Consider the following 264,138-nt stretch of genomic DNA (forward strand, 5'->3'; position numbering starts at 1 on the left):
GTTTTGGGCAAGTAGCATGCAACAGGAAAAGGCTGTGTGTGTGTGTGTGTATGTGTGTGTGTGTGTATGAAAGGGTATGGTGAAGAGGGAGAGACTCTAATTAACTTCTCAATGTACCCTCCAACCCCCACCTGCTCCTACACCCTGGGATTCTCCTCCTCACTCACTTGGCTGCTTTTGTACCCCCAGGGTTGACATGGCGGGGGAAGAGGTAAAAAGGGGCAGGAAAGATCTGATTTTGTATTGTACGAGCTGGTACAGAAGCTTCCTGGGCTTTGTATACAGCTGACTTTTTATCTATTGGGACACTTTTTAAAGTCCTTCCAAGACCTCCAGCCGACCCCATTATTGGGGTCTCACCTCCAATTCCCCGGGTATAGCTGAACTCTTCTTGGCTCACAAGCAGCTCAGGCATCAGTTTCTTGCTGCTGGGGCCGCATCTTTCTCTCCAGGTGGTGTTCCTGGGCAGGTTTTATTCTTTTTTTGTTTTGTTTTGTTTTTTTAAATAACTCTTGCTCAAGGTTGGGCAGGTTTTAATGTGGCCTGATGCTGGTTCTCCCTCCCTCATAGCTCACATCTGGTCCATAGGAAACAATCACACATCCTTTTCCTACAAGAGATTTTAGGGGTACCAGTTTCCAGTGCAGCCAACTCTCTTCAAGATGTGATCAAAACCACTATCAGCCAGCACATCTCTCATGCACTGAATTTAAAAACTTTTTTTTGTAGAGATGGGGTCTTGTCATGTTCACCAGGCTGGTTTTGAACTCCTAGGCTTGAGCAATCTTCCCACTTCGGCCTCCCAAAATGCTGGGATTATAGGCATAGCCACTGCTCCAGGACTTGGATTTTAAAAATCCGATTTATTGAGGTATTTATATATATATATATATATATATTTTTTTTTTTTTTTGAGACGGGGTCTTGCTCTGTCACCCAGTCTGGAGTGCAGTGGCACAATCTCGGCTCACTGCAACCTTCGCCTCCCGGGTTCAAGCAATTCTCCTGCCTCAGCCTCACAAGTAGCTGGGACTACAGGCGCCCACCGCCAAGCCCAGCTAATTTTTGTATTTTTAGTAGAGACAGGGTTTCACCATATTGGCCAGGCTGGTCTCGAGCTCCTGACCTCGTGATCCACCCACCTCAGCCTCCCAAAGTGCTGGGATTACAGGCATGAGCCACCGCGCCCAGCTGAGGTATAATTTACATAAAGTAAAAGTCACCAATTTTTGTGTATATTGCCAGCAACTGACACCACAATTAAGACAACAAAGGAACCGATTGCTCCCGCAGCCAACACTATAGTTCACCATGGAGGACCCCGTGGATAGTTCCAAGCCTCCCTCTGCATGACCATTTCCTGGGCGGAAGTCCTTTGAGCTAAGTGGGAAATTTGGGCAGTACCCAACCTATGTAGATGAACCACATCCTGGCACTGGGGAAGTGGAAAATTTAGAGCACCCAAATTGATGCTCGATCCAACCCATTGATCACACCTCATCCCATCACAGCAAGTTAGGTGTTTCTCTGCTTTTTGTCTGAGGTGTTAACGTGAGAATCTCTTATCTGTAGGACTCTCCAGGGAGTTGTATCTTATGATTCCAGTAGTGGAAAGAACAAAATCAAAACACTGTATGGCGAAATCCTCAACGGGAAGGACCTGGAATTCACATCCTTCGAGATATCATCTGTACCTCAGCACTGTTGTGACCCGGTGGGCAACATAGTAGCAGGGTCGAGGGACAAAATGCATGCTAATAGTCTCTAGGCTCAAAAATGATTCAAGACCCTGATGGTGTCTCTCCAACGACCAACACACAGGGATGGTGCCAACCTGTCACTCAATGACAACGCAGGGCTGGTGACTAACTGGTTTAATTCGAGACCGTGGGTCGGACCACTTGTCTGTGCTTTGATAATGGAGAATTTGAGTCCCTGGAAAAAGCTACTCGACCAGGTTAGACTAGTGGCTGGTAGAGTGCGAATGACAACATGCTATACCATCAAGATGTTCCTGGATCAGTGTACTGACCGATCTATTGCACTACTGTCAGTTGTAACCAAGATTGTTGTATTCGAGGAGAAAGACACTTGCCTGGAAAACACACGGAAAGTTTTTTGAGTATGGGGGAGCCCTGCACCACCCCATTATGATTTGAGGTCTCTCCTCGGATGCTCCCAAATCTGGCAACGGCGGCAAACTATTGGGCTGAAAGACTCAATCCAGTGTATTCTGGATTTAAGGCTCATGACATAATGCCCGGAGCGAATATCACACTTCCACTTACTCAGATGGCTGCCTCTCACTGAGTGTCAAGAGGAACAGGGACGGGCATATGGTCACTCCAGCTTTGAACATCCTAAAGAATTATGGGGTAACAGGCTACAAATGAATACGGTCAGTTCCCTATTAAAAAAAAAAAAGCCGCTCCTCAGACCTCAGCAGCCAAGATGGTGAAGGAGATCGAGAGCAAACTTGCTTTTTAGGAAGCCTTGGATGCCACAGGCGATAAACTTGTAATAGTTGACTTCTCGGCCACGTGGTGTGGGCCTTGCAAAATGATCAAGCCTTTCTTTATCCCCTCTCTGGAAAGTATTCCAGCGTGGTATTCCTTGAAGTAGATGTGGATGACTGTCAGGATGTTGCTTCAGAGTGTGAAGCCGAATGCATGCCAACATTCCAGTGTTTTAAGAAGGGACAAAAGGTGGGTGAATTTTCTGGAGCCCATAAGGAAAAGCTTGAAGCCACCATTCATGAATTAGTCTAATCGTGTTTTCTGAAAACATAACCAGCCATTGGCTATTTAAAACTTGTAATTTTTTTAATTTACAAAAAAATATAAAGCATGAAGACTATAAACTCAAATACCATCTGGGTGACAATAAAACATTATTTCTAACACTTTAAAAAAAGACAAAGACCATTTCCAACAACCAAGCATTTTCCTAGTACCCCTTTGCTCCACCCCTCACCTCTGCTCCTTGACAACCACTCATCTGATTTTGATCCCTATATGTTGCTGTTTACCTAAGAAATCATGTTTTGAGGACTTATATATTGTAAATGGAATCATACCAGATGTACTTGTTCATATCTGGCTTCTTTCACTTAGCATGAAGACTTTGAGAAGCATCCATGTCATTGCGTGCATCCGTTTTTTCTTTTCATTGCTAAGTAGTGTTTATTGTATCTATGTACCACAATGTATCGATTCACCCATGGATGTAGACTGGATGGTTTCCAATTGTTTACTATAATGAATATAGGCATTATAAGCATTTGTGTACAAGGCTTTGTGGGGAGGTATGTTTTCATTCTTCTTGGATAAATATCTGAGTGAGATTGCCAGGTCATATGGTAAGTATATGGTTAACTCAGCAAGAAACCACCAAATTATTTTCCAAAATAACTCTGCCATTTTGCTTTCCCACCAGCGTTGGATGAACGTTCAGTTGCTCTATATTCTTGGCAACACTTAAGTATTGTCAGTTTTTAAGGTTGTGCGTGTGTGTGTGTATGTGTGTGTGTATATGTGTGTGTGTGTGTATGTTTATGTGTGTGTGTGTATATGTGTGTGTGTGTGTGTGTGTGTGTGTGTATGTGTGTGTGTGTAGTGGCATCTCATTATCGTTTTAGTTTCCATTTCCCTAATGTCTAATGATATTGGACATCATTTTATTCACTTATTGCCACTCATATATCTTCTTTGCTGAAGTGTCTGTTGAAATCTCTTGCCCATTAAAAAATCAGGTGATTTTGTTACTGAGGTGTTGTTATTGTTGTTATTGTTCTTTTTAGACAGAGTCTCACTCTTGTCACTCAGGCTGGAATGCATTGGCGCCATCCCGGCTCACTGCAACCTCCGCCTCCTGGGTTCAAGCGATTCTCCTGCCTCAGCCTCCTGGTTGTGAGGTTGTCTGGAGAGTCTGTAAAAACCAAGGCCATCTGTTGGTGGCCTCAGCTTGGTTCATATTGGGCTGGGCTCCAGACAGAGGTTTCCTCAGAAGTGTCTACTATGGGGCTCCACCTCATGTGAGTGATGCATTTCTGGGAAAGTCCCTGTGAGCTTGGTGGCTCTGCTGAGCCACAGGCACGTGGCGTGGTCTTTGCCATGACCTTGGAGAGGAGGCGTAGGCACTCTGGCTCATGCTCACTAACTGGCAGCGTGGGTCCCAGTGCCAGCCAGGCTCAGGCCCCAGTCCTGCTCGGCATCTACACCGTGGCCCATCCCCTCCAACTTCAGCTCTGCTGTCTTCCCCGCCCCCAGAGACTGCCAGCACCAGCTCCTGTCTCCCCTGCCTGCTCCTGTCTCCTTTCTCTTAAGGAGAAATCTCCATTTTTGGTCTACAAAACTGTCTGTCTTTTGTTATTGATCATGTTTGTGTCATTATTACTTTTTAAAAGATCTCATGTCTATATGTTTGAAGCAGAAGGAGATGGTTTGAACTATCTCAATCAGAAACATTGTAACTTATCTACGTGTGTGATACCGCTGCTGTTACGAACTAAATTTTGTTCCACAAGCAGATCCGCAGAAATGCACATACCCCGGAGCTGTGTGTTATTCTTCAACTTGCATTAAAACAACTCACATCAAGCCTGTTTGGACCTGTTGGTGACCAAGGTCCAGCTCAGCCTGGGGCAACAGGACAAAGGTGAAAGCAACCTCTAGTTTTTATTAAGAGTCAATTTTAAACATATATGCATATTCATTCATTTTCTTGTGTGTGTGTGTGTGTGTGTGTGTGTGTGATCACTATGTAGCAGACATAAGGGCCTTCGTAAGGGACTTACAGACATAAGCCAATTTAATCCTCATAACAATCCTAGGATGCAGATACTGTTATTATGATCCCCATTTTACAGATAAGGAAACTGAGGCCCAAGGAGTGGTGAGCCATGACTGGGATCCAGAGTCCCGCGGATCTCTCTGCTGTGTGTGCACCTGTGTGCCCTCGTGCCTTAGCTTGCATACAAGGGTGGGGGACATGAAGTCCACGCTACCTCTGACAGTGGCGTGCTTGTCCACAGCCAAGAGTGGAAGGGGGAAGGACAGGAGAGTGGCAGACTCAGGGCCTGGCTTGGGGACACCAGCCCTCTGACCCAGACATGCTCTGCCCACTTCCCCCTGCCTACTCACTAGATTCAGACGCAAGAGTCCGAGACTGCCAAGGAGGCCTGGCTGCAGCAGGGTCAATGGGGTCTCTCTCCCACTCTCTCCCATCCCCAGCCCACCATCAGGACCAATCTGTTCCCTGCAGGCTGTAGGGACCAGGGCCTGGCGAGGAGGGAGATATGTGAAGACAGCTACCTCCTTAGAGGAGAGGGCTACCATGCCACCTCACTGCGGTTCTTTATGTCTAGAGACACAGCAAGATAGAGAGAATACGGGATACAGGACCCAGGAGAGAACAAAGAATACAGAGGAATACAGAAATACGGGCTGGTGGCTCATGCCTGTAATCCCAGCACTTTGGGAGGCCGAGGGGGGTGGATCACTTGAGCTCGGAAGTTCGAGACCAGCCTGGCCAACATGGCGAAACCCGTCTCTACTAAAAATACAAAAAAAAAAAAAGAAAAAGAAAGAAGAAAATAAAAATTAGCCAGGAGTGATGGTGGGCACTTGTTGTCCCAGCTACTCAGGAGGCTGATTCAGGAGAATTGCTTGAACCCGGGAGGCGGAGGTTGCAGTGAGCAGAGATTGTGCCACTGCACTCCAGCCCGGGTGACAGAGCGGGACCCTTGTCTCCAAAAAAAAAAACAAAAAAAATACAGAGAGCCAAGATGGAGAGGAGCAAAGACAGAGAAACAGAGACTGGGAGGTGGAGGGAAGTACCTGGAGGGCATCTGAAAGTGAGCCTGTCGGGAGAGGGAGCTGGGGTGAGTCAAAGCTGGTACAGGAGGTGGCCGTGCAAGGAACGAGTCCCCGGCCATGGGGGGTTAGAGCTCTGGGGAGTCCGAGTCAAAAAGGCCTGGAGCCAGGGGTTCCTCCCACCACCCGTGCGGCCCGGTATCAGGTGGGGCTGGGCTGGGGCTGGAGTAAGCGTGCATATTGTATCTAGTCCCTCCTGGCTGCTGGCCTGGTGTCCCTGGATCTGGGGATAGGCGCCCGGCCTCGTGGTGCCCTCCTCCTGCATGGGCCAGTTGGCTCCACCCTCCCGGTGCCAGTGTCAGGTTCCAGGCTGTTCCCCGGGGGAACTTTGATCTGGAAAGAATGAGGGTGACCGATCTGGCTGCTGCACAGGGCCGAGCCGTGTCACCGAGACCTGGCCTGAGCTGCCCCTGCCACTTTCCCGCCCACTGGGACACCAAGCGGTTACCCTGGGCTCAGGAGACACAGAGGGGGTCTTTCCTGCTTCCCTTCCCTCCCTTCTCCTCTTCATCATCCATTGTTTATTCAGCAATTCACTCATTCATCAAGTATTGGCTGATGGAGTGGGGGTGAGTGATGGGGACAGAGGGACAAGGAGACAGGGTCCTGCCCTTTAGAGAGCCCCTCACCTGATAGGGGGGCAGGTGGCCCACACAGACACACCCTAAACAGAGACCACTGCTTGAGAAACACAAGCCCTGCTTTGGAGGAGGAAGATGGGGAGTGCGAGGAGGGATGTGTCCTAGTGGGCACCGTGCAGGGTTAGTGGAGGTAAGGAGGTAAGGACAGGCTTTATCAGGGAGGGCTTCCCGGAGAAGGGGGTGGTTAAGCTGGACCCCGATCTGGAGGATGAGCAGGGATGTGTCCGTTTGAGAAGTAGAAGGCCAGGCACAATCACAGAAGCACGAAAGAGTTTTGTGTTTGTGTGTTTGTGGGCGGCAGCGGCTGAGAAAGGGGGGTTGGAGAGGTGGGTGGGGGGCTGGTTAGGAAGGGCCTTGAATGGCCCCCTCAGGCGTTCCCCTGTTGGCGAGGGGACCCATGAGTCAGGGGTAGGGGTCCTAGCTGGGACAGGTTGTCAAATCAAGACACAGCTGGGGGCTATAGGGGAAGCGGCAGCTTGATGGCACCTCCGGGCCTTGCCGAGGAGGGGCTGGTGCCTCCGAGACCTCCCCCGCCAGCCCCAGCCCCAGTTAGTCTCCACGGTACTTTTGAGGAAGCCCCGCTGATCTATGGGCTGCAGCGGCTCCAGTGGGCTCCAGGCCCAGGGCTCAGCCCAGCCCCTGCCTTGGCCTGGCCTCCCCACCCCCACTGCCCACTCTGACTGACGCAGCCTTTTGCTGGGCTGAAAGCAGACACTGCCTGTGAGGCCCCTGGGGAAGGCCCAGGGGGCAGAGCCCCGGAGCTCGGGCTCCTCTTGTCCTGAAGGCTGCTGAGCCGGGGCCTATGAATAACCCCTCCCCCGGCCCCGTCTCTGAGAAGGGGGAAGGGAGGCAGGCCCAGGCCAGGCTGAAGGCACCAGGTCTTTTGGTGGGAAGCTGTGGAGGGGGTGAGGGAAGAAGGGGACAGGGCCCACGGTTGGAGATCCTCTGGGCTGGAGCAGTCAAGCTCCACAGGGAGAGTGCGTGCAGGGACTGTTGTTGTAAGAGGAGCGGCCAGTCCTCCTTCCTCCCATCTCTGGGTGGGTTTCCGGAGGTCCAAGAGTCCGGATATGAGCTCTGAGGGCCACCCAGGCTGGGCCTGGCCTGCCCCCAGAGACCCCCTCTTCAATTCCCAGTGGCCCAGGACAAACTTGTCCCTGCTTTGCCTGAAGACCTTAAACATGTGCCTGTTCTTCCTGGACTCAGTCTCCCCTCCTGGCTTTGCAGTTTTCAGGGTGGGAGCTGAGTGGGTCAGTGTAGAGCCCTCTCCAGGCCATGGGGCCAGGGCTTAGGGGCTGGGACCCAAGGGGGAGGATCCTGGAAATGGAAAATCTGAGCCCAACAGCCTTATCTGGGCTGGAAGCAGCTGTCTCCACCCCACACCCTGCGCAGCCCCCGCCTCTTGGGGGAGGACAGCAGCCCCTCTGTGCAGGAATAGGTGGTGTTTGTTCAACGGGTAGCCTGGGCCTCCGCAGAGGCCTGTGGGAAATTCTTCCTTAGTGGGGTCAAGAGGTTGGTGCAGGAGGGCAAGAAACTCTGCTCACTCTCTTCTTTCCCCACATCACAGCCATCCTGATTTTTTTTTTTAGATGGAGTCTGGATCTGTCATCCAGGCTGGAGTGCACTGCAACCTCCACTTCCCCAGTTCAAACGATTCTCGTGCCTCAGCCTCCCAAGTAGCTGGGATTACAGGCGCATGCCACCACGCCCAGCTAATTTTTTGCATTTTTAGTAGAGATGGATTTTCTTCTTTCTTTTTTTTTTTTTTTTTCCTGTTTAACAAAGCACATCTTGCACCGCCCTTAATCCATTTAACCCTGAGTGGACACAGCACATGTTTCAGAGAGCACAGGGTTGGGGGTAAGGTCACAGATCAACAGGATCCCAAGGCAGAAGAATTTTTCTTAGTACAGAACAAAATGAAGTCTCCCATATCTACTTCTTTCTACACAGACACGGCAACCAACCGATTTCTCAATCTTTTCCCCACTTTTCCCCCTTTTCTATTCCACAAAACTGCCATTGTCATCCTGGCCCGTTCTCAATGAGCTGTTGGGTACACCTCCCAGACGGGGTGGTGGCCGGGCAGAGGGGCTCCTCACTTCCCAGTAGGGGCGGCCAGGCAGAGGCGCCCCTCACCTCCCGGACGGGGCAGCTGGCCGGGCGGGGGGCTGACCCCCTCACCTCCCTCCCGGACAGGGTGGCTGCCGGGCGGAGACGCTCCCCACCTCCCGGATGGGGTGGCTGCGGGGCGGAGGGGCTCCTCACCTCTCATACGGGGTGGCTGCCGGGCAGAGGGTCTCCTCACTTCCCAGACAGGGCGGCCGGGCAGAGACGCTCCTCACCTCCCAGACGGGGTGGCAGCCGTGCAGAGGCTGCACTCTGGGCACTTTGGGAGGCCAAGGCAGGCGGCTGGGAGGTGGAGGTTGTAGCGAGCCGAGATCACGCCACTGCACTCCAGCCTGGGCACCATTGAGCACTGAGTGAACCAGACACCGTCTGCAATCCCGGCACCTCGGGAGGCCGAGGCTGGCGGATCACTCGCGGTTAGGAGCTGGAGACCAGCCCGGCCAACACAGCGAAACCCGTCTCCACCAAAAAAATACGAAAACCAGTCAGGCGTGGCGGCGCGTGCCTGCAATCGCAGGCACTCGGCAGGGTGAGGCAGGAGAACCAGGCAGGGAGGTTGCAGTGAGCCGAGATGGCAGCAGCACAGTCCAGCTTCGGCTCGGCATGAGAGGGAGACCGTGGAAAGAGAGGGAGAGGGAGACCATCGGGAGAGGGAGACCATGGGGAGAGGGAGAGGGAGAGGGAGAGGGAGACGGAGACGGAGACGGAGACGGAGATGGAGCCCTTTTTTTTTTTTTTTTTTTTTTTTTGAGATGGAGTCTTGCTCTGTTGCCCTGGCTGGAGTGCAGTGGCGTGATCTCTGCTCACTGCAACCTCCGCCTCCTGGGTTCAAGCTATTTTCCTGTCTCAGCCTCCTGAGTAGCTGGGATTACAGGCACACGCCACCATGCCTGGCTAATTTTTGTATTATTTTAGTGGAGACAGGGTTTCAACATGTTGGCCAAGCTGGTCTCAAGCTCCTAACCTCAGGTGATTCGCCCACCTTGGCCTCCCAAAGTGCTGGGATTACAGGCGTGAGCCACCTTGTCCAGCCATATGCTGAGAATTTTAGCAGATCCCAAAGCAGCCAGGATCTGCCTCTTCTAGAGGCCTACTTCTGATTAGAGTGAGCCAGAACTGGGGCATGTGATATACGTGTTCAAACTCATGCTCACACAACATTATACCTGCAAACATTTAATATATGGAAGCATGTGTACACATGTGACACATGTACAAGCATGTGGACAGTATCAGCTGCATAGGACACGTCCTGATGTCTACACTGACACAGGTACTGGAGGCATATATACGTATGTGTGCATATAAACACATTCCCTACCTACAAGCAAGCGCATTGAAAAACCCTCCTGTAAACACGGGTACTTACAAATGTGCACATACTCCACACACCACCTATCCTCGCCGGTAAGGAGTATAAACACCTGAACTCCCAGCTCTTTCCTCTACACAGACACACCCACACATGCACATGCAAGCATCACACATGCCCAGACGCATCCTCAGGTACACGGGAAAGAGATGAGCATTGAAAGGTAGACGTGTGTCTGGCAGAATGTCTGCTGGGATGGAGGGACGGCATTTAAAGGAGGGTTTGGTGGAGCGGAGTTGAAGTTATCCAGAGGGCAGGAGGGTCCCAGGATCAGCCCCTGTGGCTCCGCTTCAGGCAGACAGAGCTGTGGGTCTAGGGCAGAGACCCATGCATCCCTCTCCTGGGCACTGCCCTGGGACCCAGCTGGAGATAAGACTTGGAGGCTCCAAGACGTGCCCAGCATGGGGCCCCCACTCCTGCACAGCCTCCACCAAGTTCTCTACCTCCCTCTTTATCGCTCTTCTTGGCTCCTGAATCCAGCAACCTGGCAGGAAAAGATAAATCTAAGCCCTGTGTTCCCACCCCTATGGATCTCATAACAAGGCAACAGTTTCCAGGGCAGAGGCTGGATTTCAGGATTTGGGAGGAGGAGGGGTAATGGCGTGTTTGCCAGGGTGGTGGGGTCCAGTCCTAGAGTGCACGTCTCCTCTGAGGCCTCATTAGCTTGCTCCCTGTGGGTGCCTGTGGCTGCAGACCACGACGAGTCAGAGGGTATGGCAGGATGCACACACCTTCCTGATTGTGACCTTGATGGCCAGGCCGGCTAGCTGCCCCACACAGTGAGACCTCCGTGGGGGTGTGCCAGGGCCAAGAAGGGCCTGACCCTCCAACCTGACTCCTTCCTGGTGGAGGGGCTTGGAGGGATCCCCAGTGAGGTGTGCAGCTGCCTTTGACCCAGTGAGGAGGCTGATGCGAGCTTGTAGACAGGCCGGGGAGCCCCACAGCTCACTATCCCTCTAACGCACCTTCTCTGAGACCCATTTTATTTTATTATTGTATTTCATTTTGAGACGGAGTCTCACTCTGTCACCCAGGCTGGAGTGCAGTGGCATGATCTCAGCTCACTGCAACCTCTGCCTCCTGAGTTCAAGCAGTTCTCCTGCCTCAGCCTCCTGAGTAGCTGGGATTACAGGCACACACCACCATGCTTGGCTAATTTTTATATTTTTAGTAGAGACAGCGTTTTGCCATGTTGGCCAGGCTGGTCTCGAACTCCTGACCTCAGGTGATCTGCCCACCTCAGCCTCCCAAAGGAGGGATCCACGCCTGGGATTACATGCGTGAGCCACTGCACCCAGCCTCTGTGACCCATTCTAATGAATGGTACCTCCATATCCCCAAGTCAGAATTTGGGAGCCATCCTTGCCTCTCTCCCTCCCTCATTCTCCATTGTCCATCCATCCAGCATCCTATCGGTTCCACTGACTCCAGTGAGTCCCCTTTTCCAAGAGGACCCAACTAACACATGTTTATTGAGCCATTACTAAAGCCAGCTGCTGCCCCAGGTGTGGGGACAGCCTAATGGCTGAGACAGCTCCTGCTCTCCAGGGATGGAGTCCAATGCGTGACCGTGTGTGTGTGTGTGTGTGTGTGTGTGTGTGTGTGTGTGTGTGTGCACCATGCATGTGGACCTGGGGTGCAGAGGGCTGGAGGGGTGGCGCCAGGCAGGTGGACAGAGCCCACTCCCACCTCAGTTGGGGGATTCAGCCGTCCCACTCCTTCTGTCCTTTCCCCACGCTGTAAGCCCTGCTTGTGTTCCCTCAGACCTGAGGAGTCTGGAGAGTGTGTGGGAAGTTCAGGGGAGAGGCTGGGGGCAGGCGGAGAAGTGGGAGTCGTCGGCACTGAGGTGCAAGCAGTGTGCAGGTGTGGGGGTGAGTGAGACCACCCAGGCAGGTGTGCAGGTGAGAGGGAGGAGGCCCAGCTCAGAGCCCTGGGGACCACCTCAGTGAAGGGAGGAGCAGAAGCACAGTCAGGAAGGTCACTGGGGAGGGAAAGAGGAGAATCACGTAAGTGAGGAGGAGGAGGGAGTGGTCCTGGGGGGTCTCGAGGGCCATGGGGGGCACTGGAGACCTCTGAGGAGCAATTTCAGGGGAGTAAGGCCTCCGGCCAATCCGGGGAGCAGGGAGGAGCTGCTCTGACCTGGTGGAACCTGACTGCTGTACTGGGAGGTGAGCTGGGACTGGCGTGCAGGAAAGAGGGTACTGCACCTTGGGTGTGGGGGCAGGGCCCAGGTTCCAGTACTGTCTCCGCATGCCTTGCTGTGTGGCCTTGGGCCAGTCCCTGCCCCTCTTAGGGCCTCAGTTTCCCCGCCTCAGGCCCAAAGATGGTAACTTCCCTAACTGTGGATTTGATTTTGTGAGACATTGGCAGGGGGGCTGGGGAAAGCTTGTCCTGCATCCTGCATCCAGCCTAGACTCAGAGCAGAGCAGGACGACGGTGGGCAGCAGTAGGGGCAGAGCCAGGAGACTGGAGTGGGAAGGGCAGGCGCCAGGGCCCCCAGGCCTTGGTGGGAGGTTGGCCTCCACTTGCTTGCTGACATCAGGGCTGGTGAATGTGCAGGGAGTCCAGCCAGGTTCACGGGCCCTCACCTCCCTCGCAGCCTGGTACTGGGCAGGAGTGGAGCTAAAGGAGAGTGGGGGAGGGGCCTGCAGGGAAGGCTCACAGGAGCCCCTGGGCCTGGGAACAGAGCTGCAGCCTCGGTCCATCTGTCATGGAGCCAGGTCGGAGGGTGGTGCTGACCCTCCATCCCGCCCCCTTCCCACCCCAGAATCACTCTCTTCCTCATGCTCCTGGCTCTTCTCTCCTCTCCTGGGTGCATCTCCAGCTACTGACTCGGAGATCTGACTGCTGAGAAAAAGGAGCCAAGGGGGATGGTCTTGTACCATCTGCCTTCCCAGAACCCACAGTGAGCCCCCATCTCTGCCCTTGACAGAGTCCCGCCTTCGGCCCCAGAAGCAGCCATGCCCCGTCCCCGAGAAGTTCCTCCTAGAGATTCCCATGTGGCTCAGGAGAGACCAGATAACTAGCCTGAGGCTGGAGAGTGTGGATGGATCCCAGGCAGCCACAGGCTCTACGATCTGTCACCTCCTCCTCCCTGCCAGGCTTCCCACCAATGGCCCAGCCAGCCTGCCTTCTCCCGGAGGATGGAGAGAAGCCTAGAGACCAGCCTGTCCAGTCCCTCTCAAGGCTTCTCCACACGGTCCTTCCTTGGATCTTAGAAGGGAAGGGACTGGGCTTCTGTGGCTGAGACCAGGGTTTTTGAACTCCAGGTTCTTGTGCTGAGACCTGGAGGGGCTTTGAGTGCTGTCTGCGGCAAGAGCAGCAGCAGCGTCTCTGGAGGCTGCTACTAAAGATTCCACCTGGAGAAAGCATTCAGGGAGCAGTTTGGCTCACCCTGTCCAGATGGCTACCTGGAATGCACACACATGCTCACACATATATGCAGCATGCACACCTTTTGGCATTTGCCTTTTTCATGAAATAATTGCTGGAAGGCTCCTTGGATTAGGTAACCCAGCGTTCCTTCCTGTCCCCTTGGGGCTGGGGGCGGGGGAGAGAACCAGCATTTAGCATCTGTCAGGCTGCTCCAGTTCCTTTGGGGCAATGATGGCCAGTCCAGGAGGGTTTGTGGGCTCCAAACAACCTTGGGAGCAGAACATGATATGAACAAGCCTTTCAGACTTCTCCTTCCTGCAGGTCAGCTGGCTATGCATGCCCAGCCTCTGGGCCTCTTTCAGGCAGGCCAGGCTTGGGAAAAAGAAGGCCAATTAGGAAAGGTTTTTTGCACAAAGGAGGATATGTTCTCATTTTTATTTTAAATCAGCTTTATGATATAGCGAAAACTTAGAGTTAGCTTTGCCCATCATCCCATCGTCCTAAAGCAACACCTGTTTCCCTTCTTCCCTTTTCTGGTGATGGTTTGGGGTGTGCATTTGGAAGGGGGAACTATCTGGGTTCAGCCATAAAGAGCATTGAGAAGGAATAGGGGTAAGACCCCTGGCCTACGGGTAGAGGCCAGTGACTGAGACTCTCATTGCGGGAGGGGGCGATTAGTCGCAAAGCCGCCCATTCCAGGATTTGGAGATGCAGCTCCAGCACACCCTTCTTTCTCTGTCTGCCCTTAGCCTCTCCAGGATCTCCTAACGGAGGCCCCTTGGTGGGTCGGGAGCCTCTACCGACCACTAGTGGGAAGGGCACGAAGATCTTGCTATACAGAGTAGGACTGGGAGGGGACAGCGCGTAGTCGCAGAGTCAGGGAGGGGACCTCACCACCTGTCTCCTCCCTGAGGTCTTAGAACAGATACAAGAAATTCCAGGCGAAGGTCCCACAGGTGAGCGTGTGCCTGCGAGAGCCGTGGCCGCTGCATAGGGAGGGCCCCGCGGAGTGGGGCGGCAGCTGTGGGAGCTGTAGGTGTCCCCATTAGCCCGGGAGTCTCCGCCCCCGGAGGAACCTGGGCCTTGCGGGTGAGAGTCCCGAGCGAACGCGTCAGCCCGGGTGTGCTCTCTACGGTCCAGGGGGGCCAGGGCCTTCTTCGGGTGGGCCCGCCGCCCCTCCCGCAGGCCGCACGCCGCTCCTCCGGGGTCGCAGGGCTCAGTTAAGAGCCGGGGAGGGGAGAGGCTGGGCGAGCTCTCCCTCCGCACCGTCCCGCTGGGCTCCAGGGCAGGGGGGTGTCCCGGAGTCGTCCCCGGCTCCGCCCCCGAGGCCCCGCCCCGCGCCCGCCTCCCCGGCAGCCCCTCGAGCGAAGCCAGCCACGGACGGCCAGTCGCGGCCCGGAGCTGCGGAGCTCGGATCTTCTCCCCCGTCTGGCCCGCTCTCGACCCGCGCGCTCTGCTGGGCCATGGAGCCGGCCCCCGACGCCCAGGAGGCGCGCACTGTGCGCGAGGCGCTGGGCCGCTACGAGGCGGCGCTGGAGGGTGCGGTGCGCGCGCTGCACGAGGACATGCGGGGGCTGCAGCGCGGCGTGGAGCGGCGAGTGGCAGAGGCGATGCGCCTGGCCGGCCCCCTGGCGCGCACGGTGGCCGACCTGCAGCGGGACAACCAGCGGCTGCAGGCGCAGCTCGAGCGCCTGACGCGCCAGGTGGAGGCGCTGGGCTTGGCCAGCGGGATGTCCCCGGTGCCCGGCACTCCCGGCACGCCCAGCCCCCCGCCCGCGCCCGGGGTTCCCGACCGCGCGCCCCGCCTGGGCAGCGCACGCTTCGCCAGCCACGCCACCTTCTCGCTGTCCGGCCGCGGCCAGGTGAGCCCGGGGGAGCGCGTGCGCTGGCGCCAGGGAGTGGGGCTCCGAACCGGGTGCCGCCCCTTCGCCCCGACTGCCTGCCTCTGCTCGCGTCTGCGGGGTTGGGGCCTTCACCGGCCGCTCGGACTAGGTGATGGGGGTCCTGCCGCCCCTCCGGAGTTGGAGAGGGCGGGGGGAGGACCGCTGAGCCTGCCAGCTGCACCTGTCTTGGTCCTCCGCCCTGTTTTAGAGCCAGGCTCTGTTTGCTCAGAGTCCTGTCTCCCTCTCTCCTCTGTCCCATGACATCAACGGCTTGGGCGCCGAAGTCCGGCCCCTGACTGTTCAGCACTGCCTGGAGCCACGCGGGGCATGTTGGAATGGTCGACACCCCTGCCTGACCCCCACCCTCCATTCACGCTCCCCTGCGTTGCCGCTTCACTGAGGCCTGACGGCTCTGGTTATTGATTAACTCAGATTGAGAACTCAGGCCCCTGGATGGGTGGGGAGGGGGGTCGAGGGGGACGCGATCAGCAGCGGCTTTTGGGAACTCTCCATCGCAGGGGGTAAATCCCTTACCGTGAAGGGAGAGAGGTGGAAACCCGCCTTGAGCCGTGTCTAGATTCCTCGGGTCAGTGACTAGCCAGAGGCCCACACCACGTGGGGATAGGGCGGAGGCCGACGTGGACCAGTCACTACCTTGCGCATGGGCCACCCAGAGCAGTTAGAATGTGTCCATGGTGTGTGCAGTGGCCCTTGGGTGGGATTTTCCATCCTGATCAGGCATGTGCTCTCGGGTTGGGTTCCCAGGATCTGGGGCTGTGTAGCCTGCACCTGCTCCCTCCTTGGTGCAATCCCTGGGGCTCTCAGATTTCCCGCTGTGGGCTGGGCTGGACCCTAGGGGGCCTGGAGGAGGGTATCAGATTGGGCCTTCCCCCTGGAGGTCCCATCCAGGGTGGGAGATGGCCCCAGACCAAGTTTGGGCAGCCAGAGATGTTTTGCTCCAAACACAGTAGTTAGCCCCTTCTCAGTGGGTATCTCAGCAAGGCTTTGTGCTGGGGGCCTGGGGCTTGCTGCTACTGGTGCAGATGAGGGTGGGGTGGGGGCTGTGCAGGAAGCCTCAGAAAGGCTGAAAGTACTCACTGGTGAGTGCAGCCTCGAGGTATGCGAGTGGAGTGGGCAGTGGCGAATGCCCCTAGTGTGCTGGGCAGAGGAGTTGGGCTTTGCCCGGCCTGTAAGAAGTTCTTAAACATGTCATGGTAGCAGAACCCGGGAGTGTCCCAGTGCTCCGTGTGAAATGTCTGGAAATGTGGATACACTTAAGTCTGTCTTATGAACATGACACTCTACGTGACCATGGTCTAAAATCACCACTGTGAGCTCACACGTGCCTCATCAACTGTGTCATCGGTTGTTTCTGAGGTTTTATTTGAACATGCATTTGCTATTTGTCTGCTCATAGCAGCAGCTGTCCAAATTAAAAAAAAAAATGTCAGGTTCACATATACATGTAGATGTGTGTGTACACACAAAGAGAGAGAGAGAGAGAGAGAGAGAGAGGGAATTCTCTCCAGTCGTGATTTTTGTCAATGGAGATTAGCCATTGTTCACTGGCACCAAGCTAGTCCACTAGGTTAGGAGTTGGTGGATGAAGCTCAGGATGAGGGTCTTCTTTGTGTCTGGCAAGCCCTCTTCGGGGTGGATGGAAGGTGGAGGGTGGCTGGAGGTGGGTAACTTGATTGTGATGGTCCAAGGAGAAAGGAAAGGTCTGAGCTGGGCCGTGGGCCTTGGTGTGTAGAGGGGCTGCCTTGGACAGGGTTTCAGAGGGGGAATGAGCAGATGGGGTAGTCTCAGAGGGGAGCTCTGACTTGGGGGACTGCTGGGTCACAGATCTGGGGTGAGATGCTGGGTTCCACCCGGGTCGTGCTGAACATGAGGGGACTATGGGAACTCCAGGTGAAGCTGTCCCAGAGCAGGTGGATTCATGGATCTGGTGCTCCACACAGTGAGCAAGCCTGGAGATTAGGGAGCTCTCTGGGCAGAAGCAAAGAGTCTGAAGGAATTAAAAACCAGACCGGGGAACTGCCAGGGAGTGAGGAGGACCTGAGTGCACTCTCAGCAAACCAGAGAAGGAGCCCTCCTGGAAGAAGAGGCTGGGGTCAGTGAAGATGCGTCGGCCTGTTGGGGAGTGAAGATGGAGACCCAGGCACCCAGGGGCATGAGCAGCAAGGGTAGCTGAGCACTGTGGGTGGAACATGGCTATGGTCCCCAGTTGGGTTAGAGGCTCTGCACCCCTTGAGCCCTGGCTCCCGGGGCCTGAGGCAGCTGCCGCTGGGCTGACCCCCGAAGCACCAATCCCCATCTCTCTTGCTGTCCTCCGTCTCAGGAGCATTGTCACAGCCTCCAGACCAGTGTCCAGCATTGAGAGGAGGGACTGTGTGGAGCCATCCCCATGTGCTGGCTCGTGTCCTGTGACCAGCACGATGTGATCAAGAGCTTGGTCACACTCAAGGAGCCGGGGCTCAGGGTGAGACTGGAGTGTGGACCATGGACATAGAGTCACAGCCCCACACCAGGCTGCTGGGTGTCTGACCTCTCAGACTTTGTGTCTGTGTAGTGGGGGTCTGGGTGGGACAATCTCATCCCATCCACATGAGCCAGGGATGGCTGTACTACCTGGCATTGTAGAGGTTGGTGTCACACTACCCCTCTGTAACAAGCAATGACATTTAGAGACCCAGTTCCTTTCAAACTGGGGACTGAAGGATTGGAGGTAGATTGTCTCCAATATATAAATGTCCCCTGAACTCAATACAGGAAGGGTTGATCAAGTAATCCTGTCTGGCTGGGAGCAGGGAGCTGAGAGCCAGCTTGGGGCCGGGGGTGGATGGTGGCAGCTTGAGGCCAGGCCCAGGCCCCAGCAGGTTGGGCCAGAGCTGTGGCCTGGAAATGTCATCCTCAGCTGAGCTGGAGCCACTGGGTCCCTATGCCCGAGGCAGCGGAGGCCCCAGGAACAGCTGCCAGGAGCCCCATGTCAGAGGCCCGACCATGAAAGAAGCCAGACTCGCCTTATCTGCCTTCCTTTCCCAGACACACTGTGCGATAAGAGAGTTAAATGCTTTAGGGAGAAGTTTGAATTAAGTCCTTTCAAACGGTGTTGTGAGTGGAGGAGGGCCGGGTCAGCAGTGTGAACTGTCTTAGGATGGGGCTCTGGCCCTGCGTGGGTCTCGTCCCCATGGATGGGCCCGTGCAGATCAGGCAGCACCCAGAAGGCCTGAAATATTCTTCCTTCCCCTACAAAAATGTCTAAAAGCTTTTCCAATAAGAAGGTCCCTGAAATCAGACTTACCTCATCACCCTTCCGCCTTTCCCGTGAGTGCCTCAGGCCTGGGCTCCCTCATGGGGCACCTCCCCTTTCTCAAAACAAAGCCGAGCTGGGGAATCTTGGGGGGTACCAGGCCAGCTCAACAGGACCTGTCCCCAGCCCCAGGGCTCTCCAGCGATTTCTGCCCCGGTCCCAGCATACCGAGGCCCCTCCCTGGTTTCCTTCCGCATGACGGCGACAGGCTGCCCCCATCAAAGGAGAGCAGTAACCCACTGGGGACTCTGCGGGGACAGCTCGTTCCAGCCCAGCCCTTTGGTTGAAGACCTCTGAGTTCTGTGAAGGTCCCACTGGGTGGTGACCCCAGTCCCCCGCCTTTTCCTCACACTCATTGGCTAAGACAGATCCCATGGGGCCGGGGCTCATACTGACCCAGGTCCTGGAAGACAACTTTGCCTTGAGTTGTCCTCTCTGCCCCCTAGAAGGCCAGAGCACTTTGTGGACAGAGCCCTGGTTTGGGGTGGGAGACCCGAGTCCCGTACTTTGGCTCTGCCACTACCTTTAGTCATGGTGTGGGGTTTAGGGGTTCCCCCTGCCCCACCCCACGTCTTGCTTTCCCCATCTGTGTGATGATGGGTTGGAGGATGGTCTCAGAATAGCCCCTTGCGCCTTGACCTAAGGCACGGGCAGACCCCTTTCCCCAGGTGACGAATGCTTCTAGTCGTGGGGCAGGGGAGCTTGGGAGTCTGGGCTCAGCCCTACACCCCAGCCTGCATTAGCCCAGCCCCTTCCCCTCCTCCCTTTGCCGGAGAACCCTTAGCAGTGATCTAACCAGGATAGAACTTACTCCCAGTCTGGTGTAGCGCCTGGTCCCCTGGGGCATCATGGGGGTTGTTGAGGGGCTGCAACGTGCAGGGACAGGCATCTGCGGAGGGCCTCCCACCCACCTATAGAGAAACATATTTCCTGGGAAAATGGTTTCACCCTCAGCCTTTCCCCCCAGAGCCCCGCCTGGACCTGTGGAACCTGTCAGACGAGAGCAGGGTGGGTGAGGGGGCACGGAGACCCCAGAGCCTGGTGACTGTGGGGGCCGGGGTTCCAGCTGGACTGGCTGGTTCTCCTCCCCCTGCCGACATGGTCTACACGGCCGCAGCGTGGCTCTAGGGGCACCCGTTCTGCTCTGCGTGCTGGGAGACGCCCTGTGCTTTTCTTGCGTTTCTGAGAGTGGGCCTGGCCTCTCCTCCTCCCACTCTTGAATCAAGAGCTCAGGGGTCGCCTCCTCTCCAAGGCTGGCTCTTCCCAGGCTCTGGGTCCTGTCTGCTGTGAGCTCCCCAGTGGTCCCGCTCTGCAGATGCTCCCCTCACCTTTCTCACCCTATGAATGTGGTCTTGCCTCTTCCTTCTGGAAAAACCCCTCAGACCCTTTCCCCTGGCTTCGCTCAGGGCTAAAGTTACTGCGCTGTCTTCATTTCTCTGGGACCCCTCTGCTAGGCCATCTCCTGTCCCCCAACCCCCTGTCCCCCGCCCCACGCTTCTGATCACCCATGACCTCTTCTTTTGCTGAACCCAATGGATGCCTGGTTGGATTTCCTCTTCACCTTTTCCTCAACCCCAGGCTGCCTTTGGACGCACCTGGCTTTTTTTTTTTTTTTTTTTTTTTTTTTTTTTTTTTTTTTTTTTTTTGAGACAGAGTCTCGCTCTGTTGCTCAGGCTGGAGTGCAGTGGTGCAATCTTGGCTCACTGCAACCTCCATCTCCTGGGTTTAAGCGATTCTCATGCCTCAGCCTCCTGAGTAGCTGGGATTACAGGCACCCACCACCATGCCTGGCTAATTGTTGTATTTTTAGTAGAGATGGGGTTTCACCACGTTGGCCAGGCTGGTCTTGAACTCGTGACCTCAAGTGATCCACCCGCCTCGGCCTCCCAAAGTGCTAGGATGACAGGCGTGAGCCACCGCGCCTGGCCCCGTGCCTGGCTTCTTGACTCCCTTCCTTCCTGGCCTTGGCTTTCTCACCATTCTTCAGGGGCTCCTCCTACGTCTCTGGCTGCTCCTCATTCTCCGCAGACTGCTCTGTTGCTTCCTGAAATGTGGGGGCCTCATCCCAGGGCCCCTAAGCTGCTCTTCCTCTGCTGGGCTTCCAGGAGCCCAGTGCATGCCCCTGACTCCTGTTTTTCCATGTTCGTCCTTCTTTTCTCTTAAACTCCAGACTCAAAAATCCAGCTACCTCCTCAGCTCCCTGATGCTCCAGGTGCCCCAGGCCCTCAACATGTCCCAACTGAAACCCTCATTTAGCCCCTAAACCTGCCCTGACCCACCAAGTCTGGGCTTGGGAGAGGCTTGGCACCCTTCCTCTTCCATGTCCACCCAGTCTCCCAGCCAGATCCCTTTTCCCCAAAGCTCCGAGTCCTTCTTGCCCGTGGCCCTCCCAGTGCCCCATCTCCCCTCCCCAGGTTCCTGCCCAGGACTAGTGAAGTGTCTTGCCATCTGGTCTCCACTCTCTGGCATCTTCTGAAGGGTGTGCCTGAAACACAGAGCCGAGGACCTTGGGCTCCTTCTTGTCTAAGGCGTCAAGTACCCAGGGCCAGCAGCTTGGGCGGCAGGGCAGGCAGCTTGGGCGGCAGGGCACTTCTCCATCTGCCTGCGTCCTGGACGGGCATGATCAGGATACCTGTGCCTTGATGTCTCTCTGCAAAAGCAGACACTAATCACTCTGCTGGGAGTGCCCTCCCTTGCTCCTCCACCGGGCTCACTCTGGATGTGGCTCAGGCACCCCTGCCTCTGAGAAGCCCTCCTTGCCCCACTGGGTCAGATGAAGCCTGTGTGAGGCATCCTTATCCTGACACGGCCCCCTCTGTTCACCAGCCTGGCTCCCCTCCCAGACTGATTCCCCAATGGCAGGGTGGCACCTCCCGCACTGGTTGCAAGAGGAGCTGAGCCATCTGGGGCCAGGGATGCAACATCATTTGCCTGGGAACCTTGTAGACCAGGGGGCATCTGGGAGAGGCACAGCCGACCTCTCAAGCCGCTCGTCCTGGGCTCGTGGTGGAGCCCCCACCAGCCCCACAGACACTCTCAGCCGTTCACACGCCCTGGCTGTGAGGAGGGCAGGACCAAGGTTGAGGACTTCTCCCCTGGCCACACGTGCCAGCTGTTTTTTGCTGTATAACTTTGGGCAGGGCACATGCCCTCTGGGAGTCCTCGGGCCCCATCTCTGAAATGGCTCTGGCAGCACCTACCGGGGAGGACAGTTGCTATAAGTGGTGTTTAGAAGGTGTTGCTATAAGGATAGCACCGGAAAAAGGGCTGGATGTTTGGTAGATGCCGAGTGGCACTTGCCTAGCCTGCTCCCGTTTCTCAAACAGGGAAACAGACCCAGAGGGGAACTGATGTGGCCCAGGTCACATGGGTGGGTGGCAGCACAGCCTGGATCCCAGGCTCCCCACTGGCTCTTGGCCTTGGCTGTCTTGTCTGCCCCCACCTGCCCCACCCACTACTACTGCCCAGCTGGGATGGATGAGTCGCACGGAGCTGATCAGGCGCTTGCACTCTGCATAGCCGGGTAAATCTTGTGTCCCCGCCTCCCATGCAAAGATCTCATCGTGATCAGGGCTCCGTAGCTCATCGTTGGCCCAGAAGGACCTGGTGCCACTGGTTCCTGCTGCCCCTGCACGGGTAGCCATGCCGACCTGGCCCAGCTGAGAGGGGCAGGGGGCGAGGCACTCCTGACCCCATCATCTGGTCCAGCCTGGGGGAAAAGGTGAGGGGGCCTAATGTCATTGGAACCCTCCATCTTGACTTCTGTCCTCAGCTTTTTGGGACTCTGGGAGGAGCCCAGTGGAGGTGTTTGCCTCCCAGGATCGCAGGGGCTCAGCAGTTGGAGTGGGGCCATCCCAGCTTTTGCTGTGTGACTTGGCCCGTCACTTTCTTCCTGGGGGCTGTTTTCTCTCAACATGATTGGTGTTTTGCCAGAACGGGAGGGGATTTGGGGGTGGGCAGCTTTTGGGGGTGGGCAGCTGGCCCTAGCTGATGGGGTCTCGGTGACATTTGTGTCTCTGTAGAGTTTGGATCACGATGAGGCCAGTGAGTCGGAGATGAGAAAGACCTCAAACTCCTGCATCATGGAAAATGGGCACCAGCCGGGGGCAGGTAGGGCTGACGGCAGAGGAGGGGTGGCTGGGTAGGTTTGGGGGTTAAGTAAGGCCTTGGTCAGGTATCTGTGCCAGGCTGGCCCTTGGCCTGGCATCGGGGGGACTCTATCCTGAACCCCAGCAGGGAGAGAGGCTGCCAGGAGAGCAGCGTCATTCAGTAGAACTTGTGAAACACAGAGGGAAGTTGGGAGATCTCAGGAGGTAGTGAGCTCTCCTGTTTCTAGAGGAAAGCAAATAGAGGCTGAGGAGCCGACTAGTATTTATTAAGCTGGCCATGAGGGGAAGTTGGGAAAAATCAATTCTGGTTGGAGCAGTAAGATATCCCTGGTAGGGGAGGTCAGAGAGGCTGGAGCAGTCAGGGAGGCCTTCCTAGAGGAGGTGGGAGGAGGGCCCAGGGAGGCTAGAGCCCTCCTGGGAGGTCCCAGGCCCCTGTGGCTGCCACAGCTGACCACCCACCCATGCTGGTCACATGTTCCAGGTCCAGGCGATGGACCCCCTGAGATTGCCCAAAACTTCTCAGCACCAGATCCCCCCAGGCCTCGTCCTGTGAGCCTCTCCTTGCGGCTGCCCCACCAGCCAGTCACGGCCATCACCCGAGTCTCTGACAGGTTCTCTGGGGAGACCTCAGCTGCGGCTCTATCACCCATGTCTGCTGCCACCCTGGGGGGCCTCAACCCAAGCCCCAGCGAGGTCATCACGCCCTGGACTCCCAGTCCTAGCGGTATGAGCTGGAGAGCGTGGCCTTGGGGCAGACCTCCCCTTGGGATGGGAGAGGGAAGGCCGGGGCTGGGGAGAGGGAGTCGGTGGGTGACATGGAAAACGAGGGGCTAAGCCCAGCCCTGCCTCTGCCTGCCATGTCAGCCCCTTCCCTTAGCCCATCCTCCCGGGCTACTGCCCAGAGATGCTGTGAAATAGCGTCATCCCCTGGTGGGGGCGACCGTGGCTTTTATTACAGTTGGAAGGTGGCCTCTTGCCCTGCACGTTGGGCACTGTCCCCTCCCTCAAGGCCCCAGGCCTGACTTGGGCCTGTGGCCAGTCCTCCGTGGTATGTCCTGGGGGAAGCCGTGTGGGCCTCTATAGGGAGGGTTTGGGAGCAGTGTTCACTGGATACATGGCACGGGCCCTGGGCTCTGTGCTCTCAAGAGCAGGGCGGGGACAGTTGAAAAGACCTCTTTGATGTTGTTGCTGTGTGTGCCCATCCTCCTTTCTCCTCCACTGTCTGCTGAGGCAGGGCCAGCTTAGCCCAGAAGGTTAGCTCATCCATGCAGCGATGCCGGGTAAATGAGGCAGGGCTGGGTCAGAGGAAGGGAGGCTATGGCGGGCCCTCCCTGGGGCCAGGGTTTGTTACTTCTCTCCCTCTCTCTTCCACAGAGAAGAATTCCTCTTTCACGTGGTCTGTGCCAAGCTCTGGCTATGGGGCAGTGACAGCAAGCAAACACAGCAATAGGTGAGTCAGGGCCTGTGTTCCTGTGGGGTCGCTGCGCCCCAGGTGTCTTCTCTGCTTTGGACGCAGGCCGCCCAGGGTTGGCCCTGGGGTTGGTGCCTCCTGGTAAGGCTCGGGGCTGGATCTCGGGAGCACTGGGCGGCAGGATGGGGGGAAGGTCTGAGCAGGGGGAGTGAGGCAGTGGGCCTCGGTGGAGAGTTTCATTTGGAGAAATATGGTCACAGCCTGGTTTCTTTGTGGGACCTTCAAGTCAGTCAAAAGATTGGAGGAGTGGCCGGGCGCGGTGGCTCACACCTGTAATCCCAGCACTTTGGGAGGTTGAGGTGGGTGGATCACCTGAGGTCAAGAGTTCGAGACCAGACTGGCCAACATGGCAAAACGCTGTCTCCACTAAAAATACAAAAATTAGCTGGGCATGGTGGTGGGTGCCTGTAATCCCAGCTACTTGGGACGCTGAGGCAGGAGAATCGCTTGAACTCGGGAAGCGGAGTTTGCAGTGAGCCAAGATGGTGCCACTGCTCTCCAGCCTAGGTAACAGAGTGAGACTCTATCTACAAAAAATAAATAAATAAATAAATAAATAAATGAATAAAAAACAAAAAAATATTGGAGGAGGCCTCTCAGCCGGCAGGAGGGAGAGGACAGGAGCTTTGTCTTCTTCCATCCCAGCCAGCTGGGGTCCCTCAGAGCCCGGAACTTCCTGCCCACGGGCTGCGAGCAGGGGCAGGTGAGCAGGTCCTTCCCTGTGGCACAGGCCTCCCCCCAGCCAGCCAGCGGGACTGTGATTGGGGATGGGGGTAGGGTAGCAGGCTTGGCTTTTTTTTTTTTCTTTAATAATAAAAGGAGAATTGTGACTTTCTGGCAAACCGTTCTGGGGAAAACAAAGGGGGTCTTATCGCATGGTGGTGGAGGCAGGAGGCCTGGTCCCTCCGGGGCTGGTTCTGAGCACACCTCCTGCCTGAGGAGGGGGTCCCTCTGTCCTCCCCAGGCATTGACACCTGCAAAGGGGTGGTTATGTCCAGATCGGGCCCAGCGTCTCCTGAGTTGAGCCTATTGGCCAGTCCCTCCAGCCAGCACAATTCAGAAAACCTGTCAAACCAGCTAGGGACCGGAGCAAGGGGGCCTCTTCTCTGAGCGCCCATCACGGTGCAGGCTGCCTTGTCCACACTCAGTGCAATGGAGACCTTGGGGCCTGGTGAGCTAGTGATGGCTGCTGGGCCCAGGTCCCAACTCGGCGATTCTTTCCTCAGCCCACCGCTGGTGACACCACCCCAGTCGCCCGTGTCCCCGCAGCCGCCAGCCATAACTCAGGTCCATCGGCAGGGGGAGCGTCGCAGGGAGCTGGTGAGGTCGCAGACGCTGCCCCGCACCTCGGAGGCGCAGGCCCGGAAAGCATTGTTTGAGAAGTGGGAGCAGGAAACGGCGGCCGGCAAGTACGGATGCCCACTCACAGACAGGCCCGGCCCCACGGTGTGCCCAGACCCAGACGGGGCTTGGGTGGGTGCAGCAGGGCAAGGTTCAGCCCTGTCCTGTTCCCCAGGGCGCTGTTGCCCAGGACAAGATCTCTTGGGCAAGGCACAAAGTTAGGGCTGGGCCACAGGGCAGCTTGGGGGGACAGAGGACCCCAGTTGTTGGGGGAGATGGCTGTGAGGCAGGGAGCCAGGAAGGCTTGGTGAGAGCCCCTCTCTCCTCCTCCATTCCCGAGGCCCCCTGTCCTGTCTCTGGTGCCGCCAGGCTGCCCTCACACCCACATTCCCCAGGGGTTGTGGCTCCTCTGGTTTCTGGGCATGACCGGGGACTGGATGGGGACTGGGATTCCTGGCCAGAGCTGGGAGCCCCAGCATGGGGTTGGTCTTGCCCAAGGACCGAAGGTGATGCCACGGGGCCGAGTGGCCTCCAGCCTGCTACTAGGTCTCGAGCGACGGCTCCTCAGGCTCCAGCCCACCTTTGCATATTCAGCCAGTCCTCGTGTCAGTGCATGGTATTGATGCCTGCTGTGTGCAGAGTGTGGCCCAAGCGTGGTATTGATGTCTGCTGTGTGCAGGGTGTGGCCCAAGCGTGGTATTGATGTCTGCTGTGTGCAGGGTGTGGCCCACGCGTGGTATTGATGCCTGCTGTGTGCAGGGTGTGGCCCAAGCGTGGTATTGATGTCTGCTGTGTGCAGGGTGTGGCCCACGCGTGGTATTGATGCCTGCTGTGTGCAGGGTGTGGCCCAAGCGTGGTATTGATGTCTGCTGTGTGCAGGGTGTGGCCCAAGCGTGGTATTGATGCCTGCTGTGTGCAGGGTGTGGCCCAAGCGTGGTATTGATGCCTGCTGTGTGCAGAGTGTGGCCCAAGCGTGGTATTGATGCCTGCTGTGTGCAGGGTGTGGCCCAGGCCTTGTGGGATAATGAAGACGACAGCCAGTCCCTGCTCGACTCTAGTGAGGGGGACCGACCCCGGACATCTCCCCACTGGCCCCAAACAACCTGGCCTAGGCCATTAGGGACTGTCCTTGGGGCCCAGAAGAGGAACTCATCCCTCCTGGCTAGGAAAGAGCCATCAGGGAAGGAGGCACCCCATTAAGAGGGGAGCTCAGAAGGAGGAGTGGGAGGAAGGAGCTGGGAAAGGTGTTCCAAAGCAGAAGGCAGGGGCCCAGGGCCATGTGAGCCAAGGTCTTCTGTCTCAGGATTCCCAGGTGACCCCTGCTTCCTGGATGGGGAATAAACAGGGGACCTGGAGGGCTGTAGGGGTGTGGACGGTCCTGCCACATACCATCAAAGGAGGCTGTGTCGCTGGTACATGGGCTGTGCCGTGGACGTGGGCACAGCTGAGCCCACGTGTGCCACCAGCATCTCCCCTGGGTGAGCAGAGCAGGTGGGAGCACCCTCCTTGGTGGTGCCAGGACAGCCTCCCCTGCCCCAGACCCGCACTGGGAGATGGCAGCTGGAGGGGCCCCCGCAGCAGGCCTGCCGTCTCTCCGCAGGGGGAAAGGCGAGGCCCGGGCCAGGCTGAAGCGGTCGCAGAGCTTCGGCGTGGCCAGCGCCAGCAGCATCAAGCAGATCCTGCTCGAGTGGTGCCGCAGCAAGACGCTGGGCTACCAGGTGAGCCCCGGCTCCCCTCCGGCTGCTGGGACGCCCCAGCTAAAAGCTTGACCAAGCGTCGCCCCTGTCCTTGTTCTCCCGCCTGGGCAGGAGCCCGCTGAGGCTGGGGTTAAGGGGTAGGAACCACGGTAATTATGCCTTCCGAGTGGGTGCCCAGCTGCCCTCCCGCACTGACCCCACTCACCCTGTTGCAGCACGTGGACCTGCAGAACTTCTCCTCCAGCTGGAGCGACGGCATGGCCTTCTGCGCCCTGGTACACTCCTTCTTCCCCGATGCCTTTGACTACAACTCCCTGAGCCCCACGCAGAGGCAGAAGAACTTCGAGCTGGCTTTCACCATGGCCGAGTGAGTATGGTGGCTCCTGCTGGCTACCAGCCCCAGCCCAGTCCCTGAGCCCAACTTCTTCCCCAGGTGGGGCATGGGGGCGAGTGGGATGTCGGGCCGCTGTCTGCAAAGCTGAAGGACCCTGGGGCCATGTGGTCTGTGTACCTCTTGTGCAGATGGGAAGACTGAGGCCTGGAGAGGGATTTTCCCAGAGTCACACAGCACTCAGTGGTGGAGGGGGACTCCGTTCCTGGGGACCTGCCCTTTTTGCTAGGTGCCCAGCTTCTGAGGTGCACTCTGGGAGACCAGCCACAGACCAGGCATGAAGGGCAGCAGGACAGGGTCCCCCAAAGCTCTGAATCTGTCCTCTCTGGACTGATGGAGAGATGCCGTTGCTTGCATGAGCCACAGCTGCCAGTTAGCAAGGAACTGGATATGACCTGGGCCACTTAAAAGGAGATTTTTGCTTCCAATAAGATTTTCCTTCCCGAAATGGTGTTCTGGCATTTATTGTGAAATTGCCTAGCTTCTTAGGTCCCACCTCTAGGGTGAAGATTTGGGGGTGGCTCTGGGGTCAGGAGGCACCTGGAAAGCCAGTTCGGGATTTGGTTTTTGGCCGAGGGCCTCAGGAGAGTTGGCAAAGTCAGGTCTGTCTGCCAGGGCTCCAGCGGCGGACGGGGGCACAGTCAAGAACTGGGCGAGGAGAGTTTAATAAAGGGACCCTTTACAAAGGCGTGGGCAGGAATGAGGTCGTGGGTCAGGCCTCATGCAGCAGCCTCGGGATAACAGCAGTGTGGCGGATCTCAGCCCGTGGCCTGGGTGCGGAGGACTGTCTGATAAGAGCTGCGCTTTGGGCAAATGGTTGCAGTCAGCTCGCTGCGACCTGGCAGGGAGGGAGCTGTGGATAAGTGTCCCAACCTCATTCCCCTCCTGCCTCACGCCAGGGCCTCATGGTGACTGAACCCAATCTGAAGACAGAGGGCCAGGGCTGTGGTTCATCCTGGCCCCCAGGGCAGGGAGCAGGGCACAGATGAGTGGTGTTCGGGGCTGCCCAATGCTAAGCTCTCTGAAGCTCAGAGAGAAGTAAGGCCGTCCCCAAAGCCGAGTCTTCTGGAGGGCGCGTTTGTTATTCTCTCCCTGCCTTTGTGCCTTGTGTTGTCAGCCTCTGACGTCGGTCTACAACCGACCTTGTTTGTTTCTGGTCTGAGTCCTCAGTGCCCACATTTAAGAGTGGTCCTTGGCCGGGCACGGTGGCTCCCACCTGTAATCCTAGCACTTTGGGAGGCCAAGGCGGGTGGATTGCCTGAGCTCAGGAGTTCGAGACCAGCTTGGGCAACACGGCGAAACCCTGTCTCTACTAAAATACAAAAAATTAGCCAGGCATGGTGGCAGGCGCCTGGAGTCCCAGCTACTCAGGAGGCTGAGGCAGGAGAATTGTTAGAACCCAAGAGAAAGAGGTTGCAGTGAGCTGAGATCGCACCACTGTACTCCAGCCTGGGTGGCAGAGTGAGACGCCATCTCTAAAAAAAAAAAAAAAGTGGTCCTCATGGGCTTGTTGGGTTAAAGGAGCCTCACCCCAGGCCTCACCTGCCTTCCTCATTCCTTTCCCAGCCCAACCACCAACCACCTGGCCCCGGCCCCAGCCCCGGCCCTGGCCCACCACCCCGGCCCCTGAGCCTGGCCAGGGAAAGAATCAGAGCCAGAGGGTCTTGTAACCTGCACTTGGTATTGTAAGTCTCGCTTTGACCTGAGATAGCTGCCCCTCTCTGGGGCAGCAACTCTCTCTCCGAGGGCAGAATCGAGACTGGCTCTGAGCTCCTTAGCCTGAGTTTTTGGAATATCGGTATCAGCCCTGTTATGTTGCCTTGGATGACGCGCTTGGACTCAGCCCCCTGGGGTCACAAGAACTCCTTGTATACTTTAAAAGCCTTTCTGTCTTGGCTGCTTGGGGTTAGCTGTCATCCTAATTGCAGAAACAGCTCTGGACGAGCGTGTTGTGCAACTGGATCCAGACGATGGTGTGGTGGAGCCAAGGGGAATGGGTGGTGCAGGGAGCGGGCAGCTCATGAGGATGGGGCCCAGCTGCCGAAGCCCAGACGTGGCAACCGTCAATCAGACTGTCAGAGGACACAGGGTCAGGGTATCGGGGTGGATACCCCAGCACCCACCCCAGCGGCAAGGTCACTCCAGCACCCACTCCAGCGGCGAGGTCACCCCCACACCCACCCCAGGGTGAGGCGACACTGTCTTGCAGGATTCTTCCTTGTCTAAGTCCAGTGATGCCCGCTTATGCCCTGGTCACCTTGGTCACCCTCTGCCCTAGACCAGGCTAGGCTGTGGCAGGGAGAGGGATGCCCCGGGCCATGGGGTGGTGGCCCCATGCCCCAGCCTGCAGGGAACACAGCTCCCCTTGGCAGCCAGAACCAGAGCGATTCCGGGCTGTGCTTCCCCAGCACGAGGTTTGAGTTCAGGGAGCTTCTAGACTCCAAACAGATGTTTCTTCTATTCCCAGCTTGGTGGGGTGATGGGGAGGCAGCGGCGGAGGCTGGTCCAGGTTTTGCCTTCTGCCTTCCCGGAGCACACAGCAGGGTAAAAACGTGGGCCCCGCCTCCCGGTGGCCTGGGCCTGCTCCAGCTGTGGAGGGGGCAGGGAGGATGGGTCTGATGAAGCCGCTGAGATGAGTTCTTGCTTTTCTGCTGACTCGAGGGCGTGGGGAGGGGCGTCCACCGCAGGCCTGTGCCGGGGGGTCGGGGGAGTTTGCTCAGAGCCTGGGAAGAGGCCTCCCCTCATGACTCATCCGTAAGATTATCTCCCAGGTACTAGGGGGAGAGGGCTGGGAAGACTGGCTCGCCTGCCTGGGGCCTCTGGGGAGGACGACAGCTTGGATCACCTCATTTGTTGGACAATAGGCTGGTTAGAAGAGCTGGCAGGAAAGCGCAGGGACACCTGCCTGAGGGTACTAGCTGTCAGTGTCCTCACCGATGTTCCTGAGGTTTGCGGCAAAGGCTGAGCAGATCCAGGGTCGTGCAGGCAGCAGGACCACAGAGCTAAGAAAGGCAGCCTGGGGGCAGGCAGGGTGGGATGAGAGGAGCCTGGGGTCTGACAAGACAACTTCTGGAAGGGAAAGGAGGACACAGGTCCCCAAACCACGGGTTCACCTTGCGTGAGGAATGAAGCATTTCCCCGAGCAAGTGCCTTAAAGGCACAAGGATCAAGGATGCACCAGGGACCTTTGGAGTAAAAGTGGTGTGTGCTGCCCTTCCCCAACCCCCACCTGATAATTTATGGTCCCAGAGATTCCCGGTGGCCTAATCTGTGTGAATGATGCAGTGTTGACAGCACAGCGAGCTTCCCTTGCCTGACAGGTGTTCAGGGTCTGGAACGAGGGAGGACCGGCCCCTTTTATGGAAGGGGCTGAGTCGGGCGGGCGCCTGACCCTTCTGCACCCGTCCTTTCCACCTCTGCAGAGGCCCAGTGCAGGACGTGCAGCCCCAGGCTTCCCGCTTGCCCTGCGGGGAATGTGTCCTGCTCTCGGGTTACGCTGGAGCAGAAGGGCCTTCCAGGCTATTTGTAGTGCCCATGTGTCTCTGTCTAAAACCAGATAGGAGGCAGTAGTCCCAGTCCTGGCATCCTGGTCTGCATTTAGAGCAGGCTTAAAAAAATAAAAATAACCCCCAAGCCCATCCTCCAGCTCCCTTACAGGACAGCCCTGTGGTAGCTGAAGCTCACAATAGACAGGAGTAGGAGAAAACCCTTTCAGCCTTTTCCCCACCCCACTGATGCGGGGCGTAAGCAAAGACACTTTAAAAATGGTCGTCGGGATTGGCCGCGCACAGTGGCTCATGCCTGCGATCCAATCCCAGGACTTTGGGAGGCCAAGGCAGGTGGATTGCTTGAGCTTAGGAGTTTGAGACCAGGTTGGGCAACGTGGCAAGACCTCACCTTTACAGAAAATACAAAAAATTATCTTGGTGTGGTGGTGCACACCTGTGGTCCCAGCTACTTGGGAGGCTGAAGTGGGAGGATCGTTTGAGCCCGGATGGCAGAGATTGCAGTGAACCCAGATGGTGCCACTGCACTCCAGCCTGGGCAACAGAGTGAGACCTCATCTCAAAAAAAAAAATGTAGTCAGCCCATGTTAACTCTGGTTCTTGCTATGGAATGGCATTTAAAGTGATTTTTACTTTCTCCTTTGAACTTTCTGTTTGAATGATTGATTGATTGATTGATTGATTGATTGACACAAGATCACACTTTGTCTCCCAGGCTGGAATACAGTGGTGCAATCACAGCTCACTGTAGCCTCAGACTCCCAAGCTCAAGTGATCCTCCTGCCTCGGCCTCCCAAGTAGCTGGGACTACAGGCACACACCCCCACACTTGGCTATTTTTTTTTTTTTAGAGACGGGGTCTAACTATGTTGGCCAGGCTGGTCTCAAACTCCTGGCCTCAAGTGATCCTCCCGTCTCAGCCTCCCAAAGTGCTGGGATTACAGGCATGAACCACCGCACTTGGCCTGTTTGAATCATTAAAACAAACCTGTATCATTTTTACAAAAGCAGTTGTTGTTTTTTTTTTAATTTAAAAGGCAATTGGGACCTCTAATATTTGGAGACTCAAACATTTTTTATAAATGTCAATGCTGATCATCACTTTCTTTTTCTGCTGTCTCCCGAGTTTTGTCCAGCCTATGTCTGCAGCTTCCAGGAATCTTGCCATCATAGGTCAAATATCCCTTATCCAAAATGGCCTGGGACCAGAAGTGTTTTGGATTTTAGATTTTGGAATATTTGCATTATATAATACTTACCGGTTGAGCATCCCAAATTTAAAAAATCCAAAGGCTCAAAAATCTGAAACTTTTTGAGTGCCAGACACAATGCTGAAAGGAAATGCTCATTGGCGCATTTTGGATTCGGTATGATGAACCTGTGCCATTGAAGCTGGCACCATGTCTCTGAGGGAGAGTGCTCCCTTTGCAGGGACAATCTGGGGTGGAAGGCAGGTGCTTTTTTTTTTTTTTTTTTTTTTTTTTTTGAGATGGAGTTTCGTTCTTGTTGCCCAGGCTGGAGTGCAGTGGAATAATCTCAGCTCACTGCAACTTCCACCTCCTGGATTCAAGCGATTCTCCTGCCTCAGCCTCCCGAGTAGCTGGGATTACAGGCATGCGCCACCATGCCCAGCTAATTTTTGTATTTCTAGTAGAGATGGGGTTTCACCATGTTGGCCAGGCTGGTCTTGAACTCCTGACCTCAGGTGATCCTCTCGCCTCAGCCTCCCAAAGTGCTGGGATTACAGGCTTGAGCCACGGCACCTAGCTAATTTTTGTATTTTTAGTAGAGACGGGGTTTTGCCATGTTGCCCAGGCTGGTCACGAACTCCTGACCTCAGGTGATCCGTGGAAGGTGGGTGCCCTTGAAGGTCTGCTGTGAGCTGTGCTTCAAAGACAGAGAATGCTCTCTGCCTGTGGGAGGCGGAATTTGGAGCTCCCCAGGAAAAGAAGTGGGTGAAGAGCAAAGGTGGCAGGTGAAGAAAAGAGGGAGCCAGGAGACGGTGGTTGCGTGTTGCATATTGTGACCCCTCCCTGCTCCCCTAGGAACCCCTACACTCTCATGTACTCAACTTAGAAATAACAACAGTGGGGACCATATGGATCATGGCCCAGTGCCCTGGTTGCCTGCTGGGGAAGCCGGCGATCTGGACAGCGGAGGATGACACAGGGCATGGCATCCACTCCCATCCTGACTGCCACCCTGGACTTGAAGACTTGCCACCAGGGCAGGGGCCCACCAGGGGTCATTATCAGAGGGTAAACGCAGCCTCTAGAATGAGGAGGGGTCAGCTTGCTGTCTTCTGCAGAGGCTGGACAACACCCGGAAAATGCCGGCAATTCTGAGGGCCTCCTATGAAGTGGGTTAGGGAGTGGCAAGACCTGGTTCGGAGAGGTGGGTCCTGGGTATCCTTTGTGGGAACAGTTAAGGAACCAGAGCTGTTTAGTTCAGAGAAAGACATGGAAGGAAGGTTTTCTTCTGGCGTGTGAAGGGTTCTGACATGGGGGAAAAATCAGACTGAGAATAAGTAGCCTTATGGGGTCAGCAGGTAGAAAGTACACACAGGCACAAATAGCGTAAGAAATGTTAGAAGAACTTTCTCGTGGTCAGAGCATCTGCAGAGGGTTCTGAGCTGTCCTTGGAGGAAATTGGGTCCCCTTTCCCTGGACCCTGAGATGAACAAGCTGAGGCAGGGCCTTTATAGAGGTGATTGGTGCTTCTGACGGGGGTGTTTGGATGGTTGGAGGTCCTAGAGTCCTCATGCTGTCCCTACTTAACATGTGGCACCACTGAGGCCACCGCCGTCAGTGCTGATAACCAGAGCATGTGTGGAGCCTGTTTCTACACACCTGGGATCCTCCAAATAGCAGGTGTGGGAGTGGAGGTGCCCCAGCTGTGTGGCAGGTGGAAAGGAGGGCACCAGATATGAAATGATCGCTCAGGAAGGTGAACTCAGGTCCCCAGCCTCTCTGAACTCAGATTTTCTTTTCTTTCCTTTTTTTTCCCCTTGAGATAGAGTCTCACTCTGTCGCCCAGGCTGGAGTGCAGTGGCATGATCTTGGCTCACTGCAACCTCCGCCTCCCGAGTTCAAGTGATTCTCCTGCCTCAGCCTCCCGAGTAGCTGGGACTGCAGGCATACGCCACCACACCCAGCTAATTTTTGTATTTTTAGTAGAGACGGGGTTTCACCATGTTAGCCAGGATGGTCTCCAACTCCTGACCTCAAATGATCTGCCCACCTCAGCCTCTTAAAATGTTGGGATGACAGGCATGAGCCACCGCGCCCGGCCTGAACTCAGATTTTTCAATGCTTTATCATCGACAAAGCACCTTTGCACGCCTGCTCGCATCAGAGGGCCAGCTTCCCTGACATCGAGCCCTGCCCTGGCCTGTCCCAGGGAGAAAGGGTGCCCGCTCATTGGGCCAAACCCACTCATCACCCCACAAAGCCTGTTGGATTCACTTACAGGCCACCCGCTACAACTCCAAGCAGGAGGTGGGGAGGGGATCCAGGACAGATGCCTCCATTTCGCCTTGACATTTGGTTTCTGGTAGGAGGCCTGGCGTCCAGCCAGCACAGCAGAGCAGGGCCTGCGGGTAATGTTACAGTCTTGTCTCTGGAGCACACAGCCGCGTGAGTCCTGGTAGAAAGTGCTGAGTGCGTCGTGCCAAACTGGGATGGGTCAGAGGAGTCTTGCTCGCTCGCTGGGGTCTCCCCTCTGGCTGGGCTCTCTGGGGAACAAGATGCATAAAGACACATTGTGGAATCACAGCCTCACAACAGGCCCACTGGGAGGGACAGCAGAGGTGGTATTCTGATTTTTTTCTTTTTTTTTGAGACAGAGTCTCGCTCTGTCAGCAGGCTGGAGTGCAGTAGCACGATCTCGGCTCACTGCAACCTCCACCTCCTGGGTTCAAGCGATTCTCCAGCCTCAGTCTCCCAAGTAGCTGGGATTTCAGGCGTGCACCACCATGCCTGGCTAATTTTGTGTTTTTAGTAGAGACAGGGTTTCACCATGTTGGTCAGGCTGGTTTGGAACTCCTGGCCTCAGGCAATCTGCCCGCCTCGGCTTCCTAAAGTGCCGGGATTACAGGTGTGAGCCACCGTGCCCGGCCAGTATTCCGATTTTGTGCTAAGGAAATGGGCACAGAACAGTGAAGCAATGGGAGGAGTCGGGGTTTGAACTCTACTGTTTTGATCTCACATTCAGGCCTCTTCTCTGTGATCCACCCTGCTTCTTAAAGCAAGGCATGATCGTCAAAATGGCAACAAGAATAATCTCTGACTTTTTTGTTTGGTTTTTTTTTTTTTTTTTTTTTTTTTTGAGGCAGGGTCTGGCTCTGTACCCCAGGCTGGAGTGCAGTGGTGCAATCTGGGCTCACTGGAGCCTCCACCTCCTGGCCTCAAGCGATCCTCTCACCTCAGCCTTGAGTAGCTGCGACTACAGGTGCACACCACCATGCCTGGCTAATTTTTAAAACTTTTTATAGAGACGGGGTTTTGCTGTGTTGTCCAGGCTGGTCTCAAACTCCCAGGCTCAAGTGATCCTCCTGCCTCGGCCTTCCAAAGTGCTGGGATGACAGGCATGAGCCACTGTGCCCGGCCTCATCTTTAACATTTATTAGCTCTTTCAATGTGCCCTTTGCTGTTCCACCTGATTTGCATGGGTTTATAATTTTCATACCACTCTTTCGAGGTGGATATAATTCACAGATGGAGAAACTGAAGCCCGGAGAAATGAAGTGTGTTGCCCACAGATATATAGCTCGGAAGAGATGGAGCTGGGATTTCAACCCTGACAGCCATGCGCTTATTGATGGGAAAAAAAATAGACTGGAGACCCCTGGAACTACAAAAGTACACACAGCTGCTGAAGGAAGGGCACTGACAATCGGGCCAAGTGCGATCGTTTTTGCCTTTTTGGTTCTGCCTGATAATGTCAGGCCGGCTCCATCTGGTGCCCAGGGGACCCAGGCATACTGTAAGCAGAGTCAGAGGAGGCAGGGGGCGCAGGGCTGGGCATTCCAGAGGCTGTCTGTTGTTATTTCAGGACTCGCTGCTGAGATGAGCAGGGCGATGCGTCTTGACTGTTGACGTTCCTCCTCCCACGTCCACGAGGCCTTCAGCCTCCCTCTGAGCCCCAGTGAAAGGCCACAGTGTACACACGAGTCTAAACCAGTGAGCCAAAAGTGAAACCAGTATTTCCCAGGGCAGGAGGCAGAGGGCCCTGGGGGGCTGGGGGTGGGGCAGCAATGAGTTTAAGCAATCTCTTTTTTTTTTTGAGACGGAGTCTTTCTTGCTCTGCCCCCAGGCTGGAGTGCAATCGCACGATCTCGGCTCACTGCAACCTCTGCCTCCTGGGTTCAAGCAATTCTCCTGCCTCAGCCTCCCGAGTAGCTGGGACTACAGGCACACGCCACCACGCCCGGCTAATTTTTGTATTTTTAGTAGAGACAAGGTTTCACCATATTGGTCAGGCTGGTCTCGAACTCCTGACCTCAGGTGACCCGCCTGCCTCGGCCTCCCAAAGTGCTGGGATTACAGGTGTGAGCCACCACATCCAGCCTACTTTTTTTTTTTTTAACTTAAATATAGTTTCACTTCAAATTTAAATACAATATGCCAGGTACTGTGGGTCGCCTGTGCCTGTAATCACAGCTACTCAGGAGGCTGAGGTGGGAAGATCGCTTGAGGCAGGCGTTCAAGACCAGTCTGGGTAACATAGTGAGACCCCATCTCTACAAAACTATTTTTAAAAAACTAGCTGGGCCGGGCGTGGTGTCTCACGCCTGTAATCACAGCACTTTGGGAGGCCAAGGCAGGTGGATCACCTGAGGTCAGGAGATCGAGACCAGCCTGGCCAACATGGTGAAACCTTGTCTCTACTAAAAATACAAAAAAAAAATTAGCCAGGCGTGGTGGCAGACACCTGTAATCCCAGCTACTCGGGAGGCTGAGACAGGAGAATCACTCGAACCCGGGAGGCAGAGGTTGCAGTGAGCCAAGATTGTGCCACTGCGCTCCAGCCTGGGCAACAAGAGCAAAACTCTGTCTCAAAAACAAAACAAAAAAACAAACAACTAGCTGGGCATGGTGGTGTGTGCCTGGAATCACAGCTACTTGGGAAGACAAGGCGTGAGGATCACTTGGGCCTAGGAGATCGAGGCTGCAATAAGCTAGGATCGTGCCTCTGTACTCATGCCTGGGCAACAGAGCAAGCCCCTGTCTCTAAAAAAAAAACCCAAATTAAATAAAGTAAGTCTGTTTAAATGAAAACATGAATTGTACAGGTGGCTCATAAATCTGGGAGTTTGGGAAACATTGTATTGGAGTCAGTGACTCCAAGGGTTCTGCCAGGGTTATCTGAATTCCCCGCTGGTGGGTCCTTGGGAACCTCTGGCTGCCGGCTGAGCTCTGTTCCCGGGACCGAGACACCGGCCCTGTCGCGGCTGTGGGGCTGGCTGATGGCTGGGACCACCGTTCTGACGGGGCTTGTGTGTTTCAGGAATCTGGCCAACTGTGAGCGCCTCATCGAAGTGGAGGACATGATGGTGATGGGCCGCAAGCCGGACCCCATGTGTGTCTTCACCTACGTCCAGTCGCTGTACAACCACCTGCGTCGCTTCGAGTAAAGCCCCTGAGCCTGGATTGCCAAAGAGCAGCCCCAGGAAGAGGCCGGGGGTCCGCTTGCGATTCCCCAGCCAGGATGCCCCCAGGAGCCTTGCCGTTTGGTGTGAGCGCGCTGTTTGTTCTGTGGCATGTGACGGCACTCCCCTTCGAGCCCAGCTGTGTTACTGATTAAAAGTACTGCTGAGCTGTGGTCCGACAGCACTGATCACAGCCAAGGGCTTGGAGGAAAAGGAAAAATTATGAGAGAGAGAGAGACATTGGTGCTAAGTAATGATCTTCCTAAAGAAATGCTTGTGTTTATAGCTTCCAGAATGCTAATCTACAATTTTCCCTCTGGTGAATTCGATACATCGGCTTTACAGGGTTACAGTGATTACCAAGTGTTTTTTTTTATCAAAATACCCAGAGTTTTTTACTTCCTCACGCGATTGTAGGTTCCTCTCCTCCCTCCCTCTGGGCCACTGCCAGGAAACAGAGAGACCGCTTAATCAGCAGCTTGACAAAGAAGACCTCAAGTCTTGGGAAGAAACAGTTTAATCACTCCCAAGTCCTGGGCAACAGATGACCTTCAAGTCACCTCCGCTCTCCGGGGAGATGGGAAGGCTCTCCTCTCGGTCCCAAAGTCCTCCTGTTCTTCCCAGGAGGCCCCACAAGTGTTTGGCTAAGCACAGGCTCTCGGGAATTTAACACTTTTGGGGAAGGAATAGGCCCTTTGTGCTGAGAGAGAGTTTTTATTCACATCTTTTTTAGGGGATTTGCTGCAGATATTTATAAAAAGTAACTCCCTCTGTACCACTGACCCATTTATACATAAAAAAGATGTGTTGAATTTTGCTTGGGGTTTGTCATTTCTGTTTAGGAGATGGGAGTTCTGTGAATAAGAGACTTTGCACACCTTCCAAGTGAATATCCACTACATTCCACCCCTGTTCCTGCACTTAAATCACTGGCCTGGAAAGCTGAAGATGGCATTTGCTGTCATCTCTGATCATCTCTGAGTGTGCCTGTCTCCCATCTCCATGTTGTGGAAGGAGCGTCAACAGAAAGTTCCCCTTGAGATCCGTCCTCTGGATGTAGACCGCAGTGTTTGTGATAAACAGTGGCCCAAGACAGCAGGGTTTGGGGTGGTCCCGCACTTGGAGGAAGCCCATCAAGGAACGTTGGTTTATTTTCACAGCTGTTTGGTGGTAGGACTTTCATAGAAAAATCTTGAGATTCTATAGAGCTCCAGCCATTAGCTTATTCTCAGCCAAGAATCATTGTATAATTGGGTTGGATTTTAGCCATGCACTTCTAAACCTTCCCTTTAAGGAGCGGATCTGTGTCTTCACCTCATGCAGCCGGCTCTCAACACCAGTGCCTGTGTGCCTTTGTGGGGTCCCACGTGTCCCTTGGGTGGTATATTGGGGGGTGGGCAGGAGATCCCTGGGGGTGTCAGGAGGAACATGGCAGAGCCTGCAGGTGGGTGAGCAGTATTCTCCATGGATTGGTTGGTCCAGGCTGCAGTCTTGCCCTCTCTCTCGGATTCTCCCACTCTGGAAACCATTCCCTTGCTAGCTCTCTCGTCTCTTGTACGCTTGGGGAGGTGAGACCTATTATTAACAGGACACATAACTGAAGGTTAGGGTTTCAAACCTGAAGCCAATCTGGGAACACAAGGGCTCTGTAAAAAGCATGGCTATATGTTACTGAGTCCTCGCACACGTTAAATGGAGCTCTCCCGAGTTGCAGACATGGCCGTACGCTCTGCGCATGAAACAGAGCAGATCCTGCCAGAATGCAGAACAATTTCTTTTAAACTTTAGGAATGGTGTCCCTCATGTCTCACATTCAGAATGAGACAGACTCGAGTTTTTAAAGTTGGTTCCATGATGTTCTTGTCTGTGGTCTTTGTTGGGGGTGGGGGGTGAGAGATCATAAGACAGTTTGTGAGTTTCAAACATGATTTTACCTCTAAGACAAAGCATGAGAAGAAAATCCAGGAAGGTCTCACAATCCTAAGATATTTGGAAACCACCGTTTTAGGTCGGGGTTACGTGAATGTTCCCCATTTGTGAGACCCAATTTCATCTTGCTTTCTACCCTGGTATGGAGGAATTCACATCTTTTTTCCCCTTTCCCGAGAGAATTATTTCTTGGAGCTGCTCATAAGAGTCTTCTGTTTTTCCAGATAGATTCCTTCACCTGGATTTTGTTAAACTTATTAAGTCGGACCAAATTGGCTTGTGTGTTTCCCTGAAGTGAACGTTTCACCAGAGCCACGATGGGTTTTAGCTTTTCTGATAGCTGATGGATATTTTTCAAGGCAAGCGAGAGCCTATAAGCACTTTCTGAATATGACAGAGCACATGCTGGTGAGAGGAGACCGCACAGGCCAGGTGTTTGGGGAACAGTTTGTTAAAGCCAATGAATTTCGCAAATGTGCTAGATGATGAAGAGTTCTCAGCTTTCCCGGTTGCAGTGATCAGAACTCTGTAACTGGAGACCGGTGTGAGAGAAGATTTTATTCTCTGCCATCATGACCGGGTCTATACGACTGCAGGCAATTGCACAGAAGACTAGAAATGCTGATTCAGTTGGTCAGTTTGGGGTGGGACATCTTACCAGTCCAGCAGAACCAACTCTGGCTTGGGTTTTTCTAGCTGGTGACAGGTGACCAACTCATTCTGATGAGTTGATTACGCCTGTGGACGTGGCCCACTTGATTTATTTTTTCTCCCTCTGTTAGCTGTGCTCTCCCAACCACCTGATAAATGGACCCAGTATGATTATTTCTGAGCCATCTTATCTCTCTCACTTTTAAAGCTTGGATTGGGTTTGCTTTTAGAGCTTTTGATCTCTTATCTCTTGGTTCTTGGACTTGCTTTGATACCAAACAGCCCTCATAGTCTTTTGAAAGAACACCTTAAAAATTCCTAGGCTGGGCGCGGTGGCTCATGCCTGTAGTCCTAGCACTTTGGGAGGCCGAGACAGGACAAATATTTGAGCTCTGGAGTTTGAGACCAGCCTGGGCAACAGAGTGAGACTCTGTCTCTACAGAAAGTTTTAAAATTAGCCAGGTGTAGTGACACATGCTTGTAGTCCCCATTACTTGGAAGGCCAAGGCGGGAGGATGGCTTGAGCCTGGGAGGTCAAGGCATCAGTGAGCGATGGTTGTGCCACTGCCTGGAGATAGAGTGAGACCCTGTCTCAAAAAAGAAAGAAAGAAAGAAAGAAAAATCCCTAAGACCTGACCTGCCTACTCCCTAGAAAGCACCAAATAAGGAAAAGCACTCCGGAAGAATGAAGCTAAGAAGGCTGTGCTCTCTGAGGCATCCGGGCAGCCTTCACTGGAGGGACAAGGTCCAGGTAGGTGGGATGACAAGCTGGGAAGGGGCCCTGAACCAGAGGCAGGTGATGTGGGTGGTGGCACCAGAGAGACACCAGACAGTGTTACCGTAGGTCTTGACTGTCCACCTTCATTCCTGAAGTTGATCCAGCTTTCTTACTGTCACGTAGGTGGATATAAAATCGATCTTTAGGGTTCTGATTTTTTGTTTGTTTTTGTTTTTTTTGAGACGGAGTCTCACTCTGTCACCCAGGCTGGAGTGCAGTGGCACAATCTTGGCTCACTGCAACCTCCACCTCCCAGGTTCAAGCGATTCTCGTGCCTCAGCCTCCTGTGTAGCTGGATGTACAGGCGCCCGCCACCATGCCAGGCTAATTTTTGTATTTTTAGTACAGACGGGGTTTCACCATGTTGGTCAGGCTGGTCTCGAACTCCTGACCTCAAGTGATCCGCCTGCCTTGGCCTCCCAAAGTGCTGGGATTACAGGCATGAGCCACTGCGCCCGGCCGGGGATCTGAGTTTTAATCACTCCCAGTGCAAGCGTCCTTATCTGGTTTGCAGACTGAGTGGCATTTGTGCTGCCGAGGCTCTTCCTGGCTTGCCCTCCTCTCTGGCTGTTGCTTTCCCTCCTCTGTTCATTAGAGCCTCCTCTCCTCGGCTTGTTGCTCCTATGTGCTGTGACCTAAGCTCTATGCTCCTTCTTCTACATTAGGGTTCATAGCCCAGGACTTTGGGGAGTCTGTGGATGTCCAAATTGAGTGTTTTACCTCAATTTGGTTGAGGTTGCAGTGAGCCGAGATTGAGCCATTGCACTCCAGCCTGGGCAACAAGAGTGAAACTCTGTCTCAAAAAATTGTATTTCTGGCCGGGCGCGGTGGCTCACGCCTGTAATCCCAGCACTTTGGGAGGCCGAGGCAGACGAATCACGAGGTCAGGGGATCGAGACCATCCTGGCTAGTACGGTGAAACCCCCGTCTCTACTAAAAATACAAAAAATTAGCTGGGCGTGGTGGCGGGCGCCTGTAGTCCCAGCTACTCAGGAGGCTGAGGCAGGAGAATGGCGTGAACCCGGGAGGAGCTTGCAGTGAGCGGAGATCGTGCCACTGCACTCCAGCCTGGGCGACAGAGCGAGACTCCATCTCAAAAAAAAAAAAAACATATATTTCTTTGATGTTTACTGGCTGGCATTCTTCTGTAAAGAAAGTCTTTCCCTCCCTCCAACTCAGTTTTTGAGTGTTCCTGGAGGCCCATGGATTTTTTTTTTTAATTCAATGTGTTGTAATCGCTTACTGTTATAATTTTTTTTGATGCTCAAACTGTTCAGAGGGAGAAGACAGCTCTTGTGTCTTTTTGCCATATTCCCATGGTTCTTTGAGCATTTTATTTTCTTTTACTTTTTTGAGACAGAGTCTCACTCTGTTGCCCAGGCTGGAGTGCAGTGGCGTGATCTCAGCTCACTACAACCTCCACCTCCCAGGTTCAAGCGATTCTCGTGCCTCAGCCTCCTGAGTAGCTGGAACTACAGGCATAAGCCACCACGCCTGGCTAATTTTTATATTTTTAGTAGAGACGGGGTTTCACCATGTTGGCCAGGCTGGTCTTGAACTCCTGACCTCAGGTGATCTGCCCACCTCGGCCTCCCAAAGTGCTGGGATTACAGGCGTGAGCCACCGTGCCCGGCCTTTGGGCACATTCTTGCTTTCTGGCACAAGGCGCTCCAGACTGACCTTTTACTTTCCTTGCCCCAACTGTGGAATCAGTCATTTATTCAGATCCTGGTCTCTTGTGGTGGAGAATTTTTATTTCCCAATGAAGGTCCAGGGACTTGGTGTGCCGGTTTTGCTGGGTGTCCTGCTTCTAGGCCCTTGCAGTGAACAGAGCTAAGATGTTTTAGAAGAGCCTGCAAGTATACTGAAACCTCCAGCTTCAATTCAGCACCACAGGCCTCATCTGTACATTAGTCCCTATTTTTCCTTTTTTCAAACCATCCTGATTCCCAACAATTTCAATACACTTACGGATTTCTTCTGTACCGCAATGTCCAAATTCTGAAACAGTAGTTTCCGAATTCTTAAACTGATGTCACTGCCAACAACAAACCCACCAAGTAAGGTTTGGGATTTCCCTTCAGCCCCTTTCCCCACCTTTGGGTATATTCCCTAAGGGTGCACAGGGTGCTGGATTCAAAAGTTACTTGAGGCTGGGCACGGTGGCTCACGCCTGTAATCCCAGCACTCTGGGAGGCCGAGGCAGGCGGATCACTTGAGGCCAGGAGTTCAAGACCAGCCTGGCCAACATAGCGAAACCCTGTCTCTACTAAAAATACAAAAATTAGCCGGGCATGGTGGTACATGCCTGTAATCCCAGCTACTAGGGAGGCTGAGGCAGGAGAATTGCTTGAACCAGGACCTGGGAGGCGGAGGTTGCAGTGAGCCAAGACCACGCCACTGCACTCCAGCACACGAAGTGACAGAGTGAGACCCTGTTTCAAAAAAAAAAAAAAAGAAATAAAAGTTACTTGAATTATTTTCTCTTGGAAACCATGTTATGAATTTGATATGCATGAGGTTGACTTGATTCTGTTTGTATTCAATTAAAGGTTTGTTTCCATCATTTTTATTTTCTTTTTTTGACTATGTAAATACTTCACCTAGGTCAAAAGTCAAAACTCTACAAAAAGGTATATTCCCATTCCCATTCCTCCATCTGTTCCCACCCTTAGTCTCTGTTTTCTCCTCCTTGCCTGTCTTCTCCCTTCCTCCTTTTCTTTTTACCTTCCTTCCACAACAATAAGCAGGTATATATCTATCATTTCACAGAGATCCTTCTCGTCCTTTTTTTCTTTTTCTTTTTCTTTTTTTGAGATGGAGACTTGCTCTGGAGTGCAGTGGTGCAATCTCAGCTCACTGCAACCTCCACCTCTTAGGTTCAAGCGATTCTCCTGCCTCAGCCTCCCAAGTAGCTGGGACCACAGACACCCGCCACCACGCCTGGCTAATTTTTGTATTTTTGATAGAGACGGGGTTTCACCATGTTGGCCAGGCTGGTCTCGAACTCCTGACCTCAGATGATCCGCCTGCCTTGGCCTCCCAGGGAAGTGCTGGGATTACAGGTGTGAGCCACTGCGCCCGGCTGATCCTCCTCCTCTTTAAAAAAGCCCTGCATAGGCCAGGCACGGTGGCTCATGATGCCTGTAATCTTAGCACTTTGGGAGGCCGAGGTGGGTGGATTAACTGAGCTCAGGAGTTCGAAACCACTCTGGGTAACACGGTGAAACCCCGTCTCTACTAAAATACAAAAAATTAGCTGGGTGTGGCAGTGTGCGCCTGTAATCCCAGCTACTTGGGAGGCTGAGACAGGAGAGTCGCTTGAACCCTGGAGGCGAAGGTTGCAGTGAGCCGAGATAGCACCATTGCACTCCAGCCTGGGCAACAGAGCAAGACTCCATCTCAAAAAAAAAAATGCCTGTATAGCCCTCCACTGTGCTAGCTGATCACTTGTTCAGCCCATCTCCGAGGCAGGGATATCTTGGGTTTTTTTCCAGTATTTTGCTATTACAAACAGGACTGCGGTGAGCAGCCTTGGGTGTATGCTGTTTTGCATTTGTGAGGGTGGATCTTCAGGGTTAGTTCCCAGGATTGAGATTGCTGGGTTCAAGGGTAAATGCATATTTTGTTAGACATTGCCCAAATCTCCTCTGTTTTGCAGTCTCACCAGACACATGAGAATGCTTGCTTTTCCCCAACAGCGAGTGCTGTCAGGTTTTTGAATTTTTAGGAGACAGATGGTTTCAGTGTAGTTTAAATGTGAATTTCTCTTATGAGTGAAGATGAGCATATTTTCATGTTTACAGGAGACTTGTATATCTTGTTCTAAGAACTCTTCTGTCTTTATTCATTTTTCTATTTTTTCACTTGATTTTTTCTTTTAAGACAAAGTTTCGCTCTCGTCACCCAGGCTGGAGTGCAATGGCACGATCTTAGCTCACCGCAACCTCCACCTCCCGGGTTCAAGCAATTCTCCTGCCTCAGCCTCCTGAGTAGCTGGGATTACAGGCATGCGCCACCACACCCGGCTAATTTTGGTACTTTTTTGGTAGAGACGGGGTTTCTCCATGTTGGCCAGGCTGGTCTCGAACTCCCGACCTCAGGTGATCCACCCGCCTTGGCCTCCCAAAGTGCTGGGATTACAGGCGTGAGCCACTGTGTCTGGCTTTTTCACTTGATTTTTAAGAACGTGTGTGTGTGTGCGCGCATGTGTGTGTGTGTCAGAGTCTCACTCCCATTGCCCAGGCTGGAGTGCAGTGGCATGATCTCGGCTCTCAGCCTCTTCCTCCTGGTTTCAAGCGGTTCTCCTGCCTCGGCCTCCCAAGTAGCTGGGATTACAGGTGTGCACCACCACGCCCAGCTAATTTTTGTATTTTCTGTAGAGACGGGGTTTCACCATGTTGGCCAAGCTGGTCTCAAACTCCTGACCTCAAGTGATCCGCCTGCCTCAGCCTCCCAAAGTGTTGGGATTGTAGGCGTGAGCCACCACACCCAGCCAATAACTTTTTCTATATTAGAAAGATTTCTGGGCTGGGCACAGTGACTCACATCTGTAATCTCAGCAATTTGGGAGGCCAAGCTGGGAGGATTGCTTGAGTCCAGGAGTTCAAGACCAGCCTGGGCAACATAGTGAGACCCCCCCCATCTCTATAAAAAGTTTAAAAATTAGCCAAGCATAGTGGTATGCACCTGTAGTCCTAGCTACTCTGGAGGCTGAGGCAGAAGGATTGCTTCAGCCCGGGAGGGCAAGGCTGCAGTGAGCTGTAATTGCCCATTGCACTCCAGCCTGGGTAACAAAGTGAGACCCTGTCTCAAAAAAATAAATAAATAAAAGATTTCTGTATCTCTCTATCCCAGCTCTCTCCACCCACTCTGCCTGTAACCTGACCTAGCTCATGTCACTTCTCACTTGGATTAGAACAACTACCTCCTAAAACTGGTTTCCAGGCCTCACTCTTGTCCTTCTCTAATCCATTGTCCATATTGGAACTAGAATGATCTTAAAATGCACATCTGATCATGTCACCACCTCCAGTGACTGGATTCCTGTTGTCCTTGGGATAAGCAGTTTCTTAGCGGAGCACTGGGGACCACCTCCCCTGGCCGTGTGCTCTGTCCTCTTTTGCCTTCACAGCTTCTTTTCGAAGAGCTGTATGTGGTAACAGAACGAGGGGCTTTGTGAAATTACGCTGGCAGCAGAAATGAGCAGACCTGGTTTCTTAGGTCAGCTACATTGTCTCATTGTCTAAACACCATTTCCTTGGTGAGGCTTCATCAACATCCCACCATCATCTCTGTTCCCGGGGCACCGTGAACTTCATCCTGTCACTCACAGCTCCTGTTTTATCACTAGACTATAAGCTCCCTGAGGGCAGAGCATGCGCCTGCTTCCCTACTGGATCTAGCAGGTGCTCCAGCAGTACTTTTTTTTTTTTTTTTTTTTTTTGAGACGGAGTCTCACTCTGTCGACCAGGCTGGAGTGCAGTGGTGCGATCTCAGCTCACTGAGATCGGCAAGCTCCGCCTCCCGGGTTCACACCATTCTCCTGCCTCAGCCTCCCAAGTAGCTGGGACTACAGGTGCCCGCCACCACGCCCAGCTAACTTTTTTGTATTTTTAGTAGAGACAGGGTTTCACCTGTTAGCCAGGATGCTCTCAATCTCCTGACCTCGTGATCCGCCCGCCTTGGCCTCCCAAAGTGCTAGGATTATAGGCGTGAACCGCCGCACCTGGCCTCCATCAGTATTTCTTAATGGATGGCTTGTACTGTGGAGTCGACAGGTTGTTTGGTGCCAAGTAAATACAGGAGGAATGGAATGAAAGAATGAGTGGTTCAGCCCAAGCTCCTCAAGGTTAAGTGCTTACTTTCAGAATTAATCAGGTGCCATTGAATTTCTTTCCAGTGGGACCTTCTTACTCAAGATGGCTTCAATTCCAATCACCAGAGAGTTTTGAGAACCAGTGGGAGGGGTTCCTGGGCAGCGGGGCTCTGCTCCTACCGGGATTTGTTTATTCAGCTGATGTTAATAAATGAAGCTGAAGGTAACAAGCTGTCACTTAGCATCTCCAGGCTGGACCAGAACTGCCATTGGTTAAGTTTCAGACTTCAGCCCCAAAGTACAGTGTCACCACCTTGGATGAAGGATATTAATTAGTGTCATGAGGGAGATCACAGTCTCATTCCCCTCCGTCACTAGCACGAGACTGAAAAAAAAAAAGAAAATCAAATTCAGTTAGAACAGAGACGTGCTGAGAAGCTGGGCCAGAGACCCCGCGGGGAACCTGCCGTTGTTTGTCAAAAAACGAGGCCAGCGAGGAAGAAGCCAACCATGCCTCCCGCTCCACTCGCTTTGGAACCCACAGAATGTTCAACAGGGCAGCACCTTTCAGTTATTAAGACACTCAGATTCCACCCTGGTGCAGTGAAGCAAACTGGATTAACCACGCGGCACGTGGCAGAGCCACAGCGCAAACCACGGCTCCTGCTGCTGAGGAAAATACAGGCACCTCGGCCACTCTGGGCTGTGGGTTCGACGTGAGCAGCCTCAGGGCAGAGACGGATTCTGTTCATGTCTGTCCCCTCTGCCATCCCAGGTCTCAGGGGTTCTGTTCACCTGACCATGGCAGAGTTGTTTTGCCCACCTGTGAAAACCACTCCAACCATCATGGTTACCATTGCATTGCATGTTGGCAAATTTGGGGAACATCACCTTCCAGGCCACTTACAGCACTCGAATAAGGGCTTTGACAAAACACAAGCGTTATTATGAATATAATAATAATCAGCGTTAGTTGGCTGTCCTGGTGGTTTCTGGTCTGCAGAGGGTTAACAATGATGACAATAACGTTGCCTCCCGGGCTGAGTTTCTCATCTGCTCTATCAGGCCCACCCCCTACTCCGGACTGATTCTCCACATCCCAGATTCATGTCCCCCACCCCCACCACACCAAGGGCAAGAGAAAAACCCGAAGTTCTGCTCAGAACCTTGTCCCCTGCCCCCTACTCCCCTCACTGCAGTTTTCCTGTTAGCCAAGGAATTTCATTCCACAGATCTGTTTGCTTCTTTCTGTTGCTTTAGCCAGCAGGCTTACCCTGACCTGAGAAGGGTGACTAAGGGGAAATGGAGTATTTTCAGCCAGGGGCCATCACAGTTGCTGTATCAAGTATCTTTTCCAGGCAATGGATTTCATGATAGGCGTATCTTTATTCGGGAAAATTAACACACTTAATTTAGAGGGATGGACTTCCCTTCCAGGAACGTTGCCCCCCTCATCTGTCCCCCATGCCACCTGCCGGATCATCTACAGTGACAGCAACCACCATTTTTATCCTGGAGACACCATTAAACCTAAGCCAGGAGGTCTGGCTTGTAGTCTGCACTCCACTTTTGATGAACACGGGAACTCACAGAGCCAGTTTGCTCCTTTGCAATGGGCATGAGACCGGGAGGATCGGGGAGGGGGTTACTGAGCACCTGAGACTCGGGGAGCTGCAGTGGTCCTTGGTGGGAGATCCACAAGGTGAACTGATCGTGTGAATCCGAGCACTCTTTGGAGCCAGAGACACCAAGGAGAAGGCACAGAGGGGAAAGGGGACTGGGCTGGAGTATTTCCTAAAATTGTACTTGCCAGGCCGGGCGCGTTGGCTCACGCCTGTAATCCCAGCACTTTGGGAGGCCGAGGCGGTGGCTCACCTGAGGTCAGGAGTTTGAGACCAGCCTGGCCAACATGGTGAAACCCCGTCTTGACTAAAAATGCAAAAAAATTAGCCGGGCGTGGTGGCACATGCCTATAATCCCAGCTACTCAGGAGGCTGAGGCAGGAGAATCTCTTGAACCCAGAAGGCAGAGGTTGCAGTGAGGTGAGATCGCGCCATTGCACTACAGCCTGGGTGACAAGAGCAAAACTCCGTCACACACACAGACACACAAAAATTGCGTTTGCTATAGGGATGGGGCTATTTTTTATTTTTTAACTTTTTAAATTTTTGTGGGTTTTTTTTTTTTTTTTGAGATGGAGTTTTGCTCATGTCACCCAGGCTGGAGTGCAATGGCACAACCTAGGCTCACTGCAACCTCCGCCTCCCGGGTTCAAGTGATTCTCCTGCCTCGGTCTCCCAAGTAGCTGGGATTACAGGCACCCACGACCAAACCCGGCTAATTTTTTTGTATTTTTAGTAGAGATGGGGTGTCACCATGTTGGATAGGCTGGTCTTCAGCTCCTGACCTCAGATAATCCACCTGCCTCGGCCTCCCAAAGTGCTGGGATTACAGGCGTGAGCCACCACGCCTGGCCTTAATTTTTATTTTTTAACAGACAAGGTCTAGTTCTGTAGCCCAGACTGGAGAGCAGTGGTTCAATCACAGCTCACTGCAGCCTCGAACTCCTGGTCTCAAGCAATCCTCTCACTGTAGCCTCCAGAGTAGCTGGGATTACAGATGCTCACCACCATGCCCAGCAAATTATTTATTTTTATTTATTTATTTATTTATTTTGAGACAGAGTCTCGCTCTGTCACCCAGGCTGGAGTGCAGTGGCACAGTCTCACTGCAAGCTATGCCTCCCGGGTTCACGCCATTCTCCTGCCTCAGCCTCCTGAGTAGCTGGGACTACAGGCACCCCCCCACCACACCCGGCTAATTTTTTGTATTTTTTTTCACTAGAGATGGGGTTCCACTGTGTTGGCCAGGATGGTCTCGATCTCCTGACCTCGTGATCCACCCGCCTCGGCCTCCCAAAGTGCCGGGATTACAGGCGTGAGCCCCGGCGCCCGGCCTAATTTTTATTTTTTAGAGATGGGATCTCACTATGTTGCCCAGACTGGGGGCATTTTTTTTCTCTCATTTTTAAAAATTTTGAGTTAAAAAAAACTTTTTTTTTTTACATAAAAGATATATGGAACACTTCATGAATTCACGTATCACCTTTGCTCAGGGGCTGTGCTAATCTCGGCATCATTCCAATTCTAGCATATGTGCTGCTGAAGTGAGCACTATTCTATCATTTTTAACATCAATTTTATAGAAATGAAATTTACATCCTTTTAAAACAGTTATTTTACCAAGTAATACATGTACACAAATTAAAAAGTCAAATGGAGGCCAGGGACAGTGGCTCATGCCTGTAATCCCAGCACTTTGGGAAGCTGAGAGGGGAGGATCACCTGAGGTCAGGAGTTGGAGACCAGCCTGGCCAGCAGGGTGAAACACCATCTCTACTGAAAACACAAAAATTAGCCGGGCGTGGTGGCGTGGGCCTGTGGTCCCAGCTACTCAGGAGACGGAGGCATGACAATCGCTTGAACCCTGGAGGTGGAAGTTGCAGAGAGCTGAGATTGCACTACTGCACTCCAGCCTGGGCAACAGAGTGAGACCCCGTCTCAAAAAAAAAAAAAAAGTCAAATGGTACTAAAAGCCATATTGAAAAACACTGGCTGGGTGCGGTGGCTGATGCCTGTAATCCCAGCACTTTGGGAGGCCAAGGCGGGCGGATCACAAGGTCAGGAGTTCGAGACCAGCCTGGCCAATATGGTGAAACCCCCACGTCTACTAAAAATACAAAAATTAGCTGAGCGTGGTGGGGGGTGCCTGTAGTCCCAGCTACTCGGGAGGCTGAGGCAGGAAAATAGCTTGAACCTGGGAGACGGAGGTTGCAGTGAGCCTAGGTCGTGCCACTGCATTCCAGCCTGGGCAACAGAGCGAGACTCTGTCAAAAAAAAAAGAAGAGAAAGAAAGAAAGAGAGAGAGAGAGAGGGAGGGAGGCAGGGAGGGAAGAAAGAGAGAGAGAAAGAAAGAAAGAAAAGAAAGAAAGAGAAAGAAAAAGAGAGAGAAAGAACAAAGAAAGAAAAGAAAGAGAAAAAAGAAAGAAAGAAGGAAGGAGAGAGAAAGAGAGAAAGGAAAGAAAGAAAGAAAGAAGAAAGAGAAAGAAATAAAAAAGAAAGAAAGAAGGAAGGAAGGAAGGAGAGAGAAAGAAAGAGAGAAAGAAAGAAAAGAAAGCAAGAAAGAAGAAAGAAAGAAAAACACTAACCCCCTTCCCCCACCATCCCGCTCACCCCGTCTTACTCCTGGGAAGGAACCATCCTTATCTCTTCTATGTATTTCGCTTTGTATTTCTCCCCAGATTTCTGACATTGTCCTACTCTTCTTTCTTGATCCTTTCTTTGTAGGTGCCCATTGATTTCCCACTGTGGGGGCTGGGAACTGGGCCCTGTCCCACTGTGACCCCATCACTTCCTCTGCTCAGTCCTCCCACAATGTGGTCATATCACAACTTTGGTTAAATTGATAGTGTTTTTATTTTAATCACTATGCAAATAATATTCAACTCAAAATGTTCCTCAACTCTTACGGTCTCCCCAAAACCTGCAGAGGTGGTTTTAAAACATATCTGCAGATTCTCGGACTCTCCTCTCATCAAGACAGGGAATCTGATTCCCTCCCGCCTTGCACATGGTGGCTGAACTCTAAGGAACACAGTGCCGCTGAAGTGACGCTGTGTTGCTTCTGACGCAGGTCTCACAGCACGATACAACTTCCCTCTCATTTTAGGACCTGAGCCTTTGGAGCCCTGGACTACCATGCAGGAAGCCACCAGCCACCATGCTGGAGAGATCATGTGCAGAGACCACGTAGAGAGAGGCCCAAGGAGCCCCTCCTAGTCCATCCTTGAGCTCTAAGTGTCTTCTAGTAGACGCACCAGACATGTGAGCGAGGAGGCCTTTGAGATGACTCTAGCCCCAACCACCGAGTGAGACCTGCCTATCTGAGCCCAGTCAACTGCCAGGGTCACCAGAGCTGATAATAATCAATGATTGTTGTTTTATGTCTGTAAATTGACGTTGGTTCAGTAACAGGTGATGGGAACATTGTTCCAACTGTGGTCTCCTCATCTCATTTGACTGCAGCTTCATCCCTCCAGCTGCTCAGGCCATCTTTGATTTCTCTCTTTCTTTCATACCTCGCATTCTGTATGTCAAGGAATATTTGGCTCTGCCTTCAAAATATCCAGAATCCAATCACTTCTCACCACCTCCAATGCTTCCACCCTGGTCCAAGCCACCATCATCCAATGGGGCCATCAGTATGGTCTTTCCCCTGGATCACTGCAGTGGCCTTCTGACTGCAATAGCATCCTACTTCCACCTAGTCCCTCCTACCATTTATTCTCAACACATAGGCAGAATTATTCTGCCAACATGTAAGTCAGATCATGTCACTCTTCGGCACAAAACACTGCAGCAGCTCCCATCTTGCTTACAGTCAATGCCCGAGTCCTCACAATGTCCTGACCCTTCTTGTCTCTCTGACCTCACTGCCTAGTCTCCTGCCCCTCTCCAGTTCTGCCGCAGCCCCACTCTTCTTGTTAGTCCCTGAATGCATTAGGCTCACTTCTACTTTAGGCCCTTTGCATGAGCCATACTCTTCATTTATTCCTGGAATTTATCATTACTTTTTGTTTGTCATTTGCCTATTATTCTATGTGGCAATTGCTCATTTTTTCCCCAAGTGCTTTCATGTTTCTGGATACTATTTTCCGTATCCTCAAATGTGTCATTTTCTTTGATTCCTTGGGTGCCTCACTCCTGGTGCCTGCCATCCTGCTCCCCTCTGGACTGGTAGCTCTCTATCCACTATCATCCTGGCATTTCTCTTCAATGCTGTTCAGCATTGAATCCCATGACTTCTAGTTCCACATTATTTTTTTTAGTTTACTTTCTCATTTTGTGGGTGCACATCCTGCAGTAGCCACTTAAGAGAGGACATACATGTGAGGTAAAATTTGACTCCTTGCATGTCTGAGATGCTTTTATTCCACCTTCCTATTTCATTGATCATCTGGTTACAAGTATTCTCAGCTGAAAATCATTTTCACACAGAAGCTTGAAGGCATTGTTTTCTTTCAGTGTGGCTATTTAGAAGTCCAAGGCTGATACCTGATCTTTCGTATGTTTTTCTCTCTCAGGGAGCTTTAGAAGTCTATTCTTTATTCTGGGTATTCTGAAATTTGTGATGATGCACCTTGGGGTGGGCATTTAGTTGGGCCTCTCAATCTGGAGACTCACATCTTTCAATTTTGTGAAGTGGTATTATTTTTACTCTCACTCTCTCTCCTCTATTTTCTCTTTATAGAATTTCTATTAGCTGGAAATTGGACTTCCTAGAGTGGTCCTCATTCTTATATTTTTTCAATTATTATTATTTTTAAATCTCTGTTTATTTTTGTTCTACTTTATCTTCCACCAAACTTGCTTTTAAATATTTTATTCTTACTCTTCTTTTGAACAATTTCCAAAATTTCATTTTTGTTTTTTCATTAATTCCTTTAAAAGTAACATCCAAAATAGAGAATAAAGCATCTAACTCTTGTTTAATGGATATAACATCTTACTTTACTTTTCTGAAGAAATTATCAGATTTTTTTTTCATTTTTTTTCTACTCCTTCCATCGTCTCTGCTTTCTCCAAATTCCTTTATCCTATTTGTCTGGATCCGTCTCTTCCAAGCTGGAGGCTGTCTTTAAACATTAGGTGATCCTGGGCTGCCTGTTCTTGTCTAAGTGTGACTCACTAAACACAGGAGTGGGAACTCTGAGTGAGTGGGTGAGGCTTGTCCATAGAAGGACTTACAACAAGGTCATTGGATAGCAAACTGGCTTCTTTCTTTTCTTTTTCTTTCTTTCTTTCCTTCCTTCTTTCTTCTTTCTTTTCTTTCTCTCTTTCTCCTTCCTTCCTTCTTTCTTTCTTTCATTCTTTCTTTCTTTCTTTTTATGGGATTTTGCTCTTGTTGCCCAGGCTGGAATGCAATGGTGCAATCTCGGCTCACTGCAACCTCTGCCTCCCCGGTTGAAGTGATTCTCCTGCCTCAGCCTCCTGAGTAGCTGGGATTACAAGCAGGTGCCACCAGGCCTGGCTAATTTTGGTTCTTTTTTTTTTTTTTTTGGTAGAAATGGGGCTTCACCATGTTGGTAAAGCTGGTTGGTAAAGCTGACCTCAGGTGATCCACCTGCCTTGGCCTCCCAAAGTGCTGGGATTACAGGGGTGAGCCACTGCGCCCAGCCCAAACTGGCTTTCAAATTGGGGCAGGACTCCAAGATGTCAGAATGTGGAGGTCTTTTCTCTGGAGCCATTCAGTTATCCAGAGACAATGTGTCAAATCTCCTACTGGCAGTGGGGGTGGGGAGGCAAGCAATGGGTGTAGGAGAGAGCTGGGGTGCACCTGCTGTAGGAGGAGGAAGGGGGTCCATCCTCCCCCTATACAGGCCACGTAGCCCCCCTGTTTTTAGTCCCATGCCTCATGTCCACCTTCTGTAGATTTGGATCTCCCCGTCCTCAGCACCTAGAGTTCTACAAGACCACCCCGCTTCTGCTTATTAGTTTCCTCATCTGCAGGGAGCCAGGTAGTGATCCCCAGCTCTGCCATGTCAGCTCCTGCTCCTCTCCCTTTTCCAGATATTTGTGGGACTCTCTCATCCATGTTCATCTCTTCCCTCATTTTATCTCCTTATGAGTTTATATATTCTTGATTCCTTTATTGCCATTTCAGTGGAGTTTTGGAAGGGGGAAGTGAGCAATCTGCCATGCTTACTCAGAAGTGGGCTGCACTTTAAAAACAAAGTTGGCTGCATTGCTCAAAGATGAGGGAGGGTTTAGGAAAACCAATTCGTGTGCAAGACATGCTTTCTCATGCATATATGTACGCAGGCCTTACATGATGAAACTCCTGTGAGAGGGGCCAGCCTGTGAAATTCCCAGATAGTGAACATAAGCCCCACCTCACTGAATTGCTATGAGGACTAAATGAGCTAACACAAGTAAAATGCTTAGCACAGGGCCTGGCATTTGAATTCTCAAGGGATAGCAGTGATGATTATTCGGATAGTTTTGGGATGAACTTGACTAAGGGCTCTGGGGATTTAGGGGAACTTCTCTCTGTCCTCTTCTGTGGCCTGGAGGAGGAAGCACCTTCTGCAGGCTTCTCCTGGGAACCCCACCAGCTTGTGGATCTCAGAGCTCTTTGGAGTTTGAGAAGGCAATGGGGAAATCCCTCTGGTCTTGGCCACTCTGACACTGCATAATTGGCATAAATGGGGCATCCCAGCTCAGCCTGGAATGTTCTCGTTTCTTGGCATGAACCTGTCTTTTTGCAAACACAGTCACTTTGCGTCTGTCCCATCAGCCGTCTTCCAAAGGTTTCTTCTACCCAGTCCCGCCATACACATCGTTTTCAATATTAAAGTCACTCTTTAATTTGTAACAAAGAGATATGGGTTCTAGTTCTGTCTTTGCCACCAATTGCCTAGAAATAGCTCAAACTTGGGATCTAGATTTGATCTGCCCGGTTTGAATCCCGACTTTGCATCTGCCATCGATGAGCCGTGCGTGTCCCACGGGCAAACACTCAGTCCTCTATGGGCCTTGGTTTAATGAAGATAATAATAGTTCCTAACTCATAGAGCTATCATGGGGCTGAAAGAAATAATCCATGTAAAGCGCCCAGCCTGGTACTCAGAGTTCAGATAAAGCTGGCTGTAAGGATTACTATCTTTCCCAATTTAAACTCTCCCGCAAACTTCGTAGCTCCAGGCACAACTGGAGGTGAGGACTCAGGCATATAAAGCTTTTCCAGGGGCTGAGGCAGAGGAAATGTGATCTCCTGGATTTTGTTTGTAGCTTCTACTAGACCACATAGCAACCGAGCAACATAGCAACGAACGAAAGCAATTCCATTTAATTCCAAGTCAAGCAACTTACTTTTTCAAAAGTATGTCATTCCTACTTGAAAAAACCAATCTTCCTGAGTAGTCATCATGTCATAGAGACAAACACTTTATGGTAAAAATGCGATTTGATTTTGTTTCTGCTCAAACAGGTTCTCATCACAATCTTTTGTTTGTTTGTTTGTTTGTTTGTTTTTTGAGACGGAGTATTGCTCTTGTTGCCCAGGCTGGAGTGCAGTGGCGCGATCTCCGCTCACTGCAACCTCCGCCTCTGGGGTTCAAGCAATTCTCCTGCCTCAGTCTCCCCAGTAGCTGGGATTACAGGCATGCGCCACCAAGCCCGGCTAATTTTTTTGTATTTTTAGCAGAGACGGTGTTTCACCACGTTGGTCAGGCTGGTCTCAAACTCCCAACCTCAGGTGATCCTCCCGCCTCGGCCTCCCAGGGTGCTGAGATTACAGGTGTGAGCCACCGCGCCCGGTGCTCATCACAAATTTTAAAACTGTTCACAAATGTTTTCCTCTGCTCTTCCGAGCCTACTGTTTTATAAACGAGTTACTATACTGCCCTCTCGTGGAACATAATGATTTCTGTGAGTCTAAGTCCGCTTGGATTTTTTTTTTTTTTCTTTTTGAGATGGAGTCTCACTCTGTCACCCAGGCTGGAGTGCAGTGGCACGATCTCAGCTCACTGCAACCTCCACCTCCCGGGTTCAAGTGATTCTCCTGCCTCAGCCTCCTGAGTAGCTGGGATTACAGGCACCTGCCACCATGCCCAGCTAATTTATGTATTTTTAGTAGAGATGGGGTTTCACCATGTTGACCAGGCTGGTCTTGAACTGCTAGCCTCAAGTGATCCACCCGCCTCGGCATCCCAAAGTGCTGGGATTACAGGCATGAGTCACTGCGCCCAGCCATCCTTGCTTAGATTTGAAATAGGACTCCCATTTATAATTTATCATTCATAGTATTAGGCTCATCGGAAAGTATGCTTTATCCACATATTTCACAAAACTCTTTTAAAAATTAATTATGATTTCATTTTCAGTTGTTCGAACTTGGATACTTTATGTTCACTGATTCTGTCTTCCTACAGCGATTCTAGCTGATGGGTATGTCAATTCTGCTCCTCGAGCTTCCTCTGGGTTCAGAGGGCTACTCATAAATTAGTCCACAGCAATTCAGGCATAGTGGGGACAGCAGGCCACAGGCCAATTGTTCTGCAGGGGTTGCGGTTAGAACTCAAGGAAACTGCCTGAAAGCCTCCTTTGTGCCAGCTCCTGTCCAGCCTCACCCTAGCTGGAGGTGCTGATGATCCTAAAGAGGATCACAACATGCCACCCCCAAAATATGCTACCTCGGCAAAAGAATAATTTGAGCTATAGACAATGAAGAAACAACAGATGCAGTAAAAGTTCTCTGTCCTCCCTTATCTGCCTAAATGCAGGACCTAAATTTTGCTTTGAGGAAGATGCCCCTCTGTACCCAGAAGAAAGAGAGTGACTCTTATCACCAGTGACAGGAGTTGCATTGAGAAGAGTCTACATAAACAAACAAATGGAAGAGAGATAACTGTTCTCGTCCATTAATTTCTCCCATATATTCCTAAACACTTTCTTACAGTTTATTACCCCGGAAGCCCAAACATTCTTTTCTTTATTCAGTCACTTCTCTATAACCTATCACCCTTTGCTCAAATAGTATATAATTTCTCAAGTCTAAACACTTATTGGAGTTTTCTACTTCTTTTTGTGAAGCTCCTGTACCCATAAAACATTAACATCCGTAAAATTTGTATCCTTTTTCTCTTGTTAATCTGTGTTCTGTCAGTTTAATTTGCAGGTCCCCAGCAATAGAACATAAGAGAATATGGGATAAAGGTTTCCTCCCCTCTAATCCCAGGTGTGGAGTTGGTCGGCGGAGGGGCAGGAGGAGGGTCAGCAGCCTTCATGCCCCTTTCCAGGAGAGCTTCTTGCAGTTGGTTCGGCTCTTGAAAGTTACTCACCTGCTTCAGCAACTGCAGCTGCTGTACCCGACAAATGGCAAAAGACAAGACACCAACCACACGAGATCCCAGTGCGCACATTACCTGCCTCATCTTGACTTTCAGGTGGCTTTATGTGCCTATGCAGTGTTGCAATGTTAATCCTCAAGGGTGAAATCCAAGCTGGTTTATCCGCAGAGCTACCAGGGCCAGTGGTGATGGTGAGCAACGAGGCACCAAATTTCTTCTCCTAAAATACAGAGGATCTGTTCAACACACTCGCAGTCACAGCACAAAAAGCTATTCTGTATTAGGTCAGCAAAGGAAACCAGTCCAAGTGCAAAGGCAATTTTAGATCTATGTCCTGTTTCCTGTGGAAACGCGAAACTAAAGGGAAGCTCACTGGTAGGACAGAGCGAGCACCCGTGAAGGTGCAGCCTTTTTTAAACTTAAGTTCTGATTCAGCGGCGGGTCCTGCGAATCCATCCTTTAACAAGCATCCCCTGCGGGAGGGGCTCTGATGCAGAGTGTAGGAGGGCTGCCTGTATTCCGAGAAACACTGGATGGTGTCTGCCACGATTCAATAGCAGACATTATTACAGTTATTGGGAGACAACAGGCTGTGCCAAATAGTAAAATAAGAATAAATATATTTACATTTCCCAGGGTTTGGCCCAATCAGACTGCTTGGCTCACATAAATGCCAGCACATAGATATTTGCAAACAATAAACATATGTTTAGCATCCTAAACTCTACTTTGAAATAAAACATTAAGGAAGTCATTATTTATGCAATTAGTAAGCCCATAATTAACACTGAAAACAACAATAATTAACATAATTTTTACTATGCAATACTAATTTTAAAATACCTTTCACAACTCAAGGGATCAGGCAGTTGTTCAAATTTTTGTAGAAGGCCTGGCTTACACCAGCATCCATGACCATCTTCCTTTCTTGGAAACTAGACCTTCAGATCTTATTAATGTGTTTGATAATTTCATCATAAAGAGCAAATACAAATGCGATGTGCAGACATACTCTGCCATAGTGCGAAATCGTTCTTTGTAAAAGTTTGTTCAATACAAACTTTATATGAAAAAAAATTGCCCTTCAAGAAAAAAAAAAAAAGCCCTCAAAAGTTTTTCATGGAAGCCCCTGGTATTTGCATTGGGAAATATGATCCAGTTGAAACATATATTTTTAATTTTTTTGCTCATTAACTTAAAAAAAGATTACTGAATGCCTATTTTGTTACAGATACTCTTCTCAGTGTGGGCCTAGCACCGTCCTTAAAGCAACCTTCAGTGAACATAATATATAGATATATAGATATATAGATATTTTTTTTGAGATGGAGGGTCTCTCTTGTTACCCAGGCTGGAGTGCAATGGCACGATCTCAGCTCACCACAACCTCCACCTCTCGAGTTCAAGCAATTCTGCCTCAGCCTCCCGAGTAGCTGGGATTACAGGCATGCACCACCATGCCCGCCTAATTTTGTATTTTTAGTAGAGATGGGGTTTCTCCACGTTGGTCAGGCTGGTCTTGAACTCCCGGCCTCAGGTGATCCGCCCGCCTTGGTCTCCCAAAGTGCTGGGATTACAGGCGTGAGCCACTGCCCCCAGCCAGGAAATATTATTTTTAAAGTCTGAAATCCAAAATTGCTTTCAAGGTGAATAAAAGGATTTTAAAAGATTGTAATGATTTTATTTCTGTGATGATCATTGAGTGTAAATTTTACATTCTCTATCAGGAAATCCATCTAAGACTTCAATAGAAGTGAAAAAATATATAGTTTTTTAGTCTGTGATTAAGGGGAACTATTTCATGGGATGAGAACTGATATAGGCCAGGCACGGTGGCTCACACCTGGAATCCCAGCACTTTGGGAGGCCGAGGCAGGCGGGTCACCTGAGGTTGAGAGTTCAAAACCAGCCTGGCCAACATGAAATCCCATCTCTACCAAAAATACAAAAAATTAGCTGGGTGTGGTGGCGGGCACCTGTAATCCCAGCTACACGGGAGGCTGAGGCAGGAGAACCCGGGAAGCAGAGGTATCAGTGAGCCAAGATTGCGCCACTGCACTACAGCCTGGGCAACAAAGTGAGACTCCGTCTTAAAAGAAAAATCAGACCAAACATTGCCAGTATGTCTTCTGTAGAATTAAACAGAACCAGAGGCAAGAAGCAACTTTATTCACATTATAAATGAAACACTTTTGTTTTGTGTATACCGTTAGTTTGTTTTAAAATACTCACAGATGATCACATTAAGAAATAAAGGCCGGGTGCGGTGGCTCATGCCTGTAATCCCAGTACTTTGGGAGGCCAAGGCGGGTGGATCACCTGAGGTCAGAAGTTCGAGACCAACTTGGCCAACACAGTGAACCCTTGTCTCTACTAAAAATACAAAAAAATTAGCCGGGCATGGTGGTGGGCACCTGTAATCCCAGCTACTTGGGAGGCTGAGGCAGGAGAATTGCTTGAACCCAGGAGACGGAGGTTGCAGTGAGCTGAGATCGCACCACTGCACTCCAGCCTGGGTGGCAGAGCAAGACTCCGTCTCAAAAAAAAAAAAAAAAAAAAGAAAGAAAATTTCCAAGTTTATTTTCCCCAAATTGTAACATGATACAGAAGTTGAAGTTCATTGAATCCGTTGTTGTACTCATTATGATAATAATGAAATGTTTAGTCTTCTTCCAGTTAATTATATTAACTTGCAGCTTGCCAACTGGTGAACGGCAGATGGGTTAAGACACGGATGCCTCAGGCTGAAGTCCTAAGGCCACGTATCTCCAGCCAGGAGCAGCTTCTTCAGTTCAACCAGCTGACTTTTGTTTCATATTTTCTGCTTGAGCCTTGAAATGAAAATCTTCAAAGTCAAACATTCTTAGGACTCACTATGTTAATGGTTTCCTTTGTAGTGTGTCTGGTTTCAGGACACAAATTAAATCCTATCCAGTTAGAAGACAATTTTTTTTTAATTTTAAAAAATTTTTAGGCCGGGCAGGGCGGCTCACACCTGTAATCCCAGCACTTTGGGAGGCCGAGGCGGGTGGATCACCTGAGGTCAGGAGTTCGAAACCAGCCTGGCCAACATGGCGAAACCCCATCTCTACTAAAAATACAAAATATTAGTTGGGCGTGGTGGCAGGCGCCTGTAATCCCAGCTACTTGGGCGGCTGAGGCAGGAGAATTGTTTGAACCTGGGAGGCGAAGGTTGCAGCGAGCCAAGATCGCGCCATTGCACTCCAGCCTGGGCAGCAAGAGCAAGATTCTGTCTCAATAAAAATAAAAAATTTTTAATTCTTTACCACATCAAGCATATGAACCCAGAAAAATTTTTTGATGCTCTATATTCTTTTGCCAATATTTTATTTAAAATAGTTCAGTCCTAGTTCTTTTCCATCTTTAGCGTAAAACAACTTTTTATTATTGTTAAACTCAATTTGGGTTCAAAATCCTATTTCCAGCCTAGGCAACATAGTGAGGCCCCGTCTCCACGAAAATAAAAAAATATTAGCTGGGCATGATGGCATGAGCCTGTAGTCCCAGCTACTCAGGAGGCTGAGGTGGGAGGATCATTTGAGCCCAGGACGCTGAGGCTGCAGTGAGCCGTGGTGATGGCACCACTGCACTCCAGCCTGGGTGTCAAAGTGAGACTCTGTCTTAACAACAACAAAAAAATCATATTTGATTCATAAAAGGTGTGGAGTAATATGTATTATATCCCCCTATTCTAGTCTTGAAATGATTTATATAATTGTGGCTATTTGCCATATAGATCTGAATGAAGAAAGAGGAAGAGAGAGAGGAAGGAAGATAGGAAAGGAGGAAGGAAGGAAAGAGGAGTAAGGTCCCAGGTGATGCCTCTAGAGTAAAATGTGTTCACTGGGTGCAGAGACCATGAAAAGGTGCCCCTCTAGGGAGGGTGGGACATGGGAAGAGGGTGGGACTTGGGAGGGCAGGGCTATAACCACGAAGGGGTCAGCTTGTGGCTTGGGTGATGGGGGCTGAAATAACCAAAGGGTGGCGACGCTTAGATGGCCACACTGTTTTCCACCACGCTGGGCCGCAGGTACTCGTAGGGCATGTCCAGCTTTGCATTCCGGATCTCAATTTCCTTATCCAGGGCAGCCAGCTCCTCCCTGAACTTCTTCAGCACAGCCTTAGGCTCAGGGCCCGAAAAATACTCCTCCTCATGCTGGCCCACAGCCACCTGGGAGGGAGAGGAAAAGGTGGCTGAGAGCCTTATGACCCCCAGTCTGGGATGCCACACGTCCCCACAGCTGCCTCCTTCCTTAGGGCCCTGGGCACTCAGCTCTCACCATAACGGGCTGGCGTCTGCCCAGCTGCCAAGTGATGGACATCTGGAGAGAAGCCTGGTGGAAGTTGGGCAGTGTCGCCATCACTGTCTCCAGCGTTGCATCCTTGGTGGTTGGCGGGGGCAGCCGCATCGTGCAGGGTGCATTAGGCACCCAAGAGTACCAGTCCAGCTAAGGAAGGGCAGGGATCCAGAGTCAGTGCCTACCAAGCACGCGAGCCCCGTGGTCCACCTGCACACAGACCCCTCCCTCACTCCAGGCCCCAAATTCCCAGCTGCCCATCTCTGGTAAGTACCTGGCCCAGGTGCACAGAGGCGTGTTGGCCGGTGCAGGTGAAGATACACATGGTGACAAAGTGGCAAACCTGGTCCCGAGCCTGTAAAGAGACAGGAAACCCTGCAAGGGGTGAAGAGAGTTAGAAGCTGCGAAGGCAGGAGTAGGGCAGCGCTCAGAGGAAGAGGCCAAGAGAGGAGAACAAGGGCGAGAAAGAGCGGCAGGAATGCTCAGTTAACTCTTACAGGAATTACCATGACAGCAGGTTGGGGTGGGGGAGTGGGGAGCTCTGCCGGGAGGGTCCCACTCAGTGGGGTGCTGCTGCTGACTCACACTGGCTCGCAAGAGTCAGTCCATGACGTTAGGTGTTTAGCAAGCTGGTCAGCATCACCTTGGTAGTCACAGTAAAAATATTTATACCATGGAAATGTGCAAAAGCTACAAATCAGGACGGTTCTTCCCGAGAGTCAGTTGTTAAACATTTATGAGCAGCCACTGGTCCCGCTGCATCTGGCACCTAGAGGTTCTCAGTGTGTAGGACGGGGACCTGTCTCTAGGTGACAGGGAGTGGAATCTGAGAAGGCCTCTGGAGTTCTCATAGGTGTTGAAAATGCTTCTGGGAGATTTCACAGAAGCACAGGGGATTCTGGGAAGATCTCTTGGGCTTTGTGTCTGAGATCTCAGGGCAGGGGCTCCTCTTACCTCGGTCCTGGGCCCCTTGCAGCCCGATTTCAGTGATCTCTCGACACCAGGTCTGCAGCTCTGGGTCGTCTTTCACAGCCACGTCTGTCTTATAGTGGAGACTCACGATTCCTTCCACATACCTACCAACCAACGGAGCAGGGCCAGGGAGCTGAAGCCAGCTCTGCCCCTGCTCACATGGCCAGGTCAGGGCCCCAGGCCCCCAACCAGACGCAGACCTCCTGCTCTCCTACATGTCTTCTCCACCCCCACTTGCACCCCCACTGGCCTTCCCGCTTGCCTCACCGATAGATGATTTCCCAGAGCCGCAGCGCATCTTGGGCATAGAAGGAAGACTTCACTCCCAGGAGCCCCCGGTCGGCCAAGTCATCAGGGGGACAGAAGGAGCTGTAGGTTAGGAAGGCTCCAGCTTGCTTGAGCAGCTGCACGTGGCCTCCCCCACCAGTGCTCATTATCTGAGAAGTGAGGGTGAGCAGGGTCAGGCGAATCGACCTGCCCTGAATCCAGAGCTGGAAAAAAGACAGACCCAGAATCTCCCTTTCTCTTCCCATACCTGGTCGAAAATTCCCATGTCAGAGACCAGCCCAGTCCTGGCCCGGACGTTAATTTCCAGGGTGTATCGCAGGTGGGGAATTATAAGCTAGAGGGAGAAACACAGGGAAGGGCAGAGTCAGAGGAGAGCTGCAAGATCCCTGCAGGAAACAAGGGCTGACAGCAGGAAAGGCACCAGGTCTTCAGAAAAAGCACAGACGTAAAGTTCAGTGGCCTCTCAACAGTGAGTTTTCAGAAGTACCATTCAACCCAGCAATCCCATTACTGGATATATACCTCCCAAAATATAAATCGCCTTACTATAAACACACATGCTCACGGATGTTCATCCAGCACTACTCACAATAGCAAAGATATGGAATCAACCTAAATGCCCATCAACAATAGACCAGGTAAAGAAAATGTGGTAGACATATGCTGTGGAATACTATGCAGCCATGAAGAAGAACAAGATCATGTTCTCTGCAGCAACATGGATGGAGCTGGAGGCCATAATCCTAAGTGCACTAACACTGGAACAGAAAGCCAAATATGGTATGTTCTTACTTATAAGTGAGAGCTAAACATTGAGTACACATGGACACAAATAAGGGAACAACAGACACCAGCATCTACTTGTGGACAGAGGGTGGAAGGAGTGAGGGGATCCAAAAACTACCTATGGGGTACCATGCTTATTACCTGGTGACAAAATAATCTGTACACCAAGCCCCATGACACACAATTTACTTACAGAACAAACCTGCCCATGTATCCTTGAACCTAAAATTAAAGTTAAAAATAAATACATAAAAATAAAACCACTGAGCTTTCAGTTGATTTGCATCAACTATTTCCATTCCACAAACCAGACTTAGTGCTTTATGATAATTGAAAGAAATCATTCTTTGTTGTTGTTGTTTTGTTTTGAGATGGAGTCTTGCTCTGTTTCCCAGGCTGAAGTACAGTGGTGTGATCTCGGCTCACTGCAACCTCCGTCTTCTGGGTTCACGCGATTCTCCTGCCTCAGCCTCCCGAGTAGCTGGGATTACAGGCGTGAACCACCGTGCCTGGCCTCCTTTTCTTTTCATATTTTTTCATAGGTCTAGACCAAGATTTCTCAACTTTTTTTTTTTTAATCACCCACTAAGTACCCTTTTGAGATGTTTTTTCCTAATCTCACTCCACCTCATTAAATATTAATGCTACATATATACTGTATATCTGTCTATGTATTGCATTATATCTGTGCTTTATATAGATATATATCACATTATATCTGTGCTATATAAAGTAATAAGATTTGGCCGGCCACGGTGGCTCACGCCTGTAATCCCAACACTTTGGGAGGCCGAGGTGGGCGGATCACCTGAGGTCAGGAGTTTCAGACCAGCCTGACCAACATGGCAAAACCTCATCTCTACTAAAAATACAAAAATTAGCCAGGCATGGTGGCAGGCACCTGAATCCCAGCTACTCGGGAGGCTGAAGCAGGAGAATTGCTTGAACCCAGGAGGCAGAGGTTGCAGTGAGCCAAGATCGTGACACTGCACTCCAGCCTGGGCAGCAATAATAATAATAATAATAATAATATTTTTCACACACATTTTCCAACCATCTTCATCCCTTGGGGGACATTGTGCCCCCACTGAGAATGGATGTTCTAACCACTGCCTCCCTCCAGAGCCTGGTCTCCTCCCTCTCTCCTTCATCCATTACACTAGGCTTCTTTCAGTTCTTTAAAGAAGACAAACTTGGACCAGGCACAGTGACTCACGCCTGTAATCCCAGCACTTTGGGAGACCTAGACAAGCAGATCATCTGAGGTCAGGCATTCGAGACCAGCCTGGCCAACATGGTGAAATCCTGTCTCTATTAAAAATACAAAAAAAATTAGCCAGGCCTGGTGGTGCGCGACTGTAATCCCAGCTACTGGGGAGGCTGAAGTGGGAGAATTGCTTAAACCCAGGAGGCAGAGGTTGCAGTGAGCCGAGATCGCATCACTGCACTCCAGTCTGGGCAAAGGGAGACTCCATCTCAAAAAAAAAAAAAAAATCAATGTCTGGAAAAGATCTTTTTAACGTTATTTCACGGGTTCCTCTTGTTGGATGGAATCCTTGGTCATTTGCATGTACTGTGCTTTACATATAAAAAGAGTAAGATTATTTTCGCCACTTTCCCAGGTGGGAGGTGCTATCCCCTTTGAAAATGCATGGCCAGCCCTGCTCATTCTCTGTTGCTCTCACATTGTCCATTCATTGTTTCTCTCTGTACCCCGAGACCCCACAGAGAGGGAGCCTCCAGAGGTCGGAACGTGCCCTGGGGCAGAGATAGTGGCAGGCAAGAGAGAAGGGGATAAGGAGTTACCTTGAAGATAGGATGTATCGACGGCAGGCACCTCATGGTGGCCACAACAATGACCTCAGCCATCAAGTGTCCCCTCAGAAGATGAGACTGCAGCTCATGGAGCTGGAAGTCAGAGCTGCGCACCCAGCATTTGGCCAGAAGCCAGGCCATTGGGGGATCCGTAGGCAAGAAAAGGGGAGGTGGTGGGGATCCTGTGCGGGGCAGCTGGAGCTGGAGCAGGGACAAGTGTGGGGAGAGAAGGCATGAGTGCCAGGCACTCAGCGATTCCCGCCCCCCTTGCATGTTAACCTCACCCTTCGTCCTCCAAACCTGTTCTGCTTTCCCCATCTCACTCCTGCCGCTCCCTACGGCTCCCGTTTCCTCCCCTCCCCTTCCTGCCCGCTCAGTGCATTAGCACCCTGCAAGCTGCTTTGCCTCCAGCATTCTGCAGAAACTGCTCTTCTGGTGCCTCCTCCAGCCTCCACTTCCCCTTTCAGTTCCCACAGTGTGGACAAGATTCAAACCACCTGCTTCCTCCATCCCACACTGTTTTTTGAAAACTCATCTTTTGGCCCCACCTCTACACAAATGACTGAATCTCTTGTTCTCAGCTGCCTGCTGGATAATTTAAGTGTCTTCCCGTTACCTCAACATTGGCCAGACAAAAATCCACCTGGGCACCCTGTTCTCTTTATCGGTGCTATTTCTGCAGGCAACTGGCCTGGCTCCCCTTTCCCCTCTCCTTGATCTCCCTCTGCACTCGCATCCACCTGTCCTCTCCATCCTGATGGTCACTACCCACATCCGAGCTCCCCTCCTCCTGGGGTCAGTGCTGGGGCATGTTGCCCCAGTCCCTATTTCTAGCATCTCCCCTCTCCAACCCACCCTAAACACCACTGCCCACACCGCGTGCCCACAGCACGTTTCATCACGGCCTTCTCCAGCTTCCCACCTCATACTCCTTAGCCTGGCTTAGTCTGGCTTCTGGTCCAACTGTCCCCTAGGAATTGCCTGACTCCTCTACCTCAGCCTCTGCCCAGTCTGTCTTGCCCCTGAGGACCGGTCCTTCCTCTCCCTCCTGCTTGTCTGAGACCTGGCCCTCCTCCAAAGCTCGTGACACCCCACCTCCCCAATCCCTCCTGGGCTGTCTCTGTCCTCAGGGACTTCCTCAGTCCTGGAGCTTCTGCAGACTGGCCCAGTCTGTCTCTCCAGCTACACTGCAAGGCCTTCGAATAGAGACTTGGCGCATTTCCTCCTTTCGCGTCTCCCAGGTGCCTTAGCCCAGTGCCTTTGCAGATGGTGCTCAGTAAATTTTGATAAGGGGCTGAGCTTTCTCAAAAGCCAGAGACTGGGAGCAGAAATCCTGAGTCCTCTCACCTGGATGACCATGGGCAAGAGTTTCCCATCAGGCTGCAATTTCAGCATGACTAGAGGGGCAGCCAGGTGCTGCTGGCTACAGAGAATGACGTTGGCCTTGATCCCATCCAGCAGGGAGAAGTCAGCTTCGAACAGTGTGCCTCCCTGGGTGGGGGAAGAGGTCAAGGGCTGCTATCAACATAAAGCATCTTCTTCCTACTCGGATTCCTCCAAGGGGGAAGAGAGTGGAGCTAACTCGTCTCCATCATCTACTTTATACCAGGTAATGGATCATGTGCTTACTTCCTCATATCATTTTTTTTTTTAATCAGGGTCTTACCGTGCTGCCCAGGCTGGAGTGCGTGGCAGGATCACCACGGCTCACTGCAGCCTTGACTTCCTTGGGCCCAGGTGATCCTCCCACCTCAGCCTCCCAAGTAGCTGGGACTACAGGTGCATGCCACTACACCAAAGATTACAGGTGATAATTTTTGTACTTTTGTAGAGACAGGGTTTCACCACGTTGCCTAGGCTGGTCTCCAACTCCTGGGCTCAGGTGATCCTCCTGCAGCCTCCCAAAGTGCTGGGATTACAGGTGTGAGTCACTGTGCTCAGCCTTATAATTTTTATACCTAGTTGAATGAGCCTCAATTTTACAGAAGAGGAAACAGATAATCAGAGAGGTTGGGTATTTTGCCTGAGGTCACACAGCTTACAAATAGCAGAACCAGGATTCACATCCAAGCCTATCTGCCCTTAATCCCATGAATTTCCTCTCTGTTGTTCCATATCGCCTCCTGATGAACAGCCACAGCACTCTGATCCTGACTCTCTTACTCTGCACACTCCCCGAATCCCTAGCACCAGGGGCCAGTCACATTTCTTCATTTGACCTTGTTTCTATCAACCATTCCATCTTGCACGCCCTCCCTCCGCAGCTACTCTCGTGTAGGAAGGAGGCCGAGCAGCTGAGCTTCTCCAGGGTCCCTCAGGACCTCTCCTGCAGAATCCGTCCTTGCTGGCTGGCAGCAAGCCAGGCCCACAGTGGGTCCCGCAGCAGCATCATTGGCACTAGGCCACCCCACTTCACTGCTGAGCTTCCTCAGGGCTCTGATGTCCATACCTCCAGCTCCTTCTCCAGCTGGGCCTGCAGTTCCTCCATGCCTGGAGGGAACACTAGGCGAGCAGGAAGGTGAGCAGAGCGCCTCAGCACCACGGGGTTGGCGCCATTAAGAAACTGGTACCCAAATAAGGCATCTTCCTTCCAGGAGTCCCGCACGCGCTCTGGGGAAGGCAGTTGTTGAGCAAGTTGTGGGATCTGAGCTCTTGGTCCTTCCAACCCCACCAACCATGCCTCCTTGACTCCAGCCCACCAGAGGGACCCAAGTCTCTGGTCTCCCCACCCTGCTTCTTTCAATTCCCCTGGGTTGGGTGGGATCTGGGTGGGATCTGGGGGGTTGGGAGACATACTGGGGTGGGGGACTGACCAGCCAGCTTGCTCTGACCACACCAGAAAATCCGGTTGAAGTCATCTAGATCCTTCCAGCAAGTCAGAACATTTAGAGAGTCTTTGATAGCGAGGTCGGCCAGCCTTCAGGGCAGGATGGGGCAAAGGGTTTGAGCATCATTCTGAGGCTCTAACATGACGACCACAGGCACCGATCCTGGGCCAGTCCAATGCAGTGCAGCCCATAAGCCCCTTGGCTTCCACTAGACCAGGACACCTCCCTCTCACCCAGCCTCCCCTTGCTCTCACCCCTTGGCCAGCGAAACCTCAAAGTCAACTCTCTTGTCTTCCAGAAATCGCTCATCCACAGGGAGGTCATATAGTTTGGCCCCAGCCATATTCAGAATTAACCCGTCCTTCCAGTTTCCCCACCTGTGGGGCAGGAAGGAAATCAAGTATGGGTGCTGGAAGCATCAGCAGCTCACGTGGGGTCAGGGGAGGAGGGCTCACCGGTACAACTTCCTTCTCTCTTCCAGCTCTTCTTCCCGGTGTTTCTGGAACAGGCCCTGAGGGTCCTCGCCCACAGTGCGGCCTAGAAGGACAGAGGAGGACTTGGCCAGTGACTTTTGGTGAGCGCCTCTTCTTGTCTCTGCCAGGAGAGCCTCAGCACCCCGTCCTTCTGTGTGGCCTCTGCCCCTTCAGCATCACGCCCCTCCCCCAGGCTCCAGCCACTTTGTGCCAGCTGCAGCCACCGCCCCTTCGACACCCCCAAAGACCCCGGCGCTCCAGGTTCCAGCACCCCCATCCTGCGCCCTCTTCTCCACACGCGCATCCCCCCAGCTTCTCACACAGCCCAGAGGCCTCCTGACACCCTCAGCCCCGCGCTTACCGGTGCCTTCAGGCAGGCTCAGGACGCCGTTGCCCTCCACCCAGCGGTAACAAGGGAACCTGACCTCGTCCCCGGCTCCGGGGCCCTGCACAGAGATCCAGTTGCAGAACCAGGCGTCGTCCTTAAGGAGGTGCCGTTTGCGCAGTTTCACAAACAGCAGCGGCCCCAGATACTCCGGTACTTCCACCTTGAGTTCTGTCTCCTGCGGGCGACAGAAGAGGCTCAGCCCCGGTGGGGCCTGGCGGGAGGGGCACCCGGCTGAGCCCTGCTCCCTCCAGCGCCCACGCCCTTCCTCGGAGCCTCTGAGAGGAGGAGACGTATCGGGGTGCGGGGACTGAGCCAGAGAGAGAGGGACCGCGCCGAGCAGGTGGCCCCAGGACTCGGTTCTGAGGGGACGGGGACGGCAGGTGGGAAGGTGCGCTCCTGCCTTCACTTTCTCCTCCCTGTGGTCACTGACTGTGCCAAGCGCTGGGCTGAGCGCTGCCGCGCCCTGGACGAGCGCGCTGTGGAGCCCGGACGCGCTGGTGGCAATTCCCGCTGTGCGACCCCCCACCCCACCCCGCCCGAGGCTGAGGACCTGCAGGGGCCCCACCGGCCTGGGGACAACCTTCCCGGAGACCTGGAGGCGGAGAGGGCTCAGCCAGGGAGAGTGACAGAAAGGGAAGGCAGGGGAAAGGCGCGCAGAAAGAGAGCGGCGGGGAAGGGAGGGCGAGCAGCATCTTGGAGCTGGAGCTCAGAGCCCAGGTGTGGGGGGTCAGCAGGTCCGGAGGCTCTCGAAGGTGGCGCCAGGGGCTTTGGATTTGGTCCCGAGAACAAGCGGGAGCCGTTCGAATGTGTTAAGCAGGGGGAGTGAATTAGGGAGAAATCATTCCGGCTTCAGAAGGGCTTGGAAGGTCTGCAGCAGAGGTGGCGAGGCCGCTGGAGGTTTGAAATGGCTTTTAAAATAGAGAAACCGGGAGGACCGACGACCGCTCCGGCGACCGCAGTTTCCAGGCACCAGAGCTGTGTGGAATGAGGGGCGCTCAGGAGCATCCCCTTAATTCCAAGGAGATCGAGTAGCGGGAACATTTATTGAGCCTTTACTGTGTGTCACCAACTGCCCACCATAGGGAGGAAAAAAGGGAGGAGGGAGCGCGCCTTTCCACCTTCCGTGCCCCGTCCCCTCACCATGGAGTCGCGGGGCCACCTGCTCCGTGCGCATTTTCTCTCTTCCTGGCTCCCTTTGCCCCGCTTTCTCGGAAGCTCGGAGCAAGGGCGTGGAGTGCGGGGAGCAGGGCTCCGCAGGTTCAAGAGGACGCGGGCGGTCGGGGGCGGGACGGATATTGGGCAGGGACGCGGGAGATGCTCAGGGTCTAGAACTGACTGCGCCGGATTCTTGTTTAGAGGGAGGTGAAGAGAGGAAGGAGGCGCGGGTGACACCGGGGGAGGCAGGAGGAGAGGGCTGGGAGGTGGGGAGAGGGGAGGACCTCATCCGGGCATGTTGCTTTGACGTTCCCTGAGACAGACATCCGGATTTGGGGATCTGGGAGAGAGCTAGAGCAGTGATGGGAATTTGGGCTTTCGCGGAAGAAAAAAAGTTAACAGGACCGGGTAGAACACCCGGTAGATGTGACATGAGATATGACGGGAGGTGGGTCGGGAAATCGAGAGCGTTCTCCTGTCTTGACTCCCCATCCCTTCCCTCTCACCACCCACTCCACCCCAGGTGATAAAGCCTGAAAGGTAGAGATCCAACAGCGCTAGCGGTTGAAACGGTTTTTAAAATAGAGAAAGCGAGAGGACCGACGGCGGCTCCAGTGACTGCTGAGTTTCCAGACAAGGGAGCTTTGTGCAATGAGGGGCGCACAGGAGCATGCCCTCAATTCCAAGGAGATCGGGTAGCGGCAACATTTATTGAGCGCTTACTGTGTGCCACCGACTGCCCTAAAGCCCCCCACCCCCGTGGCCTCCGCGCGCTTTGAGCCCAATGCGCGGGCCCTTGGCAAAGAGAATCGGCCAGAGGCCAACGGGGGCGCATGTCCTCCCCGGTATTTGACTGACTCGGAGCCAGGGGCGCAGCCCACCCCGCCCGGCTCTGGGGAGCTCACCTTGCCCCGTGCGGGCCACAGTCGCTTCCCGAGCGCCGCCTCCCCGTGCTGGCCGACCAGCCACAGCTGCACCTGGTTGTTGGAACCGGCATAGAGCGAGGCCCCAGTGGACACGCGGATGCGGTAGAGACCCATCTTGCTCAAAGATGTTTCGCTCCTTCTGGTGGAGAAGGGTGGACGAGCTAAATAACCCAGCCTGAGACCCCGCCCTCTCGGAGGTCGCTTGGGGTCGGAATGTGGGTGGCAGGTCTCCAATCAACTCCGCCTACCGCTGGGGCCCCCAGCTCCAAGGAGCAGAGCTTCAAGGGGCAGAATTCAGCCCCAGTCCAAAAGGCGGTGTCCTGGCGAGAGCAGGGAGTGGAAACCACTATCTTGACGGGAGGGAGAAAAAGAAAAGGATTTGGACCGAAAACACGCAGGAAGAGGGAATCAACGCCTGGTACAGCAGGCAGGCGAGGTGGGGGTAGGAGTTATGCACGTGTGTACCACGGACTTTGGGCCAAGCCTGGGTGGCTGGGAAGCCAACCTCCATCTAAACGCACGCGTGCACACACACACACACGCAAGGACACGCGCGCGCACACACAAGCCTCACAAGTTGGATTGCAGGAGAGGGTGAAGTGGGCGAGGAGACCCAGTTTGCAGTGGCATTTGAGGAAGGTACATTCAGGCCACGGAATTCATTCGACCAGCTTTGCACACTTGCCTTCTCTGTGCCAGCCACTGGGACTCATTCCTTTTGAGCATAAAAGCCGCTGCCTCCCTGTTGCCTGCAGAATAAAAGTCCAAATGTTTCTGGCATTCAATGCCCTTGCTAACCTGACCTGCTCTCCTCACCTCTCATCCCACTGCACCCTGGCATCTCCTGTGCTGGAGCCATGTGTTCCCCGGAACCCCCCCTCCCCCCGCCGCCCCTGCTGTTCTCTCAAAGAACTCACTTCTGGGTTAGTCTGGTCATGCTTCTAAACCCTAATTCGTCTCCAGTTTCTTTTTGGGCTGGAGCCATGTGTTCCCCAGAACCCCACCTGCTGTTCTCTCAAAAGAACTTGCTCCTGGATTAGTCTATTCATCTATTCATGCTTCTAAACCCTAGTTCACCTCCGGTTTCTCAGGAAAGTCTTACCCGGTACTTTCACCCCCCACCACCCCACCAGAGTGAATTAGCTTTCCTTTTTTTTTTTTTTTTGAGATATAGAGTCTCACTCTGTCACCCTGGAATGCAGGGTGGAGTGCAATGGCACGATCTCGGCTCACGGCAACCTCTGCCTCCCGGGCTCAAGCAATTCTCTGCCTCAGCCTTCCGAGTAGCTGGGATTACAGGCGCCTGCCACCATGCCTGGATAATTTTTGTATTTTTAGTAGAGACGGGGTTTCTCCATGTTGGCCACGCTGGTCTTGAACTCCTGACCTTGTGATCCACCCACCTCAGTCTCCCAAAGTGCTGGAATTACAGGTGTGAGCCACGGCGCCCGGCCCAGCTTTCCTTTCTAACACTTTTCTCCTTGCGCACACTTCTACTGTTGCACAGTTAATACTGCAGTGTGAGCATTTGTATGTGTGTATCCCCCACTAATGTGAGCCCGTCCTAGGCAGGGACTACACACCCAGCAGGACTCTCACTTTTGTTTCCCCTGGAGACGGCACAGTGTCAGGGTTTGTGGGTGTCAATAAGTGTTTGCTGAAACACACTGAGCTGAAAAATTCATTATAAATGAATGCTTCCCTTGGGGGAGACAAAGGGAAACAAATTATCAGGCAATGTAAACAAAAGGGGAATACTAACATAAACTTCATGGCATGGATTACAATCAGCCTGGTAACACAAATGAAGTCCACGAAAATATGTCTGTGATGCATATTTTCTGGTTTGCTTGTTTTTTGTTTTTGGTGTTTTTTTTTTTAATGAGATGGAGTCTTGCTCTGTTGCCCGGGCTAGAGTACAGTGGTGTGATCTCGGCTCACTGCAACCTCCACCTGCCGGGTTCAAGCGATTCTCCTGCCTCAGCCTCCAGAGTAGCTGGGATTACAGGCACCCACCAACATGCCCGGCTACTTTTTGTATTTTCAGTCGAGATGGGGTTTCACCATGTTGGCCAGGCTGGTCTTGAACTCCTGACCTCAAGTGATCCACCTGCCTCGGCCTCCCCAAGTGCTGGGATTACAGCCATGAGCCATCATGTCCGGCCCTGCTTAATTGTTTACTGGGAAGTACATTCATGTGATTCAAAATTCAAAAGGTACAAAGTGATATTCACTAGTTTCTCCCTCCTCTTGGCCCCAAGCCACCCAGTTGCTCCACTCCCAGCAATCACAGTTACCAGTCTCTTCTGTGCACTAATATTACTGAGCAAATACACGCCTATCTTTGTCTTTTTCTGCACATTGTAGCATGCCTTATTCTGCATCTCGTTTTTCCATAGTGCAACAGGAGGTCATTCCATATCCATGCATAAAGAGCTTCCTTGTTCTTTGCTAAGGCTGCCATTTGCTGTAACGCCATAAATTCTACTAGTCTCTTGTAGTGGACACAGGTTATTAGTAATCTTTTGTAGCTATGAAAAAGTGCTGAAAGAAATAAACCTCGCATATACAGCATTTCTCGTATGAAAGTATCTCTGTAGAACAAAACCCTGGAGATAGAATTTCTGGACCAAAAGCATATCGAATTTAGGCAGAAACTGCTCAATTGCCCTCTGTAGAAAGTTGTACTGATTTAGACTCCCACCAGTGGACTGTGTATGAGAATGCCCATTCTTCCTCACTCTTGCCAATGGTGTGTTCATAACCTTACCTTAGCCAATCGGATAGGTGAAAAATGGTACCCTAGTTTTAATTTTAATTTGCATTACCCTTATTATGAGTAAAGTTGAGCTTTTTTTTTTTTTCTTTTTTTGAGAAGGAGTTTTGCTCTTGTCGCCCAGGCTGGAGTGCAGTGGCGCGATCTTGGCTCACTAAAACCTCTGCCTCCCGGGCTCAAGCAATTCTCCTGCCTTAGTCTCTCGAGTAGCTGGAATTACAGTCGCCTGCCACCATGCCCGGCTAATTTTTTGTATTTTTAGTAGAGATGGGTTTTCGCTATGTTGGCCAGGCTAGTCTCGAACTCCTGGCCTCATGTGATCAGCCTGCCTCAGCCTCCCAAAGTGCTGGGATTACAGGTGTGAGCCACCGTGCCCAACCAAAAGGTTTTTTTTATAAGTGAAATTCAGAAAAATCAAAATGTGGTGGGTAAAATTCATCTTCCATAGAAATGGCACAAACCCAGTAATTTTCTTGCAGATTAAAAGTGTGATTGAAGAGTTGGGAAGGCTTCCAAAAGTAATTCACAGTAACTTGTGGGTAGACTGAGTGAGGTTAGATTATGATGCAGTTGTGATGGGAGAGGAAAGACCCAGGCCATTTCTTCCCGTCTTGGATAGGGATATCTATGGTGGTTAGCCTATGCCTGTTCCAACATTGTATGTTGGGGGTGGGGTCAGATGACTTTCTCTTTAGTTTACAGGTCTTCAGAAGAAGAGGAGCCCAGGCACGGTGGCTCATGCCTGTAATCCCAGCACTTTGGGAGGTCGAGGTGGGAGAATCAGCTGAGTTCAGGAGTTCAAGACCAGCCTGACCAACATGGTGAAACCTCATCTCTACTAAAAATACAAAAAGTAGCCAGGCATGGTGGTGGACACCTGTAATCCCAGCTACTCAGGAGGCTGAGGCAGGAGAATCGCTTGAACCCCAGAGGCAGAGATTGCAGTGACCTGAGATCGTGCCACTGCACTCCAGCCTGGGCAACAGAGTGAAACTTCTTTAAAAAAGAAAAAAAAAAAGAAGAGGAGGAATTGTATTCTGGAAGTATACTTAAGGTAATACAGTTGAGAAATCTCATCTATACATGGACCTGATTTAGATGATGAAATTCTAGACTTTGAGCTGATGCTATAATGGGATTCGACTTTGGGGTAGCTTGAGAGGGAGCGAGTGTATTTTGCATGTGGAAGGAATGTAAATCACCAGAATTCAGAGGGCATGCTCGTGGTGGCCATTCTTTAAAACATCCCCCAGTGATTCCGACCTCCTGATATGCATGCCTTTCCATAGTCTCCTACATTGTGTCTGGGTTGGTCTGCAAAGCCAATGCAGTATGAAATGATGTGTGTGACTTCCAAAGCTAGGTCCTAAAAGACATTAGGGCTTTCCGTCTCCTCCCTCCCCACTCTCCCTCTTTCTTGTTCTGCTTTCTCTGAGAGAAATTAACTACTATGTCATGAGGTCACTCAAGAAACTCTATGGAGAGGTCCACGTGGCAAGGAACTGAGCCCTCCTGCTACGAGCCAGTGAGGAACTGAACCCTCCAACTACCAACCACGTGGGGCAGCCATCTTGGAAACAGATCCTCCTGCCCCGGTTAAGACTTCAGATGACTACAGCCAATCTCTTGACTGAAACCTCATAAGACTCTTGAACTAGAACCAACTGACTCCCAAAACTGTGTAAGGTAATGGGTGTTTTTTGTTTTGTTTTGTTTTTGAGACAGGGTCTTGCTCTGTCACTCAAGCTGGAGTGCAGTGGCATGGTCACAGCTGACTGTAGCCTCCACCTCCCAGGCTCAAGTGATCTTCCCACCTCAGCTTCCCAAGTAGCTGGGACCACAGGCATGTGCCATCACACCACTGAGTTTTGAGGTCGTTGTAAAGCAGAAATAGATAACTAATACGGTCTGCATGCTTATTTTCTGAATCCTCAAACTCCCAAGCTTATGTAAAGCCAAAAAATATTCAATGAACTGACCACTTTCAAAATTAGTTCACTCACCTCTTCCTCCTTTTTTTTTTTTGTGGCTTTTGTTTTTTTGTGTTTGTTTGTTTGTTTGTTTTTGACCCAGAGTCTCGCTCTGTCACCCAGGCTGGAGTGCAATGGTGCGATTTCGGCTCACTGCAACCTCCACCTCCCAGGTTCAAGCAATTCTCCTGCCTCAGTCTCCCGAGTAGCTGGGAAAACAGGCGCTTGCCGCTATGCCTGGATGATTTTTTGTATTTTTGATAGAGACAGGGTTTCACTGTGTTGCCCAGGCTGGTGTCAAACTCCTGAGCTCAGGTGATCGGCCCGCCTCGGCCTCCCAAAGTGCTGGGATTACAGGCGTGAGCCACTGCACCCGGTTCTTCCTGCTTTATTAATGCCAGCTACCTTTGTCCATCTAACTGGCTACAGAGTGAAATTTCAAGTCTTGAAACATTAGAAGACTTTGTAAAGTCCATAGAAGTACTGTTAGAAAACGGATCAGTCAGCAAAGCAACTGACAAATAATGTTGATGTTGAAAGAAGAGGCATCCACCTGAAGTGGTTCAGATGAGCTGAGCAGGGACAGGAGAGGGCCAGTCAATAAGTGACACATTGGCTGCAGTCAAAGCGACAGGCTTGGACAACGAACAAAGCTTTTCTATGCAGGTGATGTCCACTGGTCACTTATGTGTACCCTCTCTGTCCCGATATGGCTCCAGGACACTGACATCAGATGATATTTCCAAGGTAAGTGCAGAGAAGACCCTGGATGTGGACTTTGCTTCTCCATGGGCCTCCTAATGCCTGGGTTTTTGAAACTCAAAAATCCAAAACTGAGCTCAAGTGCAGTAAGCCCCAGCTGAGATTATGAAAGTACCAGGATCATAAAGATACATGTGTCCACTGGGTGCAGTGGCTCCTACCTGGAATCCCAGCACTTTTGGAGTCTGAGGCGAGAGGATCACTTGAGCTCAGGAGACCAGCCTGGGCAACATCGTGAGATTCTGTCTCTACAAAAATAAAAATTGGCCGGGTGCGGTGGCTCACGCCTGTAATCCCAGCACTTTGGGAGGCCAAGGCGGGTGGATCACCTGAGGTTGGGAGTTCGAGACCAGCCTGGCCAACATAATGAAACCCTGTCTCTAATAAAAATACAAAAATTAGCCGAGCATGGTGGTGGGCAACTATAGTCCTAGCTACTTGGGAGGCTGAGGCATGAGAATCACTTGAACCCAGGAGGCAGAGGTTGCAATGATCCGAGATCGTGGCCACTGCACTGCAGCCTAGGTGACAGAGCGAGACTCCATCTCAAAAAATAAAAACAAAAATAAAAAATATTAGCTGGGCATGATGGTGTTTGCCTGTAATCCCAGCTGTGTGGGAAGCTGAGATGCAAGGATCACTTCAGCCCAGGAGTTCGAGGCTGCAGTGAGCTATGATTGTGCCTGTGAACTCCAGCCTGGACAACAGAGGGAGACCCTGTCTCTGAAAAAACAAAATCAAAAAAATATGTTAATATCGTACTTTACAAGTATTATTTTGTCAAAGTGGTGTCGAGAATGTCAAATATTGCTTCTCAGCTGGGCGCGGTGGCTCACGCCTGGAATCCCAATGCTTTGGGAGGCTGAGGCGGATCACCTGATCAGGTCAGGAGTTCGAGACCAGCCTGGCCAACATGGTGAAACCCCATCTCTACTAAAAATACAAAAATTAGCCAGTCATGATGGTGCGCACCTGTGATCCCAGCTACTTGGGAGGCTGAGGCAGGAGAATGGCTTGAACCTGGGAGGTGGAGCTTGCAGTGAGCCGAGATTGCGCCACTGCACTCCAGCCTGGGCAACAGAGCGAGACTGTGTCTCAAAACAAAACAAAGAACATGTCACTGAAATGTAGGCCTGAGGGAAAGAAGCAAACGATCAGTGGAATTTTTTTCTGCCCAGTGTTAAAAATTGAAATTGACCTCCAAGCTGTCAATGCCTTCAACTCTACCATTGCCCAACAATTCTCAAAAAGATACAGGGTTTGGACATCAGACTTCAGATAAACATACTCCCACAAGCAGGAGGAAAAACCACTCTGCCCGTGTGGGTTAAGGCTAGAGGAGCTTTAGATGAACAAAAGCACCAAATAATATGGAATGCAGTTTGGAAAACAAGGATCGGTTAGAGGAAGATGGTAATTTACAGAGGAGCTTCACTGGGAAAATTCAGACTTCAGAATAAGCTGAAGATCTTCCTGAATTCACACAAGAGAGGGAGAGGGTATCTTCTACCTTAGAAAATAAAATAAAACAGAGTTGTTCCTGGAGGAACCACCTTAGATTTTGGAGCAGAAATTGATGTGAATCTGGCTCAGCCTCTAAGGGCAAATTCTCAACAATCAAGATGTCAGGGAGTGGGGTTCAGTGGTCCTCCCACTTCTGATTTCCTAAGAACAAGCTGATTGGAGGCTGTTGGCGCCGAGAAGCTATAAGCAGAACTAGAAGCAGAGCAGGCTATATGATTGATTAGGGGTGCATATTTGCCTTTCTCAGTTGGTCCTAAGTGGAAGTGGAGACAGAAATGAAGAAATCTGGCAGTTATTGACCAAGCCCTTACTGTTTGAGGCCAATTGCTGTAGAGGATTTGTTTGGCTTCCTTCCAGGGCTGGTTGCTACAGAGGTTATGGGACAAAGGTCTGTGTTTATATTTGATTCTGTCCATTGTCCTTTTGTATAGTCAGTCTCTCACTAGCGATGTATGACAGTTCCAGCTGCTCTGTATTCTCACCAGTACTTGGTACTGTTTGTTTTGGATGCAAGGGATGGTTTGTGGGGGAGTGGGGAGGGATTAGCCATTCTAATAGGTATACACTGGTATGCCGTTATGGTTTTAATTTACATTTTGCTAATGACTGACTATACTGAGCATCTTTTCAAGTGTTTATTTGACATTTGTATATCTACTTTGGTGAAGTATCTATTCAAACTTGTGTGGATTTTTTTTTTTCCTCGTTGTTGAGTTTTGAGTTATTTATATATTTGTGGAGCAACTCCAGCTTGGATGCTAAGCAGCTATGTTGACTTTTTTTTTTTTTTTTTTTTGTAGAGACAGAGTCTCATTTTGTCACCCAGGCTGGAGTGCAGTGGTGCGATCTCGGCTCACCGCAACCTCTGCCTCCTGGGTTCAAGTGATTCTCCTGCCTCAGCCTCCCAAGTAGCTGGAATTACAGGGATGCACCATCACGCCCAGCTAATTTTTGTATTTTTAGTAGAGACAGGGTTCACTATGTTCACACTGAGACCAGTATGCGCCAGACTGGTCTCAAACTCCTGACGTCAAGTGATCCACCTGCCTTGGCCTCCCAAAGTGCTAGGATTCCAGGCGTGAGCTACCGTGCCCGGCCTCATGTAGACTTTTGATTAACCACAGTTCAAGGAGCCTGTAAGATTTCCAGTTTACCTATTGTTCCTTGTGTAAGAGTATGTACTTACCATAAAGCCTGCCCTTCAGCAATTGTCCTATACATCCCTTCTGAAGCATGCACCCTTTCCGTATGATATATAAGGCCTGGGTCTAGGGAGTAGTGGAGAGGGGATCCACGATCTTGTCTCACCACCACCTGAGACACAGATGTGGCTTCTGTTCCTAAGTTTCTATTAAATGTTTCTGAGAAACTAGATATGTCAGCCTCTTTCTTCGGCCTCTCAGCTTCCTCAGACTTTTGCAGATAGGTTTGCGTAAGTCTGCCCAGCGTGGAGCAATATTTTAGATATTAAGTCCTTTTTTATTTATTTATTTTTATTTTTTTTTTGAGATGGAGTCTCACTCTATTACCCAGGCTGGAGTGCAGTGACGCAATCTCGGCTCACCGCAATCTCCACCTCCCCGGTTCAAGCGATTCTCTTGCCTTAGCCTCCCAAGTAGCTGGAATTACACGCATGTGCCACCATGCCCCGGCTAATTTTTGCATTTTTAGTGGAGGCAGGGTTTCACCATGTTAGCCAGGCTGGTGGTCTTGAACTCTTGACCTCAGGTGATGCGCCCTCCTCGGCCTCCCAAAGTGCTGGGATTACAGATGTGAGCCACTGCGTCCCGCCAGATATTATGTCCTTTGAAAGACGTGTGATTTACAAACATTTTCTCCCCACAAGCAGCATCTCAGAGTGAAGATGCCTTTTTATCTCTTAGCAGTGTCTTTAGCAGAGTAGTTTTGAATTATGATGAAGTACAATTCATCAATTTTTTTCATTAAGGATTGTGTTTTGCCTATGCCTAACAAAAGACCATAAAGATTCTCTCCTGTTTTCTCTAGAAAGTTTATGATTTCACACTTTATATTTAAGTCTGTGATCCATTGAGTTAAATTTTGTATGAGGTATGAAGAATGGGTCAAGTTCATTTTTTGCATATGAATATTCATATGCAAATATCATTCCAGCACCATTTCTTGATTCCTCCATTGAATTGCCTTTGCATCCTTGCCAAAAATCACTTCACCACACCTATGCCTATGTTTGGGCTATTTTTCTCCATGATCTACGTGCTTATCATTCCACCAATACTACACTGACTTGATGACTGTAGCTTTATAAGTATTGAAATCAGGTAGTACTAGTCTTGAAACATCGTTCTTCATTTCCAAAACTATTTTAGATATTCCATTACCTTAGCCTTTTGCTATAAATTTTGCAATCTGCTTATTGATATTGATAAAAATTATTAGCATAAATTCCTACTGTATTTTTGGCCGGGTGCAGTGGCTCACGTCTGTAATACCAGCACTTTGGGAGACTGAGGCATGAAGGTGACTTAACCCCAGGAGTTCGAGACCAGCCTGGCCAACATGGTGAAACTCCGTCTCTACTAAAAATATAAAAATTAGCTGGGCATGGTGGCGGGCACCTGTAATCCGAGCTACTCAGGAGCTGAAGCAGGAGGATTGCTTGAACCCAGAAGGCGGAGGTTGCAGTGAGCCAAGATCATGCCATTGTACTCCAGCCTGGACAACAGAGTGAGACTCTGTCTTAAAATAAATAATTAAAATCCTTTTTTTTAAAATTGGGATTGCATTGAATCTATATATATATATATATATATATATATATTTTTTTTTTTTTTTTTTTTTTTGAGACAGAGTTTCGCTCTTGTTGCCCAGGCTGGAGTGCAATGTCGCAATCTTGGCTCACTGCAACCTCCATCTCCCAAGTTCAAGTGATTCTCCTGCCTCAGCCTCCCAAGTAGCTGGGATTACAGGCATGCACCACCACACCTGGCTAATTTTTGTCTTTTTAGTAGAGACGGGGTTTCACCATGTTGGCCAGGATGGTCTCGATCTCTTGACCTCGTGATCCGCCCACCTCAGCCTCCCAAAGTGCTGGGATTACAGGCGTGAGCCACTGCGCCTGGCCGTGACTTCTGAGACTAGGTCAAATGCCATGCAATTCCTTTCACTTTGCTGCCTTGGGATCACTCTTGCTAACTCTGTGAGTGAGCCTTTGCTCACTCTTGGAACGGTCACCATGCTGTGAGGAAACCCAGGTGGCATGGAGAGACCATGTGTGGATGTCCCAGCCGACAGCCCTAACTCTAGATCCAGGTAAAAAGCCAGTACTGACCACCAGTATGACTTAGGAAGTCTTCCAGATGACTCCAGCCTCAGCCACTGTCTAACTACAACCACATGAAAGTCTCCAAGTAAGGATAATTTAGCTGAGCCCCTGTCAATTGTCAAAACTCTAAACGCTAATAGTAAAATAATGATTGATGTCTTCAGTCGTCATTTTGGAGTGATTCATTATGCAATAACTGGAACAGACATGCAGAAGTCAAAGACAAAGTAGAAGAAGGCCTGGAGAGATGAACTAAGTCACTCCTTGTCTCAAGAAGTGTTGGCCAGGCGCAGTGGCTCATGTCTATAATCCCAGCAGTTTGGGAGGCCAAGGCGGGTGGATCACCTGAGGTCAGGAGTTTGAGACCAGCCTGGACAACATGGTGAAACCCTGTCTCTATGAAAAAACTAAAAATACAAAAATTAGCTGGGAGTAGTGGTGCACACCTGTAGTCCCACCAACCGGAGAGGCTGAGACAGGAGAATTGCTTGAACCCGGGAGGTGGAGGTTGCAGTGAGCCCAGATCACACCACTGCACTCCAGCCTGGGCGACAGAGCGAGACTCCATCTGAAAAAACAAAACAAAGTGTTGGCGGAAACCACAGGCCCCCTTGCCTTACAGGAGACAGAAGCCTAGGGGATAAGGCATACCAGCTGCAAACAGGGCAGACATCCACCCAGTGGCACTCCACTTTGTGGATGCCAAGAGATGTGTGGTGGCCGGGCATAGTGGCTCAAGCCTGTAATCCCAGCACTTTGGGAGGCCAAGGCGGGTGGATCATGAGGTCAGGAGATCAAGACCATCCTGGCTAACACGGTGAAACCCCGTCTCTACTAAAATTACAAAAAAATCAGCCAGGCGTGGTGGCAGGCACCTGCAGTCCCAGCTACTCGGGAGGCTGAGGCAGGACAATGGCATGAACCCGGGAGGCGGAGCTTACAGTGAGCTGAGATTGCAGGAAAAAAAAAAAAAAAAAACAAACAAACATGTGTGGAGCCCACTAGCTGAATCTAGTGTGAAAAAACAAACAAAAAACAGGCAGGATATACCAATAGCTCTCCAGGTCATCCTTTAACTGATTATTTTCCAGCCCCACCCAACATCAATTAGCCATATGTACTGATGGAAGTCATGTAGGTCGAGCACAGGAGACATCACAGAGAAAAGAGTGAGGAAATTTAACCAGTTGCTAAACAACCAGAAGGAACCAGGAAATAATCCCCCAAAAAAGGGCCTTAGGGAAGGATCCTGTCCAACCAACCCTTTTGGAGGAAATGAGAGGAGTACTGGGCTTAATCATTGGCTGTAAGATGACGATGACTCCAGCCTTGGTCTAAATACACTGTCCATCATCTGGGTGAAGCGGAGGAAGACGACGTGAGTTCAAGAACTCCAGAATTCTTATTAAATCCCAAGTCTTTGATGTGGAAATAAAGTTTAGGAAATGGTTATGAAAGAAAAATGCCTTGTAGAAAACTTCTGAATAATTTTAAATTAAGAGGAACAGTGGTTGAACTAGGTAAATCAAGAAGTATGAGTACATTTATGTTTACAGAAATAAAGATTGACTAAAATATGAAATACCACAAAGCCAAAGAATGCAAGTAGGACAAATTTTGATTTTATCTTCGTCTTGAAATAAATTAAACATGGAAAATTCAATGAATTAGATTTCTTTTCTGTCTGACTCTAATGAATAAAACCCATGTGTGTTATGTATGTGTAATGTGTGTATGTGTGTGTGTGTGTGTGTGTGTGTGTTTTCAGTTCTATTCAGGACATAAGTCAAGCTATTAAAAACAAATATTTACAATATTGGCTCAAACTGTGCCTGTTTTCAGAATGAAGTTATCAGGATTTTGGTCATTTGGAAGTAATAAGGTTATACTTGGCTATAATGTATTAAAAGCATTGCTGAGAGACTTGGAAAGAAATAAGGTTTTTTGGAAACCTCAGAACCTGAGAAAAGAGTTGGCAACTGGAAGATTTTCTAGTGAAATTCCAAGTGATATGGTGTCATTTGAAAATGATACTTAATCCTGCAAACAATTTACATGGAATTAGTTGTTTTCAGTTCAGCTGCTTCACTTTGAACTTAAAAGTGAAAGATAGGCCGGGCGTGGTGGCTCACACCTGTAATCCCAGCACTTTGGAAGGCTGAGGCGGGTAGCTCACCTGAGGTCAGGAGTTCGAGACCAGCCTGGCCAGCATGGTGAAACCCCCGTCTCTACTAAAAATACGAAAATTAACTGGACATGGTGACACATACCTGTAGTCACAGCTACTCAGGAGGCAGAGGTGAGAGAATTGCTTGAACCCGGAAGACGGAAGTTGCGTGAGCCGAGATCGTGCCATTGCACTCCAGCCTGGGCGACGGAGGGAGACTGTCTCAAAAAAAAAAAAAAAAAAGGATGTAGTAAGAAGCTTTGACCACCCAAACCCACCCATGACTTGTGAATGTGTGTGCAATTTCGGAAACACCTGAGATTCAATATAAGGTAAACTGGGCCATAGATACCGCAGTAAGATTAAGAAAAACAAAATACTTGTAAATGTTCTAACTGAAATGTTGAACTGAAGACAGAGTATTTAACATAAAGAGGAGGCTAAAGAGCAAGAGTGTACCAGGTCAAACTGTCACCAGGATATCTGACAAATGTCGCTACCTGAAATGCCTGTGAAGAGACAGACGGGGAAGAGCCTTTGCAACTCTCTCCTTGGGGCAAACGGTAGGCTGTGGCTCAAAGATGAGTCAAGGAATAGGGTTGTGTGGAAGTCCCTACAGTCTGCCTCAAGCACAGAACACACAGTACATAAAATAAACACACGGAAGATTGGCCTCTGCCATTTTTTATTCCCAAGGTGATACATCCATCCATTCCACCCTATGCCTGAGAAAGCTGGCCTCAGCAACCAGGGTGAGAACACTACCTCTCAGTCCAAAGAGATACTGCAGACGGTCCTGATTAAAAAAAAAAAAAAAAAAAAAAAAAAAATGGGGGAGGGGAGAGAAGGGGAGGGGAGGGGGCACAGTGGCTCACACCTGTAATCTCAGCACACTGGGAGGCCGAGGCAGGTGGATCACCTGAGGTCGAGGGTTCGAGACCAGCCTCACCAACATGGAGAAACCCCGTATCTACTAAAAATACAAAATTAGTTGGGCATGGTGGTCCATGCCGGTAATTCCAGCTACTCATGAAGGCTGACGCAGGAGAATCACTTGAACCTGGGAGGCAGAGATTGTGGTGAGCCGAAATCACGACATTGCACTCCAGCCTGGGCAACAAGAGCAAAACTCCGTCTCCAAAAAAAAAAAAAAAAAAAAAAAAAAAAAAAAAAAAGCCAGACGCCGTGGCTCATGCCCATAATCCCAGCCCTTGGGAGGCCAAGGCAGGCAGATCACCCGAGGTCAGGAGTTCCAGACCAGCCTGCTCAACATGGTGAAACCCCGTCTCTACTAAAAATACAAAAATTAGCTGGGCGTACTGCCACGCACCTGTAATCCCAGCTACTGGAAAGGCTGAGGCAGGAGAATCGCTTGAACCTGGGAGGCGGAGGTTGCAGTGAGCCAAGATTGCGCCATTGCACTCCAGCCTGGGCAACAGAGTAAGACTTCATCTCAAAAAAAAAATTGTTTTAAATATATAAACTCGTAAGAAAAAAGACAGTAGGAGAGATTACAACTGCAGATGAGATTTAACAGATTTTGTCACCTGGAAGCAGCCAGGTGATAACCGACTTAACAGATTAGAAAATGATGAGAACGGTGGGCCCAAAATTGGTGGATTCTTGGGCTCACCGACTTCAAGCATGAAACCGCGGACCCTCGCAATGAGTGTAGCAATTCTTAAAGGCAGCGTGTCCGGAGTTCGTTCCTTCTAATGTTTGGACGTGTTGGGAGTTTTTTTCCTTCTGGTGGGTTGGTGGTCTCGCTGGCTCAGGAGTGAAGTTACAGACCTTCGCGGTGTTACAGCTCTTAAGGCAGCGCGTCTGGAGGAGTTGTTCCTCCTGGTCTCGCGGTTCAGGAGTGAACCTGCAGACCTTCGCGGTGAGCGTTACAGCTCATAAAAGCAGTGTAGACCCAAACAGCGACCAGACTTACTACAAACAGCACAAACAAACAAACAAAAAATACAAAGAACAAAACAAAAAAACAACACGCACACACGTGTTCCAGCTTGTTGTTTCTGCGACCTCGGGCAGCCTGCTTTTATTCTCTTATCTGGCCCCACCCACATACTGCTGATTGGTCCATCTTACAGAGAGCTGACTGGTCCGTTTTACAGAGAGCTGATTGGTCTGTTTTCACAGGGTGCTGATTGGTGCATTTACAATCCCTGAGCTAGACACAAAAGTTCTCTATGTCCCCACTAGACTAGCTAGATACGGAGTGTGGACACAAAGGTTCTCCAAGTCCCCACCAGAGTAGCTAGATACAGAGTGGATTGGTGCATTCACAAACCCTGAGCTAGACACAGGGTGCTGATTGGTGTGTTTACAAACCTTGAGCTAGATACAGAGTGCCGATTGGTGTATTTACAATCCCTTAGCTAGACATAAAGGTTCTCCAAGTCCCCACCAGACTCAGGAGCCCACCTGGCTTCACCCACCCGGTGGGTGGGTCCCGCAGCAGGCCGCACGTGGAGCTGCCTGCCAGTCCCGCGCCATGCGCCCGCACTCCTCAGCTCTTGGGTGGTCGATTGGACTGGGCGCCTTGGAGCAGGGGGCAGCGCTCGTCGGGGAGGCTCGGGCCGCACAGGAGCCCACGGAGCGGGGGTGGGGAGGCTCAGGCACGGCAGGCTGCAGGTCCCGAGCCCTGCCCCACGGGAAGGCAGCTAAGGCCCGGCGAGAAATTGAGCACAGCAGCTGCTGGCCCAGGTACTAAGCCCCTCACTGCCCGGGCCGGGGGCGCCGGCCAGCCGCTCCGAGTGCGGGGTCCGCCGAGCCCACGCCCACCCGGAACTCACGCTGGCCAGCAAGCACCGCGCGCAGCCCCTGTTCCCGCTCGCGCCTCTCCCTCCACACCTCCCCGCAAGCTGAGGGTGCCGGCTCCGGCCTTGGCCAGCGCAGAAAGGGGCTCCCGCAGTGCAGCGGCGGGCTGAAGGGCTTCTCAAGCAAGGCCAGAGTGGGCGCCAAGGCCGAGGAGGCGCCGAGAGCTGCCGGCACGCTGTCACCTCTCAACGAGATGTGCTGGGGGGCAGAGCTGGGGTTGTGAGACCACCAAAATGCATGCCAGTTCCTGACGCAGTGTTACCGAGTGAAAGGGCTCGCTGCCCCATGCACTAGAAGCCGATACTATGGCACCAGGTTTTTGAGAAAACGAAAGCTTGTTATCGCAGTTCGACCAACAAGGAGACAGAAGTCCAGCTCAAATCTTTCTGTGCCAGCTTTAAGGCAGTGTCTTCATTAGAAAATGTTTAAGCCGGGCGCGGTGGCTCACGCCTGTAATCCCAGCACTTTCCGAGGCCAAGGCGGGCGGATCACGAGGTCATGAGATCGAGACCATCCTGGCTAACACGGTGAAACCCCATCTCTACTAAAAAATACAAAAAAATTAGTGGTGGCAGACGCCTGTATTCCCAGCTACTCGGGAGGCTGACGCAGGAGAATGGCGTGAACCCGGCAGGCGGAGCTTGCAGTGAGCGGAGATCGCACCACTGCACTCCAGCCTGGGCGACAGAGCGAGACTCCCGTCTCAAAAAAAAAAAAAAAATGTTTAGCGGGTGGATTCTGAGATGAATAGGTGATTAGTGGAAGGGAAGGAAAGGTCTGGAAAGTCCTCGGGCCTCCACAGTGGTATCTTCATGCCTCTTCATGGGTCATAGGTGCAAATTTGGGGGGCGCTAGTGTGAAAGGTGCAGTGGAAAGGCTGTGAGGTCAGCGGGCTCATTCTGCATAGACTCCAGCTGGCCATATGGATTCCAACTGATTTCAGCCAGTTTTTTTAATCTCATAAGCAGAGGAAGTTTCAGCATTTCAGCAAGAGGTTTCTTTTCTTATCTGCCATCCTGCAAACTTAAGAATTTCTGTTAGTCATTGGTTTCTTTCTCTTTGGGGCATAGTTTCAACAGAGTCCTGAAAAAGCTCAAAAATTGAAGGCACCAATTACCTCTGAATGCACAGACATAGAGTAAGATTGGACACAGAAAATCAGCTGAAAATAGCTAAAGGCAGCAGTTAGACCCCCAGATCTCTTTCCCCAATCTGCACAGCCAGGAAATTACCTCTGCCTAATCCTGGGGGAAATATAAGATTATTTTTGGCTGGGCACGGTGGCTCACGCCTGTAATCCCAGCACTTTGGGAGGCAGAGGTGGGCTGATCACAAGGTCAGGAGTTCAAGACCAGCCTGGCCAATATGGTGGAACCCTGTTTCTACTAAAAATACAAAAATTAGGCAGGCATGGTGGCGGGCGCCTATAGTCCCAGCTACTCGGGAGGCTGAGGTAGGAGAATCACTTGAACCTAGGAGGCAGAGGTTGCAGTGAGCCAAGATCGCGCCACTGCACTCCAGCCTGGGCGACAGAGCCAGACTCCGTCTCAAAAAAAATAAAATGAAATAAAATAAAGATTATTTTCTGGGGAAACCAGGCACAGCTGAGTGTCAGGTTGCAATTCTATGCTGAAAACAACATACTGGACAGGGGGATTCCCCGCCCCCACACACCCAAGCTTCCTGGACACCAGCAGCCTGGCTTACACCCTCTGAGTCAGAGATAAGAGATCTGGGGAGACTGAGCATAACCAACAGACATGGCCTAGAGATGCTGGCATCTGGCATCCCCATCACCCCCAGCAAAGTCCTCTAGTTGAAAAGTTCCAGTAATGCACACAGTTTCCAATGAGCTCACAGGGCCTTACTTTAACTATGACAGCCAAGCACCACCAGATATTTAAGGAAAGCTCCCACTGTGAAATAAAGAGACCAGACAGAAAGGGAACTTGGAGAAAAGACAGATAAGAGCGTGCAGAGGAAAACTTTTTCAAAATATTATCGTAATGTACAAAGAGAGATAAGAGAAGATATTGCAGCCATGAAGCAAGAACAGGAACCTATTTACTACAGCAACAAAAAGAACATTCGGATTATAAGGAATCTAAACACTAAACACTTGGAAATCAAAACTTGATAGCAGAAATTAAAATTTCAAAAGAAGGATTGGAGGAAAAGTTGATGAAACATCCCAGAAAAAAAGACAAAGACATAGAAATCAAGAAAGAAAAAGTAAGTAAAATTAGAAAGTAAGTCCAAAACTCAACATCCAAACAATAGAATTTCCCGAATAAGAAAAAAATGTGAGGAAAACATTTAACATAAACAAGAAAATTTTCTAGACCTGAGGACATATTATTAGTTCCAGGTTGATACAACCCACCAAGTGCCAACAAAATGAACATAAACAGACCTGGACCCACGCATAGCACTGCACAATTTCAGAAAGCTGGGGACAAAGAGCAAAATCCTAAAAGCTTCCAGAGAGAAAAAAAAAAAAAAAAAAAAAAAACATTGCTTACATACAAAATGACAAAATGAGCCAAAACGACCTCAAACTTTTTTTTTTTTTTTTTGAGAGAAAGTCTCACTCTGTCACCCAGGCTTCAGTGCAGTGGCACACACATGGCTCACTGCAACCTCAACCTCCTGGGCTCAAGCAATCCTCCTGCCTCAGCCTCCCGAGTAACTGGGACCACAGACGTGCCCCAACATAGTCAGATAATTTTTTAAATTTTTATAGAGATAGAATCTTGCCATGTTGCCCAGACTGGTCTCGAACTCCTGTGCTCAGGCAATCCTCAGGCCTCTGCCTCCCAAGGCGCTGGGGTTATAGGCGTGAGCCACCGGGCCCATCAAATTCTTAATGGCAACATTGGAAAACAGAAGAAATGACAAAATGTCTACAGGATTTTGAGGGAAAAGAATTTCTGATCCTTGTACCTGGCCAAATTGTCAAATAAACATGATGATAAAGTTATTTTCAGAAATGCAAGGAGTAAACCCTTTTACCTCCTACACACCCGTTCTTAAGAAGCTGTTGGAGGATGTGGTCCACTGAAATAAAGAAATAAGCCAAGAAAGAGGAACGTATGGGATCCAGGAAACAGAAAGGCAAAAGGAAATTCCCAAGGATGAGGAAGAGAAGTTCAGAATAAAATAAGAGGAACAGTCAGTCCAGAGTGCAGCACGAAGTATATCTCCAAGAATAAATGACCGAATGAACGAATGAATCTTACTTTGATTAAATATAAATTATAATAAGATGCAAGGCCGGGCGCGGTGGCTCACGCCTGTAATCCCAGCACTTTGGGAGGCCGAGGCGGGTGGATCACGAGGTCAGGAGATTGAGACCATCCTGGCTAACACGGTGAAACCCCGTCTCCACTAAAAATACAAAAAATTAGCCGGGTGTGGTGGCAGGCACCTGTAGTCCCAGCTACTCAGGAGGCTGATACAGGAATCGCTTGAACCCAGGAGGCAGAGGTTGCAGTGAGCCGAGATCACACCACTGCACTCCAGCCTGGGTGACAGAGTGAGACTCCGTCTCAAAAAAATAAGGGCCTTCTGTGTTGTTACAAGAGCAACTGTATCCCCTGTTCAGCGTGACCCACAAGTTTAGGAGTCTTTTTCAGTGCCCACATTCAGTACTCTGCAGAAACTGAAGAAATAATCCAAGCAATAAAACTAAGCTGGAATTTTGTTTTCCGGGTTTTTGTTTTTGTTGCTGCTGTTGTTCTTGCATTCCAGTGGTCAAAGGCCCCACTCTTGATGAGCGTGTGGTCAGATGAGAACAGAGAGAGGACTAGTGGGATCCAACCATCTGCTAACCTGTCAATTCTGCCACAACCTGCACCTTATCTTTGCCTGACAATATACAGCATTCTTGTTCAACAGGCATCCTTTTAGATAAAAGTTGTAAATTTCCTGTCAGTTGGGATTATTTTTGCTTTTGACTGGAGAGACACAAAAATGTGAGGCCAGGCGCGGTGGCTCATGCCTGTAATCCCAGCACTTTGGGAGGCCAAGGCGGGCAGATCACCTGAGGTTGGGAGTTCGAGACCAGCCTGACCAACATGGAAGAAACCCCTGTCTCTACTAAAAATACAAAATTAGCCGGGCATGGTAGCGCTTGCCTGTAATTAATCCCAGCTACTCAGGAGGCTGAGGCAGGAGAATCGCTTAAACCCAGGAGGCAGAGGTTGCGGTGAACCAAGATCGTGCTCCAGCCTGGGCAACAAGAGAAAAACTCCATCTCAAAAACGTTTGGAATTCAAGACCAGCCTGGCCAAGATGATAAAACCCCGTCTCTACTAAAAAATACAAAAATTAGCCAGGTGTGGTGATGTGCACCTGTAATCCCAGCTACTTGGGAGGCTGAGGCAGGAGAATCACTTGAACCTGGGAGGCGGAGGTTGCAGTGAGCCGAGATCCCACCACTGCACTCCAGCCTGGGTGACAGAGCAAAACTCCATCTCAAAAAAAACAAAAACAAAAAAAAGGCTTTAACGGCTAAGTAGAAGTTAGCACAGGTGGTCCATGCTATAGAGATTCAGCTAAGGGCCATGAATAGATACATGTAGGGATCAGGGAAGGAATGAGCTTAGGGATGGGATAAGGGACAGAGTTCGTGTCAGGGATGGGACCTGTGAATTGGTGACATAGGAAGCTGAAATTCACAAACAGCTATAAAAGACATTAATGGGAAAATTCACATATGGACAACATATTAGATAACAGTATTCTCTCATTTGTTAAAATTCTTGACTGATAATTGTATCGTGATTGTGTAAGAGAATGTCCTCAATCTTGGGAAATACTATATAAATATTCAGGAGTATATTAGTGTTTAAGAATAAGGTATGATGGTGCAACTTACTCTCAAATGGTTCAAGAAAGAAAATTCAGATATCGCCAGGCGTGGTGGCTCACGCCTGTAATCCCAGCACTTTGGGAGGCCGAGGCAGGCAGATCACGAGGTCAGGAGATCGAGACCATCCTGGCTAACATGGTGAAACCCCGTCTCTACTAAAAATACAAAAAATTAGCTGGGTGCGGTGGCGGGTGCCTGTAGTCCCAGCTACTCGGGAGGCTGAGGCAGGAGAATGGTGTGAACCTGGGAGGCGGAGCTTGCCATGAGCCGAGATCGCGCCACTGCACTCCAGCCTGGGCGACAGAGTGAGACTCCGTCTCAAAAAAATAAATAAATAAAAATTAAAAAAAAGAAAGAAAGAAAAAGAAAACTCAGATATCAAGAAAGTGAATGTGGCAAACTTTAATATTTGGTTAGTCTAAGTTCAGGGTAGCTGTTGAACTGCTATTGTTATCTTTTCTACAGATCTGAAAATGTTTGGGGAATAAATGAAGTTCTAGATGTTTGTCAGCTGAAATACTAGTTTGCTATAGTATAAAGGTCAAAATGTCCCGCTTTTTGTCTCCAGCCACGTAGGATTGGTAGAGCTCCCCAACCTTCTTCTAGCCAGAATACCTGCCCCTCAGACTGTCCAAAACACAGGCACTACTCTCCAAACCCTTCTGATACCTTTATATCTTCCCACCACACTCAACCCCTTTATGGACCTGGCAGCTCTCTCTTGGGGCACCCATTTGTACTCTATTACCTAACAATTTCCCTTCATTGTATTTATCCATTTACCTTTCTCTTTCTCGGGAGACTGAGAGACCCCTGGAGACAGTGACTGTGTAGTTTTCATTTTTATCTCCAACATCTAGCACAACATGTGGCCTACAGGAAGTACTATATGCATGTTGCGGAAGGAACAAGTGAATGAAAGGCTTGCTGGGTGGAAAAGCAGACAGTGTAGTTGCAGTACGACAAATGAGGCCGGGTGCGGTGGCTCACGCCTGTAATCCCAACACTTTGGGAGGCCAAGGAGGGTGGATCGACTGAGGTCGGGAGTTCGAGACCAGCCTGACCAACGTGGAGAAACCCCATCTCTACTAAAAATACAAAATTAGCTGGGCATGGTAGCACATGCCTGTAATCCCAGCAACTCGGGAGGCTGAGGCAGGAGAATCGCTTGAACCCGGGAGGCGGAGGTTGCGGTGAGCTGAGATCGCGCGCCACCGTACTGTACCCTAGGCAACAAGAGCGAAACTCTGTCTAAAAAAAAAAAAAGACAAATGAAAGCAGGGCTGGTTGGCAGGAACTGAACTGGTCAGAGTGTAAATGAGTGCAGGTTCTTAGTGTTCAAGACCCAAAAGTGTGGCTTCAGCACCATGTTTCACAGGAGAGGCTGAGAAACCAAAGACATGGGAGACTTCAGGGAGTTAGATGTCCGAAAGGTGAAGAAATCTGGGGCAACACTTAGTTCAAGTGTTGGGAAACATTAGAACAGCATGAGATAAGGCAGACCAAGGGTCTTTGCAAAGGACTGAAAACGAGAAGAAACCTCTTGAGCTCTGGATCCCATGCGGGAGCATTTCCTTGACTTCGTGTGCACAAATATCTCTTTATGCCGAGTCTTTTGCCAGGAACCACATGGAGAAAAGAAGGCCTAACACACAACCCTTGTCCAGGGGGTCTACAGATAAGTTGCTATTTAGGGAAATCCACTGGGCAGTTTGTAGGGAGGTCACTCATCCAGTATTTGAAAACAGATTTGCACTGGACCCAGACAGGTCAAAGACTAGAAGTGGAAGTGACCCAGGCCCCGGGACTGAGGATCCATGAGACCCCACAGTGACAAAGTCCTAAGAATGGCACCCTGTGGGCTCCCTAGGATCTGTGCCCTGAGAACTGCCCCTCAAAGTCTCCTTGGCTTGCAAGGGGTGAAGTGGGGGGAGGGTGTGCCATGCTAGGGGTGCCCTACCACCCCAGCCCATTCTTTTTTGTTGCATTCAGTCAAAAGGGAGCAGGCTGCAACAGACGGTGTGAGAGGAACCCGAGCAGCTAAGCTCCCATCAGAACTCAGTTTCTCAATCTGCTCCAGCAATGCACATCCACCCCGCTGGAGAGGGAGCCTCCCCGGGTTCTTGCAGAGCTTATCCTACTGCAGGTGATGGTTTGCTTATCTCCCACGTTCAGCTCAAAGAACTGAGGAGGAACCACAATTAGACATTCGTTTGTTCATTGGTTCATTCATTCATTCGTTACTGAGCCCCTTCTACATAACAGGAATTTGGAACTGGGGATGCAGCAACAGACAAACCAACAATGTCTCTGCTCTAATGGTGTTTACATTCTATTGCGAGGAGACCAACTAAATATTCAAAAATATATATCATATATATCAGGTGGGGGGTGGGGGAAGCAGGAGCTAATGAGGGGAGATGGAGGCAAGAGGGGAGTTTTAGACAGGATGGCCAGTTAAGGCTTCTGAAGAGAAAGCATCAAACCTCTGCCTCTGTTGGGGTGGCCAGGGCCCAGAAGCCTGAGATCTTGGAGCTCTGCCTCTCTGTCCCTGCAGACTGAGAAGGAACCATAGAGAGGCTGAGGAGCAGCTGCTCCCTGGCCGACAGAAACCATTCAAAGAACATACCATTCAGGAACCAAGTAGGGCAGGCGCCTGGGTTGCCACAGTCCCTGTGCTGAGGTGTGAGTGGCGGCGGAGCAGGGCCGGCACCTCACCGCACCATCTTCTCTCCTTCCTTCACGAGGTCTTACTCTTCCCCAGATCCAATGGACATTTCTCAACAGCACGATGTTTTCTATGTTTTCTGCCTCCTGTTTGAAGTTCTTTTCTGGGACATGGCCTTCTCCAAGTCCTCTTCACGCTCCTTAAAGGGGCTCCTCTTGCCCCTAAAATGTGGTGTGATGTGGTTCCACTTAAGCCCACGTCTCTTTCCACTCCAGTCATCCTCCCTGGGTGACCTGCCCCCTCCCAAATCTTCTCCAGCCCTGAACCCTGTCCTCAACTACACACCTCACATATCCAGCTGCTTCTTACCCCAGAGGTACTGCTCATTCAAATGTTCTACATTATTGTCAGCATGTGAATTCCCTTGGAGCAGCATCTTGGATAATATGCATTTCCCCAATGCCTGGTGCCCTGGCTTGTGCACCATAAGTATTCAATAAATGCTTGTTTAAATCTTTCTTCCTTTCCCTTTCCCAACCCCAAACTACTCCTATCTTGGCTACAGGCCCTTCATTTGGGGGATGATCTTTAGTTTCCAGCTACCTACTCTCCCAAAGCCCCGTCTCTAGGGAAGCAGAAGCAACAAGGATACTGAGTGTGACGAGAGAAGGCTAAAGGCCGGGGCTAGGCAGCCGGTTCTTTCAGGGGAAAAGCATGAAGACTGAGAGACTGTTCAGTCCTGCCAGCCTTTGGCAAGAGTACCAGAAACCGAAGCACTCCTATGTGGCAGCCAAGCCCGGGACGACAGGCCAAAGGGCACTCTGACAGGGCAGCACCACCTCCCCATCCCTGCCCTTGGGTCCTAACCGAAGCCAGACTGCACCAGCCTCCACGTGGACCTGTGTAAATCTCCTCTCTGCTCTCCCAGGTCCAACTCTCCTCCACAGCCTGCCAAAGCTGGTCAAAAAGAGGAGTCACTTCCCTCAAGGATGAACTGTAAAGGAATGCCTGCCACTTAGAACACGGCCCAAGTTCCTGAGCACAGCTTTCGAGGCTCTCACCACCTGACCCCCGTAAACCTGGCCAGCCACATCCTCATGCCTCCTTTCCTGCATCACCTGCTCCAGCGAACTAAAGCAGCAAGGTGCCCTGAAGGTCTCCACCCATCTCTGAACCCCCCTATTTCTGCTAAGCCATTATCTTTCTCCTGCACTTAACACAACTGAGGGGCTCAAAGACAGAGCCATAGTCTATAAACCCTGTGAAATTTCACCATGCAACTTTTTGAAAATCCTTGTCAGACAATTCCAAATAGACGCTAGCCATCCAATTGTGTCCCATGCACCCGTGCAAATTTAATAAACAGATCTACACCCAAGCTACTTGCAGTGGTTTTTGGTTTTGAGAATGGGTCTCCCGGTGTTGCCCATGTTGGTCTCAAATTCCTGGGCTCAAGCGATCCTCTTGCCTCAGCCTCCCAAGGATCTGGGACTTCAAGCATGCACCACTGCACCCAAGAAACCTTCTCCAGGATAACCCTGATCTATTATCCTTTGAGTATGATTATTAACTGAAGAATTTAACTATCCTAACATTCAGCCAACCCTGTCCTCGAGCACAGGGCTGTGCTTGTCATAGACTCTTGAAGAGCCTGTGGAAGTCAATATCCTGCCCGTATTTCCCCAACTAGCAATTCCAAAACCCAGGACTAGTCTGACAGGCTCTGTTTGGAACTGCAGACCCATTCTGGCCCCTACCAATTGTTTTCTTCCCTAGATCAAGCCAAAACACACCTGAATAACCTGCTCTTCCTCCCAGATATTGGAACATATCATGAAACCACAATAAATATGTGCACACAGGCAGATCGATGGAATAAAACACAAGGCCGAAAATAAATCCAAATACACATAGGAATTTAGAATATAATGAGAGGTGTTTCAAATCATGAAAGGGTATTTTGTTTACTAAATGACATTAGTACAAAACTGTAAAGTTAGATTTGTACCTCATGCCTTACGCTAAGATAAACAAATTCCAAATGGATGAAAGCTTTGCATGGGAATACTAAAACCGTAAAAGCATTAGGATTGTGAAAGCATTCACGCATTGTAAGTGCTTATTAGCATCTATAAGACGTCAGGAAAAAAATGTGAGAACATTCCAATAATCTTCAAAGCCCTTTAAAAAAATACTGTCCAAAATCCAGGAGCTTTTAAAGAATAAATTCAACTAATGAAAATTAAATTTTCAGCATGGCAAAAAAACAAACCCACTAAAAGTCAAGAGAAAAACAAACTCCTTAAAAAAATGCAACTCTTATTACAAAGAGCCAATGTTCCTAATATACAGAGCTATGAACTGAGAAAACAAAATCAACTTAATAGGCAAAGGATATGAACATTTCACAAAAAAAAAAAGGAAATTCAAAGAGTTGTTTTTTGTTTTTTGTTTTTATGGAGTCTTGCTCTGTCACCCAGGCTGGAGTGCAGTGGTGTGATCTCAGCTCACTGCAACCTCTGCCTCCCGGGTTCAAGCGATTCTCCTGCCTCAGCCTACCAAGTAGCTGGGATTACAGGCACCCACCATCATGCCTGGCTAATTTTTGTAGAGACAGGGTTTCACCATGTTGGCCAGGCTGGCAAAGAGATCTTAAACACATAAAAAGAGGCTCAAACTCTCTCACAAGAAAAATGTAAATTAAAACACATTAATGTGCCAATTTCCATTTAACATATTGGCAAAGATCACAAAGTTAACTGTGAACAACACACTTTGGCAAAGGTTCGGGGAAACACCCATACTCCTGGTGGGAGCAAAAATTGATACAACATCCACGAAAGAACTCAGCATTTCTGCTTCTTGGAATTCATTCTACAAATACTCACTTATGTGAAGAATGACATGTCCACGTGGCATTTTATACAAATATATGTCTGTTTTGTGGCAGCAAGAGAGAAAGCATCAACCTAAATATTCATCATCGGGGACTAGTTTAAAACATTATGATACAATGAGATTCTAGGCAGCTGTCAAAAGAGAATGAGGAAGCTCTGTATGAACAGAAATGGAATGATCTTCAAATTCTGCCAACTCCACCTTCAAAAATTATCTAGAATCCAACCACTTCTCCAACACCTTAGTGGAAGGTATCATCTCTTCTAGCTGAATCTGCTTCCTAGCTGGTGTCTCTACTACCCTTTCTTTTGTCTGTTCCCCAGGAGCAGTCACACGGGTTCCATTACAACATAAATTATGTGACATCAATTATCGGCTTAAACCCCTCCAGTGGCTTCCCACCTCACCAAGTAGAAACCATAGGCCCTGCCTCACTGCCCCCCCATCCCCCAGCCATCCTCTTTCACCCTATTATTACTCTGACCTCATTCCCTTTTCCAACCTCACTGGCCTCCTTGCTTTCCTTGAACACACCAAGAATGCTCCTGCTTCAGGATCCTTGTACTTGCTGTGCCTGGGCCCCAGAACTCCACACAGCTCTCTCTCAACTCTTTAGGGTCTTTAGAGTCTTTATTCAACATCACCTTCTCAGCAAGAGCTTCCTCGACCATTGTAATTAAAATTGCACACACACACACACACACACACACACACACATGTAGTAACATGGTAGACATGGGTGTTCTGGGTGTAATTCTTTCAACTTCTCCGAATGTTCAAAAATTTTCATTATAAAATATTGAAAACAGGCTGGGCGCGGTGGCTCACACCTATAATCCCAGCACTTTGGGAGGCTGAGGCAGGCGGATCACGAGGTCAGGAGTTCAAGACCAGCCTGGCCAACATGATGAAACCTCATTTCTACTAAAAATACAAAAAGTAGCCGGGCGTGGTGGTGCATGCCCGGCTACTCAGCTACTCAGGAGGCTGAGGCAGGAGAAGTGCTTGAACCCAGGAGGCAGAGGTGCAGTGAGCCGAGATTATAACGCTGCACTCCAGCCTGGGGCAAGACTCCATCTTGAAAACTAAATAAGTTAAAATTTAAAAATTCAAAATACTGAAAACAATACACCCACACGAATCTATCCCTTTCCTTGCTTTATTTTCCCACTGTGCTCACCATCAAATATACATCTTACTTATTTGTCTACCCCCCACCCCCAAAATATCTAGAATATAGATCCCACAAGGGCAGGGCAGAGATTTCTGCATTTTGTTCACTGCTGTATCTCCAGCTTTGTAAAACAGTGCCTATCAATGACTACCAACATCAAATTTATGGTTTTACTGTAATAATGTAAGATGTAACCACTGGAGGAAACTGGCTGAAGGACAGCTTGTCATCCCTACCCTCTCATTAGCATCTCTGCAACCTCCTGTGGACCTATAGTTACATACATTATATATATACACATACATACATATATATACACACATACATATAGATACATACATGCATATACACACATACATATATATACACACACACATATATACACACATATATATATACACATATATATACACACATATATATATACACACACATATATATATACACACACACACATATATATATATATCACACATATATATATATATATATATATATATATATATATTTTTTTTTTTTAGACGAAATCTCACTCTGTTGCCCAGGCTGGAGTGCAGTGGCGCGATCTCGGCTCACTGCAATTTCCGCCTCCTGGGTTCAAGCAATTCTCCTGTCTCAGCCTCCCGAGTAGCTGAGATTACAGGTGCACTCCACCACATCCAGCTAATTTTTTTTTTGAGATGGAGTCTCACTGTCGCCCAGGCTGGAGTGCAGTGGCGCGATGGCTCACTGCAAGCTCCGCCTCCCGGGTTCACGCCATTCTCTCACCTCAGCCTCCTGAGCAGCTGGGACTACAGGTGCCTGCCACCACACCCAGCTAATTTTTTGCATTTTTTAGTAGAGACAGCCTCTGATTTATGTTACGTGATAATATACTACCATTTGCATTTAAAATTATATATATATTTGTATGTGCATACAATATCTCCAGATGAATATGCAAAAACTGATCATACTGGCTGCTCTGGCAGAAAATCTCATGGCTAAAGAGGACTTTTCAACAAACCTTTTGTACCTCTTGAGTTTTGAACCATGTGGATGTTTTCCCGATCCAGAACACCATTCAAATGAGAAAAAATTCTGTTCTAGCCTCTTCCCCAAAATCAATGTCAACTTCACCTATCTAGTTTCCAGAAATCAGGTTCTTTCCCTTTCTGAAAAACCACTATTGCACTTTTCACACTACACCCTTGTCCTTGCAGTGATCCTTAAACCTTCCAGGGCCTTCTCCACCTAGAAGAAATTCCTCTTGAACTCAGAGGAGGAAAAAAAAAAAAAAAAGCTATTAAGACAGTTTAGGAATTAATAGGAAAATTTTAATATCACAATTATCACTGGATTACTGTTATTTTTCTTAGGTTTGATAATGGTATCAGGATTGTGCAGAAAAACATTCTTATCTTAGAAGATAATTCATGTTAAAGAATCTGGGATGGGAAGGGCCACGGTGTCTACAGCTTACTTTCACGTGGTCCCATGAAAAAAGAAATGTGTATAACTACAGATGTATAGATTAGACAGATATATGGGTGTAATATAGATACATGTCTACATGTAGATACGCAGTTTATAGGGATAAGAGTTAACATGACTAAATGTTAATTGGCAAATCTAGGCAAAGGTTATCTATTATACTGTTCTCACTTTTCTGTTTATTTCGAAAACAAGTTGAGGGGTAACTTTTTAAAATCCTACTGAAGTTTCCAAAAATTAGCTCAAATGCCACCTCCTCAAAGGGCTCTTCAGGATACATGTTGGGAGAAATGACTCCCTCTTCTGCATTGCGAAGGCACTTTACTTACGTTCATGATTCAACTGACTGAGCAAAAAAAACCACGGGGCCCCTAGTTCAAGCCCACCAATCTTGGTACCCTCTCACAGACACATCTCTCGGTTCATCCTCACACGTCCATCCCAGCAAGGCCTAGAATAGGATTAGTGCTTAAAGAAAAGACACTGGGACAGTCAGGTGCGGTGTCTCATGCTTGTGATCCCAGCACTTTGGGAGTCCAAGGCAGGTGGACCATGAGCTCAGGAGTTCAAGACCAGCCTGGCCAACATGGTGAAACCCCACCTCTACTAAAAATACAAAAATTAGCCAGGCAGTGGCAGGCGCCTGTAATCCCAGCTACTCAGGAGGCTGAGGCAGAGAATTGCTTGAACCTGGGAGGCAGAGGTTGCAGTGAGCTGAGACCATGCCACTGCACTCCAGCCTGGGCGACAGAGCAGGAGTCCATCTCAAAAAAAAAAAGAAAAGAAAAGACACTGGGTGGGAAATATCCACACCTCAAGAGTGAGCAGGAAGGCCTGGGGTGAGCTTATCAAACTCCTGCCAGGGAGCTGTGAGGGGAACTGTCATTAGGAGGACTAGCCCCAAAACAGAGGTCATTCCCAACGTACCCACTACGGACACCCTTTCATCTTGGGGTAAGGTCCAAATTTCCCAGAATTCAATGACTAAACTGCTCCACACCTTTTCCTAATTTCCTAAACTTCCATAGACTGAGCAATCACTCAGCCTGCCCTTTCAGACCAAGGGGCTGAGCACGCATGCGTGTGGGCATGTGGGTGTTGACACAGGTCCACTCACTAGGATGCATTCTCCACACATTTCCCACCCCGAATACAAACACGAAAGCAGGGCTGTGTCTCTATAACTCCTCATTCTTAACCCTACACACAATTCTGCACGTTTAGCATCCAGCCAGAATCCTACAATTCTGACACCATCGTGCTGAGTGATGGGACAGTCCATTACACCAATGTCAGTTGTTCCTCTCTGGATCGTCAAAAAGAGGACAGCTATGGAGACATCTGGGGAATACTATGGACACCCTGAAAAGCCCAGCAGACACTTGAGCTTCTGGCTGGGGACCCAGGTGTGGCAAAAGGCAGAAGCAGCAGTCGCTATCTAAGGACATAACTTTATTGGAAACAAAGAGTGGGGTGCAGAAGATGGCTAGGAGTCAGGCTCTGTGGGAGGTGGTGGCTTCTCATCATCAGGGGGACAATCGATGAAGTCGGCCAGCATGGCAGCTGTGTCATCCTGCTCCTTTTAGGCACAAAGATACAAGATTCAGAATAGTCACACACACATACACAGAAGAATGGTTCAGGCTGGGCAAACCTCTCCTAAGAGAAGCAGCTGCCACCCCTTCTCCCGCCAGCCCCACCTTCTCGCCCAAGGAACCTTCCCTGCCTGGCCTCTCACCTTTTCCTGGAGAGCTTCGGCCTCTGTCTCTGTCTCCATCTCTTCTTCTGCAGGTGTCTCTGGTGGGGGCTGCACCTTGTCACTCCCATCCTCAGTCTCCTCTTCCAACAGGGTTGGGGGAGCAGAGGGCTCTTCTTCAACAAGCTCCTGGGGAGGGGGCCCTGCCGCAGGGCTTTCCCCTTCCCTCTCCACCTCTCCCTGGGAGGGGAGCGCTTCAGGGGCCAGGGTGGGAGCTGTGTCAGCCCCACGCTCCTCCTCCGTCCCTGGCTCCTCCACTTCCAAAAGCAGCCCGGGTTCAGGTTCGGGTTCTGGCTGCACCTTTGGGGGAGACTCAGGGGGAGGCAGAGCTGGAGGCAGGGTTGGGGGTGGAGGTGCACCTTCTTCTACCTCCCCTCCTGCTGTGCCAAACTCCAGGTCTTCCACCTCTTCCAGTTCTTCTTCCTCCTCCTCATCCTCCTCTTCTTCTTCTTCCTCTAACTCACCTTCTTCTTCCTCAAATTCTTCCTCAAACTCTTCTTCCTCCTCTTCTTCCTCTTCAAAATATTCCTCTTCATCCTCTTCCTCTTCCTCAAAGTCTTCCTCCTCTTCCTCTTCTTCCTCTTCTTCTTCTTCCTCTTCTTCCTCTTCCTCCTCCTCTTCATCACTGCTGTTGATATTAATAACTGTCAAATCCTCTTCCAGGGCTGGGGGTCCTCCCCCACCAGGAGTCCCTTCAGGGACCAACTGGGGTGGAGGGAGCGTCACAGGACCAGGAACAGGCGGCGGCGGAGGTGGGGGTGGCGGGAGAGGCCCTGGGGCTGCAGGAAGTTCTTCAGGCTCCTCCTTCGCTGGCACAGGAGGGGAGGCTGTTGGTGGCCCAGTGGGGGCTATAGGGGGTGGTGTGGCACCTGAGGGTGGTGGGGGTGGCAGGGGGGGAAGCCCCTCGGGCACGATCACCACGCTGTCATCAGAGTCACTTTCCAAGGAGATCTCCACATCAGATGCCTCCTCCTTGTCATAGTGGACAAAGGCTGGTCTGGGCACTCTCCCCCCAAAAGTTTCATCTGGGGGTATAGTAGGTGGGGGAGTCCCACTAGGGGCAAGGATGGGGTCCTCATTTGAGCCTGCCCGGTGGTTCTCAGGGCCAGGAAGAAGCCGGGGAGGGACAGACACTAGGCCTGGGACAGAAAGGCCTAGGTGGTTGGCTGTGGTGGGAGGTCCAGGGCGTGCCGAGGGCACAGGGCCTGCTGAGGGCATGGGGCCTGCTGAAGGCATGGGGCCTGCTGAGGGCATGGAGCCCACTGAGGGCATGGGGCCCGGAGGATGGAACGGTGGGGCCCTGAAGGGCGATGGGGCCTCAGGAGGGGGAACTGGAGCAGGTGTGGGGCAGGTGGGGCCCATGGGCTGCAGGGGAGGAACCCGGGGGTGGGTCAGAGCAGCACAGGTCACCAGTGCTTCTGAGCAGAAAGAGGAGACCTGAGGAAAGAAGAAAGGGCAAGTGTGAGCACCAGAAATACTGGGAGTCTCTTGGAAACAAGAGACTCCAGGAACCAAAGAGGGGCTTGGCCCATCACAGTTACCTCAAGGCTATCTTCTCGCTGGCCGAGGGAGAAGGCTTGCAGGGCACAGGCAAGAGGAGGTGGGCAGCGAGGAGACGGGGCCAGCAGCAGCGCCAGCAGCAGGCAGTAGAGTTCACGGCGGCAGCGGGAGCTCGTGTACGGGGAGCTGCCTAGGACCTCACCCTGCTGTACACCCATGACCAGGGGGAGGACCAGGTCATGCAGTCTCTGAAAAGGACAGAGCACACCTGGAAACATCCCCAAGACCACCCAACCCTTCTCCAGAGCCTACTCCCAGGTCGGAATGGACCCACCTCTGGGCCACACCCCCCAATGTGTACAGAGCAGGGGCCCCTTCCCCTATCTCCACGGAGACGAGGCTCCACTAACCCTGTGAGTCTCCTCCTTGATGAGAGGCCCACACATGAGGATGGTCCGGCTGAGGCCTGGGGAAGAAGAATGGTGTGTAAAGGGTAGGCTCCCAACAGACTGACGGCAAGGGCTTCTGAAGCATACAGCCCAAAATGGGCATCAACTCTGCCACTGCCTATCTTGGCCAAGTCATTTAACTTCTCAACTAGAAAATGGGGATCATAAAAGTACCTCTACTGTATAGGGCCACTGACGGTATTTAATTGAGACAATGTAAGTAAAAAATTATAAATTTTATAATTTTGCATTTATATATTTGGGAACAATCGGTTCTCCCCTTCCCATGGGATGGGGTGGCAGGCAGTGAAATATATGGGACCCAGAGGAAAGGCATCCATTAACTGCACAGTATCCGACTAGCAACCTGTGGACAGGTCAGTGGTTACGGTGAGAGCAGGGAGCTCCCCCAGGCAGCCTGCCCTTGGAAGAATGTCAGCTTCACAGGGAGGAGCCTTCCCCGCATGCTGGAACTCTGCCTGATAGAAAGTGGATACACCAAGGACGTGCTGAACGCCGGAGGAAGCGAAGGCCTTGGAGGGGCTGTGTCGGCTACCAGAGCTCCCGGTCTAACCGCAGGACCCGAGGCCGCCTGCAGCCCTGGCAACAGGGCGGCTGCTTGGGTGCCTCCTCCTGGCCTCTCTGCGGGCTTCCGCCTGGCTCTGCATTTCACAGGCACCTTCCCCTTCACCTGCTGTTTGGGGGATCACTTATCGCAGTGGACGAAGGCTGGTCTAGGCACTCTCCCCACAAAAGTTTCACCTAAGGGTATAGTAGGTAGGGGAGTCCCACTAGGGGAAAGGATGGGGTCCCGTTTGAGCCCCAGTGGTCCAGGGCACAGGCCTCACCCACCTCTGAGTGCAGCCGCACACACGTCGCTGTTGGCATTGCTATCCCCTTTCCGGTGGCTTGGCGGGGCCATAGCTTCCCCCACATCCAGCTTTAGCTTCTTGGGGGCGCTAGGCTTCCCAGTCTGCAAACTCCCATCAGGGCTCCCCCGCGGGCTACGCAGCTGGAGGCAGAGAAAACATAAATCACATCCACAGGCAAACAACAAGGCAAGACAGCCACAGCAGACAGTGTTTCCTGAGCAGGCACACTTGGTCAAAGGGCACAGGATGAGTCCTAAGGCGGAGCTGAGGCCTCCTCACCTTAAGGGCATCAGCTGGCGGGGAGATGTCGCTGAGCAGGTGGGTGAGCAGGGCCTCTCCAGAGGCTCCTCCCTGAAGCATTCCCGCCGAGGCCCCACAAACCTGCACCCACAGCTCTAATATCGCATACACCTTGGTCCGAACCGTGCTGTGTCATGAGCAAAGATGGCAGTTATGAATGGGGGGTCAACATGCCAGAAGCCCCAGCCCACCTGCACCCCCTCACCCCCCTCTCCTCTTTATTCCCTTCCTGCCTTCCTGGATGGTCACCTGTAAGGCCTCTCCTGGCCTGGAGAGAGGGAATCTCTACCGATGCTCCAGGAATTGAGGACCTGGGGAAGCAGGCGGCCGATCAGGATCCCAAAGCGCAAGAGCCGGCTTCCACACCTGGGGCAGAGAAGGAATGGTGACCCTCGTTTCTGGCACGCCCTATCCCTTCACCACAGCCAGCCCAATCCCACTCACGCGAGGATGAGTGCAGACAGCAGGTCCAAGGCCTCAAGGTGGATAGAGGGCAGCAGCAGCAGCCGCAGGGGACCATCTCCATGCAAGCTCTGGAGAAAAAAGGGGCAGAGATAAAGAGTGGAGGAAGAAAGTGAGAGCCAGAGAGAGACAGAAACAGGGAATGACCATTTACATATGTACACATAGGTAAGAAACCCAACCCCTGATCTCAGCTCTCCCAACAAAATCAAACCCCTATCCTCTAAAATAGACCCTGGATGGAAGGTAAGAAGGATGGCTGGGCCTCTCAGCAATGACTCAGCTGATCCCCAAATTCACCCTCCCCCAAGGAAGCATTTGCTACACTCTGACACTGTGCTCCTGTGTCACGACACATAGGAAGTGATGTTATTTGGACAAAAGTAGGAAGCTCTCTGGGACGACTCCAGGATGACACTGTTTGGGGAGACTCAGGTCCCCAGTACTTTCCTGGTTGCCTGGTATCCTGAGCAAGGGCTCTGAAGAGATGACAAATCCCACTTACAATATTCTTGCTACTGACGCTGAGGGTCCGGCAGATGAAATCCAGGATTTCCTGCACAGGGACGGACACGGGAGCTCCAAACTCAGAGCTAAAGAGAATCAGAGCAGGGAGACCTTCAGAGCAGGCTCCCTGGCATAACTCCCACACCCACCTTCATCTCCTTTCTCCTGATGAAGGCGACACTCCCTCATCAATCCCTCCTGCTCCACGCCTCCGCTCCCTCCAATACCCACACACACCTGAGCATGAGCCCTAGGCAGCGGGCCAGTCCCGAAAACCTCTGCCGAAGCTGGAGAAGGACATGGGCATCACCATCTTCTGAGGACAGCAGCATCTCCACCCCAGGGCCTTCATTCTGCACAGGAGCTGGCAGAAGCACAACTACCCTGTACACTGTCTTTCTTCCATCCCCTCCTCTGTCATTTCTGGTGGACGACCTGCCTGTATTCTAACCCATTTTCCCCAAAAACCAACTGCCCCATGTCTCTGGGCTCCCCTCCTGTTCCTTCCTGCCACGCTTCCTCACTATTGTTCCACTAACTAGCAGCCCTGGTCCCTACCAGTCTCTGCTCCCTCGTACAGGGCCCCCAGCAGGGTGTGCAGTGAGGCCAGCAGACTGTGTAGCTCCTGCTCCCAGCTCTCGGTGTGCTTCAGGCCTTGGGAAAAGCCAGCCCCTAAAGAGGGCAGCCGGGAATAACACTCACAGGCCAACTGCGGGAGAAAGGACAGAAACCTGGTCAGATGGGAATCCAGCCCAGCCACAGAACCCCCAGCCCCACTGACACCCAAAAGAGATGGAGATCAGAGAGAGCTCTGAGGGAAACCTGAGATGGGACAATGAGGCCGAAGGACACAGATGGGCATATGAAGGCAGGACAGAAAAGCTAGAGGAGGAGCAGCAAGAGACAATCCAGGCTCAGATCCCCGGGCTCTCCCTCTCCCTCCCTGCCCTTTACCTGTTGGAGCTGAGGGCTCAAGGCATCCACCCTAGACAGAAAAAATGAGGCCAGCTTGCCCTGGATGTGGAGGAAAAAAGGAAGAGGCCAGTGAGCCAGCTCTGAGAGCCAGAGATGTACATCCCATCCGTTCCCAGCAGCAGACTCTAAGCCCAGGTCTCTTTTTCCTGTAGACACAAGAAGCAAAGCCCTCTATGGGGCATCAACACCGGGCACGGACATGCTTTCATGGTAAAAGACTCCTCAACGCCAGCTCTGGTCCTCGGCTTCCTGCTTGGGAGCGAAAAGGGCCTGGCCCTGTCCCAGAGACAGCTGGGCTTCCTCCTTGACAGTTTTTGCAAAATTTTTCCCTCAAGCCAAAAGGACATAGTACTAAAAAACAGTCTCCACACTCCAACTCTCTACCAGCTCACACACAAAAACGAGGGTCCAAGCTGGAAGTTAAGACACTAACCAGAGGTATGAGGGCAGGACAAGGTCAAAAAAGAAGGCTGCTAGAGCAGAAGTAAGGCAGCAAGTCTCGGAGTAGCAATCTGTCATTCGGCACTTTCTCTGCCTGCTGTGTGAAGGTGCTAGGGCAGGAGTGTTTAACCTGAGAACCACAATTTAGTTGGATATACAATCATAGGGGGCCTGTGATCATGGATGGGGAAAAAAATTACTCCCACTAGCCTATTTGTAAAATGTAGTGTTTCCTTCACTTATAAATGCAGACAAATAGCCACAGTAGTATCAGCAGTACCTGTGACTGTCACTAATAGAATCATTTTCATGTCACATTATAATTGTAACACATCCTGAAATATCATTCACATGCATCACTAATTTGCAATTATAGTCGTTGTAAGACCTGCTTCTAGATCTTATTACTTAACATGTCAATAAAAAAGCACAGGCTGGGTGCAGTAGCTCACGCCTGTAATCCAGGCACTTTGGGAGGTCAAGGCAGGCGGATCACTTGAGCCAAGGAGTTTGAGACCAGTCTGGGCAACATGGAGAAACCCTATCTCTACTAAAAATACAAAAACTTAGCCGGGTGTGGTGGCGCATGCCTGTAGTCCCAGCTACTTGGGAGGCTGAGGTGGGAGGACCACCCAAGCCCAGAACCGAGATCATGCCAGTCAGTGTACTCTAGCCTGGGTGATGAGAGTGAGACCCTGTCTCAAAAAGAAAAAAAAAAAGGCCAGGCACGGTGGCTCATACCTGTAATCCCAGCACTTTGGGAGGCTGAGGTGAGCAGATCACGAGGTCAGGAGTTCAAGACCAGCCTGGCCAACATGGTGAAACCCCATCTCTACTAAAAGTACAAAAATTAGCTGGGCACAGTGGTGGGCACCTGTAATCCCAGCTACTTGGGAGGCTGAGGCAGGAGAATTGCTTGAACCCAGGAGGCGGAGGTTGCAGTGAGCCGAGATCACGCCACTGCACTCTAGCCTGGGTGACAGAGCAAGACTCTGTCTCAGAAAAAAAAAAGAATTAGTAAGGATAACAAGACAAGCATATGGAAAAACAAGAATCTGGAGCCAACACTGGCAACATACAGAGAAGGGGAAAGAGCAGGCTCACGCTTTCCCCGAGACATCCTAGTGGTGCACACCTGTAGTCCTAGCTACTTGGGAGACTGACGTGGGAGGATCACTTGAGCCCAGGAGTTCAAGGTTACAGTGAGCTACAATCTTAACACTGCACTCCTGGGTCACAGAGCGAGACCCTATCTCCAAAAACGGCTCAAAAAGCTGGACTGAAGCCAACAGAAGTCTGCTTATGTGACTGCAATAAAGCAGTGTACGGTGAAGCGACACGGCTCTAACCACAGGTTACCCTGGCTGACCCACAAAGCAAACCAAAGCAATGACTCGCTTGGAACAGTTCACTCAAAACGCGCACACACACAGCATGTCCTGGGGCTCTCTCAAGAGTAGGTCAGTCTTCCCACCCATTCCGAGGAACTGCTCATCAATGTGGCAAGGACGAGGAAGTGAGTTCAAGTCTCTGCAGGAATTGACCTCATGGACTCAGAATGCTTGATTCACATTACTTGGGAGTAGTAATCCTGAGCTTGGAGTCTACAATTACCCTGAGAGTATCCGGGGAATGTAACAGAAAACACAGACACTTCAAAACGGCAGTTATCAGTTTTCCTAAGTACTAGTCTGCGAGATTTTCCAAGTGCAAATTGCCCCTGGAGCCTCTGCATGACAGATTCTTATCTGAAGTGCTGGCAACCGACAAAGCCAAAACCCTCAACACCCTCAACAGAGGGAAGTTCTCCAGATGACCTTTTTTTTTTTTGAGACAGGGTCTCACTCTGTTACCCAGGCTAGAGTGCAGTGCCACGATCTCAGCTCACTGCACCCTCTGCCTCCCAGCTTCAGGGGATCTCCTGCCTCAATGTTCTAAGTAGCTGGAACCACAGGCACACACCACCACACCCAGCTAATTTTTTTGTATTTTTGGTAGAGGTAGGGTTTCACCATGTTGGCCAGGCTGATCTCAAACTCCTGGCAGATGGCACTTGATTCTTAGGGAAATAAAGGTAAGACACTCCCTGGAAGGACACAGGAACATTTGTTAGTTTGGAAAGGGTACTCAAAATGCAGGCCTTAAGTTCAACTGTCTGACAAAAGGTTGAGAATTACAGATAAATTCTCCTGACTACTCACACTGAAAATAAAAAAGCAACAGCAGAAGAACACTTAGCATTCTAGTCTCCTTAACTCTTACTATTCACACTTCTATCCTGTTAAGTAACACTCAATTTCCCCTCCACTTTCATGGGGGATGCAGGTAGATAAAGATAATACCTAACAGAGCTGAATCAAAATACACTTTTGCAGTAAAACCAAACCTTTGTTCAGGGACAAACTGCTGGCCTGTGTCATTTGAGAGGTTAACTTACAGAACATTTGACAAGATAACCAGTTTTTACTAAACTTAGTAAAACCTCAGTAAATAACCTCTGCTAATCTTTAATAAAATCGATGAGTCACTCCAAATACCTTCTTGACAAAATGTCCTGCCCTGCCTACCCAAAGATTCTATTAGCTGTGATTAGAGGCATTCACATGAAAAGAAGGAACCAGCAAGGACACAACCCCTCGCTCACTCAGAACTAGCATCTGCTCAGGCACTTTTCAGATACTGCGAGTAACCAGTTACTAACGACACTGCAGGCATCACTCCCTGATCACAGCGCTCAGGCCGATGGAACTCTGACTCACAGTCCTTCCCAGGCCAGCGAGCTACACAGCCACTAACAATTGACTAGAGCTGCTACCTGCCCTGGTTTTACAATTACCAGATAATATAACCTTTGGTTACGTCACTTAAGTCCCTCTCAGCTGGTTTTCTCCTCTGTAAAATGCAGTGATACAAATTCCACAGAATAATTACAATGATAAAATGACACAACACATCTTAGACACTCAGGAGAGTGAATGGCACAGTGGGCACCCACTAAAGACCAGTTCCCTTTCCCTCCAAGAACTTACTTTCTTGCTTTGGTCACAGAACCACATTAATCTCATTTTCTTTCTTTTTTTGGAGACAGAGTCTCACTCTGTCACCCAGGCTGGAGTACAGTGGTGCGATCTCGGCTCATGGCAACCTCCGCCTCCTGGGTCCAAGCAATTCTCCTGCCTCGGCCTCCCAAGTAACTGGGACTACAGGCACACACCGCCACGCCTGGCTAATTTTTTGTATTTTAGTAGAGGCGAGGTTTCACTGTGTTGCCCAGGCTGGTCTCAAACTCCTGAGCTCATGCAATCTGCCCGCCTTGGCCTCTCAAAGTGCTGGGATTACAGGCATGAGCCACCACGCCCAGCCTCATAATCTCACTTTCAAGACAACCTGAATAGCAAACTCCCCCTTAACTAACAATACTAATGGCAAATACAGTTAACTCCACCAGTTAAACAAAAAATTACTAATTTGCCACAAATTCCAGCTCTCTAGAGATTTGTGTTTCCATCTGAGTAAGCAGGTGTCCGATCGTTTGTCAAACCAATGGTGAATATAACAAAATAAGAGAACATTTAATCTACAGGGGAATACCTACTTGTTCTTAGGTATAGTTGGCATCCAATTATACTGCAAACAACAAATGTGCCAATTACGAATGGCCCTTTAACTGTGACTGCTTAGGCAGAATTTGTAAACCATTCATGTTTGTTATTGTATCTCCCTAAAAACAACACTGTAATTCTTCTCCTGACCTCCTCCATCATCTGACCCACATACACCCTGACCTGCCTGTCTGACCTACTAAGGCTCTTTTGTAGTCACCTTGTATGTGTCATGACAACTGGGAGGAAGGGGTCAGGAAGCGACAGAGGGAGTTTAAACAGGAATATACACAGAAAGAAGTGTTAGGGCAATTGTCCTAGGGAAGTGATATGTCAGAAAGCATTCCCAGAGAAAATTACAAGACCTTCAAGAATAAAGTAAAGGCTGGGTGCACAGGTGGCTCATGCCTGTAATCCCAACACTTTGGGAGGCCGAGGCGGGAGGATCACGTGGGGCCAGGAGTTCAAGACCAGCCTGGCCAACATAGTGATACCTCGTCTCTACAACAAATATAAAAATTAGCTGGGCGTGGTGGCATATGTCAGTAATCCCAGCTACTTGCATACATCTGTAATCCCAGCTACTCGGAGGCTAAGGCATGAGAATCACTTGGAACCTGGGAGGTGGAGCTTGCAGTGAGCCGATATCACACCACTGCACTCCAGTCTGGGCGACAGAGACTCTCTCAAAAAAAAATAAAATGGCCAGGCGCAGTAGCTAATGCCTGTAATCCCAGCATTTTGGGAGGTCAAGGCGGGCGGATCACAAAGTCAAGAGATCGAGACCATCCTGGCCAACATGATGAAACCCCATCTCTACTAAAAATACAAAAATTAGCTGGGCGTAGTGGTATGCACCTGCAGTCCCAGCTACTCGGGAGGCTGAGGCAGGACAATTGCTTGAACCCGGGAGGCAGAGGTTGCAGTGAGCCAAGATCACGCCACTGCACTCCAGCCTGGCAACAGAGTGAGACTCCATCTCAAACAAAATTAATAAAATAAGATATGATGTGAATTGGTTGAACGTTAAAAATTTAAAAAAAAAATGAATAAAGTAAGATAGGGGGCCAGGCACAGTGGCTCACACTTATAATCCCAGCACTTTGAGAAGCTGAGGCAGGAGGATCACTTGAGGTCAGGAGTTCAAGACCAGCCTGGGTAACATGGCGAGACCCCCCTACAAAAAATTTAATAATTAGCTGGGCGTGGTGGCACACGCCTTAGTCCCAGCTACTTGGGAGGCTGAGGTGGGAGAATTGCTTGAGCCCAGGAGGTCAAGGCTACAGTGAGCCAAGTGTGTGCCACTGCACCCCAGCCTGGACAACAGAGTAAGACCCTGTCTCAAAAAAAAGACAAGGTGGTAGAAAAGTGGGTAGGGCATTTTAAGAGATACAGAAAAGGCAAGGCAGAAAAAGGAAGGAGCCCATGGTTCAGAGTCTGGCTTAGGCATCAAACAGATACAGGTTCCAGTGCCTGCTGATCTTAGCAAGTTCTTGATTCCAACTTCTTTGGAAAAACGAGGGTTAAATGAGGTAAGTGCTACAAAGTGGTAGAAGTGTACTTGTGGAGATAGGTAACTTTAAAGGATAATCAGAAGATAGGTGCTTAGGAATCTCAGGACAGGAATCTGAGGTAAGAGCTCTCAACGCTTACACTGGTGGGGAGAAGAGTGCATAAATACTTACTTTGAGAGAACCACAAGCCCGAGGGAAATAGGTCATACAAGCCTTCATTCCTTCCAATGCTGACTGCTCACACTGTAGGAAAAACAAAGGGAGAAACGAGAGGCTGCGAGCACCATGTCACCATATTCCATCTCCCCCAGCACCCCACAAGGGCCCTTCTCCAGAAATCACTTTTTCTTGGCCCCTCCCTCTTCTCACTTCTTCAATCCTATTCCCCAGTCACTTCCATCAAACAATTAAACAGTGTGTGAAGGTGAGGACTGCGGGGGGCCATGGGGAAGGGTCCAGGGAGACATCTCACCTCTGGCCTGAGGCCCAGCAGGGAGGTGAGAAGGCCAGGGAGGTGGTTCATGGAGATGTCCCGGAACAGTGCAGGCAGCTGGGCTGCATATCGGAGGAGGTCCCTCAGGACAGCCACGGCCAGCTCCATTGTGGCAGGCGGGTCCTGGGTCTAAAGAAAAAAATAATGTCTCGTGCTTCCAGCCTCACCTTGATTGTCACCAAAGAGCAGCAGGAGAAAATACAAGCCTTCTGAGGAATGCCACGGTTAATGTCAGTCTGACCATCCAAGCCACTACCTGGCAGAAAAGAGGGTGTGGAGACACGGATACTGTGTTTACATTTTACTATTACGGGTATCTGGGGTCCTAGGAATTTGTGTGGGGGAAAAAAAGAGTAACAAAGCTATACCTTAAAGACCTGATTAACTGAAGAGTTTTCTTTTTTTTTTTTTTTTTGAGACGGAGTCTTGCTCTGTCACCCAGGCTGGAGTGCAGTGGCGCGATCTCGGCTCACTGCAAGCTCCGCCTCCCGGGTTCACGCCATTCTCCTGCCTCAGCCTCCCGAGTAGCTGAGACTACAAGCGCCCGCCACCACGCCTGACTAATTTTTTGTATTTTTAGTAGAGACGGGGTTTCACTATGTTAGCCAGGATGGTCTCGATCTCCGACCTCGTGATCTGCCCGCCTTGGCCTCCCAAAGTGCTGGGATTACAGGTGTGAGCCATCACGCCCAGCTGAGTTTTCTTTTCTTTTTTTTTTTTTTTTTGAGACAGAGTCTTGCTCTGTCCCCCAGGGTGGAATGCACTGGGGCAATCTCAGCTCACTGCAACCTCTGACTCCTGGGTTCAAGTGATTCTCATGCCTCAGCCTCCTGAGTAGCTGGGATTACAGGCATGGACCATCATGCTTGGCTAATTTTTGTATTTTTAGTAGAGATGGGGTTTTGCCACATTGGCCAGGCTGGTCTTGAACTCTGGGAGTCAAGTGATCCACCCACTTCAGACTCCAAAGTGCTAGGATTACAGGCGTGAGCCACAGTGCCCAGCCTTTTTTTTTTTTTTTTTTTTTTTTTTTGAGACAGGGTCTCACTCTGTCATCCAGGCTGGAGTGCAGTAGCGCAATCTTGGCTCACCGCAGCCCTGGAAAGATTTTCCGATGATATCATACTAATGTTCCCTGCTAGAAAGGGAGAAGAGCACTTTTCAGACTGAAAAATAAGCCTCAACCATAACAAGACTGTGCCATCTCTTCGAGGTTGTTGCTAACTGGCTCAAACCCACCCTGGAACCCATGGAGAAAAAACAATTTGAATTTAAAAGGACTTCCTTAGAAAATTAATATGTATCTAAGGAAAAACATCCAGCATATATCTCCTGCTAGACGAGACGAGGCCATGTGTCAAAAAAAGAAAATACTTATGAAGCAAAAACAGGCAGGCCTACCAACGACACAGGCCCTCATCCCTGTCCAGTAATCCTACCACATTTCTCTGGTTAACGCTGCTACTAAAGTTTTCTCCTCCAATTTCCAAATCGCTACTTCTCCCACCACTGTCACCTCTGTTTAACCTTGCCCATAACTTCACAGAAAAAACTGAAGCCCAGAGATAATTACAAGTAACTATAAAAACAGCAATTACTTTTGCACCAACCTAATAAAACAGCCTTCGCTTCCCACTCCCAAACTTCGAAATTTCATCTTCATCCTACCCACCCTCTCCTGCCCTCTTCCTACCCAAAGACAGTCCCTCCGCTGTGCTTTCAATACTATCTTCCTCCCTTCCTCTCAGAACCTTACACTGTCACTCGCTTTATCTCCCTTGAATTTCTAACCAGTCCCCACCACATGACTCTTCCCACTGACATTTATACAGCTCAAGTCTCTCCCATCTTAAAAAAATCTTGTCTTTTTTATTTTATTTATTTATTTTGAGATGGAGTTTCCTTCTGTAGCCCAGGCTGGAGTGCAGTGGTGTGATCTTGGCTCACTGCAACCTCCGCCTCCCAGGTCCTGGTTCAAGCGATTCTCCTGCCTCAGCCTCCCTCCTAGCTGGGATTACAGGCACATGCCACCATGCCCAGTTAATTTTTGTATTTTTAGTAGAGATGGGGTTTCACCATGTTGGCCAGACTGGTCTTGAATTCCTGACCTCGTTATCTGCCTGCCTTGGCCTCCCAAAGTGCTGGGATTACAGGGGTGAGCCACCAAAAAAGTCTTTTCTTGAGCCCATACTTCACTTGCCAAATCCCAGTAATCACCCAATTTCTCTCCCTCATCGTTAGAGCCCAGCATCTCGAAAAGATTTCCCATCTTCTCTCCTTCCATTTCCCTTCTCCCATTCGCTTCTTATCCCGTGCCAGTCTGGCTTCAGTGTCCACTGCTCCAGCAAAACCACTCTCACTATGGTCTTACCACCCGTGCCGCTAATCTGATCAACAATTCTCAGTCTGCGTCTTGTCCCACCTCAGGAGGCACACACGGAAATAACTCCTCCCTCGTCCCTCAAGTAGTCTTCGCTTGGCCCCCCCAGCCCGCAATCCCGGTTATCTTCTTCTTTCTGTTGGCCTGTCTCAGTCTCCTTAGTCAGTTCATCTTCCTCTACCTGACCATTAAGTGTGGTGTGCTTTAAAATCCAGTCCGTAAAAGGGCTCATTTTGATCACCTCATCCTCAGCTTCAACTGCCATCTAAACACTGAAGACTCTTCCCCCTAGTAAAAGATGCCAGGCCAGGCACGGTAGCACCTGCCTGTAATCCCAACACTTTGGGAGGCCAAGGTGGGAGGACTGCTTGAGCCCAGAAGTTCGAGACCAGCCTGGACAATATAGCAAGAACCCATCTGTACAAAAAAAAATGTTTTAATTAGCGGGGGGTGGTGGTACACGCCTGTAGTCCCAGCTATTGGTGGGTGCGGTGGGGGGTACTGATGTGAGCACCAGAGGTCAAGGCTGCAGTCAGCCATGATCACACCACTATATTCTAGCCCAGGTGACAAAATGAAACCATGTCTTAAAAAAAAAAGAACAAAAAAAGGGCTGGGCTTGGTAGCTCACACCTGTAATCCCAGCACTTTGGAAGGCCAAGGTGGGTGGATCACTTGAGGTCAGGAGTTCAAGACCAGCCTGGCCAACATGGTGAAACCCCGTCTCTACTAAAAATACAAAAATTAGCCGGGTGTGGTGATAGGCGCCTGTAATCCCAGCTACTCAGGAGGCTGAGGCAGGAAAATCATTTGAACCCGGGAGGTGGAGGTTGCAGTGAGCCGAGACCGCGCCACTGCACTCCAGCCTGGGCCACAGAGCGAGACTCCACCTCAAAAAAAAGCCAACTAAAGCCTCCACCCACTGAACCATCAAGGCTACACTGAGATGCCCGGCCACTTCCACTGATGCCGGATCAGGGGGATAGTTACTAATGGTGCTTCTACTGAATGCTCAAGGCCACAGCCATGGTATTTTCTTCCCACACCTCCAAACCTGTCTTCCAGTGTTCAGGAATCCAGGAGTCACCCTGGACATGTGTTCTACTCGATGCTAATCTATCCTCAGCATCTGCCACTCTGACACTAAATCTGTCTCAAACCTGTATCGTTCTCATCAGTTCTACTGCCACAACCCTAGTCCAAGCTACTATGAATGTTCTCCTAGATTACTTTAGCAGCCATCTACATAGAGTTTCTGCTTCCAATCTGTTCCTTTCTAATCCATTATCCACAGGCAGCCAGAGATATATTTTCTTTCTTTCTTTCTTATTTGAGATGGAGTCTCGCTCTGTCACCCAGGCTGGAGTGCAGTGGCGCGATCTCGGCTCACTGCAACCTCCATCTCCCGGGTTAGAGCAATTCTCCCACCTCAGCCTCCCAAGTAGCTGGGATTACAGGTGCCTGCCACCATGCCTGGCTAATTTTTGTATTTTTAGTAGAAACAGGGTTTCACCATGTTGGCCAGGCTGGTCTCGAACTCCCGACCTCAGGTGATCCGCCCACCTCGGCCTCCCAAACTGCTGGGATTACAGGCGTGAGCCACCACGCCTGGCCTCAGAGAGATACTTTCAATCACCACCACCACCTCCTCATCCCTGCTTAAAACCTTCCATGAGTTGCCACTACTCCAAGAATAAAAGCCAAAACCCTTAGCATGGTCTATAAGGCCATACACAACTTGGTCCCCAGTCTTCCTATCTCCCCAGCCACATCTCATCAATTCTAGCCACATGCTGGAATTCTTCAAACAGGCCATGCTCCTCTTCTCTCATGGCTTTGGCACATTAGAACACTTTCTTAACCCAATTAACTTCTATTGATCAGTTCAGAAAAGCTCTCCCTGGACTGCTGGCCCTGATCACAAACACCCACACCACCCCAGCTGAAGTCAGATTCTCCTGTTACATGTTTTCCAAGAACTATAGTCTTTACCTCCACAGCACCTACCTCAGTTTATCACTTCACATTCATTTATATAATTATTCAATTAAAGTATCTTCGCTGGGTGTGGTGGCTCACACCTGTAATCCGAGCACTCTGGGAGGCCAAGGTGGGCAGATCATGAGGTCAGGAGATCGAGATCATCCTGACTAACATGGTGAAACCCCATCTCTACGAAAAATACAAAAAATTAGCCAAGTGTGGTGGCGGGAGCCTGTAGTCCCAGCTACTTGGGAGGCTGAGGCAGTCACGCCACTGCACTCCAGCCTAGGCAACACAGCAAGACTCCATCTCAAAAAAAAAAAAAAAAAAAAAAAGTATCTTCAACTAGAACAGGAATCAGTAAATGATGGTCTATGGGTGCCTGTTTTTGCATGGCCCACAAACTAAGAATGGCTTTTACATTTTAAAGGATTGGAAAATAAACAATATACAATAGAAACTATATGTGGTTCACAAAGCATAAACATTTCCTATTTGTAAACATTTACTTCATAGAAAAAGCGCTAGACTCTGAGTACCATGAAAGCAGGGTCCATGTACATCTCACTGTCTCTCCAGAGCTTGGTACACTGCCTGCTATATGTGCTCAGAAAATGCTTGTTAAATAACTAAGTGGAGATGTTATCAAAGGATGTAAAAGTAGGGGAAAAAAATTAAAACGTTAAAAGAGCAACAAAGTATGAAAAACGCACAACCAACCTTATACTGAACAGGGAAAAGTTGAAAGCATTCCCCTTGAGAACTGGAACAAGACAAGGATGCCCACTTTCACCACTTCTATTCAACATAGTACTGGAAGTCCTAGCCAGAGCAATCAGACAAGAGAAAGAAATAAAGGGCGTCTAGGCCAGGCACAGTGGCTCACACCTGTAGTCTTAGCACTTAGGGAGGCCGAGGCAGTCAGATCACCTGAGGTCAGGAGTTTGAGACCAGCCTGGCCAACATGGCGAAACCCTATCTCTACTAAAAATACAAACATTAGCCGGGCGGGGTGGCAGGCACCTGTAATCCCGGCTACCTGGGAGGCTGAGGCAGAAGAATTGCTTGAACCCAGGAGGCGGAGGGTGCAGTGAGCCAAGTCTGTGCCACTGCACTACAGCCTGGGCAACAGAATGAGAGACTCCATCTAAAAGAAAAAAAAAAGGAAGAAAGGAAGAAATAAAGGACATCTAAATCGGTAAAGGGGAAGTCAAACTGTCGTTATTCACCAGTGATATGATCATATACCTAGAACACCCTAAAGACTCATCCAGAAAGCTCCTAGATCCAATAAATGAAGCCGGTAAAGTTTCAGGATACAAAATCAATGTATACACATCAGCAGCACTGCTAAACACCATCAGCAACTAAGCTGAGAATAAAATCAAGAACTCAACCACCTTTACAACAGCTGCAAAAAATAAAATAAAATACTTAGGAATACACCTAACCAAGGAGGTGAAAGACCTCTATAAGGAAAAACTACAAAACACTGCTGAAAGAAATCACAGACGACACAAACAAATGGAAACACATCCATGTTCATGGATAGGTACAATCAATATTGTGAAAATGGCCATACTGCCAAAAGCAATCTACAAATTCAATGCAATTCCCACCAAAATACCACCATCATTCTTCACAGAACTCGAAAAAACAATCCAAAAATTTATATGGAACCAAAAAAGATCCCATAAAGCCAAAGCAAGGCTAAGCAAAAAGAACAAATCTGGGCGCATCACATTACCTGACTTCAAAATATACTACAAGGCTACAGTTACCAAAACAGCATGATACTGATATAAAAATAGGCACATAGACCAATGGAACAGAAGGGAGAACCCAGATATAAAGCCAAATACTTACACCCAACTGATCTTCAACAAAGCAAACAAAAACAAGTGGGGAAAGGACACCCTTTTCAACAAATGGTTCTGGGATAATTGGCAAGCCACATGTAGAAGAATGAAACTGGATCACTCTCACCTTACACAAAAATCAGCTCAAGATGGATCAAGGACTTAAATCTAAGACCTGAAACCATAACAATTCTAGAAGATAACATCAGAAAAACCCTTCTAGACATTGGCTTAGGCAAAGAGTTCATGACCAAGAATCCAAAAGCAACAAAAACAAAGATAAATAGATGGGACTTAACTAAAAAGCCTCTGCACAGCAAAACAAATAATCAGTAAACAACCCACAAAGCGGGAGAAAATCTTCACAAACTATGCATCTGACAAAGAACTAACATCCAGAATTTACAAAGAATTCAAACAAATCAGCCAGAAAAAAACAAATAATCACATCAAAAAGTGAGCTAAGGACATGAACAGGCAATTCTCAAAAGAAGATATACAAATGGCCAACAAACATGAAACATCACTACCATTTGATCCAGCAATCCCACTACTGGACATCTACCAGAGGAAAAGAAGCCATTATATGAGAAAGACCCTTGCGCACAATATTTTATAGCAGCACAATTCACAATTGCAAAAATGTGGAACCAGCCTAAATACCCATCAACCAGCAAGTGGATAAAGAAAATGTGGTGTGGGCCAGGAGTGGCGGCTCATGCCTGTAATCCCAGCACTTTGGGAGGCCAAGGCAGGTGGATCACGAGGTCAGGAGTTTGAGACCAGCCTAGCCAACATGGTGAAACCCCATCTCTACTAAAATGTAAAAAATTAGCTAGGAATGGTGGCGCACGCTTGTAATCCCAGCTACTCAGGAGGCTGAGGCAAGAGAATTGCTTGAACCCGGGAGGCAGAGGTTGCAGTGAGCTGAGAGCGCGCCACTGCACTCCAGCCTGGGCGACAGAGCAAAACTCTGTCGAGAGAGAGACAGAGACAGAGAGAGAGAGAGAAAATGTGGTGTATATATACCATGGAATACTACTCAGCCATAAAAAGGAACAAAATAATGGCATTCGCAGCAACCTGGATGGCGTTGGTGACCATTAATCTAAGTGAAGTAACTCAAGAATGAAAAACCAAACATCGTATGTTCTCACTTACAACTGGGAGTTAAGCTATGAGGACGCAAAGGCATAAAAATGATATAATGAACTCTGAGGACTCGGGCGGAAATGTGGGAGATGGGTGAGGGATAAAAAACTACATATTGAGTACAACGTACACTGCTCGGGTGATGGGTGCACCAACATCTCAGAAATTACCACTAAAGAAATTATCCATGTAACCAAACACCACCTGTTCCCCAAAACTACTGAAATAAAAATATATATATAGGCTGGGCACAGTGCCTCACACCTGTAATCCCAGCACTTTGGGAGGCTGAGGCAGGCGGATCACTTGAAGTCAGGCATTTGAGACCAGCCTGGCCAACATGTTAAAACCTCGTCTCTACTAAAAATACAAAAATTAGCCAGGCGTGGTGGCAGAGGCCTGTAATCCCAGCTACTCAGGAGGCTGAGGCAGGAGAATCATTCGAACCCAAGAGGCAGAGGATGCAGTGAGCCAAGATCATGCCACTGCCCTCCAGCCTGAGTGACAAAGTGAGACTCCATCTCAAAAAAAAAGTTTCTATTTGAAGCTTATCCTCTCTGCTATCAGGGAATTGTTTCCAATTATTCTGTCCCCAGAACTACATGTCCAAGTTGAAAAGAACATGCCACATCCAAGATGGGGAATAAGATGGGGGAGGAGGAGGAAGTAGGGCAGCAGCTGAAACCTCACCTGTAACACCTGCTGAATGCTCCGAAGCCAAGACACACAGTGCTGCTGGAATAGCTCTGTGGGGCTCTCCCCTACCAGCAGGGACAGCAGACACAGGCCCTCAAACCTTCAAAGAAAGAAGAGAGTCATGTTAAGTGGGCGGAGGCTAGACTTCAGAGAAAGTGACTGCTCTTTTATTCTCACTAGGCTACAGCAAGACTTCATCCCCAGATCCACTGTGGTTTCCAACTCCTGAAATACTTGGAATGAGGTGGAAGAAGCAAAGAAAGAAGGGAGCAGAGGTAATCCCAGGGTGGAATAGGACATCTGGGAGCTGGAAAAGGTAGGGTTCAAATCAAGTGAGCTCACAAAAGGAATGTAACTCTCCACACTCTTGGGAATAGAGAGAGGTCTTGAATCCTGGGGACGGTGACAATGAAAGCAAAGATGTACATATGCCCACTTCCTAAGGGAACACGCCCCTGGAGAAAAAAAAGGGCCAAAGACTTACCGAGTTTTGATGGAACTGAGACGTGCATTACTGAGACTCACCAATGCCCCAAGAGCTGAAAGGTTCTGGAGGAAAGAAAACAGGGAAGCGAGTCACAAACGGGATGTTAAAAATGCAGAAGATTCTTCAAGCCCTTCTCTGTCCCAGCACCTATGAAGCCTTTCTGAAGTCACATCTCCTCTGAGGCCAAAAGGCCATCCCACTAGAAGCCTTGAGCTTTTCCCCTTTTTTCCTGTGGGAAAGGCTGTTTCTCGGCCTTTCCTCAAGTTATATTTTGCCTGATCCTTCCCTCCATGCCCCACCCAAGTAGTGCCAAACACAGGACAGCCCAACTAATCCCACTACCAGACTTCAAAGATGGGTCTGCTTCACCTCTATATGTCTGGGCAGCACCTAATAGGAGACATCCATAAATGCTTGCTGAATGGACACTGAACTCATCCATTATCCTTCCTTCACCCTCAAACAAATCCTCCTCCCCCTATTCCTGGCTTCCTTACAGCTGTAAAAATGCCAACACAGACCGAGTCAACAAGAATCCTCCTTCCAGTTCTCCCCTTCTCTCACATTCTGGAAGCCCACGAAAGATGTTTCCTCATCAGCCCCCCAGGTAACCTCTCCATGCCCCAAATGGCCAGCCTCCTCTCACGGCACCCGCGTCTCCCTAACGGCGTGCATCGTTCCTTCTTCCAACACATACACTATGCATGAGGTTACGTGAAGGAATACAGAGCTGAATAAAATTAATAAGGTCTCTCCCTTTTGTGGAGGGAAATATTTATTCGTTAAATAAATATTTACTTGACATGGCCGGGCGCAGTGGCTCACGCCTGTAATCCCAGCACTTTGGGAGGCCAAAGCAGGCGGATCACGAGGTCAGGAGATCGAGACCATCCTGGCTAACATGGTGAAACCCCGTCTCTACTAAAAATACAAAAAATTAGCCGGGCATGGTGGCGGGCACCTGTAGTCCCAGCTACTCGGGAGGCTGAGGCAGGAGAATGGCGTGAACCCAGGAGACGGAGTTTGCAGTGAGCCGAGATCATGCCACTGCACTCCAGCCTGGGCAACAGAGCGAGACTCTGTCTCAAAAAAAAAAAAAGAAAATATTTACTTGATATATACTTCATGTGAGACCTTATTTTAGGTGCCAGGTACTTATTTTCTAGTTAAGAGGAGACAGAAAATAAACAACTGACAAAGTAAATACATAGTATATCAGAGGGTGCTAAGAACTCCAAGGAAAAATAAAGCAGAGTAAGGAAGGAAAGGAGTGCCCAGAGTAGGCAAAGGGGACAGGATTTTATTTAGGAGAGTAGATACAAAAAGCATCTCCAAAAAGGCCATTTAGGCCGGGCGTGGTAGCTCACGCCTGTAATCCCAGCACTTTGGGATGCCGAGGCAGGTGGGTCACCTGAGGTCAGGAGTTCGAGACCAGCCTGGCCAACATGGTGAAACCCCGTCTCTACTAAAAATAGAAAAATTAGCTAGTTATGGTGACACGCGCCTGTCATCCCAGCTACTCGGGAGGCTGAGGCAGGAGACTCGCTTGAACCCAGGAGGCAGAGGTTGCAGTGAGCTGAGATCACACCATTGCACTCCAGCCTGGGCAACAAGAGCAAAACTCCATCTCAAAAAAAGAAAAAGCCATTTAGCAGAGACCTAAAGGAAAGTGAGAACAAGATGTATTGATACTCTCAAATATTTACCACAAATATAAAATGGCGCAGCCACTCTGGAAAGCAATCTGGCAGTTCCTCAAAAAGTTATACATAGAGTGAACACATGACCCAGCCATTCCACCCTACGTATATACCCAAGAGAAATGAAAACCTACATCCTCACAACAACTTGTACATGGACGTTCACAGCAGCATCATTCATAATAACCAAAATGGGAAAACAACCCAAACGTCCACCCACTGGTGAACAGATCAAATATAGTGCAGCAGCGCCCCCTTATCTGCAGGGGGTGCTTCCAAAACCCCAGGCAGGTGCCTGAAACCTCAGAAACTTCGGATACTACCAAACCCTACATAAACTGTTTTTTTCCTATACATACAAGCCTATGAAAGATTTTATCAGTTAGGCACAGTAAGAGATTAACAACCACTAATAATACAGTACAGCAACTATAATAATATGCCAGCATCTCTACTCTTACGCTTTGGGCCATTATGAAGTAAAATAAAGGTGACTTGAACACGAGCACTGCAATACCGCCACAGTGGATCTGATCACCGAGATGGTTACAAGATGACCCTCAGGCAGGGAGCATGTGCAACATGGATACACTGGACAAAAGGATGATTCATGTCCGATTCACGTCCCAGGTAGGATGAAGCAGAACTCCTCGAGAGTCCATCACGCTGCTCAGAATGGCACGTAATTTAAAACTTATGAATTACTTATTTCTGGAATTTTCCACCTAATATTTTCAGACCACGGTTGACCACAGGTAAGTAAAACCATGGAAAGGGAAAGCACAGATAAGAGGGGACTATTGCATAAAAGGCCATAAATAGGAATGAAGTTTTAGCCGGGCACAATGGCACCCGCCTGTAGTCCCAGCTACTTGGGAGGCTGAGGCATAAGAATCACTTGACTAATCCTGAGAGTTTGAATCCAGCCTAGGCAACACAAGACCCAACACAGCAAAACAGAAAAGAGTAATAAAGTCTTGACACATGGATGAACCTTGAAAACTGACTGCTAAGTGAAAGAAGCCAAACCCAAAGGCTACATATTATACAATTCATTTCTATCAAATGGCCAGAATAGGCAAATCTCTAAAGAAAAAAAGTAGATTACTGTTTGCCTAAAGCTGGAGGCAGCCAGGGAGGGCTTGGTGGGCAATGGGAATGACTGTAAGTGGGTACAGAATTTCTTTATGGAGTGATGAAAATGTTCCAAAACTGAGCACAGCAATGACCGCACAACTCTGCAAATATACTAAATCCACGGAATTGTATACTCTAAGTGAGTGAACTGTGGCCGGGCGCAGTGGCTCATGCCTATAATCCCAGTACTTTGGGAGGCCAAGGTGGGCAGACCACCTGAGGTCAGGGGTTTGAGACCAGCCTGGCCAACATGGTGAAACGCCATCTCTACCAAAAATACAAAAAAAAAAAAATCAGCCAGGCGTGGTGGCAGGCGCCTGTAATCCCAGCTACTCCAAAGGCTGAGGCAGGAGAACCGCTTGAGAACGGGAGGCGGAGGTCGCAATGAGCCAAGATCGTGACACTGCACTCCAGCCTGGGTGACAGAATGAGACTCCACCTCAAAAAAAATAAAATAAAATAAAAATAAAATGGGCCGGGCGCGGTGGCTTACGCCTGTAATGCCAGCACTTTGGGGGGCCGAGGCAGGTGGATCATGAGGTCAGGAGTTCAAGACCAGCCTGGCCAACATGGTGAAACCCCGGCTCTACTAAAAATACAAAAATTAGCCAGGCGTGGTGGTGGGCGCCTGTAATCCCAGCTACTCGGGAGGCTAAGGAAGGAGAATCGCTTGAACCTGAGAGAATCGCTTGAACCCGGGAGAATCGCTTGAACCCGGGAGAATCGCTTGAACCCAGGATGCAGAAATTGCAGTTTGCCAAGATTGCACCACTGTACTCCAGCCTGGGTGACAATGTGAGACTCCATTTCGAAAAAAATAAAAGGCCAGGCACCGTGGCTCATGCCTGTAATTCCAGCACTTTGGGCAGCCGAAGCGGGTGGATCACGAGGTCAGGAGTTTGAGACCAGCCTGGCCAACATGATGAAAACCCGTCTCTACTGAAAAATACAAAAATTAGCCGGACATGGTGGCGGGCGCCCGTAATCCCAACTACTAGGGAGGCTGAGGCAGGAGAATCGCTTGAACCCGGGAGGCAGAGGTCGCAGTGAGCCGAGATCACGCCACTGCACTCCAGCCTCGGCAACAGAGTGAGACTCCGTCTGGAAAAAATAAATAAATAAAATGGCTAAATTGTATGGTTTGTGAATTATTTCTCAATAAAGCTGTTTTGGCCAGGCACGGTGGCCTATAATCCCAAAATTCTGGGAAACCAAGGCAGGCGAATCACTTGAGGCCAGGAGTTCCATACCAGCCTGGGCAACACAGAGAGACACCATCTCTACAAAAATTTTTAAAAATTAGCCAGGTGCAATGGCATGCACCTGCAGTCCCAGCTACTCGGGAGGCTGAGGCAGAAGGATCGCTTGAATCCAGGCGTTCAAGGCTGCAGTGAGCTATGAACACACTACTATACTCCAGCCTGGGCAAAAGAGTGAGACCCTCTCTCTTAAAAAAAAAAAAAAAAAAAAAAAAAATCTGGCAGGGGGCAGTGATTCACGCCTGTAATCCCAGCACTTGGGGAGGCCAAGGTGGGCAGATCATTTGAGGTTAGGAGTTTGAGAACAGCCTTGCCAACGTGGCGAAACTAAACATCTAAAAATCTACTAAAAATACAAAAATTAGCCAGACGTGGTGGTGTGGTTTCACCATATTGGTCAGGCTGGTCTCCAACTCCTGACCTCAGGTGATCCGCCCACCTTGGCCTCCGAAAGTGCTGGGATTACAGGAGTGAACCACCATGAACCCCCGCAGTAAAGCTGTTTTTATAAAAAGGCATACTGATAACCATAAAAAAAAGAGTGTTCCAGGAAAAGAAAAAAAAAAAAAACAGGCTGGGCAAGGGGCTCATGACTGTAATCCCAACACTGGGAGGCCAAGGCAGGAGGATGGCTTGAGCCCAGGAGGTCAAGATCAGCCTGTGCAACCGAGGGAGACCCCCATTCTCCACAAAGAATTTTTAAAAATTAGCCGAACATGGTGGAGGGCACCTGTGGTCACAGCTACTTGGGAGGCTAAGGTGGGAGGGCTGCTTGACCCCGGGAGGTCAAGACTGCAGTGAGCCATGATCGCCACCACTACACTCCAGCCTGAACAGCAAAGCAACATCCTGTCTCAAAAAAGAAAAATAAAAAGAGCGAAGACTATGAGATGAGAGCATACTTCGTTATTTCCAAAGAACAACAAGGAGACAAATTGTTGATGGAGAAAAGTGAGCAAGGTGGAGAGGAGTAACCAATGATGAAGGTTAAGGGAGTGGGACCAGACTGTGCAGAGACATATAGGTGATTACCGACTTTCACCCTGAGTAAGATAAAAGCCACGAGGGGGAGAGAGAAATTGCGCACAGGAGTGACAATATCTGACTTCTGGTTTGCTTTTTGTTTTGCTTTGTTTTTAATCAACAGCATTTGTGTTGTCTTGTTGAGAAGGCAGAAGCAAACAGATGAGGTAGAAGGTTACTGTAATATTCCAGACAAATGATGATGCAGCTTGAAGAATGTGGTAACTGTGGCGATACAAAGCAGTCAAAATCAGGAAGTACTGTGAAGGTAGAGCCAACGGGATGTGCCGTCAAACTGGATATGGGTGGAAAATAAAAAGAAGGGTCCAAGATAATGCCAAGGTTTTTTGCTGAACAACTAGAAAGATGAAGCTGCCATTCACCGAGAAGGGAACTAATGCAGGAGGAGCAGGTTTTGGGGTGACAATAGGGAGCTCAGTTTCAGATCTGTTCAATCTGTGATGTGTATTTAACATGAAAACGGAGATGCCAAATAGGCACCGGCTAGACAAGTGTGAAGAGAACTTCTGGCTGGAGATGTAAACTCAAGAGGTGTGGGCCTTGAGACTGGATCAGTTCACCAAGGGAATAAGAGTAAAGAGAAGAGAAACAGTGCAAGGCCTGGGTTGTAGGCACTCAAACCTTCAGAGGTCACAGAGGTGAGGAGGGATCAGTCTTTACTGGAAAGGAGTAACCAGTGTGATAACAGGAGAATCGAGAGGAGAGGAGAGGGGCTGGGAGGGTGACTAACGCCTATAATCCCAGTACTTTAGGAGGCTAAAGTGGGAAGACTGCTTGAGCTCAAGAGTTCAAGACCAGCCTCAGCAACATAGCGAGACCTTGTTTCTACTAAAAATCAAACAGATTAGCTGGGTGTGGGGGCACACACCTGTGGTCCCAGCTACCCAGAAGGCTGAGCAGGGCGGACTGCCTCAGCCTGGAAGATCAAGGATGCAGTAAGCTATGATCGCGCCACTGCACTCCAGCCTGGGCAACACAGCGAGACCCTGTCTCAATGAAACAAACAAACAAAAACAAAAAGACAGGGGAGAGATATCCCAGAAGTCAAGTGAAGACAGTTTTTTAAATAGGAAAGTATAATTAACTGTATCAAATGGTAGCGATAAGTCAAATATGATGACCCAAATTGACCTTTGAACTTAATGTCTTGATGGACACCAGTGATCTTCAAGAGTTACCATTTCACCCAGCAAAGGGTTGTTTCGGCAGCATTTAGGCTAAAAGCCTGAATGTAATGAGTTCAACGGAACAACCATCATAGTAATAATTCATTCAGGGAAGAACCTTTAATAGATGTTAAAATGAGTGGGTGAAAGGTTGACAAGACCTAAGACATTCACATTATCTCCCCCCAAGACACTTAACTACAAATGGAAAAAAAAAAAATCATACCTTTATAACAGTGAAGAAATCTGGCAGAGACCTGCTTAACCTAGAATACGTGCTCCTGATGTGATGCACCAAGAATGACACATCATTTCTGCAAGGTTTTTTTTTTTTTTTTTTGTAGAGATAGGGTCTTGCCATGTTGCCCAAGCTAGTCTTGAACTCCTGCACTCAGTGATCCTCCCACTTCGGCCTCCCACTAAGCCTCTGAATCTCATGCTGGGATAACAGGCATGAGCCACTGCACCTGGACGACTTCTGCAGTATTCTTGCTGAAAACGCACAAATCTCCAGTTTAATTTGTCTGCTGTTTCCTCATGATTAGATCCTAACCTGAGGGGCATCCTACGAAATAACTATTCTGTACTCTTTAAAAATATCAAGATCATAAGACAAAGGCTGAAGAACTATTTCAGATTAAAGAATACTAAAGAGACATTATAACTAAAAGCAAGCTGGGCGCGGTGGCTCACGCCAGCACTTCGGGAGGACAACGCGGGTGGATGATCTGAGGTCAGGAGTTCGAGACCAGCCTGGCCAACATGGCGAAACCCCATCGCTACTAAAAAAAAAAAAAGAAAAAAAATTAGCCAGGCATGGTAGCAGGCGCTTGTAATCCCAGCTACTTGGGAGGCTGAGGCAGGAGAATCGCTTAAACCCAGGGGGCGGAGGTTCCAGTGAGCCAAGATCATGCCACGGCACTCCAGCCTAGGCAACAGACTGAGATTGTCTCAAAAAAAAAAAAACAAGGCAAAACAAACAACAACAAAAAAAACAACTAAATGCAACATGTGATCCTGCATTAAATCCTGGACTAGAAATGTTGTTGTTGTTGTTGTTGTTATAATGGATGCCTTTAGGAGAACTGATGGCAAAACTTAAAAAAGATCTGTAGGTTAAATAATTTATTGTACCAATATTAATTCTCTGATCATGATGATAGAGTATGATTATGTAAGAGAATGTCCTTGTTTTTAAGGAAATACACACTAAAATATGTCAAAGTAAAAGGACATATCTGCAACTTACTCCTAAATGGACCCAGAAAAAATATCTGAAAGAATTCCTGTATCCTCTTCACCCAGAATTCTCCAGTTTTCAAATGTGCATTTATGTTATTCTCAGAATGATAGTTTAGGAGATCTGTCATTATCAGAATAACATAAATATGCATTTAAAAACTGAAGAATCCAGCCAGGTGCGGTGGCTCAGGCCTGTAATCCCAGCACTTCGAGTGCCGAGGCGGGCGGATCACGAGGTCAGGAGATTGAGACCGTCCTGGCTAACACGGTGAAACCCCGTCTCCACTAAAAATACAAAAAAATAGCCGGGCATGGTGGTGGGCAACTGTAGTCCCAGCTACTTTGGGAGGCTGAGACAGGAGAATGACGTGAACCCGGGAGGCAGAGCTTGCAGTGAGCCAAAATCGCACCACTGCACTCCAGCCTGGGCAACAAAGCAAGACTCCATCTCAAAAAGAAAAAAAAAATGGAGAATCTAGGAGAAGGGTATATATTGAAATTCTTTCAAATATTGTTCCAACTTTTCTGTAAATTTTCAGTTATTTCAAAGTAACGCTAAAAGAAGAAGAAGGAGAGACAAAAAGTACAGATAACACTTTCAAGGAGTTTTTGCCATAAAAGGAAGTACACAAATGGCAAATGAGGCAGTAGCTAGAGGGTGATTTGTTTGTTTTTTGAGACAAAGTCTCCCTCTGTTGCCCAGGCCAGAGTTCGCAGGCGCAATCTCGGCTCACTGCAATGTCTGCCTCCCAGGCTCAAGCAATTCTCCTGCCTCAGTCTCCTGATTAGCTGGGATTACAGGCATGCGTCACCACGCCCAGCTAATTTTTGCATTTTTAGTAAAGATGAGGTTTCGCCATGTTGGTCAGGCTGGTCTCGAACTCCTGGCATCAAATGATCTACCCATCTCAGCCTCCCAAAGTGCTGGGATTACAGATGTGAGTCACTGCACCCAGCCCTAGAGGGTGATTTTTTTTTTTTTTTTTTTTTTTGAGACAGAGTTTCACTCTATCACCCAGGCTAGAGTGCAGAGGCGCGATCTCGGCTCACTGCAACCTCTGCCCCGAGTTCAAGCGATTCTCCTGCCTCAGCCTCCTGAATGGCTGGGATTACAGGATTACAGATGCCTGCCACTGCGCCTGGCTAATTTTTGTATTTTTAATACAGACGGGGTCACCATCTTGGCCAGGCTGGTCTTAAACTCCTGACCTTGTGATCCACCCACCTTGGCCTCCCAAAGTGCTGGGATTACAGGCGTGAGCCATCACGCCTGGCCGAGGATGAAGTTTTGAGCCTGTATGCTGATGAAAATGATCCAACAAAAAGAGAGGCCAGGTGCAGTGGCTCATCCCTGTAATCCCAACATTTTGGGAGGCTGAGGCAGGAAGATTTTTTTATTTAAGTAGGAGTACACTCTAAAATACGACAAAAAGTGGCCGGATGTGGTGGCTCATGCCTGTATTCTCAGCACTTTGGGAGGTCGAGTGGGGAGGATAACTTGAGGTCAGAAGTTCGAGACCAGCCTGACCAACATGGTGAAACTCCGTCTCTACTAAAAATACAAAATTAGCTGGGTATGGTGGCAGGTGCCTGTAATCCCAGCTACTCAGGAGGCTGAGGCCTACGTAGAAGACAGAACAAGACACTGTTTTTGTCCTTCAAAAGAATATACAGGATAAATGACATTTGGGATTTGCTTTAAAATGGTCCACCAAGCTGAGCACGGTGGTTCACCTCTGTAATCCCAGGATTTTGGGGGGCCAAGGCGGGAGTATCACTTGAGTTCAGGAGTTCAAGACCAGCCTGGACAACATATAAAGCCCCCATGTCTACAAAAAAAATTTTTAAATTAGCCAGGGGTGGTGGCACACCTGTAGTCCCAGCTACTCGGGAGGCTGAGGTGGAAGGATTACTTGAACCTGGGAGGTTGAGGCCAAGGCCGCAGTGAGCCATAATCTGGCCACTGCACTCCAGCCTGAGTTAGAGTAAGGCCCTATCTCAAAAAAAAAAAAAAGAAAAGAAAAGAAAAGAAAAAGAGAAAGAAAGAAAAAGCAAAGTTCCACTAAAAAAAAAAAAAAAAAAAAAAAGCCAAGCTATGGGAGGAATGAAATAACATTGGCAAACGTTCACTGTTAAATTTGAGTGATGGGGGCAGCATAGGGTGGGGTGGGGAAAATACTATTTATGTCTGAAATTTTATATAAGTTTTATTAATTACATACAAGAACAAATCAAAGACTTGCTGAATGTAGGGGAGAGAGGTTATAAGTATATGTGAAATAAATAAACAGACAGTAGGATAAAGAGCAGTCAATCATAGGTGGCCAAGAAATATATCCCAAAGGCAGTGACAAATAAGCAAAGAATTGAGAAGACTGGGAAGGAGGATGAGAGTTGGGGGGGTGGGGGCACTGCACAGGGAGGGATTCCAAGAGAAGAGTAAGTACAAAGCCTCTGAGGAAAGAACACCCAGAGGCTGAAGGATTTTTAAAAGCTGCAAACAGGATCAGAATTTTACTTTAGAAAGCTCACTCCAGCTACTGTGTGGGGAACGGATTACAGAGGGCAAGACTGAAGGTAAGGAGACCCGTTAGAAGATTGTTGCTATAATATACTCCAAGCTAGATATGGAGCACTGTGCTAGGATCATTCCATTTTGGAACTACTGAGCTTGCAGTACCTGCGGAAAAGCCATGTTGGTAGGTGGATGATCAAACAGTGGATCCCCCTTGCTCGCAAGCTCCAGGTCTATTGCTGACTTTCATTTCTCATCTTAACTAGACTAGAAATTCTCTGAGGGAAAGGACCATGTCTTATTTATCTACCTAGAGACGAGGAACAGTACGTAAAACATAACAGATACTCAATAAATGTTTGTTGAATGAAACCTTTGGGGAAGGAAAGGAAATCCTCCACATAATCCCAATTCAAAGGACACAAGTAGAAAAAAAATTCAAGGCAGGATGTATCTAAACAAGTAGCACAGGAAATATTAAAGGGCGGCCCTAGTTTCCCACATCACTCTTAGCTTCTTTACTCAAAATTCTACTAGACTTCAGACATGTAAGAAAAATAAGCAAGACGTTAAGTTCATGTAGTTGACTTTGAGGGAGGAGAGGAAGTCCTGAAAGAGATGATGAAAGAAATCACACATTTATAGGCGGGATAGGTAATATTTCACAAATACTTATAAAAAAAATTTCTGGGGGGCAAGGCATGGTGGCCCGTGCCTGTAATTCCAGCACTTTGGGAAGCCAAGGCAAGTGAATCGCCTGAACTCGGGACTTTGAGACCAGCCTGGGCAACATGGCAAAACCCCGTCTCTACCAAAAATACAAAAATTAGCCGGGCATGGTGGCGCATGCCTGTGGTCCCAGCTACTCTGGAGGCTGAGGTGGGAGGATCCCTTGAGGCTGGGAAATGGAGGTTGCAGTGAGCCAAGATCATGCCACTGCACTCCAACCTGGGTGACAGAGTAAGACCTTGTCTCAAAAATAATAATAATTCTGGGACTATTGTGAGATAAAGAAAACAGAAAAACCCCACTGTAATATAACTGACTGATGAAAACCACATAAATTAGAAGAGGGGAATTTAGAGACAAGAGAAAATACATAATCAGCTCCAGCCTCTGATATTGGGCTGAGATAGCAGAGATATAGTTTTGTCACCCTCAATTATGCAGAGTAATGTTAAAGACAAACAGATAGGGTTATCTGTGATAAATCTGGGGCTAAGGTTATTGACCCACCCAGCAAATTGTGACAACCATCTTCCTGGAAGGTAGCATAGAGCTAGGAAGGTCCCAGGAATGAAGGGTGGACACAGAAGATCTCGTGTTTATGGGTCTTGAAGGATGGGTAGAATTTGGGGGAGGTTTAGTGGGAGAGAAGGGAAGATAGGAGATTGTTATAAGGAGCAGCTATTATGGGCTAGAAATATGCCTTCTTAGAATCAGTGCCTTCACCCGGACAAGATGGTGGGGGTTCAAGCTAGAATGGGAGCAATGAGAAAGATGGAAAAGAGTGGACAGATCTGAAAACTACTCAAAGGATAAAATCAACAGGACTTGACAGATTGCTTATGGAGGTGTATGAAGAAGAGTTTAGAATTACTTGAGTGTCTAGCTTGCAGAACTGAATGGTTATCAGATTCCATTCTTATAGAAGTCCAAAGGCTCCTAACCCGGCCTAAAACGCTCTGCATGACCCGACCACTGCCTACCCATCTCACCAGTCTCATCTGTACCCACTCTCTTCCCCTCCACATCTGAGCCCCAGGAACGATGCCCTTCTTTCCAGTTCCTTCCTACCACAGGGTCTTCCCACATGAGCTCTCCTCTGACTGAACAGCCCCTCCCATATTTTTTCCCTACCCAACCCCTATTCATCCTTAGGGTCTCAGCTTAAACGCCGGTTTCTTTGGAAAAATCTCTGCCAGTCTTCAGATAAGGTTAGAGACCCCTGATATTCAATTCTCATCTTGTTTCGCAGCATTTTGTGTATCGCCACCACGTCTGTAACCGGAGCGCCTAGTACAGTATCTGACCCTCAATAAGAGCTCGGTAAATGTTTATTGTTGAATGCGTCATTCAGTCAGTCGAAACAATCCCCGAAACAGATATTGCCAGAGGAAAAAGAGACTTTTAGATTATACAACTAGTGAGTGACCGGGCCTGGAACCTAATCGATTCCTGTGTGCCGACCAATAGCCTAACAACAGAAAAATAAGGCCCATTTTTCCCCTGGAGAAACTCATGGCCGATAAAGGAGAAATACGTGCATCCCGTCCGGACTGATACCTGGATCCCCTTTCTGCCCGCAGCTCTCCTTCCTTCAACCTCCCTATCGCACTTGCACTGCACCGTAATCCCGGCGCACAGGTGCCGCGCCATCCTCCCCACAGGGCCGCGGGCACGCGGGCCACGGACTCACCTGGGCCCCGCCCACCGACCCATGCAGCCGCAATAGGCACATGAGCCCGGGCAAATGTGGGGCCGAGCGGTTTGGGGGATGCACCGGAGCAACGGCAGACCCCGTTCGAGGTTGCAGCAAACCAGAAACACTCTCCAGCAGCAGCAGGCGGAGCCGCGGGCCCGAGCTCACTGCCGAGAGACCCCCGGTCCCGCCAGGAACCCCAGCCGCGGAGCCCGCAGAGGGCCCACTCAGAACGGCTGCCGCCATCTTCCCCCGGGTTCCAGTGGTGGCGTGGCGCGATGACGCAAACACACCGCGACGGCCGCCTACTGGGGAGGGGGCGTGGGGAGGGGGCTGCGGTCTTGCGCACTGAGTGAAGGCAGGCTGGACTCGCGGGCTCAAGCTGGGAAGGAGCATGCGCGGAGAGAGCAGCCTGGGCGCCGAGGCAGCGGGGTGCTCGGTTCCCGGAGTGATGGCGGATGAGGCTGCCTGTGAGCGTGTCCGAGGCGGTCCTGTGATGTTAAAGGTACACGTGGTCCGGACAAAAGGCGCCAAAGTCGGAACGATTTCCATTTAGCGGACGGAGTCTTGGGACATCTTCGCTGTAGGAATCAATAACTCTCATTTTTTTTTTTTGAGACGGAGTCTCGCTCTGTGGCCCAGGCTGGAGTGCAGTGGCGCGATCTCGGCTCACCGCAACCTCCACCTTCCAGGTTCAAGCGATTTCCCTGCCTCAGCCTCCCGAGTAGATGGGATTACAGTCGCGCGCCACCACGCCCGGCTAATTTTTTTTGTATTTTTGTAGAGATGGGGTTTCACCATGTTGGCCAGGATGGTCTTGAACTCCTGACCTCAGGTGTTCCGCCCGCCTTGGCCTCCCAAAGTGCTGAGATTACAGGCATGAGCCACCGCACCCTGCCTAGGAATCAGTAACGTGTGTGTGTGTGTACGCGCGCCAAAGATTTATTTCTTCATTTCTTGCATTTCAAGTACTCTTCGATGTCATCCTTGGCCTGAGACTCCTTGCCATAGTCCTTAACTACTACACAACTGCAACCAACCACTTTACGGGGTTTCCCCTCTCTGTCGATTTTTACAGAGCCCTACCCATTCTCCTAGTTTCTTGTTGTCATCAACCTTAATTAGGTTGATTTGGTGTTCAGCACAAAGGCCTCCACCAACTTGACATACATAGTAGGCTCATCATAGTTGGATGCAAGCACACAAAGATGGGCTTGGCGTTTGTCTAAGGCTTTGGCAGCTTCGCGAATTCCACGTGCTAGGTCATGGTGGATGAGAGCGGTCTTCAGCACCTCTTGTGAAGCAGTATTAACATCCATTACCCCTCCAGCAGCAATGCCTTCCTCGGCCGTGGCGGTGGGTTACAAGTGAAGCTGAATCTTGAAGGTACCCAAGCCTCCGCCTCCGCGCAACTCGGCAGCGGCAGGGAAAGAGAAGGAATCAATAACTCTCTAGGTAACTTGAAATCACAGACATTTTTAACTACATTTGCAACTTCAGAAATGATACAAGACGTGCGCCTTGCAAAAGCCAATTCAAACAGTACAGAAAGGCATAAAGTAAAAAGAAAAACTGCTCCTCCCCCGCAAAGCCCTGCCCCAGTAGCGTGTATACTTTCCTAATATTAGTCTATGCACAAGCACATAAATGAATATTTTACAAGATTGGGGTCTGCGTGTGGCTTGTTTTCACTCATGGCCTTCTTTATGCTGTTTTTTAAACTGTGGTATGAATGAAATGGGTGCACCATGATTTAATAATTCTATTGCTGAATTAATGCTTAAAGGCTGCTCCAGCTTTTTGCTAATGCAAACTGTAGTGAACACGCTAATACCTCTATGTTTATGTTTGTGTACTTTTGTGATTGTTAGATTCAAATCCAAGAGTCATCATTTTTCTTTTTTTGAGGAGTCTCTCTGTCGCCCAGGCTAGAGTGCAATGGCACGATCTCGGCTCACTGCAACCTCCGCCTCCCAAGTTCAAGTGATTCTCCTACCTCAGCCTCCCAAGTAGCTGGAAGTACAGGCACCCACCACCATGCCCAGCTAATTTTTGTATTTTTAGTAGAGACGGGGCTTCACCATGTTGGCCAGGCTGGTCTCAAACTCCTGACCTCAAGTGATCTGCCGGCCTCAGCCTCCCAAAGTCCTGGGATTACAGGTGTGAGCCACCCCACCTGGCCCGTTTTTCCTCTTATTGCCTCCTATCCAATCCTTCAAGTCCTGGCATTCAAGGCCTCCAAAATACATTAACCCAATAGCGTTAATTTTTCTCCATCTCCACTGCCGCTCCGGTCCAAATTACCATTCACTCTCACCTAGTCTATTACAAAGCCTTCGTTGCTCTCTGCTTCCCTCTTAGCACCCTGTAGTCCCTTCACACAGCAACCAAAGTGGTCTTTTCAAATGTAAACAAGTTGTTGTCACTCCTAGCTTCAACCCCTCTGTGGCTTCCAAATGTGATGAGAATGAAATCCCATCTCGTCACTGAGGCCTAAAAGAATCCACCCAATCTGACTCATACCCACCTCCCTGACCTCAACACATACCACAAGTACCCTTTTCCTTCTCTCTTCCTATTCTTGAGCCACGCTAGCCTTCTATTTTCCAGCAAAGCCCATTCTCACATCCGAACCTTTGCACATGTTGCTGATTATGCTGGAGAAACTGTCCTTTGATTCTATGTAACTAACGCCATTTTGCCATCCTGAGACGACTTCTTTTTCGGTAGCTCCCACTCCAACCCCCATCAGCCTCCATCACATTTGCCTGTTTATAATTCATGTCATTACCAGAAATTTGCTTTCTTATTAACTATCTCTTGTCTAAAATACAAACTCCATGAAAGGGCTCCTGTCTCCTACACTATGCTATTCCTATCACCTAGAACAGTGCCTGGTACATAAAAGGTGCTGAAAAAATATTTCCCCAGGCTGGAGTGCAGTGGCATGATCACAGCTCACTGCAGCCTTGACCTCCCAGCTCAAACGATCCTCCCACCTCAGCCTCCCTAGTACATGAGACTCTAGGCACTAGCCACTATATTTGGCTCATTTTTCGTTTTTCGGAGGTTTTTTGTTTTCTTTTTTCCTCGAGATGGAGTTTCGCACTGTCACCCAGGCTGGAGTGCAGTGGCGCGATCTTGGCTCACTGCAAGCTCTGCCTCCCAGGTTCAGGCCATTCTCCTGCCTCAGCCTCCCAAGTAGCTGGGACTACAGGCGCCTGCCACCATGCCGGCTAATTTTTTGTACTTTTTTGTGGAGACAGGGTTTCACCACGTTAGCCAGGATGGTCTTGATCTCCTGACCTCGTGATCCGCCCACCTCAGCCTCCCAAAGTGCTGGGATTACAGGCGTGAGCCACCACGCGCGGCCCGTTTGTTTTTGAGACGAAGTTTCACTATTCTCACTCAGGCTGGAGTATAACGGCACGATCTCAGCTCACTGCAACCTCCGTCTCCCAGGTTCAAGTGATTCTTCTGGCTCAGCCTCACGAGTAGCTGGGATTATAGGCTAAATTTCACGATGTTAGCCAGACTGGTCTCGAACTCCTGACCTCAGGTGATCCACCCCCCTCGGCCTCCCAAAGTACTGGGATTACAGGCGTGAGCCACTGCACCCAACCCCCTCTGCTTTAAAAACCAGTACTGGTTCCACATGTCCTTCTGTGGGGCCCTCCATCTCACTCCATCTGCTATACAAAATCCTCCACAGCCTGTTCCAGACTTCCCCACCAACACTACGCAACAGGACGTGCCTTGTCTCTCTCTTTGAAATGCCCTTTCTCAACTTCTGCCCAGCCAGGCGCGGTGGCTCACACCTGCAATTCCAGCACTTTGGGAGGCTGAGGCAGGTGGAACACAAGGTCAGGCGTTCGAGACCAGCTTGGCCAACATGGTGAAACCCCGTCTCTATTAAAAATACAAAAAGTAGCCAGGCATTGCAGGTGTCTGTAATACCAGATACTCACGAGGCTGAGGCACAGAATTGCTTGAACCCAAGAGGCAGGGGTTTTGTTGAGCCGAGATCCCACCACTGCACTCCAGTCAGGGTGACAGAGTGAGACTCCATCTCCTAAAAAAGAAAAAAAAAAAGAGGCTGGGCGCAGTGGCTCACATCTATAATTCCAGCACTTTGGAAGGCGCAAGCAGGCGGATCATTTGAGGTCAGGAGTTCAAGAGCAACCCGGCCAACATATTGAAACCCCATCTCTACTAAAATATATATATATAAACTAGCGAGGCGTGGTAGTGGACACCTGTAATCCCAGCTACCCGGGAGACTGAGGCAGAACAGCTGGAACCCAGGAGATGGAAGTTGCAGTGAGCCGACACAACACCAGTGTCCAGAATTTGTAGGGGGTCTCACTGACTTTAAGAATGAAGCCATGGACCCTCACAGCAAGTGTTACAGTTCTTAAAGGCAGCATATCCGGAGTTTGTTCCTTCTGACGTTCGGATGTGTTCAGAGTTTCTTCCTTCTGGTGGGTTCGTGGTCTCGCTAGCTCAAGAGTGAAGCTGCAGGCCTTTGCGGTGTTACCCCCCTTAAGGCCGTGTCTCCGAAGTTATTCATTCTTCTTAGTGGGTTCGTGGTTTCACTGGCTTCAGGAGTGAACCTGCAGACCTTCCCAGCGAGTACTACAGCTCATAAAGGCAGTGTAGACCCAAAAAAGGAGCAGCAGCAAGATTTAACCGCAAAAAACAAAAGAACAAAAGGTCTACCTAACAGAAGAGTACCCCAGTGCATTGCAATTGCCGGTTCAGGCAGCCTGCTTTTATTCTCTAATCGGCCCCACCCACATCCTGCTGATTGGTTCATTTTACAGAGAGCCGATTGGTCCATTTTACAGAGAGCTGATTGGTCTGTTTTGGCAGGGTGCTGATTGGTGCATTTACAATCCGTGAGCTAGACACAAAAGTTCTCCACGTCCCCACTAGATTAGCTAGATACAGAGTGTAGACACAAAGGTTCTCCAAGTCCCCACCAGAGTAGCTAGATACAGAGTGTGGATTGGTGCATTCACAAACCCTGAGCTAGACACAGGGTGCTGATTGGTGTGTTTACAAACCTTGAGCTAGATACAGAGTGCCGATTGGTGTATTTACAATCCCTTAGCTAGACATAAAGGTTCTCCAAGTCCCCACCAGACTCAGGAGCCCATTTGGCTTCACCCAGTGGATCCCGCTTGGGGGCCGCAGGTGGAGCTGCCTGCCAGTCCGCATGTGCTTGCACTCCTCAGCCCTTGGGTGGTCGATGGGACTGGGTGCCTTGGAGCAGGGGGCGGTGCTCGTCGGAGAGGCTCGGGCCGCACAGGAGCCCACGGAGGGGGAGGGGAGGCTCAGGCATGGCGGGCTGCAGGTCCCGAGCCCTGCCCCGAGGGAAGGCAGCTAAGGCCCAGCGAAAAATTGAGCACAGCAGCTGCTGGCCCAGGTGCTAAGCCCCTCACTGCCCGGGGCTGGCCGGCCACTCCGAGTGCGGAGCCGCCGAGCCCACGCCCACCCGGAACTCGCGCTGGCCCGCAAGCACCGCGCGCAGCCCGGGTTCCCGCCCGCGCCTCTCCCTCCACACCTCCCCGCAAGCTGAGGGAACCGGCTCCGGCCTTGGACAGCCCAGAAAGGAACTCCCACAGTGCAGTGGCGGGCTGAAGGGCTCCTCAAGCGCGGCCAGAGTGGGTTCCAAGGCCGAGGAGGCGCCGAGAGTGAGTGAGAGCTGCCAGCACGCTGTCACCTCTCACCACTGCACTCCAGCCTCGGCGACAGAGTGAGACTCTGTCTCAAAAAAAAAAAAAAAAACAAGAAAAAGAAAAAAAACTTCTGCGCATCCTTCAGAAAGACTGTCCTCATCTGTTCCCCGCTCTGGACAGCCTGCACTCCCTCCACCCCCGCCCGGGCCAATTGCTGTTAGCGGCTGTGTCTTCTGACTCAGACCTCTGTAATAGCATTCCTGGGTAATACCTGTGTATGTGTCTCCTCAACTATTCTAGGAAGGCAGGGGCCATGGTAATTCGTATGTGTCCCCATCGATTGGCATAGTGAATAGCATAACATAGGCACGGATGGATGGGTCCATAGATGGACCGATGGATGGGAGCGGGTGAGTGAGTGGATGTTAGCTGGGATGGGTGGGTGAAGGAGATGGATAGTCAGAGACATTGGAAAAGGGAACCCTGCGAAGATCAAATGCAAACACCAGGAGGAGCTGACACGCTGCAGTGAAGAAGCGGGAGGGCTGGCCACAGAAGGCGGCACGCTCCGAGTGGAGCAGGTGAGCGGCGCGCACTGAAGCAAGCATCACGCAATTGAACCGCTCACCCACGTGTTCCCCCCCACCATCCTCCTTCCCAGACGGCGCTTCAGCTCATTCCACCGCCCCCAGCAGCCCGGTCGCCCCCACCGCCACTGAGAAAGCAAACAAAGGGGAGGAGACCCCTGCAGGTTCTGGATGCCGAAGGCCAATCGAAAGACTTAGATCCCCTGGAAGGCGGGCGCCTTGGTTTAGGGGGGTCCAATCGGTTTCAAGGGGTTGCAGCGGGGCGGGGAGATGGGCGGGAGGAGTGGGAGCTGGCCCCGCGCGCGGGGGAGGGCTACCAGGCTGGGAAGGAGCGCGAAGGGCTGGGGGCGGAGCCAATGGCCCCGCGTGTCTGCTAGGAGAGGGCGGGCAGCGCCGCGGCGCGCGCGATCCGGCTGACGCATCTGGCCCCGGTTCCCCAAGACCAGAGCGGGGCCGGGAGGGAGGGGGAAGAGGCGAGAGCGCGGAGGGCGCGCGTGCGCATTGGCGCGGGGAGGAGCAGGGATCTTGGCAGCGGGCGAGGAGGCTGCGAGCGAGCCGCGAACCGAGCGGGCGGCGGGCGCGCGCACCATGGGGGAGAAACCCGGGACCAGGTAAGGGAGGTGGGGCCACGCGGCGGGGCATGGGCGGCGGCTCGGGGCGGGGGCTGGGACGGTCCCAGACGAGGGCGCAGCGGAGAGGATCTGGGGGCCGGACGCCTGGGTCCCTAGGGACAGCCATCCGGGGCCGCACGCGCAGGTCCTCGAGGATAATGAGGGTGGGGGGGAAATGCCCGGGCCCCTGCAGAAAGCGAGGCCTGAGGGGGATCAGAAAAACCGGTGTCGGGGTTCTCGCAGGGATGTGGGGCCAGACTACTGGGCTCTCCCGTGCAGGCTGCGATGCAGGGATGGAGGAAGGAGGAGCAGGTGGCTGGCCCCGAGGGGTCGTGTACGGGGAGGCTGGATGCCGGGACGGGGGGGATCCACTCCAGACTCGCGCCAAGCCAATGGAAAGCCTCCTATCCAATATCCCCCAGGTAGTCGCGCTGCCCACACCTGTCCCGAGGGCCGGGTGGCTCCTCACCCAAACTTCTACCTTCCCTTGGGTTGCCAGGAGCAACAGCTTCATCTTGGGGGAGCCGAGTGCGTGGCGACCCTCCCTGAAACTAGATCGTATCCCTCTCTCTGGGGGTGGGGGAGGCAGTATTCACCCTGGGCGCGCGTCCACTCCCCGGATGTTTTCTGTGCAATCGAGGCTCTTTCCTTCCACTGATACCCCGAGTTCTCTTTTTTGGTCTCTAGCAAAATCCACTTCCTGTTGTGACTCAACACCCCCAAGGGGCAAGGGGTGGATGCCTGAGTCGCAGGGGAGCGGGAGCAAAAGACGAAAAGGTTGGGGCTGTAGGCCTCAACTCAGAGGGTATCAGGAATAGGGAATTGGTCCTGAGCTCTGGCTTGCTCTGCAAAACATCATATCAACCCCACTTCCAACCTATAGAGTATGAGAACCCGGGTTTCTGAGCATCAAGTAGACGAGCATCAGAAAGAGATCATCAGAGAGATGATCCGTCTCCTGGATCAGGGTTTAAACATCCCAGAGAAAGGGGAAGTTGCTGACTTGTGGGAGGCCCCTGATTTCCGTCATGTGGTTCAGGGAGTGGGACGGATGGACCAAAGGAGACTGCTAACTTGGCACAATTTCCCTCACCCCCATGAAATTCTGGGCCACAGGAAATGGAGCGAATAGCAGGAAGTGTGAAAGGACATCTGCTTCAGCTACCCCTGCTCCCACTGGGCACCTCCCTGGTCATCCCCACACTCTGCCTCCTTGGCCAGCCTAGTATATGCACGCTGCTCCTCCCCAGCCTGGCAGGAGGTGGCTGGGTTAGGATCCAAAGGGCAAGTGCCTTGCAGCTGCTCCAGGGCAATTGCCCCAGAACCACACTCCAGTTGGCCCACTGATTGTGGCTGTCACAGCCCTGTGCCAGGGCTCCTAATGGGAGGACACCCTGGGACAAAGAGGAAAACCAGAAGCAAAGGGGAGGGAGAGCCTGGATGATGCCACGGCACTCAGCTCCCAAGTTGGGATGAAAGATAGGGTGTTTATTCTAGCGGCTACCATATCGATGTGTATTCTCTTTTATTGGTTAGGAATACCTGGGGCCCTCCATACCCTTTGCCTTACAACCTTTGGACAGCTTGGCTTTCTGGGAAGAAGGGGCAAGTGAAGTTGTAGCAGAAACTGGGCCTATGGTAGAAACCATGTAGGGCCAAAGGCCAGGGTCATTGCTCTCCTATATGCTCCAGCTGTCAGAGCTGGAGACCAGATGGAAAGATGGTTAGGTCTTACCCAGACACTGTGGTAACCTGCCCATTGGGGTCCTCTGGGAATGGGGTGGTAGACTTGGAAGAGGGATGGGCTAGTTGGCAGGATTTCACGTTTCTGCTATCTATCTGAGGATCCTTTCCAGGGATCACTGCTGAGGCAGAGTGGATTGGAAGGAGTAAGGTGGTGCTTCAAAGAACAGGCCCACAATTGGCCAGATCACTGGGGTTGCCAAACACTTCCTTACCCTCCCAGCAATGGGTGGAGTCCAGGCTTAAATTGTTTCAGCAACTGGAAAGCAAATAACCTTCAATTCAACAAACTATTTATGCCAACTGCAGAGACAGATAGTGTAATATTGATCGAGAGGATGGACTCGGAGCCAGACTGCCTTGGTTTCTATTAATTCCCACCATTTACTCCCTCTGTGACCTTGAAACACTTGACCTCTCTCTGCCTCAGTTTCCTCACCTGTAAAACAGAGATATTAGGAGCTCCATCACTGGGTGGTTTTATTTAATTTAATTAATTTATTTATTTATTTATTTTTTGAGACAAAGTCTTGCTCTGTCACCCAGGCTGGAGTGCAGTGGCTCAATCTCAGCTCACTGCAACCTAAGGCCGGGCACGGTGGCTCACGCCTGTAATCCCAGCACTTTGGGAGGCTGAGGCGGGTGGATCACCTGAGGTCAGAAGTTGGAGATCAGCCTGGCTAACATGGGGAAACCTCGTCTCTACTAAAAAAATACAAAATACAGGCCAGACACAGTGACTCAAGCCTGTAATCCCAGCCTTCTGGGAGGCTGAGGCGGGCGGATCACTAGAGGTCAGGAGTTTGAGATCAGCCTGGCCAACATGGGGAAACCCCATCTATACTAAAAATATAAAAATTAGCGGCCGGGCGTGGTGGCTCACGCCTGTAATCCCAGCACTTTGGGAGGCTGAGACAGGTGGATCACGAGGTCGGGAGATTGAGACCATCCTGACTAACACAGTGAAACCCCATCTCTACTAAAAATACCAAAATTCGCCGGGCGTGGTGGTGGGTGCCTGTAGTCCCAGCTACTCGGGAGGCTGAGGCAGGAGAATGGCGTGAACCCGGGAGGCAGAGGTCGCAGTGAGCCGAGATCGCACCACTGCACTCCAGCCTGGGCGACAGAGTGAGACTCCGTTTCAAAAAAAAAATTAGCCAGGCATGATGGCAGGCACCTCTAATCCCAGCTACTCAGGAAGCTGAGGCATGAGAATCGCTTGAACCCAGGAGGTGGAGGTTGCAGTGAGCTGACAGCGTGCCACTCTACTCCAGCCTTGGTGATAGAGTGAGACTCCATCTCCAAAAAAAAAAAAAAAATACAAAACATAGCCGGGCATGGTGGCTCACTCCTGTAATCCCAGCTACTCAGGAGGCTGAAGCAGGAGAATCACTTAAACCTGGGAGGCGGAGGTTGCAGTGAGCTGAGATCGCACCACTGCACTCCAGCCTGGGCAACAGAGTGAGACTCTGTCTCAAAAAACAGAGTATTACAAGAGATGACACATTTGAAACACTTGGAACAGTGCTGGGCATGGAGTAGTCACTCTGAAATGTTAGCAGCATTACCATCTTCATGATATGGCTGGCATTGTGCTGGAGATGCCTAAATTAATAAGGCCTCTGAGGCTCACAGTCTGAGGAGGGAGGGAGCTAACTATCCTTGTGTGCTACCACACCACAAGTAAAACATAAACAAGGTGTGACAGGAACCCAAAACAAGGAGCGACCAGGGTCTGGGCTGGGTCAGCTTCCTAAAGGCTGGGCCTTAAAAGACAAATAGGCTTTTAAGCTCTTGAGGTCGGAGTTGGGGACAGTTGGAGGTGAGTAGAGTCGAACTTGGGTAGGGCCTGTGGTAGAAACTATCTGAGGGCCAAAGGCCAGGGTCATTGCTCTCCTATATGCTCCAGCTGTCAGAGCTGTAGACCAGATGGAAAGATGGTTAGGTCTTATCCAGACACTGTGGCTACCTGCCCATTCGGGTCCTCTGGGAAGAGCCTGGGTGGTTCCTAGGGCAACCAGTGGCCATTACTGGGGAGGGAAGGGGACGAATGAGGGTGGACAAGACAAGGGGCATTTCCCCTTGCCACCACGTTAGAAATAGGAAGGACCTTCCGGGAAGAAGGGTTCCCCTTGCCACCACGTTAGAAATAGGAAGGACCTTCCGGGAAGAAGGGTTCCCCTTGCCACCACGTTAGAAATAGGAAGGACCTTCCGGGAAGAAGGGTTCCCCTTGCCACCACGTTAGAAATAGGAAGGACCTTCCGGGAAGAAGGGTTCCCCTTGCCACCACGTTAGAAATAGGAAGGACCTTCCGGGAAGAAGGGTTCCCCTTGCCACCACGTTAGAAATAGGAAGGACCTTCCGGGAAGAAGGGGAAAGGGGCAGAGCTGGGCAAAGCCCCACAGCCTCAGGCAGGAGGCCTGGGTGAGCACTGCTTCTCAGGCCTGGGAGGGAGAGGGTCCTGGTGTGGGGTCCCTGCTGAGTCTGAGGGAGGCAGTGGGGTTTCCCTTTCTGTTTTGTTAGGGTCTTCAAGAAGTCGAGCCCTAACTGCAAGGTGAGTCTCCACAGCACTTACCCTTTTGACCCTCCCTGGGCCCCAACAAAGCCCAGCCTTCCCCTAGACGATCCCCAACCTACCCAAAGATGATCCCCAACCCCTAGCTCCCCACTTCCTGTGACAGCTAAGCGCCGACTTCCTTCCCTCCTGAAGCCCCTTGCCGCAGAGGCTGCTCAGCCTGAGCCAGCCACAGGGCTGGGTGGGGCAGGCTTGGGTCCCCAAGCAAGACCACAGAGGAGGAGGCCAAAAGCAAGCCATGTGCCTGTAGCCCTCCTAGGAGCCAACCCAAGGTGCGTGGGGCTGGGAAAACCTAACAGCCCCCGGGCTATGGCCTATTTATCCTAGAGCCCCTTGAGGGGACCTAGTGAGGGTGGCAGCTGCTCTCTAGCTGGCTGGTTGGGCTGAGTTCTCCCCGAGGATCCAAACACACACACACACAGACACACACACACATACACACATACACACACACCTGGCTGGTTGGGCTGAGTCCTCCCTGAGGATGCAAACACACACACACGGACACACACACACACACACGGACACACACAAACACACCTCGCTGGTTGGGCTGAGTCCTCCCTGAGGACACACACAGACACACATGCACATACATGTTCACACACACACCTGACTGGTTGGCTGAGGACACACACACACACACACACACACACACACAAACACACACACACCGGGCTGGTGGGCAGAGGTGTGCAGAGATAAAGGAGCAGCTCAAAAGCCTAAAGGTCCACTAGTCTGAGAAACGCCACCACCCTCACTTTCCAACACTATTGGGAGGAAACCTGGAACAACTCCTTCCTGATAGCCCAGCCTGGAGATCCCCGGGCAGGGCAGCCAGTTTTGAGGGCTCCGATGCCCTGTCACCATCCTCCCCAATCTCCCCTGTGACCCCTTGACATCCTCAGCTCACCGTGTACTTGGGCAAGCGGGACTTCGTAGATCACCTGGACAAAGTGGACCCTGTAGGTAAGTTTTCCCAGAAAGGGACAGCTCGTTCCCCAAGAGGGGAAGAAGTTCCCGGGCCCAGGAAAGCGGGGAGCGGCCCTTTCAGGAAGTGAGCTGGTGTGTCCCCCTCCTAGATGGCGTGGTGCTTGTGGACCCTGACTACCTGAAGGACCGCAAAGGTACTGGCCCCAAGTCCAGGGGGCCCAGGGAAAGTGGGGGCTAGGGAAGTGAAATGGGCTGGCCTTGGAAGGGCGCCCCAGAGAGATGGAGGCTGGAGGTGGAAGCCAGGAGTAGGGTTCAGGCAAGTCTTATGCTGCTGAGGGAGGAGCAGCGGCTGCTAGGTGCCAGGGGACTGGGGAAGTGGGGCTCCTGACCACTCATCTCACCCTCCCTTGCCAGTGTTTGTGACCCTCACCTGCGCCTTCCGCTATGGCCGTGAAGACCTGGATGTGCTGGGCTTGTCCTTCCGCAAAGACCTGTTCATCGCCACCTACCAGGCCTTCCCCCCGGTGCCCAACCCACCCCGGCCCCCCACCCGCCTGCAGGACCGGCTGCTGAGGAAGCTGGGCCAGCATGCCCACCCCTTCTTCTTCACCGTGAGGATGCCCCTGCCCTCTGAGGGCCAGGGGGCTGGGGCTGGGACTGTGTCTGGGGTGGGGGTAAGGCACTGCTGTGGGCAGATCTGGAAGAAACAGTGAGGCAGGGACCCTAGATCCACTTCCCTTCAGGGTCCCAGTGCATTCAGGAAGCCCTTGATTATCTGCCTCCTCTCTGGGGCCCCTTCCTTCTTCCCTTCTCATCCCCAGGAGTCCTTTCTCCAGCCTCTTTTTTGTTGTTGTTGAGACAAAGTCTCGCTCTGTCGCCCAGGCTGGAGTGCAGTGGCACAATCTTGGTTCACTGCAACCTCCGCCTCCCAGGTTCAAGTGATTCTTATGCCTCAGCCTCCCGAGTAGCTGGGATTACAGGCACGCACCACCACACACGACTAATTTTGTATTTTTAGTAGTGATGGGGTTTTGCCACGTTGGTCAGGCTGGTCTGGAACCCCTGACCTCAGGTGATCCGCCCACCTTAGCCTTCCAAAGTGTTGGGATTACAGGCATGAGCCACCACACCCAGCGTCTCCAGCCTCTTAGGTTGAGATTTGGAGGAAGATCTGGGGGCTTTCTGGAAGAACTGAAGTCTTCTCCTTCCTCCGCCACAGATACCCCAGAATCTTCCATGCTCCGTCACACTGCAGCCAGGCCCAGAGGATACAGGAAAGGTACGGGAGGAACAGCTCTGAGGGCTCCTAGGGCAGGACATGGGCCAGCAGGAGCCTGGAGGCACAGCTGAGCCAGAGGGTGAACTGTCGAGATGCCAGGGTGGGGCCGAGGGTAGGCCAGTGTCCCCCGTGGAAGTGGGGCGTATGTGGTGGTCATTGTGCACGCATGACACTGCCTCCTGCTCTGTGGACCCGCATGGATCTGGGGATGGGGGCTCCCCTTGCACTACCATGACCAAGCCTCTGCCAGGTTCTGGGCTTTGGAGAGGAAGAAGACTTAGTCCCCAGGGTCGTGAGACCACAATGAGGCAAGAGTCCCTGCCCGAGAGGAGGGAAGGGGGAGGAAGAAAGGGCAGTGATGGTGGCGGGAGCCTCCGGTAAGATGTGGCCTTTTCTCCCCTCCCCGAGGCCTGCGGCGTAGACTTTGAGATTCGAGCCTTCTGTGCTAAATCACTAGAAGAGAAAAGCCACAAAAGGTAAGGGAAGTGACCTCCTCTGTGGTGTAAGAGGAGGCTTTCCTCCCCGCTTCCAGGAGCCCAGGCCCCGTGCGGGGGAGGAGTAGGGTTGGGGTGTGTGAGGAATGACCCCTCCTGCCCCTACTCTGATCCCAGGAACTCTGTGCGGCTGGTGATCCGAAAGGTGCAGTTCGCCCCGGAGAAACCCGGCCCCCAGCCTTCAGCCGAAACCACACGCCACTTCCTCATGTCTGACCGGTCCCTGCACCTCGAGGCTTCCCTGGACAAGGAGGTGGGGCGTGAGAGGGTGACACGGATGCCACGGTGCAGTTTAGACCCTGGGGGAGGGGCGAAGCCACACATCAAGAGGACATTTGTAAAGGAGGTTGCCTTGGCTGGGTGTGGACAGTTGCCGTGGGCTTGGGTTTGAGGGGAGGGGGCCAGAACAATGTGTCTGTGTTTGGGGACACACTGATGATGGGAACAGTGAAAACCAGTTCCAATTCACATGACCCCCTCCCCCCAAAAGCTGTACTACCATGGGGAGCCCCTCAATGTAAATGTCCACGTCACCAACAACTCCACCAAGACCGTCAAGAAGATCAAAGTCTCTGGTAGGAGGTGGGGTTTGGAAGGGGGTCTTCGGGGAGGGCGTTACTGCACAGGTGGCTCCTGGTGTGATCTCAGCCCAGGCCATTTCCCAGTGCGGGAGACCCACCAGGGCTCAAAGAATTTAGGTTGTTCCATAATGATACGGGGAGCCTCGGTGTTTACTGCTTCAGTGGGGAGCATGGGGGGGCCACGCCACGGGGTCTGGAGTTGTGGTGTGGTGGTGGCTTGTGCTCCATCCAGAGCTGCCTGACCCCGTCCCACCCCACAGTGAGACAGTACGCCGACATCTGCCTCTTCAGCACCGCCCAGTACAAGTGTCCTGTGGCTCAACTCGAACAAGAGTGAGTATCGGGAGAGACCCATGTTCCAATCTAGGGGAGAAGAGCAGGATCAGGAGAATGTGAGGTGGAGGAAGAATTCTTCCTGAGCCATCTCCACCTTTTTTTTTTTTTTTGAGATGGAGTTTTTGCTCTTGTTGCCCAGCCTGGAGTGCAATGGGGCAACCTCTGCTCACTGCAACCTCCACCTCCCGGGTTCAAGCGATTCTCCTGCCTCAGCCTCCCACGTAGCTGGGACTACAGGCATGCACCACCATACCCGGCTTATTTTTAATAGAGACGAGGTTTCACCATGTTGGCCAAGCTAGTTGCGAACCCCTGACCTCAAGTGACCCACCCGTCGCGGCCTCTCAAAGTGCTGGGATTACAGGCGTGAGCCGCCGCGACCGGCCACCATCTTCACTTAAAAGGGTATTCCCTCCACAGCCAGGCTCCAGGCTGTTAATTTTCTTGAGCACGTTGAGCCAAAACCTACTCCCTTGTGACCTGTGCCCAAAGAAACAAGGGACTAGTGAGGGGGAGATGCTGCTTGGGGGTCATAGGCCGCCCCTTGCCCAGCCCAGCGCCCCTAAGCATCTTGTTCTCTTGTCCCCACCCCCAGTGACCAGGTATCTCCCAGCTCCACATTCTGTAAGGTGTACACCATAACCCCACTGCTCAGCGACAACCGGGAGAAGCGGGGTCTCGCCCTGGATGGGAAACTCAAGCACGAGGACACCAACCTGGCTTCCAGCACCATGTGAGGGTGGGGCTGGGGCGGGTCCCCTGCAGGCCAGGGGCCAGACGTCGGTTCAGTGCTCTATCCTAGTGTGCCAGGGATGTATCAGTGAACAGAAGAGACAAAAAGAACTCTTACATTCTAGGGGAGGGAGGATAGCCAAATCTGATCAGTGGTCACTGTACAGCAGGTTTAGTGACAAGTATGAAGGAGAAAAAGCCAGGCAGAGAAGGAAGGGATGGGGGGCAGTGAGGTGCGAAGGTGAATTCGGAGTAAGGACCCAGCGGAAGTAAGCAATGTGGGTGAGCAGGAAAGGAGGGTTCTGGGCAGAGAGAAAACAAAGACTCAGAGGTGGGGCAGCCTGGGGTGTTGGAGGAATGGGGAGGTGCCATCGTGCCCTCGGGCAGGAGCAGCCCTGGAGGTCCCCAGCTTCACAAAGGGCTGGATTTCACCTCTCCGGATGCCTTTGTTCAGGGTTCTCACTGCACAGCCACACACAGCAGGCCCGGAGGGCAACTTAGGGAGAAGAACTAAGTACCAGGAGAGGAGGAGGAGGTGAGGTCAGGGGCTAATGGAGAGCCAGACGGTGCAAGGCTGTTAGCGGAGAAGGACGTCAGCTTTTCCTGGAGAGGAGCCAAGGAGGCTCTGAGCAGGGAGTGCAGTGCGCACTGTACCATAACCGCACGGCCTGGGCTGCTGGGGCCCTGGGGGCCTGTGCGAGTTTGTGGTCCTGCCCAGAGTCCCCGTGGGAACCCCACGGTGGGCCAGGTGACAGGGTGATAGGCCCTGGTCTGACTCCAACACCCTCAATTGCAGCGTGAAGGAGGGTGCCAACAAGGAGGTGCTGGGAATCCTGGTGTCCTACAGGGTCAAGGTGAAGCTGGTGGTGTCTCGAGGCGGGTGAGTGTCATGGGGGAGCCTGGGTGGGGGTCACACTGGCTCTCTCTAGTCCCATGTCGTCGTCCTCTTCACGATGCCTCTCCCCTTCCCCAGGGATGTCTCTGTGGAGCTGCCTTTTGTTCTTATGCACCCCAAGCCCCACGACCACATCCCCCTCCCCAGACCCCAGTCAGGTGAGCACACTACCCACCCCAAGCCCTCAGAGGGAGGGCCTGAAGCAGGGCCAGTGGAGGAAAACTGGCCCTTCCAGCACCCACCCCCACACCCCCTCTTCCCGTCCCCCCAGCCGCTCCGGAGACAGATGTCCCTGTGGACACCAACCTCATTGAATTTGATACCAAGTAAGAAACTCATTCCCCTACTTGACCCTCTTGGGACAAAGATTCCTATAACATTCAAATCTGCCCTCATACCTCTTCCTTGCTTTTGGTGGGGAGAAGCGGATTGTAGCATCAAATCAAGATGCCTTAGCCTTGTGAGGCTGCCTCTTGCTGCCTTTTCTTTGTCCCTTCCTGTAAATACCTCTGGTCCCACTGCTGTTCGAACGCCTCTGTCCCAGAGGCCTAGCTTCGGGGAGGGCAGGGAGTGGGAGGCTGGGACAAGAGTCAGAAGCCCTCACCTCACAACCCTCTTTCCCACCACCAAGCTATGCCACAGATGATGACATTGTGTTTGAGGACTTTGCCCGGCTTCGGCTGAAGGGGATGAAGGATGACGACTATGATGATCAACTCTGCTAGGAAGCGGGGTGGGAAGAAGGGAGGGGATGGGGTTGGGAGAGGTGAGGGCAGGATTAAGATCCCCACTGTCAATGGGGGATTGTCCCAGCCCCTCTTCCCTTCCCCTCACCTGGAAGCTTCTTCAACCAATCCCTTCACACTCTCTCCCCCATCCCCCCAAGATACACACTGGACCCTCTCTTGCTGAATGTGGGCATTAATTTTTTGACTGCAGCTCTGCTTCTCCAGCCCCGCCGTGGGTGGCAAGCTGTGTTCATACCTAAATTTTCTGGAAGGGGACAGTGAAAAGAGGAGTGACAGGAGGGAAAGGGGGAGACAAAACTCCTACTCTCAACCTCACACCAACACCTCCCATTATCACTCTCTCTGCCCCCATTCCTTCAAGAGGAGACCCTTTGGGGACAAGGCCGTTTCTTTGTTTCTGAGCATAAAGAAGAAAATAAATCTTTTACTAAGCATGAGTGTGTGTTTTCTCTGTAGTGTTTAGAGAGTGTATGGTGTGCTTATCCATGATTCTGTTAGCTTGTGGGGGAGGACCCAGTCTCTCTTCTGCACCCAAAAGCCACCTGACACGGAGGCTATCAGCAAATGTTTATTGGATGACTGTGCTGTGGCTGTGTTCCAGGGTAAACATCAAAACTTGACTTAGTCCAAACTCAAGGGTGAGGCTTGATAAGGCCACAAAGTGAACTTAGTCATTTCTAGAGGTCACAGTAACTAAACTAACTCGCCTGCACACAGATGCTCACGGGAGCTAGCCAGGGCAGGCCCTTCCCTGTTGCGGCCGACGCACATGACCACCTGTGACCTGTTGTGACCGAGTCGCGTTCATTTCCACTGCTCCTTATGGCTGCTCGAGCCATCTGCTCCTGTGGCTCAGCGGTGCCACAACCGCAGGCCTCACCAGACAAGCCACGTGACGTCTCTGGAGTCTGGTACCTACATTCTAACACAGAAGCTGAGGCTTGGGCAGCAAGAACGTCATGCTGCCGTGGGCCCCTGTCCTAGGGACCACATCTTAGTGCTGTTCATGGGATATTCATCAGGGACTCCCTGAGGCTTGACCGAAGCCCCAGGCTGGGCTGGAGGGAGGTAGCATCACTCCACGAACATTTCTCACCTCCATCATCTGCTTCCACTCCTGAAGCCCAATCTTTCTCCTAAAGCTCCTTCATGCATTCCACAAACAATCTGGATTTGAGTCCCTACAAAGTACCAGGCATAGTATAGCAGTACAACAACAACAACAACAACAAAAACACATTAATTCATTCCCTTTTTTTTTTTTTTCTTTTGAGACAGAGTCTTGCTCTGTCGTCCAGGCTGGAGTGCAATGGTGCCATCTCGGCTCACTGTAACCTCCGCCTCCCAGGTACAAGTGATTCTCCTGCCTCAGCCTCCGGAGTAGCTGGGATTACAGGCGCCCGCCACAACTCCCGGCTAATTTTTGTATTTTTAGTGGAGATGGGGTTTCGCCATGTTGGTCAGGCTGTTCTCAAACTCCTCACCTCAAGTGGTCCACCCGCCTCGGCCTCCCAAAGTGCTGGGATTACAGGTGTGAGCCACCGCGCCAGGCCTCCCTAGTTATTTAACTACAATATCTTTGCTTCAGAGGAGAAGTACTGGAGCCAGGAGAACGCGTGACAGGGAGTTCTGAGCTAGGTTGGGTTTGGGGAAGATTTCCCTGAGAAAGTGACCTTTAAGCAGAGAAGTGAAAGATGAGGGGAGTTCGGGGACCGTCCAGGGATGAGCATTCTGGGCAATGGCAGTGTCGTGTGAAGGCAGGAGGAAACAACACATCTGGGACCTAAAGAGGCCAGAGAGACTGGGACAGAGACAGCCAGAGGCAAAGTAGTTCCTTCTGGCTGCTGAGCCAGATGGGGACAGCTCGCACAGGCCTTTAGTCTATGTTATGACTCGTGACTTCTAGTTAAATCGCCATTTACCCACAAGCTTTAAGTACTGCCAAAAGGCCCGTGACCTTGCTTACCCCGCCACGGCGGCAGCCTCCCCTGCAGAACCTGGACTTTCTCATGCGGAAGAACGGAAGAACCATCCCGCCTAATACCATCTCCAGCATCCCTCCGACTCCCGTGCACCTGCTCCTTGACCTCTAAGCCCAGGTATCTCAATTTTTTTTTTTTTTTTTTTGAGATGGAGTCTTGCTTTCTCACCCAGGCTGGAATGCAATGGTGCTATCTTGGCTCACTGCAACCTCTGCCTCCCAGGTTCAAGCAATTCTTCTGCCTCAGCTTCCCGAGTAACTGGGACTACAGGCACACGCCACCACGCCTGGCTAATTTTTGTATTTTTAGTAAAGACAAGGTTTCGCCATACTGGCCAGGCTGGTCTCGAACTCCTGACCTCCTGATCCGCCCACCTTGGCCCCCCAAAGTGCTGGGATTACAGGCGTGAGCCACCGCGCCTGGCCGATCTCAAATTTTTTTCAGGAGAATCAGAACCCTCGGGGTGCCATGGTAAAAATCCAGAGTTGGGCTCCACCTTTCCCGATTCTGAGTCACAAGGTCCCAAGAAGAATCCAAAAATCCGGATTTTTAATTAGTACACACTTTGAGAAACTGCCCTTTTTATTTATTTAATTAACTTATTTATTATTATCTTTTTTTGAGATGGAGTCTCACTTTGTCACCCAGGCTGGAGTGGAATGGCGCAATCTCAGCTCACTGCAACCTCCGCCTCCCGGGTTCAAGCCGTTCTCCTGCCTCAGCCTCCCGAGTAGCTGGGATTACAGGCACGTGCCACCATGCCTGGCTAATTTTTGTATTTTTATAGAGCCAAGGTCTCGCCATTGCACTCCAGCCTGGGCGACAAGAGCAAAACTCTCTCTCAATAAATAAATAAATAGTCTAATTCAATGGCATTTAGTATACTCACAATGTTGTACAACAATCCCCTCTGTCTACTTCCAAACATTTGGCTTCCTGTATTTTCAATAACAGATAAATTTTTTTAAATTGTCTTTCTTAAGGCCGGGCGCAGTGGCTCACACCTGTGATTTGTAATCCCAGCACTTTGGGAAGCCGAGGCGGGTGGATCGCCTGAGGTCAGGAGTTCGAGAACAGCCTGGCCAACATAGTGACACCCCGTCTCTACTAAAAATACAAAAAATTAGCTGAGCATGGTGGCGGGCGCCAGTAATCCCAGCTACTCGGGAGGCTGAGGCAGGAGAATCACTTGAACCCTGGAGGTGGAGGTTGCAGTGAGCTGAGATTGTGCCACTGCACTCCAGCCTGGGCAACAAGAACAAAACTCCATCTCAGAAAAAAAAAAAAATTCTTTTTGCTTTTTAGGTTCATACACTAGGAAAATTTTTTATATTTATTTTCATGTAGTCAGTTATAATAGCCACACAAAAAAAAAAAAAAAAAAAAAAAAAACAGCTTATGGCCAGGCGCGGTGGCTCATGCCTGTAATCCCAGCACTTTGGGAGGCCGAGGCAGGCGGATCACAAAGTCAGGAGATCGAGACCATCCTGCTAACACGGTGAAACCCCGTCTCTACTAAAAATACAAAAAATTAGCCAGGCGGGGTGGCGGGTGCCTGTAGTCCCAGCTACTCGGGAGGCTGAGCAAGAGAATGGTGTGAACCCGGGAGGTGGAGCTTGCAGTGAGCCGAGATGGTGCCACTGCACTCCAGGCTGGGTGACAGAGCGAGACTCCGTCTCAAAAACAAACAAACAAACAAAAAAACCAGCTGATTGGGTGTTTTGTCACAAAGCTTTTGGCCCTTCTGTTTTCTCACTACTTGACACTTCCTTTTCTTTCCAGCCTATACTTCAAGGTCACCATATCAACCCCTATCTCATCAGCACACTCCACCCTCCATTCACAATCCTGTTCTCAATCCACAGCCTGGATCCATCCAACTATCTCCCTTCTCTGCTCTGAACACAGGGGTTGGTGCTCATACAACCACTTGCTTGTTCATTCAACACATTTTGTTTTTGAGACAGAGTTCTCGCTGTGTCACCCACGCTACAATGCAGTGGCCCAATCTCGACTCACCACAACCTCCGCCTCCCGGGTTCAAGCGATTCTCCTGCCTCAGCCTCCTGAGTAGCTGGGATTACAGGTGCCCGCCACCCCACCTGGCTAATTTTTGTATTTTTTAGTAAAGATGGGGTTTCACCACGTTGGCCAGGCTGGTCTCGAACTCCTGGCCTCATGTGATCCACCTGCCTCAGCCTCCCAAAGTGCTGGGATTACAGGCATCAGCCACCGCGCCTGGCCAACAAACTTTTTTGAACTCATTCTAGGTACCAGACACTAGGTATGAATCTGGGGCTGCTAAAAATATATGGTCTCTAACCCAAGGTGGGCCCCCAACACCCGATAAGCTTTTGTCTCTCTCCATGTCCCTGGTTACCTCCCTCTCCTGCTCCCATCCTATGCACTAATTCTTTTTTTTTTTTTTTTAAGGTGGAGTTTCACTCTTGTTGTCCAGGCTGGAGTACAATGGCACGACCTTGGCTCACTGCAATCTCTGCCTCCCCGGTTCAAGCGATTCTCCCACCTCGGCCTCCCAAGTAGCTGGGATTACAGGCGCCCGCCACCATGCCTGGCTAATTTTTGTATTTTTAGTAGAGACGAGGTTTCACCACGTTGGCCAGGCTGGTCTCAAACTCCTGACCTCAGGTGATCTGCCCGCCTCAGCCTCCCAAAGTGGTAGGATTACAGGCGTGAGCCACCACGCCCAGCTACCTACGCACTAATTTTCTACCTTCCTCATGCTCAAAGTGACTTCTGTTTTTCACAGAGATTAGGCAATGAAGGATGAATAATTTCAATTTCCCACCTCCTACTGACAAACAGTGACATCTACACCAATTCTCCTACACAACCAAGGTTAAGATGCCTTCTCCAGTTCAAAGCTAATCCCTCCACCTGTGCTCAGATTGCTGTCCTCCCACCTCCATTGAGACCTTGATTCACCAAACCACACCCCTCTCCTACCTGTGTCTATGGCTCTTCCTCCATGGTAAATAAGCCCACATAAGTCTATTCCATTTAAGGAAAGAGGAGGGAGGAAGAAAAAAAAGAGGAAGAAGGAAAGGACAAACCAAACAAAACACTCTCCTCTACACTTACGTCTCTTTTTTATTTCCTCTCTTCTTTGGTTTTGTTTTGTTTTGTTTTTTGAGACAGATTTTCGCTCTTGTCACCCAGGCTGGAGTGCAATGGTGAGATCTCAGCTCACTGTAACCTCCGCCTCCTGGGTTCAAGTGATTCTCCAGCTTCAGCCTCCTGAGTAGCTTGGATTACAGGCACCCACCACCATACCCAGCTAATTTTTGTATTTTTAGTAGATACAGGGTTTCACCATGTTGGCCAGGCTGGTCTCGAACTCTTGACCTCATGATCCGCCCGCCTCGGACTCCCAAAGTGCTGGGATTACAGGCATGAGCTACTGCACCCAGCCCTCTCTCACTCTTCATTCTTTCTTTACTTTTTGTTTTCAAAGTTATATATACATATAAAGAATCAGATAGTACTACAAGACCTATTACAATAAAAAGCAGACCCTTCCCACTCTAATTTCCTCCTCCTCAGAGGCAACTACTTTCACCACCTTTTTTTTGAGACAGGGTCTTGCTCTGTCACCCTTGGCATGATCACAGCTTACTGCAGCCTCCTCGATGCCCCAGGCTGAAGAGATCCTCCCACCTCAGCCTCCCAAGTAACTGGGACTACAGGTGCAAGCCACCATGCCCAGCTAGTTTTTTTAACTTTTTTGATTATTTTATTAATTTGTTTTTTTGAGACAGAGTCTCACTCTGTCGCCAAGGCTGGAGTGCAGTGGCACTGTGTCGGCTCACTGCAACCTCCGTCTGCTAGGTTCAAGCAATTCTCCTGCCTCAGCCTCCCGAGTAGCTGGGATTACAGGTGTCCACCACCATGCCCAGCTAGTTTTTATATTTTTAGTAGAGACGGGGTTTCACCATGTTGGCCAGGTTGGTCTTGAACTCCTGACCTCAGGTGATCCACCCACCGTGGCTTCCCAAAGTGTTGGGATGACAGGCGTGAGCCACCGCGCCCGGCCAGTTTTTTTATTTTTTGTAGAGATGGAGTATCCTCACGTTGCTCAGGCTACACCTGGCCTACTTTCACCACCTTTAGATGTTTATTTTGGCATTTACCTCCCTATCTCTAAACATGCTTATTTGGCAACTTCATGATTTTTGTTTTTGTTTGTTTTTTTTGTTTTGAGAGAGGGTCACGCTCTGTCGCCCAGGCTGGAGTGCAATGGTGCAATCTCAGCTCACTGCAACCTCCGCCTCCCATGTTCAAGCGATTCTCTTGTCTCAGCCTCCTGAGTAGCTGGGACTACAGATGCGTGCCACCACGCCCAGCTAATTTTTGTATTTTTAGTAGAGATGGGGTTTCACCATGTTGGCCAGGATGGTTTCCAACTCCCAACCTCAGGTGATCCGCCAGTCCCGGCCTCCCAAAGTGCTGGGATTATAGGCATGAGCCACCACACCTGGCTTGTGTGACAGATTTTTTTCATTACTTCCCTCATGGTTTGATTTTTCAAGGGTGTTTTGTTTGTTTGTTTGTTTTGTTTTTGAGATGGAGTCTTGCTCCAAATTGCAGTGTTACTGATACCTTCTAGTCTTCTGAAAATAATGTTTGTGGAGGAAGGGATCAAGAAATGTAGCACCATCATTTAAATTCCCTCAGGACCAACCCTACTGGACACATAAACAATAGCAACAACATCTACTTTCAATAAAATGTTGGCATTGCTCTCTGCCAATTACCTTGAGAGCCTGACTCTGGAATGAAAAGCTCTATACCGACCCTGGCCTTGAACTCCTGACCTCAAGTGATCCTCCCGCCTCGACCTCCAAAAGTGCTGGGATTGCAGGCATAAGCCACCATGCCCAGCCAAGGATGCTTTTTCGGATTCAATCATGTTTTATACTATCTCTTACCTAAAAGCTTCAACAGTTGTCCCCACCTCCCCCTTTTTATTTTGGTTTCTGTCTTTCATGTTAGAAAGTTTCTTTACATACCTAGAAATTTTTGCTTTCTGCTCACATTTAAGAGCGGGTGCTTAGCTTGACATGGTGGCTCACATCTGCAGTCCCAGCTACTCAGGAGGCTGAGACAGGAAGATCACTTGAGCCCAGGAGTTCAGGACTACAATGACCTATGATTGCGCCACTGCACTCTAGCCTGGGTGACACAGAGAGGCCCTATCTCAAGAAACTAAAAAAAAAAAAAAAAGAGTGAGGTGCCAAGAAGTTGACTAGAATTTCCATGTACACAGTTGGGACTTGCCAACTGTGAGTTTCAGTATGAGGTGATCTGGCCAACTGACTGGTTGGAGAACCCCTGACGTTCACATCGTAAGGTCTTTTCTCACTTACCAAATTCCCCAGAGAAGAGTCTTCCAGTCTCTTACCTGGAAAGTATAAGCCTTGTGCTGGAGTTCTGGAAACTACCACTCACTATATAAACTTTCGTTTTTGTTTTTGTTTTTTCTTGGATACAGGGTCTCACTCTGTCACCCAGGCTGGAGAGCAGAGGCGTGATGAGGACTCCCTGCAGTCTCAACTCCCAGGCTCAAGCAATCCTCCCACCTCAGGCCCCTCCAAGTGGCTGGGACTATTTTTATACTTTTTGTAGAGTTAGGGTCCCACTATGTTGCCCAGGCTGGTCTAAAACTCGTGGGCTCAAGTGATCCTCCTGCCTTGGCCTCCAAAAGCGCTAGAATTACAGGCATGAGCCAACTCACCTGGCCCTAAACTTTCACTTAATCTCTGTTTTTCTTTTTTGGAGACTGAGTCTCACTCTGTTGCCCAGGCTGGAGTGCAGTGGCACAACCTCGGCTCACTGCAACCTCCTCAGCCTCCCAAGTAGCTGGGATTACAGGCACCCGCCACCACGCCCGGCTCATTTTTTGTATTTTTAGTAGAGACGGGGGTTTCACCATGTTGCCCAGGCTGGTCTCGAACTTCTGACCTCAGGTGATCCACCCGCCTAGGCCTCCCAAAGTGCTGGGAATACAAGCGTGAGCCACCGCGGCCGGCTTAATCTCTGTTTTCAACGCAGTACCCTTGCCCTCAACTGTACTCAGGTGCTCTCTAAGCTAAAAAACCTGTTTTCCATTTCCGACAAACTCCAGTATTCTGATGGGTTGGGGGAGATCGGTTGCCAAGATATATAGAGTCAATAAAGAGATCTGGAGGTCTAACTTCAAATAATCCTCCTAATTTTAGTACCACTTTCACCCCAGCTGTAAGCGATGCTACTAATTTCATGGTAAATCAGGTTGCTTGTAAGCTTTCTTTGCTGCTGGCTTAGTTACCACCTCACTGCAAAATGAGTCTGTTTTCCAGCATCTGTCTAAAGTTTTGCTATTAACTCCTCTCCCTTTGACTCCTTTTTAAAACAACTTTAGGCCAGGCACAGTACGCTCACACCTGAAATCCTGGCACTTTGGGAGGCCAAGGCAGGAGGATCCTTTGAGTCCAGGAGTTCAAGACCAGCATAGGCAACACAATGAGACCCTGTCTCTACAAAAAAAATTAAAAATTAGCCAGATGTGGTAGCACACATCTATGGTCCTGACTCTTCAGAAGGCTGAAGTGAGAGGTCACTTGAGTATGGGAGTTTAAGGCTGCAGTGAGCCATGACTGAGCCACTGCATTCCAGCCTGGGCAGCAGAGTGAGACCTTGTCTCAAAAAATAAAATTTTTTAAAAAAAGCAACTTTCTGTTATTTTATTAGCATTTAGGGAAGGATTAAGTCAAATGCCAGACCCATCAAGTTTTTTGTTTTTTGAGGCAGGGTCGCGTTCTGTCACCCAGGCTGGAGTGCAGTGGCACAATCCATGGCTCACTGCAGCCTCGACCTCTCAGGCTCAAGAAATCCTCCTATCTCAGCCTCCCAAGAAGCTGGGAATACAGGCATCAGCCACCAAGACTGGCTATTTTTTTTAATTTTTAATTTATACTTTTTAAAAAATTATTTGAATTTATTTATTTATTAGAGATGGAGTTTCACTCTTGTAGCCCAGGCTGGAGTGCAACAGCGCAATCTCAGCTCACCGCAATCTCCGCCTCCCAGGTTCAAGTGATTCTCCTGCCTTAGCCTCCTGGGTAGCTGGGATTACAGGCATGCGCCACCATGCCCAGCTAATTCTGTATTTTTAGTAGAGACGGGGTTTCTCCATGTTGGTCAGGCTGGTCTCGAACTCCTGACCTCAGGTGATCCACCCGCCTCGGCCTCCCAAAGTGCTGGGATTACAGGTGTGAGCCACCAAACCCAGCCTTTATTTTTTAAATATAGGAGATGGGGTCTCACTATATTGCCCAGGCTGGTCTCGAAGTCCTTAGTTCAAGTGATCCTCCCACCTCAGCCTCCCAAAGAGCTGAAATTACAGGAGTGAGCCACCATGCCCAGCCCCCAAATTTTTTTATAAAGACAGTATCTCACTATGTTCCCCAGGCTAGACCATTCAGTTTAACTGAGTCTAACCTTCATGTGCTAACCTTGGGCAAACTAGTTTCATTCTTGATAATCTACTATAAACTGTTACAAACGATCTTTCCAAAAAAGGTAATTCTGGTCATAACACACTTCTTAAAAACCCTTTAAAGGCTCAAATGTCTTCAGACTCAAGTCCAAAGTACATAGCTTGCAAGCCTTTTCCTGATTCCGCTCCTCTCTCCAGCCTCACCATTGTCATACCTAACCCCCACCACGCTCCGTTCACTCCAGGCAGGCAGAATCCCTTGCTGGACTCCACATGCGCTGTTCCCGTCACAGCACCATGCTGTTGCCTATGCCGTCTCCCTTTTCCACTACAAGCTTTCATCCACGTAGTTCACCTTTAAGATTCAGCTCACGCCTGTAATCCCAGCACTTTGGGAGGCCGAAGAGGGTGGATCGCTTGAGGTCGAGTTCGAGACCAACCTGGCCAACATGGTGAAACCCCGTCTCTACTAAAAATACAAAAATCAGCCGGGCGTGGTGGCGGGCGCCTATAATCCCAGGCACCCGGGAAGCTGAAGCAGGAGAATCGCTTGAACCTGGGAGGTGGAGGTTGCAGGGAGGGAGATCTTGCGACTGCACTCCAACCTGGACGACAGAGTAAGACTGTCTCATAAATAAATAAACTTGTGTAGAATAAACTAGAGGCCACAGACAGTGTCAAGAAGATGGACAGGTCTGAATGGCCTCGGGCTAGGGGATATTCCACTGTCGCCTCTGACTACGGGTGGTCCTGTGGCTGAGGCGCAGCGGGCCCTGGGAGTTGTAGTTCATCAAGCGGACCGAGGAGGCGAGGCTGCGCTGAGCATCCTGGGAATCGTAGTGCTCGCTACACGGTGCCCTCTGCGCAGGCGCACACCGAGAGCCACTTCCGGAACAAGCGTCGCGTTTCTGAGGAGAAACTCTTGGTGAGAATTCCCAGAGTGATAATGGCTACCTACAGCCTGGCGAACGAGAGACTACGCGCTCTGGAAGACATTGAACGGGAAATCGGCGCCATCCTTCAGAATGCAGGTTCGGGATGCGACAACCTGGACAGCGGGGAGCGAAAGCGTGACCGGGCTGCACTGGCAGCCTGACCTGGGACTTGGAGCAGGGTTGGGGAGGGAATCCTACGTGCGTGCGCAGCGAAAGGGCGGGACTGAGAGGGGCTGGCCTAGGGAGAGGCTACACTGGCAGTCTCCGTGTGTCCCCGCCCTCTCTCCGCCCTGGCAGGTACTGTGATCCTAGAATTGTCCAAGGAAAAAACTAACGAGCGGCTCCTAGACCGGCAGGCGGCGGCCTTCACCGCTTCAGTGCAACACGTGGAGGCGGAGCTGTCAGCTCAGATCCGCTACCTCACCCAGGTCGGTGTGTCTGGGGGGTTCTGCGAGCGAACCCCAGCTCTGGGTCAAAGCCTCAGGCTTGGGTGATCCAGGGTGGAGCATTAACTGGGCAGGACCAGACCTCCCCAGCCGGCCATCCAGAGCGGGTTTCTTCCTCTAAAAGGAAAGAATGGGCCGGGCGCAGTGGCTTGACAGAGTTCGAGACCAGCCTGGCCAACACGGTGAAACCTCGTCTCTACTAAAAATATAAAAATTAGGCCAGGCTCGGTGGCTCACTCCTGTAATCCCAGCACTTTGGGAGGCTGAGGCGGGTGGATCATCTGAGGTCAGGAGTTCGAGACCAGCCTGGCCAACATGGTGAAACTCCGTCTCTACTAAAAATACAAAAATTAGCTGGGCTGGTAGCGGGCACCTGTAATCCCAGCTACTTGGAAGGGTGAGGCAGGAGAATCGCTTGAACCCAGGAGGTGGAGGTTGCAGTGAGCCAAGATTGCAGCACTGCACTCCAGCCTGGGTGACAAAGCAAGACTGTCTCAAAAAAAAAAAAAGCCGGGCTTGGTGGTGAGTACCGGTAACCCCAGCTACTTGGAAGGCTGAGGCAGGAGAATCGCTTGAACCCAGGAGGCGGAGGTTGTTGTACTTAGCCGAGATCATGCCATTGCACTCCAGCCTGGGTAACAGAGCAAAAACTCTGTCTCAAAAAATAATAAATAATAAAATGAAAGAATTAAAGGTGGCCCTGCATACCTCACTGGGTAACATCACATGTGCCTAGCAGAAGATGTGTAAATAATGCTAGAACTACAGAACTTTGTCACTGGAAACTTGGCCTGACCTCCAGGCCACGAGGTCCCAAATCCTTATATCCTGAGAAGAGGGACAGGATTGAGAAGGTTCTGAAATCGTCGCAGGGACCACTACCATTACTAATTTTTACGGTGTGCCAGATACTCTGCATTACTTTATCTAATCCTCAACAACTCTAGGAAGTAGTTATTGTCACCCCCATTTTACAGACAAGATTAACATAAGTTAAATGATTTATTTACCCAGCTACCAGATGGCCTAACAAATTCAAACTCAGGGAAGAAATGAGACGAGACCTGATGCCTGGTTGGAGTTAGGGTAAAGGAGATGGTGCTCCATTGATAGTCTGTCTTGTAGGTGGCCACAGGGCAGCCCCATGAGGGCTCCAGCTACTCTTCGAGGAAGGACTGTCAGATGGCTCTGAAGCGAGTGGACTATGCCCGCCTCAAGCTCAGTGATGTGGCTCGAACCTGTGAGCAGATGCTGGAGAACTAGGCCAGGGAGATGGACCCAGAGCTGAGAGGGAGACCATCACCTGTGCCATGGGACAGAACCTGGGAACATGTAGGGTGGGGAGTATGAGCACCAACATACCCTGCTGGTCAAAGTACCCTAGGACAAAGGGGCAAATGGTGGGCATGGAAAAACTGAAGCCCGAGCCTGCCCACAGCTATGCTTTGGCCTCTCCAGCAGGGTGCTCCTGCTCTGCACTCCAGAAACACCCTGACAGGCTCAGAGAGGAGATGGAAACTGACATACCCAACCCACTTCCTCAAACACTTCATGCTGCTGCCCCAGCCTTCCCGCAGACTTGGCCTAATGAAAATACATACTTCTTCATTCGGAGAGACAAAACAAGAACTAGAGTTTTAATGATAATAAAAGCAATAATAATAAAAGCAATAACAATAAAAACAAGATCAGACTCTCACTGGGGTAGGCAAGGGACTGAGGAGGTGAAACCAACCCGTATGGTGTCCCAGCACGGCACCTGCTAAGGAGGGAGGGTGGGAAAGCCCAGGCCTTCGCTGCGGGTACAGGAGGATGCAGGAGAGGGCTGAGGTGGGGGAGGAACAACTGGTGTACTGGGAGAGAGATTTGGGACGAGGGGGAACCATCAGCAAAAAATGAAGCCAGGAATCACAGTAAGGGCGCAAGGGCTGAGGCCAGTTGTTTCCATAAAGAAGACTCAATCATTACAAAAATAATTTTTAGTAGTTAAAAAACACACATAGGGCCAGGCATGGTGGCTCACACCTTTAATCCCAGCACTTTGGGAGGCCTGGGTGGGCAGATCACCAGGTCAGGAGTTCGAGACCAGCCTGGTCAACATGGTGAAACCCCGTCTCTACTAAAAATACAAAAAATTAGCCGGGTGTGGTGGTGAGCACCTGTAGTCCCAGCTACTCAGGAGGAGGCAGGAGAATCGCTTGAACCTGGGAGATGGGGGTTGCAGTGAGCCGAGATCATGCCACTGCACTCCAGCCTGGATGACAGAGCGAGACTCCGTCTCAAAACAAAGCAAAGCAAAACAAAACAAAATACACATAGAATTTGTCCAAGTTATTATCACCCAGTGTGAAAAGCAGATTTTATAGTATAACCGTTTTTAAATGAGGGGCCTAAGAGAGGGCAGTGGCTGGTTAGTCCTATGTTAGATATTAACAAATACGTGTAGGCTGGATGTGGTAGGTGACGCCTATAATCCTCGCACCTTCAGAGGCCAAGGTGGGAGGATCACTTGACTCAGGAGTTCCATAACAGCCTGGGCAACATAGAGTCCGTCTCTAAAAAACAAAAAACAAAAACAAGTATGTATACAGTGCCTACCATGTTGTCAGGGGTCAGTCTCCTTTATTACACTTTTTGTAAGAATAAGCCACAGTTTACCCTCACAAGCTTCCATTCTTGGCTCAGGTATTAGAGTCAGGTGCCACAGGTATATAATGAACCGGCAGATCTGGAAAGGATAAAGAAATTGAGAGATGAGCTCTGAGATCAAGGACAGTGTTTGGGGGATGATAGCTTGAACTAGGGAATCAGATGAAGACATCAACACTATGACCTGGCCCACAGTAGGTGCTCAGTGAAAATTTGTGAATTGAATGACTGGCCCTCACCTCCCTCCACAGCTTCATCTCCCACTAGCTTGCTCTAGCCATCTTCTCCATGATGTTGCTCCAAGCACTAGTCCTTGTGCCTGTGGTGGCTTCCTTCCCTCTCCACTGTCTACAGTCCCCGACTGACTGTCCTCAGAGGGCCCAGAGTCAACCTTGTGCAGACAACCTTGATACTTGTGTGCCAAGGCCAGGTTTCCAGCCACCTGAGAGCCACTGGGTCAGGATGCCTGTCAGGAAGGCTCTGGGTCCCTGGGGGGAGGGTTCAAAGGTCCAGTTTACCTGGAGAGGACTGCGGTGACTGCCCCCTCCTCCTCTTGCACAGCACATAGGAAAGGGCTGCGGTGAGGATGAAGATGATGGCCAGGAGGCACAGGACTGGCACTGTGGCTGATGTCCTGGCTGTGGGACCAGCATTTTTTTCCGGCTGCTTCTGGTTCTCCCCAGCCTCAGGCCCAGCTGCCAGACTGTGGCCCGCAGTGTGAATGGTGGTTTCATTGGGACGAGTGAGCTCTTTGTCCGAGGACAGTGATCCTACTGGGAGGGTGGGGCGCTGAGTGGACTGCAAGGTGGACAGGAGCATCTGGGCAGGGGTGTGGATATCTGAAGATGCCCCCTCTGAGGCCTGAGAAATTGGGGGGCTGGTAGGAAGTAAATGCTTCTGGTGGGCCACAATCCCCGAGTAAGCATGTCCACATTCTGGAAAGGAAAGAAATGAGGAATCAGGACTATCAGGAGACAAGGTGAAAAAGCAGATAGAGGTGTAGGGGAGAAAAAGTAATATCTTTTCCTCACCCATCGCAAGGGTCAAGGCTGATACCCCTATAAATAAAAAACATTAACAAGAGAAAAGCCTAACATTTATTTAATCACAGTTTTACATGACATAGGAACCTTCAGAAACAAAGACCCGAGAAAAGTGCATTTTTATGCTTAGGCTTGCTGTGAAGAATGGACAGCTGTATAGACGTATGATTGGATTGGCCGGGCGCGGTGGTTCACGCCTGTAATCCCAGCACTTTGGGAGGCTGAGGTGGGTGGATCACCTGAGGTCGGGAGTTCGAGACCAGTCTGACCAACATGGAGAAACCCAGTCTCTACTAAAAATACAAAATTAGCCAGGCATGGTGTCATGTGCCTGTAATCCCAGCTACATGGGAGGCTGAGGCAGAATCGCCTGAACCCAGGAGGTGGAGGTTGCAGTGAGCCAAGATTGCACAACTGCATTCCAGCCTGGGCAACAAGAGCGAAACTCCATCTCAAAAAAAAAAAAGAAGTATGATTGGACAAAAAGGGTATGATCTAATGGCAATAAATGGGGGGTGGGGGACCAGCAAGGCCTGTCCAGATTCTTCTTGGCCTCCAAGTATAGGGCAGGACCCATCTGAAATGAGAGCCTATGACCTACTTCCACGTGAAGTTAGAGAATTCCTTTATGGCCAGCTCTCACAGAAAAACAGAGCAGAGTGAGCTACTTACTTCTGCTGTTTTCGTAATTACCAAGGTGCCATGTTTTGGAGTGTCATGTTCTGAGCTCCAACAGAGGGAAGAGTGAGTCAGGGAGGTTATCACGCTGAAGGCCAGAAGAGGAAGGCAGATGACAGACGGAAAAGGTAGGGGACAAGGAAGTGAGCGAACCACGAGACAAGTGGGTGTCATGAACTGGGAAATCAGAAGACCAGGGTTGGATTCCAAGCTCTGCTGTAAAGTAGCTGTGTAACCTCAAGTAGCTGTGTAACCTCACCCCTTGTCCCTAACCTCTCCGGAAGTGATATCTTCCAGCTGTAAAATGAGGATAATTGTAGTACCAAGGGCCAGGGTTCCTGGGAGGATGAAAGGAAATCATAGAGGTCTAGGCAGACTTAAAGGCAGTATGGATGACACAGATCCTACAAAACTTTAGCTAGGACATGGAAGAACCTTTTGTATTTTAATGGTTGTATATTTATTTTAAGAGAAAAATATAACCAATGCATCAAACTTGTGACTTCACAGATATTATTGCTTAGGATAATTTACTATTTAAGTTTTCTTTCTTTTTTTTTGTTGCCCAGGCTGGAGTGCAATGGCCTGATCTCGGCTCACTGCAACCTCCGCCTCCAGGTTCAAGTGATTCTCCTGCCTCAACCTCCTGAGTAGCTGGAATTACAGGCACATGCCACCATGCCTGGCTAATTTTGTATTTTTAGTAGAGATGGGGTTTTACCATGTTGGTCAGGCTGGTCTCAAACTCCTGACCTCAGGTGATCCACCGGCCTCAACCTCCCAAAGAGCTAGGATTACAGGAGTGAGCCACCGTCCTGGCCTCTACTTAAGTTTTCAAAACTAGTTTGTGCACACTTAAAAGTAATTCATTTCATTGTATGTAAATTTGAACTCAAAAGAAAAAAAAGCATTAAAATATTGAACTCTACTTAATATACATGCTGAAATGTCTTGGGATGAAGTGCAATGATGTCCACAATCTGCCTTGAAATGCATCAAGAGGCCGGGCACTGCGGTTCACACCTGTAATCCCAGCACTTTGGGAGGCTGAGGCAGGTGGATCACCTGAGGTCAGGAGTTTGAGACCAGCCTGACCAACACGGTGAAACCCCATCTCTACTAAAAAAATACAAAAATTAGCTGGGCATGGTGGCGGGCACCTGCAATCCCAGCTACTCGGAAGGCTGTGGCAGGAGAATTGCTTGAACCTGGGAGGCGGAGGCTGCAGTGAGCTGAGGGCACCATTGCACTCCAGCCTGGGCGACAGAGCAAGACTCCATTAAAAAAAAAAAAAAAAAAAAAAAAGAAATGCATCAAGAAATAAGGTGATGGATGATGGATAGAAGAATGAATAGATGGATACTTAATAAAGCAAATATCGTGTAATTGCTGTAAAATTGATAGTGTAAAATATATGTTTATGTAAATATGTAAAATATACATATATAAATAAAATTGTAGAATCTAGGTGGAGGCACTGGATATTCAGTGTGCCATTCTTTCAACTTTTGTATATGTGTAAATTTTCATAATAAAATATTGGAAAAGAAAAATAGGCCAGGTGTGGTGGCTCACGCCTGTAATCCTAGCACTTTTGGAGGCCGAGGCGGGTGGATCACAAGGCCAGGAGTTCGAGACCAGCCTGGCCAACATGGTGAAACCCTGTCTCTACTAAAAATACAAAAATTAGCCAGGCTTGGTGGTGCGCGCCTGTAATCCCAGCTACTCAGGAGGCTGAGGCAGGAGAATCTCTTGAACCTGGGAGGCAGAGGTTGCAGTGAGCCAAGATCGTGCCACTGCACTCCAGCCTGGGTGACAGAGTGAGACTCCATCTCAAAAAAATAAAATAAAATAGTACTTTGATTTCAAGAAAAATATTAATAAGTAGACAATAGCACACGTGGTAGAATGAATTGGCAAAACTCATGAAGGTGATGGTGAATGATCACCCCGTTTGGCAAACAGGGACTCGAGTCTAAGTACTTTGGACAGGATCAGAAGAAGGTTCTAGGAATGTGCGGCCCCAGGGGAAAAGGCTCAGGTAAAGAAAACTGTCAGGTGGAAGCTGCTAAGCCCTGGAGGCAGAGCCTGAAGAGCAGTGGAAAAGTCTCACCTTTGAGATCAAGACAGCTCATCAATTCCTGAACCCATGGGTCCTTGTTGCCCCCACACACGCTCCAGGAAAGGAGCTGGAACCTGCGGAGGAGAGACCTGGGCTTAGCTGCGGCGCCTTCTTTCCTTCCCCGGCTCCTTCCTCATTCCAGAGGCGTGAAGTTGCCACCAAGAAAGAGCCCTTTCTCCTGGGACTGGGAAACTCCCCAGTAGGTGAGACGGAGTCATGAAGTTTCGGGGAATGAGAGCAAACGGAACCCGGAGATGGGGCTCGGTGAGCCGGGAAGGAGTTCAGGCTGGACCAGAGAGGGTCCTGGAGGCACCTGCAAGGAGGGGCCGCCCAGGCGCTGCCCTCGCAGAGGCAGGTAAAATTACCTCGTGTAGTATAGACACCGATGGTAAGCTCTCAGGTGTTTCCGGAGACGATTCATGAACTGAACCGATGGCGGGGAGTCGGAAGAAATTCTTTTACCACAATAACAACTTCCAGTGACGCTGCCCTCGTTGCCATTGCCTGCGCGGGACGGAGGTGGTCGGCACCCATTCCCAGGCCCAGGGTCCCCACTCCGCTGTTCCCTGGCATCCAATCCACAGCCCCATGACAGCCTCTCGGTGGACCCAGGGTCAGAGCGCCAGGCTCAACCCACACATCATCACGCCCCCGACAACATCCATAATCCCGCCCGGAGCCAGGCGTCCCCGGGCCTCTGTCCCCAACCCCAGGCGGCTGGCTGGCTTTCCTCTTGTCCCCGCTGCCTTCATCCACTCAACTCCGTGGGCCTCGTGTCCCCTCCCCAACTCACCCCCTTCCCGTGACAGGGGAATCTGGGTCCCCTGCCCCGCCCCCGGCTAACCTGGCTGAGTCAGGTACACCAGCAGGAGCAGAAGCAGGAGCAGGAGCACGCGGGACCCGGGCCGCAAGTCCCGTCCCATCTCGGGGCTCCGCGGACTCTGCGGGGATGGAGCCACCTCGCTCTGACTCCCAGACATGCTCCGGCGCGTGACGTCCAGCTGGTGTCTCAATGGCTTTCGCCGGGGACCGGAGGAGACGGCGGCCGGAGAGGAGGCGCGAGCCAGCTGCACCCCCCGGCCCTGCTGTGCCCCGACCGTGCGCTCAGTACTCGGCCCGCGCCATGCCAGCCTCTGGACGCAGGGAAAGCCGAGGAGGTGGAGCTCCCGCGCCCTGCGCCCCCGCACTGGGCCCGGCTCCGTCGAGGGAAGGCCAGGAATCTTGGAAGAAACCGAAAGAAAACTCCGGCGGCGGGCGAGGAGGGGCGGGAGGACGACGGCCCGAGGAGCCGATTCGGTTCGGTTCAGGAGGCCGCCCGCCTGGCCCGTCCGCCGACCTGTGAGGCGGCTGCACTGCCGGACCGGCCCTCCTCCTCCGAGGCACTTTCACTTCCCCGATCCGGGCGCCGCGGGACCCAGCCGCGCTGCATGAGCCTCCCGGGCGGCCCGGTGGAGAGAGTCGCCGCCAGCCCCGGCCGCGCGCACCTGCGGGGCAGCCACCCGCGGACGCACCGAGCCCGGGGGGCGTGGCCGCCCGCTGAGCCGGCGAGGGCTCGGGCAGCCCTGACGTCACAACCGCACCCGCGCACCCTCCACCGCGAGGTATTTACCTTCGAAAAGTGGTGGCGGCTGCAGGTACCGGAGGAGTGGGGCGGCCGGGAGGGGCTAGGTCTACCGGGGCTGCCCGCCACGCAGATCCGAGCCCAGGGAACCCCCTCGCTCCCACTCCCATACCCCACAGACGCATCCAAAATGCTTCCCTCCCCACCAAACCGTTCCCGATAGGATTAGCCCTCTCTCCTCTCTAGCCTTAATTTAAACTCTGCTTTTGAGGGTGTGAACTCTCCAATTTTAAGCCCCAAATACCATCTCATCCCTGAGTAGTCTTCTCCAACCCTGGTCACCCACTTTCAAGTCCAGCCCCCATTTTCCTCCCTAAACTCCCATCCTCAGCCCTGAAAAATCCTCTTCTCCGCTCCTAGCATATCCACGGATCCAACCCTAAGTGACTCTCAAACCTACCCTCTCCCTCAATTTGTGACCCAGCCCCAAACTCCATCATTGCTCTCCTGTCCCTCACCATATATCCCTTCTTTTGCTCAGTCTGGGCCGGGGCCCTGTGCCGCTGAAGACATGGAGTTTGTGTCTGGATACCGGGATGAGTTCCTTGATTTCACTGCCCTTCTCTTCGGCTGGTTCCGAAAGTTTGTGGCAGAGCGTGGAGCTGTAGGGACTAGCCTTGAGGGCCGCTGCCGGCAGCTGGAGGCCCAGATCAGAAGGCTACCCCAGGACCCTGCCCTTTGGGTGCTCCATGTCCTGCCCAACCATAGTGTGGGCATCAGCCTGGGGCAAGGGGCAGAACCAGGTCCTGGACCAGGCCTGGGGACTGCCTGGCTCCTGGGAGACAACCCTCCACTCCACCTGCGAGACCTGAGCCCCTACATCAGCTTTGTCAGCCTAGAGGATGGGGAGGAAGGGGAGGAGGAAGAGGAGGAAGATGAAGAAGAAGAGAAGAGAGAGGACGGGGGTGCAGGCAGCACAGAGAAGGTGGAACCAGAGGAGGACCGGGAGCTAGCCCCTACCAGCAGGGAGTCCCCCCAGGAAACAAACCCTCCAGGAGAGTCAGAGGAGGCTGCCCGGGAGGCAGGAGGTGGCAAGGATGGCTGCCGAGAGGACAGGGTGGAGAACGAAACAAGACCCCAGAAGAGGAAGGGACAGAGGAGTGGTAAGAACCCAGGGCTGGCCCTGCCCTACCCCTTGCCCAGCCATCCTCCCTTCGGAAGCCCTCCCCTGCCACTAGTTCTGAGTGCTGGCCTTCAGGCCAATCTGGCCTGAAAAGGTGTTTTTATTGACCCACAGTGGGGTTTTTTTTTTTAATTTAATGTTTAAACATTGCAAGAAAAAAAGTATCCAGAAGTCTGGATTTACACATTCCCAAGAAAAATCTCAAGCTCTGACAGTGGGCCTACATTTCTGCATGGCAGCGCATTCTGGTCCTCTGTAGCAGCTGTCCCCTTTAGAAGGAGCGTGCCCTCTCTACCCAGAGCCCTTTACTCAGTGAGGTTACTTGCCTAGCCCCGTAGGTATTTGAGTTTGGTACTCCTGACCCTGACCACATTTGTCTCTCGCTGCCCCCTACCACCTCAACTTTTCCCTCTTTCCCCAGAGGCTGCCCCCCTGCACGTTTCCTGTCTCTTACTTGTGACGGATGAGCATGGCACCATCTTGGGCATTGATCTGCTAGTGGATGGAGCCCAGGGAACCGCAAGCTGGGGCTCAGGGACCAAGGACCTGGCTCCTTGGGCCTATGCTCTCCTCTGTCACAGCATGGCCTGTCCCATGGGCTCTGGGGATCCCCGAAAGCCCCGACAGCTTACTGTGGGAGATGCCCGGCTGCATCGGTATAGAAATCTGGTATCTGAGGCTGGGGAGGACTCGGGCCCTGGATTCCCAAGCACCTCCTCCAGCCTGATGCCATCTCCCCCCCAACTGCATTTAGAGAGCTGGAGAGCTTGGTCCCAAGGCTAGGTGTGAAGTTAGCCAAAACCCCAATGCGGACATGGGGTCCCCGGCCAGGCTTCACCTTTGCTTCCCTTCGTGCTCGAACCTGCCATGTGTGTCACAGGCACAGCTTTGAAGCGAAGCTGACACCTTGGTGAGCAGCCCCAAAGCTGGGGGAGAGGAAGACCCCAATAGGCAAATAGAAGGAAGGCAGGGTGGTGGGGGGCGCCTAGCAGACAGAAGGAGAGGCAGGGACATGAGAAGATGCAGAGGAAACAATACAGACTGTTACAGGCGGTTAGAGGGTGTAAGACAAACAGACCGAGTGACATATGGGCAGCTGCTGGGCAGTTGAACAGCAGACAGGACCTACAGAGGTTAACACTAGGTGCCCACCACCCGCTGTGTCCCCAGCCCCCAGTGTAGTGCTGTCTTGTATTGTGGAGAGGCTTGTCTCCGGGCTGACTGGCAGCGGTGCCCAGATGATGTGAGTCACCGATTTTGGTGCCCAAGGCTTGCAGCCTTCATGGAGCGGGCAGGAGAACTGGCAACCCTGCCTTTTACCTACACCGCAGGTACCATAAGGAGGTCAGAATGGTTGGGGGAAACTGGGACCAGGTCTTTGAGACTGGGAATTAGATGTCTGGGAACAGGGTCCTGCAGTTGAAGGCTGAGTGTCTGGGGCTAGAGCCTAGATCCCTGGAACAAGGGCAGGGGCTGGGTGTTTGGGGCTGGAGACAGGGTCTCTGAAGCCGAGGCCTGAGTGTCTGGGTCCCTGAGAGCGTGCAGGGATTGGGGGACAGGGATTCAAACACTTACTTGCTTCCCAGCTCCACCACTAACTGCAGTGTGACCTTAAACAAACCACTTTACTTCTTGAAGCTTCCGTGTCCTCATGAGGGATACGGAGAAGGCCCATGGAATTGTTACAAGGATTATCTTGGCTTGGTGCCTGGTACGCTGGAGGCACTCAGAAATGGTAGTTCCCGGCCTGACTGGAACCAGACTTAGAACCAGGGTCCTCGCGGGAGGCTAGGGAGAGTTCAAGGCTGGGGTTCTAGGCCGGGCAATGGTTCACACCCGTAATCCCAGCACTTTGGGAGGCCAACTTGAGCCCAGGAATTTGAGATCAGCCTGGGCAACATAGACTCTGTCTCTACAAAAAATAGAAAAAATTAGTCAGGCATGGTGCACTCGCTTGTGGTCACAATTCTCGGGAGACTGAGGTGGGAGAATCGTTTGAGTCCAAGAGGTCGAGGCTGTAGTGTCCCGTGATCACGCCACTGCACTCTAGCTTGGGTGATAGAGCAAGACTCTGTCTCAAAAAAAAAAAAATGTCTGGGGTTCTAGCCCAGCACCTCAACTCCTCCCCTTCTCCTTCTCCAGAGGTGACCAGTGAAACCTTCAACAAAGAGGCCTTCCTGGCCTCTCGGGGCCTCACTCGTGGCTATTGGACCCAGCTCAGCATGCTGATTCCAGGCCCGGGCTTCTCCAGACACCCCCGAGGCAACACGCCATCCCTCAGCCTTCTTCGCGGTGGTGCGTGGGGTCTCTCCAGGCATGGGCCCCTTGGCCTAGAGGGAAGGACTGGGAAGAAGTTGTCTGGGTCCCAGATGATCCCTCCACATACACACTGACCCCTACCAACAGCACCAGGGCCATTTCAGGCCTTTCCCAGCCCTCAATGGAATCACCCCTACCAACTCCACCCAGAAACCCCATCCCTATGCAAACCCCCATTCCTCTTACTGCGGCTGTCTCAGGGAATACAGCCCCTTTGGAAGGAAGAAAGAGATGGGTCAGGTGGGGGTCTCCCTGACCCCAGGCCCCTCCTTCTTTCATCCTCTCAGGAGACCCCTACCAGCTTCTCCAGGGAGACGGGACTGCCCTGATGCCTCCTGTGCCCCCACATCCACCCCGGGGTGTTTTTGGTGAGCTGGAGGGGCCCTGTGGAAGCTAGGGGTAGGGCCAGGGACTGGAGAACCAGAGCCTGGGTGGCTGTGAAGAAGAGGTTTGTTAGACTAGAGGGGGTGGGGGTCCAGGGCCAGGTCCTCTAGCAACCCTCTCCTGCCAGGCTCATGGCAGGATTACTACACATGGCGGGGCCTCAGCTTGGACTCCCCCATAGCCGTGCTTCTCACCTACCCGCTGACCGTGTACTACGTCATCACCCACCTGGTGCCCCAGTCCTGTAAGGAGAGCGGAGTGGGGGGTGGAGCAGGATGGGGGAGTGAGAGTGGACCACATCCTTAAAGCGCTGGTTTTTCACCCAGTCCCTGAGCTCAACATCCAAAACAAACAGTCACTGAAGATCCACGTGGTGGAGGCCGGGAAGGAGTTTGACCTTGTCATGGTGTTTTGGGTAAGTCACCCCAGGCCTGAAGGTTGGGCATTTTGGTATGGGGGTGGGCACAGGGTAGACCCCAGATCTTTCTTTCTTTCTGTCCTTCAGGAGCTTTTGGTCCTGCTCCCCCATGTGGCCCTGGAGCTGCAGTTTGTAGGTGATGGCCTGCCCCCCGAAAGCGACGAGCAGCATTTTACCCTGCAGAGGGTGAGGGCTGAGGGGGCCCTGCTTTTCAGCCCTGACCCCTCCAGTGACCTCCTGGTTGGGTCCTGCCCTTCTGCCCCCCACTCCCCATCTTGCCTGGTGCATCCTCCAGTTCCCTGACTTCCAGTGGCTTTTCCACCCCACTCCTGGGGCCCCTCAGGACAGCCTGGAGGTGTCTGTCCGGCCTGGTTCCGGCATATCAGCACGGCCCAGCTCTGGCACTAAGGAGAAAGGGGGCCGCAGGGACCTGCAGATCAAGGTGTCAGCAAGGCCCTACCACCTGTTCCAGGGGCCCAAGCCTGACCTGGTTATTGGTAAAAGCCTGGGTCTCAGGGTTAGGCATGTGGGGAAGGTGGGAGAGAAGCCCACCGTGGGAGCCAGCTTCTCCCTCCTCTCTGTCTGCAGGATTTAACTCCGGGTTTGCTCTCAAGGATACGTGGCTGAGGTCTCTGCCCCGGTTACAGGTGGGCAATGGGGGCAAAAGGGAACTTCTCTCCCCTCCTGCCTGGCCCCTCCCCATCTCCTTTTCTGAAAGTCTCTGGGCTCTCCTCCTCTTCACCATCACCTGCTCCACAAACCTGGGGAGTGCCCACGGGTCCCCCTGCCTCTCTCTGTGTCTGTCTCCGTCCTCCCCCTGCTCCCCTCCGCCCGGTCTGTCCGGGGACCTCGGCTTTCAGCCCGGTCTGTCATTCTGGCTGCTGGGATGGATTTGGGGAGGGGCCTCTCAGAGCGACTCTCGCTCCACCCCAGTCCCTCCGAGTGCCAGCCTTCTTCACCGAGAGCAGCGAGTACAGCTGTGTGATGGACGGCCAGACCATGGCGGTGGCCACTGGAGGGGGCACCAGCCCTCCCCAGCCCAACCCCTTCCGCTCCCCCTTTCGCCTCAGAGCGGCCGACAACTGCATGTCCTGGTAAGGGTCTGCGACCCTATTTCCTTCCTGACCCTTAACTTCTCTTACTCTCTGGCTCCACATCCTCGAAGGCCCACCTCTACCCTAGTCCCTGCTGTCCTGGGGCCCTCCTGCCCCCAGCCCAGCAACCTGCCTTCTCTGTCCCCACTACTCGTCGCCCCCATGGGAGGTCTCGACATCCCCCAGCACACCCCTCTTTAGATCTAGCTCACGGAATCTCCCCAACCCACAAAAGACCCCGCGACCCTCCAACAGACCCAACCCTGAGTCTAGCCCCACGCCCTGGAACTCAGAGGGGCAAGCCCCGCCCCCTGGTCCCTGACCGCCCGGTGGAGCCCCGCCCCCTGGTCCCTGACCGCGCCCCTGGGAGCCCCGACCCCTGGGAGCGCCGACCCCTGGGAGTCCCGCCCCGTGGTCCCTGACTGCGCCCCGCGCCCCCGCAGGTACTGCAATGCCTTCATCTTCCACCTGGTTTACAAGCCTGCTCAAGGGAGCGGGGCCCGCCCGGCGCCCGGGCCCCCACCCCCATCCCCAACTCCCTCTGCTCCTCCTGCCCCCACCCGAAGGCGCCGAGGAGAAAAGAAACCTGGGCGGGGGGCCCGCCGGCGGAAATGAATGCTGATACCCTAGTAGTCCCCAGCTCCCAAACACTGAAAGGAAAACGTGAAAACACTCAAGGCCTAGGGGGAGGACAGGTTGGTAAAACATGAAAAGGTAAATAAAATTACTTGTTTGAAACCACTGAGTCATGGATCTTTTGATTACACGCTCATAATTGGGCCATTAAACTGGGAACGAAGAGAAAGATTTTTTTGTTTGTTTGTTTTTTGAGACGGAGTTTCCCTCTTGTCACCGAGGCTGGAGTGCAGGGGACACGATCTCGGCTCACTGCAACCTCTGCCTCCCGGGTTAAAGCGATTCTCCTGCCTCACCCTCCGGAGCTGGGATTACATGCATGCGCCACCACACCCGGCTAATTTTTGTATTTTTAGTAGAGACAGGGTTTCGCCATATTGGCCAGGCTGGTCTCGAACTCCTGACCTCAGGTGATCCGCCCGCATCGGAAAAGGAGTTAGGGATGACTTACTTTCCCCCAGACCCTTTTAGTCCCCTCAACGGCTGTCATTTCTTTAACTCACAGTCAGGGATTGTGACCCTCCTTGGTAATCCCATGGTTCTCCTAATTATGTGTTGGCTAGTCACTTTCCAGCCCCGGTAACCCTCAGGGACCGGCCCCAAGGCAAGGAAAGTGGCTTCTTCCTGGGGGCGGGAGAAGCAATCAACCTCCTGGGACCACACAGATCCTTGGTTTGGATTCAGTGAAAGGCCCCAGCCACCCAACTCCACCTTTTCTCACCACCTCGTATTCAATAATCAACTCCTGCTGAGCTCTTCTGAAATCACTCAAGTCCATCAAGGTATGTCCATTCCTGCTGCAAACTCCACCGTATCTCATCGCCACATTGCAGCCCAGAGTATTCCTCCTCAAAAAAAGACATCTGAGGGCCGGGCACGGTGGCTCACGCCTATAATCCCAGCACTTTGGGAGGCCGAGGCAGGTGGATCACCTGAAGTCAGGAGTTCGAGACCAGCCTGGCCAACATGGAGAAAACCCCGTCTCTACTAAAAATACAAAATTAGCCGGGCATGGTGGCACATGCCTGTAATCCCAGCTACTTGGGAGGCTGAGGCAGGAGAATCGTTTGAACCTGGGAGGCGGAGGTTGCAGTGAGCCGAGATCGCGTCATTGCACTCCAGCCTGGGGGACAAGAGTGAAACTCCATCTCAAAAAAAAAAAAAAAAGAAAAGAAAAGAAATTAACCGGGTGTGGTGGCATGGGCCTGTAATCCCAGCTACTCAGGTGGTTGAGGCAGGAGAATCATTTGAACCTGAGAGGTGGAGGTGGCAGCCAAGATCGCGCCACTGCACTCCAGCCTGGGTGACAGAGTGAGACTCTGTCTCAAAAAAAAAAAAAAAAGACATCTGACCTCATTTCTCCCTCGCTTCAGTCCCTTCAGTGACTTCCCTTAGCTCTTAACAGTGTGGGCTGCCCTTAATGACTTCAGTCACTGAGTATAGATAGGGAAAAACAGAGGAGAAACCTGGCAGATACCACCTTAACCAAGGGATTAAGGTGAACAATTAAGTCCTGTTGATGTTACTCTTTTTTTTTTTTGAGAAGGAGTCTTGCTCAGTCGCCCAGGCTGGAGTGCAGTGGTGCAATCTCGGCTCACTGCAACCTCCGCCTCCTGGGTTCACGCAATTCTCCTGCCTCAGCCTCCCAAGTAGCTGAGACTACAGGCGCACGCCACCACGCCCAGCTAATTTTTGTATTTTTAGTAGAGACAGGGTTTCACCATGTCGGCCAGGATGGTCTCAATCTCTTGACCTCGTGATCCGCCTGCCTCGGCCTCCCAAAGTGCTGGGATTATAGGCGTGAGCCACCGCACCCAGCCCTGTTGATGTTACTCTTAAGTCTCTTTCATTTTGTAACATACCTCCTTGGCTTTTATTTTTTATTTCATGACACTGATTTGACAAGACACAGAATCATTTGTCCCGTAAAATGTTCCTCACTCAGGAGCTGGCTGATTACTTCCTCAGGGTGTTTTTTCATGTGTTCATTTATCTTCTTCAGTTCCTGTCAACCAGTAGTTAGATCGAGATGACAAGGTTCTGCTGATGTGGTCCCTGCCAACCTCTGCAGGCTGATCTCATGCCATTTCCTTCCCCTGTCAACTCTGCAGCCAGATGCTTCTAAATAAAGACGCGCTCTCTCACTGTGGAACTTCCCATGTGTTTTTTGTTTTGTTTTGTTTTTGAGATGGAGTTTCGCTCTTATTGCCCAGGATGGAGTACAGTGGTACAATCTTGGCTCACTGCAACCTCCGCCTCCCGGGTTCAAGTGGTTCTCCTGCCTCAGCCTCCCAAGTAGCTAGGACTACAAGCGCCTGCCACCACGTGCAGCTAATTTTTGTATTTTTGGTAGAGACGGGGTTTCACCATGTTGGCCGGGCTGGTCTCCAACTCTTGACCTCAGGTGATCCACCCACCTCGGCCTCCCAAACTGCTGGGATTACAGGTGTGAGCCACTGCACCTGGCCAGAACTTCCCATGTTCTTGCTCAACTAATTCTTAGCCTAGGTGGCAGCCTAAATGTCACTTCCTTAGGAAAGGAAGCATTTCCTGACCCCCAGATGAGGTTAGACACCCCTCTCCCTATTAAGCCCTCATAGCACCTTGCATATGCCCTTTGATGACCTTTATCACACAATTTCTTGTCTACCCTTTCAACGGTCAACCCAGAAGGGGTGGGTGCTACCTCTATCCCCCAGGGTCTAGCCTGGCCGGGCATATGGCAGCATACAGTAGGAGCTCGTTAACTGCTTATCAGATTGCTTTCCCCCCATACTTTCAACCCTCCCTCCTCATCTTTTCTCTCAGCTTCACCTCCTACAGCCAGAAAGGGGAAGCCTGGGTCTCTCGTGGACTGAGGAGAAATAGACCTTTTCACCACTCCGTTGGCCAAAAAATAAGCTTTTCCTAACTCCTGACATCTATTACATAACAATAGGAAAGGATGTGGTTATCTCCCAGTGGTGGGGTTACTAAGGATTTGTTTATTCATTTTATTTAGCTGGACTGCTCATTTTTCTTCCATGAACACAAGTGCTTTTGTAATAAAAATGCTTAATATACAAATTGCTCTTTAATAATTCACTTACCAACTATTGATTGAATACACAAGGCTTTGTGCCGAACCTTAGCGACGCAATGGGGAAAAAAGACACATAATGGTCTCTGCCTCCATAAAGCTTACAGTTTAGGGCAGGGATCAGTAAACTACGGCTTCCAGCCAAATGTAGCCCACCTTTTGTTTTTGCATGGCTCGTAATCTAATAATCAGATTTCACAGCCGGGCTCATGCCTGTAATCCCATCACGCCTGTAATCCCAGCACTTTGGGCGCCCGAGGCAGGCGGATCACGAGTTCAGGAGATCGAGACCATCCTGGCTAACACGGTGAAACCCCGTCTCTACTAAAAATACAAAAACAAAAAATTAGCCGGGCTTGGTGGCGGGTACCTGTAGTCCCAGCTACTTGGGAGGCTGAGGCGAGAGAATGGCGTGAACCCAGGAGGCAGAGCTTGCGGTGAGCCGAGATTGCGCCACTGCACTCCAGCCTGGGTGACAGAGCGAGACTCCGTCTCAAAAAAAAAAAAAAAGAAGATTTCACGAGAAAATTATTCGAAATTCAAATTACAGGGTCTATAAATTTATATTGAAGCAGAGCCACAACCATTTCTTTCTGTATTGTCCGTGGTTACTTTCTGGATGCAAACGGCAGGGTTTGAGTGCCGCAATTGCAGCAGAATCCCTATATGACCTACAACGTCTGAAATATTTATGAACAGATCCTTTGCAGAAAGTCTGCCAGCCCCTAGTCCAGGACAAGATTTCCAAAATGCAGGTTTATACAATTTTGTGTGGATCATGAAGTCAATTTAGTGAGCCTCAAGCAGCATCTTTTTTTAATGAAATAGAATAGATAAAAATATGTATCACATGTATAATTAATAACTATTTTGTGAAACATTTGTTATACATACGATATATGCTTATATGTGTATGTGCTGCATCCTGATGTAAAATGTATTTCTTACTGTGGACCATGTTCAAAGCATCTGAAAGGCTGGGTGCAGTGGCCTGTAAACCCAGCACTTTGGGAGGCTGACGTTGTAGGATCACTTGAGGTCAGGAGTTCAAGACCAGCCTGGGCAACATATTGAGACTTCATCTCTACTTTTTAAAAAAAAAAATCTGAAGGTGTCTGGCTTAGAGGGAAGCCTGGAATAAACAGAGAAGTAAGCAGAAAATAACAGTACAGTGTAATTGGTGCAATGATGAGTTACAGACCCTTAGGGTATATCAGAGGCACTTAAGACAGCCTCAGGGCTGTCAGTGAAGGCTACCAGGAGGAAATGACACCCAAACAGTGACCTGAAGGACACGTAAGAGTTAGACAGGTAAAGAAGAGAAGAGCCGCCGGGTGCAGTGGCTCACGCCTGTAATCCCAGCACTTTGGGAGGCTGAAGTGGGTGGATCTCAAGGTCAGGAGTTCAAGATCAGCTTGGCCAAGATGGTGAAACCCTGTCTCTACTAAAAATACAAAAATTAGCCAGGCGTGGTAGCAGGTGCCTGTAATCCCAGCTACTTGGGAGGCTGAGGCAGAGAATTGCTTGAACCCAGGAGGCAGAGGTTGCAGTGAGCTGAGATCACACCACTGCACTCCAGCCTGGGCAATAGAGCAAGACTCCATCTCAAGAAAAAAAAAAAAAAAAAGAAGTGTGGTGGGATGGGAAGGGCAGCATGGATCTGTTTGGGATGCTAGTCTCAACCCAGCCTCATGGACTGACGTCTGAGCCCTGCAAGAGGAACCACAGGCAGAGGCTGAAGGAAGAGTCACTGTATAGAGCCTCTGGAAGGTCAGCAGGGCACAAACACCACAGCACAGCACCTAAATCCCCGGAATCAGTGTCACACGGGGGGCAGGGATCCCCCCATTTCTCAGGGGACACAGTGTGGTTTTGAGAGGCATTGAGAATCCCAAGGAACCCAAAAATGTGGCTCTGTATGACTTCAATCGTTTTTCTTTTTTCTTTTATTTTTTTGAGACAGAGTTTCGCTCTTGTCGCCCAGGCTGGAGTGCAATGGTGCAATCTCGTCTCACTGCAACCTCCGCCTCCCGGGTTCAAGCGATTCTTCTGCCTCAGCCTACCTAGTAGCTGAGATTACAGGCATGCATCACCACGCCTGGCTAATTTTGTGTTTTTGTGGGTTTTTTTGTTTTGTTTTTGCTTTCTTGGGTTTTGTTTTGTTTTGTTTTGTTTTGTTTTTGTTTTTGTTTTTGTTTTGAGACTACAAGCGCCCGCCACCGCACCTGGCTAATTTTTTTCTTTTCGTGCTTTTAGTAGAGATGGGGTTTCACCGTGTTAGCCAGGATGGCCTCGATCTCCTGACCTCGTGATCTGCCCGCCTCGGCCTCCCAAAGTGCTGGGATTACAGGCTTGAGCCACCGTGCCCGGTCTAATTTTGTATTTTTAGCACAGATAGGGTTTCACCATGTTGCCCAGGCTAGTCTCGAACTCCCGTCCTCAGGGGATCCACCCTCCGTGGCCTCCCAAAGTGCTTAGATTACAGGCGTGAGCCACAGCGCCTGGCCAATTTCAATTTTTTAAAATGTATTGGGGTTGGTTTGATGGCCCGGGATATATGCACTATATTGGTATCTGTTGCATGAGTACTTGAATACGTATTCTCCTGTCATTGGGTGGAATGATCTATAAGTATTCACTACATCCTGTTTGTTTATGACATTGTTGAGTTCTTCTATCTCCTTACTGGTTTTTGTCTAGTTGTTCAATCAATTGCTGACAGGTGAACCATGAACTATGAATTTAAACAAACCTGGTTTGAAACTGGACTCATCTGGTTACTAGCTGGGTGGTCACGAGCAGATTTAGAATTAGACTCTGGAGAAACTCTTCTGAGATCCAAACTTTACTGGTCTGACATGGAAATTACAAGTAGCAAACGTTCATATAGCGCTTACTCTGTGCCAGACTGTGTTCTAATCACTTGGCATTTATCAGTCTATTCCTCACACAACAAACTTAAGTCAGGTGTTTATTACCCCCCATTTTACAGATGAGAAAACTGAGGCACAGGGAGGTGAAGATAAAGTAACCAAGTAGGCTGTGAACAAACACAGGCAATCTGTCTCCAGAATATGCACTTTTAACCCCTTCGCCATTCCGCTTCTGGGAAAATGAGGCAATTTCCTGGGATAGTTAAGAAATGTTTGCTATGGAAGCCCTTCCTTCCTAGAAGCCTGTCTCTGTCTCGCTCTTTTTTTTTTCTTTTTTTTTTTTTCTTTTTTGAGACATACTCTTGCTCTGTCACACAGGCTGGAATGCAGTGGTGGGATCTCAGCTCATTGCCACATCCACCTCCCGGGTTCAAGAGATTCTCGTGCCTCAGCCTCCCAAGTAACTGGGGCTACAGGCACACACCACCACACCAGGCTAATTTTTGTATTTTTAGTAGAGATGGGGTTTCACCATGTTGTCCAGGCTGGTCTCGAACTCCTGACCTCAGGTGATCTGCCTGCTTCAGCCTCCCAAAGTGGAAGGATTACGGGCGTGAGCCACTGCGACCGGCCTCTCTCTGTCTCTTTGAAACAGGGTCTCACTCTGTTGCCCAGGCTGCAGTGCAGTGATGCAGTCTTGGCTCACTGCCACCCCAACCTCCCGGACTCAGGTAATTCTCCTCCTTAGCCTCCCAAGTAACTGGGACTACAGGTGCGCACCACCACACCCAGCTAATTTTTTGTATTTTTAGTAGAGACAGGGTTTTGCTATGTTGCTCAGGCTGGTCTCAAACTCCTGGCCTCAAGCAATCCTCCTGCCTCAGCCTCCCAATGTGCTGGGATTATAGGCACCAGCTGCCTCGCCCAGCTGGAGCCAGTCTCTCTTATACCAGGCATTGATGATTGGCCATGCAAAGAATCAGAAACACTCTGTCAAGTTTTCTTTGAAATACATGAAGGAACTTAAGGGAGACCCACAGGGCTCCAAGAGCTTCAGGTAAGATCACTACTGCCCACTTCACCACTATAATGGGAGATGGAATAGAACATGATAAAGTTTGCCGGGCACAGTGGCTTACGCCTGTAATCCCAGCACTTTGGGAGGCCAAGGTGGGTGGATTGCCTGAGGTCAGGAGTTCGAGACCAGCGTGACCAATATGGTGAAACCCTGTCTCTACTAAAAATACAAAAATTAGCTGGACATGGTGGTGCATGCCTGTAATCCCAGCTACTCAGGAGGCTGATGAGGCAGGAGAATCACTTGAACCTGGGAGGCGGAGGTTTCAGTGAGCCGAGATTGTGCCACTGCACTCCAGCCTGGGAGACAGAGTGAGACTCCGTCTCAAAAAAAAAAAAAGATAAAGTTTGAGGCTTAGGGGTCCACATCACCTGAGTTTAAATCAAGGCTCCCAAGTTAACTTCACACACTGGATAAGTGACTCAAGCTCTCCGTGTCTGTCTCCTCACCTGTAAAATGGGGTATTAACTGTACTTATTCCACAGAACTTGTGAGACCAAAGGCAATTAATAAATTAATAAATGCAAATAAATAATTTGCATTTAAATTATGCAAATAAATAATTAATAATTAATAAATGCAAATTCTTAGAAGAGTTCTCAGCATGATAAGTATTTAATAAATGGTATAAGTTGTTGTGTTATTACTATTGCAAAATAAGAGGTCAACCCTAAGCCATGGACTGCAACTACAACTACTTCCCACCTTCTGCAAAAAGAACATCATGCTTTACCTCCCTGTTAGTTGTGGGCACCCCAGAAGTCCACAGTGGCCAGGGCAGGCATCTTCACCCAGACTTACCCCAAAGGACTCCGTTCATCTCCATTTGGGTTCACTCTCCTTTCTCCTCTCCACCCTGCCCCAAATCCTTTCATTGCACCCTTGGAAACCTAAAGTATGTTCGCAAAACAAAATCCCCAAATCATCAAGCTCTTCTCTCAGTTTTGTTTGCCTTCTTGCTCTCATAGGAACCTGGCTCTTCCCGCAAAGACATTGCTCCCTTGCAACGCTCCAAGGAGGCAGCTATTTCCTTTTTCTCCCACCCTCCACATACCTGCAGTGAGGCAGCTGTCCCTTCCAAAACATTTCTCCTCTCTCCAAAACAAAACAAAGGCATCTGTTGTTTTAAATTTTTTTATTTTTAATTTTTCTGGGTTCATAGTAGGTATATATATTTATGGGGTACAAGAGATGTTTTGGTACAAGAATGTAATGTGTAATAATCACATCATAAAAGCATTTATCCCCCTTAAGCATTTATCCTTTGTGTTACAAACAATCCAATTATACTTTTAGTTATTTTTAAATATACAATTAAATTATTATTGACTGTAGTCACTCTGTTGTGCTATCAAATACTAGACATTATTCAAACTATTTTTTGTACCCATTAACCATCCCTACCGCCCCCACAACCCCCCTCTCCTCCCTGCCCCTACCCCACACACACACTACCCTTCCCAGCCTCTGGTAACCACCCTTCTACTCCCTATCTCCGTGGGTTCAATTGTTTTGATTTTTAGACCCCACAAATAAGTGAGAACATGTGATGTTTGTCTTTCTTTTTTTCTTTTTAATTTTAATTTTTTTTTAGAGGGAGTCTCACTCTGTTGCCCAGGCCGGAGTGCAGTGGCGTGATTTCGGCTCACTGCAACCTCCCCCTCCTGGGTTCAAGCAATTCTCCTTCCTCAGCCTCTTGAGTAGCTGAGATTACAGGTGCCTGCCACCACACCCAGCTAATTTTTGTATTTTAGTAGAGACGGGTTTTCACCATGCTGGTCAGGCTGGTCTCAAACTCCTGACCTCAAATGATCCAACTGCCTCAACCTGCCAAAGTGCTGGGATTACAGGCGTGAGCAACCACACCAGTGTGATATTTGTCTTCCTGTGCCAAAGCGTCTTTAAAGCACATGCCAACACACTGTAGCATCCGTTACCCCTCCTTGTTGCAATCATCTTCCAACATCTACCAGCTTCATCAAAGGCTTAAGCATTTGCCTTAAATTTACGTCTCCACCATTAATCACGTCTCCATTTGTGTGGACTCAGACATCCACCTAGGCAATCCAACCATCCCCGCCACCCCGCTTCAGTTCCTTGTCCTCTGCACTTCGGTACAATTTTTTCCTCCACCCCACCTCAGCCACGCACTCCCACAGCAAACCGTAGACTCTGTGATGATCAGTAACTGCCCCATTTCAACCTCCTGAGGACAGGCATCCCGCCACTATCCACCTTTTCATCCCCTTCTCTGGTACCCTCACACCAACAATCCTTCACCCCTCAGGCTCTGTAGTCCATGTACCATTCCACATTTCCACTGTCTGTCACCTTCCTCCTGTCGTCACATCTCCCCTTACTCAGTTTTTTTGTTTGTTTTGTTTCTTTGAGACAAGGTCGAGCAGCTGAGACTATAGGCACACGCCACTGCGCCTGGCTAATTTTTGTATTTTTAGTAGAGACGAGGTTTCACCATGTTGTCCAGGCTGGTCTTAAACTCCTGAGCTAAGGTGATCCACCCGCCTTGGCCTCCCAAAGTGCTGGGATTCCAGGCGTGAGCCACCACGCCTGGCTGGTTTACTTGTCTATTGCCTACCTCTCCCACCTGAATCCCCAGTATGTGGAACAATGCCCGGTATCAAGTGAGTACTCCATATACATCTTTCTGGTGTGAAAGAAAGAAAAGGAGAGAGGGAAGAGAGAAAGAAGTAACAAACAAGTAAGCAAAAAGCCTCAGAAAAATGGTTTTGATGGCCGGATGAGGTGGCTCACACCTGTAATCCTAGCACTTTGGGAGGCAGAGGCAGGCGGATCCCCTGAGGTCAGGAGTTCGAGACCAGCCTGACCAACATGGAGAAACCCTGTCTCCACTAAAAATATAAAATTAGGTAGGCATGGTGGTGCATGCCTGTAATCCCAGCTACTCAGGAGACTGAGGCAGGAGAATCGCTTGAATCCCTGAGGCAGAGGCTGCAGTGAGCCGAGATCGCACCATTGCACTCTAGCTTGGGCAACAAGAGAGAAACTCCGTCTCAAAAAAAAAAAAAAAAAAAGGTTTTGGTTAAAGCCATCTTAAATCATTAGCTCTTCCTGTCTGCATGTTTCAACAACCACGTTGATCGAGTAGCATCGCAGTTACAAGCACAGAACTAAGCAGAGGCCTCCTAAGTGTAAGCCCCAGCTTGACTAACTTCTGCTGTGTAGTCTTAGGCAAGTCACTTTATTTAAAAAAAAAAAAAAAAAAAGGTCGGGTGTGGTGGCCTTTTTTTGTCTCTTAAAAAAAAAAAAATACAGAGGTCTCCCTATGTTGCCCAGGCTGGTCTTGAACTCCTTAGCTCAAGGGATCCTCCCCGTCTGTGCTTCCCAAAGTGCTGGGATTACAGGTGCGAGCCACCACACCTGGCCAGGCAACTTACTTTCACTCGGAGCTACATCCACTCATTCAGCAAATACTTACTGAGTGCCTACTCAGCTGCAGGGTGCTACCCTAGGTTAGTTGTGAGGATTATATACAACAAAGTATGAGAAGCCCCTAACACCAAGCTTAGTTCATTATCAAATAATAACATGGCTGGGCGCAGTGGCTCATGCCTGTAAACCCAGCATGTTGGGAGGCTGTGGCAGGAGGATTGCTTGAGGCCAGGAGTTCAAGACCAGTCTGGGCAACATAGCGAGATGCTGTCTCTTAAAAAACAACAACAGCAACACACTCCTAAAAATCTGTTATTATTTGTGCCCCATAGTGTGACCTTGGCTCACTGCAGCCTCAACCTCCTAGGCTCAAGCAATACTCCTGCCTCAGCCTTCCGAGTAGCTGGGACTACAGGTGTGTGTCACCATGCCAGGCTAATTTAAGTAAAAATTTTTTGGAGAGACAGGGATCTCACTGCGTTGCCCAAGCTGGTCTTGAACTCCTGGCCTCAAGCAACCCTTCTGCCTTGGCCTCCCAAAATTCTGGGATTACAGGCATCAGCTACCAAGCCTCATCTCATTGTCTGTTTATAATCATCTGTACTTGCAATTTGAATATTCTCACTGATTAGAACTATTTTGGGATTTTTTAAGAGGTCGCTGTTACTTAAACATTTAGAAATTTCTGGTTTATTGCATTATGGTCTGGGTATCAGTCCAGTACAATTTCAAGTTTGGGGAATTTCATATCTCCTTCACGGCCTAATATTTGACCAAGATTTGTAAATGTTTTATTGGCATTGAAAAAGGTAGGTTCTCCATTTATGAGATACAAAGTCAAGTAAATAGCACTTGAATACATGCTCCAGGAGGATGGAGGCTCAGGATGTTCACCGATGATGTATTTATGGCTGATATCTTCCTGGTATCCAGCAAAGGGCCTGGCACATATCATTTAGTAAATATTTGTTGAATGAGAGGCTAACTAATCAATCAACTTTATCATTGAGATTCTCTGTTTCTTTATACGTTTGTATATTTTTCTTACTTTGTCGAAGAGAATTATATTACAGTTTCCCACTACTATTATATTTCTGACAGTCTCCCTCGGCATTTCTAACTATTTGGGGTTTTTTTTCTTTTCTTTTTTTTTTTTTTTTTTTTTGAGACTGAGTGCCCTTTCTCATAAAACACCAACCACTTCCTCTATGGAAATAAATTTATTCCCAGTACCTTCTTGGGTCTTGCAAATATTACAGCCAAATGCATTTTTTTTTTTCTGGCATGTCAGTGTCTGCTCACTGTAGAGGAGGGTGAACAAGTTCTGGTCTCCTGATCTCCAGGAGTCTGAGCTAGGAGAAGGAAGAAGAGAGAAATGTCAAAGGGCTATATTTGCAGGGTTTCTATGGAAAAATCTGATTTCAAACAATCTTCATCATCTGAGATGGTTTCCCTTCTAATGACTCCATCTGGTCCTCACGTCGATCTTAGTTCTCAGGAGCTGATAACTCTGGCCTTGCCTTGCTCAGAGAGCATTCAACCCCCACTCCTCCCCAGGTCACATTGCCAAACACCTTCAGTGGCAATTCATGGGTCCTCAGAAAAGCATCACTCTCATTCCTGGTCTCCCTCCCTCCACTGCTCTCCTCTACAATCCCACCTCAGGTGATCCTCCCGCCTCGGCCTCCCAAAGTGCTGGCATTATAGGCATGAGCCACCGTGCCTAGCCCGGAATCTGCTTTTAACACCATCTTCAGGAAATCTGTATGAAGTTACGGTTTGAGAAGTACTGAACTAAGCAGACAGCCAAGTAAGAGCCCCTCCTGTCCAGGTCTAAGGGTAGTTCCGATTCCCTGACCAGCAAATCTTGAGTAGCTGCCTCCCAGTAGCTGCCTCCCAGTCACTCTCTACCACACCACCCTATTTCCTTCATGTAATTTAGCATAACCTCTAATTTCTAGTTTACTGCCTGTCTCCCCAAACTATAATATAAACTACGAAGAGGTACCTCATCTGTCAAGTTTAGTGCTGTATCCACTGGGTCCACAACTAGGCACATTACACAGAGGGTACTCGATCCTGCATTTCACTGACTTAAATACTTTCAAGTGTTATACATCATGCTTTTGTTTGTTTGTTTGTTTGTTTATTTTGAGACAGAGTCTGGCTCTGTCGCCCAGGCTGGAGTGCAGTGGCATCATCTTGGCTCACTACAGCCTCTGTCTCCTAGGTTCAAGCGATCCTCCTGCCTCAGTCTCCTGAGTGGCTGGGACTATAGGCGTGCACCACCATGCCCGGCTAATTTTTGTATTTTTAGGAGAGATGACATTTCACCATGTTGGTCCGGCTGGTCTCAAACTCCTGACCTCAAGTGATCCATCTGCCTCGGCCTCCCAAAGTGCTGGGATTGCAGGTGTGAGCCACAGCACCCGGCCAAACCATGATACAATGCTTTCTTAACACTTCAATTTTTATTTTATGCTAATTGAAGTCTCTTTCAGACCATTAAAAAATCTAATTCTGGTGCGTACACAAAAACAAAAATAATATGGTTAAAATATTCCAAAAAAATCTTTAAAGTCTGACTCTTCTGAATCACTTTCTATCAGTGCCTGTGTTGCTGTCCCCTCTACTGTCGAGGGCATTGGAGAAGCGGAATTTCTTTAAAAAGTGCTCCACTACTGTCTCCGAGATTTTCTTCTAAGCTAGTGACACATTCTTGTTTTACCAAATAGTGTCAACAAAATTGATGTCTTCACTAACAAATTTTCGCTCCACTACTTTATTTCTATGCTTAATACATCATTTCCTTTTGATTTCTGTTTTAAAGCATGTTATCTTTTTGAAGATTTTTTTTCTTAATAGCATTTATTTATTTATTTATTTATTTATTTATTTAGAGACACGCTTGCTGTCACCGAGGCTGGAGTGCAGTGGTGTTATCTCGGCTCACTGCAACCTCCGCCTCCTGGGTTCAAGCAATTCTCCTGCCTCAACCTCCGGAGTAACTGGGATTACAGGTGTACGTCACCATGCCTGGCTAATTTTTGTATTTGTAGTAGAGATGAGGTTTCGCCATGTTGTGCAGCCTGGTCTCAAACTCCTGACCTCAAGTGATCTGCCCGCCCCGGCCTCCCAAAGTGCTGGGATTACAGGCATGAGCCACCGCACCCGGCTGAATAGCCTTTATTTTTTAAAAGCAGTTTTAGGTTCACAGCAAAATTGAGCAGAAAGTACAGAGTTTTCTTTTCTTCTTCTTCTTTTTTTTTTTTTTTTTTTTTTTTTGTAGTTTTAGTAGAGATGGGGTTTCACCATGTTGCCCAGGCTGGCCTTGAACTCCTGACCTGAAGTGATCCGCCCGCCTCGGCCTCTCAAAGTGCTGGGATTACAGGCATGAGCCACTGTGCCTAGCCGAAAGTATAGTGTTTTCTTATACTCCTACCCCCACACATGCACAGCCTCCCCCACTATCAACATCCGGCACCAGAGTGATAGATTTGTTCCAATCAGTGAACTACATTGACACGTCATTATCAGCCAAAGTCCATCGCATAGTGTACATTAGGATTCGCTCTTGGTGTTGCACGTTCCATGGGTTTAGACAAATATATAATGACGCACCAGTATATATATAGTATCATACAAAGAAGTTTCACTGCCCTAAAATCCTCTGTGCTCTGTTTATTCCTCCTTCCCCTCCCTACCAACCCCTGGCTGCCACTGACCTTTTCACTGTCTTCAGAGTTCTGTTTTTTTCCAGAAAGTCATATACTTGTAGCCTTTTACTTTTTTTTTTTTTTCTCCCTTAAGATGGAGTTTCTTTCGCTCTTGTTGCCCAGGCTGGAGTGCAATGGCAAGATCTTGGCTCACCACAACCTCCGCCTCCCAGGTTCAAGTGATTCTCCTGCCCCAGCCTCCCAAGTATCTGGGATTACAGGCATGCACCACCATGCCCAGCTAATTTTGTATTTTTAGTAGAGTCTGGGTTTCTCCATGTTGAGGCTGGTCTCGAACTCCTGACCTCAGGTGATCCACCACCCTCAGCCTCCCAAAGTGCTGGGATTACAGGCGTGAGCCACCACGCCCGGCGGTTTTGGTTTATTATTATTATTATTATTTATTTATTTTTTTTAATAGAGACAGGGTTTCACCATGTTGTCCAGGCTAGTGTTGAACTCTTGGGCTCAAGGGATCTACCCACCTCAGCCTCCTAAAGTGCTGGGATTACAGGTGTGAGCCACCACACCTGGCCTTTTGTTTGTTTTTGTTAGAGACAGGGTCTTGCTCTGTCACCCAGGTTGGAGTGCAGTGGCACAATCACAGCTCACTGTAACTTGCAACTCCTGCCCTCAAGCAATCCTCCCGCTTCACCCTCCCAAAGCACTAGGATTACAGGCATGAGCCACCATGCCCAGCCCTACTGGAGCTTTGTAGTAAGTCTTGATGCTGGGTCGTGTCAATCTTCCAACTTTGCTCTCTTTCAATATTGTGTTGGCTATTCTGGGTCTTTCGCCCCTCCAGACAAACTTTAGAATCAGTTTGTAAATATCCATGAAATGGTTTTCTGGCATTTTGATTGGGATTGTGTTGAAGATACAGATCAATTTGGAAAGAACTGACATCTTGACAATGTTGAGTGTTCCTATATATGAACATGGACTCTCTCCATTTATTTATATCTTCTTCGATGTCTTTCATCAGAGTTTTGTAGTTTTCTTCATGTAGATCTTATACGTATTTTGTTAGATTTATATGTAAGTATTTAATTTGGGACAGTGCTAATGTAATTGGTACTGTGTGTTATTTGAAGACATTATAAACAGCAATTCAACTCAAGAAGTGTAGTACCAGTAGGGTTCACAACTCAGCTGAGGTGATAACAATACGAACAGCTACGACTGGGTTCTCACAAGTGTAGGCAAAACCTACCATGTTGTATGACACCATGGATTGTACAATATATCCTAATTTTGGGAAAAATAAAATGTGCTAAAACACGTGACTTAGAATTGATTGGCCAGGTGCAGTGGCTCACACCTGTAATCCCAGCACTTTGGGAGGCCGAGGCGGGCAGATCACTGGAGGCCAGAAGTTCGAGACCAGCCTGGCCAACATGGTGAAACCCCATCTCTACTAAAAATACAAAAAATTAGCCAGGCGTGGTGACACATGGCTGTAGTCCCAACTACTCAGGAGGCTGAGGTTTTAGTGAGCCAAGATCACACCACTGCTGTACTATAGCCTGCGTGACAGAGTAAGATTCTGTATCAAAAAAAAAATTTGAAATATGCTAAATATTTAACAAATAGGCCAAGCAGGTGGCTCACACCTGTAATCACAACACTTTGGGAGACCGAGGTGGGTGTATCACCTGAGGTCAGGAGTTCGAGACCAGCCTGACCAACACGATGAAACCCCATCTCTACTAAAAATACAAAAAATTAGCTGGGCTTGGTGATGCGCGCCTGTAATCCCAGCTACTTGGGAGGCTGAGGCAGGAGAATCACTTGAATTCGGGAGGTGGAGGTTGCAGTGAGCCCAGATTGCACCACTGCACTCCAGCCTGGGAGTGAGACTCTGTCTCAAAAAAAAAAAAAGAAAAGAAAAGAAATAAACGTCACTGACTCAATTTCACAGTATTCTCATAACCAATTTAAAGTCTAGAAACCACTGGAAAATTTTCCATTTTTCCCAGTTTATATCCTAGGAGAAAGCAAATCTAATTGGCCTGGACACTCAGCTTATGGTACAGTTTACAAATTTCTGGTAACTTCCACTGCTTTAAACGAAGACTGAAATTACCAATGTCTCAAATAGAGTAGAAGTTTATTTCTTGCTCACAAAATAGTAACGAGGCTGCCGGGCCCGGTGCTTCACGCCTGTAATCCCAGCACTTTTTGGGAGGCCGAGGGGAGTGGGTCATTTGAGGTCAGGAGTTCGAGACCAGCCTGGCCAACATGGTGAAACCCCGTCTCTACTAAAAATACACAAATTAGCCAGGTGTGGTGGTGCCCACCTGCAATCCCAGCTAGTTGGGAGGCTGAGGCAGGAGAATTGCTTGAACCCAGGAGGCAGAGATTGCAGTGAGCCAAGGTCGCACCACTGCACTCCAGCCTGGGCAACAGAGCGAGACTCCGTCTCACAAAATAAATAAATAAATAAATAGTAAGGAGGCAGGTGGCCCACAGCGGCACTCCTGCTCTTCTAGGTTGTTCGGGAGCCCAGAATCCTGATATTGTTGTTCCACCATCTCTAAGGGTTGTCCTCACCAAAGAGTCCAAACGGTTCAACTCCTGGCCTACATTCCAGCCAGCAGGATGAGGAAAGGGAAGCTCATTCCTTAAAGTCTACCACCAAAGTTGATTGTTGCAGCCATTAAAAAAGAACAAATTCATGTCCTTTGCAGCAATATGGATACAGCTGGAGGCCATTATTCTAAGCCAATTAACACACGAACTGAAAACCAAATATTGCATGTTCTCACTTACAAGTGGGAGCTAAGCACTGGGTGCACATGGACATAAGGATGTAAACAATTGACACTGGGGCCTCCAGAGGGGAAGGGAGAGAGTGGGGAAAGGGTTGAAAAAACTACTGGGTTCTGGCCGGGTGCGGTGGCTCATGCCTGTAATCCCAGCACTTTGGGAGGCTGAGGCGGGTGGATCACCTGAGGTCAGGAGTTTGAGACCAGCCTAGTCAACATGGTGAAACGCCATCTCTACTAAAAATACCAAAATTAGTCAGATGTGGTGGCATGCGCCTGTAATCTCAGCTACTTGGGAGGCTGAGGCAGGAGAATCGCTTGAACCCAGGAGGCCGAGGTTGCAGTGAGCCGAGATCGTGCCACTGCACTCCAGCCTGGGTGACAAAGTGAGACGCTGTCTCAAAAAAACAAAAAACCAAAAAAACTACTGGGTCCTATGCTCAGTACCTGGGTGACAGGATTAATCATGTTCCTAAACCTCAACATCACACAATATACCCTTATGACAAACCTGCACATGTACCCCCAAATCTAAAATAAAAGCTGAAATTATAAATAAATTGAATACTTTGTTGTGGGGATCTCATAAAACTTACAGAAAACATCTGCATTATGCCTTAAAACCAACATTGCAGTAAGGTAAGATCAACTAGCAGCATTCTCACAAAAAGGAAACAAAGTTGATCAAATCATTTACACTCCTTCCCATAAGCCATAACTATGTGACAACGCATGGCCACAGCTACAAAAGAAGTTAGAAAAAATAGGGTTTTTTTGTTGTTGTTGTTGTTTTGACACGGGGTCTCGCTCTGTCGCCCAGGCTAGAGTGCATGCAGTGGCATGATCTCAGCTCATTGCAACCTCCGCCTCCCAGGTTCAAGCGATTCTCCTGCCTCAGCCTCCGGAGTAGCTGGGATTACAGGCATGTGCCACTACGCCCGGCTAATTTTGTATTTTTATAGAGATGGGGTTTCTCCATATTGGTCAGGCTGGCCTCAAACTCCCAACCTCAGGTGATCCACCTGCCTTGGCCTCCCAAAGTGCTGGGATTACAGACGTGAGACACCACGCCTGGCTAATTTTTGTATTTTTAGTAGAGATGAGGTTTCACCATGTTGGCCAGGCTGGTCTCAAACTCCTGACCTCAGGTGATCCACCCGCCTCAGCCTCCCGAAGTGCTGGGATTACAGGCGTGAGCCACCGGGCTTGGCCGAAAATATAGTCTCTAGCTTAGCAGCCATGTGCCTTTAGCAGCAGACTACAAAGTCTGCTACTATAATAAAAGCAGAAGACTGGGACTAACTCACTATCTCTGTCACATACTAGGTCAAGCATGTGCTACTCAGCTATGGGCAGTGAGTACGGAGCCACAGAGTTTAGACAGATTCCCTGGAGAGGATATTCGCTGGATGCCTCCCCATCATTCATTCTGTCTTTCCTCCTTCCTAATACTGCCCTTAATTTCCCAGCCTGGTGGCTTAGACAGAATTGACAACACCCCCTGTGCTGGAATGCCTCCATGTGAAGAAGGACATGTTTGCTTCCCCTTCCGCCATGATTGTAAGTTTCCTAAGGCCTCCCCAGCCATGCTAAACTGTGAGTCAATTAAACCTCTTTCCTCTATAAAGTACCAGTCTCGGGTATGTCTTTATTAGCAGCGTGAGAACAGACTCATACAGCATGTTCTACCCTCTGGCCACAGTGATCCGTGTAAGGGACAGACATAGAACCCAGTCTGCACCAAGGAGAAATTTTCTGGGGTAAATGGGAAAGAAACTTCCTCTCTACTCAGGGAAAGCTATGCGAGGAGATTCTCTTCCTCCTGGTGGTAGGGTGTAAAGACATAAGGTCTGAACTGCTGCAGCTAATACTACTGTCAGGAGGAAGATCCCACTTAAGGAGGAAGTCAAAGCCAAAAAAAGGAACAGCAGAGAGAATGGCAGAGAAACAAGAACACTGATGACATCCTGAACTTCTGGACCAAACTGCACCTGCAGTTAGTCCTACTTCAGTCCTACTGGATGTTTTGATTGCTTGAACCAATAAATTCCCTTTTTGTTGCAATAGAGTTGGGTTTTCTGTTACCTGGTATAGTTCCTTACAATGGACCCAGAGTATGGCAAGCAATAATGACATATTTAATAGTATTAATATCATTTTTAGAATTTACATTATACAGCTGCCCTTTAAAAGAATTTTTTTTTTTTTTTTTTTTTTTGAGACAGAGTTTTGCTCTTGCCCAGGCTGGAGTGCAATGGCGCGATCTTGGCTCACTGCAATCTCCACCTCCCAGGTTCAAGCGATTCTCCTGCCTCAGCCTTCCCAAGTAGCTGGGATTACAGGCATGCGCTACCAAGTCCAGCTAATTTTGTATTTTTAGTAGAGATGGGGTTTCTCCATGTGGGTCCGGCTGGTCTCAAACTCCCGACCTCAGGTGAGCCGCCTACCTCGGCCTCCCAAAGTGCTGGGATTACAGGCGTGAGCCACCACGCCCGGCCACTTCAAAAGAAATTTTTACGGGGCTAGGTGCAGTGGCTCACGCCTGTAATCCCAACACTTTGGGAAGCCTATGTGTGCAGATTTCTTGAGCCCAGGAGTTCAAGACCACTTGGGCAACAAAATGAAACCCCATTTCTACAAAAAATACAAAATGATGGCTGGGCTCGGTGGCTCACACTTGTAATCCCAGCACTTTCGGAGGCCGAAGTGGGCGGATCACCTGAGGTCGGGAGTTTGAGACCAGCCTGACCAACATGGAGAAACCCTGTCTCTACTAAAAATACAAAATTAGCCGGGCGTGGTGGCACATGCCTGTAATCCTAGCTACTAGGGAGGCTGAGGCAGGAGAATCGCTTGAACCTGGGAGGCAGAAGTTGCAGTAAGCTGAGATTGCGCCATTGCACTCCAGCCTGGGCAACAAGAGTGAAACTCTGTCTCAAAAAAAATATATATATATATATTTACATATATACACACAAAAAGATTAGACAAGCATGGTGGGTGGTGAACATCTGTAGTCCCAGTTACTTGGCAGGCTGAGGCAGGACGATCACTTGAGCCCAGGAGATAGAGTTTGCAGTGAGCCAAGATCATGCCACTGCACACCAGTCTGGACAACAGAGTGAGACACTGTCTTTAAAAAAAAATGAGACTGGGCACAATGGCTCTGGCCGGGTTGTGGTGGCTCATACCTGTAATCCCAGCACTTTGGGAGGCCAAGACAGGTGGATCACTTGAGGTCAGGAGTTCAAGACCACCCTCCAACATGGTGAAACTTAGTCTCTACTAAAAATATAAAAATTAGCCAGGCCTGGTGGCCCATGCTTGTAATCCCAGCTACTTGGGGGGCTAAGGCAGGAGAATCGCTTGAACTCAGAAGGCTGAGGTTGCAGAGTCAAGATGACGCCACTGCACTCCAGCCTGCATGACAGAGCAAGACTCTGACTCAAAACAAAAGAGAAGAAAAATATTTTTTTCCAAAATGTGCATCCAGTTTTGTAACCAGATATATGAAATTTATTTAGACTTACGTCAAGACTTCCCCATTTTGGGGTTTTTATTTTACTTCATCTCTTGGTGAGTCAACACAATTTCTCTAAAAAAAAGGAGCCAAAGTGTTATTTTGAAATCCAAACATTCTCAGAAATGCAATTGTGTTGCCCTTAACATACAAAATGCAACTTAGACATGTATATGATAGTTCTACCTTTTTTGGTGGACACAGCTGCCTTACTCCTTTGTCCTCTGACATTCAGTATTTCAGAGAAGACTCTGGCCACACCAACTATTGTTTCTTTCTAAGTAGCCTTTTTAAATTCTGCCTAGATGTATCCTTTAATTCAGATATTTTGTCAGGATGAATCTATGGTCAGCTGACTTTTAATATTTTACCTGCCGTGCAGTATAACTTTCAACCCACTGACCTGAGTGGATCTATCTGCGCTCAGTGACGTCTTCTCCTAGTGCAGATGTTTTAACTGTGGTGTCACTTCCACCAGTTCTATTCTTGTTCTTAGGAGAAGCCAGTTTCCTGAATTTTTTTTTTTTTTTTTTTGAGCCAGAGTCTCACTCTGTCACCCAGGCTGAAGCGCAATGGCGTGATCTTGGCTCACTGCAATCTCCACCTCCCGGGTTCAAGCGATTCTCCTGCCTAAACCTCCTGAGTAGCGGGGATTACAGGCACCCGCCACCATGCCCAGCTAATTTTTGTATTTTTAGTAGAGACGGGGTTTCCCCATGTTGGTCAGGCTGGTCTCGAATTCCTGACCTCAGGTGATCTGCCCGCCTCGGCCTCCCAAAGTGCTGGGATTACAAGCGTGACCCACTGAGCCTGGACCTTTTTTTTTTTTTTTTTTTTGAGATGGAGTCTTGCTCTGTTGCCCATACTGGGGTGCAATGGTGCGATCTCGGCTCACTGCAACCCCCACCTCCCGGGTTCAAGCGATTCTCCTGCCTCAGCCTCCTGAGTAGCTGGGATTACAGGTGCCTGCCATCACACTTGTCTAATTTTTGTATTTTTTGTGAAGATGGGGTTTCGCCATGTTGGCCAGGCTGGTCTCAAACTCCTGACCTCAGGTGATTCACCGAGCTTGGCCTCCCAAAGTGCTGGGATTACAGGCGTGAGCCACCGCGCCCGGCCAGCCTTTTCTTTCTTAAGTTATTCTGTTCCTAGTTCCAGGAGAATTCTAGTGATGTCATCAAAAATCTTCCTGGAAATCTCTTCCAAATCCTATAGTAAATGTTCCTCCAGAGGATTCTGTTTCTTTCAGTCTTCAGGTTGATTTGCCCTTCCCTGGTTTTGAGAAAATTTTTCAGAATCCCTATAATGTTTTGTTAACATTATTAACATTATTTCATTCATCCAGAATTGTATAAAAATAATGTAATGAATGCCTGTGGACCACCCCACCCACACAACTATTTTTTTTCTCTTTATTCATCCTCAAAACAGACACCATTTGGCTGGCCGCAGTGGCTCACACCTGTAATCCCAGCATTTTGGGAGACCGAGGTGGGTGGATCACCTGAGATCAGGAGTTCGAGAGCAGCCTGGCCAACATGGAGAAACCCTGTCTTCATCTCCACAAAAAATACAAAAATGAGCCAAGCGTGGTGGCGGGCACCTGTAATCCCAACTACTTGAGTCTCCTGAACCCGGGAGGCGGAGGTGGCGGTGAGCCGAGATCACGCCACTGCACTGCAGCCTGGGCAATAAGAGTGAAACTCTGTTTAAAAAAAAATAAAAAAGAGGCACCATCTCTCAGAATCAGCTTGAGCAACTTGTAGACAAATAGGTGGCCAGCTCTTGGCCCTGCTCTCTGTCCATCAGATCAATGGCTGAATCCCCTCTTCAGGTCCACGGTTGGAAGGGCCACTATTCGGGATATGACAGTTGCTCTGGTAGTTCAACATTAGTGCTGGTGACAACCTCTCATCGGCCACCTCCTGAGGAACCAGAGTTTTCCAGTGCCTGTGCTTCTCCCTCTGGCGCTGTTTCAGAGTAACTATTCTCCATACACTTCTCTTGCTGTGACTTCTGCTTATTTCTGGTGTCAGTTGCCTCTGGCTTTTGATTGCTTCTTTCTTGCATACAACTCTCAGTTTGAAGCCACCCCACTCTCTGATGACTGTCTCAGCTTGTCTCACAGACACATTTCCCAATCATGAAGATCCAGTCGGTGGATTGGTCATTATCCAGTCAGTGTACCTCTGTTGGATGGAGTTCTCACCTCGAGAGACCTCACAGGTCGCTGGCTACATGTCTGCCTTTGGGTCAGCTACTTGTTCCTCAATCAACCAGCCCTGGCCTAGATAAGGGGGTCTGTGTTAGGAACTTGTTACTGGGCAACAAACCATCCCCCTCGACGAAGTCTTAGTGTCAAATAAATATAAGCATTTATTTCACTGATACACACATAGGAGTTGGCTGGGGGTCAGGTGATCTAGGGTGGGATCCAATGTGACCCTTTTCCTTGTATCTTTTTTTTTTTTTTCTAGATGGAGTCTTCCTCTGTCACCCAGGCTGGAGTCCAGTGGTGCAATCTCGGCTCACTGCAACCTCCATCTCCCGGGTTCAAGCAATTCTCCTGCCTCAGCCTCCCGACTAGCTGGGATTACAGGTGCCTGCCACCACACCCAGCTAATTTTTTTTGTATTTTTAGTAGAGACAGGGTTTCACCACGGTAGCCAGGATGGTCTCGATCTCCTGACCTCATGATCTGCCCACCTTGTCCTCCCAAAGTGCTGGGATTACAGGCGTGAGCTACTGCGCCCGGCCAAAAGAAATTTTTTAAATTAGTTGAGTGTGGTGGTGTGGGCCTGTAATCCTGGCTACTAAGGAAGCTGAAGTGGGAAGACAGCTTGAGCTAGGAGGTCATAGCTGCAGCGAGCCATGATTATCTTACCATGGCACTCTAGTCTGAGTGACAGAGACCCTGTCTCAAAAAAAAAAAAAAAAGGATAATGTAAAATCTTTAAAGAAAAGGGACAGAGGCTGGGCGCAGTGGTTCATGCCTGTAATCCCAGCGTTTTCGGAGGCCGAGGCGGGGATCATCTGAGGTCGGGAGTTCGAGACTAGCCTGGCCAACATGGAGAAACCCCGTCTCTACTAAAAATACAAAATTAGCTGGGCGTGGTGTCGCATGCCTATAATCCCAGCTACTCGGGAGGCTGAGGCAGGAGAATTGCTTGAACTTGGGAGGTGGAGGTTGCAGTGAGCCATGATCGCACCACTGCACTCCAGCCTGGGCAACAAGAGCAAAACTCTGTCTCAAAAAACAAAAAAGAAGAGGAACAGAAAACATCAGAAGCAATATGGAAATGTTGTTTAAAGCATTAAACATGCCAACAGAAGCAAAACCAAATGTATCAGTCATCATAATTACCTATGAGTCAGAGACAAATAGTTGGGGAGGTTCAAAGTATTTTCTTTTTCAGGCATCCTCTGATTCAAGAGGTAAATTCTCCATGTATTTTTCTCAATCCAGTTCCTCTGTCTTATAAATAGCAGAGATTCTGGCTTTTCTCCATTTTCCACATTTCTGTAGTGGTCTGAGTGGGCCGCAAGGAGGGGCTGCATCAGGGGCCACTGGCTGGTGACACTTTCCAGGTGACAGCCTCATTGCATACCCTCTGAAGCCCTGCAGCCCTTCCTGCTACCCTCATCTCTTCATGGCACTCCCACATCCTACTTGAGCTAGGGCTCATTCTGTGGGGGCCTTCACTCTCCTGTTTGCTTCTGAGACCCAGGAGGCAGAGGTTGCAGTGAGCCGAGATCACACCACTAAACTCCAGCCTGGGTGACAGAGCAAGACTCCATCTCAAAAAAAAAACAACAAAAAACCATTAGCCAGGTGTGGTGGCACACACCTATAGTCCTAGCTACTCGGGAGGCTGAGGTGGGAGGATCACTTGAGCCCAGGTGGTCAGGGCTGCAGGGAGCCATGATCCACTCCACACCAGCCTGGGCAACAAAGGGAGACCCTGGTCTCAAAAACATTTTTTTAATTAAAAAAAAAAGAAGTCGACTGGGTGGCTTGGCTCATGCTTGTAATCCCAGCACTTTGGGAGGCTGAGGCAGGTGGATCATTTGAGGTGAGGAGTTTGAGACCAGCCTGGCCAACATGGTGAAACCCCGTCTCTACTAAAAATACAAAAATTAGCTGGGTGTGGTGGTGGGCGCCTGTAATCCCAGCTACTTGGGAGGCTGAGGCAGGAGAATCGCTTGAACCCAGGAGGCGGAGGTTGCAGTGAGCCAAGATCACGCCACTGCTCTCCAGCCTGGGCGGCAGAGTGAGACTCCGTCTCAAAAAAAAAAGAAGTTATCAAGGAAACTGCAGCACCCCAACAAAAACAGAACTTCTTTGACCTCAGAATGGAAAAATGGCAGAAGCTGATTCTCACAGAGTTGGCTCAGATCGCATGGCTGTTGCTAAATCAAACACCGAGGCTAGCAGGATAGAACGCTCTCATCAATGAGGCCTAGGTCCCGAGCCCACCCTGAGAGACAGGCAGTGGCCTCAAGAGGAGGAGACATCAATAATCAAATACCAGGAAGACGAAATGCAAGGACAATAAGAGCCCACAATCACCTCTTTAATTTCTCCCTGGGAAGAATGCTGCCTGAGAGGCTGGCAGAAACGAAGAGGCCACCACACATCTGCTCTGTGCTTCCTAGTTTACAAAATACTTCTCAGGTTGTCCCATTTAATCCTCACAAGTAGCCCACAAGGCAAGTGGCATCACTTATTTATTTATCTATTTATTTATTTATTTATTTATTTACTTTTTGAGACAGAGTTTCATTCTTGTCACTTTATTTACTTATTTATTTATTTTTCGAGACAGAGTTTCACTCTTGTCACCCAGGCTGGAGTGCAATGGCACAATCTCAGCTCACTGCAACCTCCACCTTCCAGGTTCAAGTGATCCTCCTGCTTCAGCCTCTCGAATAGCTGGGATTACAGGTGCCCGCCACCATGCACAGATAACTTTTGCATTTTTAGTAGTGACGGGGTTTCACCACGTTGGCCAGGCTGGTCTCAAACTCCTGACCTCAGGTGATCCACCCTCCTCGGCCTCCCAAAGTGCTGGGATTACAGGTGTGAGCCACCGTGCCCAGACACAAGTGGCAACTGAGACTTAAGAGACATGAAGGGGCTTGGCTAAGTTGCAAAGCAGGTATGGAACCAACAGAGGGGCTGTGGAGCTGTGCAGAAAAAACAGGAAGGCACTAACCCAGGGTAATGTGTCCATAGCCCCCACCTTGTCCAGCACCACATCCTCCCTTCACCTCAGGGCTGCAGCTCCTCCGCCTCTGCCTCCTCAGGGCCCACATCCTGTGCCTCTCTCCCTTATCATTCTGATCCTGCCAGTTTCTGCCACGCCTCTGTCTGAACTTTGCTCCGTGCTCCAGGCTTGTTTTCCTCTGGACCTGGGAACCACTGGCTTACTTTCACTCACCGCCTGTCCTTCCTGACACCTCACCATGTGTACGGGAAAATGTGCCCGCTGTGTGGGGCTCTCCCTCATTACCCTCTGCCTCGTCTGCATTGTGGCCAACGCCCTCCTGCTGGTACCTAATGGGGAGACCTCCTGGACCAACACCAACCATCTCAGCTTGCAAGTCTGGCTCATGGGCGGCTTCATTGGCGGGGGCCTAATGGTGAGAAGGCTGGCAGGGGAGCCCGGGCCAGCTGGCTGGGTGCCACCTAAGGGGTTCTGAACAGGAGGGAGAGGGAGAGAGGAATAAGAATGGTTGCTTGGGAGAGGATGGCAATGGCTTCGTGGGGGCTAGCAGCCCTCTGGAGTCAGTCCTGGAGGAGCCCCAGGGTCCCAAGCTGAATGTCTGTGGGGCACAGAAAGGACGAGAGCCTCACTGCTCTAAAGAGCTCCCCTACCGGGTAGGGAGCATGTCCTGCCTGTCCTCCCTGTCCCCACTGTTGAGCAGATGCTGGGAAAACCTCACTACAATGGTCGAGGCAGAAGGAGCAGCTGGTTGTCAGAGACGTCATCGGGGCAGGATAATAACAGGCATGAGGGTGGGGCGCAGTGAAATTACCCAGAGCCAGGGACTGCCCTCACGGATCAGTCACCCTCGCTTGCCTCCACGTCCATTCACTCTCACCCCACATTTCTGGAAGCCCAATCTGTGCGGACTGCTAAGGATAAACTCAGAACTTAGGTCAGTATGGCAGGGAGGATGCCCTCAAGTCGTCTTCCGGGAGATGAGAATCTATTTGCCAGGGGCGGAGGTGGGGGTTGGTTTTTGTGTTTGTTTTTTGTTTTTTTTTTTTTTTGAGACAGGGTCTCTCTCTGTTGCCCAGGCTGGAGTGTGGTGGTGCGAACATGGCTCACTGTAGCCCCAACCTCCTGGGCCCAAGCAGTCCTCCCACCTCAGCCTCCGAGCAGCTGGAACCACAGGTGGGCATCACCACACCCAGCTAACTTTTAAATATTTTATTTATTTTTATTATTATTATTTTTTTGAGACGGAGTCTCGCTCTGTCGCCCAGGCTGGAGTGCAGTGGCGCCATCTCCGTTCACTGCAACCTCTGTCTCCTGGGTTTAAGCAATTCTCCTGCCTCAGCCTCCTGAGTAGCTGGGATTACGGTCACGTGCCACCACACCCAGCTAATTTTTGCATTTTCAGTAGAGACAGGGTTTCGCCACGTTGGCTAGGCTGGTCTCGAACTCCTGACCTCAGGTGATCCGCCCCCCTCGGCCTCCCAAAGTGCTGGGATTACAGATGTGAGCCACCGCCCCAGCTTACATTTTTTGTAGAGACGGAGTATCTCTGTGTTGCCCAGACTGGTCTCAAACTCCTGGATTCAAGTGATCCTCCTGCCTCAGCCTCCCAAAGTGCTAGAATTATAGATGTGAGCCACCACGCCTGGCCAAGACTAGGATCTGTCAGAAGTGGAGGAAAAGGAGACACAGATTTCCCCAATTTACTAACCCCCATCTTCCAACTCTCCACCCATTCAGGGAAACTTTGGGATGGTCAACCTCGTTTAATATCTTCATGCGATAAAGACAAAAGATCTACCCAGCACAGTTCCCCACTTCTCAGGACAGTTGGCTAATGACATTCTCCAGGGGAGAGCTCCCCTTGGTCCCTTTTGCTGGTCACACCTCGCTGGTCACACCTCTATTTGCTAAAAGAGGATACCTCTCCTTTAACCAACAATCCCCTCTTACTCTCTAGTATCTTTTCTTCTACTCCCTCCTCCTGCATGGATTCTTGGCTGCTGTACTCTACTCTATCGCTCTAAACTCAACTCTCTTTGAGAGTCACACTCCTCTCAGGCTGACACACTTAGCCATTGTCACGGGGTGCTCCCTCTGCAACCTGAACCACCCCTGTCTCCCCACACTCCTCTGCCCCATCTAACCAGCTTGCTTCAGCGGAGCTCCCTGAGTCTGCCTTCCCCAAATATGCATTCACAGCTGCCTTCCCTCCACCTCTGTGCCCAGAGTCACTCTCAAGAAGCACCACCCGGTGGGCATGGTGGCTTACGCCTGTAATCCCAACACTTTGGGAGGCCGAGGCGGGCCAATCACCTGAGGTCAGGAGTTCAAGACCAGCCTGGCCAACATGGTGAAACCCCGTCTCTACTTAAAGAAATATACAAAAATTAGCCAGGCATAGTGGCGGGCGCCTGTAATCCCAGCTACTCGGGAGACTGAGGCAGGAGAACCCGGGAGGCAGAGGTTGCAGTGAGGCGAGATTGCGCCATTGTGCTCCAGCCTGGGCGACAGAGCAAGACTCCATCTCATACATAAATAAACAAATAAATAAGCACTGCTGTATATCACAGGGACACAGACAGGTTCCTGCTCTCCCTGAAGCTTGTGTTCCCTTTGGTAAGGCCACCAGTCTCACGGAAGCAAGGCTGGAAGTCCCACGAGAGCAAGCACTGCCTGCTTTGTTGGCCACTATGTACCCAGTGCTAGACCAGCACCTTGCACTAAACAGACACCCAATTAATAGTCATGGAATGGCAGCGTGTGCCTGTAGTCCTAGTTTGGGCCCAGAAATGAAAGATTGCAGTGAGCTATGACCACGCGCCACTGCACTCCAGCCTGGGCAACAGAGCAAGACCTTGTCTCAAGAAAATAAAAAATAAAAAAGTCATTGAATGAAGTATAGAACTAGGCAAGGCAATTTCAGATAGAAGTAGGTACCATCGGCCGGGCGCAGTGGCTCATGCCTGTAATCCCAGCACTTTGGGAGGCTGAGGCAGGCGGATCACCGAGGTCAGGAGTTCACGACCAGCCTGACCAACATGCAGAAATCCTGTCTCTACTAAAAATACAAAAATTAGCCAGGCGTGGTGGCGCATGCCTGTAGTCCCAGCTACTCAGGAAGCTGAGGCAGGAGAATTGCTTGAACCCGAGAGGCGGAGGTTGCAGTGAACCAAGATTGCACCATTGTACTCCAGCCTGGGCAACAAGAGTGAAACTCTGTCTCAAAAGTAAAAAATAAAAATAAAATGAAATGGTGCTGGCATGAAGAGCTCCTAGGCAAAGCAGATGCCACTTTTTATAGGATTTTCAGGGACAGGCTCTATGAGGTGATGTCTGAACTGAGACCCAAATGACAAGAAGAAGGTGTGAGTGTTGCAGACACTAGGGGCTGGTAGTACAAAGCCTAAGGTGGGAACAAGCTCTACACTTCTGAGGATCAGACAGGTGGCCGGTGAGGTGAGATGTAATGAGATGAGGTCTGAGGAGGGCAGAGGCTAGGCCTGGAACACCCTGAAAAGCCACAGTGGAGTCATTTGAATTTTTATTATTATAAGTACAACAGAAAACTATTGAAGGACTTTTTTTTTTTTTTGAGACGGAATCTCACTGTGTCGCCCGGGCTGCAGTGCAGTGGTGCGATCTCGGTTCACTACAAGCTCCACCTCTTGGGTTCACGCCATTCTCCTGCCTCAGCCTCCCGAGTAGCTGGGACTACAGGCGCCCGCCACCACGCACAGCAAATTTTTTTTTTTTGTATTTTTAGTAGAGATGGGGTTTCACCGTGTTAGCCAGGATGGTCTCGATCTCCTGACCTTGTGATCCACCCGCCTCGGCCTCCTAAAGTGCTGGGATTACAGGAGTGAGCCACCGCGCCATGCCCTATTGAAGGACTTTTGGCACTTTGTTTTTTGACGGTTTAAAACTTTTTATTTAAGTCACACAGACAAGTACCCAGATCCTTAGTACACAGCTCAACAAACTTTTACAAAGTGAGCACATCTGAGCCCAGGTCAAGAAACAGATCATTACCAGAAGCCCAGACATGCTTCTCACCACACACGGAACCCCAGAATCACTTCACCAACAAGCGTAACCACTATTCTGTCTTCTAACCCCATAGACGAGTTTGGCTTATTTTGCACTTTACACAAATGGAATGATAGAGTATGTGTCTGGCTTTTTTTTGAGACGGAGCTGTTGCCCAGGCTGGAGTGCAGTGGCGCTATCTCAGCTCACTGCAACCTCCGCCTCCCAGGTTCAAATGATTCTCATGCCTCAGCCTCCAGAGTAGCTGGGGTTACAGGCATGAGCCACCACGCCTGGCTAATTTTTGTATTTACTTTAGTAGAGATGGGGGTTTCGCCATGTTGGTCAGGCTGGTCTCGCACTCCCGACCTCAGGTGATCCACCCACCTCGGCCTCCCCAAGTGCTGGGATTACGAGCGTGAGCCACCGCGCCTGGCCTGTGTCTGGCTTCTTTAGCTCCATATTACGTTTGTGAGAGCCACCCATATTATCAGGTGTAGCTGTAGTTTTCTTTTTTTCTTATACATTCTATTATGTGACTATACCTCATTTATACATTCTACTGTTTGTTTGTTTGTTTTTTTGCTTTTTTGCTTTTTTGTTTTTTTTGAAACAGAGTCTCGCTCTGTCACCCAGGCTGGAGTACAATGGCGCCATCTCGGCTCACTGCAACCTCTGACTCCCAGGTTCACATGATTCTCCTGCCTCAGCCTCCTGAGTAGCTGGGATTACAGGCATGTGCCACCGTGCCCAGTTAATTTTTGTATTTTTAGTAGAGACGGGGTTTCGCGATATTGGTCAGGCTGGTTTTGAACTCCCAACCTTAGGTGATCCGCCTGCCTCGGCCTCCCAGAGTACTGGGATTACAGGCATAAGCCACTGTGCCCGGCCCATTCTACTGTTGAAGGAGATCTGGATCATTCCCAGTTTGGTTTTTTTGCAAATAATGCTGCTATAAATATTCTTGTAGATGTATTTAGGTACAAATACGTGTGCATTTCTATTGGATAAAAACCTAGCAGTAAAACTGCTGATTCTTAAGACATGCAAGTATTCAGCGCTAATAGATATTGCCAGTTTTCTGTAGTTCTTAGTGTGAGAGGTCTGGTTGCTCCACACGCCACTGGAATGAAGAAGACTCCTTTGACCACTGTGTGGAGAATGGGTAGTAGAAGGTCTGCAATATATACAGAAAAAGACCAAACTGAGCTGGGCGTGGGGCCTCAAGCCTGTAATCCCAGCACTTTTGGAGGCCGAGGCCAGCGGATCATGAGGTCAGGAGTTCGAGACCAGCCTGACCAACATGGCGAAACCCCGTCTCTACTAAAAATACAAAGTTAGCAGGGCATGGTGGTGCATGCCTGTAATCCCAGCTACTCGGAAGGCTGAGGCAGGAGAATCTCCTGAACCCAGCAGACAGAGGTTACAGTGAGCCGAGATCATGCCACTGCAATCCAGCCTGGGTGACAGAGCAAGACTCCATCTCAAAAAAAAAAAAAAAGAAAAAGAAAAGACCAAACTGAGGTCACGGAAGACATCCAGGAGAGATGAGAGTGGCTTGGACTAGGCCAGTGGCTATGGAAATGGAGAAATATGAGCTGATTCAGGCTATAAGCACAGTGTTTTCTTCTTCATTTATGATGACACTTTTCACTAAGACAAAAAGATGGTGAAGAATGAGACAGAGAAGCACATACTACAAAGGGAAGCAAACACTTTAATCAAAAGAGTAAAAATCTCAAATAGGGCCAGGTGTGGTGGCTCATGCCTGTAAAATCCCAACACTTTGGGAGGTGGAGGCAGGAGAATCGCTTGAGTCCCAGCATTCAAGACCAGCCTGGGCAACATAGTGAGACTCTATCTCAACAAAAATTTTAAAATTAGCTGGGTCTGGCCAGGTGCGGTGGCTCACACCTGTAATCCCAGCACTTTGGGAGGCCGAAGCAGGCTGATCAGCTGAGGTCAGGAGTTTGAGACCAGCCTGACCAACATGGAGAAACTTTGTCTCTACTAAAAATACAAAGTTAGCAGGGCGTGGTGGCGCATGCATGTAATCCCAGCTACTCGGGAGGCTGAGGCAGGAGAATCACCTGAACACGGGAGGCAGAGGTTACAGCGAGCCAAGATCGCGCCATTGCACTCCAGCCTGGGCAACAAGAGCAAAACTTCGTCTCAAAAAAGAAAAAATTAGCTGAGTGTGGTGGTACAAGCCTGTAATCCCAGCTACTCTAATGCTAAGGTGAGAGGATCACTTGAGCCCAGGAGGTCGAGGCTGCAGTGAGCCATGATCATGCCACTGCACTCCAGTCTGGGCAACAGTGTGAGACCCTCTCTCAAACAAAAGCAGAAACCTCAGACAAGTAGATCATTCAAAATTGGTAAATCCAAAAGGCAATTCTAGGTGTGTTTGGATCCACAAGCCTCCAGTAAGTGACCTAACCAGGGAGGTAAAGTAAGGTGTCAGCATGGGTCCTGGCCCTGCCATGAGACAGGAAGAAGAGAGAGCAGGTGTTTCTCTGAGGTTGCTGGGGATGATATAATAGAACTGAAACTCTCAGCCCTTTCCCTGGAGAAGCACAAAATGCTGCCTTGGATGGTATGTGCCAGATAAGACACATGAGGAGCCAGGCACAGTGGCTCATGCCTGTAATCCCAGCAATTTGGGAGGCTGAAGCAGGAGGATTGCTTGAGCCCAGGAGTTCGAGATCAGCTAGGCAACATGGTAAGACATGAACTCTCCAAAAAAATTAGCCAGGCATGTTGTTCCGCACCTTTAGTCCCAGCTACTCGGGAGGCCGAGGTGAGAAGATCATTTGAGCCCAGGAGGTTGAGGATGCAGTGAGCCATGATTGCACCACTGCATTCCAGCCTGGATGACAGAGTGAGATCCTGTCTCAAAAAGCAAACACACACACACACGAAAGCAAGAAGCAAGACAGCTGTGGAATTCCAGAGATAGGAGACAGGCAAAGAACCTGACCTGGTGCAACGAAGATAAAGGTAACGGAGCCAGATGAGGAGGCTTAAATGCCTTACAAGAGTTAGGCGTTCAAGTTACAAGTCTTGGCCAGGCGCGGTGGCTCACGCTTGTAATCCCAGCACTTTGGGAGGCTGAGGCAGGCGGATCACGAGGTCAGGAGATCAAGACCATTCTGGCCAACATGATGAAACCCCGTCTCTACTAAAAATACAAAAAATTAGCCCGGCGTGGTGGCATGTGCATGTAGTCCCAGCTACTCAGGAGGCTGAGGCAGGAGAATCACTTGAACCTGGGAGGTGGAGGTTGCAGTGAGCCAAGATCACACCACTGTACTCCAACCTGGTGACAGAGTGAGACTCCGTCTCAAAAAAAAAAAAAAAAAAAGAGTTCAGTCTTGATGGGCTTCTCTGTGAAGAGACCCTAAAGGATTTGAGCAGAGAAAAGACCAGTTGAAAGCTATGTTTAGGCCAGATGCAGTGACTTACACCTGTAATCCCAGCAATTTGGTAGGCCAGGGCAGGAGGAGCCCAGGAGTTCAAGACCAGCCTGAGCAAATAGCAAGACCCCATGTCTACAAAATTTTTTTTAATTAGCTGGGAATGATGACGCATGCCTGCGATACCAGCTACTCAGGAGGCTGAGGCAGGAGGATCACTTGAGCCCAGGAGGTCAAGGCTAAAGTCAGCCACGATCAAGCCACTGCATTCCAGCCTGGGTGGCAGAGTGAGACCCTGTTTCAAAAAGAAAGAAAGAAAAAAAAAAGCTATGTTTAACCTGATAGAGGATAGAGTGTAGGGTGGCATGGGGCAAGAGCTATGAGAGTGTAATAGGGAGGCTGAGAACACCCTCATGGGAGGTGATGAGGGATTCAATGTGGGGAGGAACTCACAGATTCAGGAGCCACTTAAGTAAAAGTTGAGAAAATTTGATGTCTTTCTGGGTGCAAGATTAAAGCTTTCCAGCCTGGCTGACCTAGTAGATGTTATTTTTTCCACTGATGGAGACAAGAAAGTCAAAGGGAGATGAATTTGAGGAATATTGTGAGATGAGCGTGAGGCTGGTTGAATTTGAGCTAAAACCAAGATATTCAAGTGAACATAGGATCTGGAGGCATCAGTTTTGGAGGCAACTTCTGGCAGAGTGAAGAGCTGATTCCCTGAAAGGGGATGGGCATTGTTAGGAAAGCCACAGGGAGAAAAAAAGACCAAGGCTTGAATCTTGGAAAATGCTACACTCCATATCAGACCATCCACTAGCACTCTTCCACACTCTACTGTAATCCCAATTCACCAGACACTCCAACACCTCTATCCCTTCCTGCTGCTGAGGGAACTTATAAATATTGAGTTACTCTGAGCTGGTCTTTTTTTTTTTTTTTTTTTGAGATGGAGTTTCGCTCTTATTGCCCGGGTTGGAGTACAGTGGCACGATCTCAGCTCACCACAACCTCCACCTCCCAGGTTCAAGTAATTCTCCTGCCTCAGCCCCCCGAGTAGCTGAGATTATAGGCATGCGCCACCACGCCCGGCTAATTTTGTATTTTTAGCAGAGTTGGGGTTTCTCCATGTTGGTCAGGCTGGTCTTGAACTTCCGACCTCAGGTGATCCACCAGCCTCAGCCTCTCAACATGCTGGGATTTCAGGCGTGAACCACCGCGCCCGGCCTCTGAGCCAGTCTTAACACCTAGTCAGCTTGTTCTCCCATTAAATCCTGAGAACAGACCTGTGAGGTAGATCTTCCAGACCCATTTTATACAGGCAAAACTGAGACCCTGAGAGATGAATCAATTCATAGCATGTGAAGTAGTTTCCCTGATTTCCATTCAGTAGGGCACCTACTATGTGCCAAGATTGGGGAAAATAATGATATTGGGCCCTACCCTCTAGAGGCCACAATCTGGACAGAGATAAGGTAGGCACGTAAATAAGGATAAAGTAAGGTGAAGCCCAGCAGCTCCAGGAGACGTAGAGATAAGGTCTTCTACAGTCCAAAGGGCTGAAGGCATCACAGGCAGCTTCCTGAAGGAGGTAGGCACTGATGCAAGTCAGGCCTGGAGGATCTGGGGGGACGTGCTATAACAATGACTCTTGTCCCACAGGTACTGTGTCCGGGGATTGCAGCCGTTCGGGCAGGGGGCAAGGGCTGCTGTGGTGCTGGGTGCTGTGGAAACCGCTGCAGGGTAAGATCCAGATTAAGAAGGAATTCAGGGCTGGGGGTGGTGTCTCATGCCTGTAATCCCAACACTTTAGCAGGCTGAGGTGGGAGTACGGCTTGAGCCAGGAGTTCTAGACCAGCCCAGGAAACATGGCAAGATCCCTATCTCTACTAACAATACAAAAATTAGCCGGGCGTGGTGGCAAGCACCTGCAATCTCGGCTACTTGGGAGGCTGAGGTGGGAGGGCCGCTTGAGCCCAGGAGGTCCAGGCTGCAGTAAGCAGTGATTTAAAAAAAAAAAAAAAAAAAAAAAAAGAAGAGAAAAGATACAGAAATTAGCCAGGCGTGGTGGCGGGCACCTGTAATCCCAGCTACTCAGGAGGCTGAGGCAGGAAAATCACTTGAACCCTGGAGGCAGAGGTTGCAATGGGCCGAGATCACACCATTGCACTCCAGCCTGGGCAACAAGAGTGAAACTCTGTCTCAAAAAAAAGAAAAGAAAAGATACAGAAATTAGCCTGGTGTGGTGGTGGGCGCCTGTAATCCCAGCTACTCAGGAGGCTGAGGCAGGAGATTACGGTGAGCCAAGATTGTGCCATTGCATTCCAGCCTGGGCAACAAGAGCAAAACTCCGCCTCAAAAAAAATGTATTTTTATTTTATTTTACATTTATTTATCTTATTTATTTTAGACATAGTCTTGGTCTGTCACCCAGGCTGGAGTACAGTGGCACGATCTTGGCTCACTGCAGCTTCCGCCTCCCTAGTTCAAGCCATTCTTGTTCTTCCAGCCTCCCAAGTAGCTGGGATTACAGGCGCCTGCCACCACACCCAGCTAATTTTTATATTTTTAGTAGAGACGGGGTTTCACTGTTGGCCAGAGTGGTCTGAAACTCCTGGCCTCAGGCGATCTGCCCCCCTTGGCCTCCCAAAGTGCTGGGATTACAGGTGTGAGATATCGTGCCCAGCCTCGAGTCAGGTTTAAAATAAATTTCCCTTCAAACCCCGGGCTTGCAGTTAGGCTAACCTGAAAGCCAGCGGCCGCCGAGATTCACTGGGGTTGTAGTTCCCCCCTCTCCCCTTCACCCGCCTACCCCTCAGGATCATTGAGATCTGAGATTTGTGGGTGCCAGGGAAGGGTGGGGTGGGGCCTGGGAGTCCGCAGAGGAGCTTGTGTAGCTAGGAATTCCATAGAGAGTGCTGTGGTTCTGCAAGGACAGGTGCAGAAACAGAGTCCGAATTTCTAATTTTTTTTTTTTTTTTTCTTTTTGAGACGGGGTCTGGCTCTGTCGCCCAGGCTGGAGTGCAGTGGTGCGATCTCGGCTCATTGCAACCTCCGCCTCCCATGTTCAAGCTATTCTCCTGCCTCAGCCTCGGGCATGTGCCACCACACCCGGCTAATTTTTGTATTTTCAGTAAAGACAAGGTTTCTCCATGTTGGCCAGGCTGGTCTTGAACTCTCGACCTCAGGAGATCCACCCGCCTCAGCCTCCCAAAGTGCTGAGATTACAGGGGTGAGCCACCGCGCCCGGCATTAAAAAATACATTTTAACAACCCGACTGGAGCAGATTTCGATAATGCGTGGGGGCTGGCGCTGAGCGTCGTCACCCACAGGTGGGGAGATTGGGCCTTACCTCCCCTTCCACACCACATCCAGATGCTGCGCTCGGTCTTCTCCTCGGCGTTCGGGGTGCTTGGTGCCATCTACTGCCTCTCGGTGTCTGGAGCTGGGCTCCGAAATGGACCCAGATGCTTAATGAACGGCGAGTGGGGCTACCACTTCGAAGACACCGCGTAAGGTTTAGCCTGTATTCGTGTCCTCCATTCTCTGCCTCTTCCCTCCCGCCCTTCCCCCGTGGACTGGGACACCTGGGCGGGACTCGACTTCGAGGGCACTCGCTCCACGTGGGCTACCTGGGCCTTAGCAAATCCCCTGGGACGTATTCTTGGGGGCGGGGTGGCGCACGCGCACGCTGCCTTCTCCCACGTGGCCTCACCCCTCCCACAGGGGAGCTTACTTGCTCAACCGCACTCTATGGGATCGGTGCGAGGCGCCCCCTCGCGTGGTCCCCTGGAATGTGACGCTCTTCTCGCTGCTGGTGGCCGCCTCCTGCCTGGAGATAGTACTGTGTGGGATCCAGCTGGTGAACGCGACCATTGGTGTCTTCTGCGGCGATTGCAGGAAAAAACAGGTGAAATTTCTTGCGGTGGAGTTGTAGAGGGAACCTGCCTGGTCCTGGCTGCGTTCTCACCTTCTCTTTTCCGCAGGACACACCTCACTGAGGCTCCACTGACCGCCGGGTTACACCTGCTCCTTCCTGGACGCTCACTCCCTTGCTCGCTAGAATAAACTGCTTTGCGCTCTCTTCTCTGTCTGAGATTGTGCCTTCTGTAAGGAGGAGTGTGCGAGAGGCTACGGATACACCTGGCCTTTGGGGCCCCTGCACCCCACTTGTACTTTCTTAACGAATAGATACTGAGCTATTTGGTTGCGCTGGAAATAAGGACGGTAAACAAGACAGACAAGTTTTATTCTCTCAAAGAACTTGGCATTCCAAGAGTGGAAGATAGGCAATTTTTAAAAGAAGCAAAAAATTATTTCAATAGGTAATAAGCACTTTTTTTTTTTTTTTTTGACAGGGTCTCGCTGTCACTCAGGCTGGAAGGCCGTGGTACGATCTCGGTTCACTGCATCCTCCACCTCCTGGGCTCAAGCAATCCTCCCGTCTCAGCCTCCCAAGTAGCTGGGACCATAGGCATATGCCACCATGCCTTGCTAACTTTTTTGTATTTTTTGTAGAGACGAGGTTGCCCAGGCTGGTCTCGAACTCCTGAGCAAAAGTAATCCTCCCACTTCAGGCTCCCAAAGTATTGGGATTACAGGCTTGAGCCACCGTGCGTGGCCGATAAGCACTTTTTAAAAGCATGTTGGTAATGGGATTGATATTGACTTATGGAGAGACTCTCTTTTATGACAGGGAAAATTTGAGAAAATGAAATTTGAGCTAAGATCAGGAAGGCTTGCTAACCATCTGGATATTTGGGGGATTATAGGCAGAGAGAACAGCAAGGACAAAGATCCTAAACAGGGATCAGTTCTGTAGGAGAAAATAATGAAAACTATGGAAAAGACACTGTAACCTCTTAAGCTCTAGAAAATGGAACTGTAAAGCCATTGTGGCCTTGTCACCTCCTAATTTGATAGAATTTTTTTTTTTTGCTTTTTTTGACAGGGTCTCACTTTGTCACTCAGGCTGGAGTGCAGTGGCACGATCTCGGCTCATTGCAGCCTCCACCTCCTGGGCTAAAGCAATCCTCCTGCCTCTGCCTCCTGAGTAGCTGGGACTACAGGCGCACACCACCATACCCCTGCTAATTTTTGTACTTTTTGTAGAGAGGGGATTTCACCATGTTGCCCAGGCTGGTCTCCAACTGCTGAGCTTAAACAATCCACCCACCTCAGCCTCCCAGAGTGCTGAGATTACAGCTGTGAGCCACCACATCTGGCCATAATTTGGTAGAATTTTCTTAATCTTAGGTCACTGGTTCAGAAAGGAGACAACCTAGGCACCTAATGGGGGCAGGGTGTCTGCAGACTCTCTCAGAAAGCCAGACTTCCTGGGCCCGCACGATGGTGCAAGCCGGTAATCCCAAAACTTTGGAAGGCTGAAGCCAGTGGATCACTTGAGGTCAGGAGTTTGAGACCAGCTTGGCCAACATGGGGAAACTCCATCTCTACTAAAAATACAAAAATTAGCTGGGCATGGTGGTGGGTACCAGTAGTCCCAACTACTCAGGAGGCTGAGGCAGAAGAATCGTTTGAACCCAGGAGGTGGAAGTTGCAGTGAGCCAAGATCATACCACTGCACTCCAGCCTGAGTGACAGAGTGAGACTCCAAAAAAAAAAAAAAAAAAAAAAGCCAGACTTCCATCACTTGTCTGAAAATTATCTGTTTAAGTGCGTTTTTCTCGAGTCCATAACTTTTCAGCAATCTACCATAGACCCCTGAGACCAAATCCAAATGTATGCCTCACCTAATGCTAAGTTAGGAGGGGAAAAGGAGACTCAGTTCCCCATCCCTTAAACAGGCGAGACCAGCCGGGCATGGTGTCTCACGCCTGTAATCCCAGCACTTTGGGAGGCCAAGGTGGGCGGATCATGAGGTCAGGAGATCGAGACCATCCTGGCTAACACGGTGAAACCCCGTCTCTACTAAAAATACAAAAAAAAAAAAAAAAAATTAGCCGGGCGTAGTGGCGGGCGCCTGTAGTCCCAGCTACTCGGGAGGCTGAGGCAGGAGAACGGCGTGAACCCGGGAGGCAGAGCTTGCAGTGAGCCGAGTGAGCCACTGCACTCCAGCCTGGGGGACAGAGCGATACTCCGTCTCAAATAAATAAATTAATAAATAAATAAATGAAATAAACAGGCGAGACCAAAGTCAACTCAGAGAAGCTTTAATAGCAAGAGGTGGGACTAGCCTCCTGGCCCGGGAGAGAGCGGCGGCGGCGGCGCCGTTCAACTGCGGCAGCAGAATAAGCGCGCGTCGTTCAGCGCAGTGTCATCGCCGAGGCCTCTAGGTCCCTGGATCTTGGTCTGCAGGCCGCACGCGCCCTTGGGGCAATGGTCACTCCAGTCTCCAAAGTCTCCCCAGCTCAGCCCAGGCCCCTGCAGTTCCTCGCCGTCTGAACAGCGGAAGCGCACGTTGTTCGCTGCTGTGTTGTCACCGAGGGTCGTGGGTGCCTCCACGCGAAGCGAGAAAGCCACTAGGTAGGCGCCGCCGCGACACCACAGCGGCTCACTCCATTCGCCCCAGCTGCAAGGCAAAGGGAGATGCGTTGCCTCTGCGGGCCCCCCATTCACCAAGCCCTTGAGACTTTCCAAGCCAAGTGCTGTGTATATGACCTGGTGGGCTGGGTGCTCCCCGACCTCCGCCGAGGAGCGGAGGAGGGGTCTTCCATCCACCCTTCGCCTCCCCGGTCTATACTGCCCCGTAGCTCTGGCGGAGCCAGCCTGCCTGTTGCGACGGAGTATGTAATAGAGGGTAAGGGACATACCATCACCCCAAGGGATCCTCGACCCCTGCGCCCCACCTTCCAGACTGGGACTCTACCACGTGCGTATTGCCTAGGACGTTCCCGCGCGCGCAGTGCAGCCTGATCCCATTCAGTGCAGTGTCGTCGCCAGGAATGCCTTGGGGAGGCTCCACCTGGGTATCGAGGAGAGGGGCAAGGGCGAGTCACGGAATTATCATCCTTGGCTCTATGGTCCCACGCATCTCCGCCCTCTCCAGGACCTACGCCTGAGCCCCAACCTTGAGCGAGAACCCGCTGGCGAAGAATCCATCGGGACACATCTCAGGCCAGGCCCAGTCGCCCCAGGGACCCCCGCTGGTCACTTCGATGACCGCCGTGTAGCCGTTCCGGCCATCTGTCTGTGCACATGTGAAACCAGTCGCCCGCAGAAGCAGCAGCAGCGGCAGCAGCTTGGCTCCTGCGCCCCGCTCCATCCTGTAGCGTCTGTGAATCAGGCCTCCTAAGCAGATTTATATCAGTTTGGCCTCTGTGAGGGCTCCGATTGCGGAAGGGCCTCCCAGATTAAGTGAAACCCAAAACTAATCCACTCCCGGAACCCTATTTCCTGCTCCCGGAGGCAGAGGCTCCCAGAGCTAGGGTAGGAGGGGCAGTGAGAGAGGGCGAATTAAAATAACCATCACCTACTGAATATTTACTATAGGCTACGAATTATGGTTAGCGCTTTGCAGTATTTTGTTTAACCCTCACAACAATTTTTGGGGGGTGAGAATTATCCTTCCTATTTTGTAGATGAGGGAACTGGCTCAAAAATGGCAAGCAACTTGCCTTAGGTTTACAGCCAAGCAAGCTGGGAAACATTCCAGCAGTGAGAGTGGAGACAGAGCAGAGACCAGGGCTAGGGATGGAAGTGACCTCCCGGGAGTCCCACCAGTGACGGGATGGGGCAAGAGCAACCCAGAGACCTCCAGGATGTGAGGGGACATCAGAGTGAGGATAGGACAAGAATCCTCGAACTGGAGAAGCTGAGAAAACTCCTGTCAGCTCAGAAGTCTCTTCCTCCTCTGAGAGGTCTTCTGAGAGCTCAGGGCCCTAACACCTTGAGAATCCGGGACACTCCTCCCTACCTTAGAAGAAGACATATACAAACAGAAATAATTCTTTTTTATTTTTATTTTTTGAGTCGAAGTCTCACTCTGTCGCCCAGTGGCGGCATCGCAGTGGCGCGATCTCGGCTCACTGCTACCTCCACCTCCTGGGTTCAAGCGATTCTCCTGCCTCAGCCTCCCGAGTAGCTGGGACTACAGGCGCGCGCCAAGACGCCGCCCCGCTAATTTTTGTATTTTTAGTAGAGACCGGGTTTCACCGTGTTGGCCAGGATGGTCTCTATCTCTTGACCTTGTGATCCGCCTGCCTCGGCCTCCCAAAGTGCTGGGATTACAGGCATGAGCCACCGCGCCCGGTCCAACAGGAATAACTCTAAGAAGTTTGGGGACAGGAGACTAAGAACCCCTAAGAAAAGATCATGCTGTTTCTTCCATTGCTTTCTGTATCCTTATATCCTTTCCTGGAATGCCTTTCCCCCTGTGACCACCAGATGGACTCCTAATTTGCAAAACAAAAAGCGAGAAAATCTGGCTAAGTATGTTTTTTGTTTGTTTGTTTGTTTGTTTGTTTTGAGACGAAGTCTCACTCTGTTGCCCAGGTTGGAGTGCAGTGACGCCATCTCGGCTCACTGCAACCTCTGCCTCCCGGGTTCAAGCGATTCTCTTCCCTTAACCTCCCGAGTAGCTGGGATTATAGGCGTTCGCCACCACGCCCGGCTAATTTGTATATTTTTAGTAGAGACGGGGTGTTGCCATGTTAGCCAGGCTGACCTCAGGTGATCCGCCCACCTCGGCCTCCCAAAGTGCTGGGATTACAGGCGTGAGCCACCGTGCCTGGCCTAAAAATGCCTGGCTAAATTTGTTAGGGGCCACAACCCCAGATTTACCTGCCCCTCATACACACTCCTTTGTTTATTCAATACCTATTTAGCAATAATATGTTTTGGCTTAAGCAATATTCCACTTGCTGTAAGCAAGAATAACAAGGCCCCTGTCATCAGAGGTCACATTCCAGTGGGGGAGACAGAGGATAAATTCTCCCCCAGTGGACCTTGAGCTCTGTGAAGGCACTTTTGTATTCTTGAAGCCTAGTACGTGCGGAAGTACTTAATAAAAGTTGGTGCAATGAATGATTGAAGAGCCAATCTGGAGTTTTGAAAATTAAACCACAAAAATGCAAAAGGATAAAGCCTGACGTACGTATATGATTGCAAGAGGTCATGTATCCAGGTCAAGACAAAGTCCCCTGGGAATAAGATAGAGAATTTAGAAGTGGGTGTTCCCGGCTGGGCGCGGTGGTTTACGCCTGTAATCCCAGCACTTTGGGAGGCCAAGTTGGGCGGATCACAAGGTCAGGAGTTCGAGACCAGCCTGTCCAGTATGGTGAAACCCTGTCTCTACTAAAAATGTAAAAATTAGCCGGCACTTTCCAGCCTGGGCGACAGAGCGAGACTTTGTCTCAAAAAACAAAAAAACAAAAAACAAACAAAAAAAAAAAGAGAGCGAGAGAGAAGTGGGTGTTCCCTGGATCCCAGAGCCGGACAATGCTTGAACTTAATAAGATTTATAGGGCAATTGTGGTCAGCTTTTCCATTTAGTGTTTTCACATACGTTATCATTTAATCCTCACATGAGGCTTGCAAAGTACCTATTATTATCCTCAATTTACAGTGGAGGGAACTCAAGCCCAGAGTGAATTTAGGGCCCACACCACTGCTCAGTAGGGGAGCTGTTCTGGGCCCTGCCTCTCTTCCCAATACTCAGAGTGCCTCTTGCTACAGCTGGCCCTACAGGGAAGGGAAATGCACTGATCTGTCACTGCTGTCGAATCCCCCAAATTCCCTTCACCCAGTTCCTCGCACCCAGGGTAGCTGCCCTTTGGGGCGAAGGGCACAGGGGAAGGGGCCTTAGTAGGTTAATTATTAATCCTTTGCGCCTCAGGGCACCACGGGCTTCTGTCCCCTCCTGGAGGCGGAGGGACACGGACTGGCTAGGCGCTGGTGAGGGGGCGGCGGTCCCAGCAGCAGGCATGGGAGTGGCGGCGCGGCCCCCAGCCCTGCGGCACTGGTTCAGCCACTCAATTCCTCTCGCTATCTTCGCGCTGCTGCTGCTTTATCTCAGTGTTCGGAGCCTAGGTGAGCTGCCCCTTCCCTCACTTGCTCCGGGAGGAAGCCCGGAATCCAGGCCCTCACGACTCAAGCCTCTTTCTCGAGCCCTCACCGCTCCGCTTCTCCTCTACCCAGGCGCCCGCTCGGGCTGCGGACCCAGGGCGCAGCCCTGCGTTCCAGGGGAAACGGCGCCCTTCCAGGTACGCTAGGCGCAGGATTGGGCGCGGGCGCTCCAGGAGGGACCAGAACAGGGGGACGTGGAGCCAGGCTGAGGGTCCGGCAAAGGGCGGGTCCTCCCCCGGTCTACCCTCTCCCGTCGGAAGCTGAGCGCACAGCAGAAGAGCCGCCAGCTAAACCTTCGGAACAATTTCTTCAGGGCAGAATCTGCTCCCACCTCTTCCCATCGTGTCTCCCCACCAGGTCCGGCAGGAGTCGGGAACCCTGGAGGCCCCGGAGAGGAAACAGCCTCCGTGTCTGGGCCCTCGGGGGATGCTGGGCCGCATGATGAGGCGGTTCCACGCCAGTCTGAAACCCGAAGGGGATGTGGGGCTGTCGCCGTACCTGGCGGGATGGAGGGCACTCGTCGAGTGAGTGGCCTCCCGCCCCCCAGCCGGTCCCCGCCTCCTTGGCGGCTCCATCTCCATTCTCTCAAATCGTCTCGCCCGCAGGTTCCTGACTCCCCTCGGCTCCGTCTTCGCCTTCGCCACTAGGGAGGCCTTCACCAAGGTGACAGACCTGGAGGCTCGGGTGCACGGCCCGGACGCGGAGCACTACTGGTCGCTGGTGGCCATGGCGGCGTGGGAGCGGAGGGCGGGACTGCTGGAGCAGCCGGGGGCGGCCCCCCGGGACCCGACCCGGAGCTCGGGCTCTCGCACGCTGCTCCTGCTGCACCGCGCGCTGCGCTGGTCCCAGCTCTGCCTCCACCGGGTGGCGACCGGCGCGCTGGGAGGCCCGGACGCGGGCGTGCAGTGCAGCGACGCCTACCGTGCGGCCCTGGGTCCGCATCACCCCTGGCTGGTCCGACAGACCGCCCGCCTCGCCTTCCTCGCCTTCCCGGGTCGCCGCCGCCTGCTGGAGCTGGCGTGTCCCGGAGCCACCGAGGCGGAGGCGCGGGCCGCGCTGGTCCGGGCCGCCGGCACCTTGGAGGATGTCTACAACCGCACCCAGAGCCTGCTGGCCGAGCGCGGCCTGCTCCAGCTGGCCTAAGACGGCGGCTGCGGGGACCGGCGGGAACGGAGCGGACCGCCCGGGGTGGGGCCGCGCAGCCCGGGGTCAGTCCTGCAGCCCGCGCCGCGGCCGCCTCCGTATCCCGCCTCTTCCGTGACGTCGCCGCGGCGAGGGCCGCCCCCGGCAGGGAATGGCGTTGAGCTCCCTCTGTCCGCAGTCTCGGAAAGACGGGAGGAGCTGTGAGGAATAAAAAAGCAATATTTGGCAGCGTCGACGTAGGGCGTTTTGTGTGATGACGACAGGCGCTTAAGGGAAATAAAAAACGAAGGTGAGAAGATGTGTCATCTCTGTTCTCGGCAGCCGAGAGACTCACGCTCCCCCGGCCTATCGTAGTCACTCCCGTGGCTTCGGTTGCCAAACACACGCTGAGTCTCCAGCCCAGACTTGTCCCTGAGCTTCACCCCTGTGCAGCCAAGTGACTCCACGGCCACTCCCACAATGAACATGAAAGATCTTGCCATTTCATACACTGATAACTTCCAAATCACAACTTCAATCCACTTTCTCCTGGACTCCAGAATCCTACATATACGATTGCCTATTCGGTATTTCCACTTGGATGTCACCTAGGCATAGCAAACCTACCATGTCCAACACTAAGCTCCAACACGCCCTCCCCACGAAAATTCTCCCTTCATAGTCTTTGCTGGCTCAAATGACACTTCATTCTTCCAGGTCCTCAGACCAAAAACCTCGTCATCCAGACCCTTCTGGGTTGTTTTTTCGTTTTGGTTTGGTTTTCTTTCTTTTTTTTTTTTTTTTTTCTGAGACAGAGTTTCTCTCTTGTTACCCAGGCTGGAGTGCAATGGCGCGATCTTGGCTCACCGCAACCTCCACCTCCCGGGTTCAAGCAATTCTCCTGCCTCAGCCTCCCAAGTAGCTGGGATTACAGGCATGCACCACCACACCAGGCTACTTTTTGTATTTTTAGTAGAGACAGGCTGTCTACGTGTTGGTCAGGCTGGTCTTGAATTCCCGACCTCAGGTTATCCGCCCGCCTCGGCCTCCCAAAGTGCAGGGATTACAGGTGTGAGGCACTGCGCCCAGCCCCAGCCCTTCTGTTTCTCTTTCATCATATCAGCATCCAATCTGTGAAAATCTGAGCAGTGCCCACTTTCTCCACTCCTAGTACCTTTGACTATGAAGGGAGACTATATCCTAGATTACTGCACTAGCCTCCTCATTGTTTCTCTGTCCATCCTTTCCCTCCCTATAATGTATTTTATTTTATTTTTGTGCCCCCTCTCCCACCCTCCTATAATGTATTTTATTTTTTTTATTTATTTACTTATTTTGAGACGGAGTTTCACTATTGTCACTGAGGCTGGAGTGCAGTGGCGCAATCTCGCCTCACTGCAACCTCCACCTCCCAGGTTCAAGTGATTCTTCTGCCTCAGCCTCCTGAGTAGCTGGGATTACAGGCGTAATCCCACCACCACTCCCAGCTAATTTTTGTATTTTTAGTAGAGACGGGGTTTTGCTACGTTGGCCAGGCTGGTCTTGAACTTCTGACCTCAGGTGATCCACCCACCTCCGCCTCCCAAAGTGCTGGGATTATAGGTGTGAGCCACCGCGCCTGGCCAACGATTGTTTTTTATTACGAGAGAATGTTGGATTTTTAAACTGCTTTTCTGAGTTTATTGAGATAATTTTCCATTTTTCCTTTATTAATATGGTATATTGCATTAATTTTCATATGTTGAACCAATGTTGTATTCCTTTTTTTTTTTTTTTTTGAGAACAACTCTTGCTCTGTTGCCCAGGCTGGAGTGCAGTGGCACGATCTAGGCTCACTGAAACTTCTGCCTCCCGAGTTCAAGTGATTCTCCTGCCTCAGCCTCCCGAGTAGCTGGGACTACAGGCACACCACCATGCCAGGCTAATTTTTGTATTTTTAGTAGAGACTGGCCAACATGGTGAAACCCCGTCTCTACTAAAAGTACAAAAATTAGCCAGGTACGGTGGCATGTGCCTGTAATCCCAACACTTTGGAAGGAGAATCACTGGAACCCGGGAGGCAGAGCCTGCAGTGAGCCGAAATTGTGCCACTGCACTCCAGCTTGGACAACAGCACAAGACTCTGTCTCAAAAAAACAAAAAACAAAAAAGAAAAAAACAACAAACAAAAAAAAAATCAACAAACTAGGAATAGAAGGGAACTTCCCCTGCCTAGGCATCTGTGAAAAACCCAGGGCTAACAGCACTCTCAATGATGAAAGACTTTTCCCTAAGCTTTCTCCTAAGCTTTTCCCCTAAAATGAGAAACAAGACAAAGATGTCTGCTTTTGCCAATCTATTCAACATTGTGCTGAAGTAACTAGCCAGAGCAACTGGGCAAGATAATGAAATAAAAAGCATCCAGATTGGAAAGGAAGAGATAAAATTATCTCTATTTGCAGATGATATGATGGTTTATATAGAAAAACCCTAAAGAATATAGACACAAACTTTTAGAACTAATAAATGGCCAGGCACGGTGGCTCACGCCTGTAATCCGAACACTGGGAGGCTGAGGCAGGCAGATCACGAGGTCAGGAGTTCAAGACCAGCCTGACCAACATGGTGAAACTCCATCTCTACTAAAAATACAAAAATTAGCTGGGCATGGTGGCACTCACAGGAGAACTGCTTGAGCCCGGGAGGTGGAGACTGCAGTGAGCCGAGATTGCGCCACTGTACTCCAGCCTGGGCAACAGAGTAAGACTGTCTCAAAAACAAAACAAACAAACAAACAAAAAGAACTAATAAATGGTTCAATGAAGTTGCAGAATACAAGATCAAAACCAAAATCAGTTGTATTTCTATGTACTAGCAATGAACAATCCAAAAATGAAATTAAGAAGACAATGTCACTTATAACAGCATCAAAAAGAATAAAATACTTGGGAACAAATTTAACCAAAGAAGTGCAAGACCTATATATTGAAAACTATTATAAACACTGTTAAAAGAAATTAAAGGGCCGGGCGCAGTGGCTCACGCCTGTAATCCCAGCACTTTGGGAGGCCGAGGCGGACAGATCACGAGGTCAGGAGTTTGAGACCAGCCTGGCCAATATGGTGAAACCCCGTCTCTACTAAAATTACAAAAATTAGCCTGGCGTGGTGGCAGGCGCCTGTAGTCGCAGCTACTTCAGAGGCTGAGGCAAAAGAACTGCTTGAACCTGGGAGGTGGAAGTTGCAGTGAGCCAAGATCACGCCACTGTTCTCCAGCCTGGGTGACAGAGCAAGATCTGTCAAGAAAGAAAAGAAAAGAAAGAACGAAGGAAGGAAGGAAGGAAAGAAAAGAAAAGGAGAAAAGAAAAGAAAAGAAAAGAAGTACTACAAAGCTACAGTAATAGAGACAATATGATACTGGCATAGGATAGACATATAGATCAATGAAACAAAACTGAGAATCCAGAAGTAAGTCCATACATGTATGGTCAATGATTTTTAACAAGGGTGCCAAGATCATTCAATGGGGAGACAGTCTTTTTTTTTTTTTTTTTTTTTTTGAGACGGAGTCTTGCTCTGTTGCCCAGGCTTGGGAGTGCAGCGGCCCGATCTCGGCTCACTGCAAGCTCCGCCTCCTGGTCTCAGACCATTCTCCTGCCTCAGCCTCCCGAGTAGCTGGGACTATAGGCGCCCACCACTACACCCGGCTAATTTTTTTTTTGTATTTTTAGTAGAGGGGTTTCACCGTGTTAGCCAGGATGGTCTCAGTCTCCTGACCTCGTGATCCGCCTGCCTCAGCCTCCCAAAGTGCTGGGATTACAGGCGTGAGCCACTGCACCCGGCAGGTCTTTTCAACAAATGGTGCTGGAACAACTAACTGACTATCCATATGCAAAAGCATGGATTTGGACTTCTACTTCACATCACATACAAAAATTAACTCAAAATGGACCACAGACCTAAAAATGTAAGAGCTGGCACTATAAACTTTCATGCTTCAAAGAACACCAATGAAGGACATGAAAAGACAATCCAATGGGAGAAAATATTTTCAAATCATGTATCTGATGTTTCTAGTACCTAGAATATTAAAAAGGACCCTTACAACTCAACAATAAAAAGACAAATAGAGCCAGGCACAGTGGCTCATGCCTGTAATCCTAGCACTTTCGGAGGCCGAGGCGGGAGGATCACCTGAGGTTAGGAGTTCGAGACCGGCCTGGCCAACATGGCGAAACCCCATCTCTTTAATAAAAATACAAAAATTAGCCGGGCATGGTGGCGCATGCCTGTAATCCCAGCTACTTGGGAGGCTGGGGCAAGAGAATTGCTGGAACCCGGGAGGCGGAAGCTGCAGTGAGCCGAGATCACACCAGTATAAAAAGACAAATAGAGGCCGGGCGCGGTGGCTCACGCCTGTAATCCCAGCACTTTGGGAGGCCGAGGCGGGTGGATCATGAGGTCAGGAGATCGAGACCATCCTGGCTAACAAGGTGAAACCCCGTCTCTACTAAAAATACAAAAAAAATTAGCCGGGCGCGGTGGCGGGCGCCTGTAGTCCCAGCTACTCGGGAGGCTGAGGCAGGAGAATGGCGTGAACCCGGGAAGCGGAGCTTGCAGTGAGCCGAGATTGCGCCACTGCAGTCCGCAGTCCCGCCTGGGCGACAGAGCGAGACTCCGTCTCAAAAAAAAAAAAAAAAAAAAAAAAAGACAAATAGAGCTGGGTTCAGTGGCACACACCTGTAGTCCCAGCTACTTGAGAAGCTGAGGCGGGAGGATCACTGGAGCCCAGGAGTTCGAGGCTGATATAGTGCACCATGATCCCATCTGCACTCCAGCCTGGGAAACACCGCAAGACAAACCCACCCCACACACACACCCCACCCTCGTCTCAAAAAAAAAAAATTAAACCCCAAAAATATATTAAACAAAAGACATATCCCAATTTTAGAATGTGCAAAGAACTTGAAAAAACATTGCATCAAAAAAGACATACAAATGGCCAATTATCTCATGGAAATATGCTCAGCATCACTAATCATTAGAAAAATACCAATGAAAACCACAGGGTACCACTTCACACCCACTGGAATGGCTATAACTAAAAAAATGCACAATAACAAGTGTTGGTGAGGATGTGGAGAAATTGGAACCCTCACACATGGCTTGTAGGGATGTAAAATGGTGCAGTTTCTGTGGAAAACAGTTTGTCGGTTGCTCAAAATGTTAAACATACAGTTATCATAGAACCCATAAATTCCTCTGCCAGCATATACTCCTAAGTATATAACTAAAAGAAATGAAAACATGGTGTGGTCACTTTAGCCCAAAGACTCTCAGGTTTATTTTGTGGGCCCTTTGGACTGTAACTCCATAAGATCGGTACGGCGCAAGCCACTAGGACTGTTTTTTGTTTTGTTTTGTTTTTGCTTTTGTTTTGAGACAGTCTTGCTCTGTCGCTCAGGCTGGAGTGCAGTGGCGTGATCTCGGCTCACTGTAACCTCCGCCTCCCAGGCTCAAGCGATTCTCCTGCCTCAGCCTCCCCAGTAGCCGGGATTACAGGCGCGCCCCACCACGCCCGGCTAATTTTTGTATTTTTTAGTAGAGAAGGAGTTTCACCATGTTGGCCAGGCTGGTCTTGAACTCCTAACCTCATGATCCGCCCGCCTCAGCCTCCCAAAGTGCCGAACGGTTTTTGGGTTTTTTTTGGTTTTTTGGGGGGGGGGTTTTGCTGACTTTCTTGTTTTGTTTGTTGCTTGCCACGCTGCCATCAAGTGCTCACTGTCGCAAAAGAACCGTCCCCATGCAGTACTGTACTTTTCTTTTCCCTTCTGCCGTCAACCTCGGAGTAGCTTCGCTCCCAGAAGGCCTCAAAGCGCGACCAAAGAGCGTGACAGAGCGCTTTACGACAGTTGCTTTGAGGCAGTACCGGAGGAGAAAGATGGCGGCTACCTTACTAGCTGCTCGGGGAGCCGGGCCAGCACCGGCTTGGGGGCCGGAGGCGTTCACTCCAGACTGGGAAAGCCGAGAAGTTTCCACTGGGGTGAGGAAGGAATCGGGGTTCATAGGACGTGCACAAGGCCTGACGCGATGGGAAGATAAAGCCTGAGTGGGGTTGAGAGATCTGGCAGGGGTGGAGAGGAGGTGGAATGTGTTGTGCTCCAGGAATGGGGAGAGGTACCCCGAAGATGGTGGAGTGGTGCGGTAGCTTCGTAGTGGGAGGTGGAGGGTGGGCTGAAGTTTGAAATTCTGAAATCCTGCGAGGCTAGTGAGGATCTTGGGCTTAAGTACGGGATGAGTCTTTTGAGATTTGAGGGTTGGCATTCTGGTATTCTGCGGGGTGCTGAGGCCCCTATAAGATTTGAAAATGGTTCAGCGACGGACAGATTTTGTATTTTTGGAACTAGGTAGAGAGATCATTGAGGTTTGTGTCTGCTGGAGAATGTAGACTTACTCCTTTTTCCCTTTTCCCAGACCACTATCATGGCCGTGCAGTTTGACGGGGGCGTGGTTCTGGGGGCGGACTCCAGAACAACCACTGGGTGAGCTCAGGACAGATTTGTGAAAGGTCTTCCCATCTTCCTTTTCCTTTCCTGCCTGCCAGCCCACCCTGCCTGCCTCCACAGACCACTGTGGGAAGAGAGGTTTCTTCTCTCTCTGGAGATAAAGATTTGTCCCAACTTTTGTTACTTTCAGTTCCCCTCACTCGTTAGTGGAATCCTTACAAAAGTCTGTTCTCCAGCCCGCTTCAGTTTGGATGAGAATAAGCAATACTGGAGGCCAGGCACGGTGGCTCACGCCTGTAATCCCAGTACTTTGGGAGGCCGAGGCGGGTGGATCACCTGAGGTCAGGAGTTCGAGACCAGCCTGGCCAACATGGCGAAACCCCGTCTCTACTAAAAAATACAAAAATTAGCCGTGCGTGGCGGTGCGTGCCTGCAGTCCCAGCTACTTGGGAGGCTAGGGCTAGAGAATCGCTTGGACCCAGGAGGTGGATGTTGCAGTGAGCAGAGATCGCGTCACTGTACTCCAGCCTGGGCAACAGAGCGAGACTCCATCTCAAAGAAAAAGGAAAAAAAGGCAATACTGGACATCCTATCCCTGAGCCCTAAGAGAGTGGGTAGTGATGGGATGGAGGTGGAAGACAGGTGGGCTCCTTTCCTCACTATTCTGCCATCCTGCAGGTCCTACATCGCCAATCGAGTGACTGACAAGCTGACACCTATTCACGACCGCATTTTCTGCTGTCGCTCAGGCTCAGCTGCTGATACCCAGGCAGTAGCTGATGCTGTCACCTACCAGCTCGGTTTCCACAGGTGCTTGTGGGCAGGGGAGGGGCAAGTATCTGAAGGGAGTTGGAAGCTGAGGAGCTAAATAGCCTGACTTCTAGGTCTTGAAACTTTCTCTGTGACTTCCCTGACCCTCTAGCATTGAACTGAATGAGCCTCCACTGGTCCACACAGCAGCCAGCCTCTTTAAGGAGATGTGTTACCGATACCGGGAAGACCTGATGGCGGGAATCATCATCGCAGGCTGGGACCCTCAAGAAGGAGGGCAGGTCAGATCCCCACCCGACCAGAGCACACTTGAGCCAGGACTTTTATCCTCTCCCCAGCCATTTTCTTTTTCTTTCCAGTCTCTACCTCACTTATTCTTACTATTAACGTGCCTCAGACCAATAGCAGAATGGACAGGTGAATGTACGTGTGTTGGAGGGAGGATACGACTGGTGACTCCTCTCCTTCTATCTGGCAGGTGTACTCAGTGCCTATGGGGGGTATGATGGTAAGGCAGTCCTTTGCCATTGGAGGCTCCGGGAGCTCCTACATCTATGGCTATGTTGATGCTACCTACCGGGAAGGCATGACCAAGGAAGAGTGTCTGCAATTCACTGCCAATGGTGAGAGCTTAGGCTTCTGGGCCTATGAGCTTCAACCCCAACTACCCAAGCCAGGCCAGCATTCCTCATTCCTTGCAGTGATCCCGGCATCTGAATCTGAACCCAGCTTTCTTCTTTTATCCACAGCTCTCGCTTTGGCCATGGAGCGGGATGGCTCCAGTGGAGGAGTGATCCGCCTGGCAGCCATTGCAGAGTCAGGGGTAGAGCGGCAAGTACTTTTGGGAGACCAGATACCCAAATTCGCCGTTGCCACTTTACCACCCGCCTGAATCCTGGGATTCTAGTATGCAATAAGAGATGCCCTGTACTGATGCAAAATTTAATAAAGTTTGTCACAGAGAATCTTTGTACTTTGGGGTTCTTTTTTTTTTGACTTCAAGTCCGAATTTGTCTGGCCCATTCCTATTTGTAAAAACCATTGCACTGAACTCAGAGCAAGTTGGAGAGGAGATGAAAGGAGTTTATGAATGCTTTATTCCCCAGTAAACTTTTACATGGGTGGTTTTCAAACCTCTTCTCCAAATTGCCTTCCCCCAAACTTCCTTTCCCCCACCATATCCAGGTCCTTGAACCACTGGATTGTGGTTGGTGTTGGGGGTACCAGCAACACCCACTCCCTGTTCAAGCCCAAGGTGGAACTCGGAATTCTGACTAAAACTGGAGTCACCTTCCTTCAGCCTGCTTCCTGCCAGTCATCCTGGGTGACTACTGTCCCTAAGGCCACAAAGACCAGCCTCCTCCAGCCCAGCCTCATGGTCCCCTCTCTCCACACTTAACCTCTGTTACCTCACCTTGTGGTCAGCAGTAGCACTGTGACTTCCTTGGCTTTTGGGAGAAAGGTGGGCCTTGTCTGCAAATGGAATTTAAGATGAATGATGAGTGGGAGAACAAAACCACTGGGAGTGGTTTGGCCAGCTCTGGAAGCCACCATTCCCATGGTAGGGGGTGTGATCAACCTCTTGGATGAGAGGCTGAAAATAGACTCTGGCCCTTCCGAAGCTGTCCCCACTCAAGCCAGGGACATAAAGGAGCTCGATAGCTGGGACTACAGGTGTGTGTCACCTCACCTCAGGCTAATTTTATTATTATGTATTTTTTAGAGACAGAGTCTCGCTCTGTCATCCAGGCAGCAGTGTCACTGTCATAGCTCACTGTAACCTCAAACTCCTGGGCTTAAGTGATTCTCCTGCCTCAGCCTACCAGTGTGCTGGGATTACAGGCATGAGCCACTGTGCCCATCCTTTTTTTATTTTATTTAGTTATTTATTTTATTTTTTTTGAGATGGAGTCTCACTCTGTTGCCCGGGCTGGAGTGCAGTAGCCTGGTCTTGGCTCACTGCAACCTCCGCCTCCCGGGTTCTGGCGATTCTCTTGTCTCAGCCTCCCAAGTAGGTGGGATTATAGGCGGGCACCACTGTGCCTGGCTAGTTTTTGTATTTTTAGTAGAGATGGGGTTTTGCCAAGTTGACCAGGCTGGTCTTGAACTCCTGACCTCAGGTGATCCACCCACCTCAGCCTCCAAAAGTTCTGGGATTACAGGCATGAGCCACCACACCCGGCCTTAAATATTTTTTAGAGACAAGGTCTCCCTATGTTGCCCAAGCTGGTCTTGAAGTGGCCTCAAGAGATCCTCTTGCCTCAGCCTCTTGAGTAGCTGGGATTATAGGCGTGAGCCACTGCACCCAGCTCTTTTTAAATAAATTTTTTTTTTTTTTTTTTGAGACAGTGTTTCACTCTTATTGCCCAGGCTGGAATGCAATGGCGTGATCTTGGCTCACTGCAACCTGCACATCCCGGATTCAAGCAATTCTCCTGTCTCAGCCTCCCGAGTAGCTGGGATTACAGGCATGCGCCACCACATTCAGCTAATTTTGTATTTTTAGTAGAGACGGAGTTTCTCCACTTTGGTCAGGCTGGTCTCAAACTCCCGACCTCAGGTGATCCACCTGCCTTGGCCTCCCAAATTTTTTTTTTCTTTTAAGACAGAGTCTGGCTCTGTCCCCCAGGCTGGAGTGCAGTGGTGTGATCTCGGCTCACTGCAACCTCCACCTCCTGGGTTCAAGTGATTCTCCTGCCTCAGCCTCCTGAGTAGCTGGGATTATAGGCGTCCACCACCACGTCTGGCTAATTTTTTTGTATTTTTAGTAGAGACAGGGTTCCACCAAGTCGGCCAGGCTGGTCTCGAACTCCTGACCTCAGGTGATCCACCTGCCCGGGCCTCCCAAAGTGCTGGGATTACAGGCGTGAGCCACTGCACCCAGCCTAAAATTCATTTTTTAGATCAGTTTTAGGTTCACAGCAAAATTGAGTCGAAAATACAGATATTTCCCATGTGCTCCTCTCCCCACGTGGGCAACCTCCCCCACTGTCAACATTCTGCACCAGAGATGGCCATTTGTTGGAACTAGTAAACCTGCACTGACACATCACTCCCAGATTTCCACATGGCTGCTCATCATTCAGCTCTCAGCTCAAATGTCACCTCATCAGAAAGGCCTTTCCCAACCACCTGAAACTGAAGAATCACCACCCCCTAATCCCACTCTCACATGACCCTGTTTCATTTTCTTCAAAGCAGCACACATCACCATCTTGGGTTCTGCTTAGCTGTTACCTGTGTATGATTGTCTCCCTCCCTCTACTAGCAAGTCAGTTCAGTGAGAAGAGAGAATTGTTCCTTCCTGGTTCATTGATACATCCTCCACGCCTGGCAGGGGTGGACACTCGGCATTTACTGAATGAATATGCTTTCTCATCCCATCTGCTATCCTGCCCTGCCCCCAGCCACCCCAGCCTGCCTTCACCACACTCAACCCCGAAGCTTGACGTCAGCCAATTCTTACTTTCCCGCTTGTCACACCTGGGCTCTGCGTTAGGTCAGCTGCCTCATATTCATCATTCGTGTGTCTCACTCCCACCGTAGACAACACTTCCCATCTCAGCCCCATAACCCAGCCCTGCAGCCTTGGCCCCATCTACACCCCCAGCACACACACACACAGCACTTAGCAACTATGAACACATTTGATGAGAAGGTTAGAAAGGACTTGGGGAGGTGGACATTAGGATCGCTGAGAAATCTGGGGAAGGAAGCTTGCTAAGCCTTCCTGGAGGTTCACCTCCTCGTCGTCCCCTTCAAATGGTGGAGTCATTGGCCGATGCTATGTCATGCAGCTGGTGGCGGAAGGAGAGTCGGGCTTTCCTGCTGAAGTAGGCACCAGGCCCTGGCGAGGGTACCCCTCCCTCAGCCATGGTGGGGGCTATAGCTGGACTGGGATCTGGAGGGGCAGCAGGACTCAGGCCTAAAAGATTGGAGGAAGAAGGAAGTTGTAGGTCAGGGTTCACCTCCTCCCTCACCCCCAACCCAGGGTTGAGGAGGGAAGAAGCAAGGGAAGACACCTGGGGCCTGGGGGCTGGTGAGGAGTGTTGGTGGCAGCAGCAGGGGGAGGGAGAGGGGCTGTTGCAGAGCAAGCAGGACTGGCTCGCACACATGTGACCTGTGCAGTTGCATAGGATCCTCCGACTCAGAAGGGCCACCATGCTTGGCATAGGTCTCTGCTGTCACCATCTTGAAATTCTTAATTTTTTTTTTTTTTTGAGACAGTCTCACTCTGTTGCCCAGGCTGGAGTACAATGGCACTATTTCGGCTCACTGCAACCTCCGCCTCCCGGGTTCAAGTGATTCTCCTGCCTCAGCCTCCCGAGTAGCTGGGACTACAGGCGCCCGCCACCACACCCGGCTAATTTTTTGTATTTTTAGTAGAGGTGGGTTTCACCGTGTTAGCCAGGATGGTCTCCATCCCCTGACCTCGTGATCTACCCACCTTGGCCTCCCAAAGTGCTAGGATTACAGGCATGAGCCACCGTACCCGGCCGAAATTCTTAAATTGTTAACAAGGGGCCCCACTTGGTCATTTCGAACTGGGCCCTACAAAGTATTTAGCCTGTCCTGTGAGGACTTCGGTGATCCATCTCCCACCCAGGGAGACAGATGATCCTTTTCCCTTTGCTGGTTTGAGCATTTCTCTCCCTGCCATGCAGTTGTCTCTCTGTCTGCCTGACAGCCCCGCTTTACCCTCAGTCTACTCCATACCTGCTCCTCTTTCAGTCCCCCGCTGCCTCCGGCACCCGCACCATGGGAAACACCATGCCCCCTTCAGACCCATCTCAACAGTGGAGGCGATCAGAGCTGGGAATGGCCAGGAGGGCCCCCGGGAGAGGGGTGTGGTTTCCAAGCCCCCCCACCATGGGCAAAACTACCACTTAGCCTCAGACCGCCTGGTGATTACAGGCGCCAGGGATGGAAAGGGGAGAGGAGGGAGGAAGAAAGGGGTGGGGGTACACTCCCATTCAGACACCTATTTTTATGCCCCATTAATTTGGGGGTCCTTTCTGATCCCCATGGAGAAGCAGGAGGTGGTTGGGAGAGGTGGCACGGCAGGGACAGACGCAGAGGTGCTGTGACAGACAGATGCAGTCACATTTCACTATGGCAATGCCCGACAACTTGGCGCCAGGCTGGACACCGCTGGGGATTCCTTTGTATTTTAGAATGAGAATTGAAGTGCCCAAGATGTAAACTTTCAAAGAATACTCTATTTTTTTAGAATAAGAAACTTTATTATTCAGGGAAATGTTAGATTCTCATTAAATGGTCTGATAGTTCCTGTCCCCTGTTATGAAGATGATTGTAATTGATTAATTATGCTGTGTCAGGTAAATGCTAGAGACTTTTACATGTTGTCTCATTTCACTTAATCACGTCAAAGATCTTTTTTTTGGGGGACAGAGTCTCACTCTCTCGCCCAGGGTGGAGTGCAGTGGCGCAATCTCGGCTCACTGCAACTCTGCCTCCTGGGTTGAAGTGATTTTCCTGCCTCAGCCTCCCAAGTAGCTGGGACTACAGGCGTACACCACCATGCCCAGCTAATTTTTTTGTATTTTTAGTAGAGACGGGGTTTCACCATGTTAGCCAGGCTAGTCTCGAACTCCTGACCTCAGGCAATCCACCCGCCTTGTCCTCCCAAAGTGCTGGGATTACAGGTGTGAGCCACCGCACCCGGCCTCAAAGATCTTTTGAGGTAAGTCCCTCACTGGTTAGGTGAGTCTATCCTGGTTTTACAGATGTGAAAAAGCAGGCACTGAGAGGTAAGGTAATTTGCCCAAGGTCACGCAGGCAGTTATTAGCCGAGTAGGAACCATGCCCAGCTCACAACCCTCACCTTGAGTCAGTCTGACCCCAAAAATCTATTGTTTTTTTTAATTTTTTTTTTTTTTTTTTTTTTTTTTGAGACAGAGTCTCGCTCTGTCACTCAGGCTGGAATGCAGTGGCGCGGTCTTGGCTCACTGCAAACTCTGCCTCCCGGGTTCACGCCATTCTCCTGCCTCAGCCTCCTGAGTAGCTGGGACTATAGGCGCCCACCACCACACCCGGCTAATTTTTTTTGTATTTTTAGTAGAGATGGGGTTTCACCGTGTTAGCCAGGATGGTCTCGATCTCCTGAGCTCGTGATCCGGCCACCTCGGCCTCCCAAAGTGCTGGGATTACAGGCATGAGACACAGCACCCGGCCTTTTTTTAATTTTTGAGATGGAGTCTTGCTCTGTTGTCCAGGCTGGATTACAGTGGTGCAATCTCGTCTCACTGCAACCTCCGTCTCCAGGGCTCAAGCGAGTCTCCTGTCCCAGCCTCCCAAGTAGCTGGGATTACAGGCACCCGCCACCATCCCCAGCCACATTTTGTATTTTTAGTAGAGATGGGCTTTCACCACGTTGGCCAGGCTGTTCTCCAACTCCTGACCTCAAGTGATCTGCCTGCCTCAGCCTCCCAAAGTGCTGGGATTACAGGCATCAGCCACCACACCCAGCCCAGAATCTACTCTTTTGACCAGTACACTGAGCTTCTGAAGCATGTCCCCAAGCAAGCATCGATGCCCTCAGACAGTTTGGGGTGGCCAGAGCCAAGGCTGGGAGCATCTAGTCAAGAGCATCCTAGCCAAGGACTCTAAGTGCTCTTAAGTAAAGCTGTGGAAGTGCTGTGTTTTTTTTCTTTTTTCTTTTTTTTTTTTTTGAGATGGAGTCTCGCTCTGTTGCCCAGGCTGGAGTGCAGTGGCACGATCTCAGCTCACTGCAACCTCCGCCTCCCGGGTTCACGCCATTCTCCTGCCTCAGCCTCCCAAGTAGCTGGGACTACAGGTGCCCGCCACCACGCCTGGCTAATTTTTTGTATTTTTAATAGAGACAGGGTTTCCCTGTGTTAGCCAGGATGGTCTCGATATCGTGACCTCGTGATCTGCCCTCCTCAGCCTCGCAAAGTGCTGGGATTCCAAGCGTGAGCCACTGCGCCCAGCCACAAGTGCTGTTTCATCATTCCCTGAGGGTGCCACAACGTGGGGAGTGTTAGGTTGCTGATTACAGGGTACTGCCTGAGTTACACAGAAATGTTTCTTTCTTTTTTTTTTTTTTTTGAGACAGTCTCACTCTGTCACCAGGCCGGAGTGTAGTGGCACTGTCCCGGCTCACTGCAATTTCTGACTCCCTGGTTCAAATGATTCTCCTGCCTCAGCCTCCCGAGTAGTACGCATCACCACACTCAGCTAATTTTTTGTATTTTTAGTAGAGACGGGGTTCACCATGTTAGCCAAGATGGTCTCGATCTCCTGACCTCGTGATCTGCCCGCCTCGGCCTCCCAAAGTGCTGGGATTACAGGTGTGAGCCACCGCGCCCCGCCTTCTTTTTCTTTCAATGAACTTTATTGAAGCAAAAATGCACATACAATGTAATGCACACATCTTAACGTACAGTTCCATGAGTATTACCAAGTGTATGCTCCTATGCAATCACCACTCCTATCAAAATACAGGGCATTCTTATCATCCTGGAATGTTCCCTCACGTGTCCCTTTACAGGCAATCTTTTCCCTACACCCTGCCACAAGCAACTACTGATCTGATTTCCATCACTATAGGTTGTTTTTGCCTGTTTTATAAGTTTAAGACCGGGTGCGGTGGCTCACGCCTGTAATCCCAGCACTTTAGGCCAAGGAGGGCGGATCATTTGAGGTCAGGAGTTCGACGCCAGCCTGACCAACATGGAGGAACCCCGTCTCTACTAAAAATACAAAAAATTAGCTAGGCGTGGTGGCAGGTGCCTGTAATCCCAGCTACTCAGGAGGCTGAGGCAGGAGAGAACCCGGGAGGCGGAGGTTGCAGTGAGCCGAGATCGCGCCATTGCACTCCAGCCTGGGCAATAACAGCGAAACTCTGTCTCAAAAAAAAAAATTAGCAAAAGGCCGGGAACGGTGGCTCACGCCTGTAATCCCAGCACTTTGGGAGGCTGAGGAGGGCGGATCACTTGAGGTCTGGAGTTTGAGACCAGCCCGGCCAACATGGTGAAACCCCGTCTCTACTAAAAATACAAAAATTAGCCGGAAATCCCTTGAACCTGGAAGGGGGAGGTTGCAGTGAGCCGAGATCACGCCACTGCAGTCCAGCATGGGCAACAAGAGCGAGACTCTGGCCGGGCGCGGTGGCTCACGCCTGTAATCCCAGTACTTTGGAAGGCCGAGGAGGGCGGATCACAAGGTCAAGAGATCGAGACCATCCTGGATAACACGGTGAGACCCCGTTTCTACTAAAAATACAAAAAAAATTAGCTGGGCGTGGTGGCGGACGCCTGTAGTCCCAGCTACTCAGGAGGCTGAGGCAGGAGAATGGCGTGAACCTGGGAGGCGGAGCTTGCAGTGAGCCGAGATCGCGCCACTGCACTCCAGCCTGGGCAACACAGCAAGACTCCATCTCAAAAAAAGAAAAAAAAAGAGCGAGACTCCGTCTCATAAAAATAAAAATAAAAATAAATAAAAAATAGCAAAAGACTGAATAGGCACTTTATAAAAGAAGACATACAAATGGCCAATCAGCACATGAAACATGGTCAATATCATTGATCTCCAGACAAATGCAAATCAAATTGCAATGATGTGCCCACAACACCCATTAAATGGCCAACGCTAAAGACTGACAATATCCAACGTTGGCCATGCCATGGAATAACTGGAACCACCATACACTGATTTTGGAAATCTAGAATGGAAAAACCATTTAGAAAAAAATCGTTTGGCAGTTTCTTATAAGTTAAACACACACTGATATGATCGAACAACTCCACTCCCTAGTTACCCAAGATAAAGGAAAACTATCCACGCAAACTTACAGGAATGTTTACAGGAGCTAAAACAATGGGCAAAACTAGAAACCCACATGTATATCAAAAGAGAAAAATAAATCTGCTTTTTAAAAAAGATTGAAATATCTTGTATTTTAATACCCGAAAAAATTTTATTTCCCCCTAGACTGCCAATTCCAGCTGAGCAGGCTCTCTAACCATCTTATTTACTACCATACTCTCAATTTCTGGCACGGAGTAAGCGCGCAATAAATGTTTGGTGAATGAATGAAAGAATGCCCGCTTTCATACACTAATGGGTTTGTAGCCACCACCCCTCAGGCCTTTTACGCCCTCATTCCTTCCAGGTACAAACGCTATCTGGGCTAGGCCAAATGTGGCTCGCAGCGGGTCCGGGAGCGGGGCACCTACCGGCAGCTCCCGCAGCGGAGGCGCGTCCCCCGGGCGCCGAGGCAGCGCCCGCGGCTGGAGGGGCCCGGGGCGGGCGCCGAGCCCGAGGGATGCGCGCAGCGCGGGGTGCCCCGGGAGGCAGCGGCCGGGCACGCTGGGACCGACGGCGCGGGACGCCCCGACGCCGGGCAGCACTTACCCGCCGCACCGAGAGAGCTACGCGGCCCCGCGGCCCTGCAGGGCACAGGGCGGCCCCCTGCCCGGGGCTCTCGGTGGCGCACTGGGCGGCGGGGCGGGCCGAGGGCAGCGGGGGCGGGACAGGACAGACGAGAATCCCGCGGAGGTGAGGCCGGGGGCCGCCCCGCCCCCGAGGGCAGGCCCTGAGCCCCGGCCCCGCCTCGGCCGGCCCCGCCTCGGCCGGGGCGTGGGCTCCGGCTGCAGCTCCGGTCTGCTCTCTTGGCTCCGGAACCCCCGCGGGCGCTGGCTCCGTCTGCCAGGGTGAGGGGGCCGGGAAGGGGCGCGCGGGGGTCCCGGGTCTCGGAAATCGGGCGGGGACGGAACGGGCTCGGGCTGCGGGGCCTCCAGACTCAGTCGCACGCTCAGATTTCGGGATTTCTACCCCCGGCTGGGATCGCGTAACTTCCTCATTCCCGCCTGGACCCCTGCCCCCGGCCCGCCTGGCCTGGCGTGAGCCCCGTAGCCGCGCGCTCTCCGGACCACCCAGGGCCGCTTCCCCGCGCAGCTGCTGCGCCGCCCCAGGTCGGAGCCTTCCGGGCCTGGCTGGGTGTTCCCCGGGGCTCTGGTTACGGGACGGGGCGGGGGGCGGGGGGCGGGACTGGGATTGTGGATGAAGGACTAAGGTAGGGGATGGGGGCTCGAAGGGGTCGGTGGGGCGTTGCAAACTGGTCAGGCGTCATCCGCGGGCGGTCAGGAGGCCGTGGGGGAAGAGGAGGATCTGGAAGAGATGGAGGACCTGCGGGAGTTAGGATGGGGGGCGGGTTCTGCAGGACAGCTCGCCTCCCTGAGGCTTCCCAATGTTCCTAGGATGACGGCGACCCCTGAGAGCCTCTTCCCCACTGGGGACGAACTGGACTCCAGCCAGCTCCAGATGGAGTCCGATGAGGTGGACACCCTGAAGGAGGGAGAGGACCCAGGTACACAGGGAAGATGGATGGCCCTCAGGGAGGAGAGGCGTTCGGGAGCCAGGGGGCTGGGGCCTGTTGTGGTCTACACTCCTCGACTTTCTTTCCTCCCAGCCGACCGGATGCACCCGTTTCTGGCCATCTATGAGCTTCAGTCTCTGAAAGTGCACCCCTTGGTGTTCGCACCTGGGGTCCCTGTCACAGCCCAGGTGGTGGGCACCGAAAGATATACCAGCGGATCCAAGGTGGCCAGACTGGCCCCAGGGAGGGGGAAAGGGAGGGCGGCCCGGAATGGATCCAAGGTGGCTGGGCTGGCCCCAGGGAAGGGGCAAAAGGAGGGCTGGCCAGAGTGGGGAGGCGGGGACCCACGCAGGGGACATCCATTCAGTTCCTCATACCCCTAGGTGGGAACCTGCACTCTGTATTCTGTCCGCTTGACTCACGGCGACTTTTCCTGGACAACCAAGAAGAAATACCGTCATTTTCAGGAGCTGCATCGGGACCTCCTGAGACACAAAGTCTTGATGAGTCTGCTCCCTCTGGCTCGGTGAGGGCGACCGGACTGCTTCCTGTAGAGGGCAGGTGCTCCCCACCCTCCTTTCTGTCTGTCTCACCCCGGGGCCACAACCTTTCCTCCCTGCAACTCTGGCCACTGTGCTGCCTCCCCTGACCCCAGTTACCAGGAAACTTTCCCTGCTCAGCTTTCCCTGTCCATGGTTCTGTGCCAGCATCTCAGCTGGGCGGGATGCCCAAAATGCTCTTGGCAGCCTCACCCTTTTCTAGTCTCCATTCCCAGGGTAGGGGGCCTCCGTTTTGCCAGCCTCTAGGCCTTTTGTTTGTTTTTTGTTTTTGTTTTGTACAAGGTCTCCCTCTGTCACCCAGGCTAGAGTGCAGTGGTATGATCTTGGCTCATGGCAACCTCCTGGGCTCAAGCAGTCCTCCCGTCTCAGCCTCCAGAGTAGCTAGGACCACAGCCACCACACCCAACTAATTTTTGTATATTTTGTAGAGATGGGGTGCTGCTGTGTTGCCCAGGCTGGTCTTAAATTCCTGAGCTCAAGTGATCCACCTGCTGCGGCCTCCCCAAGTGCTGGGATTCCAGGCGTGAGCCACCACGCCTGGCCACCTCCAGGCCTCTTCTTTTCCTCCGAGCCCCATCTCCAGTGTTTTCAGGAACCAGAGCACCCAGCCTCCCAGCTCTTACCTGACCTTCATCCATCCTTTCCACAGATTTGCCGTTGCCTATTCTCCAGCCCGAGATGCAGGCAACAGAGAGATGCCCTCTCTACCCCGGGCAGGTCCTGAGGGCTCCACCAGACATGCAGCCAGCAAACAGGTGGGACCAGATGCCAGGTCCTCCGGGAAGGCATTGGAGGTGCAAATGGCTCGGTCCCATCTGTCTCTCTCTCTCTCTCATCTCCACTTCAGAAATACCTGGAGAATTACCTCAACCGTCTCTTGACCATGTCTTTCTATCGCAACTACCATGCCATGGTAAGGTCCAGGGGCCGATTTTAGATGTGGAGCAGGATTATCAGACCCTCGGGGAGGAGGGCCAGGGGCCCCAGGGTCTGAGGGGCTGAAAGCCAGGTGTCTCCTCCGGGCTTTTGTTTTCCTCTGCAGACAGAGTTCCTGGAAGTCAGTCAGCTGTCCTTTATCCCGGACTTGGGCCGCAAAGGACTGTGAGTGTCTGGCCCCCTTCACCCAGGCATCCGTAGACATCACTCTTAATTTCTCCCTGCCTGAGATTGGGGCAAGCAGTGCAGGGTGGGCTGGGGGTCTGGAGTCCTCATCCCGCCTCTCTTCCTGATTGTCCCACAGGGAGGGGATGATCCGGAAGCGCTCAGGTGGCCACCGTGTTCCTGGCCTCACCTGCTGTGGCCGAGACCAAGTTTGTTATCGCTGGTCCAAGAGGTACGGGCTATGGCCAAGCAGCTGGGCAGTGGGTGGGGGTGAGGAAGAAAATTTTGAGGGCAGAGAGGAACACACGGAGCCCTTCTGCTCTAGGTGGCTGGTGGTGAAGGACTCCTTCCTGCTGTACATGTGCCTCGAGACAGGTGCCATCTCATTTGTTCAGCTCTTTGACCCTGGCTTTGAGGTGCAAGTGGGGAAAAGGAGCACGGAGGCACGGCACGGCGTGCGGATCGATACCTCCCACAGGTGAGGCCTCCCTGGGGTGAGAGACACCAGCTGAGTGGTGAGCCCACCCACGGCCTTGCTGGGAGTTGAGAAAGAGAGACCACAGGAGAGAGGAAGGCTTTTCCACCTCCCTGGATCGGGACATAGTTTTGAACCAGGAACTGGTCTAGCCAGATGCTTGGGACTGCTCTTAGACTGGGCCCAGAGAAAGGGGATTAGTAGAAGCCTGGGAAGGGAACTGCTGACATAAACGAAATTCCATTTGTTCATTTGTTCATTCAACAAACCCGAGTGCCTGGTACAATACTGGTTGCTGATGCAATACTAGGATCCAACTATGAGTAAGGTGGATATGGCCGGGCGCGGTGGCTCACACCTACAATCCCAGCACTTTGGGAGGCCGAGGCGGGTGGATCACCTGAGGTCAGGAGTTCGAGACCAGCCCAGCCAACATGCTAAAACCTTGTCTCTACTAAAAATACAAAAATTAGCCGGGCGTGGTGGTGCGTGCCTGTAATCCCAGCTATTTGGGAGGCTGAGGCAGGAGAATCGCTTGAAGCTGGGGTGCAGAGGTTGCAGTGAGCAGAGATCGCACCACTGCACTCCAGCCTGGGGGACAAGAGCTAAACTCTGTCTCAAAAATAAATAAATAAATAAGGCAGATACATACACGCCCTATCCCTGTGCAGTTGTGATTAGGGACTAAGGGAGGAAGTGGGAAAGGGGAGGTCTCTAGGCAAGATCACAGGTATGGAGGGCGAGGATTTATGGACATCTCATCGTTCCCATCCAGGTCCTTGATTCTCAAGTGCAGCAGCTACCGGCAGGCACGGTGGTGGGCCCAAGAGATCACTGAGCTGGCACAGGGCCCAGGCAGAGACTTCCTACAGCTGCACCGGCATGACAGCTACGCCCCACCCCGGCCTGGGACCTTGGCCCGGTGGTGAGACACTGACATCCCTTCTGAGCTTGTCTGTGGCTTTCTTGACCCCCTGTGTAATCTCTGAGTCCTTCATCCTCTCTTTTCTCATCTGAACCCTCCTGACCTCAATGACCCGCCCCGTGACTTCTTTAATCTTCCTGACCTTTGACATCTTTAACCACATTGATCTCTCTGATTTCGCGCCGACCTTTCTGACCCCCAAACTTGGTCATCTCTTCTGACCCTTGACCTCTCTAACCTCCTATAACCTTTTAAACCCCTCTCTACAATACTGACCCTCTCTGTTCTCCATGATCTTCTCAAATCTCTCTGATTTAGTCCTTCATTTAATAAACATTTTCTTTTCTTTTTTTTTTTTTTTTTTTTTGAGAGAGAGTTTTGTTCTGTTGATCTCGGCTCACTGCAACCTCCGCCTCCCAGGTTCAAGCGATTCTTCTGCCTCAGCCTCCCGAGTAGCCGGGATTACAGGCGCCCACCACCACACCTGGCTAATTTTTGTATTTTTAGTAGAGACGGGGGTTTCACCATGTTGGCCAGGCTCTTCTCGAACTCCTGACCTCGGGTGATCCGCCCGCCTCGGCCTCCCGAAGTGCTGGGATTACAGGCGTGAGCCACCGTGCCCAGCCTTAATAAACATTTTTCTAAGCACCTAGCAGTGCTGGCAGTAACACACAGTCCTCTCTGGGTTAGGGAAGTAGGTGATCAAATCGTGAAACAATGTGAACTTGCCGTACTGGTGATAGGTAGAAGGTGACACGCACAGACAGGAAGTACCTGGCCCAGCAGGGATATCAGGACAGGTTTCCAGGAGGTGGTGACCCTCAGGTAGTTTTGCTTTAAATCAGAGACTGACACAATATTAATTTTGTTGGTTTTTGTTGGAGACAGTGTCTTGCTCTGTCACCAGGCGTGTAGTGCAGTAGTGTGATCATGGCTCACGGCAACTTCAACCTCCCAGGCTCAAATCATCCTCCTGCCTCAGCCTCCCAAGTAGCTGAGACTACAGACACATGCCACCACACCCGGCTAATTAAAAACATTTTTTTTTACAAAAAATTTTAAAAATTAGACGGGTGTGGTCTCGAACTCCTGGGCTCAAGGGATCATCCTGCCTCGGCCTCCCCAAAGTGCTGGATTGCAGGCATGAGCGACAGTGCCTGGCCTATATACTTTTTTTTTTTTAAGGCAGAGTTTCGCTCTTGTTGCCCAGGCTAGCGTGCAGTGGCACAATCTCAGCTCACTGCAACCTCAGCCTCCCAGGTTCAAGGGATTCTCCTGCCTCAGCCTCCCAAGTAGCTGGGATCACAGGTGCATGCCACCACACCCAGCTAATTTTTGTTTTGGTTTTTTTTTTTTTTTTTTGAGATGGAGTCTGTCTCTGTCACCAGGCTGGAGTGCAGTGGCAGGATCCCACCTCACTGCAACCTCTGACTCCCCGGTTCAAGTGATTCTTCTGCCTCAGCCTCCTGAGTAGCTAGGATTACAGGCATATGCCACCATGTCCAGCTAATTTTTGTATTTTTAGTAGAGCCAGGGTTTCACCATGTTGGCCAGGATGGTCTCGATCTCCTGACTTCGTGATCTGCCCACCTCGGCCTCCCAAAGTGCTGGGATTACAGGCTTGAGCCACTGCACCTGGCTATAAACTTCTAAAACAGCCAAAACCAATCCACAGTGATGGAAATCAGATCAGCAGTTGCCTGTGGCAGGGTATGGGGAAATGATTGCCTATAGTGGGGCACACGAGGGAACATTCCAGGACGATAAAAATGTCCTATATTTTGATAGGACTGGTGATTGCGTGGGAACATACACTTGCTGATCCTCATGGAACTATACAAGATAAAGAAAATGCAGAACAGTCCAGGCACAGAAGACAGAAATAGCTCAGGGTGTTTGGGAACCACCAGGACATATTGTTGTTACTGAGTGAGGAGGAGCAGTCAGAGGAGAAGCTGGGAGTCAGTGGCACCTGATCTCACAGGGTCCCATGTGCTAATATCACAGGCACACAGGGCAGTCATGGAAGGAAGTTTTGTTTGTTCGTTTGTTTTGTTTTGGTTTGGTTTGGTTTTTGAGATGGAGTCTGGCTCTGTCGCCCAAGCTGGAGTGCAGTGGCGCGATACCAGCTCACTGCAGTCTCTGCCCCCTGGGTTCAAGCGATTCTCCTGCCTCGGCCTCCTGAGTAGCTGGGATTACAGGCGTGCACCACTATGCTCAGCTGATTTTTGTATTTTTAGTAGAGATAGGATTTCACCATGTTGGCCAGGCTGGTCACGAACTCCTGACCTTAAGTGATCCACCCGCTTCGGCTTCCCAAAGGGCTGGGATTACAGGCATGAGCCACCTTGCCCAGCCTTCCTGCATATTTTCACATGTGCATGCACGTGTTACTTTTGTTTCAACATAAATGAGATCATGCAACCTCTTCTGTGACTTATTTTTTCACTTAATACCTGTGTGAGAGATTAGACACTTATATTATTTCCCATTTTTCACTCTTACAAACAATGTGATGAACACAACATTTGCCTAGGCATTGTATTAGATGTATTCCTAGACATGTAATTACCATGTATATTTAATGATATTAAAGGGTATATGCATTTAATATTTTGATACTGCTGACCAGTCGCTTTGGCTCATGCCTGTAATCCCAGCACTTTGGGAGGCCGAGGCGGGTAGATCATTGGGGTCAGGAGTTCAAGACCAACCTGGCCAACATGGCAAAAACCCGTCTCTACTAAAAATACAAAAATTAGCCAGGCGTGGTGGCGGGCGCCTGTAATTTCAGTTACTTGGGAGGCTGAGACAGGAAAATTGCTTGAACCCAAGAGGCGGAGGTTGCAGTGAGCCAAGATCATGCCATTGCACTCCAGCCTGGGTGACAGAGCGGGACACCATCTCCAAAAAGCTATATATATATTTTTTGATACTGCCAAATTGTCTCCTAAAAGTTATATTCCCATAGTCTATGAGAATACCCACTTCCCCAGCATATTGAATATTGATATTGAATGTTACCAGTGATTTGAATTATTACCAATCTAATGGATTTTTTAAATGTAATTTCATTTTAATTTCGTTGTTTACTAGTGAAACTGAACATTTGCCACGATTGGCCATTTTAATTTCTCTGTGAACTGTCAGTTCTTACTCTTTGCTCATTTTTCAGTTGGCTCATGTGACTTTTTCTTGTCGATTTATTGGTGTTCTTTATGTATGATGTATTAATCCTCCTGTTCTTTAGTTGATTAGGTTATTGTGTCTTTTTGTAATTTTTATTTGTATTTAGCGCATATGGGCAAACACTATTTTGATGTGTCTGATACCACTTGTGTTCTCTGATCATTTCTGATCTTTGACCTTGCTGTCACCTCTGACCCACGACTGTCCTCCGGTCTTCACTCTCCAGAGCTTTCTGGCTTCTGACTCCCCTGACCTCCTTGGCTTGGCCTCCCCCCAGGTTTGTGAATGGGGCAGGTTACTTTGCTGCTGTGGCAGATGCCATCCTTCGAGCTCAAGAGGAGATTTTCATCACAGACTGGTGGTGAGTGGGAAAAGGCCCCAACAACATGGGGCAGGATAGAGCCTGGGGCAGATCAGCATTAGGAGGAGAAGGGGGGTGCAGCTGGTGGTCTGGGGCTTCGTTTGCCCCTAATCCACTGCCCTGAATCCCAGGTTGAGTCCTGAGGTTTACCTGAAGCGTCCGGCCCATTCAGATGACTGGAGACTGGACATTATGCTCAAGAGGAAGGCGGTGAGGAGAGTGGTCAGGCCGCAGGGGGAGGGGGTTGCCTGTGGGTGGAGGTTGATTAGCAGGGCTGCAGTGTGGGAGAATTAGGCAGTCTGAGGCTTCAGGGGAGGGAAAAGTGTCCATCCTGGCCCAGCACCTGTCAGACATCACCTCCGCCCTCTCCCTCTGCCCTAAGGAGAACTGACAACTTCCTCTTCATGCTCCCTCCACCTGGCAGAGACTTCCCTCCCAGTATACATAATACTTTATTGTGTTATCTGGGGGTATACATGTCTATCTCTCTCACTGGACTAGTTAATATCACTGTTCCACTACAAGGCACAGTACCTGCCATGGAGGGGGCATGTGTGGTGTTGATGGACAGGAAGAAGGATGCATGGATGATGCAGGGTGGCTGGGCAGGTGGATGGATAGAGGACAGAAAGGGTGATGGATGGAAGGATATGAGTTGGAAAGGTGGAGGGCTAGGAGGGTAGGCAGGTAGATGGATGAATGATAGACGGTACATAAAGGGATGAGTAAATGCTTGGGAAGATGGATGGATGGATGATGAAGGGTGGGTGGATAGATGTGTGGATGGGTGAGTGGGTGAGCACACAGATGACATTTAGTCTAAGTCTGTGGCAAGCAGCAAAGCAGGGCATATGTGGCAGAGCCTCTAGGATCTCCAGACAAGCTGGAGGGACACACGTGGAAAAGGTTTGGGAGTGTGGAAAGGGGCTACTCTGGGAGAGGCACTAGGATCTGATTCCCCAACTCACCACCAGGAGGAGGGTGTCCGTGTGTCTATTCTGCTGTTTAAAGAAGTGGAATTGGCCTTGGGCATCAACAGTGGCTATAGCAAGAGGGCGCTGATGCTGCTGCACCCCAACATAAAGGTGACTCTCGGCCTCAGAGACCCTCCCACATGACAGCCCTTCTCCCCACACTGTCCCAGCCCCCAGCGCTCCCGCTCCCTGATGGTCTCATCTTTCCATCTTTCCTCTCTCCCTCCCAGTACCTCCTGTTTTCCTTCACCTAAACCCACCCTCATGAACCCTCCATGCCTGCTCCAGGTGATGCGTCACCCAGACCAAGTGACGTTGTGGGCCCATCATGAGAAGCTCCTGGTGGTGGACCAAGTGGTAGCATTCCTGGGGGGACTGGACCTTGCCTATGGCCGCTGGGATGACCTGCACTACCGACTGACTGACCTTGGAGACTCCTCTGAATCAGCTGCCTCCCAGGTAATCCCCCTGAGGCCTTCCTGAGCACCCCCAAACTCAGATAAGCTCAATCAACACCATTTCCCAGCTCCAGCCTTACCCCCTCAGTCATTCCAGGCCCTGCCAACCTCAGGGTTCCTCAGACTTTCTGGGACTCCAAGAACCCACTTTGAAAGTGCTGTAACTGGCCGGGAGCCATGGCTTATGCCTGTAATCCCAGCACTTTGGGAGGCCAAGGCGGGTGGATCACCTGAGGTCTGGAGTTCGAGACCAGCCTGACCGACATGGTGAAACCCTGTCTCTACTAAAAATGCAAAAAATTAGCTGGGCATGGTGGCAGTTGCCTGTCATTGAAGCTACTCGGGAGGCTGAGGCAGGAGAATCACTTGAACCCAGGAGGCGGAGGTTGCAGTGAGCCGAGATTGTGCCATTGTACTCCACCCTGGGCAACAGAGCGAGACTCTGTCTCAAAAAAAAAAAAAAAAGTGCTGTCACCCACCCAGTCCTTTCCCCATTTTCACTGACCATCACCCCATTCCTCTAAAAGTGTCAAAGGCAACTGGAGGGGAGGGCTGGGGAATCAGACCCTCTGTTTCATTCTTCCTCTCGGTCTCTCTCACTCTTTCAGTGCTCCTCTCTTTGGCCCTGGCTCTGTACAGCCCCATGACTTCCCCTTGCCCCTGGCTTGGGTGTGTTCCCCCTACAGCCTCCCACCCCGCGCCCAGACTCACCAGCCACCCCAGACCTCTCTCACAACCAATTCTTCTGGCTGGGCAAGGACTACAGCAATCTTATCACCAAGGACTGGGTGCAGCTGGACCGGCCTTTCGAAGGTGAAGCCTCCCACCCGCCAAAGCCCCAGAGAGCTGAGAGCAGGGTCAGAAGCTGGGGCTGGTACTGAGAGTGGGATGAGAGGGGTCAACGGTGGTACAGCCCTCCCTCTGGCAGGCTCTTTCTCCCTGCCCCAAGTGTCCCAAGGAGTCCAGCCCTGACATCTCCCCTGACTCTCCTGGGACCCCCCAGATTTCATTGACAGGGAGACGACCCCTCGGATGCCATGGCGGGACGTTGGGGTGGTCGTCCATGGCCTACCGGCCCGGGACCTTGCCCGGCACTTCATCCAGCGCTGGAACTTCACCAAGGTGTTCATTCCCTCCGATAGGGGCTGGAGGTAGGGAGGGAGCCAGGGCAGATTGGCACCTCCTGCTGACTCTGCCATCCCTCCACGTCAGACCACCAAGGCCAAGTACAAGACTCCCACATACCCCTACCTGCTTCCCAAGTCTACCAGCACGGCCAATCAGCTCCCCTTCACACTTCCAGGAGGGCAGTGCACCACCGTACAGGTGAGGCCCCCCACTTCAGCCAGCCCTCCCCTTTGTCTCCTTCAGCCTAACACCCCAACCCACTCTCCCTGGTGTGAGAGCTGCCCACACTCTCCTTTCCTGGGGTTAAGAAGCACATCACGGCCAGGCACGGTGGCTCACGCCTATAATCCCAGCACTTTGGAAGGCCAAGGCAGGCGGATCACAAGGTCCGGAGATCGAGACCATCCTGGCTAACATGGTGAAACCCCATCTCTACTAAAAATACAAAAAATTAGCCGGGCGTGGTGGTGCGTACCTGTAGTCCCAGCTACTAGGGAGGCTAAGGCAGGAGAATCGCTTGAACCCAGGAGGAGGATGTTGTAGTGAGCTGAGATCACGCCACTGCACTCCAGCCTGGGCAACAGAGTGAGACTCCATCTCAAAAATAAAATAAAAGGCCAGGCGCAGTGGCTTACGCCTGTAATCCCAGCACTTTGGGAGGCCGAGGCAGGCGGATCACGAGGTCCGGAGAGCAAGACCATCCTGGCTAACACCATGAAACCCTGTCTCTACTAAAAATACAAAAAATTAGCCGGGAGTGGTGGTGCGTACCTGTAGTCCCAGCTACTTAGGAGGCTGAGGCAGGAGAATGGCGTGAACCCAGGAGGAGGAGCTTGCAGTGAGCGGAGATCATGCCACTGCACTCCAGCCTAGGCAACAGAGCGAGACTCTGTCTTAAAAAAGAAAAGAAATGAAGCACATCGCATTCACCATTCCCTAGGTCTTGCGATCAGTGGACCGCTGGTCAGCAGGGACTCTGGAGAACTCCATCCTCAATGCCTACCTGCACACCATCAGGGAGAGCCAGCACTTCCTCTACATTGAGGTCTGACTGGGAGGAGGTGGGGGAGAGCATGGAAGGGGTGTCCCAGGAGAGAGACCTGGGGAATGAGTGGAGTCAGTCATTGAGGGCTGGTGGAGCAGAAGCAGACGCCTGGAGCCTGGGACCAAGGCTGGAGGCCGAGGACAGGGCCAGGGGCCAGGCTGCTGATGTCTGTCTCTGATTCTTGCCCCAGAATCAGTTCTTCATTAGCTGCTCAGATGGGCGGACGGTTCTGAACAAGGTGGGCGATGAGATTGTGGACAGAATCCTGAAGGCCCACAAGTAAGGTGGACTGTCAGGAAGGTGGGGACTGTGGGTGTGGTTTGAGCCCGGTTGAAGGGGGTGGGGTTTGAGGGACCAGTCGCACCTCTGACTCCACCCCCTCCCCAGACAGGGGTGGTGTTACCGAGTCTACGTGCTTTTGCCCTTACTCCCTGGCTTCGAGGGTGACATCTCCACGGGCGGTGGCAACTCCATCCAGGCCATTCTGCACTTTACTTACAGGTGACCCCCCAGGCGGACTCCAGCTCTCAGTGGCCCCATCCCACCCGTGTCCCCCTCCTGATTCTGTCCTGATCCCTTCCTGCTGGGCCTTAAAGAAGGGCCACCTCTCCTGACCTCCCCTCCCCTCTGCCAGCCTCCACTTCTCTCCCTCTTTCTTTTCTCTCAGGACCCTGTGTCGTGGGGAGTATTCAATCCTGCATCGCCTTAAAGCAGCCAGTGAGTGCTGGGGGCTGGGGGCTCAAGCCCTGGGCCCCTGGGAGAGGGAGATTGGGGCGCTGCAGGCCTGGGGGTGGGGGAAGGAGGCTGTCACTCCTGTGAGCCTCTGACGCTACGCAGACCATAGCTGGCCTTTCACTGCAGGGAGAAGGAGAGAGACCAGACTCTATGTAGGAAGAGTTTCTGGAGTGAGAGGAGGTGGGACAGGGCCCTGTGCACACAGAGCCACCTCTCACCTCACTTCCCCTCCTGTCACGCAGTGGGGACAGCATGGCGGGACTATATTTCCATCTGCGGGCTTCGTACACACGGAGAGCTGGGCGGGCACCCCGTCTCGGAGCTCATCTACATCCACAGCAAGGTGCTCATCGCAGATGACCGGACAGTCATCATTGGTCAGTGCCGGATCTAGTCCTCTGGCAGGGAGAGGGTGTGGGGACAGGCGAAGAGATGAGAGGCAGGATGACAGAGACTGCAGCTGAGGCTCGTGTAGGGGTGGAGGGTCCAAGAAGGAATGTTGCAGGCCAGTGCTTTGGTAGAGGGGATGGGGTACTGGGGAGAGTGCCCTGGGCCCAAGCACACAGTGTGCCCCGCATCCACCCCAGGTTCTGCAAACATCAATGACCGGAGCTTGCTGGGGAAGCGGGACAGTGAGCTGGCCGTGCTGATCGAGGACACAGAGACGGAACCATCCCTCATGAATGGGGCAGAGTATCAGGCGGGCAGGTTTGCCTTGAGTCTGCGGAAGCACTGCTTCGGGTAGAGCTGGGGCGGGATGCCACAGGGTGGGAGGGAGATGGGGGCGTCTGCCTTTTGAGCAGGACAAGAGGTAGCACCGCATAGGTACTCCCGGAGCCAGAGGTAGAGGCAGTACTAGATTCTCAATAGGCAAGGCTGGGCGCGGCAGCTCACGCCTCTAATCCCAGCACTTTGGGAGGCCAAGGCGGGTGGATTGCCTGAGGTCAGGATTTTGAGACCAGCCTGGCTAACATAGTGAAACCCGTCTCTACTAAAAATACAAAAAATCAGCTGGGTGTGGTGGCGGGCGCCTGTGATCCCAGCTACTAGGACTAATCAGTTTAGAGTATCAGTAAAGCAGGAACACCAAAAAACAAAAAGAGAAAAAAATCTTTTTTTTTTGAGACGGAGTTTTGCTCTTGTTGCCCAGGCTGGAGTGCAATGGCGAGATCTCAGCTCACTGCAACCTCTGCCCTGGGTTCAAGCGATTCTCCTGCCTCAGCCTCCCGAGTAGCTGGGATTACAGGCATGCGCCACCACGCCCAGCTAATTTTGTATTTTTAGTAGAGATGGGGTTTCGCCGTGTTGGTCAGGCTGGTCTCGAACTCCCGACCTCAGGTGATCCACCCACTTCAGCATTCCAAAGTGCTGGGATTACAGGCGTGAGCCACTGCACCTGGCCACGAAAAAGAAATCTTTTTTGTTGTTGTTGTTGTTGTTGTTGAGACACGGTTTCACTCTTGTCGCCCAGGCTGGAGTGCAATGGCACGATCCTGGCTCACTGCAACCTCCGCCTCCTGGGTTCAAGCAATTCTTCTGCCTCAGCCTCCGGAGTAGCTGGGATTACAGGCGCCCACCACCACGCCCAGCTAATTTTTGTATTTTTAGTAGAGACAGGGTTTCGCTGTGTTGGCCAGGCTGATCTTGAACTCCTGACCTCAGGCTTCGGCCTCCCAAAGTGCTGGGATTACAGGCATGAACCACCGCCCCTGGCCAAAAAAAAAAAAAAATCTTTTTTTTTTTTCTTTTTTTTTGAGAGGGAGTCTCACTGTCGCCCAGGCTGGAGTGCAGTGGCGCGATCTCGGCTCACTGCAGGCTCCGCCGCCCAGGGTTCATGCCATTCTCCTGCCTCAGCCTCCCGAGTAGCTGGGACTACAGGCACCCGCCACCTCGCCCGGCTAATTTTTTGTATTTTTAGTAGAGACGGGGTTTCACCGTGTTAGCCAGGATGGTCTAGATCTCTTGACCTCGTGATCTGCCCGCCTCCGCCTCCCAAAGTGCTGGGATTACAGGCATGAGCCACCACGCCCGGCCAAAAAAAAAAAACTTTTGTGTTTTGTTTGTTTGTTTGTTTTCTTTTTGAGACGGAGTCGCTCTGTCACCCACGCTGGAGTGCAGTGGCGCGATCTCGGCTCACTGCAAGCTCCGCCTCCCGGGTTCATACCATTCTCCTGCCTCAGCCTCCCGAGTAGCTGGGATTACAGGCGCCCGCCACCATGCCCAGCTAATTTTTTGTATTTTTAGTATAGATGGGGTTTCACCGTGTTAGCCAGGATGGTCTCGATCTCCTGACCTCGTGATCCGCCCATCTCAGCCTCCCAAAGTGCTGGGATTACAGGCATGAGCCACCGTGCCCGGCCAAAAAAAAAATCTTTTAAAAGTAATTTTTTTCACAGGTTCTGAGGATTGGGGAAAGAACAGAAAAAGAAGAAAATTTAAAATAAAAATAATTTTTTAAAGCATCAAGGTAGTCATCAAAGTCAAGACAAATCAGAACTCTGTTGGCTTCTTTTACACTTATTTTACTATTTTATATTGCATTTATTTTGTTTTTGTTTGTTTGTTTGTTTTGAGATAGGGTCTTGCTCTGTCACCCAGCTAGAGTTCAGTGGCGTTACCACGGCTCACTGCAACCTCGACTTCGCCAGCTGAAGTGATCCTCCCACTTCAGCCTCCCAAGTAGCTGGGACTATAGGCACATGCCACCGTGCCTGGCTAATTTTTGTATTTTTTTGTAGAGATGGGGTTTTGCCATATTGCCCAGGCTGGTCTTGAATTCCTGAGCTCAAGCAATCCACCTGCCTCATCCTCCCAAAGTGCTGGGAATACAGGCGTGAGCCACCGCACCCAGCCAATTTTGAATTACCTGAGTAGGGACAATGTAACTTTTCTGGTACTCAGGTTCTCTAAGGATCTTAATCTGGCCCTGCTGGGACCCCTTTCTCCTATAGTGTGATTCTTGGAGCAAATACCCGGCCAGACTTGGATCTCCGAGACCCCATCTGTGATGACTTCTTCCAGTTGTGGCAAGACATGGCTGAGAGCAACGCCAATATCTATGAGCAGGTGGGAACTTGGGAGGGGTGGGGGAGAGTGGCCTGGGGAAATTTGTGGATTATCCTGCTCAGGGTAGGATGGAGAGAAGCGCCACCATACAGTCATTATTGGAAGGGGGATGAGGGCCTGGGGACATTTGCTATCAAGAGATTTAGTGGCCCAGGCCGGGTGCAGTGGCTCATGCCTGTAATCCCAGCACTTTGGGAGGCCAAGGCCCGGTGGATCACCTGAGGTCAGGAGTTTGAGATCAGCCTCCCAACATGGCAAAACCCCATCTCTACTAAAAATACAAAAAAATTAGCTAGGTGTGGCTGGGAGGCTGAGGCAGGAGAATCTCTTGAACTCAGGAGACAGAGATTTCAGTGAGCCGAGATCACGCCATTGCACTCCAGCCACCTGGGCAACAAGAGCAAAACTCTGTCTCAAAAAAAAAAAGTACAAAAGTTAGCCGGGCATGGTGGTGGGCACCTGTAATCCCAGCTACTCAGGAGGCAGAGGCAGGAGAATCACTTGAACCCGAGAGGTGGAGATTGTAGTGAGCCGAGATCGCACCATTGCACTCCAGCCTGGGCAAAAAGAGTGAAACTCCGTCTCAAAAAAAAAAAGAGAGAGAGAGTTAGTGGCCCAGGGTCAACGGGGGGTATGGAGAGATGGTATGGGGGAAGGGGTCTAGCCTAGTTGGACTTAGATTGTTGGGAGAGTCTCCCCAAGCCTTACTGGCGTCCATGCCCCCGCCCACAGATCTTCCGCTGCCTGCCATCCAATGCCACGCGTTCCCTGCGGACTCTCCGGGAGTACGTGGCCGTGGAGCCCTTGGCCACGGTCAGTCCCCCCTTGGCTCGGTCTGAGCTCACCCAGGTCCAGGGCCACCTGGTCCACTTCCCCCTCAAGTTCCTAGAGGATGAGTCTTTGCTGCCCCCGCTGGGTAGCAAGGAGGGCATGATCCCCCTAGAAGTGTGGACATAGTTGAGGCCCCCGTCAGGGAGAGGTCACCAGCTGCTGTGCCCCACCACGTCTGGCTCCCTGCCCCTTAACCCCAAGGACTGAGGGCAGTGCCCTTTGAGATCTGGGGAGGCAGGCATTCCTGAAGGGAACTAGAGGTGTTACAGAGGACCCTTACGTGAGAAATAGCTGAAAAGGGCACTCCCAACCCTGGGCTGGGGAGGAGGAGAGAGTCCCAGAGCTCATCCCCCCTGCTGCCCAGTGCAAACCACTTCTCCATGCTGCAAAGGAGAAGCACAGCTCCTGCCAGGGTGAGCAGGGTCAAGCCTCTTATTCCAGGAGAAGGGGGCTCTGCCCCAGGCCCTACTACCCATTGTTCCCTTCCTCTTCCTGCCCTTGAACCCCCTCCCTGTCCCAGGGCCCTCCCAGCCCATTGCTGCCAAGGTGGAGGGAAGGATAAAGCCACTTCTGGCTTCAGCCCCCACCAGGGGAAGGAAGGAGGGCACATTAACTCCCTCCACCAGCCTGCTGACAGACACTAACTTTGTATCCGTTCAATAAGCATTTCATAAATAAAGGTGTAGAAAAGGTTCATGCGTCTTCCTTGGAGGAACTAACTGCTCGTTCCAGCCTCCCGTTCCTGCCCACACGGGGCACCAGTCCCCTTCACCTTATCTCCACCCTCCTCCACTCTCCTCTCTCCACCTCTGTTCTACCTATCTGTGGCTTCGGGAGCTCGGTCACCTGGCTCCTGAGAGGAGAAGGTGTTGACACAGTGCCGCCTGGGTAGAAGGACGGGCAGGGCCCAACCAGGGCACCTGGAGAACTGTGGAGCTGCTATCACAACCGCAGGTGAGGGAGATGCTCTGAGAAGGACCTAGAGAGGCTGCCTCTTGTTCAAGCAACAGCCCTGGTAGAGGCTTAATGAAGGCCCTGTGGGAGTGGTTGAGGGTATAGGCTTAAGGTCAGGAAGACCTGGACCCAAATCCTGGACTCCTCAATGAGAAGCTAGGTGAACTTGTCAAGTCATTCACTTCTCTGGGCCTCAGTGGTCCCCGCTGGGAAATGGGAATAATACTTACATGACTAGCTTGCTGTCAAGACTCAGCCATTGACTTAAATATTTATTGATTCCCTGCTATTTGCCAGCTCTGTTCTAGACTCACAGAAGTGAGTGCAACAAAGTCCTCACCCGTATGGCACTTCTGTTCTGGAGCCTCACTGTCCAGTACAGTAGCCACTAGCCACTAGCCATGTTTGGCTATTTCTTTTTCTATTTATTATTATTATTATTTTTTTTTTGAGACGGAGTCTTCTCTGTCACCCAGGCTGGAGTGCAGTGGCATGATCTCAGCTCACTGCAACCTCCACTTCCCAGGTTCAAGCGATTCTCCTGCCTCAGCCTCCTGAGTAGCTGGGACTACAGGTGTGTGCCACCACGCCCGGCTAATTTTTTTTTTTTTGAGACAGAGTCTTGCTCTGTCGTCCAGGCTGGAGTGCAGTGGCGTGATCTCAGCTCACTGCAACCTCCACCTCCTGGGCTCAAGCAATTCTCCTGCCTCAGCCTCCTGAACAGCTGGGATTACAGGCGCCCGCCACCACGCCTGGCTAATTTGTATATTTTTTAGTTGGCCAGGCTGGTCTCGAACTCCTGACCTCATCATCCACCCACCTCAGCCTCCCAAAGTGCTGGGACTACAGGCATGAGCCACTGCACCCAGACTAATTTTTGTATTTTTAGTAGAGACAGGGTTTTGCTATGTTGGCCAGGCTGGTCTCAAACTCCTGACCTCAGATGATTCACCCGCCTCGGCCTCCCAAAGTGCTGGGATTACAGGTGTGAGCCACCGTGCTGGGCCTGGCTATTTCAATTTAAGTGAATTAAAATTAGAATTAAAAATGTAGGGGCTGGGCACAGTGGCTCACGCCTGTAATCCCAGCACTTTGGGAGGCCAAGGTGGGTGGATCACTTGAGGTCAGGAGTTCGAGACCAGCCTGGCCAACATGGTGAAACCCTGTCTCTACAAAAATAAAAAAATTAGCCGGGTATGATGGCGGGTGCCTGTAATCCCAGCTACTCAGGAGGCTGAGGCATGAGAATCGCTTGAATCCAAGAGGCAGAACTTGCAGTGAGCCGAGATTGCACCACTGCACTCCAGCCTGGGCGACAGAGCAAGCAAGGCTTTGTCTCAAAAAAAAAAAAAAAAAAATTTAGTCCCTTACACTAGCTACATTTCAAGTGCTCAGTAGCCAATTGTTGCCAGTAACTAACATATTGGACAGTGCAAGTATAGACCATTTCCATCACTGCACAGAGTTCTACTGGACAGCCCTCTTCCCAGAGGGAAGAGGTGGAAAATATGGCAAGGTCTATGGAAGCGTATTGCACATACCAAACTGGGAATGGTTACCTTCCAGAAGAGGTATACAGAGAGAATGTCACTGGTAACAATGGTAAATTTTTTTGACGGGGAGGGGCAGACAGAGTCTTGTTCTGTCCCCCAGGCTGGAGTGCAATGGCACAATCATAGCTCATTGCAATGTTGAACTCCTGGACTCAAGAGATCCTCCTGCCTCAGCCTCCTGAATAGATGGGACTACAAGCATGTGCCACCACACCTGGCTAATGTTTTTATTTTTTGTAGAGATGGGGTCTTGCTCTGTTGCCCAAGCTGGTCTTGAGCTCCTGGGCTTAAGTCATCTTCCCACCTCAGCCTCCTAAAGTGCTGAGATTACAGGCATAAATAGCACCTGGCCCTTTTTATTTCTTTTCTTTTTTTCTTTTTTTTTTTTTTTGAGATGGAGTCTTGCTCTGTTGCCCAGGCTGGAGTGCAGTGGCACAATCTCAGCTCACTGCACCCTCCGCCTCCCAGGTTCAAGCAATTCTCCTGTCTCAGCTTCCTGAGTAGCTGGGACTACAGGCGTCCACTACCACGTTTGACTAATTTTTTTATATTTTTAGTAGAGACGGAGTTTCACCATGTTGGCCAGGCTGGTCTTGAACTCCTGACCTCAGGTGATCCACCCTCCTCGGCCTCCCAAAGTGCTGGGATTACAGGCACAAGCCACAGCACCTGGCCCCTTTTATTTTCTTAAACTGAGTGTATATAAAAGCTGGGCATGGTGGCTAAAGCCTGTAATCCCAGCTATTCAGGAGGCTGAGGCAGGAGGACCAAGAGTTCAAGCTCAGCCTGGGCAACATAGCAAGACCCCATCTCTAAAAATTTCTTAATTAAAAAAATATAAACACACATATTCATAACTTTTTGTATGTCTGAAATTTTTTATTTTTGTTCCTTTTTATTTTTTAGAGACAGGTCCTGCTTTGTGGCCCAGGCTAGAGTGCAGTGGTGCGATCACAGCTCTCTGCAGCTTTGATTTCCTGGGCTCAAGCAATCCACCTCAGCCTCCAGAGTAGCTGGGACTACAGGTGCATGCCATGGTGCCCAGCTTATTTATTTTTTCATTTTTGAGACAGGCTCTCAGTCTGTTGCTAAGGCTGGAGTGCAGTGCAGTGGGTAATCATGGCTCACTGCAGCCTGGACCTCCTGGGCTCAATCAATCCTTCCGCCTCAGCCTCCTGAGTAGCTGGGATTACAGGCAGGCGCCACCATGCCTGGCTAATTTTTGCATAATTTAGTAGAGACGGGGTTTCACTGTGTTGGCCAGGCTGGTCTCAAACTCCTGACCTCATGATCCGCCCTCCTCGGCCTCCCAAAGTGCTGGGATTAGAGGCATGAGCCACCGTGCCTAGCCCAAAATATTTTCTTTTCTTTTTTTTTTTTTTTTTTTTTGAGACAGAGTTTCAGTCGTTGCCCAGGCTGGAGTGCAATGGCGCGATCTTGGCTCACCGCAACCTACGCCTCCCGGGTTCAAGTGATTCTCCTGCCTCAGCCTCCCAAGTAGCTGGGATTAGAGGCATGTGCCACCACGCTCGGCTAATTTTATATTTTTTAGTAGAGACGGGGTTTCTCCATGTTGGTCAGGCTGGTCTCGAACTCCCGACCTCAAGTGATCCGCCTGCCTCGGCCTCCCAAAGTACTGGGATTACAGGTGTGAGCCACCGCACCCGGACCCAAAATAATTTCAATTAGAAAAAAATGTAGGTCGGGCACGGTGGCTCATGCCTGTAATCCCAGCACTTTGGGAGGCCGAGGTGTGGGGATCACAAGGTCAGGAGATAGAGACCATCCTGGCTAACATGGCGAAACCCCCTCTCTACTAAAAATACAAAAACAGCCGGGCACGGTGGTGGGCGCCTGTAGTCCCAGCTACTGGGGAAGCTGAGGCAGGAGAATCGCTTGAACCCGGGAGGTGAAGGTTGCAGTGAGCTGAGATTGCGCCATTGTACTCCAGCCTGGGCGACAGAGCGAGACTCCATCTCAAAAAAAAAAGAAAGAAAGAAAGAAAAAAATGTAGCACAAGTCCTGGCTCTTGCCCTTCATTCCCACAGCCTCACGCCCCAGTCTCAGAACTGACCGCAGATGCAGGAGGAAACTGAGGGGGGTGAAGTATGGAGATTAGGAAGCCCTCCTGGAAGAGAGATGTGCTGGGTGGGTGAGGCATGAAGAGGGGATGATGTTGCTCTGCCTCATCCTCTCCTTCGAGTTCAGCCCTCAGTCCTCACAAGAAGCTAAAGAAGCTACTTCTGTGCCAGAATTCCCCCCTCCTACATATAGCGGTCTCCTGGTACTAATTGGCATCCTGTTAATTAGCCTCATTGTCAGCACTAACTGCCTGTTTCCCCGAGGGGGACCATTACCTCATTCACCGTGGAGTGAGATAGAGGCAGCGGTTGCCCCAGGCTGGGCCAGGGGTGCCGAGGGCTTCTGCTTCACACTCTCTGCCTTCGCCTCCCTAGTCCTGGAGGTTTTTGTTTGTTTTCGGTTTTTTTTGAGATGGAGTCTTGCTCTGTCACCCAGGCTGGAGTGCAGTGGCACAATCTTGGCTCACTGCAACCTCCACCTCCCGGGTTCAAGCAATTCTCCTGCCTCAGCCTCCCGAGTAGCTGGGATTACAGGCCCCCTGCACCGTGCCTGGCTAATTTTTGTACTTTTAGTAGACACGGGGTTTCACCATGTTGGCCAGGCTGGCCTGGAACTCCTGATCTCGTGATCCACCCGCCTTAGCCTCCCAAAGTGCTGGGATTGCAGGCATGAGCCACTGTGCCCAGCCTAGTCCTGGAGTTTTTTAAATGGAGACCAACCATAGTGAGGGGGGGTGGGCGGTGGAAGCAGAGGGCTTAGAATCAGAAGAGTTGGCTCTAAACCCAGAATGGAAAAAGGAGCCTCTATGACTGAGGCATTAGTAAATTTATTGAGGACCTAGTATATGCTAAGTGCTTTACATAAATTATTTTATCCTAACCTCCCTATTATTATCATCTCCATTTTACAGATGACAGAGTTGAGCCTCAGAGAGGTTAGTGATTTGCCTAACGCACTACCTCCAAATTCTATGCTTTTTCCTACTATCCCATGGTCTTGACTTTGAACTGCTACAGTGCCCACCCAGACAACAGATGCCTTCATTACTTTTTTTTTTTTTTTTTTGGGGATGGAGTCTCGCTCTGTCGCCCGGGCTGGAGTGCAGTGGCATGATCACAGCTCACTGCAACCTCCGCCTCCCGGGTTCAAGCAATTCCCCTGCCTCAGCCTCCCACCTAGCCGGGATTACAGGTGCACACCACCACGCCCAGCTAATTTTTGTATTTTTCATAGAGACAGGTTTTCACCATATTGGTCAGGCTGGTCTCGAACCCCTGACCTCAGGTGATCCACCCGCCTCAGCCTCCCAAAGTGCTGGGATTACAGGCATGGGCCACGGTGCCTGGCCACCTTCATTGCTTAAGTGTTAGTGATTTTCTTTCTTTTGTTTTTTTTTTAAGCGTTATTGATTTTCTAGTGGGTGCCAGGCCATGTGCTGAACAAGACTAATATTATTCCTGCTTTTAAGGAGATTCAAAAGACATTTACAATTCAAATCATTAAATGTTACCATGGACTAAAGCCAGGCAGCTAAAACAGAAGAACCAAACTTAGTCTTGGTGAGTCAAGGAACGCTTCATGGAGGAGGTGATTTAGACACGTAGGACAAAGCAAAGCACGGTAAGAATGGGCATGGTCAAGAGGCTAGGGAATATTCCAAAGAGAAAACAGAGTACATGCAAAGGTTGGGGGAGAGAAAGTTGAGTTCTGGGAAGTGAGTAGAGTATTTCAGTATGGCTGGAAAATGTGAGGTCTAATAGTTGAGTATTGAAAAGTAAGGCAGGCACTGAGCAGGGTGGTTCATGCCTATAATCCCAGCAACTCAAGAGCCTGAGGCAGGATTAACACTTGAGCCCAGGAGTTGGAGGCTGCCGTAAGCCATGATCGTGCCACTACACTCTAGCCTGGGTGATAGAGCAAGACCCCAACTCCTAAAGAAGCAAACCGTTAACAAAGAAAAAGAAGGCAAGAAAAGCCAGCAGAATCTTGAAGGGTCTTTGATGCCACACTTTGCCTTTTTTTTTTTTTTTTTTTTTTTTTTTTTTATGAGACAGAGTCTCACGCTGTCACCCAGGCGGGAGTGCAGTGGTGCAATCTCAGCTCACTGCAACCTCTGCCTCCTGGGTTCAAGCAATCCTCTTGCCTCAGCCTCCCAAGTAGCTGGGATTATAGGCACACCCCACCACGCCCGGCTAATTTTTTGTATTTTTAGTAGAGACGGCATTTCACCATGTTGGCCAGGCTGGTCTCGAACTCCCAATCTCAGGTGATCCACCTGCCTCAGCCTCCCAAAGTGCGGGGATTACAGGTGTGAGCCACCATGCCCAGCCAATCTGGTTTTTGTTTTGTTTTGAGATGGAGTTTCGCTCTTGTTGCCCAAGCTGGAGTGCAATGGCATGATCTCGGCTCACCACAACCTCCGCCTCCCAGATTCAAGAGATTCTCCTGCCCCGGCCTCCTAAGTAGCTGGGATTACAGGCATGCGCCACCACACACGGCCAATTTTGTATTTTTAGTAGAGACGGGGTTTCTCCATGTTTGTCAGGATGGTCTCGATCTCTTGACCTCGTGATCCACCTGCCTTGGCCTCCCAAAGTGCTGGGATTACAGGCGTGAGCCACCGTGCCTGGCCTTTTTTTTTTTTTTTTTTTTTTGAGACAGAGTCTCGCGCTGTTGCCCAGGCTGGAGTGCAGTCGCCTGCCTTGGCTTCCCCAAGTGCTGGGATTGCAGGCATGAGCCACCACGCCCGGCCAATTTTTTTTTTTTTTTTTTTTGAGACGGAGTCTTGCTCTGTCGCCCAGGCTGGAGTGCAGTGGCACGACCTCGGCTCACTGCAAGCTCCGCCTCCGGGGTTCACACCATTCTCCTGCCTCAGCCTCCGGAGTAGCTGGGACTACAGGCGCCCACCACCACGCCCGGCTAATTTTTTTTTGTATTTTTGGTAGAGACGGGGTTTCACCGTGTTAGCCAGGATGGTCTTGATCTCCTGACCTCGTGATCCTCCCGCCTCAGCCTCCCAAAGTGCTGGGATTACAGGCGTGAGCCACTGCACCCGGCTTTTTTTTTTTTTTTTTTTTTGAGACGTTGTCTTGCTCTGTCACCCAGGCTGGAGTGCAGTGGCACGTTCTCGGCTCACTGCAACCTCTGCCTCCCGGGTTCAAGCGATTCTTCTGCATCGGCATCCCGAATAGCTGGGATTACAGGCGCCTGCCACCATGCCCGGCTAATTTTTGTATTTTTAGTAGAGACATGGTTTCACCATGTTGTCCAGGCTGGTCTCAAACTCCTGACCTCAGGTGATCCACTCGTCTCGGCCTCCCCAAAAGTGCTGGGATTACAGGCGTGAGCCACTGCACCCGGCTTTTTTTTTTTTTTTTTTTTTGAGACGTTGTCTTGCTCTGTCACCCAGGCTGGAGTGCAGTGGCACGTTCTCGGCTCACTGCAACCTCTGCCTCCCGGGTTCAAGCGATTCTTCTGCATCGGCATCCCGAATAGCTGGGATTACAGGCGCCTGCCACCATGCCCGGCTAATTTTTGTATTTTTAGTAGAGACATGGTTTCACCATGTTGTCCAGGCTGGTCTCAAACTCCTGACCTCAGGTGATCCACTCGTCTCGGCCTCCCCAAAAGTGCTGGGATTACAGGCGCAAGCCACCGTGCCCGGCCAATTTTTTGTATTTTTAATAGAGACAGAGTTTCACTATGTCTGCGAGGCTTGGCCGGTTGTGGTGGTTCACGCCTGTAATCCCTGCACTTTGGGAGGCCAATGCAGGTGGATCACCTGAGACCAGGAGTTCGAGACCAGCCTGGCCAACATGATGAAACCCCGTCTCAACTGAAAATACAAAAAATTAGCTACGCGTGGTGGCGTGCACCTGTAATCCCAGCTACTCAGGAGGCTGAGATAGGAGAATTGCTTGAACCCGGGAGGCGGAGGTTGCAGTGAGCCAAGATTGTGCCACTGCACTCCAGCCTGGGCAACGAGAACAAAACTCTGTCTCCACCAAGGTGACATTTTCCACCCTGTGTCCTGTTCCCCAATAAAAACAAATTCACAAATTCACAAAAAAACTAAACTAAACTAAAACTGTCTAAAAAAAAAAAAAAAAAAAAAAAAACAAACAAAAAACCCCACCATGTTGGCCAGGCTGGCCTCCAACTCCTGTCCTCAAGGGATCCTGTAATCTCCGCATTTTGGGAGGCCGAGGCAGGCAGATCACTTGAGGCCAGGGGTTTGAGACCAGATTGGGCGACATGGCAAAGCCCCATCTCTACAAAACATATAAAAATCAGCCAGGTGTAGTGGCATGCGCTGCCTGTAGTCCTGGCTACTTGGGAGGCTGAGGTTGGAGGATAGCTTGAGCCCAGAAGCTTGAGGTTGCAGTGAGCAGAGATCATACCATTGTACTCCAGCCTGGGTGACAGAGCGAGACTTTGTCTTTAAAAAAAAAAAAATAGAGGCTGGGCACAGTGGCTGACGCCTGTAATCCCAGCACTTTGGGAGGCCGAGGCGGGCGGATCACGAGGTCATGAGATCGAGACCATCCTGGCTAACATGGTGAAACCCCGTCTCCACTAAAAATACAAAAAATTAGCCGGGCGAGGTGGCGGGCGCCTGTAGTCCCAGCTACTCAGGAGGCTGAGGCAGGAGAATGGCATGAACCCGGAAAGCGGAGCTTGCAGTGAGCTAAGATCGCACCACTGCACTCCAGCCTGGGCGACAGAGTGAGACTCTGTCTCAAAAAAAAAAAAAAAAAAAAAAAAATAGAATTGACTTGAAGGAGTCAGGCCGGAAGGCCAAATAGGAGATGAATGGGGATAGCGGCTTGAATAAGGGCAGTGGCAAGGAAAATGGGCTAGGGGTTAGGGAAGGGGGCCGACTGGCTGTGCACCCAAATGCTAAAAACGGTCCAGAAAGGAATGTGTTCAGCTATTTTTCAAGGACTTCTAAATTAAACTCTCTTAAATGATGTTTATATTAAGGCTGGTGGTGGAGTCTTTCAGAGGCAGTGTTGGTGCTAGAAGAGCTCTTGAGGATCATACAGCCTCCCCCCTCAATTTCACAGTGAAAGAAAACCTCAGAGAAGCAAAGCAACTTGCTCAAGGTCACACAGCATTTCAGTGGTAGAACATGACTCGTGGTTCTTAGATAGCATTACCCAGCCTCCACTGAGGCTAATGGCTGTAGGCGCTATGCCAACATGACTAGATCTAAGGTGACCCAAGCTATATTTTAAGGGACTGAACGCAGATTCCCTCTCTTCCCCTTCGCCACCCCTTCCTCCACGCGCGACTCCAGTGATCAATGAATAATTGTGGAAACAGTTCCTTTGTGCAGAACACTTTGTTAAAAGAGGTGCAGAGATACACGTCTGCGGTAGGATTCCTTATCCTGAGATCTGAGAGCACCTCGATGCTTCCCCAACCTGCTAGGTGAGGGTGGAAAGGGCATTCCTGAGGCAGCCGGTGCCCCTCCTCTGCCCCCCAACTCCCACGTGGTTTCTCCAGCCAAGTTCTCACGGAGTGGCCCCTCCCTCAGCGGCTCCACTGTTGCCATAGCAATTGGGTGGGTGGACAGCCCGTCCTATCTAGAGGCCACCCAGCCCTCGCGTGGGGAGTTACCATAACAACCCCCTAGTAATAGAGGGGGTTGGGTACCGCCCCCTTCCCCCGCAAATGGAAAGGTGGGTGGCTTGATTGGCAGCTGGGCACACGAAAGAAGGAGGGAAAGGGAAGGAAAGGCGTCAAAGGAGATCTGAGAAGGAAATAAGGGAGAGAAAGGGCAAAAAAAATAGGGAAAGAAAAGGAAACGCGTGTGCGCACGCGCACCAGCTGGTGGGCGCGCTCCGCGGCCGCCTCGGCCGCCGCCCACTTCTTTCACGCCAGGCTCGCGCGGTCGCTCCGTCCTCGCGCGCGCCTTTCGCCTGCTCGCCTGCGCCTGCGCGCAGGTGTCGGCGCCTAGGGGGAGGGGGCCCCGGCGCGCTCGCGTCACGCTCGCGCTTCCACCCTCCCAGTGCGCGGTCGCTCCGCGCCTGCGCAGGAGAGGTGGTAGGCTCGGGTGGCTGGCTCCGGGGAGATAGCGCCTGTCAGTCGGTGGGTCGGTCCTCGCGCCGGCCCTCCCCCTCCCCGGTCTCCGGGGGAGGCGCGGTGGAGTCCGCCCCCGGGGTTCTCCGATGGGGGAGAAGCGGCGACGGCGGCAGTGGAGTAACCGAGCCGGAGCGTGAGCGGCCCCGGTGCCCCGTTCCCCACGGAGGCCATGGGCGACCCAGCCCCCGCCCGCAGCCTGGACGACATCGACCTGTCCGCCCTGCGGGTGAGCGCGCCGTCCCCCAGCCTCGCCCTGGTTCCTGTCCCCGCCGCAGGGGAGGGAGCGGGGTGGCTGCACGCCTCACGTGCTCCCGGGCGCCCCCTCCACCAGCTTGGGTCCCCTTGGCGACCCGTGCCCCTTTCCCGGACTCCCGCCGCGGCTGGGCCCCCGCCCTCTGCTCCCTTCTCTCTCCACTGGCTGCAGATGCTGGGAGCCAGTTCGGTCCCCACCCTGTGGTGCCCCGCCCCCACACTTCCG

General features: G+C 50.7%; 14 protein-coding genes, 4 long non-coding RNA genes and 3 pseudogenes across 82 annotated transcripts in view, besides 55 other annotated features; 13 read left to right on the forward strand and 8 right to left on the reverse strand.

Moving 5' to 3' along the window:
• Positions 2,424 to 2,912, forward strand: TXNP4 (thioredoxin pseudogene 4; annotated as a pseudogene).
• Positions 12,528 to 13,101: an enhancer, noted in NCBI's record as "H3K4me1 hESC enhancer chr17:4485577-4486150 (GRCh37/hg19 assembly coordinates)". NCBI's record gives its function as "activates a minimal SCP1, AML or CMV promoter by ChIP-STARR-seq in naive H9 embryonic stem cells {active_cell/tissue: H9 hESC(naive)}" and the evidence as "EXISTENCE:reporter gene assay evidence [ECO:0000049][PMID:30033119]".
• Positions 13,894 to 14,513: an enhancer, noted in NCBI's record as "H3K4me1 hESC enhancer chr17:4486943-4487562 (GRCh37/hg19 assembly coordinates)". NCBI's record gives its function as "activates a minimal SCP1, AML or CMV promoter by ChIP-STARR-seq in naive H9 embryonic stem cells {active_cell/tissue: H9 hESC(naive)}" and the evidence as "EXISTENCE:reporter gene assay evidence [ECO:0000049][PMID:30033119]".
• SMTNL2 (smoothelin like 2) lies at positions 14,253 to 38,565 on the forward strand. Of its 3 annotated transcripts, none has more exons than NM_198501.3 (8): positions 14,253 to 14,344; positions 22,607 to 22,694; positions 23,175 to 23,417; positions 24,068 to 24,143; positions 25,391 to 25,573; positions 27,106 to 27,223; positions 27,418 to 27,569; positions 37,607 to 38,565. In NM_198501.3, exons 2-8 carry the CDS (start codon positions 22,640 to 22,642, stop codon positions 37,731 to 37,733), a joined length of 954 nt encoding a protein of 317 aa, NP_940903.2. In that variant the 5' UTR covers positions 14,253 to 14,344; positions 22,607 to 22,639; the 3' UTR covers positions 37,734 to 38,565. The 3 variants fall into 3 exon arrangements, with proteins under 3 accessions (NP_940903.2, NP_001108446.1, NP_001362290.1); NM_001114974.2 differs by lacking the exon at positions 14,253 to 14,344 and adding an exon at positions 14,775 to 15,250; NM_001375361.1 differs by lacking the exons at positions 14,253 to 14,344; positions 23,175 to 23,417 and adding an exon at positions 14,775 to 15,250.
• Positions 14,514 to 15,133: an enhancer, noted in NCBI's record as "H3K4me1 hESC enhancer chr17:4487563-4488182 (GRCh37/hg19 assembly coordinates)". NCBI's record gives its function as "activates a minimal SCP1, AML or CMV promoter by ChIP-STARR-seq in naive H9 embryonic stem cells {active_cell/tissue: H9 hESC(naive)}" and the evidence as "EXISTENCE:reporter gene assay evidence [ECO:0000049][PMID:30033119]".
• Positions 15,754 to 16,371: an enhancer, noted in NCBI's record as "H3K4me1 hESC enhancer chr17:4488803-4489420 (GRCh37/hg19 assembly coordinates)". NCBI's record gives its function as "activates a minimal SCP1, AML or CMV promoter by ChIP-STARR-seq in primed H9 embryonic stem cells {active_cell/tissue: H9 hESC(primed)}" and the evidence as "EXISTENCE:reporter gene assay evidence [ECO:0000049][PMID:30033119]".
• Positions 23,122 to 23,693: an enhancer, noted in NCBI's record as "H3K4me1 hESC enhancer chr17:4496171-4496742 (GRCh37/hg19 assembly coordinates)". NCBI's record gives its function as "activates a minimal SCP1, AML or CMV promoter by ChIP-STARR-seq in naive H9 embryonic stem cells {active_cell/tissue: H9 hESC(naive)}" and the evidence as "EXISTENCE:reporter gene assay evidence [ECO:0000049][PMID:30033119]".
• Positions 28,924 to 29,816: an enhancer, noted in NCBI's record as "H3K4me1 hESC enhancer chr17:4501973-4502865 (GRCh37/hg19 assembly coordinates)". NCBI's record gives its function as "activates a minimal SCP1, AML or CMV promoter by ChIP-STARR-seq in naive and primed H9 embryonic stem cells {active_cell/tissue: H9 hESC(naive and primed)}" and the evidence as "EXISTENCE:reporter gene assay evidence [ECO:0000049][PMID:30033119]".
• Positions 29,817 to 30,709: an enhancer, noted in NCBI's record as "NANOG-H3K4me1 hESC enhancer chr17:4502866-4503758 (GRCh37/hg19 assembly coordinates)". NCBI's record gives its function as "activates a minimal SCP1, AML or CMV promoter by ChIP-STARR-seq in naive and primed H9 embryonic stem cells {active_cell/tissue: H9 hESC(naive and primed)}" and the evidence as "EXISTENCE:reporter gene assay evidence [ECO:0000049][PMID:30033119]".
• Positions 30,710 to 31,602: an enhancer, noted in NCBI's record as "NANOG-H3K4me1 hESC enhancer chr17:4503759-4504651 (GRCh37/hg19 assembly coordinates)". NCBI's record gives its function as "activates a minimal SCP1, AML or CMV promoter by ChIP-STARR-seq in naive and primed H9 embryonic stem cells {active_cell/tissue: H9 hESC(naive and primed)}" and the evidence as "EXISTENCE:reporter gene assay evidence [ECO:0000049][PMID:30033119]".
• Positions 38,566 to 40,694: 2,129 nt separating the features above from the next.
• Positions 40,695 to 47,893, forward strand: LINC01996 (long intergenic non-protein coding RNA 1996). Its single transcript, NR_145431.1, has 2 exons — positions 40,695 to 41,079; positions 47,009 to 47,893. It is a non-coding gene; the product is annotated as a long intergenic non-protein coding RNA 1996 (long non-coding RNA).
• Positions 47,247 to 60,156, reverse strand: LOC105371498 (uncharacterized). Its single transcript, XR_001752766.3, has 3 exons — positions 60,066 to 60,156; positions 57,909 to 58,053; positions 47,247 to 47,309 (listed from the first exon to the last, which is right to left on the reverse strand). It is a non-coding gene; the product is annotated as an uncharacterized LOC105371498 (long non-coding RNA).
• Positions 49,995 to 50,098, reverse strand: RNU6-955P (RNA, U6 small nuclear 955, pseudogene; annotated as a pseudogene).
• Positions 60,157 to 61,164: 1,008 nt separating the features above from the next.
• ALOX15 (arachidonate 15-lipoxygenase) lies at positions 61,165 to 71,924 on the reverse strand. The gene is made up of 14 exons (NM_001140.5): positions 71,763 to 71,924; positions 69,676 to 69,877; positions 69,297 to 69,378; positions 69,096 to 69,218; positions 68,827 to 68,930; positions 68,463 to 68,623; positions 67,361 to 67,504; positions 66,005 to 66,214; positions 63,660 to 63,746; positions 63,392 to 63,561; positions 63,107 to 63,228; positions 62,427 to 62,527; positions 62,135 to 62,302; positions 61,165 to 62,025 (listed from the first exon to the last, which is right to left on the reverse strand). Exons 1-14 carry the CDS (start codon positions 71,895 to 71,897, stop codon positions 61,846 to 61,848), a joined length of 1,989 nt encoding a protein of 662 aa, NP_001131.3. The 5' UTR covers positions 71,898 to 71,924; the 3' UTR covers positions 61,165 to 61,845.
• Positions 61,692 to 62,221: an enhancer, noted in NCBI's record as "H3K27ac-H3K4me1 hESC enhancer chr17:4534741-4535270 (GRCh37/hg19 assembly coordinates)". NCBI's record gives its function as "activates a minimal SCP1, AML or CMV promoter by ChIP-STARR-seq in naive H9 embryonic stem cells {active_cell/tissue: H9 hESC(naive)}" and the evidence as "EXISTENCE:reporter gene assay evidence [ECO:0000049][PMID:30033119]".
• Positions 62,222 to 62,749: an enhancer, noted in NCBI's record as "H3K27ac-H3K4me1 hESC enhancer chr17:4535271-4535798 (GRCh37/hg19 assembly coordinates)". NCBI's record gives its function as "activates a minimal SCP1, AML or CMV promoter by ChIP-STARR-seq in naive H9 embryonic stem cells {active_cell/tissue: H9 hESC(naive)}" and the evidence as "EXISTENCE:reporter gene assay evidence [ECO:0000049][PMID:30033119]".
• Positions 68,168 to 69,367: an enhancer, noted in NCBI's record as "BRD4-independent group 4 enhancer chr17:4541217-4542416 (GRCh37/hg19 assembly coordinates)". NCBI's record gives its function as "activates an origin of replication core promoter dependent on BRD2, P300/CBP, MED14 and CDK7 cofactors, and independent of BRD4, by STARR-seq in HCT116 cells {active_cell/tissue: HCT116}" and the evidence as "EXISTENCE:reporter gene assay evidence [ECO:0000049][PMID:35650434]".
• A 3,330-nt stretch (positions 71,925 to 75,254) lies between the features above and the next one.
• On the forward strand, positions 75,255 to 95,662 carry LOC105371499 (uncharacterized). Its single transcript, XR_001752768.2, has 3 exons — positions 75,255 to 76,245; positions 77,196 to 77,276; positions 95,582 to 95,662. It is a non-coding gene; the product is annotated as an uncharacterized LOC105371499 (long non-coding RNA).
• Positions 78,360 to 78,654: a silencer, noted in NCBI's record as "tiled region #3058; K562 Repressive non-DNase unmatched - State 22:ReprW". NCBI's record gives its function as "represses a minimal TATA promoter and a strong SV40 promoter by Sharpr-MPRA in K562 cells {active_cell/tissue: K562}" and the evidence as "EXISTENCE:reporter gene assay evidence [ECO:0000049][PMID:27701403]".
• Positions 79,830 to 80,045: a silencer, noted in NCBI's record as "fragment chr17:4552879-4553094 (GRCh37/hg19 assembly coordinates)". NCBI's record gives its function as "represses an EF-1alpha promoter that drives an FKBP-Casp9 reporter gene in an ReSE screen in phorbol 12-myristate 13-acetate-treated (for megakaryocytic differentiation) K562 erythroleukemia cells {active_cell/tissue: K562(+PMA)}" and the evidence as "EXISTENCE:reporter gene assay evidence [ECO:0000049][PMID:32094911]".
• Positions 87,140 to 87,309: an enhancer, noted in NCBI's record as "experimental_47177/47178 CRE fragment used in MPRA reporter constructs". NCBI's record gives its function as "activates a minimal promoter by MPRAs in K562 erythroleukemia cells, with activity observed for both the introgressed and non-introgressed 17:4560274 variant alleles {active_cell/tissue: K562}" and the evidence as "EXISTENCE:reporter gene assay evidence [ECO:0000049][PMID:34662402]".
• Positions 88,365 to 88,534: an enhancer, noted in NCBI's record as "experimental_47179 CRE fragment used in MPRA reporter constructs". NCBI's record gives its function as "activates a minimal promoter by MPRAs in K562 erythroleukemia cells, with activity observed for the introgressed 17:4561499 variant allele {active_cell/tissue: K562}" and the evidence as "EXISTENCE:reporter gene assay evidence [ECO:0000049][PMID:34662402]".
• Positions 90,474 to 90,643: an enhancer, noted in NCBI's record as "experimental_47181 CRE fragment used in MPRA reporter constructs". NCBI's record gives its function as "activates a minimal promoter by MPRAs in K562 erythroleukemia cells, with activity observed for the non-introgressed 17:4563608 variant allele {active_cell/tissue: K562}" and the evidence as "EXISTENCE:reporter gene assay evidence [ECO:0000049][PMID:34662402]".
• Positions 94,430 to 94,599: an enhancer, noted in NCBI's record as "experimental_47184 CRE fragment used in MPRA reporter constructs". NCBI's record gives its function as "activates a minimal promoter by MPRAs in K562 erythroleukemia cells, with activity observed for the non-introgressed 17:4567564 variant allele {active_cell/tissue: K562}" and the evidence as "EXISTENCE:reporter gene assay evidence [ECO:0000049][PMID:34662402]".
• Positions 95,663 to 100,019: 4,357 nt separating the features above from the next.
• Positions 100,020 to 134,383, reverse strand: PELP1 (proline, glutamate and leucine rich protein 1). Of its 2 annotated transcripts, NM_001278241.2 has the most exons (19): positions 134,109 to 134,383; positions 121,624 to 121,688; positions 121,134 to 121,239; positions 113,276 to 113,357; positions 113,049 to 113,198; positions 112,748 to 112,819; positions 106,999 to 107,058; positions 106,603 to 106,753; positions 106,282 to 106,408; positions 106,043 to 106,130; positions 105,520 to 105,608; positions 105,325 to 105,441; positions 105,055 to 105,202; positions 104,756 to 104,915; positions 103,865 to 103,920; positions 103,496 to 103,702; positions 102,360 to 103,391; positions 101,937 to 102,128; positions 100,020 to 101,777 (listed from the first exon to the last, which is right to left on the reverse strand). In NM_001278241.2, the coding sequence occupies exons 5-19, from the start codon at positions 113,175 to 113,177 to the stop codon at positions 101,685 to 101,687; spliced, it is 2,721 nt and encodes a 906-aa protein (NP_001265170.1). In that variant the 5' UTR covers positions 113,178 to 113,198; positions 113,276 to 113,357; positions 121,134 to 121,239; positions 121,624 to 121,688; positions 134,109 to 134,383; the 3' UTR covers positions 100,020 to 101,684. The 2 variants fall into 2 exon arrangements, with proteins under 2 accessions (NP_001265170.1, NP_055204.4); NM_014389.3 differs by lacking the exon at positions 113,276 to 113,357 and having other exon boundaries at positions 101,937 to 103,391.
• Positions 100,273 to 100,442: an enhancer, noted in NCBI's record as "experimental_47187 CRE fragment used in MPRA reporter constructs". NCBI's record gives its function as "activates a minimal promoter by MPRAs in K562 erythroleukemia cells, with activity observed for both the introgressed and non-introgressed 17:4573407 variant alleles {active_cell/tissue: K562}" and the evidence as "EXISTENCE:reporter gene assay evidence [ECO:0000049][PMID:34662402]".
• Positions 115,366 to 115,535: an enhancer, noted in NCBI's record as "experimental_47196 CRE fragment used in MPRA reporter constructs". NCBI's record gives its function as "activates a minimal promoter by MPRAs in K562 erythroleukemia cells, with activity observed for both the introgressed and non-introgressed 17:4588500 or rs72824951 variant alleles {active_cell/tissue: K562}" and the evidence as "EXISTENCE:reporter gene assay evidence [ECO:0000049][PMID:34662402]".
• Position 115,451: a transcriptional cis regulatory region, noted in NCBI's record as "Neanderthal adaptively introgressed variant 17:4588500 (GRCh37/hg19 assembly coordinates) or rs72824951 in the experimental_47196 CRE". NCBI's record gives its function as "modulates activity of the experimental_47196 enhancer by MPRAs in K562 erythroleukemia cells {active_cell/tissue: K562}" and the evidence as "EXISTENCE:reporter gene assay evidence [ECO:0000049][PMID:34662402]".
• Positions 116,741 to 116,910: an enhancer, noted in NCBI's record as "experimental_47199 CRE fragment used in MPRA reporter constructs". NCBI's record gives its function as "activates a minimal promoter by MPRAs in K562 erythroleukemia cells, with activity observed for both the introgressed and non-introgressed 17:4589875 variant alleles {active_cell/tissue: K562}" and the evidence as "EXISTENCE:reporter gene assay evidence [ECO:0000049][PMID:34662402]".
• Positions 116,954 to 117,123: an enhancer, noted in NCBI's record as "experimental_47200 CRE fragment used in MPRA reporter constructs". NCBI's record gives its function as "activates a minimal promoter by MPRAs in K562 erythroleukemia cells, with activity observed for both the introgressed and non-introgressed 17:4590088 variant alleles {active_cell/tissue: K562}" and the evidence as "EXISTENCE:reporter gene assay evidence [ECO:0000049][PMID:34662402]".
• Positions 117,362 to 117,531: an enhancer, noted in NCBI's record as "experimental_47201 CRE fragment used in MPRA reporter constructs". NCBI's record gives its function as "activates a minimal promoter by MPRAs in K562 erythroleukemia cells, with activity observed for both the introgressed and non-introgressed 17:4590496 variant alleles {active_cell/tissue: K562}" and the evidence as "EXISTENCE:reporter gene assay evidence [ECO:0000049][PMID:34662402]".
• Positions 118,356 to 118,525: an enhancer, noted in NCBI's record as "experimental_47204 CRE fragment used in MPRA reporter constructs". NCBI's record gives its function as "activates a minimal promoter by MPRAs in K562 erythroleukemia cells, with activity observed for both the introgressed and non-introgressed 17:4591490 variant alleles {active_cell/tissue: K562}" and the evidence as "EXISTENCE:reporter gene assay evidence [ECO:0000049][PMID:34662402]".
• Positions 120,733 to 120,902: an enhancer, noted in NCBI's record as "experimental_47205 CRE fragment used in MPRA reporter constructs". NCBI's record gives its function as "activates a minimal promoter by MPRAs in K562 erythroleukemia cells, with activity observed for the non-introgressed 17:4593867 variant allele {active_cell/tissue: K562}" and the evidence as "EXISTENCE:reporter gene assay evidence [ECO:0000049][PMID:34662402]".
• Positions 122,354 to 122,523: an enhancer, noted in NCBI's record as "experimental_47206 CRE fragment used in MPRA reporter constructs". NCBI's record gives its function as "activates a minimal promoter by MPRAs in K562 erythroleukemia cells, with activity observed for the non-introgressed 17:4595488 variant allele {active_cell/tissue: K562}" and the evidence as "EXISTENCE:reporter gene assay evidence [ECO:0000049][PMID:34662402]".
• Positions 123,545 to 123,714: an enhancer, noted in NCBI's record as "experimental_47207 CRE fragment used in MPRA reporter constructs". NCBI's record gives its function as "activates a minimal promoter by MPRAs in K562 erythroleukemia cells, with activity observed for both the introgressed and non-introgressed 17:4596679 variant alleles {active_cell/tissue: K562}" and the evidence as "EXISTENCE:reporter gene assay evidence [ECO:0000049][PMID:34662402]".
• Positions 125,459 to 125,628: an enhancer, noted in NCBI's record as "experimental_47209 CRE fragment used in MPRA reporter constructs". NCBI's record gives its function as "activates a minimal promoter by MPRAs in K562 erythroleukemia cells, with activity observed for both the introgressed and non-introgressed 17:4598593 variant alleles {active_cell/tissue: K562}" and the evidence as "EXISTENCE:reporter gene assay evidence [ECO:0000049][PMID:34662402]".
• Positions 126,822 to 126,891: an enhancer, noted in NCBI's record as "active region_11544". NCBI's record gives its function as "activates an Ori minimal core promoter by ATAC-STARR-seq in GM12878 lymphoblastoid cells {active_cell/tissue: GM12878}" and the evidence as "EXISTENCE:reporter gene assay evidence [ECO:0000049][PMID:35858748]".
• Positions 127,521 to 127,690: an enhancer, noted in NCBI's record as "experimental_47211 CRE fragment used in MPRA reporter constructs". NCBI's record gives its function as "activates a minimal promoter by MPRAs in K562 erythroleukemia cells, with activity observed for the introgressed 17:4600655 variant allele {active_cell/tissue: K562}" and the evidence as "EXISTENCE:reporter gene assay evidence [ECO:0000049][PMID:34662402]".
• Positions 128,599 to 128,768: an enhancer, noted in NCBI's record as "experimental_47214 CRE fragment used in MPRA reporter constructs". NCBI's record gives its function as "activates a minimal promoter by MPRAs in K562 erythroleukemia cells, with activity observed for the non-introgressed 17:4601733 variant allele {active_cell/tissue: K562}" and the evidence as "EXISTENCE:reporter gene assay evidence [ECO:0000049][PMID:34662402]".
• A 92-nt stretch (positions 134,384 to 134,475) lies between the features above and the next one.
• Positions 134,476 to 135,775, forward strand: PELP1-DT (PELP1 divergent transcript). Its single transcript, NR_103482.1, has 2 exons — positions 134,476 to 134,616; positions 135,445 to 135,775. It is a non-coding gene; the product is annotated as a PELP1 divergent transcript (long non-coding RNA).
• RPS12P29 (ribosomal protein S12 pseudogene 29) lies at positions 135,045 to 135,545 on the reverse strand (annotated as a pseudogene).
• Positions 140,496 to 140,665: an enhancer, noted in NCBI's record as "experimental_47218 CRE fragment used in MPRA reporter constructs". NCBI's record gives its function as "activates a minimal promoter by MPRAs in K562 erythroleukemia cells, with activity observed for both the introgressed and non-introgressed 17:4613630 variant alleles {active_cell/tissue: K562}" and the evidence as "EXISTENCE:reporter gene assay evidence [ECO:0000049][PMID:34662402]".
• Positions 140,496 to 141,124: a biological region, named in NCBI's record as "ATAC-STARR-seq lymphoblastoid silent region 8042".
• Positions 140,595 to 141,124: a silencer, noted in NCBI's record as "silent region_8042". NCBI's record gives its function as "represses an Ori minimal core promoter by ATAC-STARR-seq in GM12878 lymphoblastoid cells {active_cell/tissue: GM12878}" and the evidence as "EXISTENCE:reporter gene assay evidence [ECO:0000049][PMID:35858748]".
• Positions 140,878 to 151,743, forward strand: ARRB2 (arrestin beta 2). Of its 18 annotated transcripts, none has more exons than XM_047436066.1 (15): positions 140,878 to 140,990; positions 145,233 to 145,289; positions 146,219 to 146,279; positions 146,393 to 146,437; positions 146,658 to 146,854; positions 147,463 to 147,522; positions 147,931 to 147,998; positions 148,134 to 148,269; positions 148,507 to 148,591; positions 148,858 to 148,930; positions 149,529 to 149,666; positions 150,462 to 150,545; positions 150,639 to 150,718; positions 150,796 to 150,886; positions 151,192 to 151,743. In XM_047436066.1, exons 8-15 carry the CDS (start codon positions 148,225 to 148,227, stop codon positions 151,283 to 151,285), a joined length of 690 nt encoding a protein of 229 aa, XP_047292022.1. In that variant the 5' UTR covers positions 140,878 to 140,990; positions 145,233 to 145,289; positions 146,219 to 146,279; positions 146,393 to 146,437; positions 146,658 to 146,854; positions 147,463 to 147,522; positions 147,931 to 147,998; positions 148,134 to 148,224; the 3' UTR covers positions 151,286 to 151,743. The 18 variants fall into 18 exon arrangements, 17 of the variants coding, with proteins under 17 accessions (XP_047292022.1, XP_047292023.1, NP_001244257.1 ...); XM_047436067.1 differs by having other exon boundaries at positions 150,832 to 150,886; NM_001257328.2 differs by having other exon boundaries at positions 145,259 to 145,289; positions 146,658 to 146,917; positions 150,832 to 150,886.
• Positions 145,308 to 145,377: an enhancer, noted in NCBI's record as "active region_11545". NCBI's record gives its function as "activates an Ori minimal core promoter by ATAC-STARR-seq in GM12878 lymphoblastoid cells {active_cell/tissue: GM12878}" and the evidence as "EXISTENCE:reporter gene assay evidence [ECO:0000049][PMID:35858748]".
• Positions 147,794 to 147,963: an enhancer, noted in NCBI's record as "experimental_47220 CRE fragment used in MPRA reporter constructs". NCBI's record gives its function as "activates a minimal promoter by MPRAs in K562 erythroleukemia cells, with activity observed for the introgressed 17:4620928 variant allele {active_cell/tissue: K562}" and the evidence as "EXISTENCE:reporter gene assay evidence [ECO:0000049][PMID:34662402]".
• Positions 148,498 to 149,697: an enhancer, noted in NCBI's record as "CDK7 strongly-dependent group 2 enhancer chr17:4621547-4622746 (GRCh37/hg19 assembly coordinates)". NCBI's record gives its function as "activates an origin of replication core promoter dependent on BRD2, BRD4, P300/CBP, MED14 and CDK7 cofactors, with strong dependence on CDK7, by STARR-seq in HCT116 cells {active_cell/tissue: HCT116}" and the evidence as "EXISTENCE:reporter gene assay evidence [ECO:0000049][PMID:35650434]".
• Positions 155,967 to 156,167: a silencer, noted in NCBI's record as "peak2699 fragment used in MPRA reporter construct". NCBI's record gives its function as "represses an SCP1 promoter by STARR-seq MPRAs in K562 erythroleukemia cells {active_cell/tissue: K562}" and the evidence as "EXISTENCE:reporter gene assay evidence [ECO:0000049][PMID:32103011]".
• Positions 161,471 to 161,610: an enhancer, noted in NCBI's record as "active region_11546". NCBI's record gives its function as "activates an Ori minimal core promoter by ATAC-STARR-seq in GM12878 lymphoblastoid cells {active_cell/tissue: GM12878}" and the evidence as "EXISTENCE:reporter gene assay evidence [ECO:0000049][PMID:35858748]".
• Positions 161,471 to 162,329: a biological region, named in NCBI's record as "H3K27ac-H3K4me1 hESC enhancer GRCh37_chr17:4634559-4635378".
• Positions 161,510 to 162,329: an enhancer, noted in NCBI's record as "H3K27ac-H3K4me1 hESC enhancer chr17:4634559-4635378 (GRCh37/hg19 assembly coordinates)". NCBI's record gives its function as "activates a minimal SCP1, AML or CMV promoter by ChIP-STARR-seq in naive H9 embryonic stem cells {active_cell/tissue: H9 hESC(naive)}" and the evidence as "EXISTENCE:reporter gene assay evidence [ECO:0000049][PMID:30033119]".
• Positions 161,621 to 161,670: an enhancer, noted in NCBI's record as "active region_11547". NCBI's record gives its function as "activates an Ori minimal core promoter by ATAC-STARR-seq in GM12878 lymphoblastoid cells {active_cell/tissue: GM12878}" and the evidence as "EXISTENCE:reporter gene assay evidence [ECO:0000049][PMID:35858748]".
• Positions 161,674 to 163,853, forward strand: MED11 (mediator complex subunit 11). 2 transcript variants are annotated; one of them, NM_001305000.2, is made up of 3 exons: positions 161,674 to 161,820; positions 162,022 to 162,152; positions 163,185 to 163,853. In NM_001305000.2, exons 1-3 carry the CDS (start codon positions 161,736 to 161,738, stop codon positions 163,224 to 163,226), a joined length of 258 nt encoding a protein of 85 aa, NP_001291929.1. In that variant the 5' UTR covers positions 161,674 to 161,735; the 3' UTR covers positions 163,227 to 163,853. The 2 variants fall into 2 exon arrangements, with proteins under 2 accessions (NP_001291929.1, NP_001001683.1); NM_001001683.4 differs by having other exon boundaries at positions 163,296 to 163,853.
• Positions 163,779 to 170,174, reverse strand: CXCL16 (C-X-C motif chemokine ligand 16). 2 transcript variants are annotated; one of them, NM_001386809.1, is made up of 6 exons: positions 169,507 to 170,174; positions 169,028 to 169,166; positions 168,654 to 168,736; positions 165,338 to 165,754; positions 164,829 to 164,898; positions 163,779 to 164,725 (listed from the first exon to the last, which is right to left on the reverse strand). In NM_001386809.1, exons 1-5 carry the CDS (start codon positions 169,583 to 169,585, stop codon positions 164,852 to 164,854), a joined length of 765 nt encoding a protein of 254 aa, NP_001373738.1. In that variant the 5' UTR covers positions 169,586 to 170,174; the 3' UTR covers positions 163,779 to 164,725; positions 164,829 to 164,851. The 2 variants fall into 2 exon arrangements, with proteins under 2 accessions (NP_001373738.1, NP_001094282.2); NM_001100812.2 differs by lacking the exon at positions 163,779 to 164,725 and having other exon boundaries at positions 164,755 to 164,898.
• Positions 168,687 to 169,592: an enhancer, noted in NCBI's record as "H3K27ac-H3K4me1 hESC enhancer chr17:4641736-4642641 (GRCh37/hg19 assembly coordinates)". NCBI's record gives its function as "activates a minimal SCP1, AML or CMV promoter by ChIP-STARR-seq in naive H9 embryonic stem cells {active_cell/tissue: H9 hESC(naive)}" and the evidence as "EXISTENCE:reporter gene assay evidence [ECO:0000049][PMID:30033119]".
• Positions 169,593 to 170,497: an enhancer, noted in NCBI's record as "H3K27ac-H3K4me1 hESC enhancer chr17:4642642-4643546 (GRCh37/hg19 assembly coordinates)". NCBI's record gives its function as "activates a minimal SCP1, AML or CMV promoter by ChIP-STARR-seq in naive H9 embryonic stem cells {active_cell/tissue: H9 hESC(naive)}" and the evidence as "EXISTENCE:reporter gene assay evidence [ECO:0000049][PMID:30033119]".
• Positions 170,046 to 170,265: a silencer, noted in NCBI's record as "silent region_8043". NCBI's record gives its function as "represses an Ori minimal core promoter by ATAC-STARR-seq in GM12878 lymphoblastoid cells {active_cell/tissue: GM12878}" and the evidence as "EXISTENCE:reporter gene assay evidence [ECO:0000049][PMID:35858748]".
• ZMYND15 (zinc finger MYND-type containing 15) lies at positions 170,079 to 176,365 on the forward strand. 6 transcript variants are annotated; one of them, XM_047436923.1, is made up of 14 exons: positions 170,079 to 170,263; positions 170,765 to 171,386; positions 171,828 to 172,062; positions 172,161 to 172,316; positions 172,577 to 172,737; positions 173,549 to 173,701; positions 174,013 to 174,093; positions 174,237 to 174,353; positions 174,436 to 174,524; positions 174,615 to 174,713; positions 174,871 to 175,024; positions 175,116 to 175,174; positions 175,461 to 175,621; positions 176,065 to 176,365. In XM_047436923.1, exons 1-14 carry the CDS (start codon positions 170,090 to 170,092, stop codon positions 176,234 to 176,236), a joined length of 2,433 nt encoding a protein of 810 aa, XP_047292879.1. In that variant the 5' UTR covers positions 170,079 to 170,089; the 3' UTR covers positions 176,237 to 176,365. The 6 variants fall into 6 exon arrangements, with proteins under 6 accessions (XP_047292879.1, NP_001129518.1, XP_047292880.1 ...); NM_001136046.3 differs by having other exon boundaries at positions 170,079 to 170,296; positions 176,065 to 176,359; NM_001267822.1 differs by having other exon boundaries at positions 170,261 to 170,296; positions 175,092 to 175,174.
• Positions 194,310 to 194,472: a silencer, noted in NCBI's record as "fragment chr17:4667359-4667521 (GRCh37/hg19 assembly coordinates)". NCBI's record gives its function as "represses an EF-1alpha promoter that drives an FKBP-Casp9 reporter gene in an ReSE screen in K562 erythroleukemia cells {active_cell/tissue: K562}" and the evidence as "EXISTENCE:reporter gene assay evidence [ECO:0000049][PMID:32094911]".
• Positions 202,132 to 213,457, forward strand: TM4SF5 (transmembrane 4 L six family member 5). Its single transcript, NM_003963.3, has 5 exons — positions 202,132 to 202,345; positions 211,035 to 211,115; positions 212,749 to 212,885; positions 213,100 to 213,283; positions 213,360 to 213,457. The coding sequence occupies exons 1-5, from the start codon at positions 202,169 to 202,171 to the stop codon at positions 213,372 to 213,374; spliced, it is 594 nt and encodes a 197-aa protein (NP_003954.2). The 5' UTR covers positions 202,132 to 202,168; the 3' UTR covers positions 213,375 to 213,457.
• A 2,073-nt stretch (positions 213,458 to 215,530) lies between these two features.
• Positions 215,531 to 216,610, reverse strand: VMO1 (vitelline membrane outer layer 1 homolog). Of its 4 annotated transcripts, none has more exons than NM_001144940.2 (3): positions 216,404 to 216,610; positions 216,203 to 216,298; positions 215,531 to 215,905 (listed from the first exon to the last, which is right to left on the reverse strand). In NM_001144940.2, exons 1-3 carry the CDS (start codon positions 216,596 to 216,598, stop codon positions 215,888 to 215,890), a joined length of 309 nt encoding a protein of 102 aa, NP_001138412.1. In that variant the 5' UTR covers positions 216,599 to 216,610; the 3' UTR covers positions 215,531 to 215,887. The 4 variants fall into 4 exon arrangements, with proteins under 4 accessions (NP_001138412.1, NP_872372.1, NP_001138411.1 ...); NM_182566.3 differs by having other exon boundaries at positions 216,183 to 216,298; NM_001144939.2 differs by having other exon boundaries at positions 216,147 to 216,298.
• A 2,599-nt stretch (positions 216,611 to 219,209) lies between these two features.
• On the forward strand, positions 219,210 to 220,835 carry GLTPD2 (glycolipid transfer protein domain containing 2). 2 transcript variants are annotated; one of them, NM_001014985.3, is made up of 4 exons: positions 219,210 to 219,363; positions 219,472 to 219,536; positions 219,757 to 219,923; positions 220,005 to 220,835. In NM_001014985.3, the coding sequence occupies exons 1-4, from the start codon at positions 219,258 to 219,260 to the stop codon at positions 220,540 to 220,542; spliced, it is 876 nt and encodes a 291-aa protein (NP_001014985.3). In that variant the 5' UTR covers positions 219,210 to 219,257; the 3' UTR covers positions 220,543 to 220,835. The 2 variants fall into 2 exon arrangements, with proteins under 2 accessions (NP_001014985.3, NP_001362730.1); NM_001375801.1 differs by having other exon boundaries at positions 219,210 to 219,536.
• Positions 220,017 to 220,666: a silencer, noted in NCBI's record as "silent region_8044". NCBI's record gives its function as "represses an Ori minimal core promoter by ATAC-STARR-seq in GM12878 lymphoblastoid cells {active_cell/tissue: GM12878}" and the evidence as "EXISTENCE:reporter gene assay evidence [ECO:0000049][PMID:35858748]".
• Positions 220,897 to 220,976: an enhancer, noted in NCBI's record as "active region_11548". NCBI's record gives its function as "activates an Ori minimal core promoter by ATAC-STARR-seq in GM12878 lymphoblastoid cells {active_cell/tissue: GM12878}" and the evidence as "EXISTENCE:reporter gene assay evidence [ECO:0000049][PMID:35858748]".
• Positions 226,169 to 226,767: an enhancer, noted in NCBI's record as "H3K27ac hESC enhancer chr17:4699218-4699816 (GRCh37/hg19 assembly coordinates)". NCBI's record gives its function as "activates a minimal SCP1, AML or CMV promoter by ChIP-STARR-seq in naive H9 embryonic stem cells {active_cell/tissue: H9 hESC(naive)}" and the evidence as "EXISTENCE:reporter gene assay evidence [ECO:0000049][PMID:30033119]".
• Positions 226,194 to 226,723: an enhancer, noted in NCBI's record as "active region_11549". NCBI's record gives its function as "activates an Ori minimal core promoter by ATAC-STARR-seq in GM12878 lymphoblastoid cells {active_cell/tissue: GM12878}" and the evidence as "EXISTENCE:reporter gene assay evidence [ECO:0000049][PMID:35858748]".
• On the forward strand, positions 226,410 to 228,741 carry PSMB6 (proteasome 20S subunit beta 6). 2 transcript variants are annotated; one of them, NM_001270481.2, is made up of 6 exons: positions 226,410 to 226,542; positions 226,974 to 227,041; positions 227,684 to 227,815; positions 227,928 to 228,057; positions 228,255 to 228,399; positions 228,506 to 228,741. In NM_001270481.2, exons 1-6 carry the CDS (start codon positions 226,441 to 226,443, stop codon positions 228,568 to 228,570), a joined length of 642 nt encoding a protein of 213 aa, NP_001257410.1. In that variant the 5' UTR covers positions 226,410 to 226,440; the 3' UTR covers positions 228,571 to 228,741. The 2 variants fall into 2 exon arrangements, with proteins under 2 accessions (NP_001257410.1, NP_002789.1); NM_002798.3 differs by having other exon boundaries at positions 228,526 to 228,741.
• A 2,663-nt stretch (positions 228,742 to 231,404) lies between these two features.
• C17orf114 (chromosome 17 open reading frame 114) lies at positions 231,405 to 237,255 on the reverse strand. 3 transcript variants are annotated; one of them, NR_172509.1, is made up of 2 exons: positions 237,173 to 237,255; positions 231,405 to 231,701 (listed from the first exon to the last, which is right to left on the reverse strand). NR_172509.1 is itself a non-coding variant. In NM_001395223.2 (2 exons), the coding sequence occupies exons 1-2, from the start codon at positions 232,563 to 232,565 to the stop codon at positions 231,535 to 231,537; spliced, it is 240 nt and encodes a 79-aa protein (NP_001382152.1). In that variant the 5' UTR covers positions 232,566 to 232,574; the 3' UTR covers positions 231,405 to 231,534. The 3 variants fall into 3 exon arrangements, 1 of the variants encoding a protein (NP_001382152.1); NR_172508.1 differs by having other exon boundaries at positions 236,995 to 237,255; NM_001395223.2 differs by lacking the exon at positions 237,173 to 237,255 and adding an exon at positions 232,493 to 232,574.
• Positions 236,949 to 237,738: a silencer, noted in NCBI's record as "silent region_8045". NCBI's record gives its function as "represses an Ori minimal core promoter by ATAC-STARR-seq in GM12878 lymphoblastoid cells {active_cell/tissue: GM12878}" and the evidence as "EXISTENCE:reporter gene assay evidence [ECO:0000049][PMID:35858748]".
• On the forward strand, positions 237,398 to 253,676 carry PLD2 (phospholipase D2). Of its 5 annotated transcripts, none has more exons than NM_002663.5 (25): positions 237,398 to 237,471; positions 238,018 to 238,127; positions 238,230 to 238,360; positions 238,520 to 238,662; positions 239,346 to 239,451; positions 239,544 to 239,609; positions 239,739 to 239,797; positions 239,937 to 240,029; positions 240,123 to 240,275; positions 241,048 to 241,197; positions 244,664 to 244,747; positions 244,879 to 244,957; positions 245,722 to 245,832; positions 246,010 to 246,180; positions 246,866 to 246,992; positions 247,183 to 247,301; positions 247,392 to 247,505; positions 248,248 to 248,352; positions 248,543 to 248,631; positions 248,740 to 248,853; positions 249,020 to 249,069; positions 249,330 to 249,464; positions 249,675 to 249,828; positions 252,039 to 252,153; positions 252,886 to 253,676. In NM_002663.5, the coding sequence occupies exons 2-25, from the start codon at positions 238,019 to 238,021 to the stop codon at positions 253,108 to 253,110; spliced, it is 2,802 nt and encodes a 933-aa protein (NP_002654.3). In that variant the 5' UTR covers positions 237,398 to 237,471; position 238,018; the 3' UTR covers positions 253,111 to 253,676. The 5 variants fall into 5 exon arrangements, with proteins under 5 accessions (NP_002654.3, NP_001230037.1, XP_047292257.1 ...); NM_001243108.2 differs by having other exon boundaries at positions 249,675 to 249,795; XM_047436300.1 differs by lacking the exons at positions 237,398 to 237,471; positions 238,230 to 238,360 and having other exon boundaries at positions 238,058 to 238,127.
• Positions 238,134 to 239,333: an enhancer, noted in NCBI's record as "CDK7 strongly-dependent group 2 enhancer chr17:4711183-4712382 (GRCh37/hg19 assembly coordinates)". NCBI's record gives its function as "activates an origin of replication core promoter dependent on BRD2, BRD4, P300/CBP, MED14 and CDK7 cofactors, with strong dependence on CDK7, by STARR-seq in HCT116 cells {active_cell/tissue: HCT116}" and the evidence as "EXISTENCE:reporter gene assay evidence [ECO:0000049][PMID:35650434]".
• Positions 262,643 to 263,429: an enhancer, noted in NCBI's record as "H3K27ac-H3K4me1 hESC enhancer chr17:4735692-4736478 (GRCh37/hg19 assembly coordinates)". NCBI's record gives its function as "activates a minimal SCP1, AML or CMV promoter by ChIP-STARR-seq in naive H9 embryonic stem cells {active_cell/tissue: H9 hESC(naive)}" and the evidence as "EXISTENCE:reporter gene assay evidence [ECO:0000049][PMID:30033119]".
• Positions 263,407 to 263,876: a silencer, noted in NCBI's record as "silent region_8046". NCBI's record gives its function as "represses an Ori minimal core promoter by ATAC-STARR-seq in GM12878 lymphoblastoid cells {active_cell/tissue: GM12878}" and the evidence as "EXISTENCE:reporter gene assay evidence [ECO:0000049][PMID:35858748]".
• MINK1 (misshapen like kinase 1) overlaps positions 263,586 to 264,138 on the forward strand; it is a 64,722-nt gene continuing 64,169 nt past the window's right edge. For all 27 annotated transcript variants that reach the window (NM_001321236.2, XM_006721531.2, XM_006721532.2 and 24 more), the window contains exon 1: positions 263,586 to 263,886. Coding sequence is in view for 26 of the 27 variants with exons in the window: in XM_006721531.2 (XP_006721594.1) it covers positions 263,830 to 263,886 (57 nt within the window). In the remaining variant the exon portion in view is untranslated. The remainder of the gene's footprint in view (positions 263,887 to 264,138) is intronic.
• Positions 263,887 to 264,136: a silencer, noted in NCBI's record as "silent region_8047". NCBI's record gives its function as "represses an Ori minimal core promoter by ATAC-STARR-seq in GM12878 lymphoblastoid cells {active_cell/tissue: GM12878}" and the evidence as "EXISTENCE:reporter gene assay evidence [ECO:0000049][PMID:35858748]".

The sequence above is a fragment of the Homo sapiens genome, chromosome 17 (genome assembly GCF_000001405.40).
Source record: "Homo sapiens chromosome 17, GRCh38.p14 Primary Assembly".
In the NCBI taxonomy this organism is placed as follows: domain Eukaryota; kingdom Metazoa; phylum Chordata; class Mammalia; order Primates; family Hominidae; genus Homo; species Homo sapiens.

Bases quoted from the DNA above. Each gene is read 5' to 3' on its own strand.
- SMTNL2 (NM_001114974.2), top strand. From the start codon at position 14,852: ATGGAGCCGGCCCCCGACGCCCAGGAGGCGCGCACTGTGCGCGAGGCG. The intron at 23,418-24,067 runs GTATGAGCTGGA...TCTCTTCCACAG, and splicing joins CTGGACTCCCAGTCCTAGCG to AGAAGAATTCCTCTTTCACG. The intron at 24,144-25,390 runs GTGAGTCAGGGC...TTCTTTCCTCAG, and splicing joins GCAAGCAAACACAGCAATAG to CCCACCGCTGGTGACACCAC.
- ALOX15 (NM_001140.5), bottom strand. From the start codon at position 71,897: ATGGGTCTCTACCGCATCCGCGTGTCCACTGGGGCCTCGCTCTATGCC. The intron at 69,878-71,762 runs GTGAGCTCCCCA...TGTCGCCCGCAG, and splicing joins TGTGGCCCGCACGGGGCAAG to GAGACAGAACTCAAGGTGGA. The intron at 62,528-63,106 runs GTAAGAGGAGCC...CACCCCTTGCAG, and splicing joins GCAAGGGGCCCAGGACCGAG to GGTTTCCTGTCTCTTTACAG.
- PELP1 (NM_014389.3), bottom strand. From the start codon at position 134,357: ATGGCGGCAGCCGTTCTGAGTGGGCCCTCTGCGGGCTCCGCGGCTGGG. The intron at 106,754-106,998 runs GTAAAGGGCAGG...TTTCTCCCGCAG, and splicing joins TGAGCCCTCAGCTCCAACAG to TTGGCCTGTGAGTGTTATTC. The intron at 106,409-106,602 runs GTAGGGACCAGG...TGCTTCTGCCAG, and splicing joins GTACGAGGGAGCAGAGACTG to CTCCTGTGCAGAATGAAGGC.
- ARRB2 (XM_011523858.3), top strand. From the start codon at position 141,020: ATGGGCGGCGGCTCGGGGCGGGGGCTGGGACGGTCCCAGACGAGGGCG. The intron at 147,999-148,133 runs GTAAGGGAAGTG...CTCTGATCCCAG, and splicing joins GAAGAGAAAAGCCACAAAAG to GAACTCTGTGCGGCTGGTGA. The intron at 148,270-148,506 runs GTGGGGCGTGAG...TCCCCCCAAAAG, and splicing joins AGGCTTCCCTGGACAAGGAG to CTGTACTACCATGGGGAGCC.
- MED11 (NM_001001683.4), top strand. From the start codon at position 161,736: ATGGCTACCTACAGCCTGGCGAACGAGAGACTACGCGCTCTGGAAGAC. The intron at 161,821-162,021 runs GTTCGGGATGCG...CCGCCCTGGCAG, and splicing joins CGCCATCCTTCAGAATGCAG to GTACTGTGATCCTAGAATTG. The intron at 162,153-163,295 runs GTCGGTGTGTCT...TCTGTCTTGTAG, and splicing joins AGATCCGCTACCTCACCCAG to GTGGCCACAGGGCAGCCCCA.
- CXCL16 (NM_001386809.1), bottom strand. From the start codon at position 169,585: ATGGGACGGGACTTGCGGCCCGGGTCCCGCGTGCTCCTGCTCCTGCTT. The intron at 169,167-169,506 runs GTTAGCCGGGGG...CGTCCCGCGCAG, and splicing joins GGTGTACCTGACTCAGCCAG to GCAATGGCAACGAGGGCAGC. The intron at 164,899-165,337 runs GTAAACTGGACC...TATCCTTTCCAG, and splicing joins GTCACCGCAGTCCTCTCCAG to ATCTGCCGGTTCATTATATA.
- ZMYND15 (XM_047436923.1), top strand. From the start codon at position 170,090: ATGAGCCTCCCGGGCGGCCCGGTGGAGAGAGTCGCCGCCAGCCCCGGC. The intron at 172,063-172,160 runs GTATAGAAATCT...AACTGCATTTAG, and splicing joins GGAGATGCCCGGCTGCATCG to AGAGCTGGAGAGCTTGGTCC. The intron at 173,702-174,012 runs GTGCGTGGGGTC...TCATCCTCTCAG, and splicing joins CCTCAGCCTTCTTCGCGGTG to GAGACCCCTACCAGCTTCTC.
- TM4SF5 (NM_003963.3), top strand. From the start codon at position 202,169: ATGTGTACGGGAAAATGTGCCCGCTGTGTGGGGCTCTCCCTCATTACC. The intron at 211,116-212,748 runs GTAAGATCCAGA...CACCACATCCAG, and splicing joins GCTGTGGAAACCGCTGCAGG to ATGCTGCGCTCGGTCTTCTC. The intron at 212,886-213,099 runs GTAAGGTTTAGC...CCCCTCCCACAG, and splicing joins TACCACTTCGAAGACACCGC to GGGAGCTTACTTGCTCAACC.
- VMO1 (NM_182566.3), bottom strand. From the start codon at position 216,598: ATGGAGCGGGGCGCAGGAGCCAAGCTGCTGCCGCTGCTGCTGCTTCTG. The intron at 216,299-216,403 runs GTTGGGGCTCAG...CTCGATACCCAG, and splicing joins CCAGCGGGTTCTCGCTCAAG to GTGGAGCCTCCCCAAGGCAT. The intron at 215,906-216,182 runs GTGGGGCGCAGG...TTTGCCTTGCAG, and splicing joins GTAGAGTCCCAGTCTGGAAG to CTGGGGCGAATGGAGTGAGC.
- GLTPD2 (NM_001375801.1), top strand. From the start codon at position 219,258: ATGGGAGTGGCGGCGCGGCCCCCAGCCCTGCGGCACTGGTTCAGCCAC. The intron at 219,537-219,756 runs GTACGCTAGGCG...TCTCCCCACCAG, and splicing joins GGGAAACGGCGCCCTTCCAG to GTCCGGCAGGAGTCGGGAAC. The intron at 219,924-220,004 runs GTGAGTGGCCTC...TCTCGCCCGCAG, and splicing joins GGATGGAGGGCACTCGTCGA to GTTCCTGACTCCCCTCGGCT.
- PSMB6 (NM_002798.3), top strand. From the start codon at position 226,441: ATGGCGGCTACCTTACTAGCTGCTCGGGGAGCCGGGCCAGCACCGGCT. The intron at 227,816-227,927 runs GTGCTTGTGGGC...CTGACCCTCTAG, and splicing joins TACCAGCTCGGTTTCCACAG to CATTGAACTGAATGAGCCTC. The intron at 228,400-228,525 runs GTGAGAGCTTAG...TTTTATCCACAG, and splicing joins TCTGCAATTCACTGCCAATG to CTCTCGCTTTGGCCATGGAG.
- C17orf114 (NM_001395223.2), bottom strand. From the start codon at position 232,565: ATGGGTCTGAAGGGGGCATGGTGTTTCCCATGGTGCGGGTGCCGGAGG. The intron at 231,702-232,492 runs GTATGGAGTAGA...CCAATCTTTTAG, and splicing joins GGGGACTGAAAGAGGAGCAG to GCCTGAGTCCTGCTGCCCCT.
- PLD2 (NM_002663.5), top strand. From the start codon at position 238,019: ATGACGGCGACCCCTGAGAGCCTCTTCCCCACTGGGGACGAACTGGAC. The intron at 245,833-246,009 runs GTGACTCTCGGC...TGCCTGCTCCAG, and splicing joins TGCTGCACCCCAACATAAAG to GTGATGCGTCACCCAGACCA. The intron at 247,302-247,391 runs GTGTTCATTCCC...CCTCCACGTCAG, and splicing joins AGCGCTGGAACTTCACCAAG to ACCACCAAGGCCAAGTACAA.